Genomic DNA, 276,359 nt, shown 5'->3' on the forward strand with positions numbered 1-276,359 from the left:
TAAGTATTTTTGAAAAATTTAAACGCACAAAGAAAGATTACGTTATTACCGAGGACCGAAAGTCCCTGAAAACTTCTATAATGTTTATTTTAATACGTTACAGGGGTGAAAAAAAGAAAAAATTTAGTGACTTTTAATTCCAAATATCTCGTTCAAAAGAAACGTTTTGGTTTTTCTAAATAATGCAGTCTTTCATTCTGCGTTTAAATTTTTCAAAAAGACTTATATTATAGTTTCCTCATGATTCGAAAAAAATGGATCAAATTCTGTTGAAATATACCAAAAATCTACAAAAAAATATTGCCTACTAGAATTTTTTAAAAAATTAACGCTGTTAATGAGAATGATACACTTTTGACACTGGTCACATGACCTCTGTCACCCAATAAGAGGGTGCGTTCTAAAATGGTTTTGATAGTTGGCGTGGCCGGGTTTGGTTGGCGATTGGACTTCTAAGTTGTCTTATCCGTCTAAGGTTGGTAATTAGGTATTTTTTTAGTAATATTGGTAATATTGTTTAATGCGCCATTTTGGTTTTACTTGAGATTTTTGGGATGTAAAGAAAATGAAAACACAGAATATAAAAAATGCAGGCATTTTCTGATAACTTTAAAAGCACCATCAATACATTAAATTTATACAGAACATCTTTAACATAAATTTTGACTTTTATATTAAAATTTGATTTTTTAAATTTGCATATTTTTTGTCAAAAATGTCATAAAAAAGCAGGGCGTGTGTTTTTTAAAGGTGAAATATCCATATTTGACGGTAATCTGAGATGCGTTTATAAATTTCACATCAGGTAATAAGTCCTTTATGTATTTATATCATATAAATTTAAATACCCAATACGATGTCAAAACAGTTTACTTTTTGAATTTCGCATTCACCATACAGGTGTTAAAAATATAGGTAAAAAAACATAACTAGTCTGACTCCTTGAGTAACCATTGCACGCGCAGGTGCTTTTTATAGTCGCTTCAGTTGTCTTATGCAACGGTTACGAAACGATGTTGCTTAAACAGGAGGTTGCCTAGGCAACGTCAAGACAACTCAAAAATCGTCCACCAAATCAGTGCAGAATAGGGTCGTCTTTTAGGCAATAACAACGTTGTAAGAAAACGTTGCCACGCGGTAGACAACGTTGTCGCGTCGACAAATTGCTACTTGGGTTGCCTTGTTGAAAATCGAAAGAAAATATACTCAGTGACATTAGAAGTGTTACACCCAGAAGGAATCATTTCTGGAACTTAATTTTTTGGCAACATGGTACACTTTCACCAAGAATGAAACGATAACATAAGCAAGAGTTTTTATCGACATGTAATCAAAAAAAAAATTAATAATATTTTTGGCGACCCCCTAGCTGAATACACTCCTGTACGCGTCTAGGCATTGACAAAACGAGATGATCGAGGTCTGCTTGTGACACCTCATTCCAAGCAACTTGAATTTCATGGATTAACTGTGCCAGAGTCTGTGGAGGATGGTGCAAAGTGGACAGTCTTCTCCCCATCATATCCCACTCATGTTCGATAGGATTTAAACCCAGTTGACGGGGTAGCCTCGGCAAAAAATTAACGCTAGCTTTTTGGAGAAAGTCCATAGTTCGTCTAGCAATATGGGAAAGCGTGTTGTCTCTCTCTCTCTGAAAAAGGGCATTTCGACGGCCGTCTAGATAAGGCAGTTAAGTGGTTTGTAAGATGTCATCAACATAACGCGCATCTGTCATACTGCCTTGAATAAACAAAAGAGGTGATCGGCTACCATAGGCAATAACCTGCCAAACCATTACTCCAACTGTCCTCTGTAGATGCCTCTCAACAGCAAACCCGATATCTCGTCGCTCTTCACGGCGGCGTCTTATCATCTTACGACCATCATGCATACCTAAACAAAATCGCGATTCATAGCTGAATGATGCATTATGCCATTGTGACACCCAATGCTGCAGTTCTCTGCACCAATTCAAACGTTGATGACAGTTATTCGCAGTCAAAGGAAGCACTCGTCGTGGGCGGAATGAAACCAGTCCAAAGGCTCGAATGCTACGGTATAGGGTACGTATAGTAACAACTCTACCTTCTACTTCAAACCATTGTTCAGCGATTTGACGCGTACTAGCAAAACGGTCTCGCAGAGCCGGAGTCTAAAGCGCCTATCTTGACGCCCTGTGGTACGCCTCGGTTGACCAGTTGGTCTTCTTCGTGTTCGTCTTTCTTCGTTTGTCCACACACGACACACTAGCATAATAATAGTCCATTAAAATGTTACATTTTTTAGGCCGTACCTTGCATTTCTTAGAGGAGTCAATTTTATTTCTTTAATGTGTCGGGGGGATCAGTAGAAGCTTAAGTTCAAGTTTTTGGGGCCGCCATCCTTGTCCCCCGGTCGCCATCTTGGAAATGGGGTGCAAAGGGGTTTCGCACTATATCTCGTAAACTACCAACTACCTTTGTCTTTATTACTTTTTATCGTCAAGTGACCAACAAAAAGATATAACCAAAAATATGTAAATTTTTAACCAAAAATATGTAAATTTTTTTAACAAGTTTCCTTTTGGATGTTATAACTTTTTTTGAGTTCATTTTAAAATAAAATAACATTATAGCAATTTTGTAGAGGGTTTTTCAGGGAAAATTTCCACTATAATAGTAGATTATACCACGAGTCAATAATGATGGCTATTATTCCCCAGGAATATTTACGAACCGAGCCGCGTTAGTGGCGAGGGAGTAACATTCCGAGGGAATGAGAGCCATTATTGCGAGTAGTATACTCTACTTTATCTACGACAAATTAATTAATTTAAGATTTTTAATGAACAACTTTATTTGTTAAAAACATTAAAATTAGTAATAGTACAATTAATAAACTGAATTGGTTGAGAATCATCATTAACTTTAGTAGAGTTTTTAATACAAATATTTACATAAGGTATTAAGGTAGATGCTGTTGCTGTAGCTAGTTCTACAATTTCTGGTGGTGTACAATTAAAAGATTCTTCATTTTCGTCCATCTCAACACAAACTGTCAAATATACTATTCGTTTGACAGTGACACTTTTTGAGGTTGATTATTTTGTTTCCGTGGTGAATTTTGTGATTGTTGTGCCAGAGGGATTAATAGCTATTAATCCCGCATTATTAATCCCTAAGGGATTATTATATGGCATTATATTGCAAACACCACAAGTATAATACATATATTATGTATCAGTCGTAGATAAAGTTGTTTAATTCTATTTATTTATATAGGTTTTACAGCGCTCCAAACTTGATCAGATTCTCGAATGCTCATAGGGATACAATAAAAACAAAAGTTAGGCTTACTTTTCTATCTATAAGTATATATTTTTTATTCGTACAATTTATTATGATTTTAACATTCCTATGCTATTATTAATCTGTTTTTGATCTTTTGTTTTGAGCCTGTTTGAGGACAAAGTCGCCTCTTCAGAAGAATGACGCAACCGCAAAATGCAAAATTCTTAAGCAGAGCAAAAAAACGATTTTTGATATCAAAATCATAAAGTATGATAAAAATTAGCCATTCACCACACCGTGGTCAGGATCTCGAGATATAAGCGTTTTTTGGGGTGTGCCGCTAGTATATGAAGTAACATAACTTTTTTCCTATTATATATTTTGACTTAAAATTTTCCAAAAAACTTCTTCATGAACTATATTTTATTGTTGTGGTGGTTAAAATTATAAACTAAAAAGTTTGTCACTCAACTTTTTTAAGTAAACATGAAACTAACGAAATATGATGACAAAATGTTAATAAAGTAACAACTCCTTTTTTAATGTGTTTAAACATTTTGGACAAATTTCATTGGTATCTACATACTTCAAAGATGACACAGTAAAATTTTTAAAAGAAAATATTTACAGCGACCAAAGATACAGCGAGGTAAATTTGAAAAATCATCAAAATTGATTTTTGTCATTTTTGTATAAAATTTATTTTTTTTTAACATGTTCCACCAACTCTAGATAAAAATAAACTTCATATTCGGATTCAGCGACCTCGAAAATATAAAAATAGACCAAAATTGACCATTCACCTTAAATTTGATTTTCGTGGTTGGCATAACGGTTAATGCCGCTCGTCTAATATACATATAGATAGAAAAGCATTATTTTTCTACGAGAATTCGAGAATATGGTCAAGTTTGGAGCGCTGTAATACCTAGATAATAAATAAAATTAAACAACTTTATAGTGAAAATTGTTTATTAAAAAATCCTCTACAAAATCGCTATGATGTTATTTTATTGTGAAATGAACGTAAAAATAGTTATAACCTCCAAAAGGAAATTTCTTACAAAATTTTCTCTTATTTTTGTTTATAACTTTTTTGTTGGTCACTTTACGATAAAAAGTAACAGATATAAAATTGTAGAAAATTTAATTTGCTTCATTTTATGTTACATTAAATTTTCTGTAGGGTAGCTAATTTACGAGATACAGCGCGAAAGCCCTTTGCACCTCTTTTTCCAAGATGGCGGCCGGGGGACAAGGGCCTCAACCCCAAAAACTTGAACTTAAGCTTCTACTGAACCCCCCTACACATTAAAAAAATAAAATTGACTCCTCTAAGAAATTCACACTAAATGTAACATTTCAATGGACTATAACTGTCATTGCCGTACAATTAACACGACGGCCAATTTCGCGATATGACAAACCCATATCTCTACAGTAGTCGAGGAAATGAATTTGATTTTCGTGGTTGGCATAACGGTTAATGCCGCTCGTCTAATATACATATAGATAGAAAAGCATTATTTTTCTAGGAGAATTCGAGAATATGGTCAAGTTTGGAGCGCTGTAAAACCTAGATAGTAAATAAAATTAAACAACTTTATAGTGAGAATTGTTTATTGAAAAATCCTCTACAAAATCGCTATGATGCTATTTTATTGTGAAATGAACGTAGAAATAGTTATAACCTCCAAAAGGAGATTTCTTACAAAATTTTCTCTTATTTTTGTTTATAACTTTTTTGTTGGTCACTTTACGATAAAAAGTAACAGATATAAAATTGTATAAAATTTAATTTGCTTCATTTTATGTTACATTAAATTTTCTGTAGAGTAGCTAGTTTACGAGATACAGCGCGAAAGCCCTTTGCACCTCTTTTTCCAAGATGGCGGCCGGGGGACAAGGGCCTCAACCCCAAAAACTTGAACTTAAGCTTCTACTGAACCCCCCTACACATTAAAAAAATAAAATTGACTCCTCTAAGAAATGCACACTAAATGTAACATTTCAATGGACTATAACTCTCATTGCCGTACAATTAACACGACGGCCAATTTCGCGATATGACAAACCCATATCTCTACAGTAGTCGAGGAAATGAAGCATTTTAGCTCGCAATTTTTTCGTCCAGCATGAATTTACTTGAAATTTTCACAGAAGGTATAAAATAGTCCAAGGATAATTTTCTATATCATGCCGCTGTACGCTAAAACCTTAGGGGTGGTTGCCACCCCATCTCGGGGGCGGAAATTTTTTATTACAATTTAACCATGTAAATCGATGTAAAAAGTAATTCTTAGAAAAAAATGATTTTTACATTTTCTTTGTAAAACTAATATTTTTCGAGTTATTCGCGCTTGAAAGTAACAGTTTTTCGATGAAAAAATCGACTTTTTTAGAGGGTTTTTTGAGAATACCTCGAAAAATATGCATTTAATCAAAAAAACTGTGGATATCAAAATTGTATCTTTAAGTAACACAAACCAAATTATTTTTCTGTAATATATTTAAGACCAACACAAACCGAGATGCGGCATGTTAAAAGTTAGCTTTTTTCGTCAAATGCATAATTTGAAACATTCAAAGTAAAATAACGGAAAAACTTTGCATTTTTCGCGGAAAACTTAAAATAGCTAAAAAGGGCAGTAATCATTCAAGGGAGGAAAAGGCACTTTACTCCAATGTTATACATATGGTTTTTCCACCTTCCTCAAATAACAAGTCATTTTTTCATTTTTACTTAATTTATTTATGTAACTAACCAACAAAATTTATTAGAACTAAAACTAACAAGTACGTACCATATAACTGTCAACTGTCAAATATAAGTCAAATTAATAAACATTGTAAACATTGTTAAATCAAAATAACAATTTACTGTTTTTTACCATTCTGCAAAATACAGAGTGTTTTATAAATAAACGTTAAAATGTACAGAAACTTACGTAATAGAAAATAGATATTGTACAGGGCGTCAATAAGTTACATTTCATGAATGAAATACCATGACGTCACTTTTACTTTTCCTCCCTAGGGAGGAAAAGTACAACTTTGCTCCCTACAATCAGGTCCGAAAAAGTATACTTTCGGTAGAGGTAGGTGGAAAAATATTTTTTGAAGTATACAGTTAGGCCTTTCAAAAAATAATAATAAAAAGTTATAGCCTGAAAATTAAGCGACTTATGATCAAAAAAAGGTCGGTAATTGCTTTTCTCTATGAAAAAATCAGTGAAAACAACCCCCTAACTACCCTCCTAAGTAAAAATTGGTCTTTATCTTTCTGTAATTCCTTTTATATTTTAGTCTAGGCGCCAAATAGAGGTCACCGTGTCATTTTCAATTCTGATGGACAAACTCAACGGTTTCTTATGGATTTTTGGCTGCTGATTACGAATTTCAAGGGGGGATTCCGATCCGAGTGGTCAAAAAATTGTTATAAACAATTTTATTGTTTATAAATTGTTTATAATGCTCTGGCTCATAAACTAAAAGAAAAAGAAAAAAATGTTTCAAATAAAATGTGTTCCTTAATAAAAAACGAAGAAATAACCGTTTACTAAACTTAAATCCGACAATCATAACTCAAGATATTGTAAAATTAGTGCACAATGCAAATTTCAAATTGCAAAATAAGTATTTTTCGAAGCTTTATCGATCGTAACTCGGCTTCTACGCATGCAAATGAGCCCTATAAGGTGTCCTTTTAAAGCTTAATCAAGAGGCTTCCAAACAAAGTTTATTAAATTATTTGATCTTCATTTGTTTTAAAGTTATACCCGTTTGAAGTTATAATTTTCTCAAAAAAATTGTACAATAATTTGTTTATAAAGGTTTCAAGAAAACTTGAGCTATAAACATTTATACTTTAATTAACAATAATGATAAAACAACTCAAAAGGAATAATTTGAGCTTACGAAAATGTTCGTAAGTTTATTTTTGGCTAAGATGTCGATATTTTAATGGCGCGCTATGAGGCGCAAGATTGGCTCACAGTCAAGTAAGTATGTATTCTTCGACGCTTTATCGATCGTAACTCGGCTTCTACGCAAGCAAATGAGCCAATATGTGATATACATATAAAAATGGATCGAATTCTTTTGCAGCATCATCATTGCATATAAACGAGCATTTATGATGTGGCGGCATACACACAATTGACGGGCCTTGATGATGCTGCAAAAGAACTAGATCCACTTTATATGGATATCATATAGATAATTAGACTCTGAAGCCTCAAAAAGTTTTAGTTTTACTGCCTACAAGAACAGACTTGTACCACCATGTAACTGTTAAAATTTCGCTAAGAACTTATGCAGATGTAAAAAATCTGATGATATTCCCTGTATATCTCTTTGCAGATTTGTAGATGCATGAAAAAAATGTTTGTAAAAATAGTACTAATAAATAATATCAACTTACTTTTTAGTTATACTTCTGAAATATTAGTTTTTAATGTTTTTTTTTCTCATTTAGTGCAAAAAATAGAAGACAAAGTAAATAGAATGAAAGGTGATACGAGGTACAGTATGATGATTTAATTATAAGAATTATATGATAAAATTTTATTAGGATCTTCAAAAATGAAAAATGAAGATAACGTATGTATACATAGAAATTATAATTTGCATCGAGAAGTTAGCGCGTGAACCTTTACGCGGTGAGCCGATCTTGCGCCTCATAGCGCGCGCCATTAAAATATCGACATCTTGGCCAAAAATAAACTTATGAACATTTTCACAACCTCAAATTGTTCCTTTTGAGTTTTTCTATCATTATTGTTCATTAAAGTATAAATGTTTATAGCTCAAATTTGCTTGAAACCCTTATAAACAAATGAATGTACAATATTTTTAAGAAAATTGTAACTTCAAACGGGTATAACTTTAAAACAAATGAAGATCAAGTAATTTAATAAAATTTGTTTGGAAGCCTGTTAATTAAACTTTAAAGCGACACCTTCTAAGACTCATTTGCATGCGCAGAAGCCGAGCTACGATCGATAAAGCTTCGAAAAATACTTATTTTGCAATTTGCAATTTGCATTGTGCACTAATTTTACAATATCTTGAGTTCTAATTGTTAGACTTAAGTTTAGTAAACGGTTTTTTCTTGGATTTTTATTAAGGAACAAATTTTGTTTGAAACATTTTTCTTTATCTCTTTTAGTTTATGAGCCAGAGCCTTATAAACAATTTATAAACAATTAAATTGTTTATAACAATTTTTTGACCACTCGGATCGAAATCCCCCCTCGAAATTCGTAATCAGCAGCCAAAAATCCATAACCAACCGTTGAGTTTGTCCATCAGAATTGAATATGACACGGTGACCCCTCTGGCGCCTAGACTATTTGTATTATCAATACATCCAAGAATTGTGACCTATTTAAAAGGCCTAATTTTTTGGAATTTCCCATTTTTCAACTTTTACTTCAAAATATCTTCGAAAATACTGGAGATACGAAAAAATTCATAGACTATTAAATTGTAGCTTTTTTAATAACTAAAAATTTCTTGTGCATAGATTTTCATTACAGTGAAAATTTAGAAAGATATAGCTGTTTAAAACTTCTATTTACGAACAAATACCCCCTTATTCAAGCCCTTTAAACCCACCCTAATTAAAAACTAAGGGATCTTACGGAATTTACTTATAACTCTTTAAAAATGAAGGAGCTATGTTTATAAAACGCTTTTTTTTTCGAAAAATTCTGATAGTCCGCTTATGAATAATTTTCAATATATATATATATATATATATATATATATATATATATATATATATATATATATATATATATATATATATATATATATATATTGATGTGATCTTGATTATTGATATGAGATAATATTCTTATATGTCACTTAATTTAATCAATGTATTAATACTAATCTAATTAATTAACCAGATCACATATCAATATGTTTTCAATCTCAGGGCGAATTATAAATTAATTACTTACTTTCGTGGATTCTAAATATTTCTTAATGGTTCCTAATCGGGATAGAAAAGAAAAGAGTAAAAAAAAAAATACACATATGGGTTACAATTATAATCAAAATATTTTTTATTTTATTTAAAAGGCAATCAATGCTTAATATTTGCTATTTCTTATTATTCTTAAACATAACATTTACAAATGGGAATCTTATTTCCTTTTGGTTTTCAATTGAAAGTTTTTATTAACATTTAACTATTAGGAGTTATTAGGAACAACTCTATTTAAGTTTGATGAAGCTTTTCTGATATTATTGATTATGTTATTCAATTTTTTATGTGGAATTTAATGCGAAAAACCCATACATTCATGTCCAAACAAATGAGACTGACCTTTTCCTGGTGAACTGAAAATGTCCTCACACAAAACCCGTTCCCTGCTATCCTTGGCTGCGATCAAACCTCGTCCTGGCTTCCAGTAATGTTCTGCTTTGAAAAACTAGCTCGAATAGCTCTCGTTCCTGCGTCTGTCGTGATGCTGTGTTCTACCTTTCTCGAAACTGCTATCAGCTACCGGGACACTCTTGGCTCAAGGAGGTTCTTTTACTCTCGACCTGGCCTACTTCTCGTTCCACGATAGATACTCCACACTCACGGAACTACACCGGCTTTCTCACTCTCCGTACACTACCGTCTACTACTCGACTTCACTTCTCGACAGCTCAAAACATTCTGCTCTCTATTTGTCATTCATTCCCCTACTTTCTAAATATCCCTTCCAAATTCACAAATCAAACTTCCACCACTAACTCTCATTCGCCGTATTCCTCAAAACCAATTTTTAATCTTTCTAAATATGCTTAATGGATTTCAAAAGAAAATATTTAATTCCCATTCTAAACTTACTTTCTATTATTTACAAATTTTAATGACCTATTCTCTCTTTCAAATGAGTCTTATTCAGCATAGGCTAATGATCGAAACCTTCCGCGAAAAACGATAATGAACTATCATCTATTTCACTGAGTTTTATTTAGCATAGGCTAATGATCGACCTTCCGCGAAGAAACGATAATGGTACGCGTCATTCACTTTGTTTATTTTAAGCACATTGTTCCGAGTTTCGTACGCTTATTCTAATCACTTCTTAAAATTACATATAATAATTTGTTGTATACAGGTTGTTTTAAATTTATATGCCCGTGGTTGAGAAAATTGAAATTATTTTATATTAAATTGAATTTTGTTTATAATTATCAAAATTTAATTTTCATATCAAATAGAAATATAACAAATCCCCGCCTTGTATTCGACAAAATTTATCTGCATTTTTAAATAAATTTTCTCGAGGCAAAACCAACTCCCTGTATATTTCCTTACTTTAATCTACGTCTTATATCCTAACTTACTATCTACTTCATGTAATTCTGTCTTCTATTCGTGATATTTGTATACATCGTGAATATTATAAATTCCTCGGATCTTTTCCGAGTTCCTGTGCCTCAACTCATAACTATTTATCCCATTTTCATTATTCACGATGTACGGGCCTTCGAAAACAGGCATCAACTTTGCGCAAATGCCCCCAGGAAGATTTGATACTCGTAATGCCCTCACGAGTACTTTTTCACCCTTTTGGAAAGTCACTGGTCTTCTTTTTCTATTTTGTTCCTGTCTTTGGATATATTTTTCGTTGCTTCGCCGTAATCTTCTCTGTACGGTTTCAATCACCTGTTGATATTCTTTTGGCTCTTGGTCTTCCCATGGCCTTATCGGCAATACACCCTTCATGATGTATTCTGGGGTCTCTTTTGTTACTGTGCTCGGAATTGTATTTAGATACCTTTCTATTTCCGCCATTTTCCTGTCCCAGTGGCGATGTTGACCATCTGTTGCAATGCGAAGAAATTTCGTCACTTCCTGTATGAATCGTTCCGAAGGATTACTCTGTGGATGCCTGATGCTGACAAAATTTGTCTCTATTCCTCGTTCTCGAAGTTGTCCCTTGAAACGATCATTTCGGAAATACGTTGCATTGTCCAGTAGAATATTTTTTGGTGTTCCTACTATGGCTATAAAATTGTCGATTTTTCTTAATATTTCCTCCCCCTTTGTGGTGCGGCAACTATATAATTTTACGTATTTTGAAAACACATCCACCATTACCAGAATATGTTTGTTCCTTTTAGTGGTCATAATTAGATCGCTTAACATATCTATTGCTACAATGTCTAGTTTGTTTCGGGCTTCAATATTTTTGGCAACATTTTCGTTTTTGAAATTCCGACTCTTATATTTTTGACATACATCGCACTTCTGGGTAATTTCCTTTGCAATGCGGTAATCCTGTCGGCTGATGTAATTTTCCCTAAAAACGAGCCAAACTTTTCTGCTACCGATATGCCCATTGTCCTCATGTAATTTCTTTATTATCTTTTCGGCCAATGTCTGTGTCACTAAATTATAGTTCCTTTCCGTCTATTCTCTTAAAATATATGTCATTTTCTACTTCCGCTCTTCTTTTCTCTCTTTCCTCTAGGTCTTCTTGGTTTGTCCTTATCTCATTTAACGAATATATCCCTTCTTCTTGTATTAATCTATTTAGTCCCACCTGTAGAGTAATTGTTTCCTTTTTTCCCGTGTCCTCATCCCGTGTTAGAGCGTCGGCTATTATGTTGTCTTTTCCTTTTATATATCGGAACTCAAAATCATACTCCTGTAATAATAGAATGCCTCTATGTATTCTATTATTTACTAATCTATTCTTCATGATATGTACTAAAGCTGCATGGTCTGTTTCGATTGTGAATTTTGCTCCCAATAAGTAAAACCTCAATTTGTTTACGCAATATAGTACACTGGCAAACTCCAATTCTGTAACACTATATTTTCTCTCATGTGTTTTAGTCACTCGCGATATAAAACATATCGGCACTTCTTGGTCGTTTTGTATTTGAGACAGAACTCCTGCAAATTTTTGTATGGACGCATCAGTTCGGAGTATAAAAGGTAAATTGTAAATGGGGTGGTATATTTTCGTTCCTTTTGCGAATTCTCGTTTTAATGTTTCGAAAGCTTTCTCCTGTTCTTCTTTCCAATTCCATTTTATTCCTTTTTTAAGCAACTTTATCAGAGGGATTTCCTTTTGGCTCAAATCGGGAATCAGTTTTTTAAAATAATTAATCGTGCCAAGAAAACCTCTCAATGTTTTCAAATTCGTTGGTCTTGGGTATTCATCTATGAGCTTGACTCTGTCTTCGGATAATCTTACTGTTTTGGTGTCCAATTGAAAACCCAAATAAATGACTTCTTTTTGAAAAAATTGACATTTTTCAATGTTTAATTTCAATCCCGCTGTGTCCAATTCTTCCAGAATTATTTCTATGTGTTTCAGATGACTCTGAGTATCTTGTGAAAAATTAATAAATCATCGATATAATGAACTATGAAATCTTCGTGGCGATTCAAAATGGTATGTAGAGCTCGGACGAGTGCAGCACAAGCACTCTGCAATCCAAACGGCACTACCTTAAACCGGTAGACAATACCATCAATAGAAAAAGCGGTGTAGTTTCTACACTTTTCAGCTAACGGTATCAACCAAAAACTGTGTTTTAAGTCAATTTTCGAAAATATGTGTGACCCGGTGATTCTTCCAAAAATGGCCTCGATGTTTAGAGGTGATTCATATTGTGATACAGTGTGCTGGTTGATATTCCTGGCATCTAAACATAATCTCAATTCTCCACTGCTTTTCTTTACTATCACAATCGGGTTAACATACGGTGAATCACATCTTTCGATGATTTGATCTTCCAACATTTTATTTATTTCTTCTTTCACCTCTTGTCGATACTTGTATGGAATCGGGTAAGTCTTTGATCGAAAATTTCCCAAGTTTTTCACCTCAAATGAATGTTCGTACTTTTAGCCACTCTGTTTTCCTCATTGATCAAATTTTCGTAGTTTCTTAACATCAACCGCAATTCTTTTTCTTTCCCTTCTCCACATATCAATTTTCTGTCTTTTTTCTCAGATTCTTCACACATGTTTACCGTGCATTCTGCATCCTCGTTTGCATATACCTCCTCTTCAAATACCACTGTTTCAATCATATTCTTTTCACTTTCATTTTTTTGCTTTATTTCTTCTTCTCCTGAGCCCGTCTCTTCTTTTGAGGAATCCCAGGTTTCCTTTGTTTCTGATACTCTCAAATTTTCTTCTTCTGGGCTCAACTCTTCTTTTGAGGAGCCACAGGTTTCATTTTCTTTTATCTTTTTCTGACCTTTTCTCCTTTTTCTTCTTTGTCCTTGCTTCGCTGCCAAATTCATTTCCACTGTTTGTTCTTTACCTGATTCGTCCGTATTTTGTTTCTCATGTTCCTTGTCCTGTTCTTTTTCTTTTTCTTCTGTTAGTTTCATCGTATTATTTTTAAAATCTATCACTACATGTTTTTCTGCCAATTCGTCCACTCCTACTATCATGTCATGTGACATGTTTGGCATTATTACACATTGTAGTGCATACATATTCTTACCCAGTCGTACCATTACTCGTATTCCTTCATTTATAGTTGCCAATGTCCGTTTGTTTGCGCCCACTAAATTTACCCTAGGTATTTTGTAAATTAAATTTGTTAAGTTAACTTCTTCTATTAGTTTTCTGTTGACCAATGTTATTTCAGATCCAGTGTCTATCATAATTTTAATTGGTTTCTCGTTGATAAATTCATCCACAAATTTTAAATTAACTCCATTTTTCTTTTCGTTGTTTCCTGCCAATTTAATAAACTCCTTGGGGTGACAAAAGATTCCTGTTTGATTTTTGGTTTTTAGTGAGCGCCGTCGTGAAAAGACGCCGGTTGCTCATCGTTGTTTATATTTTCGTCATAATGTCTCTCTCCGTCATATTCATCTGTCTGGGTATTATTTACTTCTCTTCTATTTTCTCTTGGTCTGTCGGATCTGTTTCGGTTTTCTCGATATCCCTGTTCATTTTGTCTACCATTATTTCTGTTTTCTTGATTTGAGCGTGTGGTGTTTCTATTCTGGTATTCTCGATTTCTGTCCTCATTCCATTGCCTATTTCTTTGTTCATAATTTCCTCTTCCGTTGTCTCTATTTTCGTTTTCCCTTCTGGGATTAAAATCTCGTCTTGTATAGTCTCTCCTATTTTGATTTCTATCTCTGTAATCTTGTGTTTCTCGGGGCCTGTAATCTTCTCGCGACCTTCTTGATTTTCTTTCTCTTAGACGTGATTCTCTTATTTGTAGGAATTGGCATAAACTATCTATGTCTTTGTAATTTTGCAATGTGATATGGTCTTCCAGCGTTTCCTCGAAATGTCTTGCAATCAGTTCGACTAATTGTTCCGATGAGTAATTATATTGTAAATGTTTTGCATTATTGTAAATTTGCAAAGCATATGTCCTTTCTGATACACCCATCCTATCATTGTATTTCCCATTTTGCAATTCCTTGTTAATTTCCAATTGTTGGACCTTTCCCCAGAAATAATTCAAAAATTTTTGTTCAAATTGTTGCCAATTGCCGAATTCTTCTTCTTTACTATCGAACCATAGGCTTGCTTCATATTTGAGATGGTTTCTGATAGTTTCTTTTGCTGTATCGAAATTTCCGATGTGTTGTATTTTCTTTTTCAGGCTATTTATGAACGGCACTGGGTGTAATCTTCTTACATCCCCGCCAAACCTTATCTTCACGTCATCTGTGCTATGTATAACCATTTCTCTTCTTTCTCCGACATTTTGTTGCGTCCGGTTTTCGGTGACTTGTTTTTATATTTCTGTGATTCTTTTTTCCACTTCTTCTCTGTCTACTTGAATAGCATTTTCCAACTTATTTTCCAAATTTTCTAGTTCCTTTTTCTGGCCATTCGTTAACTCCTTTATTTTATCTTGAATTTTCATTTCATACTTTTCTATGCGTTCCTCCATTTTCTTGTTGTTCTCTTCTATGGCTTGTTTTGTTTCCTTCTGATTTTCTTGCATTATTCTTTTTGTTTCATCCATTTTTTTATCCAATTTTTGTTGTGTTTCATCCATTTTTCGTTGTGTTTCTTCCTGATTTTTATCCATTGTCCTTTTTGCTTCATCCATTGCTTGTTTTGTTTCTCTTTGATTGTCATCCAGTTTTTGTGACTGGAGTTGCATCAGTTGTAATAGTTTATCTATTCCTGATAATTCTTGCTGTTCTGATGCCATGATTGTCGTGTCTAAAATATCTTCTTGGTCTGAATGTTCTTTTTGTTTTTTGTTGTCCTTGCTTTGGCTTCTTGTCACAGACATTTGTTTTCAAGAAGTATTATCCCCGCCAAATATGAAATTTTACTAGTATGTTACCAAGACGACTTTTTCTCACCCAAATATTATAAATTGTCAATAAATATATCAAATGTAAATATCGTAAAAATAAAATATTAAATCAGTTATGTAAAATTTGTACCTAAAGAGATCTAAAATTTTATGTTATCAAATGTAAGTATCTCACTTTTTACCACAGGCATATAAATTTTCAAATACCGGCTTTACTCTTTCTATCCTTCAAATTTGCCACTAGAAATACTTTACAATGCTTTCCACGTTGGACGACAGTTGATGTGATCTTGATTATTGATATGAGATAATATTCTTATATGTCACTTAATTTAATCAATGTATTAATACTAATCTAATTAATTAACCAGATCACATATCAATATGTTTTCAATCTCAGGGCGAATTATAAATTAATTACTTACTTTCGTGGATTCTAAATATTTCTTAATGGTTCCTAATCGGGATAGAAAAGAAAAGAGTAAAAAAAAAAATACACATATGGGTTACAATTATAATCAAAATATTTTTTATTTTATTTAAAAGGCAATCAATGCTTAATATTTGCTATTTCTTATTATTCTTAAACATAACATTTACAAATGGGAATCTTATTTCCTTTTGGTTTTCAATTGAAAGTTTTTATTAACATTTAACTATTAGGAGTTATTAGGAACAACTCTATTTAAGTTTGATGAAGCTTTTCTGATATTATTGATTATGTTATTCAATTTTTTATGTGGAATTTAATGCGAAAAACCCATACATTCATGTCCAAACAAATGAGACTGACCTTTTCCTGGTGAACTGAAAATGTCCTCACACAAAACCCGTTCCCTGCTATCCTTGGCTGCGATCAAACCTCGTCCTGGCTTCCAGTAATGTTCTGCTTTGAAAAACTAGCTCGAATAGCTCTCGTTCCTGCGTCTGTCGTGATGCTGTGTTCTACCTTTCTCGAAACTGCTATCAGCTACCGGGACACTCTTGGCTCAAGGAGGTTCTTTTACTCTCGACCTGGCCTACTTCTCGTTCCACGATAGATACTCCACACTCACGGAACTACACCGGCTTTCTCACTCTCCGTACACTACCGTCTACTACTCGACTTCACTTCTCGACAGCTCAAAACATTCTGCTCTCTATTGGTCATTCATTCCCCTACTTTCTAAATATCCCTTCCAAATTCACAAATCAAACTTCCACCACTAACTCTCATTCGCCGTATTCCTCAAAACCAATTTTTAATCTTTCTAAATATGCTTAATGGATTTCAAAAGAAAATATTTAATTCCCATTCTAAACTTACTTTCTATTATTTACAAATTTTAATGACCTATTCTCTCTTTCAAATGAGTCTTATTCAGCATAGGCTAATGATCGAAACCTTCCGCGAAAAACGATAATGAACTATCATCTATTTCACTGAGTTTTATATAGCATAGGCTAATGATCGACCTTCCGCGAAGAAACGATAATGGTACGCGTCATTCACTTTGTTTATTTTAAGCACATTGTTCCGAGTTTCGTACGCTTATTCTAATCACTTCTTAAAATTACATATAATAATTTGTTGTATACAGGTTGTTTTAAATTTATATGCCCGTGGTTGAGAAAATTGAAATTATTTTATATTAAATTGAATTTTGTTTATAATTATCAAAATTTAAATTTTATATCAAATAGAAATATAACAATATATATATATATATATATATATATATACATCCCGCTATCATTATGTCATCTTTTCATGTTGCAGTCATTTGGCATCACCAAGAAATACTATCATTTTCGAATTTTAATTCGTGTATGTTTGTTGAGCGCATTTTTTAACGCCCTGTATCGTTCTCAGTTTTCTAAAATTTTAATTTTAAAAATTTAAATTATATACAAAAATTTTTACACTTCATAACCATTTTGACTTCCACCACATAAAAATGTGTATTTCCCATCATTTTGCCGCTTTTCGACGTTGCCACGAGTTAAAAATACCGATCTTTTGAGGACAGGTAGAAAAGGTCTATTGTAAACTTAGAGGATGGAATATTTTGGTAAAATATTCCATCCTCTCAGATTATAAACTACATAAAAGGTAGGTTCTTTACCTGTTCAGCTGGATTACCAAGCAAGGGTCTAAATATTTTACGAGTTGAATTGTGTTTATTTGATTTCATCTGTTAAATTAAAATTTCTCATACCGACTTAAAATATTTGTTTGAAAAATTCATTTTATATTTTCGTTTAATTTACTTAGGGTTTTTGGTCAGAATTTTGAAGAAACGCTTGGTTTGACATAAAATTTGGGACACGTACCTATAGCTAATATGTTAAAGAAAAAAAGTGATATTGTGCCGATATGTGCTTTTGATCTGGAGGTGAGTTTCGTCGGTTATAGGGTATGAAAACAAATACGTTCAAATAAGTCCGGAATTGGATAAACTGACTAATTCTAAGCAACTTCTATTTTATAGCGTTTTTCACTAAGTCAATACTTTTAGAGATATTTGCGAGTGAATATGTTCATTTTTCAACAAAAAAAAAAAAACGTTTTTATACGGTTTTTCGCAAATAACTCAAAAAGTAGGTACTTTATTGAAAAAAAATTAGCAAATAGTAAATATAGCTTATAAAAAAGTGAAAAAATGGTATATGTGTCAGGTCTGTAGACCCAGTAGAAGCAGAGTTATTGCTAAGCTTTGTTTTAAAACCAAGAGGAGTAGGTAAACTAAATGGCAGATTCACACCCAAGAAAGTCACTAGAAATATCATCAAATAAATCTTCTTTTTTGGTTGATCATATCGGCCTTTGACGGTAATCTTGACTAAAAATCTAAAAATAAAAGGAAGAACGCAGAAAATACAAAAATTGCTGATAAAATAAATAAACTGACCTATGAAATGCCAATAGTGTCAAAATTTGATATGAGTAAAATTGCCTGAGGTTGTACCAATTACAAACAAGGTGTACGGCGCGGGAAATTTGAATGACTCCTCTTGTTTAAAAACAGACTATAGTGAAAAATAAGCTCTTATATCTCAAATTCCAAATCGAATATTTTAACGTGAAATAAAAAAAATGAAACACTTTTCTGGGAAAACTTATTACAACTTTCTTAAAGTGTTTAAGAAAACGTTTATTTTTATTTTTTTTTAAGTTTCCAGCAGCAAGAGTAAGCAGGTTACGCTCAAAATACAGTTGTTCCTTTTTTTTTGGTTAAAAATATTCTAAAAACTCCCTCTAATTAACAGCCCAAATGGAATTAATCGTTACCACTTCACAAGTAACTTTATGGATTGTTTGTGTTTGTAAGTTTCATCAGTTCAAAGTGCTTATTTGTGGAAAAATTTGGTTTTAAAGTAAATTTTTTTAAATCTTTAATTTTGAAAAAAAGACTTTTGTCAAAATAACTTAAAAATTATTAGTGATACCAAATATCTTAAAGAGTAAAAAATGTAGGTGTTGCTTTTTTAAATATTTGGAATTTTTTGATTTTCTGGAAGACAAAAATTGGTTAAGATATGGCTGTTCAAAATTTGCATATACATACTCGTGACTAGTGATTCGTTCGAGGCCTTTCAACAAAACCCCTTTCAAAAATAAGCATTTTGAACCAATGCAACTTACAGATCATATACAGGGTTTCCCCGAAAATAGTGCGTTCCTTAAAGGTATAGATAGAAAGCACAATGTAGAGCAAAAAAGTCTTATAACATTTTATTCTAAATTCAGCCGTTTGACCAAAAAACGAAAATACATTTTGATATGCAAATTGATACTCAATTAGTAAATAAACAAGGGGTCCCATTAGATTAAATTTCACAGTCACAGGTTCTTCTACGCCATGTTGCCAGGTCATATAAATTTATGAAAATAAAAATTTACTCTTATGGAGAACAACGTAATTTTTGTTGAAACGGTTAACTTTAGGAAAAAATGTTACAACACCTTTTTGTTCTAAATTGTGTATTATATCCACACCTTAAAGGAACGCACTATTTTCGGAGACACCCTGTATAAACAATACATTTATCTAAAGTAACGTGTGAAGCGGTAACAATTAATTTTCATGACTTTCTTTTGCCAAAAAAAAGGGAACGATTTTATTTTCAGCGTAACTTGCTTACTTTTCACGCTAGAAACTGTTTTAAAAACACCAAAAAAAATTTTTTTTAAACACTTTAAAAGAGTTATGATGAGTGTTTCCCGAAAAGTGCTTTATTTTTTTGGTTATTTTACGTTGAAATATTCGATTTGGTATTTGACGAATAAGAACCTATTTTTCATTAGCTGCAACCCTGCTTCTACTGGGTCTACAGACCTTATACTGACACCTCTTTTTCATAAGCTATATTATTGCTAGGAATATTTTCTTCGATAAAATATGTACATACTTACTTTTTGAGTTATTTGCGAAAATCCGTCCAAAACGTGTTTTTCTATGAAAAATAAACATATTCACTCGCACATACCTCGAAAAGTATTGACCTAAAACTTTTATAGATCAAAATTTGCTTAGAATTAGAATTAGTCAGTTTATCCACTTCCGGACTTATTTTGCACGTATGTTTTTTCACCTCCAAGAAGGGGTGAAAGTCACATCCAGGACAAGAGAACATATCGGCATAATCTCACTTTTTTCTTTGGCATTTTAGCTACGTGTGTGCCAAATTTTATGTCAATCCAAGCGGTTCTTTAAAATCTGGAGGTTTTGCGATATTTTATCGTGAGTGAATGGAATAATAATTATTACAACGGCAATTATTGCCGTTGTCACTTTTAGATAAGAAGTCATTATCACAATGATATAGTCAGGTTAACTGAATTGTATAATTATTGTTTTTATCATTAAATGTGAAAACCTAGAATTATCCATGTCTGTCCGTCAATAAACACAACTCGTCTATTAGTAGGACAGAAAGAATGACAAATAAGGTGTCAAATGAAAGCCTATAACCAAAATATGATATTACATGTGAGAAGTTTGACCTCGGACTGCCTGTTCCAGAGTTGCAACCGAAAGTACTGTTTTAAATTCGTCGAAATAGTACAAACTATTGGTCAACACGACTAAGAAAGACCAGAACAAATACATACTTCCGGTTTCATGCCTGTCTGTTCGTCCATATCTGTAGGTGAACAAAATTCATCCGTCATATCAGCTGACAAAAAGTTACACGAAGGGTTCAAATATCGACTGCCGGTTCAACTTCCGGTCACTTTTTGTGAAAAATTAGAACTTACGATGTCCAATTGCTTGTTACAATTTTTTTTATAAGTGTTCTACTCTATCTATTCTGACTTTTCATTAACTTACTTAGATCACATATAATTTAATACAGTTTTGATGTCAGGGTCTTCAAAATTTATGTGGTGAGTTCCGGTATGTGATGAATGAAAAACGACTCCATAAGCAGAATAAAAAAGTGTTCTCAAGACCTAAGACAATACATCGACTCACAAGAGCGTTGTGACAGTAGCAAAAATTCGAGTTGGGGTTCTAATTACTTTCTCATGCGGCTTACTCTCCTGACTTGGCCCCCTCCGATTATTAAGTGTTCCCAAATCTGAAGAAATGATGGGCGAGTCACAAAGTTTCACAAAAAAGCGAATATTTCGCGAAATGAACGTCAGATCGAAAAACTAAAAAATGCGTGTTCAATATTTTTCAAAAGTCTATCGAATGATACCAAAAACGAACCCCCACGGAAAGGGGTGAGGAGTAAATTAAAAATTTTAAATACGAACCCTGCGATATTTCGCGAAATGAACATCAGAGTGCCAGTGTGTGCTTTTTTTCTGGGGATGAGTACCACCCCCTTCTCGAGTGTGAAAAAATATAGGTCCAAATAAGTCCGTAAGTGGATAAACTAATTAAATTCCTTGTAACTTTTGTTTTTAGATGGTTTTTCGCAAATAAATCAAAAAGTAAGTATTTGATCGAAAAACTATTCCTAGCAAATATAAAGCTTATAAAACAGTAAAAAAAATGATGTATGTATGAAGTCTGGACACACAATAAAAACAGAGTTGGAGCTAATCAAAAGTTGGTTCTTATTCGTCAAATTCCAAATCGACTAGTTCAACGTAAAATGTCCAAAAAATAACGCACTTTTCGGGGAAAACCCGCCACAAATTTTTTAAAGAGTTTAAAAAAAGTTTTATTTTTGTTATATAAAAAGTATCTATTCTATCACCATCAGCATCAAAAGTAGACCGGGCAGTATCGTCGCCCCCGCTAGCGAAATTATTCCGATTCGATTTTTTTGCACAAACTTACTCAAAAAGAGGTCCTTATAACATATCCAAAGGGTGCCGGGCGGTGCATTGGTCGAAAAATTGTTTAAAAAATTTTTTTGAAACAAATTCACAAAAACAATTTTTTCATTTCGAACAATTTTTTTTAGATAACTTGTGTCATTCTGGGCAAAAAAGGTGTCTTGCCATTTTTGTTTAAAATTGATTGTTGTCGAGTTATATGCGATTAAAAATTTGAAAAATGCGAAAATGGCCATTTTTAAGTCTTAATAACTCGATTAAAAGTTATTATTATGAAATTAAAAAGTGAGCAGATCAAGTTTCAAACCCTTGCTTCAAGGTCCTTAAGAGATTTTTGTCATTATTTTATTACAAAGCTGTTATTTTTAATTATTAATAATTAGCGCTATAGTCCCGGATTTATCGTCGCCCCTGTTAGTGAAATTATTCCGATTTGATTTTTTTGCACAAACTTACTCAAAAATAGGTCCTTATAACATATTCACAAGGTGCCGTGGTCGAAAAATTGTTTAAACAATTTTTTAAACAAATCCACAAAAATAATTTTTTCACTTTGAACAATTTTTTTTAGATAATTTTGGACATTCTGAACAAAAAAGGTCTCTTGTCAATTTTCTCTAAAATTGATTGTTGTCGAGTTATACGCGATTTAAAACCTGAAAAATGCGAAAATGGCCATATAACTCGACAAAAATCAATTTTAGGGAAAAATCTCAAGATACCTTTTTTGCTCAGAATAACCCAACTTATCTAAAAAATCGTTCGTAATGAAAAAATTATTTTTGTGAATTTGTTTAAAAAATTGTTTAAGGTGATACAGTAGCGATCAACAGGTAGCCAAAACGCGTTCCAAGATTGCGGCTGTAATTTTGAATATTTTTTCAAGATATTTGGCACACGTATCCGTAATATAATAAAGAATGGCGGTACAGAGCCCAATTTGAAAAATATATTAGGTAATATTTGAAAATTATTCTGTAATTAAATACAATATTAAAAAAACGAGCCTGTACCGCCATTAAGAAGAACAAAAAAATACACTTTCTTCAAATAAACTTTTTTATCCGATGCCTAGATTTTGTGTCATTTTGGAACTACTAAACTCTTTTATTTCATTAGTCCAAAACAAAATTTAAATTTTTTAATTCGACAAAATATTTCCACGCACAGGCTGTGGTCTGTATTAATTCGAGAACCAAGAGAGACAGCTCATTAACCGCCTTTCATTTTTTCTTAGAAAATAAACGATCTCTACACAAAGTACTTATAGGATAATACGCCGCCGTTATGAAATGATTGTAGGATGTTAAAATGACGAAGGATGTTTTACCCGGAAATCCGAATTTTATATACTTTTGTTATATTTAATACCCTAATAGCACACGACGTCCAAAATAGGTCAATTTTTGGTCCTAACGTCCATGGACCATAAACGGACGTCCTTTGGACGTCCGACGCTGCACGTACTTCGGGTGTACTAAATATGTACGTCCTTTGGACGTCCGGCGTTGGACGTCCGGCGTTGGACGTCCTTCAGGTGGACTAAATATGTACGTCCTTTGGACGTCCGGCGTTGGACGTCCTTCGGGTGGACTAAATATGTACGTCCTTCGGACGTCCGGTGTTGGACGTCCTTCGGGTGGAATAAATATGAACGTCCTTTGGACGTCCGTACTCGGACGAAATACGGACCATTTCCAATCGTCCATATTGGACATATTCTACCAATAAGGGGATTAAACAGCAAAATTATTTAATAAAATATTAACTTAATTATGTTAATAAAATAGTTTAAATGGAAAAGATTATAAATCATATTTAATTCAAAACTGTATATGTAGTTTAATATCTAATACATGTTTTTGTTTTTATGTAAAGTGTGAAAATCTGATCGGTAAATTACTCGTTATGTCCACTCTACATCAACAATAAATTGAACAAGAAATTGACTAAGTTATTCAAGGCCAAATTTGACGAGTACAAAATGTATGATTTGTAAAAGAAAATGAAGGAATTTGATGAAATAGAACAATTGGATATGTTTTATTTTGTCAAATTTCTTTATTTTCTGTTTATTCACGGCAAAATTGGAAGTAGAATTGTGTTTTGTATAAGCCAAATTTGACCTTGAATAACTTGTCGTCAATTTCTTGTTCAATTATTGTTGATGTAAAGTGGACTTTATAATGTTTTATTATTCCCGTTACCAAGATGATAGAAGTTTGGTGGTTAATTCTAATAAGCAAAAATATAATTTTTATCAATGTATCCTTACTACAGATGAATATTGAGAGCATCTTTTTGAAGTTGAGCGTACGTGTGCCCAAAATAGGTCCAGTTTTAGTCCTAATGCGGATGGACTATAAATGAACGTCCTTCGGACGTCCGACGTTGGACGTACTTACGTGTTGAATAAATATGAACGTCCTTTGGACGTCCATTGGACGTCCGTGCTCGGACGTCCGTTGGACATTGACATCGATCCGTGAGCGTCATCTGCAAAGAAGAAAATCACAAGCCAGGACAACCAATCCAAATAGTGAGTGTTTCAAACTTTTGTGTTGTGTTGTCAAAAGTTTATTTAATTATTTATGTTTTTCCTTACATACTTACATATTTTTTCAAGCTTTTTGGTATATTTTTCATATTTTTTACTATATTTCGATAAAAAAATTCTTCGCAGTTTTATCCTAATCAACATCATCATCATTCTATCCAAAAAGGCAAATCGCCAAAATCGCAATTTTATCATAATATGATATGTATATTTGCATTTTACCACATTTTTTCGATGTTTTGAAACATTTTTGTATATCTTTTGTGTATCTATCTATATTTTGTATATCACCCCTCCTCGGGGTGAAACTCACCCCCCAAATTCACATACTAATTTGTAAGTACACATACTTTGTAAGTATGGAATAAAGGTTGCTTAATATTAATCAGTTTATCGAAGTCCGGACTTATTTTGAACGTTTTTCACCCCAGAGAAAGAGTGAAACTCACCCCAGGGCAATAGCACACATTGGCACAATATCACTTTTTTTCTTTGGCATGTTAGCTATGCGTATGCCAAATTTCATGTCAATCCTTTAAAATTTACAGCAAAAACCATCAAAGAATGTAGTAATACTTGTTTTCATGAAGTCGGTGATAGAGTTTGACAAATCTTTATGGTTGTTAAATATCTTTTAATTTGTGTATTCGATTTTTAAAGGTAGGTACTATATACGTCCATTTGGCACAATAAAAAATAACCTTCGACCGGTACATATTGCTTGTATCGATGCTCGGTGCATTGTTCAGTCATAAATTTTACCTGTCCCTATAGCGTCGGCCGTCGGGTCCTATTGTAAATTATTATAATAATAGTCCGTCTCGGTATTTTATTATTTCTGTCATAAGTATCTCTGTGGAAATGCAAATGCTGCTTGTAACATCCCAAAAACCAGCTCTACTATTAATTGTACTCGTATAAATAAGTGTATAATATGTACCTACCTACTTATTTATTGTATTCATTTATAGACCTGGATCCCGCGTAATAAAAAAAGTTGATTAACAGCAAGCTGAAAATTTGTTAATAGCTTCACGGTGTCTAGTCGGACAAACTTTGATGTACGGGAATACTGGAACCGGGGAAGTTTTAATTGTGGAACAGGTTAAAAACTTGGAACATCAGACTACCGAAAACGTTCCATGTATTTTGTCGGACAGAACTTCCAATTGATTTGTTACCATTTCATTAAACTCTTATGCAAAAATCAGACTGCGTACCAGTCTACTTTTATTCTCTTAATATTTTTACTTAAAAAAAGTGTACTACAATCATCTCGCTAAACTTAATATAACTGTTTTCGAGATAAACCCATTTTAAATCTGCGATATAACATAATTTTTTGCATAATATTGTAGTTAAATCCGAAAAATCAACTTAAAACCATAATAATAATTGTGCCAATTCTCATTTATGTCATTTATATTTTTGGAGATTTTTATGGTTTATAAGTTATTTTTCGACTTTAGCGAGACGAATGTAGTATATATTTTTTAAGTAATAATATTAAGAGAATAAAAGTTTTGATTCGAAAAGTATATGTAATGTAGAGTTCCCTCAGCGATGTGATATAATATTATTACAGTATAGCTCCCCGTGCATGACAAGCTTATGGAGGTAGCCCATATAGCCTAGGCTATAATATTATTAAAAAAATCACTTAGATGGGACAATGGCTTTAGGAAATTCGAGACATCAAAAATGGCCCATTTTTAAGGTGGTGCGTTAATTTCTTGGAGAAATGTAATTATAATTTAATGTAAATAATCTAATATCCAATAATTGTAAATTAATATAAGATGTAATATAAGTTCCTTAAAAAATATATTTTTTATTTCCCACAATACATTCTCCACAGGTATAAATATCGTCTCTAGACGTCCACCGAACGTCCTCCCAGGACGTTAGATGGATGATCGGCAGCAATACATTGGACCAAACTGGGACGTCCTATGAAGGCCCAATTGACGTCCACCGAACGTCCCTTCGGACGTTAGGTGGACCTCCATTGGGCGTTTGGCAACGTGGAATTTGGACCAAAATTGGACGTCCTGTTAAGGTCCAATTCACGTCCCCTAAGACGTCCGATTAAGATCCAATTTACTCCGATTAAGGTCCAATTTACGTCCAATTAAGGTCCCATTTACGTCCGATTAAGGTCCAATTTACGTTCGATTAAAGTCCAATTTACGTCCGATTAAGGTTCAATTTACGTCCGATTAAGGTCCAATTTACGTCCGATTAAGGTTCAATTTACGTCCGATTAAGGTCCAATTTACGTCCGATTAGGGTCCAATTTACGTCCCCTAGGACGTCCGATTAAGGTCCAATTTACGTCCGATTAAGATCCAATATATGTCCCCTCGGACATTAGATGGACGTCCAATGGACGTTCGGTAGCGCGACATTTGGACCAAAATAGGACGTATAAAGGACGTTCCTCGGACGAAAACGGACGTCCAATGGACGTCCCTAAATTCCGTGAAGGACGTCCATTGGACGTCCTTGTGCTATTAGGGTAGGTACCTACCTATAATTCTGGTGATTTTTTAAATCCTCTATTGTTAAGAGAATTTACACCTTTAGCCAAAGTTTTACGATTTTCTAACGGAAATTAACAAGTTATTTTAAATACGCACCAATTATCGATGTTGAAAGGAGTTTTTCAAGTTATAAAAATATTTTGTCTGATCAAAGAATATGTGTCCTCGTAAAGAATTTGGAAAAACACATTGTAGTGAATTATAATCGAAGATATATTTATAGTGATATTGTTGTTTTATTTTAAATAGGTAACTATTGGTAGCAGTTTTTGTAAAAACTGTGAATAAATTGCATATATAAAAAATGATTTTATTTGAAAAATAATAAATAAGATTACTAAATAAGACAGAAAATTTGTGGTTTCCCGAAATGCGCATTTTTTGAATTTTTGTGCATATCTTGCGCATATTTCGTAATTTTTTACCGCATATATATGCGAATATTTCATCAAAATTGATCGCATATAAATCCGCTCCCTAGTCATTGTATTCTGTTGGCTGATTCCAATGATTTGAGCCGCCGTACGACACGTTGGGACCAATGGGAGTGAAGATACGTAACTAATACCTATCAAGAGGTTTACTCAAACTTCTTTTCTGTACTTATACCTACCACTCGGTATAAGTACAAAAAAGAAGTTTGTGTAAACCTTTGCACAACTGTGTAAATACTAAAGAAAAATCTAAAATATTAAAAAAAAATAGTGGAATCCGTTAATCTGTTCTCGAAAAAATTAGCTATGAAAATGAGCATAATTTTCTATATCCCTAACTTTTGACGAGCAGTTTAGCTTAAATGGGGAAAAGCGGTAAGCTTAGACCAAACACCAGTAGGAGGCATTCAATTAATTGAGGAAAAAAATTAAATGGATAACAATATTCATTTCAGTTATAGAAAAGGCATTGCCCCGCTAGAATGGTTGAAATCACAAGTAACAATTAATAGTCCTACAAAAAAGACAGGCGCTTGAAAGTGATAAGCCCATTGAACAATAAGCCTGCGAACTGCCTTTTAAACACATTCTTAAAAATAATCCATAACACAATTAAAAAAAGGTTTGTTAAGAAATTCTTTTATAGACTTCAGAAATTCAACAACTTCTCCTGATTATGTTTAAAAAACGTACGGAATGCACTAAATGAAAAAAAGAAGAAAAAGATTTATCATACCGTTATACTCTAATATATTCTTACGTTGAATATTTGATGCTTCCCTGTAGAGTATAAAACGGACAGTTGTGTTTTTCCCGTGAGCTGCCTTGTTTAGTCTTCTTTGTCGTTCTATTCGTTAAATCCTATCCTCTCAAGTCACAGCGTCAGAAAGCAGTGGGTATATGCAGTGAACGGGAGGCCTATGTCGAGCAGTGAACGTTGGGGCCCTTTCGCGTTTATCATATGTAGAGAAGTCGCTTGTCAAAAACTGGACATATGTAATCGTATTCTATTTGTTAAATACTCTCACCTAATATGTCATACCATGTGTGTTAATCCATTTTATTTCTACAATTTTAAAGTGTTATTACATGCCGTCATTTTCATTTGTCTACACAATCTTATTCTGCCAGTTAAATCCCATCATTTCAGACGCTGTACGTCACGATTGAACCAATAGAACCGTAGATACAAGACTAAGGCCCTTTTGACATGATGCTGTAATTGATTTTCATACGTCATTGTATTATATTAGTCAAATCCAGTTATTTTAGGTGCTGTACGCCACGATTGGACCAATAGGAGCGAAGATACGTAAATAAGGCCCTTTTGACATATTGCTGTATTTGATTTTTCTGTGTCATTGTATTCTGTTCATTAAACCCTACCATTTGAGCTGCTGTACGTCACAATTGGACCAATAGGACTAGATATACATAACTAGGGCCCTTTTGACTTGTTGCTGTATTTGATTTCTCTGTGTCATTGTATTTTATTTGTCAAGTCCTATTATTTGAGATGCCGTACGTCACGATTGGTCTTATAGGACCGAAGATACGCGACTAAGGCCCTTTTGACATGAGGTTGTATTTGATTTTTCTCTCATTGTATTCTGTTTGTCAAATCCTATCATTTGAGGTGCTATACATCACGATTGGACCAACAGGACCGAAGATACATAACTAAGGCCCTTTTGACATATTGCTTGTTTGATTTTTCTGTGTCATTGTCTTCTATGATGTCTAAGGCATATCTCTGATATGCCCTATTTTTAAATTGGACTTCGTAAGTCCTAGGTTTTCACCCACAAGCTTTTATTTGACACCTCATTTGTCATTCTACCCGGTATAATGGCGGAGGAGTTATATTGGCGGTCGTACGGACCGACAGAAAGAGTACCCAGCTCAAATATCTCACCTTTAGTACCATCCTTGGATTATAAGCTTTCATTTGACACCTCATTTATTATTATAGCTGGTATAATGATAGAGGAGTTACATTCGCGGTCGGACGGACCCACCGACAGACCGCCTAGGTCAAATATCTCACCTTTAGTACCATCCTTGTATTACCAGCTTACATTTGACACCTTATTTGTCGTTCTACCTGGTATAATGACGGAGAAGTTATATTCGCGGTCGTACGGACAGACAGAAAGATTGTCTAGGCCAAATATCTCACCTTTAGTACCATCCTTGGATTATAAGCTTTCATTTGACACCTTATTTATCATTCTACTTGGTATAAAGACGCAGAAGTTATAGTCGCGGTCGTACGGACCGGCGGAAAGACAGCTTAGGTCAAATCGCTCACCTGTAGTACCATCATTGGATTATCAGCTTTCATTTGACACCTCATTTGTCATTCTACTTGGTATAAAGACGCAGAAGTTATAGTCGCGGTCGTACGGACCGGCGGAAAGACAGCCTAGGTCAAATCGCTCACCTGTAGTACTATCATTGGATTATCAGCTTTCATTTGACACCTCATTTGTCATTCTACCTGGTATAACGACGGAGGGGTTATATGCGCGGTCGTACGGATCGACGGAAAGACAGCCTGGGTCAAATATCTCACCTTTAGTACCATCCTTGGAATATAAGCTTTCATTTGACACCTCATTTGTCATTCTACCTGGTATAATGACGGAGAAGTTATATTCGCGGTCGTACGGACCGACAGAAAGATTGCCTAGGCCAAATATCTCACCTTTAGTACCATCCTTGGATTATAAGCTTTCATTTGACACCTCATTTATCATTCTACCTGGTATAATGATTGAGGAGTTATACTCGCGGTCGGACGGACCGACGGACAGACCATGTAGGTCAAATATCTCACCTTTAGTACCATCCTTGGAATATCAGCCTTCATTTGACACCTCATTTCTCATTCTACATGGTATAATGACGGAGGAGTTATATTCCCGGTCGTACGGACCGTCGGAAAGACAGCCTAGGTCAAATATCTCACCTTTATTACCATCCTTGGAATATAAGCTTTCATTTGACACCTCATTTGTCATTCTACCTGGTATAATGATGGAGGAGTTATATTGGCGGTCGGAGGGACCGGCGCACAGATCGCCTAAGTTAAATATCTCACCTTTAGTACCATCCTTGTATTATAAGCTTTCTTTTGACACCTCATTTGTCATTCTACCTGGTATAATGACGGAGGAGTTATATTCGCGGTCGGAGGGACCGACGGAAAGACAGCCTAGGTCAAATATCTCACCTTTAGTACCATCCTAGGATTATCAGCTTTCATTTGACACCTCATTTGTCATTCTACCTGGTATAATGACGGATAAGTTATATTCGCGGTCGGAGGGACCGAGTCACAGACCGCCTAAGTCAAATATCTCACCTTTAGTACCATCCTTGTATTATAAGCTTTCTTTTGACACCTCATTTGTCATTCTACCTGGTATAATGACGGAGGAGTTATATTTGCGGTCGGAGGGACCGACGGAAAGACAGCCTAGGTCAAATATCTCACCGTTAGTACCATCCTTGGATTATATGCTTTCATTTGACACCTCATTTGTCATTCTACCTGGTATAATGATGGAGGAGTTATATTCGCGGTCGTAAAGACCGACGGACAGACCGCCAAGGTCAAATATCTCACCTTTAGTACCATCCTTGGATTATCAGCTTTCATTTGATACCTCATTTGTCATTCTAGCTGGTATATTGACGGAGGAGTTGTGGTTACAGACAGACGGACAGACGGACGTGGATAATACAAAGTTTTCACATTTTTTCAAAATTGGGTGAAAACAATAAAACATGATGCCAGACTGATTTCTTTATGAAAATAATATATACATTCTCAAATTGTCTATTTTTCGTTGTGAATAATATTGTATTCAACAGTGATGCCAAATTTCTGATGCCAAAATGATTGATAATGAAAGTGGGATATACGTTTTCATGTATATAACGGCAGCGACAAAACGGTAAAACACTGAACTAAATGTATATAATATTTTCACTGTACGATCATTTTGGACTCAAACATTTTATGGAATAAACTTATATAACTTAGTAAGAGGTAAACAAGGAAAGCTGATATATTAAAGTAACATCAAGGAATCAAATCTCTAACTACCGAGCTGATTAGACTTCTGGTAGCAAGTACAGGAATAAAGTTATTAAGGTAGTGTAAAGTGGCATCGATATACAGATGCCACTTTGCAAGACGATGCCAAATCGATGGTAAATGCATAATGTATCGATGCCAAATTGATAGTAGGATGTATATATATATATATATATATATATATATATATATATATATATATATATATATATATATATATATATATATATATATATATATATATAATACCACAGAACCGGTTCGTATACTGGAAGATGACTAAAAAACTATTTGTATTTGTATTTGTACATATTTGTAAATTCATATTTTTGTGCAAATAAATGTTTTTATAATTCGTTATTTCTACTTTTTTTTCTGTATAGATCTATTAAAATATCCTCTGTAATGTTATTAAGGGTGGTTTTTAAGAGTTGAAATATTATGATATTATATCCTAAAGTATAAAACAATCACTATTCAACCAATCAAACCGAATTTTGCCCATATTAAAGTTTACTATGTTTTTATATAATTTTTGACAATAAGGGGTCCTAAAAATAATCAACGCCCTTAAGCATGATATAGAATTTGAAGTACAGGGTGAGATGATTCTAATCCCAAATTTTTATGTAAATCGATGCAAGCCGAAACTATTCTTTTAGGATAAGTAAATTTTTTATATATCGTTCCAACAAGGTTGGTTTTAAGTGTTGAAATATTATGATAGTATATCTAAAAGCATAAAACAATCATAATGTAACTAATAAGAACCAAATGTAGACAATATTAAAGTTTAAAATGTTATTTTATTATTTTTTACGATAAGGGGTAGTATGTATGTATGTATGTATGTATTAGGGATAGGAAAAACCTACCGGTTATAACCTAAAACCGGTTTTTTCCTTTGCAATAATCGGTTTTTCCGCTTGTTTTTTTTTGTCCCGGTTATAACCGGTTTTTTCTTTCTAAAGAAATAACCGGTAAAAAGCCGGATAAGTGGAGAATATACTGAATTTAGAGAGAAAATGGGAAAAATTTTCGCCCCCGTGCGTAAATGAGAAACTTTAAGGTGACTGAAACCGATTTTACAACACTGACGACTGATTTCTATACTGATATGGACTGATATCGATTCGAATGTAGGATCGCAAAATAAAGCGCAATGTAAATGTAACTTATTTGGTATTGGCTATGACTAAAAAAACCTAACACCGGTTTTGGAATAACAGGTTTTTTTGACCGGTTATAACCGCCAGGTTAAACTGTAGGTAAAAAAAAACGGTATAACCGAAAACCGGTGTTTTTGTCAACAACCGCCATCCCTAGTATGTATAAACTATTCAGTTCATATAATTAACATAAAAGTATAAAAACTATATTTAATGGATGCAGACCTAAAAAACAATTGTATAATTATCTACAAGTTGCAGTTAAATAGAAGAGATAACACAAATGGTAAAGAAAAACGATTTAGTTTAATTAAGTATAACGAAAAGAAATTATAATAATGGAACAGATTATCACTCAACTGTTTTAGTTTTAAAATCGTTGATAGCACAATTTATGCTCAGCCATATCAATTATTGTGAACAGCTTTTAAAAAATGGCATTAATCGATAATATTTGTTTAAATTGTGTAAGGAAAGATTTTATTTTTATAACTAATTCTCTGTTAAATTTTTTAATTCACTATAGAACCATCGGAGGGACCGCTGATCTAAAGACAATGAAGGCGACTTTACCAAGTAACAAGACATTTACTCAACACACACTTTACTATAATCTGATTACGAAACCATCTGTACCATGCCAATGGCCTCATGTAGTTATCAAGACATTTACCTGAGCTAAATAAAAAAAACTATCGAGCCTTGGTGGCACGTTCCAATTTTTTCTTTTTGCTTTGTTTTTCGCATCTTATTTGAATGTTACACAATACAAGTATTTAATTTTATATAAATAAAATCATAAATGGTTTTTGATGAGTTTAATGAAAAATAATGATACATCATAGGCGGTGAAAACTTGACAAGAACAACAAAAAGTGGCACACAGTGCATTTAAAAAAATAAAACCCACGGTTCTTATGACATATTATTATTCTTATTCATAGACATTACTACGGTTGCCCAGATCGACTAACCAATGAAAATTAAAGACGGGTTGACATTACTAGTGAATAACGAACGTGGCTCACGCTTACGTATTTTGCCCGTGCTATTGTTACATATTTTATTATCTATTTTCAAACTAGAGCAGTACATTTGTATTTATGCAATACATAGATACAAATGTACTGCTCGAGTTTGAAAATAGATAATAAAATATCTAACAATAGCACGGGCAAAATACGTAAGCGTGGGCCACGTTCGTTATTCACTAGTAATGTCAACCCGCCTTAATGGTGCGATTACGTCACGAGTGTACTGTCATTTGAATCGTAATATGATTTTTTTCGAATCTTAAGAAAACTAATAAGTATTTTAGAAAAATTTAAACGCAGAATGAAAGATTACATTATTACCGAGGGCGGAAAGTCCCTTAGAATAAACAAGCAGTTTCTTTTGAATGAAATATTTGAAATTAAATATCACACTTCTCTTTTATTTTCAGCCGTGTAACTTATTAAAATAAACATTATAGAAGTTTTCAGGGACTTTCGGCCCTGCCTCGTTAATAATGTAGTCTTTCATTCTGAGTTTAAATTTTTCAAAAATATTTATCAGTTTTCTCAGGCTTCGAAAAAAATGAATACAAATAAAATACAATATAAAATAAAATACAATAAAATACAATTAAAACACATTGCGAATTTTGACATGCGTCAAAATTTTGCATTTTGCTCCTTCCTCTTAATCGGTGTTTTTATGTCTTTGATATATGGAAAATAGTAAAGATAGTTAAGAAATAAAGATATTTAGTGGATTATACTACCTAATTATGGAAAACTGTTGATATTTATCCATGCAATATTTACGGAAATCTAGGACTTCAATCTCCACTCTACACTGAAAATTTGTCGATGATTTTCCATTAATACTGGATTAACTATTGAATATATACTATTCTTAGAGGTCAGCTACAGTCGGAAAAATTAAAGAATACCCATGAACGAACATATATAACAGGCTGTATTTTCCTGTCACCGTGTCACACAAAAAATTGGCCAGCGCAAGTATATGTAATAATAATTATTGTTACATGTACTTGCAGTGGACAATTTTCTTTGTGAGTGTGTCACAGTGTGTTTTATATGTTCGTTCATAGGTATTCTTTCATTTTTCCGACAGTAGAATTATGTGAATTAGAATTACTTGTATAATTTATTGTAAGAATTTAAATAATAGTTACCTAATAAATTTGGCCACACTACAGCCTATACCTAGCATTCTAAAATGTCATCAACATTATTATTACGTTAATACTTAATGAACTTTTAACGTTTTAACTTACCTTATAAATATACAGGGTGTCCCGAAAATATTGGTCATAAATTATACCACACATTCTGGAGTCAAAAATAGTTCGATTGAACCTAACTTACCTTAGTACAAATGTGCTCATAAAAAAAGTTACAGCCCTTTGACGTTACAAAATGAAAATCGATTTTTTTCAATATATCGAAAACTATTAAAGATTTTTTATTGAACATGGACATGTATCATTCTTATGGCAGGATAATCTTAAAAAAACATTATAGTGAGATTTGTCCACTCCATAATAATTTTATGGGGGTTTTGATCCCTTAAACCTCCCCCCAAACTTTTGTGTACGTTCCAATTAATTCATTATTGAGGTACCATTAGTTAAACACAACGTTTCTGAAACTTTTTGCCTCTTAGTATTTTTTCGATAAGCTGGTTTTTATCGGGATGCGGCTTCGTTTTTATTTTTTCTTTCTATATTTACATAAAAAATTTATGGGAGTTTTGTTTCTTTAAACCTCCCAAATGTTTGTGTACGTTCCAATTAAACTATTATTGTTATACCATTAGTTAAACACAGTGTTTTTAAAACTTTTTTGCCTCTTAGCCTTTTTTGATAAGTCACCTTTTATCGAGATGTGGCTTCTTTTTCAAAATATACCTAAAAATGTAAATTATAAATACATTTTCCGATTATTAACAGGTCTCTATAATCGTACTTAACCATATACCAATATGTGGTGGATTCGATAAATATTCAAAATATCTCGATAAACACTGGCTTATCAAAAAAGTCCTAAGAGGCAGAAATGTTTTAAAAACAGTGTGTTTAACTAATGGTGCCACACTAATAATTAAATTGGAACGTACACAAAAGTTTGGGGGGTTTAAGGGAGCAAAACCCTATAAATTTTTTATGGGGTACACAAATTTTACTTTAATTTTTATTTAAGATGCTGCTGCCATAACAATGCCACATGTCCATTTTCATTAAAAAATCTATAAGCGTTTTCGATATATGAAAAAAAATTGATTTTCATTTTTTAACTTCAAAGGGCTGTAACTTTTTTTGTGTGCACTATTGTATATAGGTAAGTGGGTTCGATCAACCTATTTTTGACCCCAGAATCTGTGCTATAATTTATGACCAATCTTTTCGGGACACCCCGTATATTCTATTTTAAACTCCTACAATACGTAGGTACGATCTACAACTTTCGTGAATAATTCAAAATAAGTTTTTACGGGAAACAACACCAAAATTACAAATACAAAAATATAATGTAAACTAGGATAGGTATACCGGGTTGTGAATTGGAAAACGGACCATAGGAAACTCAATGTAAAATTCTAAACTGAAATCCTGCTTCCCTAATTATTTTACATCAAAAGACATTAGAAACTATTTGTAGAGTATTGAAATCTTTAGTGAAAACAACTGTTAAAATTGTTCTACGAATTAAATATATTCCAAAATTTTGTAAAAATGTAATACAGTTAAGTTTTTCAGCCCAAAATTAGGCCACACACAATGCAATAATGTGTCAATAAAGTTATTTATTTTCACATTTTTTAACTGTCAATATTTTTATTTTATCATTTATTTTTTAAAAACAGTACAGTTAAAAAGATACCCTCAGTTGCGGAGAAAGTATTAATATTAAAGATTTTTTATTCAGTCAATGATGTGAGCACTGTCAGTTAAATAGTAGGCCGTCGTAAGTTTTGCTTTGAGTTCCTTAAACGCGTTTTCCTGCTTATCCGTCCATTTCCATCTTATCTTCTTCTTTAGAAGCATGTTTAGTGGTCCTGCTTATTGTCGAATAGTTCTCTATGAATCGCTGATACCATGAGGTTATTCCTAAAAAGCGACGGAGCTGACGTACATTTCTAGGTGCTGCAAGTTCGGTTATAGCGTTGGTTTTCTCCGGGTCAGTTTTTATTCCCAGGGCCTATTTTACCACTAGGCCCGTGAGGCACCTGCCTCGGGCCTGTATTTGAATAGGGCCCGGAAATATCACCAAAAAAAGTTTTTATTGCAAGAACAAAATAAATTTTAAAATTTGTAAAATGTGGTCTTAGAACAATCAAAAACTTGACATTAGTAGTAACTAGTGTCGGGGACAAAGCTATGACAATGATTCTAACATGAACATGTCAGGAACATAATGGCATACAGGCGAAGATTAAAGAAAAATCCAAAAGCGCCCATTATGTACCGTGCGCCAGTCTTACTTTAAATTTAGTAGGTAATAGTACAGCAGAAACTTGTTTCGAAGCTGCGAAGTATTTTGATAATGTACAGTATATTTCTACGCTTCAGGTGAAAGATTTATCTCGGTACTGAAAAGAGTAAAGTCGTATTTAGAAAATTCTCTAAATCAACAAAATCTGTCGTCTTTGGCTATACTTATATAGAAAATGATATACATATTACAAAAAAAATTATACAAATGTAATATTTGATAAATTACAAATTTATATTTAAGGGGGTAGGCGCAAAATTTCGGCTCCATTGCTGTTTAAATGCATTCATTTTTTTTTAATCTTGAGAAAACTAATAAGTATTTTTGAAAAATTTAAACGCAACATCAAAGATTACGTTATTACCGAGTGCCGAAAGTCCCTGAAAACTTCTATAATGTTTATTTTAATAAGTTACAGGGGTGAACAGAAAAAGAGAAAATTTAGTAAGATTTTTAATTTTAAATATCTCATTCAAAAGAAACTTTTTGTTTATTCTAAGGGACTTTCGGCCCTCGGTAAGAATGTAATCTTTCATTCTGCGTTTAAATTTTTTAAAAATATTTATTAATTTTCTCGAAAGGATTCGAAAAAAGTTAATGCATTTAAAAATCGTTGAGCCGAAATTTTGCGCCTACGCCCTTAAACAATTAAACAATGTTTATTGTTTAAATATAAATTTTATTTATTGTTAATAAAGATTTAAACTTCTGGTTCAGCTATATTTCTATTAAATAATTAATGCATTTATTTTTGAAGTCCAGATTACTCCCACAGGTTATTTTTGAAGCTACTATTATTATTATTATTAAATTATATTTAGGGGCCCGAAAATTATTAATATCTCGGGCCTGATTTGAAGTAAAATAGGCTCTGTTTATTCCCTCTGCTCCCACAACGTGTCCTAAGTATTTAAGTTCTGGCTGGCAGAATGTGCATTTTTCGAAGTTAAGTTGTAATCTGGCTTCTTTCCCATCGCCAGGGTTTAATATATAACACGCCAATGTAAGACTTTTGGTCGGCGTTTTAAGGGTTTTAACCCATGTATTTTTGGTGGCTTAGTATGTAGAGCTTGCTTAGAACACTGATATGCTCTCTTTAGAGCGAAAACGTTCTGTTTTTTAATGTAGCTCTTTATTGGGGTTTTAAATAAATATACTAGACCGATCAAATAAAATTACAATACATGTAAATCAAAATGTAATTCCGTACAGGTTGGAATAATTTTTTTATCAAAGTTTAGGTCCAAGCAAAAGATATTTTCAAGAAAGTATATGATTCATATGAGGGGATCATTGTTTAAATAATTAAAAATAGGTAATTTTTGCACAAAATTTACTTTTTAGCTGCTGCGGTAATTCGTGTTTATATTAAGGATTTTACAGTTTATTTTTGCAAAGGCGATGAAACAGTCTTTTATATGAGACTTACTAAATTAATTTTGACCCTTAATTTATTTAAATAATAATTGTAAATCAAAATTGAAAAACATATTTCCAAAAAAATATTATTTGCAATATAAATAACTCTATAAAATATTCTATTTTACAGAGAAAGTTGCGCTATGATATTACTATAAATTGACAAAAAGATTGGTTGATAAATATTGAGTAGTTTATGATGAGATATTCAATTTGTTTATAAAAAATTGCCATTCTTTCAATTGCAAAAACGCGGTTGTTGCCAATAGAGTGTACAAGTTTTTAAAGTCTCACTTGTTTTGTTTTTATGTATATTTTTGATAAATGTATTGACAAATCAAAATTTCAATTAAACACCCCTCCAAAATGGCGTTTGAAAATTGGTGTAATTTGTTTAAAATTTCCATCGCCGGGATTAAAAATTTTGAAATTATTTTTCGATATTCGTATTCTTGGTAATTTTTTAAATATTCACAAAAGCATAGAAATTTTCTAGAAGCATTTTTGGCTGAGATAGCTTTTCCCAGTTTAAAAATTCATAATTTGTTTATTTATCAATATTGACATTTAAAAGTACGTGAGTACATCTATTATTCTTACTACTTAACAATATCATTTATAAACATAATAAAAATTGTAGAATATTTTGACAAATGATGATTTTCGTAGCACCTTAAATGAAAACTTTTTGTCTGAAAATTGGCGGACGAGTAGTTTCCAATATCTCCGTTAATAATGAGCCAATTTCAATGTTTTCAACGTTTTTTTCTGTTTTCTGTCAGTAGTAGATTGTATTTTGAGTAAAATAAATTACATACATTCTTCTTTTTGTGTCAATCAATTTAATTCATAATAATTTTTCTTAGACACCCTGTATAAATAATTATGTCAATGTTAATATTACTGAATAGAGAATTGAATAACCTTTCAAATGAGCTAGCACACGATCCCTACTCCCTATTTAAAAATGAGGGGTGGGGGATGTGGAAGGGAGGGGGTTGACGAATGACAGATGTATGTACCGTAAAAATGTGTCCCCCTTAGATTAAAAATCGACCTATTTCGTCATTTCCTTAAAATCTAATAAATACTGGCAAATATCAAGGTGGATCCTTTTCGTTGGCTCACACTGTATATATTTTAATATTCTACACAGAAAAAAGCTTTTAACAAATTTTTAATGCTAATTCAGTATTATTTTTTTATTTTTTTTTTATAAAAAAACTTTTGTCTCAATTTTTATTTACATCAATCACATCTAGAGAAAAAAAATTTAAAAAAATGTTTATAACAAATTGACGAATATTTTTATTCTTAAAAGAGTCATTTACTGTGTCAGTTACTATTTTTATAAGCTACCATGAACTAAAAAAGAAACATTAAAATTGGTCCATCATTAACGAAGGTATTGCAAAGTACTACTGCACCACTCTTCTTGTAAAAATTTTCAGTTAAGGTCGCTACGAAAAACATTATTTTTTAAAATATTCTAAAATTTTAACTCTATGTATAAATGGCATTGTTAAGTAGTAGGATTGATAGATGTACTCACGCACTTAAATGTTAATATTGATAAATAAACAAATTATGAATTTTTAAACTTAGAAAAGCTATCTAGAAAAGCTTGGCAAAAAATGGTTCTAGAAAATTTTTTTTCTTTTATAAATGTGTCAAAAACTACCAGGAACACGACTATCGAAAAATAATTTCAAAATTTTTAATCCCAGTGATGTTATTAAAAGAACATATTCTAAACAAATTACACCAATTTTCAAATGCCATTTTGAAGGGCTGTTTAATTAAAAGTTTAATTTGTCAATACATTTATCGAAAATATGCATAAAAGCAAAAAAAATGAGATCTTAAAAACTTATATACTCTATCGGCAACAACCGCGTTTTTGCATTTGAAAAAATGGTAATTTTTTATAAACAAATTAAATATCTTATAAACTGCTCAATATTTATCAACCAATTTTTTTGACAATTTATAGTGATAGCGCAACTTTTTGTGCAAAACAAAATATTTTATAGTACTTATTTATATTGCAAATAATATTTTTTTTGGAAATTTGTTTTTTAATTTTTATTTACAATTATTTAAATAAATTAAGGGTCAAATTTAATTTAGTAAGTCTCATGTAAAATACTATGTCTTCATCTTCGTAGGAAAAAATTGTAAAATCCTTAATAACAACAAGAATTATCGCAGCAGTTAAAAAAGTAAATTTTGTGCAAAAATTACCAATTTTTAATTATTTAAACAATGATCCCCTCACATGAATCATATACTTTCTAGAAAATATCTTTTGTTTTGACCTAAACTTTAATAAAAAATTTATTCCAACCTGTACGGAATTACATTTTGATTTTATTTTATTTTATTGGGCTATTACCTTTTACACAGAAGATTGTCTTCAATTTTTGAATATAAAAAAGACCAAATACATGATAATAACTAAGCAAAGCACACAAACATACAAATGGGAAATGTGCCGATAGAAAGGGTTGTGAAATAGAAATACCTAGAAACCTGGATTTCAGACCATAATGATCAAACAATAGAAATAAGGGCCAGGATAGAAATAGCAAGAAATGCGTTTGTAAAAATGAACATTCTCTGCAACAAAGACCTTAGATTAAAACTGAGAGTTAGAGGTTTGAGATGCTACGTGTTCTCGATACTGCAATATGAACTTGAAAGCTGGACATTGAAGCAAGAAGCAAGAATACATAGATAAGCTACAGCTACAGTCATTTAAAATGTGGTGTTACAGAAGGATGTTTAGAGTAGCATGGACACAGTAGAAAACGAACACGGAACTATTGCGATAAATGGGCAAAGAATATCAAATAATAAACACAAGAAAAATAAGAAAGTTACAATATCTGGAACACGTAATGAGGGGACAGCGACATGAAATACTAAGATTGATAATACAGGGAAATATAAGAGGCGGAAGAAGTATAGGAAGAAGGAGAGTGTCATGGTTGAAAATTTTAAGAACTCGAACTCATCAGAGCAGCTGTAGATAGAGTAAAGATAGTGATGATGATAACCAACCTCCGATTGTAAGACGACACTTAAAGAAGAAGGCTAGTACTACAATAATTGGTAAGTATTTTTGGGGGGTGCGTTGAGGTAGGTCATAAAAACTCTTAGAAGTCCCAAGGGCGTCACAATACGAATAAATTTGGGAAATCCTGGTATGTATAAATATGTCGAATTCTACACAATATACATCTATTTCTTTAAGGCCAAAAACATATTTTGAAATTTGAGGGCACACTCTTGGAAACATTTTTTTTTTGTTTTCTGGTACTTAAATCTGGGGAAAGAATATTACCGCCGCCCATAACAGGGATAATCATGTCTTTTTGAGAAATTTCATAAATTGAATGAGCGAAATAATAATAATAGGTACCTAATAACAATATCGTATAAATACTCGAAATACTCCAGCACACTAATAAGTCACCTAGCTCTCGATAACACGGAAAGAGTCTCACCAGAGCTCAATCCTTTTGATACCGTAGGTATCTGGGATGAGTAAATTTTCCCCTTTGAGTGAAAGCCGTATGGCTAAATCTGGTCGTACAGGACGAGTCATGAGGAACTGTACATACTCCTACCTCGTATGCAGGCCTCTATTGGGAATAACAAATGACGATTAAAAAGTGTCTACTCCCATTGTTTAATAATATACAGAATTATTAATTTTTACAGAAATTTGTATTCGTCATAATTTTTGAACAGTAAGGTCGATGTCTCTCTTATTTTGGTCAATCGTTGCACTATTACCACCCAATCAACTGATTTATTCAAACTAGAAAAACATCAGGTCCGGCTTTAAAAAATTAGTTCGTTTTGGTCTTAGAAAAAAATTTCTCCCTGTATACGGTGTTTGAAAACTCTAATAAGAATTTTACAAATTAGACAAATACAATTTTTTCCCTACACAATTACTTAATTTTTTATAAAAAAATCAAATTTGACTATGAATTAAAAGTTTTTTTACAAAAATTAATTTTTTTGAACAAATATTTAATTTATAGGTTACCGCCCAATCAAATGATTCATTCAAATTAGAAAAAAACAGGTCCGGCTTTAAAAATTAATTCGTTTTGGTATGAGAAAAAAATTTCACCCTGTATACGGTTTTTGAAAACTCTAATAAGAATTTTACAAATTAGACAAATAGGTAATTAAAATGGCATATTTATTTTTTCCCCACACGATTACTTAATGTTTTATAAAAAAAATCAAATTTGACTATGAATTAAAAGTTTGAAGTGAACCATAGATTTAAAAAAATTAACTTTTATTACAAAAATTAATTTTTTTTGAACAAACATTTAATTTATAAGTAATAATTATACCACTGCTCGTGCTATTGGAACCGTGCAAGTTCGGCAAAGCGACACCTGGTTTCTACGCTCTGCAACTTTATTCGCACTTTTAATTATATTGGCCAATTATATTAGTCCTGGTTGCTGGATAATTGTCAAGGCCATAGTCCAACAAAGTAATAAGAAGAAAAAATAAGATTCAGGTTATGTTATTAAAACGTAAACAATTGTATGTAGTAAATAAAATTAGTTATTAAAATGCAGTACTGCAAGCAAAGTACAATTAATTAAATTTACCTTTATATAATAATTGCATATCATATCAATATTGTGGAGCAATATATAATGTTTCTTCTTCAACGACAGTAGGTATGAAATGTACGTCAATTTGACAATTTCAATTGACAATATGAATTATTTAAGAAAGTTGCAATATTTCTCCGCTATTCGCGCACGATCGTTTCTCGTATGCCTTCCAAGTACTTGCACAACGCGAATACGTTTTAAATAATACAACCTTTTTAACCAATTTCCAGAATTTTAAAAGGAACAGTTTGTTTTGAATAATACTAAAACATCATCCTATATAATATTTGTTTGTCAAAAAGAAGATAAACAAATGCTTAAACCTAAATTAAACAAAAACAAAAAGAAATATTGTTCCCGTCCTTTTTTGCATCACTACCTTCTCACCATGTATTAATACTATGTATTAGGGATGGAAAAAACCTACCGGTTTAAACCTAAAACCGGTTTTTTTACTTTGCAATAACCGGTTTTACCGGTTGTTTTTTTGTCCCGGCTATAACCGGTTTTTTCTTTTTAAAGTAAAAACCGGTTATTAGGTTTTTACGGTGATTAGTATTAGGTTAGGTATTATTTTGGATCCCAATCATAATTATTATTCTCAAGTAATTATTCCAAACAAATCCATAATTCAAATTTTATTTTATTTTATAAAATACAGAAGCAAACTGAAAGTGCAATCTCACATCAGCCAGAAACAATTATTAAGTTTTATTATAATATTTCCTTGAAAAGGTATTTGTAATCATAATATTTACATAAGAAGTGATCTGGTTGAATTAGACGCAAACATCATCTATTTTTCACACTTAACTCTTGACATTGAAAGTGGGTGAATGACTTTTTCTAATTACCAAAAATAATGCTCTGACTATGAATATCGAATTACTGATTACGAATACGAATCTCCAAGAATTTCGCTACGTTTTCAAAACGATACACTCATACAGGAAGTATTAAATGAGTTAAAATTTACCTATTCTACAAATATACTACAAACGTGTTAAAAGTAATACATGTTCTTTCGATAGTACTAATTTTGATCATATTGATATCGAGTCGAATGGAGTATCACAAACTAAAGTGTATTGTAAATGTAACTTGAAACTGTTGTAAAACCGAAAACCGGTTTTAACAAAAACCGGTTTTTTTGGCCGGTTATAACCGCCAGGTTAAACCGTAAGCAAAAAAAACCGGTATAACCGAAAACCGGTGTTTTGTCAAAAACCGCCATCCCTACTATGTATGTGTATAAAAATGATAATTTGACATTTTCGTTGTTTGCGTACATAATCAGTGCCGCGCTAGCACCAGTCAGCGCCTGTGTGCAAAACATTTAATGGCGCCCAAAAATACGCATTTTTTTTTAAATCGTCTTGTTAAATTATAAAAATGTGAATAAAAAGGAACAGTTATTTATTTTAACCAAACAAAAATAACTAAAAATTCTCAAACATGCAACAGAAAAATAAATTACCTAATTTAAAAAATGTTTGTAAAAATAAATCGTTGCCGTAACAACATAAAAAAATAAAGATACAGGTAAACCTGAAAATAAATATATTATCTATTTAACTTTTCGCGACTTCAGTTCGGAAAATCTTTTTATGACATGGTGAATATTATCTAATATTGACGATTCTATAGAGATGATAGATAAAGTCAACCGATCTTGACTGAATAGGGCTTTTCACAATCGATGAAAAAATAAATATGCCACTTTAATTGCCTATTTGTCTAAGTTGTAAAATTATTATTAGAGTTTTCAAAAACCGTATACAGGGTGAAATTTTTTCTAAGACCAAAACGAACTAATTTTTTAAAGCCGGGCCTGATTTTTTTGCAGTTTGAATAAATCAGTTGATTGGATGGTAATAGTGTAACAATTGACCAAAATAAGAGACACATCGATCTTACCGTTCAAAAATTATAACGAATACAAATTTCTGTAAAAATTAACAACTCGCCATGTATATTATTAAACAATGGGAGCAGACACTTGTTAAAGGTCATTTTTTATTCCCCATAGGGGCCTCCATACGAGGTAGGAGTATGTACAGTTCCTCATGACTCACCCTGTATAACATTTTTGCTGGGAGATCCTATAGGACAGGTTCCGGCGCAACTTGCATCTTTAACCCTGTTTGAAGTAGCTAGTGTCGATGCACACTAGCCCAGGGGGACCGACGGCTTAACGTACCCTCCGAAGCACGGTGAACTGCTCGTATCATTTTTATAAATGAAAATGTTATTGGTGCCGAGAGCGAAATAATAATGATTTTTTTAAGAGTAGAATAATTCCATTATGAATGAGGTTTAAACAAGTTATATGTTTGCTTCTTTATTTCTTGCAGTAAAATTTAAACATGTGTAATGTTATTTAACTATTATATGTTTTTTTATCTTGGTTTTGCGTCAAGGTACCACTTTCCACTAAATTCTTCGTAAAATATGCATCATCCGCTTGAATTTCTAAAATTTTGGATTTCCTAATTATGACAACAATAATTAATAATTTGTTACCACTGATGAGTATGCGCAGACAAAACCTAGCAACATTACTATCCCGCCACACAACTTTTGTTATTGACAATCAGAACCGAGTGAACGAAACAAGAGAAGCAGCGGAACAAATGGTAGTACTAGTCGCTTTGGATCCTCATCCTCATTAGCGGTCATCAAGTCGTTCTTGACAATGAACATGAATTTTTGTATTTTTAATTGAGAAGTGTGCCTTGGAAGTGATGGAAAACTTGGTGTTTGTTGTGTTGTGTGCAGCCTCTATTATCTGTGGTTCCAGGATTTCGTATGCTTATGAAGATTATGACAGTAAGTTTTAATTATTTGCGACCAAAAATGACTTTGTAGGGGTTATCGTCTTCGAGATAATCAAGTTGCTTTGTAAAAATTGTTTCTTTGAAAAATATGTGAAGTATACGAAATGATGGTAATTAGAAAAGATATTACTAGCAATTTATTACATATTTCTGTTTGGTACAACATTAATATACTATAAATAAGTATCTATCATTCTATTCGGTAGTTTAATAGAAAAATGTTGTTTAAAGATATTTTTGTAGACAGGATTCTATCTACACAACGGAAACAACTTGTGGGCCTTGGGGATTTACAACGAATACATCTCTCACTTTACATCATTTTTAGAAATGTTAACTGAATCCCCTTCAAACCAAAAAGTAAAAAACATGAACAATTTTGTAAATAAGTTGGCTGATATTTTTCCTAGAAACACTTTTTTAAAGTTATTTGTAATTTTTAGTAAATTCTGTATTTACCTTAATTTGTCTTTTAGTTTCAGTGCAATTTGTTATCACTTATTACATCTCTTGATTTCTTTCGTCTCACTATCGTATCGTACCGTAGTTGTGCTGCCTTTAACTATCTCCTTCTGCCCTACATCCTTCGTGAGGATGTAGTGGTTCGTTTCATCTACCATGCTCTAGGTGTACTGCCGTTAACTAACTCCTCTTATCATTTTTTCTTCATGAGGATCTAGTGGCGGTATACCATTCGATTGACTAGTGCGTGCATTGTTCTCCTTCTTGTTTATATTGTTTTACTTTCGAGAATAAGTTAGTAACCAGTCATGTTCTTTATTTAGTCTGACCATCACGATGGAAATCTTCCTCTGGGTGTTATAGACTAATAAACCGAAAAGAAAATTATTCAACAAAAACGCACTTTAAATCCTTTGCAAAGGGACTATCCGAATACAAGAAAAAAATAGACGCGATGAACAGAAAAGAATTCTACTCCATAGGTCGAAGACAAATAAAGGAATAAGCTAAACTTGGCCGAAAAACAGTATATTGGTAACAAACAACAAGTGTATAGTCAGTTGATTGACTCATTCCCATAACCAACAGAGAACAATGCACCGAAAATTTTGGACCAATTAAAGCAGTTTAGGACCTGTTTCAACTTGAGCAGGTAAACTTGATACAAAATATATATACTTAACCACCTTACAAATTTTGCGTCACAATGAAATTTATTAAGGGAGTCTAAAGATCCAATTTATAGAAATCTGTTGACATTGGCAGTCTAGTGATACTTATTAAAATTTCTATTGATTTAATTTTTGTAAGTAGTCATAAACTGGTTCTAATCACTAGAATGATGACGTATTACGATGAAATTTTCGGTAGCATTCGAGGTAGACCGCCATATACACCAGGGAAATAAGGCAAAAATATACCATGTTCGGGACACTTGAGCAGCCAGGTTGCAAATGGGTTTTTTGGGTACTATATACCTAATACATTATAAATACAAAAATGACCGTCACAGTTTGGACGAGAAATTTAGTTATTAACAAATAAGGGTCAAAAATGAGAGTTTTTTCGTTTAAATCGCCACAGGTAAAAATAGGGTAATTAAATGTCTTATTTATAATATTTTTCTTTTAGTTAATGAGAAGGTTTAAAATAGCGTTTTTTGAATTTTGGTCCGATTATTTGTTGCCTCGGATATTGCAAAATAAAACTAAAATTTCGAAAATAAAAAATTTGCTATAACTTTTGCGAAAATGAATTTAGGACTTTCATATTACATGAAAAGTTGAGTCAAACAGTCCATACAATGCACAAAAAAATTTTAAGACGATGCGTCAATTAGTTTAAATTTTATTCAATTTGTTTATCCCAAAGAGCTTTTTTTGCAATGTTATTGTTCAGAAAATAATAATGATACAGCAATTCTGTGAAAACAACATAAAATAAGAATAGTTATATTTTCAACGCATTAAAAAAATCATTAAAAAGTCATTTTTATCACTCAGAAAACATTTTACTAAAATAGAGTCATTTTTTGCTTATAAACAATTTGAATAACTTTGTTAATATTGACTGTAGGCTAAAACTACAATGGAATTTGAAAAACTGGTATTTTTATACGAATTTTCAAAGAAAAACTTTTTGCCTAGGTTAATTACGGTCAAAGTTACCCACTTTTTTTATTTAATTGACGGCTAGTTTGTTTATAACAATTAAACAACCTAACTAGAGCCATTTTGAAGTTAAAGATATATAGGTTATGTGTAAAAGTTTGAGTAAACTTTAAACCTCAACAGAGTGGTTAATAAAGCTTTAAAAATGACGTCCGAACGGAATTAATTCGTGGTCGGTGGAGGGTAATTACTAAAATACCTGCACTCAAAAAATGAAACTGATTCTGCAAACATATGCTGCAATTAATATCGCTGGAACTTGTTAATGGATTTTGATTATAATTTTTTTAATTTGTATGTACTCGTAGTCTTATAGAGTACGTTATGTACACCCAACCCCACCTAACATTACAAAATGTTAGGGGGAAGTCCCCTTATCACTCAGGAATATGAAAAATAGATTACGACCGATTCTAAGACCTACCGAATATACATATATAATTTCATAAAAATCGGTCAAGCGGTCTCGGCGGAGTATGGAAACTAACACTGTGACAGGAGAATTTTATAGGTGTAAATATATAGATGGCTATTAACAAATAGAGGTTGGTGATAGAAGAGTGAAAATTAAGGGTTGTATGTATTTTTTCATTCTACATCATATAAAATTAAGGTAGATAATGTTGTCCAAAAAAATAAAAAAAAATGTCAGGGGGTAACTCCCCTTATAACTTATGGGTATAAAAAATAAATTAAAACCTCTTCAACGTCCTACAGGATAAACGTGTAAAATTTTATAAAAATCGGCCAAGCCGTTTCGGAGTAGTATGGCAACTAACACCGTTACAGGAGAATTTGATGTATATAGAAGTAACTGCGAATTAAATAATAAAAGTGGGTAACTTTGAACCTAATTAACCTAGGGAAAAAGTTTTTTCTGAAAATTCATATACAAATACCAGCTTTTGAAATCCTAAAGTAGATTTACTCTATAGTCAACATTAACAAAGTTATTCAAACTGTTTAGAACCCAAAAATGAACTCTATTTTACTAAAATTTTTCGGAGTAATAAAAACGACTTTGCATTATTTGCTAATTATTTGCAAGAAAATATCGATTATCAGTTTAATGGTTATATTTTAATTAAAGATTATAAATATATTTTTTGTAATTTACACGCGCGAAAGTAGACTAATACAGTACTGTAGCTAAAATTTTCACTCGGAGCGACGATCGGCCGCGCGACGTACACTTTTAATAAATAATGTATGCTGCGTGTTACTCGCTTCGAGTGAACATTTTAGCTCGGACTCTGTATCAGGCTTACTTTTGCGCTAAAAAATACAAAAAAAGTATTTTTAATCTTTGATTAAAATATAACCATTGCACTAATTTTTGACATTCTTTGTGAGTAATTAGATTGTAGCATATACTCACTTTTAAGCTTTGAAACAATTAAAACAAATTATAAACAACGGAGAAATCGTATATTTACTTTGCTGTTTCATAACTTTTTTGCAAATCGTTGGAAATTTTTTTTAAAGCATTCACTTTCAAGACCTACGAAATACGCATTTTAAGTATTTTTTAAAATTAGAATATAATAAACAATTTCTGAGAAATGTTAATTTGTTTATAACAATTTTTTTTAAACATTTAAAGATTATGTAAAAAAATGAAAAAATTATATTTTGTCGACAAAATATTAAATAGACATCACACCTTTATAATCTTTCTAAGTTTGATCAATGTCTCATGACTATTTTGGTTGTTATTGCGACTGTAAATTGTTAGTTAACAATTGAATTGTTGCTAAAATATTCGTTTCATTTTCACCGGCTTCTAAATTTATAATATATACCAAGAAAGCTTTTATTTCACCAAGCTATATAATTATTGATACATAATTACTGGCCCAAAAAATTTATTTGAAAATTCGAGAGTTTGTTGGGAAAACCCACATTTTCCGAGGAAAATTTTCGTCGGAGCAAATCAGGAAAAACATGCCTCTATGTAGAATTAAATTGGGGTGAATTTTTATTTGAGTATTTTTGGTGTAAAGTTAAACTCTTCGGAGTTATAGACCAATAATTGAAAAAAAATACGACTTGTCGGCGCCATTTTGTTTATAAAAAAAGTAGCACACTATCTGCGGACTTTGCATACCTATATTAATAATATTTAGGATCTTATAATTCGATTCCAGCAATAAAATTGCTGGTAAATGACCTTTCTTTGTACTTTACTAATTAGACCAGCGCAGCGTATTATAACTATTTTTTTTTCAAAATTTAAAGATTATGCAAAAAAATGAAAAATTTATATTTTGTCGATAAAATATTAAATAAGCATCTCATCTTTATAATCTTTATAAGTTTGACCAATGTATCATGATTATTTTGGTTATTATTGCGATCGTAAATTGTTAATTAACAATTGAATTGTTGCTAAAACTTTCGTTTAATTTTCACCGGCTTCTGGAATTACAATCTATACCAAGAAAGCTTTGATGTCACTAAGTTATTTAATTATTGATTAATAATTACTTACCTAAAACTTTATTTGAAAATTAGAGTTTTTGTTAGGAAAACCCGCATTTTTCGAGGAAAATTTTCGTCGAAGCAAATCGTGAAAAACATATTTCTATGCAGAATTTAATTGCGGTGAATTTTTATTTGAGTGTTTTTGTTGTAAAGTTAAAATCTTCGGAGTTATAGAGCAATAATTGAAAAAAATACGATTTGTCGGTGCCATTTTGTTTATAAAAAAAATAGCACACTATCTGCGGACTTTGCATACCTATATTATTAATATATAGGATCTTATAATTCGATTCCAGTAATAAAATTGCTGGTAAATAACTTTTCCATGAATTTTGCTAATTAGCCCAGAGTATTACATTTTGTTGTAAGTTTTCGAGTGCAATATTCTTAAAAACATCAGTAAATGGCTCATCAGCCTGACAGTACGATTATCGCTACATTCTGCACTCTGCATTTTGCTTTTCTTAATAAACACCAACATAATAATATACAAAAATGGTTTGTCTCTAATGGACCGTTTAAATACCATATTTACCATATTTGGATTTTTATTTTCTTGTAATAATAATGCACAGTGAGGTAACATAGGCCTGGATCCCGCGTACCAAAAAAAGTTGATTAATAGCAAGCTGAAAATTTGTTAAAATGGGAATACTGGAACAGCGGAAGTTTTAATTGTAAAACGTGATTTTAATTGAGGAAGGTGCCATTCTGACAAGTTTATGATTGTGAAAACTAGCTAGTCCAGAAAGCCACTGCGCATCCGCTAGGAAAATTATTCCGATTCGGATTTTTTGCACAATCTTACTCAAAAAGGACTCCTTTTAACAAATTTGCATGTTGCCAGGTCCAAAAGTGGGTCAAAAATTTTTTAAACTTTTTTTTTTTTGTTTTCTTCTTAAAATTATTTTTTTGCACCGAACAAAGTTTTTTTAGGTTTTTTTGGATCATTTCAAACAGAAAAGGTCTTTAGTGACTTTTCTATTGATAGTTTTTGACATATAAGCGATTAAAAATTTAAAAATTGCGAAATCGGCCATTTTTAACCCTCAGAAACTATGTGAAAAACTGAAAATTTCGATGTTGCCAAGGTAAGAAGATATTCTTTGAACATCGATTGATGAAATCCCGAAGAGTTTTTTGCAATACAGTATCGAAAACCCCTTTGTTTTTTAATTGCCAATAAAGCGGGCGCTTGATTGGCAACCGTTGCATGTATATGTAACATGCGTAAATACATATGTGCGGAGAAATATTTCGATTCAATTTTTTTTCACCATCTTGCTTGAAAATATCCCCTCTTAACAAATTTGTATGTTGCCAGGATCAAAAAGTCAAAAAAATTTTAAACGTTTGTTTTTTGTTTTTTCCTAAAACTAATTTTTTGCATCGGACAAATTTTTTTAGGTTTTCTGGATCATTCCAAATAGAAAATATATTAAGTGACTTTTCTGTAAATGTGATAGGTTTCGAGATATAAGCGATTGAAAATTTAAAAATTGCAAAATCGGCCATTTTTAACCCGAAAAAACTATGTAAAACACCGAAAATTTCAATGATACCAACGTACGTAGATATTCTAAAAATACCGATTGATGAAGTCTCGAAGAGCTTTTTGCAATACAATATCGACAACCCCTTTGTTTTTTAATTGCTAGTCAAGCGGTCGCTACACTATTTTTAACCGTTGCATGTACCTATACAACATTGTATGTAATATAATATGCGTAAATATATGTGCGGAAAATATTCTGATTCAATTTTTTTTCCACCATCTTGCTTAAAAATGTTCCCTATTAACAAATTTGCATATTGCCAGGGTCAAAAATGTGTCAAAAAACATTTAAACAATTTTTTTAAACTTAAAATGTTATCCGATTACATAATATACAGTACACGTACACATACATATGCAACGGTTGAAAATAGTGTCGCTCCCGCTTGATTAGCGATTAAAAAACAAAGGGGTTTTCGATATTGTATTGCAAAAAGCTCTTCGGGATTTCATCGATCGATATTCTTAGAATATCTATGTACCTTGGTATTAGTGAAATTTTTGGTGTTTCACATAGTTTTTGATGGTTAAAAATGGCCAATTTTGCAATTTTAAAATTTCAATCGTTTATATCTCGAAAACTATCACATTTACAGAAAAGTCACTTTAGGTCTTTTTTATTTGGAATGATCCAAAAAACCTAAAAAAAATTGTCCGATGCAAAAAAATTAGTTTTAGGAAAAAACAAAAAACAAACTTTAAAAAAAATTTTTGACTTTTTAATCCTGGCAACATACAAATTTGTTAAGAGGGGATATTTTCAAGCAATATGGTGAAAAAAAATTGAATCGAAATATTTTTCCGCACATATATTTACGCATGTTACATATACATTCAACGGTTGAAGTCAAGCGGGAGCTTGATTGGCAATTAAAAAACAAAGGGGTTTTCGATATTGTATTGAAAAAAATTCTTTAGGATTTCATCAATCGATGTTCAAAGAATATCTTCTTACCTTGACAACATCGAAATTTTCAGTTTTTCACATAGTTTCTGAGGGTTAAAAATGGCCGATTACGCAATAATTTTTAAATTTTTAATCGCTTGTATGTCAAAAACTATCAACTTTAGAGAAAAGTCACTAAAGACCTTTTCTGTTTGAAATGATCCAAAAACCTAAAAAAAACTTTGTTCAATGCAAAAAAAAATTTTAGAAAAAAAAACAAAAAAAACGTTTAAAAAAATTTTTACCCATTTTTAGACCTAGCAACATGCAAATTTGTTAAAAGGGGTCCTTTTTGAGTAAGATTGTGCAAAAAATCCGAATCGGAATATTTTTCCTAGCGGATGCGCAGTGGCTTTCTGGACTAAGCAGGTTGTTTTTAAGTTGTTAAATGACATTCAATAGCAAACTTTCTATAATATATGAAAAAATGTTTGTCCGACAAATATGTTGGGCATTTTAATAAGTCCGACACGTAGAACATGTTAAATGACACGAATTATGTTGGTGGCAAATAGCAGTCTGATTTTTGCATAAGAGTTTAATGAAAGGGTAACAAATCAGTTGGAAGTTCTGTCCGACAAAATACATGGGACGTTTTCGTAGTCTGACGTTCGAAACCTGTAACCTGTTCCACAATTAAAACTTCACCTGTTTTAGTGTTCCCGTACATCAAAGTTTGTCCGACTAGACAACGTTAAGCTATTAACAAATTTTCAGCTTGCTATTGATAAACTTTTTTTGGTACGCGGAATCCAGACCTAACACTGACGGATCAAAAATAGAAGGTCATTTTTTCTAAGAATGGATCATTGTATATTTTTACTTTTTTATTTATTGCCTATTATTTTTATACACTTCAATAAAAACACGATTTTCATGGGTTCAACATAATCATATTATGTGATTATGTATCTATTAACAGTAAGTCGCAGAAAAGCATTTCTTACAATACAGTGAATGTAATAAAGATAATATTATAATTATAATTCGTAAAAAAACTTATTTTATAGGCCTTACCTGTGTTCCGCTTGTCATTTCCCTAGAAACGTGCAGTTTGCTTCATTTTTTTGCCGTACCTATATCATTTAGGTACCATCTCATTGTTCTATCTTCCATTTTCAAAGCTTTCATTATGCCCAGCCTACTTCGATTTGTGACGATAATATAATTTTATCGTCTGGAGTACGCCAATGAATTAAGTAAAACGTGTTTTTGTACCGTCCCGGACGATATAAAAGTCAGAACGAAAAGCCTAGTTGATTATTATTTTTGGAACGTTGATCGAAGGATAATAAACAACAACGAGATATAAGAGGTGAGTTTAAGTAGTATATTTCGACCATTTTCCGCAATCCTACAACCCCCGTCGTCTTTGGTGTGCTGAACGAATTTCGACGGTTTCCCTTTTACCTATCCTTATACGAGCGGTGATCGTATTTCCCAACATGTCTTTTCCTCTGGCGAGCTGAGCGAGATTTCCTCCCCTTATACGCCCATTTCATATTAATAAAAGTAATTCCTAATCCACGCGATTGTCAATATCATTCATTCATGTACAAAATATCGTCACATCGACCCGAACCGAAAGTTCGATGCGTAGATTATAAATATATTTTATTAGCGAAATTAACGAGTAATTAAGGCTAATTATCTTATCTTTTGTATGTTTTGATTCCAAATAAAAATGTCTTAAAAAGTGAACTTTTGTCTTCGGCTGATTTTGTTACCTGGAGCAACAAACACAACGACCACGTTACATTGCTCCCTGCTCGGACGCCAGGTCTTTTTAAGTCTTCTATCAGGAATCTACAGAGCAATTCTTCATATTGATTGATTCGCGTCTCAAGGTTGAACATGCTTTACCCATGAACAGAAATTCATTAGTGATGATTCTCGGTGTGTTGAACGGAGAATAACTACCTGCCTATCGAAACAGGTGAGCTGAACGTGTTCCGAACCCTGTCGATTTGCTGTGTTGAACGAAATTAATAAATACCCATCCTATCTGACTACCACATGTGTTGAATATAGTTGTCATTATTTTCATTGCAAATAAATATTACCCCTAATTAATTCCACCAGTCGTCGGATTATTGAAATATAGATGGATAAAATATACCATGGATAAAAATATGTAATATTTTGAAATTAACATGTGAAGTGAAATTTTTTGTGCTCCAATCCCTAGCCCTCCAAGTGTCGTAGGAATAAGATTTCTTTTCCGAATGCGGTGTTTTAAAGTGCCATACTTATAAATGCTCCTTCTCTTCTTAACGTGCCCTATCAAGTCCTTTTGACGTTGGCGATTAACATGGCGAAACTGTATCTGTCTCGAACTATTCTAAATAGGTGCTTTCTTTATTCCTGTCCACTCCCGGATATTCTTCAACCAAGAGGCCTGTTTTCTACCAATTCCTCTGCTTCCTTCGATTTTACCGATCATAATAAGTTAAAGAATATTATACCGGTCTCCCCTTACTACGTGTCCAAAATAGGATATCTTTCTATATTTGATGTTATCAAGCAGCTCGCGGGCAGCATTTGCTCTCTTAAGGACTGCCACATTTGTCAGCATATGCTGTCCATGGTATTTTCAGTGTACGTCTGTGCAGCCCCATTTCAAAGGCCTCCAAACGATTAATGGTGGACATTTTTAATGTCCATGCTTCGACACCATACAAGAGGACTGACTAAATGTAACATTTAATCATGCGCTTTCAAAATTAAAGTTGCAAGTTATCATTACAGAAGAATGACCTCATTTTTAAAAATGTCGTGCGGGTTATCTCGATTCTACATTTTATCTCTTTATCTGGATCAAGTTGTTCAGTAATATGGCAACCAAGATATATAAAACTTGGTACTCTTTAAATTATATGACCATCAACATATAACCGTGAATCTTGATGGGCCAAACAGCTGAATACCATGTATTTTGTTTTTGAACAGTTTATGTTTAGGCCAAACTCTCTTCCCACTGTGTCAATGGCATTTAAAAGGTGTTGTAATCCATTTATATCATCACTTAAAATAACTGTATCGTCTGCATATCTGATTGTATTTATCAGAATTCCATTAACTTTCACACCCCATTCCAAATTATGCAGCGCTTCCTTAAATATTCTATCTGAATATAAATTGAATAACAGTGGGGACAGTATACAACCCTGTCTGACACCTCTTTGTATTTTGCATATTTCTGTTGATTTTCCATTTATGCAAGCTGTCGCTGTTTGACACCAGTATAATTTTTCTGTGATTCGTACATCTTGACTATCAACTCCTTTATCCTTTAATATTTTAATTAATTTGTGATGGACTCGATCAAAGGCCTTTTCATAGTCATTAAATACAGCGAAGACGTCTTTTCTTTGATCTCTACATTTCTGCAATAATACGTTTAGTGCAAAGAGTGCGTCCCGGGTTCCCAGTCCATTTCTGAAGCCAAATTGTGTTTCATCCTGGTCTTCTTCACATTTATCTCTGATTCTACCGTGGATGATACGTAGAAAGATTTTCAAAGTGTGGCTCATAAGGCTTATCATTCTATAATCGCTACAGTTTTTCGGACGTTGTTTTTTTGGTAGGGTTATGAATTCGGACGTTAACCAATCTTCAGGGATATCACCAGTCGAATAAACATAATTGAAAAGTTTGACTAGTATTCCAATGTTTTCCTCATTTATGAGCTTTAACATTTCTGTAGGTATGTTGTCAGGACCAACGGCTTTCTTGTTTTTTGCCAATTTTATAGCATGTAGTATTTCTGATTTTAGTCTCCAGTTCTTCGGGTCTATCATCATTATACAGTTCATTTATATAATTATATCAGGTAGTTCGAATTTCGTGTTCGTCTATTATCATTTTTCCATAAATGCTCCACCGGAGTTAAATCTGATATGGGCTATATGGTGACCAATATAATATTTTAAATTGAATCTCATCTAGGTAAGTATTCATTATTCTAGTGACATGAGTCTGCCATATCCAAACGGCAAATCATAAGCTTCCAAGATGTTTTCAATGTACATGTCTGCTGTCTTTCGCTCAATCACCTCCGCAGGTTCCGTATGTCCTTTCCAAACAATACCCGGTCCATGGCACAATACCTACCACCACCACCAAAACTCTATATGAGATTATGCCGTATATGCCGTTTGCCATACCGTAGCGAGATTGAGGAAACTTTATCTACAGAAGAGTTGGTGAACGGTATGCCAGTTGTAACCTCATACAGAGTTTTGGTGGTGGTGGTAGGTATATTGCCATGGACCGGTATTGTTTGGAAAGGACATACCGAACCTGCGGAGGTGATTGGGCGAATGACAGCAGATTTGTACATTGAAAACATCTTAGAAGATAATGTTTTGCCATTTTTGGTATGAGTGTATTTTTTAGAATGCCCAACTTTAATAATTATTTTACGTCACACTATTTAACCATAACGGTATATACGGCTTAAACCGATGTTTAACGTTTGTTTAACCATTCGACATTAAGTATTTATCTACTTCAAATGGGAAAATTGGTACTCATTTTCAGAAAACGATTTGTTTTTTAATAACTCCTAAATTCTGGAAAAACCAGTGCGATAACATCTTATTTATATACATATTTTAACATATTATTATTGAAGGTATTAATTTTAAGAAATAAAAAAAAATAATACTATTTAAAAGGCCATACTTATATTAGCTTATAACATAATAGTAAATAGGTACACTTCTTCTTTCTATATACAGGCTCATAAGACCTATTTTTTCTTTCATATTAGCCCCCTGCATGGTTTAGAAGTTTAGATTATCATTCTAACTCTTCCTTTGTCTTCCAATACTTCTACCATTTGGTGATTTGTACTGTGCAGTTCTTACTATTCTTTCTTCTGCCATTCTGATAATGTATTCGTTCCATTCCTGTTGTCGTTTTGTGAATCAAGTATTTATGTCTTACACTATTCTGACCATCTAATTCTGCTTGGTTTTGTGATTATATATATATTCGGTTCTATAACGTCTTACGACGTTGTCCGACTCCCAAACGCCACTGTATTCTGTCCTGAGTTAGGTCTTCATTTAGATTTCGGGCGCTAATCGCTTTTCTAACTCCCAGATTCCAGCTCTGGTCGTCCTCGTTTTTTCTTCTCTGGGGGTTGCCACATCATAGTTTTTTTAAGCAATCTTTCGTCCCCCATTCGGCCCACATGCCCATACCATATGAGCTGTTTTCTTTCAATATCCTCAACTAATTGTGTGATTGCCTTGTGATAATATTTGTGCTACCCCATATGGTGTGGTGGGTATTGCCATCACAGTAGAATTTTGTATTTTGACAACGACATCCGATTTGGGCCTCGAAACCTTAATAAAAAATTTTTTTCATCAAAAATGAATAACCATTTTCAATTTCGTAAATTGTAAAATTCCCTCATCTTCCTTAGTCTCAGCATCCGTTATGGCTTGCAAATTGTAGAAGCCTCGGAGGTGTAACCAGAGAAGGTTCCCAATGTTTTCAGTCTGGTGGGATGTAGAGTAACATTATGTTATTCTATATGCCATGAGAGTGAAAACTTAGTCTTTTATTTTTTTCAATTTAATTGTGGCTTATTTCCCATCTAAATAGTTAATCCTATAATGAGCTGGAATCCTTTACCTAGACATGGAACTATATCACTTATAATGATTGGTGGACCTAGAGCATCATCACCCAAAGAAGTAGGCTGAACACACCATCAGTTTCTTCTCTCATACTTCCGTGGTTATAGTTAGGATGCCTGTAACAATATCATTGGTGTAGAGCACCGGAATCAGTGTGACTGTGAATCAGTCATACTTTATTACTGCGAATTATGCTCAGACAATCCTCTTTGGTATTTCTCTTTTTCTTCTTTTAGGAACTTGCAATTTCGACTTTTGACATGCTATAAACATCTTAACTTATGCTCCCCCATTTTGGAATTCATTGATTTCACACCTAGTCTGTTGTTAATTACTCATTCTTCATCGTATTCTTTATTTTCATTTTCATTTATACAGCTAAGCAATCTCATTTCCTTCACATACATTCATCGTTCTTATTCCTTTTTAATTGTCCAAATTCAGTGAAGTTTTCTTGTATATTATTTTATAATTTTTAAACGCTTTTCTTTAGTTCAATCGTTTGCGTCAAATTTTTAGACGTTAATTTGACTGCCTTTTCTTCAATGCAAATGAATGAAATTTTGCAGACATATGTATTTGCATGAACAATACACGAATAGTCAATAAAAAAATTGTATGCTTATTAATTGTTTAAATAAAAAAACGATTTTAATGGAAAATACTTAAATTCTCTTGTTTTTTACAATGTAGAGACTTGAAACTTTTACAGATTGTAGCTAATTATATGGACTATACATAATTTCACTTTTTACATTAATTGTTTACGTTATGCTTCATAAATAAATAATAAAGTTTCAAATTTATCCAGTTTCTGTCCTATTTCTATACAGTTTTCAGCTAAAGAAAGTTAAGGCACCGCAGAGAGACGAATGCTGCCCTTAGTATTGTCGTGGGCTTTGACTGTCCATAAAACGGAAGGTTCGACTGTTGACTACGCTGTCGTGAACTTGGGCCCGATAATGTTTGCGTAAGGACAGGTTTACGTTGCATTGAGCCGAGTGCGATCATTAAGGTACGTATCCATACAAGGATGAACCCCGCTCGGTGTAGCTGCTCAAATGGATACGGCATGCGCTTCCCTACATATAAACCGCAAACAGGTTGAATCGAAGAGGGTGAGCGCCGAGCGGCGATCACCGACGTATTCACTATGTGGAGCTGCTACACCGAGCGAGGTTTACCCTTGTATGGATACGTACCTTTAGAGAGCTTGCGCATCTAAAAACTGCATTGCGAGAAATTAACAGGGTCTACACCGTGAAATAGTAAAGCATTAGAAGAGATGGAAAGACTGCGAAAACTGTAATAGGTGTAAATAATGATTTTGATTTAAGAAATGTATGAAGAAATTATAGAAAATGTACAAAGTATCAACAGTTGAAATAATGCAAAAAATGTGTCTATCATATACTTACATTGTTTTTTAACATGACGATATATTTTAATGTTTGAAAAGTGTAAGACTAAAAAGTAAAAAATAAAAAAATATGAAAAAAAATTTAAGAAACGCTTTTCTTTAGTTATGAGTGACTCAAATTAAAAATATTACAAAAAAATCAACTAAAAAGCAAAAAATAAAAAAATATCAAACTCGAAGGATTATTCGAAAAAAACGTTCGTTAAAAAAATGAAAAAATCTAACACATTCGTTAAAGAAAAGCGTGGGGCGCTATCCTCAAACCGTTTATTCGATGAAGACGATGCCATGCTTTTCTTTAACGAATTGTTAGATTTTTTCATTTTTGTAACGAACGTTTTTTTCGAATAATCCTTCGAGTTTGATTTTTTTTTATTTTTTGCTTTTTAGTTGATTTTTTTATAATATTTATAATTTTAGTCACTCATAATCATAACTAAAGAAAAGCGTTTCTTAAATTTTTTTTCTTTTTTTTTATTATTTTTATCCTCGATTGTTAAATCAGACAAATACTTATGCTATTTATTAAATACGTGTTCTTGATTTTCATATTTCTTAATTATATTTACAATATTTTTTATAAACATTCTGCGTATTTATCTGGGGCACGATAACCCTGTCTGAACCCGAGAAAACCGCTGTTTATACACAATACACTTTCTTGAGAATTCTCTATGTCGTTATAATTCTTTTAATTTAGATAGTGCGTTATGAATACCAAATTTAAAAAATATTGAGTGGGTTGCACGTGTGAATCCATTTCAATTTTGGTAAGAGAAATCAAAATAGACTTCTCATGTTCTCATAGTCAGTTTATCTAATATTTTCTAGGGCGACCGGTTTTGCATACTACAATTTGCTATTCATCCTCATGTAGTCTAAGAGCTAGAGCCGAAGAATCATCGTCATAAGTAATATGGAGTTTGGCATGTGAAATGTGTCTATTGTATATTGACAGTTACGACCCCTTTCAGGGCGACACCTCAGTGGATACAGGAAGTAGCAATAAGGGATGAAAGGGGAAAGTTAGTGTAGTCTTTAAAGGTTTTCACCTCCTATTTTGTTAAACCTATATCGATTTGCATGAACATTGGTGACCAGTTAGAGCATACCCCAAGAAATAAAAATGATTTGGTGCCAACTTGCACTCAGGGCCGCCGCTACCATGTGTGCAAAGTGTGCATCGCACACGGGCGGCCGATTATAGGGGCGGCCAAAAGCAGGCCACTGATGATAATACTTTTTTAAAACGAAAATAAATTAAAAAAATTAAATAGTAATGATTCAGATATTTCTATAAACTCTAATATTTCAAACAATCTAAACAAAAATGCCAGAAAATGTTATTTATTATATGAACTGCCCTTTTGCAGCTGTAGTCATAAAGTAATTCCGGGAATGCTTTTTAGTTCAAAGTGGCTGGCGGATTTCGGACTTTAAGATATTTTTATCTACGTGGCCCATATGCGATTTTTTCAAATTCTGAACATTTATGATTTGTTAAGAGAGTACGATACGACAATAGGATACTTTCCGAGAATTCAGATAAGTGCTTGTTAAGTTGCTCTCATTGAGTAATAAAAAAGTCTTTTTTATTACCAGATGGTTTAAAAAAATATTTTTTTATTACTCGACGGTTGCCGTTATGATATTGTTCCTTTATGCTTATGTATTGTTATGGATAGGGTTATAGTTCAGTCTAAGTTGAGAATTTGATGATTTTGGACACGCTTTTCTTTTGCACACTACTGTATTTCAAATAGGCCTGGGTCCCGCGTACCAAAAAAAGTTGATTAATAGCAAGCTGAAAACTTGTTAATTGCTTAACGGTATCTAGTCGGGCAAACTTTGATGTACAGGAACACTAGAACAGGGGAACTTTTAATTGTGGAACAGTTTAAAAATTTGGACCGTCAGATTACGAAAACGTCCCATGTATTTTGTCGAACAGAGCATCCAATTGATTTGTTACCCTTTCATTAAACTCTCATGCAAAAATCAGACTGATATTACTAACCAACATAATTCCTGTCATTTGACATGTTCTTCGTGTTCCACTCATCAAAATGCCCAGTTGGTGATAAACACCTGTTTGATTTCTGCATGAGAGTTTAATGAAATGGTAACAAATCAATTGGATGTTCTGTCCGACAAAATACATGGAACGTTTTCGTAGTCTGACGTTCCAAATTTTTAACCTGTTCCACAATTAAAACGTCCCCTGTTCCAGTGTTCCCATACATCAAAGTTTGTCCGAATAGACACCCTTAAGCTATTAACAATTTTTCAGCTTGCTATTAATCAACTTTTTTTGGTACGCGGGATCCAGGCCTATATATTTATATATAGTAACGTCGAGATCAGAGCAATTATTATTCATATACGCGTTATGGTGCCCTACATATTTCTTTAAATACTAGTACCTACGTTGAAACGACTAAAGTGTTGGAAGGGGGCGGCAAATATTAAGTTGCACACGGGCGGTCAACACTTTAGCGGCGGCCCTGCTTGCACTTTTACCTTGGTGTGGATACCACCCCTTCTCGGGGGTGAAAACTATTTTATTAAAAATAACCCCACAAATCGATAGAGGGACAAATTATAAGTAAAATTTGTTATATCATGTTATTAAAATAAATCAATATTTTTTGAGTTATTAAAGATCAAAAATATGTCTGTTTAAGAGCACATGCGTGAAGTTGCGGATGATAAAAAGAACATATTAATTAATTGTATGTTACTAAAATATTATTTTTATATTATTTAGATATTATAAATTTAGCAAAAGTGTATTCGAATATGTCAACTGTACCCATTATTGGACACCCCCAGTTTCTGGACATATTCAGTTTATATTGATAGAAAAAATTCAATTAAATATCGAAATAATATAAAAATAATATTTTACTAACATACAATTAATTACGAGATCACGTAATATGTTCTTTTTATCATCCGTAACTTCACGCATGTGCTCTTAAATAGACAAATCTTTGATTTTTAATAACTCAAAAAGTATATTTACTTAAAATTTGTCCCTCTATCGATTTGTGGGGTTATTTTTAATAAAATTGTTTTCACCCGCGGGAAGGGGAGTTATTCACCACCAGGGTAAAAGTACAAGTTGGCACCAAATCAGTTTTATTTCTTGAGGTATGCTCTAACTAGTCACCAATTTTCATGCAAATCGATGGAGGTTTAACAAAATAGGAGGTGAAAACCTTTAATGACTACACTAACTTTCCCCTTTCATCCCTTATTGCTACTTCCTGTATCCACTGAGGTGTCAGCCTGAAAGGGGTCGTAATTGTCAATATACAATGGACACATTTCACAGAAAAAACTCCATATTACTTATGACGATGATTTTTCGGCTCTAGCTCTCCGTCTAATCTCTCCGGTAAAAGGTAACTAAACGATGCCGATACAAGTCGACAAAAATCAAAATATGTTTTAAACGTGAAGAATTTTTGCATTTTGCCGAGTCAATTTCTATAAAGCTGTTGAATAAATAAACGTTCTACGATGTGTGCCATTGTTTACGATTCTCGTGAGATCAGTAAAATGTAATTACTTCCATTGGCCGGTTACTATGGAATTTCCATTGTTAGTGCCTAATCTTGAAAACCTATATTTAGTCCTGTCGCCAGGGGGGGGGGAATACAAGGGCCTTGTTTATTCAGATGGACTTACCCAAGTTTTTTTTATGTATTTTGACCCGTAGAACAAGAATTTTTTGGGTAACACTTGATCCGGATGTCGATAAGATTGTTATAAACAAAGAACTTAGGGAATTACATAACAGCGATTTTTCGCAAAACAAAACATGTTCTTATATTTTTTGGGTCATTCTAAGCAAAAAAATGTTCTTACAAGTTGTTTCGTAGGATGTATAGTTTTCGACATAAACGCGATTGAACTTTAAAAAAATCGAAAAATTGCAATTTTTTAACCCGAATAACTTTTGGTTAAAAAATAAAATAGCAATTATGCTTACCGCATTGGAAAGTTCAAGTCAAAATCTGTCGGTTTTGATTATTTGCATTGCTAAAAATTAATTTTTTTTTATTGTTAAACAAAGCTAAAAACACATAGTGCTTGAGTGATGTTTTCAATGCATTTCTCATTTAAAATCGAACAAGTAGTCGAGCGTACAAACAGTCAAGCATTAAAACGCATGCATTGGGCACGGGAAACACTATTTCTTTAGAGCTTTGTTTGACAATAAAAAGATTAAATTTAGCAATGCAAATAATCAAAACCGGTATAATTTGACTTGAACTTTCAAATGCAGTGAGCAGAATTGCTATTTTATTTTTTAATCAAAAGTTATTCGGGTTAAAAAATTGCAATTCTTAGTTTTTTAAAGCTCAACCGCGTAAGAACTTGTAAGAACATTTTTTGCTTATAATGACCCAAAAAATACAAAAAAAAATGTTTATCTACTCTACGTCATATTATGCATAAGTTTTTAGTTTGTGAAAACTGTCATTATAGATAGCAGTGCGTGAAGGATTAAAAGTGTGCGTGAAGTAACAATGTATTTTAAATGGGATTTACTTTTTCGCACTGTTTTAACTTTCGCGTTGTCATGGTGACAATCCTTAACTTTCGCGTTATCATGGTGATGACAATATGAGCAATGAATTACAACAAAAGTTTTGACAGTTTTGTGGTTTGAAAGTAGTTAGAATTTTTAAATGTCAAAGTTCTAAAAATTGTAGAATAGAAATGAATTCCAGTGACGAAGAGTTACAGCTTTTTTAGTTGCTTATCGTAGATAAAATATTGTATGAAAATGTGCGTGAAGTACTTTTTTGCGAACTTACGCGATTTATAGCACTCGCTCCGTTGTCGCTCGTGCTCTAAAAATCGCGTGCGTTTGCAAAAAGCATAATTCACGAACTGTTTCATAAATAACTATTTGTTTTGCTATAATGTAAAATCGCTGTTATGCAATTCCTCAAGTTCTATGTTTATAACAATATTATCGACATCCGGATCAAGTGTTACCCAAAAAATTCGTGTTCTACGGGTCAAAATACATAAAAAAACTTGGGTAAGTCCATCTAAATAAAGGAGGCCGTTGTACCCCCTGGCGACAGGACTAATTATGAAAGCTCGACTTTGAGTTTTTGCAACAAATGAGGCCTTTAAAATATGTCTAAAAAACGCTGAATTTAAGCTTTCGCATTACAAACGGTCTAAAACGTTTAAAACGACTTTAAGCTGTGAGAACCAATAAGGTATAGTATCGATCTGTTTTGCTGCAAAAAGTCGATTAGGCGATTGTCCCTCTTATCTCTTCTTCCGAATCCGTAAGGTCTCATACATGCACAAGCAGCACCTTCTCGTTCTGTGGCGCTAAAATCTTCGAGCAGTATTCAGATATCATTAGTCCAGAAAGCCACTGCGCATCCGCTAGGAAAAATATTCTAATTCGGATTTTTTGCACAATCTTACTCAAAAAGGACCCCTTTTAACAAATTTGCATGTTGCCAGGACCAAAAGTTGGTAAAAATTTTTTTAAACGTTTTTTTTTTTGTTTTTTTTTTAAATTATTTTTTTGCATGGAACAAAATTTTTATAGGTTTTTTGGATCATTCCAAACAGAAAAGGTCTTTGGTGACTTTTCTCTAAAGTTGATAGTTTTTGACATATAAGCGATTAAAAATTGTAAAATTGCGAAATCGGCCATTTTTAACCCTCAAAAACTATGTGAAAAACTGAAAATTTGAATGTTACCAAGGTAGGTAGATATTCTTTAAATATCGATTGATGAAATCCCGAAGAGATTTTTGCAATGCAGTATCAAACACCCCTTTGTTTTTTAATTGCCAATCAAGCGTGCGCGACACTATTTTCCATCGTTGCATGTGTATGCAGTATAGTGCAAATGAAAGGAATAGATTCGTTATTTCGTAAACCGGCGACTTTAAGGAAAAATCCCGAAACAGGTCGATTTTTATTTTTAAGTTATGTAAACATTTACAGTAATATAAACATTTACATAATTATTTATACATGGTGTCCAATAATTTAATTTTTTTGTCAATTTGCCAAATGATTTAATTTAATAAAAATTTTTTGGACACCCTGTATAAATAATTATGTACATGTTTATATTACTGAATAGATAATTGAAGAACCTTTCAAATAAGCCAGCACACGACCCGTATTCTCATTTAAAAAAATCATCGGTTATGTCATCACGCCCAGATGGATGACGTCACTAGTATACTATATATGCCACAATATCATAACCTAAAAATAAAAACCGACCTGTTTTGGGATTTTTCCTTAAAGTCACCGGTTTACGAAATAACGAATTTATTCATTTCATTTGCACCATACTGTATACACATGCAACGTGGAAAATAGTGTCGCGCACGCTTGATTGGCAATTAAAAAACAAAGGGGTTTTTGATATTGTATTGCAAAAAACTCTTCGGGATTTCATTAATCGATGTTTAAAGAATATCTCCCTACCTTGGCAACATTCAAATTTTCAGTATTTCACATAGTTTTTGAGGGTTAAAAATGGCCGATTTCGCAATTTTTCAATTTTTAATCGCTTATATGTCAAAACTTTAGAGCAGTCATGTCAAAGATACGGCCCGCGGGTCGCATCCGGCCCCCGGGCCATACCAATACGGCCCGCGATCGCAATGTGTCACAGAAAGAAGAATCATGTTTTTTAGAGCTTTTAGACTTCACTCGATTGCTCTACGGAAGTTTTAAAATGCGTACACTACACTACATTTATAAGTCATTTCAAAGGCAGCGCGTGCCTAGACAAGCGAGAGAGATAGACAGTAACACCATCTCTTAGCGGAAACACCCTATTATTTTTGTTGAGAACAATAGAATCTTCCATGCGCTTCGAGTCTAGACTAGAACCTTCCTTATCGATATAAAAGAAGTGCGTCGACGTGTCACGTGAGTCAGTTGCGAAGTAGTGGTTGAGAAGGTATTGTACATTTGTTTGTGTCGTGCGTGTGCGATATCCATAATTGTGTCGAGTTCCATATTTGTTACGATTTCGGCATAATGTCACAAAAACGTAAAGTTGATAGTGAACGTAGAGTTTTTCAGTCTAAATGGGAAAATGCATATTTTTTCATAGAATGGAAAGGTAAACCACTGTGTTTGATTTGCAATCAAACAGTTGCTGTTTGTAAGGAGTTTAACTTGAAGAGACACTATGATACGAATCATAAATCAAAATTCGATTGTTACACTGAAAAAATAAGAATGGACAGATTGTCATCTTTAAAATCTAAACTTCAAGGTCAACAATCGATGTTTACTAAAGCTAATACTGAGAGCGAAGATGCCCTGAAATCAAGTTTTATTATTGCATTAGAAATCGCGAAGAGATCAAAACCTTTCACTGATGGTGATTTTATTAAAGACTGTATGTTGAAAGTTGCCGATGTTTCATTTCCATTTCAAAAGTCAATAATTCAAAATATTTCGCTGTCAAGAAACACTGTTGCTTCAAGAATAAATGATTTATCTCAAAATTTGGTTCCTCAACTGAAGGAGAAAATTAAGGAATTTACAAACTTTTCACTGGCTGTTGATGAGAGCACTAATACTGTTGATACAGCTCAACTTGCTGTTTTTATACGAGGTATTAACAGTAACTTTGAAATAACTGAAGAACTATTAAAGTGCGTTCCATTGACAGGTACTACAACAGCAAATGATATTTATTCTGCATTGGAGCATTTGATGGCAGAATATGGACTCGATTGGAATATACTTAGCAGCACAACTACGGATGGCGCTCCTGCCATGGTTGGCCAACATTCGGGCGTTGTAACTAAATTAAAACAGAAAACATCAGGAAATTTTGTGGGATTTCACTGTATAATTCACCAGGAATCATTGGCATCCAAACATTTAAAAATGCACCATGTCATGCAACCTATAATTAAAATAGTAAATTTTATAAGGAGCAGAGGACTAAATCACCGACAGTTCAGGCAGTTTTTACAAGATTTGGACGAAAAGTTTTCTGATGTCCCTTATTTCACCGAAGTTCGTTGGCTCAGTCGAGGAGTAGTTTTAGAAAGATTTTTTGCATTACGTGACCCTATTCAAGCTTTCATGTTAGAAAAAGGCAACCCAATTGATTATGACAATGACTGGTGGGTTGATTGTGCCTTTTTGGTAGATATGAATAAACACTTGACTGATCTGAATGTAAAGTTACAGGGTAAAAATCTGATTGTCACTCAAATGTACTCATGTATTCAAGCCTTTGAAACAAAGTTGAGGCTGTGGGAAAATCAGGTAAAAAATCAAACTTTGGATCATTTCCCTCATTTAAAATCATTTGGCACAGTGGATCAAAAAAAATTGGATCAATATTCTCAACTTCTGCAAAATCTTATCACGGAATTCAACAATCGTTTTGAAGACTTCCACAAAATGAATGAAATGGAATTCCCAATTTTCAACAATCCATTCAATTTTGAAGCTTCACAGGCACCAGTTCATTTGCAAATGGAGTTGATAGATCTTCAATCGGACAGTATTTTGAAAGAAAAATTTAAAGAGGTTAACGCACTTACATTTTATACACAATATTTCAAGAGTTTGGATAACTACCCGGAATTAAAAAAGCATGCAGCACGCATTCTGTGCATGTTTGGTAGCACCTATTTATGTGAGCAGATGTTTTCCGTCATGAAAATAAATAAGAACAAACATCGCACAAGACTTACAAATGAACATCTCCAATCAATTCTTAAAATAAATACAACGAATATGATACCTGACATCAATGAGCTTGTCAAAAACAAGAGAAGTCAGGTATCTGGATCCTCGAGCTCAAAATAATTACCCTCTTTTATAACTTTGATATGATTTTTAACAACCGTATATTATAAGTATACTATTAAATAAAATGTTATAATAATTCAGTACGTTTTTTTTTATTTGAATCTGGCCCGCCGACACATTCTGAATTTAATATATGGCCCTCTGCAAAATTGAGTTTGACACCCCTGCTTTAGAGAAAAGTCACTAAAGACCTTTTCTGTTTGGAATGATCCAAAAAACCTAAAAAAATTTTGTTGCATGCAAAAAAAATAATTTTAGGAAAAAAACAAAAAAAAAACGTTTAAAAAATTTTTGACCAACTTTTGGTCCTGGCAACATGCAAATTTGTTAAAAGGGGTCCTTTTTGAGTAAGAATGTGCAAAAAATCTGAATTAGAATATTTTTCCTAGCGGATGCGCAGTGGCTTTCTGGACTACATGTGTTTCGGTTTATTTCCACATCAGTTAAAGATTACTTGAAATTTTTTCTACAATGTACTTATTGTAATGAAACTGCAAAACCTTTATAAACTAGGTTTTAATATACAAGAAATCAGCATGAGGTGATTAATGAAATTACAAAAACATTACATAAGCAGATGACAGTAACTAAGATGAGAAATAACAAACATAGCAGTTCACAGACTACTACACTTATTAATAACCTATGTCCTAAAAGTTTTGACACAAAATTCAATGACAAAATAATTTTAACAAAAACAAAATAACATCATATTGCCTATAGAAACAAAAGTTTGTTTACTTTTTTTACTGTTAGTTGAGATTTATTTATTTTGATTTTTTTGGCTATAAGGTCTATAAATTAGAAATAAGAAAAAATATCTACAAGTTTGTTGGACGGGTACCCAAAACTGAAATCTGTCGAATATTCCAGAATGAAAACATTTCACGCAGAATCATTTATAGAACAAAATAACGTTCCGAGCACGAAATACCATATCTAAATCTACCAAAAAGTTGAGAATCACGTGCGTTTACTGCACAGAGCTCAGAGAGATTGGTGAGCAGAGCAAAAAACTAGGTTGGAATGTCAACTATGAGATTGGCTCGTCAATACAGATGCTCTGAGCGTGCTATATCGTTGGAATTTAGGAGGAATGGTCTTAAATATCGAAAGAGACGTAAGTGACCCAAATACGCTCAAACGCAACTCATTATACCGAGATACTGTCATCAAGTGAGGCATGAAATTTACAGATAAAATCCTTATCTGACGAGCAATTTCTAACAAAGAGGTATCCCTACATGTTGTAGGAAGAGTCAGGGTAAAGCCTTAAATGGTCACAATTATATTAATAACTGCCTTTCCAAATTGCTTCAGTTTCTCCACGAACATCATGTTAATGACGACCTTATGTTTGACCAGACTTACCATCATGTCGTTACTCAAAAGAAACCTAAAAATGACTTCGACATCACTTTCTCTTTCTTCCCAAAAATGATAGCCCTCCAAACTTGCCGCAGGATCGCCCAATGGAGAATTTGTAGGCATTATTTATTTTAAAAATAGAAAAATAGACGGTTTCGTTTTGATTTAAATCTGTCTCCTGCCATCCCCGATAGCGCTATTTCTAGGTCTACCTGTTGTCAAGGAGGCTATGCAAGAAGACAAATTTACATCAAAACTTCCGTAGTTCTCGGTATAAAATAAAACTATTTATACCGGAGTATGGTTAGAACGCCCTCTAACGGGAATAAGTGAAATGAATGTCGACTCGATTCAAGTTTTCTGTTAACCCAGATATGAAAATTCACTTATTCCCCGTTAGAGGGCGTTCTAACCTTACTCCGGTATAAATAGTTTTATTTTATACCGAGATCTAAGGAAGTTTTGATGTAAATTTGTCTTCTTGCATAGCCTCCTTGACAACAGGTAGACCTAGAAATAGCGCTATCGGGGGATGGCAGGAGACAGATTTAAATCAAAACGAGACCGTCTATTTTTCTATTTTTACTAATGCTATACTCTGTATGAGAGTACAAAGACTCGTTGCATATAAGTTCTCTGAATCGCATTTTGGAATATTTTCCTAGCGGTGCCTTTTGATATTTTCATATCTGGATTAACAGAAAACTTGAATCGAGTCGACATTCATTTCAATTATTTATTTTATTTAGGAAAGTTTATCACGGAGGCTAAGCCCAATAAAAAGAACAATAATTAAGACTACGAAAAACAAAAATTGATCTGAATTACGTCCAGGACCTCATGAGGTGGTTTCGAAGAAATTTGCGTCTGGTAGAGCAGAATGGGTCACTCCACATAATTCGATAGTATAGTTTCGTTAAGTATTGAGTTGTAATTTATGAAAACTAGTAGTGTTTAAATAAATTTCTTCATTAAAAAAATCCGATAAATACCTATTTGTACCAACACTTTTAGGACATGTATACGTTATTAATAATTCAAATATTCTGATACTATTATTGTAATCAATTTTCTTCTTTGTTGCAGTTGGCAGTAAATGCCACACTTCAGGACTACCTGGTATATGCAAAAGTGTCACAGAATGTCCACAGGCATTGGACTCGTTACGAAAATTCCATAAACACAATTTTAAAAGATGTCTTTGGGACCATATGGACGAAATCATATGCTGCCCTGGCAATGTGGTAAAGGGCCCTACAGAGATAGATCCCTATCCCGACGGTAGTACGGAAGTACCTACTAAAAGACCCAACACGGACAATAAAGGACAATTTCCTAATAAAAGAAGATACCAACAAGGTAAACACTGTATTCAAGAATAAGACTAAGTTTTTAATCTAATAGCACATAAAATAATACTAAAAATATTACTCTACATCCCACCAGATTGAAAACAATAGGAACCTTCTCTGGTTACACCTCTGAGGCTTCTAAAATTTGCAAGCCATAACGGATGCTGAGACTAAAGAAGATGAGGGAATTTTACAATTTATAATTCATGTCCCATCTGCTCAGCGAGGTAAAGTTCCAACGAGAATGGTTCCCTTCGTACTCCAATCAGAGTAAACATGTAAATAAAAGATGAATAACCATTTTCAATTTCGTTGCAACACGAAACTACAGCCGCATCATATTCTAGTTCAATCAGAGAGTGCAGCAAGTACCTATACCGGTTTCGAAACTTATTAGTCTCTCATCAGGAGACACATATGCTAGCACATATCCGTACCTGCACGCCGGGGTTTGTCCTGGTTGGGCCAGAGAGAGCAGCATATGTGCCTCCTGATGAGAGACTAATAAGTTTCGAAACCGGTAGAGGTGCTTGCTGCACTCTCTGATTGAACTAGAATATGATGCGGCTGTAGTTTTGTGTTGCAACGAAATTGAGAATGGTTATTTATTTTTGATTTACATGTTTACTTTGATTGGAGTACGAAGGGAACCATTCTCGTTGGAACTTTACCGCGCTGAGCAGATTGGACGTGAATTATAAATTGTAAAATTCCCTCATCTTCTTTAGTCTCAGCATCTGTTATGGCTTGCAAATTTTAGAAGCCTCGGAGGTGTAACCAGAGAAGGTTCCTATTGTTTTCAATCTGGTGGGATGTAGAGTAATATTTTTAATGTTATTTTAAGTGCTATTAGATTGAAAACTTAGTCTTTTGCTAGCAGTTTCCGCTAGGGTATCCCTGCCATCTCGTTCGTTGCAAGCCGTGACTGCATGCCGGGGTTTGATCTGGTTGGGTCAGAGAGAGCAGCAAATGTGCCTCCTGATGAGAGACTAATAAGTTTCGAAACCGGTAGAGGTGTTTGCTGCACTCTCTGATTGAACTAGAATATGATGCGGCTGTAGTTTCGTGTTGCAACGAAATTGAAAATGGTTATTCATTTTTGATGTATCCAAGAATCTTTATTCTATGATTAATCTCATCCTCTCTCTCTTTAATAGCACTACAACCATATCAAGCCTTGGCCTCCTCCAAACCTCCAAACCGGTGCCTCCAATCTTGCCGGTCCCGCGCAGATTTTTTCCAGGTTCTTACATGTAGCAAATATTGCGCGTCCGCTGTCACTTCATCCCCTCATGTTCCGTGGCTTTCCTTTTGGTCTTACGCCCTGCATTTTACTATCTTCAGCTCTTTCTTGGCAATATTTCAGTCTCCATGTTCACTAGATGACAATCCCATCGAAGACTTTGAAGTTTAACGAATTCTGAGTAGGGTGTCTCTTTGAACAGTTGGTAGAGTTCATAGTTGCATCTGGATTTCCATACTTCGTTTTCGTTAAAAATTCCAAAATTTTCTCCCTAAGGGGAGAAAATTTTGGAATCTTTTTTGGAATTTTTCTCCCTTTTCTTTCGAGTACTTCCAGCTTTCTTTTTGTATTTTCTGTCATCATCCATGTCTCGCATTCATAACGTACTACTGACTACTGGTATTAGTCCAGAGAAATAAGATTTTTCTTGTAACACATCCCCCTCCAGGCCGAAGCCAAATTTTTTGAGTAGTATGGACATCTATATTAATAATCTAAATGTTTCCTGCAGCTGATTTTGATGATATACATAGTTATAAACAAATGAAGATCAAAAAACGGTAAATTTTCGCTTTTTTCGTCTATTACCAAAAAGTTAAGCATTTTAAACAAATTTGAGAGTAAGAAACTCATAAATCGTATAAAGAACTTCAATATGACATTCGCTAAATATGTCTATCCTTATTGGTTGCTTAGAAAATTACAAAATAAATCATAAATTTTGAGTTTTTATAAATATTCATAACTTATGTAAAAATTAACTTAGAACCTTCTTATTACGCGGAAAGCTGAGACTTCTTGTGCTTAAATTATATTTTAAATTTTAAAGTAATTGGTCAAATAGTTTTAAAGTAATTTAATTTGTTTATCCCAAATTCATTTTACATTGTAAGTCAGAAAATTATGAGGATACAGTAATACTTCGGACAGTTTATGAAAGAAGAACATTTTATACTATTAACTTAATTTAAAAAAATGACAAAAATAATTTTAAACAGTGTAAAATTATTTTTCAAAAGCATGTCGACTTTTTGCTTACGTATAAATAATTAGAATAACTTTTTTAACCGTTACTTAGGACAATTAAGAACGAAGTTAGCCCCCCCTCCCTTCCTGCAAAATAATTTTGCAATATTTAGAATTATTTTTTTTGTCATTTTTTTTAATTAAATTATTAGTGTAAATCTTCTTCTTTCATAAACTATTCAAAGTATTACTGTAATCTCATAATTTTCTGACTTATAGTGTTGCAAAAAAATTAATTTGGGATAAACAAATTAAATAACTTTTAAACTATTTGACCAATTGCTTTGAAATTTAGGGTATGATTTAAGCACCAGAATTCTCGGCATTCCGTGTAATGGTTCTAAGTTGATTTTTACATAAGTTATGAATATTTATAAAAACTCAAAATTTATGATTTATTTTGCAATTTTCTAAGCAACCAATAAGGATAGACATATTGAGCGAACGCCATATTGAAGTTTTTTATACGATTTATAAGTTTCTTACTCTCAAATTTGTTTAAAATGCTTAACTTTTTGGTAATAGACGAAAAAAGCGAAAATTTACCGTTTTTTGATCTTCATTTGTTTATAACTATGTATATCATCAAAATCGGCTGCAGGAAACATATAGGTTATTATTATAGATGTCCATACTACTCAAAAAATTTGGTTTCGGCCTGGAGGGGATTGTGTCACCAACAGGATATATTTTTTTCTTATTTCTCTGAACAATAGTCTTGTAAGCCCTAATGTTTTATCTCCAATCTGTGTTTTAGAGCGATAGGTGATAGGTAGACATGTGCGAGTGAAAAATAAGCTTTGTTTCCCTTTTCTATTCTCCTTTGAATTTCTAGTTCTTCTGTCTCATCAGTGTTCAATGGAACTCCCAAATATTTGAAACTTTCTATAGTTTCAATATCGTTCTCATCGTCCTCTAATTCAACTGCGTGTCTGTTTCCTCAAGCTGTTGGCTGTGTTGCCTTTTTTGTCTTTTGAATATTTATTTCTAGTCCACTGTTTTTAGTTGCGAATAAATGCTATTATTTTAGTTAATGTAAGCTAGTAATAGGAGTTTTCAACGCTTCCCATTCGTTTCGAGCTTCTGTCATATGTCGTATATTAATATTATACACGGATTGTACGACATATGACAGTATGGACATAAGCCCGAAACAAATGAGATGCGTTGAAAATCCTATGGTTTAAGAAACTAAAATTGTTATAGGAAAATATTAAAAGCATTTCTTATTATTTTAGCTTGCGATGCAATTGAAACAGAATCTAGATCAAATATTATTTTTCACATCACAGATGGTGAAGATGCTTTGGACAAGGAGTTTCCACATATGGTAAGAATGAAAAAATACTTTATATTACTATTTTTGTAAATATTACATGGTATATAATAATAATAATTTAATGATGATCTAATGATAATTTAATGGACAATGGAAAGTACTCAGACGATATCTATTATTGTTTCTATTACTGGAGTCATTCTGAAGTACCTATGTACTAGAAAACATAAAAAAGCTGGGTCTCAATGAACATCTTTATAAGACCACGCAGAAAGCTGTGCTACTCTCGACGTTCAGATACGCACGAAAATTTTTGGGAGATAATCCGGAGTATCAAGTCACCTAGGGTTCGATAACATGGAAAGAGTCCTTCCAGAGCTAAAACCTTTTGATACTATGGGTATCTGGGATGAGTGAATCTTCCCCTTAGAGGGTGTGACAGCCGTATGGCTAAATCTGGATTTAATGAGAGTATGCTTGAGAATGGCAACTACAGGATATACTGGGACCGCACTGTGCTCATTCTTCTTGTACTTCATTGTACTTCAATCTCTCATTGATGCACTCCCATCTTACGTACAGATCTTCTTTAAGAACCATCCCCGCGACGAAGGTTGGTAATCATCATGGGTATTCTGCTATTGAGCATGGCTATTGAACCATTCTCTCAGGTGCTTCAAACGCGCCTGCTTCCAACGCTTCACCTACCCTATTTTCCCTTGAATTATAATGTCAGATACGTACAGATATTCCTCTATATTTCTTACAAACATGTTTATTTCCATTTTTGTGGAAACATACTATAAGGCTCTCACTCCATTCTATCAACATTTCTTTTCTTTGCCATATTTCATTTATAAGGTGCTGTATTTTTACATGAAGTTGTTCTACTCCTTTCTTAATCACTACCCCATGAATGCCATTTGGACCCGGCGCTTTGCTATTTCTTATTGCCAATAGTGTTGCCTTTACTTTCTCAAGAGCTGGTAACGCTATATCGGGTTCTGCTGAGTGGTACTGTTTTTGTTGACTCATCAGTATTTAACAACTGTTTGAAATACTCTTTCCATTGTCGGATTATGTCCTTATTTTCCGTAAGCAGTTGTCCCCTATCATCTTTTATGAATCCCGGTTTATTTATCTTATTGCCCTTTACTGTTTTTTTTTTCTTATAAAATTGCCTAGACTGACAGCTTCTATGGTTGCTCTCAAGTTGTTTTATCAGATTTTTCTAGGTATTGTTTTTTCTTCCTTCTCAACACTTTTCTTGTTTTTCCTAATTCTATGGTAAGCCTCTCTATTCTCATTTATTGGTCTTGTACCTCCATCCTTATGTTGGTTTTAGCTTTAAACTTTGTTCACATTCCTGGTCGAACCACTTCTTTTTTTCTTCACACTTTTCCGTATACATTCTGTTGCTGTCCTTTCTATAGTTTCTCTTATACTTTGGCATTTCTAGTTTAATGTCAGCTCTGTATTTTCTATCGGTTCTTGTTCTTTCTCATGTAATTCGAGATTTTGTATATTCCAGTCGTTGTCTTGTAAGTTCTACTTTGTCCACTTCGTGCTTCTCTTTATTAAAATCTTTGTTCTTTTTCTTCTTAGGGTGCCTGTCCGTTCCGAACGTTGGCGATCATTCTGGCTATGATGACTTTGTTGTTTGCTATACGAAATAGTTGTGCTGAGGTCTTTTTATACCATGCTCTCAGGTTAGATTTTCTTCTTCGTCCTAGGGCCCTTTTTCCTTCAATTTTACCTTGTAAAATGCATTGGAGTAGCTCATATCTGCCTTGATTTCTCATTATATGTCCCAAGTACTGCAGCTTACGGCCCTTCACGATGTTAACTGTTGACTAAATCTGCGGTTGTGTTCATCCTTCGTATTACTTCTTCATTGATGACTTTGTCTGTCCATGGTATCTTCAGGATCCTTATGTACAACCATAGCTCAAAAGCCTGAAGTTTCGATAGAGTTTCTGCCTTCAATGTCCACGTTTCTACTCCGTATAGAAGCACTGAGTACACGTAACGTTTGAGGAGCCTTATTTTTGTTTTTAGAGTGAGGTCATGGCTCTTGAACACAGAGCTCATAGTCAAGAATGCACTTTTTGCCTTTCCGATGCGACATCTAATCTCTTGAATATTGTCCCACGACTCATTGATTATAGTTCCCAAATAATTGTATTGTGAGACACGTTCAAATCGCATTTGGTACACATACATATTTGCTCCAATTATGTTTTACTTGCTGATGATCATTAGCTTGGTTTTGCAGCTGTTTATATCTAATCCATATGTTCTACTTGTTTCCGATATTTTATTCATTAAGTTTTATAGCCCTTCTATGGTATTGGAAAACACTATTGTATCATATGCATACCGCAAGTTACTGAGCTTGACTCCATTTATTGAGATGCCTTCATCAATATCTTTTAGAGCCTCTTCAAAAATATATTCTGAGTACAGATTGAATATCAGCGGTGAAGTTATGCATCCTTATCTCACTCCCCTTAAGATTTTGACCTGATCTGTATATTCTCCAACTATTCGGAGCACTGCTGATTGATTCCAATACAGGTTAGCTATTATTTTCAGGTCTCTTCCGTCAATCCCTGCCCTCTTAAGCACTTCCATCATTTGTTCATGTCGGACTCTATCGAAAGCCTTCTTGTAGTCAATCAGGCATGCAAAAACATCACAGCTGACATCTCTAAATTTCTGAAACAACACCTGCACGCTAAATAAAGCTTCCCTCGTACTAACGGTGTTCAGAAATCCAAATTGGTTGGGCGCAATTTGTTCTTAATAAGAAGTAAAACGAGCTGAACTCTGCACTTCTCATTCTATGTGCGCTGATGATACTACTAGAGTGCCTTCCATCAATGAGTACATGATCTCTCTGGTGCTGAGTAGTCTACTTACTAAATTTTATCTTTCAGGTAGCCCTTGGCTTCGAAGATAGTGATCTTCCACCGGGAGAACTCAGCTGGAAATGTGGAGCATCTCTAATCTCTCCCAATTTCTTGCTGACAGCGGCCCACTGTGTATCTAAAGAGAAACCTATAAGAGCCCGTATGGGAGTTACAAAAATCACCGATACCCATCATCAAGAAATCGATGTTAAGAGAATTAGAATACACGAATCTTATGATCCGTTAGGGAAACACGGTGATCTTGCCATTGTAGAGTTAACAAGAAATGCCACTTTATCCGATAGCGTGAAACCAGCGTGTCTGTACTGGAAACATGACGATCCTCTAGGACTACTTGTAACAGGATGGGGGAAAACGTCTGTGTGTGAGTATTATTTTGTACTTAGAATTTTACCGTAAGAAATTTTACTAGAATTTTCTTCTTCTTCAAGTGTCATCTTCGTTCCGAAGGTTGGCGATCATCAGGGCTATACGTATTTTTGAAACTGCTGACCGAAACAATTCGTTGTTGCTACAGCTATACCATTCCCGTAGATTCTTTAGCCAGGAGTTTCGTCTTCTTTCTATGGACCTTTTTCCTGCTATCTTCCCCTGCATAATTATCCGAAGCAGTTCATATCTTTCGCCTCTTGTAATGTGTCCCAAGTATTGCAATTTTCGTTTTTTGATCGTAAATATGACTTCCTTTTCTTTATTCATTCTTCTCAAGACCTCGACGTTTGTGACTCTTTCCGTCCATGATATTCTCAAGATTCTGCGATACATCCACAGTTCAAATGCCTTTAATTTTTTGGTATCAATCTTTTTCAGCGTCCATGACTCCATTCCGTAGAGCAGCACAGAAAGTACGTAACATCTCATCAGGCGAAGTTTCATTTCAACGCTCAAATCTCTTCCACAGAACACTCTCTTCATTTTAGTGACAATTTTTTGCTCAATTAGAAATCCAATGAAATCAATTAATTTGTGGTCATCTGATTGAATACAACCAATAAAACCAACATTATACTGAAAACAGATCCCATGGGCTATTTTCACTCAATCATGTAGCTATGGATACCTACATTTCGTTTCATTTCGATTTTGACATTTCAAATATTCAATATTTCAAAATGTCACGATTTGGTTATAATACTGATGAGAATATTAATGAAATTATCGAATCAAATATACCAAAGAATACTGTTTACAGTAAAAAATTTGTATGGAAAGCGTTTATGGACTTTTGCAATGATAGAAAATATGAATTAGATGGAAATCGGACGGTGGAAGAATTGGCGTCGATTTTAAAGGATTGGGCTGTGAACATGAGAAGAAAAGATGGTACAGTGTTTAAAGAAGCTACTGTCAAAACCATGTGGAACCTAACAAGTAAGCTTTTACAAGACAAGTATTATAAGGAAATGAAAGTTATTATTGACCCATTCAAAAGCGTTGTATTTCAACAAGCGCGAGCTGCCCGCGATTCTATACGACGAAAACTACAATCGGATCCCTGTAAAAGGAAACAAAGTTCAGAGGCATTGAGTGCAGTAGAAATAACAAAAATGATAAATTTGTGGAACGAAGACACCCCTGAAGGGCTACAACGGAAATTCTATCACATAACCGCCGTAGAATTAGCTTGGCGAGGTGGGGAAGCTGCTGCTTGTTTGATTGACTTTTTTTGTATTGAAACAAATAACGATGATTCTGTAACAAATCGAGTACAATATAACCCTGTATTCAGCAAGACTTGCCAAGGTGGTTCAAGAAGGTGTACTGACAGCAAATTTTTAATAGAAAACAACAACAGTAACGTATGTCCTGTCAGATTATTTAAAAAATTGTTATCAAAAAGGGGCCCAAATATTAAAACGGATAGATTATTCCTAAGAACAAATCGTTACTGGAAAACCGAAAATGATCATTGGTATGATAATATGCCCATTGGAAAAAACATGATTCAAAATTGGACAAAAACGTCTGCCGAAGCGATTGGCTTGAAAACCAAGGAAAAAAAAATTACTAATCACTCCAATAGATCGACCGCGGTCAGTTGGTTGGCCAAAAGTGGTGTTCAAGAGCAAGAGCTTATAAAAATTACGGGGCATAACAATCCCAACTCAATAAAACCGTACTTGAACATTGACGAAGAACATCATAATAAAATTATTAACAGCATGCGTAGTGGAAATACATCTTCATCAGTTATAGAAACTAACATGTCTGGATCTTCATTAAATTTTTCTAATTGTTCCTTTGTTAATTGCACATTTAAATAAATTGTTTCTGCTCTGTATTTTTTTTTTTCATAACCAGCAAAAAATTTTCTATCCGAATAACCCTCGAACATTGATAAATGCTCAAAAATTTTTTAACAACTTTCTCAAGCTTGTTGCTTACAGGCAACAGACCTCCGCCTACGGCGTCGGTCTGTTTCCAAGCAACAAGCTTTCGAAATCTGTAATAAAATTTTTTCGAACAATTATCAATGTCCTTGGGTTATTACTACTGAATATGGATCTGGCTTTTTCTATTTTTATTTTGATTTCTACTGAGCTATCGTTGTCTTCATTTATAAAAGTGCCTAAATATTTGTATTTGCTAACTCGATCGATAATTTCATTGTGTAAATATAAATTTTGGACATTTCGTGTTGATTTCGATATTACCATAAATTTAGTTTCCTTTATGTTCAAAGATAGTCCATATTCTTCGCTGCAGTCTGCTATCTTATTCACCAATGTCTGTAGCTCTTCAAGTGTTTCTGCGATCAGAACGGTGTCGTCGGCAAATCTCAGATTGTTTAATCTAACACCATTTATTTTAATACCTATGGATTGCTCAGAGAGTGTCCTATTCATTACGTCCTCGGAATAGAGATTAAACAGGGTTGGTGACGGTATACACCCTTGTCTCACACCCCGCTTTATTTCAATTTCTTCAGTGGTATTATTCTCTACTCTCATTACTGCTTTCTGATTGTAGTACATATTTGCTATTAGTCAGATGTCTCTTTTATCTAAATTCTTTTCTGCCAGGAGTCTGATTAGATGATCATGCCGTACTTTATCAAAGGCCTTGTTATAATCTATGAAACACATGAATACATCTTGATTTATGTCAAGATATCTTTGAGACATAACGTTCAGTGCAAACAACGCCTCTCTTGTTCCGAGTCCATTTCGGAATCCAAATTGGGTATCATTGATGTCCATTTCCAGTTTTCTGTGTACTCTAGTGTCTATAATTTTCAGGAATATTTTCAATATATGGCTTATCAAACTGATTGTACGGTTCTCACCACATTGTTTGGCATTCATCTTTTTTGGTATAATAACACAGGTGGATAAAAGCCATTCTTGTGGTATTTTTCCTGATGTATAAATGCTATTGAAAAGTTCAACTAAAATGTGGATCGAGTCTTCTTTTATCAGTTTAAAGATTTCCGTTGGTATTTCATCTGGACCTGGGGCTTTACCGTTTTTCATTCTTTTTAGTGCGTACATTACTTCCTATTCCGTTATTTCTGGACCTTCGTGTTCTTGTATGTTACTTAGTTCAGATTGTTGTCTATCATCTGCAAAGAGTTCTTCAACATATTTTTTCCATGTCTTCAACTGTTCTTCTAGTTCTGTTATTATGTTTCCGTTGACATTATACAGGGTATTCGGCTGCTTACGTTTTTGTGTACCTGCAAGTTCTTTCACTTTTTTATGTACATTAAAAATATCATGTTTTGCCTGCAATTGCTCTATTTCTTCACATTTTTTTTTATAAAAATCTTCCTTTGTTATTCTGATTTCTTTTTTGATTTCTTTCTGTATTTGTTTATACCTTTGTTCGTTTTTTCCTTTCATTATTCTCCGACTGTCCATGAGAAGAAGGCTTTTATCAGTCATCCACCTTAGCTTTATTTTTGGTTTTTCTTTAGTCAGAATTTTCTTCGCAGGACATTTTTACGTTTTGCCATTTTTTATCTATGTTGTTCGTTGGCTGAGATGTTTCTTTTTCATGAAGTATTTTCAAATTATTATTAATACATCTTTGCAGTTCCTCCTTTACCTTCAGGTTACATAAATGACTGACGTCTATCTGGTTTGCTCTTCTTTTCCGCACCAAGAAACAAATGCTAATATTTTTTTCTTTTTAAATTTTTAGATAACGAAGATGATAGAAGTATAATTTTGCAAAAAGCCAAATTGGTTCCTGTTTCTACTACATCATGTAACAATACATACTCTACTAGATCTCTGGGTATTCAAACAATAGAAAACACACAAATCTGTGCTTTTGGAAACTCTTCTGACGCCTGCTGGGTAAGTCTACTTTAAATATATTATCAGTTTTGACACTGACTTAGAGTGATATACATTATCCATTCTTACTTAAAGAAATTCCATTCTTTATGCCTTTTTTTCTGGGGCTGTTCTTTGTTTTTACCACATCTTGTTATCTACCAAGATTGAATAATAACCAGGATTGAAATTTCACGTAAGGCTTTTATGATCTGGAAACCAGTTTTATGTAACCGAAGCCTGTCGATGAAGATTCGCAAAAAGGTCCTAAAATGTTACGTGTGGTCTATATTATTGTATGGTTGTGAGACATGGACGTTAAAAACCACAATGCTAAATAAATTAGAAGCATTCGAATTGTGGTGCTATCGACGAATCCTAAAGATATCGTGGGTTTCGCACACTTCCAATGAAAATGTTCTGCAAATGATGAATTCAGAACGTCTGCTCATAAAAATCATAAAGAGGAGTAAAACACAATACTTTGGCCATGTAATTAGAGGGCCTAAATACCATCTACTTCGCCTTATAATACAAGGAAAAGTGGAGGGAAAGAGATGGATTGGTCGAAAGAAACTTTCATGGTTGCGTAATATTAGACAATGGTGTGGTTGGCGAAATTAGATCTAGGATAGAGCAGGCTAGAGCCGCTTTTGGAAGGATGTTCAAGGTGTTATGTAACAGAGACCTAAAATTGGCATTGAGAATCCGCCTACTTCGCTGCTACGAGTTCTCGGTCTTACTTTATGGCGTCGAGTCCTGGAATGTAAATAAAATAGATCTAAAACGCCTTGAGGCTTTCGAAATGTGCTGCTATAGAAGAATTTTAAAAGTTTCCTGGGTAGAGAAGATTCGAAACTCCACAATACTAGAACGTCTCAGCAAGACTACTGAAATAATAAAAAGCATCAAGCAGAGAAAGCTGAAGTATTTCGGACATGTAATGAGAGGTCCCAAATATAGGTTGCTACAAAATATCATGCAAGGAAAAATAGCAGGCAAACGCAGTCCAGGACGAAGACGAACCTCATGGTTGAAGAACTTGCGAGATTGGTATAGTGCTCATACAAGCATGCTATTTAGGGTGTCAGTGATTTAAAATTAAGATAGCTATGTTGGTAACCAACGTTCTGAAAGGACATGGTACATGAAGAAGAAGAAGTCTACAGGGGCCATCCTGCTTTCAGAATTCAGTACGTGTGACTGTCAACTGCGTACAAGTAGGAGAGGGTAGTTTTAGTTGGTAAGCAGGATATCACGAAGACATCGGTTTGCAGGACCTCCTTTTAGGGAAGAATGTACTTTGATGTACTCCTCTATTCTGAATCCAACACACGCCAGCCATCCCCCCTAGGGATACAACCAGGTACGACCAGGTTTTTACAAAAATTTCCACCCTCAGAAGAAAAAAAAAGTAATAAGACCAATAATGACGTATGTGTCAGAAGCCCAACGCATGACAGTTAAAACATAAAGACAGGAGAATACTGACAAGAATTGCAAGAAATACTCTGAGAGAGCGAAAGCGGAGTGAAAACTTAAGAAGAGAATGTAATAAAATTGATAATGGAGAAGAATATCGCTCTAAATATTAGTCTAGTCGCAACATAGGGGGTCCCGTGGACACCCTCAGTTCGCCTCGATTTTATGGTGGTATTATAGGTTTTTTGGGTCGCTGTGGCCCAAATGTGGTACGTTTAATTGTTATTAACAAATTATTATAAATTGATAGTGTTAAGGTCTTCTCTGGTGTTTTGTTGGTCGCTGAATCGAATGAGACTAGTCGCGATTACTCAAAATGTGTTCTTATTTTGTTAATAACAAAATAATTGTTTATTCGCCGAAAAGCTCGAAACGCTCTATCTACAGCAAGTTTGTAGTCTTTTTCATAATATTTTTATACGCTAAATCGATTGCCACTAGTCGTGATAGCTTAAACCACGTTCCGACTTTGTTATTAATAAATTATTGCAAAAATAACGGTTTATAGTACGTTTACTCACGGTTTTTGCTCTAAATTTTAAAAAACCACTTGGAGTGACATAAAATTTGGCATCCACGTAGCTAACATGTCAAACAAAACAAGTGATATTGTGCCGATGTGTGCTTTTACCTGGGGGTGAGTTTCACCCCGTTTTGGGGGGGAAGAAGAAACCTTTAAAATAAGTCCGGAATTAGATAAACTGATTAATTCTAAGCAACTTTTGTTCTATCCAGTTTTTTCACTAAGTCAATACTTTTCGAGTTATTTCGTTTTTTTGTTGAAAAATGAACATATTCACTCGCAAATAACTCAAAAAGTATTGACTTAGTGAAAAAACTGTATAGAACAAAAGTTGCTTAGAATTAATCAGTTTATCAACTTCCGGACCTATTTTAAAGGTTTTTTCACAAGCAGTAGTTTCAGAGTAAAAGCAGACATCAGCACAATATCACTTGTTTTGTTTGACATGTTAGCTACGTGTATGCCAAATTTCATGTCAATCCAAGTGGTTTATTAAAATTTAGAACAAAAACCGTGAGTGAACGTACTATAAACCGTTATTTTTGCAATAATTTATTAATAACAAAGTCGGAACCTGGTTTAAGCTATCACGACTAGCGGCAATCGATTTAGCGTATAAAAATACTATGAAAAAGACTACAAACTTGCTGTAGATAGCGCATTTCGAGCTTTTCGGCGAATAAATTATTATTTTGTTATTAACAAAATAAGAACATATTTTGAGTAATCGCGACTAGTCGCATTCGATTCAGCAACCAAAAATACACCAGAGAAGACCTTAACACTATCAATTTATTTACAGGGCTCCTAATAATTCCTGAAAAACACCTAATTTTACCATAATTTGTTAATAACAATTAAACGCACCACATTTGGGCTTCCAGACCATTTCCATTGGATTCGTCGCCGAAAAAACCTATAATACCACCATTGTCCAATAACAAATATTCAGAATTCATATCCGATATTGAACAGAATAATTATACCACCCAGTAGATTGCACGAATTTATTTGTTTTTATATTCACACACGTAGATTATTAGTTTAGATCCAAATTGGTCAATTATCAACAATATAATTTGGAAATGACACGAAAGTGCTGACAAAAGTAGAATTATTTACCTTAATTAAATATACAAATCACGCGGGCATCGTGTCACCAATGACCCAATTTAAGCTTCTATAAAACCAAGATATCTGGCCTAGAGAAAGAGCATTCATCAGTCTACATCAGTCTTTAGCTAATCGCGTATCAGTAATTAGTCAGTGTTCGGAAGTACTCCCGGGGTAGAATTACCCTAGTGTCGGTTCTATCAATAAATACCTTTATCGCTATTCGGTGTTTATATCCTTATCTTTATACAACCATCAAATTGCGGCGAACTAAATGTGTCCACGGGACCCCCTATGTTGCGACTAGACTATATAGGTCAGTAAAGGATTTTGAAGATTTATAACAAATCGTTGACAGAGTGGTAGAAGTCAGCGAAGAAAACGGACTGTCCCTAATCACAAAAAAGACACAATTAATGGTAATAACAAAAGCCCAACAGCGCCAAGAAATCATAACAATACATGGAGAACAAATTTAAAATGTGAAAAAATATAAATATCTGGGTATAATAATTAATTAAAATAATAAAACAGCCATAAGACCAGCTATGATGTACGGAACTGAATGTTGGGTAGTGAAAAAGAAAGAGGAACAACGAATGCATGTGGCGGAAATAAGAATGCTTAGATGGATGAGTGGAGTGACAAAAAAGGATAAAATTAGAAATGAGTATATTAGGGGAAGTCTAGATGTGAATTGATGCCAAAATGAGAGAGCATAGGTTAAGATGGTTTGGTCATGTTCAACGTCGAGACATTAATCACCCAATACGACGAATAGCTGAAGTGCAGATTCCTGGAAGGAGTAGGAGAGGAAGACCAAAGAAGACCTGGGGGAGACGATAAGGCAGGACATGTTGGTAAAGGGGATTAACATTGATATGACCCAAGATAGAATTGTGTGGAGAAATGCAATTAGAGAAACCGACCCTGCATAGGGATAAGGCAAAGAGAATGATGATGATGAGGAGTGAATACACAGAAGAGATTAAAGCAAGAATAGGACAAGCAAGAAATGCTTTCAACAAACTGAAAAAAGTATTCTGTAGCAGGGATATTACAATTTCTTTAAAGATAAGACTTCTGACATGCTACGTGTTTTCCGTATTGTTTTATGGGTTGGAAGTTTTGACATTAAAGGAGGATGTTTCGGACAGATTAGAAGCTTTCGAGTTATGGGCCTACAGAAGGATGTTAGAAGAATAAGTTGGGTGGATAGTCACGAATGTCGAGGTGTTGAGAAGAATGGGAAAAGAAATAGAGGTTTTGAATACAATTAAAATTAGAAAACTGCAATATCTGGGACATATCATGAGGGGCGACCGTTATAACTTGTTGCAATTAATAATACAAGAAAGAATACAGGGCAGAACGAGTCATGGAAGAAGACGAATCTCCTGGGTAAACAATTTGAGAGCTTGGTTTAACTGCTCTTCTGCTGATCTCTTTAGAGCAGCGGTATCGAAAGTGGTGCGAATTGAGATGATGAATGACGACCTTCGCAGAGGAGATGGCACATGAAGAAGAAGAAGAGGTTTTTTCTGTTACTTTATGGCTTCATCGATGAGAATATTAGGGTAAACTGACTGAACATCGAGATATTCGTATAATATAGGGTAAAAAGACGACTTGAGTCAGTAAAGATGTTGAATAATAATAAAAAAAAAGGATTTCAGTGAAAAAAATGTGTAATTGTTTATATTCTGGAACTACGCTTTTTTGCGAATCCAAACAAAATTTGAATCAATGTGAAATCATGATGGGTAAGATAGGAGTTGTCAAGAAAAAACGAGCTGAAAAGTAAGGTTGAGAAAACGATTACCACAGTGAAAACTATGGAATTCCTTAGTAGTAGTATAATTAGCCTGTATTTTCTTAAATATAAATTGTATTTATATTTTAGGGTGACTCAGGAGGTCCTTTGCAAATCAGAGAGAGAACAGGAGCTTTCTCAATTGTTGGAATCGTGTCCTATGGAGCAGGCTGTGGTGGTAAAATCCCTGGTGTATATACTCGAGTCTCTGAATTTGTAGATTGGATCGAAAAATATGTGTGGCCATGACAAATAAAGTAGTTAATAGTGCTGATATTGTTTTACTTATACATATAGCAAAAACTATAAATACCCTTTTTCCCAAATAGCTGTTCGGTTGTCTGTTGTCACAAGATACCTACCTATATTTTTAGGGCACTGAGATATTCGTATAATATAGGGTAAAAAGACGACTTGAGTCAGTAAAGATGTTGAATAATAATAAAAAAAAAGGATTTCAGTGAAAAAAATGTGTAATTGTTTATATTCTGGAACTACGCTTTTTTGCGAATCCAAACAAAATTTGAATCAATGTGAAATCATGATGGGTAAGATAGGAGTTGTCAAGAAAAAACGAGCTGAAAAGTAAGGTTGAGAAAACGATTACCACAGTGAAAACTATGGAATTCCTTAGTAGTAGTATAATTAGCCTGTATTTTCTTAAATATAAATTGTATTTATATTTTAGGGTGACTCAGGAGGTCCTTTGCAAATCAGAGAGAGAACAGGAGCTTTCTCAATTGTTGGAATCGTGTCCTATGGAGCAGGCTGTGGTGGTAAAATCCCTGGTGTATATACTCGAGTCTCTGAATTTGTAGATTGGATCGAAAAATATGTGTGGCCATGACAAATAAAGTAGTTAATAGTTCTGATATTGTTTTACTTATACATATAGCAAAAACTATAAATACCCTTTTTCCCAAATAGCTGTTCGGTTGTCTGTTGTCACAAGATACCTACCTATATTTTTAGGGCACTGACTTGGGTCCACGTCCTCAGGTGGATGATAGGGAAATTCCCGATCCAGTTTACCGATGGGTAAAAGGGAAATAAAATACCTCCCTTAGACCAATAGATACTTGTCAACCCGCCTGGCCAGTGTGGCAAGTTAAGGCTAAAACAATCCAAGCGAGGAGAAATAGTGTCTCAGAATCTCGCACTAAAACTTCAGGTAACCCATGGATACTAGAGGGGGGACAGAAATTTGATAAGAAACAACAGAATCAGACATAAAACATCAATATTCCCAGTTAGAATAAATGATACCCAAGTTCCTTATGCAACATCAGCAAAATACTTGGGCATCACCCTAGACGCGAAGCTGCGCTGGAAAGTCCATGTCAAAAAGAAAAGAGAGGAGCTAGATATGAGGTATAAAAAATTCTATTGTGTGTGTGTGTGTGTGTGTGTGTGTGTGTGTGTGTGTGTGTGTGTGTGTGTGTGTGTGTGTGTGTGTGTGTGTGTGTGTGTGTGTGTGTGTGTGTGTGTGTGTGTGTGTGTGTGTGTGTGTGTGTGTGTGTGTGTGTGTGTGTGTGTGTGTGTGTGTGTGTGTGTGTGTGTGTGTGTGTGTGTGTGTGTGTGTGTGTGTGTGTGTGTGTGTGTGTGTGTGTGTGTGTGTGTGTGTGTGTGTGTGTGTGTGTGTGTGTGTGTGTGTGTGTGTGTGTGTGTGTGTGTGTGTGTGTGTGTGTGTGTGTGTGTGTGTGTGTGTGTGTGTGTGTGTGTGTGTGTGTGTGTGTGTGTGTGTGTGTGTGTGTGTGTGTGTGTGTGTGTGTGTGTGTGTGTGTGTGTGTGTGTGTGTGTGTGTGTGTGTGTGTGTGTGTGTGTGTGTGTGTGTGTGTGTGTGTGTGTGTGTGTGTGTGTGTGTGTGTGTGTGTGTGTGTGTGTGTGTGTGTGTGTGTGTGTGTGTGTGTGTGTGTGTGTGTGTGTGTGTGTGTGTGTGTGTGTGTGTGTGTGTGTGTGTGTGTGTGTGTGTGTGTGTGTGTGTGTGTGTGTGTGTGTGTGTGTGTGTGTGTGTGTGTGTGTGTGTGTGTGTGTGTGTGTGTGTGTGTGTGTGTGTGTGTGTGTGTGTGTGTGTGTGTGTGTGTGTGTGTGTGTGTGTGTGTGTGTGTGTGTGTGTGTGTGTGTGTGTGTGTGTGTGTGTGTGTGTGTGTGTGTGTGTGTGTGTGTGTGTGTGTGTGTGTGTGTGTGTGTGTGTGTGTGTGTGTGTGTGTGTGTGTGTGTGTGTGTGTGTGTGTGTGTGTGTGTGTGTGTGTGTGTGTGTGTGTGTGTGTGTGTGTGTGTGTGTGTGTGTGTGTGTGTGTGTGTGTGTGTGTGTGTGTGTGTGTGTGTGTGTGTGTGTGTGTGTGTGTGTGTGTGTGTGTGTGTGTGTGTGTGTGTGTGTGTGTGTGTGTGTGTGTGTGTGTGTGTGTGTGTGTGTGTGTGTGTGTGTGTGTGTGTGTGTGTGTGTGTGTGTGTGTGTGTGTGTGTGTGTGTGTGTGTGTGTGTGTGTGTGTGTGTGTGTGTGTGTGTGTGTGTGTGTGTGTGTGTGTGTGTGTGTGTGTGTGTGTGTGTGTGTGTGTGTGTGTGTGTGTGTGTGTGTGTGTGTGTGTGTGTGTGTGTGTGTGTGTGTGTGTGTGTGTGTGTGTGTGTGTGTGTGTGTGTGTGTGTGTGTGTGTGTGTGTGTGTGTGTGTGTGTGTGTGTGTATTTCACTTAAATGATTATATTTGTTTCTTTCAAGTAGTTTATGAGTAATTTAAATATTTCCATTTTATGACAACTTAGTAGATATTCTATACTAATTGGAAAAAAATTGGAATGTCGAGGCAATCCAGCTTCTTGACAACACTGAACTAAAGAGAAGACTCATAAGGACAAAACCATTCGAGTGTAAATGTGTAACAGTTTAGTGTAAAAAGCAGAGCATAGTGCTGTGATGTTGTTGCATGTTAGTTGTAGTGCATTAGTTAGTTAATAGATAAAATAAGAGTAATCCATAGAGTATGCCCTTAGATTTAAGTATTTGTTGTTTATTAAGTTAGGTCAGAGAATACCTGATAATTAGTCATTTGTGACCAGATAGCAGTATACAAACATCGTATAAGGTGTTATAAAAAAACTGGGTGAAAAACAGAAGAGTAGAATGAAACGACCACATAAGCCGAATGACAACAAATAGCGTAGTAAGAACGGCGAGAGACGGTTCCCCAATAGGAAGACGATCAGTGGGAAGACCACGGAAACGATGGAATCGAAACTTACTGGAGGCACATTGAAAAATAGACAGAGTCATATCTACACAAAAAAAAGAAGAAGACACTAAGTACAGAAGAAAAGCTGTTAAAATTAGAAAAAGAAATTCAGAAAATAAAGGGGACAGTGATAGGACTGACAGAAGTACGACGAAAAGGAGAGTACCTAATGTATCGAACTAAAAAGTTGGTGGCCAACTATTTTTCAATGGAGATGAAAATCAAGCAGTAGGCGGCGTAAGCTTGCTTATTAATAAAAAAGTGATATATAGGATCACACAATATAAGACTATATCAACAAGAATATCATTAACTATTTTTATGGGAAATAAGCCACAATTAAATTGAAAAAAATAATTTTATTAACGTTTCGACGCCCATTTATGGTGGAGATGTGTTTTCAATATGGCCTCATAGATCAGAATTGTTGGATACATTCCTGAATATTATAAACGATCAAGAAGAGACAACAAAATTTACAATGGAAAAGGAATACAATAACACCCTGCCTTTCCTCGATGTTTTAGTCTCAAAGAAGGATACTGGATATGAGATTCAAGTGTATAGAAAACCAACACACACCAACAGATATCTCAATTATAAATCAAATCACAACATCAACGTTAAAAAGGGAATCATTAAATCCTTATATAGCCCAGTCGGGATACCATTTGACCTTGCATTAGGAGCTGCCCCAAATTTTATTTTTCTAATCTTTAGGGGGGGGGGTCAATAGTAGTATAAATTTAAAATCTCGACTAAATTTGACCGTTGCGTTAACCGCCATCTTGATTTTAAACGAGAACCGTTTTTGCTCGATATCTCCGCCATTTTCAACTTTCCGACAAAAAATATAGAAACTGAAATTGTTGAAAATGTGATTTTCTATAATTTCGTTTATTATAATTTTTTTCGTGCGGTCCATATTTTCCGAGTTATGGGGAAAAAACAGTGACAGTTAAAGCATAATTAGTGATTTATTGAATTATCTCGTTTATTATTACTTTTACAACAAATTTTAACCTATACAAAAATAAAGATAATTAAATTTTGAACACTTTTGTTTGTTTCATTTTTTTGATAAAATCAATATTTAAGGTAGTAGGTATGCGGTAAAGGTGCGAGCGTAAGACCCGATTAATTTTAAAGCAATTGTTTTTGTTCAATATCTTCCCCTTTTTGAACTTTTCGACAAAAAGTGTAAGGACTGAAATGGTTGCAGTTATGATTTACTACAATTTTTCGAGAGAACCAGTGGCGGGTCTAAGAGGGGGAATGGGAAAATTCCCCCCAACGGGGTCCCAAATTAAAAAAAAATGTTGAAATATTAAAATATGTTAGCTGACATGAAACTTAATTATCGACAGACAAATTCAACCAATAAAACCCGCTAGTTAATAAAATTAAGTGAACTTAATGCATATAAGTTATTATTTATGTCTTTTATGTACTTAGTTTGGTTGGTGTTTCATTGGAAGTTTCAAAAATTGTATAAAATATAATTCTCTTTATTTTTGTTTATGTGCAATTATGTCGTAAAGTTAATAATAAATGAGACAATTCAATAATATTATGCTTCCCCTCCGCTTCCTCTATTTTCCTCCTTAACTTGGAGAATATTGATCGCATAAAAAATTGTGGAAAAAAAATTATAGGAAATTGCGTTTCCAACAATTTTAGTTCCTACCGTTTTTGTCGAAAAGTTGAAAATGGCGGAGATATTAAGCAACAACGGTTCTCCTTTAAAATCAATATGGCGACTAATGCAACCGCGGAATTCAGTCGATATTTTAAATTTACACTACTATCGATCTCCCCTAAAGGATAGAATTATAAAATTTGGGGCAGCTCGGAAAAAAGATTCAATTCAGTAAGTATGCTCCCCCCACCACTTTTTAATATTTTCCCACTTAACTCGGAAAATATCAACCGCACGAAAAAAATTGTTAAAAAGAAATTGTAGGAAATCATATTTGGAACAATTTAAGTTGAAAATGGCGTAGATATTGAACAAAAACAATTGTTACAAAATCAATCAGGTCTTACGCTCGCGCCATTATCGCATACATACTACCTTAAATATTAACTTTAGCAAAAAAATGAAAGAAACTAAAATTGTGTAGAATTCAATTCTCTCTATTTTTTTGTAAAGGAACATTTTTGTCGTAAAACTAACAATAAACGAGATAATTCAATAATTATGGTCTATTTATATACATATAACTATCACTATTTTCCGCTATAACTCGGAAAATATCGATGGCATGAAAAAATTGTAAAAATAGAAATGATAGAAAATTACATTTTCAACAATTTTGGTTGTTATACTTTTTGTCGAAGGTTCTCGTTTAAAATCAAGATGGCGGCTAACGCAATGGCGAAATTCAGTCGAGATTTTAAATTTACACTACTATTGACCCCCCTAAAGATTAAAAAAATAAAATTTGGGGCAGCTCCTAATGCAAGGTTAGGCCTGTTATTCGTCTAACCCGACTGGACCAATATGATAGAGCCAAAATTACTTGTTCTAACGAAAATTCATTTTTAGAAGAAAAACAATTGTTAACATATGTTTTATTAAAAAATGATTATACTTTATCGTTTATAAATAAGGAATTGTCAAGATTGGATCGAATTGAACAGAACAACTTAGAACGGGATCCTACAACATTCACAAGAAATAATACGAGGAAAATATCAATACCATATACAGGGTGTTCAGAAACTCTACCGACAAACGAAGACAGAAGATTCTTCAGATAATTTTAAGACAATTTACCCCAATTCACTTAGTCCGAAAATGCTTCCTAAGGGAGCTAGAGCTCTTTGAAGATGGCGTTGAGTTTTTCTTAAATACCTCCAGAACGCTTCTATTTAGAAAAACAGAAATTGGTACGCGTATTTATCTTGCAGAGATAAATCTATTCCATCCATTGCGAATTTCTAGTACCGACCATAGGCGTCCGTTTTGGGAAGGGCAACGATTATTTTATCGCATAACTTTTTTGTCTTTAATTTTTAAGCAGTTTTGACTTTGAATTAATAAATTGTGAGGTATTCTAGTACCAAAAGATACTCTTGTTTTAGGTCGATAAGATACACCGTTTTCTAGAAAAATCGATTTGAAAATTTTTCGTTTTTTGAATTCCAAAAAAAAATTTCAAAAGAAAACTATTTAGAAAGACGAAAACTGGTACATTTATTTATATTCCAAAGATGAATCGATTTCATTAATTGCGAATTTCTAGTACCGGTCATAGGCGCCCGTTTTGGGTAGGTCAACAGTTATTTTATATCATAACTTTTTTGTCTTTAATTTTTAAGCATTTTTGACACTAGATTAATAAATTATGAGGTATTCGAGTACTAAAAGTTACTCTTGCTTTAAGCTAGTAAAATACATAGTTCTTTTTTGAACACTTTTTTCAATTTTTTTTCAAATTCCAAAAACGGAAAGCTTTCAAATCGATTTTTCTAGAAATCGGTGTGTCCTATCGACTTAAAGTAAGAGTACCTTTTAGTTCTAGAATACCTCACAATTTAATAATCCGGTGTCAAAAATGCTTAAAAGTTAAAGAAAAAAAGTTATGCGATAAAATAACCGTTGTCCTACCCAAAACGTACGCCTATGATCGGTACTAGAAATTCCCAATGGATGGAATCGATGAATTTCCGGAAAATAAATATGCATACCAATTTTCGTTTTTCTAAATAGAAGCGTTCCGGAGGTATTTAAGAAAAACTAATTACATGACGCCATCTTCAAAGAGCTCTAGCTCCCTTAAGAAGCATTTTCGGACTAGGTGAATTGGGTTAAATTATCTGAGGAATCTCCTGTCTTCGTTTGTCGATAGAGTTTCTGGATAAATTTTTTGAAGTGAAAACTTCTTTAGGGACGTTGTGCACTTTTGGCTGGGAAAAGTATTAAATTAGCGACTGTCATCGCTTCGATGAAATAAATTTTTGAGAGAAAACTTCTTGAGGGACGTTGTGCACTTTTTGGATGGAGAGAAAGTATTGAATTAGCGACCGTCATCGCTTCGATGAAATACATTTTTGAAGTGAAAACCTTTTGAGGAACGTTGTGCACTTTTTGGATGGGGAAAAATTATTAAATTAGCGACCATCATCGCTTCGACGAAATAAATTTTTGAAGTAAAAATTTCTTTAGGGACGTTGTGCATTTCTTAGATGGGGAAAAAGTAATAAATTAGCGACCGTCATCGCTTTGACGAAATAAACATTTGAAGTGAAAACTTCTTTAGGGAGGTTATGCTCGATTTGGATGGGGAAAAAGTATTAAATTAGCGACCGTCATCGCTTCGATGAAATACATTTTTGAAGTGAAAACCTTTTGAGGGACGTTGTGCACTTTTTGGATGAGGAAAAATTATTAAATTAGCGACCGTCATCGCTTCGACGAAATAAATTTTTGAAGTGAAAACTTCTTTAGGGACGTTGTGCACTTTTTGGCTGGGAAAAAGTAATAAATTAGCGACCGTCATCGCTTCGACGAAATAAATATTTGAAGTGAAACTTCTTTAGGGACGTTGTGCACTTTTTCGATGGAAAAAAGTATTAAATTAGCGACCGTCATCGCTTCGATGAAATAAATTTTTGAGTGAAAGCTTCTTGAGGGACGTTGTGCACTTTTTGGATGGGGAAACATTATTAAATTAGCGACCATTCTTCGACGAAATAAATTTTTGAAGTGAAAATTTCTTTAGAGACGTTGTGCACTTTTTGGATGGGGGAAAAGTGTTGAATTAGCGACCGTCATCGCTTCGACGAAATAAGCTTTTGAAGTAAAAACTTCTTTAGGGACGTTGTGCGCTTTTTGGATGGAAGAAAGTATTAAATTAGCGACCGTCATCACGACCATCATACCATCATACGACGAAATAAATTTTTGAATTGAAAATTTCTTTAGGGACGTTGTGCACTTCTTGGATGAAATAAATCATCATTTCGCTGAAATAAATTTTTTACGTATATAAATTATGTGTATGTATACATAAATAGCATAGGGCATAGGGCATACGCATCGCGTATATGATATAGGTATAGCACTTTTTTTTGATGGGAAAAGCATTGAGGTGGTCATTTATATACTATAAGAAGTTTTCACTTCTGTCGGCACTCCCACAAGTGCCTTCAATTTTTTTATAATTTAAACATATTAAAGTCAGAGTTTGGTATTAGTTTCTTGAGAATAAATTAAATGTAAGACCAAATACTTACGATGACGGGATAGTATCACGAGGTTTTTTCCTGGTTTTCCCTAGTGATTTACTATGGAATCTCTAACACGAGAATTTTACTGTCATCGTTGCTTTTTAAAGACAGATTACATGCTATGATTTTTTGTGACGGATATTCTTGGGATTGATTTCATGTAATCGAATGAACTATCTTTCAGTAAAGTCGTCCCAGGAACGCAACTCATAAATATTGGCAATATCATTTTAAAGTCTTCTACTTTAAAATGTATAATATAATATGTATGTCTGAATTGCCAGTATAAATGAGTCAGATTAAATAAATTATTAGAAGAATATTTTACTTAGCAACAACAATTTTGTTTATTTTAGTAGTATTTTGTATTTTGATAACGACACCCGATTTGGGCGTCGAAACGTTAATAAAATTATTTTTTCAATTTAATTATGGCTTATTTCCCATAAAAATACCTATTAAAACCGACCTATTAATTAGTCCAGGCTGTATCGTCGTCCCCGTTAGGTAAATTATTCCGATTCGATTTCTTTGCACAAACTTACTAAAAAGAGGTCCTTATAACAAATCCACAAGGTGCCAAGCGGTACCGTGGTCGAAAAATTGTTTAAACAATGTTTTTAATAGTCCATTAAAATGTTACATTTTTTAAGCCATACCGTGCATTTGTTAGAGGGGTCAATTTTATTTCTTTAATGTGTAGGGGTGATCAGTAGAAGCTTAACTTCAAGTTTTTGGGGTCGCCACCCTTGGGGTGCAAAGGGGTTTCGCGCTATATCTCGTAAACTACCAACCCTACTGAAAATCTAATTAAACATAAAATGTAGAAAATTAAATTTTCTACAATTTTGTTTCTATCACTTTTTATCGTCAAGTGACCAACAATAAAGATATAAACAAAAATATGTAAAAACATTTTAACAAGTTTCCTTTTGGAGGTTATAACTTTTTTCAGCTCATTTTACAATAGAGTATCATTAAAGCAATTTGGTAGAGGGTTTTTCAGCGAACAGTTTCCACGATAGAGCTCTTTAATTCCATTTATCTATATAGGTTTTACAGCGCTCCAAACTTGACCAGATTCTCTGTAGTGGAGTCACTGAAGGTTTTCACCTCAGATTTCGTTGAACCTTCAAAGATTTTCATGAAAATTGGTGAGTAGTTAGAAGATACTTCAAGGAACAAAGGTGATATGATGCCAACTTGCGCTTTTACCCTGGGGGTAGATGCCACCCCTTCTCGGGAGCAAAATTTTTTTTATTAAAAATAATACCAGAAATCGATAGAGGGGCAACTTCTAAGCAGCAAAATTTTGTTATATAAAGTTATTAACATAAATCAATACTTTTTGAGTTATTAAATATCAAAGATTTTATTTTTTCTTAAAAAATGCATGTTTTAAAGCTGTTTTCACGTATTACTCAAAAACTATAAGCTTTTGTAAAAAAGTTATTGTTACCAAAATTAAAGATAATAAAAAATTTAATACACTCCGTACTTAAAGAACTAAACTAATGTTATTTCAAAGTGAGTTATGGGTAATTGAATGTATATTTTTTTCGACGAGTACTCAAATCTAAGTATTCAAGCTTACATAACGGGAAAACGATGCATTTTATAGAATATACTTGTTAAACACTTGTCAAAGTCCTTCGGAATCCTATCAAATAAGCTCCAGTATAAGTTAATAGCATCAAAATTAAGCAAGTTATGATTAAAATAAGAGAACCCTTTCGATTATTTTTTTTAGGAAAAAGTGAAAAATAAAACATACGCCATTTTCACAAAAATTAAAATTTGTAGTATTCCTCACAAGAATTTCTTTAGGTTAACATTGTAACGAAAAAGGCGATAGACTACCCCAGCTAATTGAAATAATATTCGAAAATATTACCCCAACTAACCAAGATAGCCATCGTTACACCCTTAGCTTAGCTCAGTCACTCAGGTGTGTGTTCGTCTTGTCCTAACCTCAGATATGAACTATGAAAATTGGAATGGAAGCAAACAAAACATAGTTTTTAACTAATCATGTTTATTGTTCATAAAGATATAATAAATAAAATGACTTGTAAATTGCATTAACAAATGTATTTAAATTCTTGCCAAAAACTAACAATTCTGGATTATACTTATGGCTTTTGGTAGCTGATGGTATCTTCTTGATGTCGTATGGTTCTGCTGTTGTAGACTCCTCGTAGGCCTGGGCGGATCTTCGGCCCAAGGCCCCTGCAGCTAGAGATGGTGGTTGTGCAGTCTGGATGTCATTGTCTTCGCCTTCAAGTGTGCATCACCGGTGATGTGAGGCTTAAGTTCCCGAAGAGGGAAAGGTTGATCTCTTTCCAAAAAACTATAAAACAGAGACACATATCAATCATCAAGAAGAAAAACCAACGTGTGCCATCTGCCGTTCTAATCGTCAGAAAGAGTAGCAGATGACAAGAATAAATCAAATGAAATTTAGATGAGAATAGTTAAAATTCTGATTACTAAACGTGCATACATGTAAATTAAAAGATAATTATATTTGAAACTAAAATATCAGAACACATGGTCTGACATTGGAAGTTAGGTTAGATAAAAAAACAATATAAAAACTGTTAGATGTAGAAATATAATTACTGTAAGAAATTATTAAAAAAACTATTTGTAGCTCACCCCAAGAGGAAGATGATTTGTTGAAATAGAAATGATTTATTTTTCGAATTACATGCCTTTTTAAGGATTAATTTTTCCCTTCCAGTGTATGTCAGGGAGTAGGGGGTCAAGTCGATGAAGTGACACTGTCATTGAAAACGTCGTTTAAAATGACAACCAAGTACTATGAAGTAGCGGCATGTTCCGTATTGAAAATACAGATATTTGGAGAGTATGAATATACGAGGTATGTTCAGTATGATGATCTAAATAAAAAGAGATATATTAAATAGAAGATAATAAAAAAGGATAATAAAATGATAATCAAAGAGGATAATAAAAGAGCGCCAACCAATTTTTAAAGGGGGAAATGGGTAAACCAAATAGAAGAAGATAATTATTAATGAAATATTAAAGAAAATAAGGTAAAATAATTATTTAAAAATAAAATATCAAAGATGTGACGTTTGTAACGTTACAACATAGTTAATGATTTCAACAATTTTGACCGGTTTAGAATGCATATTTTTGAAAAAAAGATATAATTTAAAAAAATCAGAATTTTTAAAATTATCGTACTTTTCATTTTCTTTTGATAATAACTCCAAAAATACTCAAGATACGTAAAAAATGACATATAACTAAATTTTATTTTTTTTTCTGCTCCAACTACTTTATCCATTTTACTATTTCCGTAGAGTAAAAAATAACCGAGATAGAAACTCGCTAACTATTACCTTTCAGTCCTTGCATTCACGTATGTCTTCTTTCCTTATCATAAAATAGTCTATTCGGGAGTGATGTTGTCCACTTTTGTACGTAATAAGTTGAGTTTCTCTCTTTTTAAAGAATGTGTTAACAATCACCCTATCTAATGATGTTGCTAATTCAAGCATGTCATCTCCAGCTTCATTTTTAGTTCCAAAGCCTAATCCAAGGGCGGATCCAGGGAGGGGGCCATGGGGGCCATGGCCCCCTCCGAGAATTTAAAAAAATATAAATTTAAATATTTGCAGTTCAAATGTTTTTAATTTTAAACACATATAATAAATATATGTACAAAACGGGATAAATATGTTTTCTGGACTAGAATTGAACAAAGGCTGTAATGGAAGCTTCAAGAATGACACAGGATGTTTTATAAATCAAAATGTTGATAATTTTACAAAGGGCCAATTGTTAGAATGACCTTTACAGCCATCAAAATTGTATCAATTTCAATATTCTATAATTCTATACACACAAAGAATAAAAAAGAAATGAAGCATTACTTGGTCACTAGCACTTGGAACAAAGGAGTTGAATGGTAACTTCGCACAGTGAAAAAGAATGGTTTTACAAATATTGCGTTTTTTTTTCTAATGAAAAATATGGTCACAATAAAGGGATGACAGCCCAAAGCCTTGCCACTAAACCTTTAACATCTTTCGCCAAACTCATGAGCAAAGACGGAGCCATACAAACCCATGAAAAAACATCATACCACAAGGAGAGCGTTCAGGTTGAGCTGGATTTTCTACAAAGTTATCGCAACTCTAAAAAGTCAGTCATTAACCAGAGAGACTCTCAGAGATCTAAAAAGATACAAAAAACTAAAGAAAGACTATGACCTAGAGTAGGGTCTATACTCTTCGTGTTAGAGGTCGACAAAATATTCCTCGTGATGCTTGCCTTCTGCTTCTGGACGAAGGTGCTGGACCTAGCAATGAGGGGAATTGTTAAGGTTTAAAATCTCATCAGGAGATAAGTCTTTTAAATAACACCTATCCACAGCATCTTTCTGAGCAACATACATTAGTAGCACCAGTCATAATCAATTAATGTTAAGGTGAAGAAATAATTGAACAAATTATGGATGAGGTTAAAAGTGCAAATTATTACTCTGTCATATTTGACGAAACGAAAACGTATCCCACGTGGAAAAGTTTTCCCTAAATTTGATATACAACAGCAGACATTTGATACAATAACAACATTCGTGAAGACTTTGTCAAGTTCATTGACGCTTATGAGAACCTAAAAATAATTACTGAAAATCAAGAATGAGGGAAGAACAAGGCCTGACAGGAGAAGCATTGGGAAAAACGGTATTATTAAACTTGTTGAAAGAACTGCACTTGGATCCGAAGAAATGTGTAGGAATCGGTATTACGGCAGGAATGGTGAATTTTAAGGCACTTTTCACACACGGTAAAAGTGTATGAAAAGTGCCTTGAAACTCATTACTGTAACCCTAATTTTTAAAAATCCCCCCCTACCTACGGTCTCCCTCCCCAAAAAAATGTATGGCCCCTCCCGAAAATCGGTCCTGGATCCGCCCTTGGCCTAATCCCCCATGTATTGTTTCATATCCTGTCTTGGCTTGGCCCACATGTGCACTGAAATCACCTCCTATTATAATTTTCTCTATCTGATGGAATATCACTCAGTACGTCTCCTAATTGGTCATAGAAAGCTCTTCTTTCATTCTCACGCAGACCTGTTTGAGGAGCATACACACACAACATTCAATACTTCTTTATCAATTACAAATTTTATCACTGACATCATTCTATCACTCGTTCTTACAATTTTTACTACGTTACCTTTCATTTCACTATCAGCAATTATACCAACTCCATTTCTAGTGTTACTACTCCCTACATACCACAATTTGTATCCTTAACCTAGTTCTTCCTCCCTTTGTCCTTTCCACCTAGTTTCTTAAATGCAAGCAATTTGAACTCTCATTCGTTTGAGCGCATCCACTAACTCCAGACTCTTACCTGTAAGACTACCAAGATTTCACGACCCTATCTTGATTTTTCTAACCTGTAATGATGTTCCCCCTGAGATAGTCCGAAAGGAGGCTCATTTTACTTCCGGAATATTTTACCTCAGGAGATGCCATCATTTCAGTATAAGTTTTTATTGCATTGGAGAAGGTATTTTCATTATTATGGCCCGAAAAGATTTTTTGGATATTTGATGCCTGAATGCCTTTTCTATCAACATCATATCCTGCACGATCCAGCCAATACACCACCAATGCAACCAAAGTGCAGTATTACCCCATTACGTCCGCTTGAAATTTTCTGTATAGGCCAGGATCCCTACTGCAATGACTGCCCTATAAGCCAATGTATTGTTGCCCGTATCCCGCCACTATAGGAGGCACGTAGTACTTTATTCGGGATACGACTATTAGACATAAATATAAAATCAAAAGAAATAGGATTAAAAATAAATCTAGCAAAAACTAAATATCTACAAACGATTCTCTAGATATAACTGAGGATGTAACTCTATCCAATAGCAACATAGAAAAGGTTGAGTCGTATACAGGTGTAACAAAAATACAGGTCATAAATTAAATCACATATTCTGGGACCAAAAATAGTTCGAATGAACCTAACTTACCTTAGTACAAATATGCACATAAAAAAAGTTATAGCCCTTTGAAGTTACAAAATTAAAATCGATTTTTTCGAATATATCGAAAACTATTAGAGATTTTTTATTGAAAATAGACATGTGGCATTTTTACGGCAGGAGCATCTTAAAGAAAAATTATAGTGAAATTTGTGCTCCCCATAAAAATTTTATGGGGGTTTTGTTCCCTTAAATCCCCCCAAACTTTTCTGTACGTTCAAATTAAATTATTATTGTGGTACCATTAGTTAAATTCAATATTTTTAAAACTTTTTTGGCTCTTAGTATTTTTTCCATAAGGCAGTTTTTATCGAGTTGAGGCTTCTTTTTTAATATGTTTACATAAAAATTTTATGGGGGTTTTGTTCCTTTAAACCCCCCAAATGTTTGTGTACGCTCCAATTAAACTATTACTGCGATACCATTAGTTAAACAAAATGTTTTTAAAACTTTTTTGCCTCTTTGTATTTTTTTAAGAAGGCAACTTTTATCGAGATATGGCTTCTTTTTTAATACGGTTCAAAATATACCTAAAAATGTAAATCATACATAAATTTTCATATTTTTACCAAGTCTCCATAATCGTACTTAACCATATACAAATATGTGGTGGATTTGACAAATATTTAAAATATCTCGATAAAAACTGAATTTTCGAAAAAGTACTAAGAGCCAAAAAAGTTTTAAAAAGATTGTGTTTAAGTAATGGTACTACAATAACAATTTATTTGGAACGTACACAAAAGTTTGGGGGGGTTTAAAGGAACTAAACCCCCATAAAATTTTTATAGGGTGTCCAAATTTCACTATAATTTTTTCTTACGATGCTACTGTCATAAAAATACCATATGTCCATTTTCAATAAAAAATCTTTAATAGTTTTCGATATATTGGAAAAAATCAATTTTCATTTTGTAACTTCAAAGGGTTGTAACTTTTTTCATATGCACATTTGTACTAAGGTAAGTTAGGTTCAATCAAACTATTTTTGGTCCCAGAATATGTGATTAAATTTATGACCTGTATTTTCGTTACACCCTGTATACAGTGAGGACGTTTGAGTTGGAATAAAATCATTTTCTCGAGAATTAGCGACTCTGGAGATAAATCCCGAAACAGGTCGATTTTTATTTTTAGATTATAATTTTTTGGCATATATACCATACTAGTGACGTCATCCATCTGGGCGTGATGACGTAATCGGCGATTTTTTAAATACGAATAGGGGTTGTGTGATAGCTCTTCGAAAGGTTATTTAATTCTCTATTGACTAATATAAACATTAACATAATTATTTATAAAGGGTACACAAAAAAAAATTTGAATTAAATTAATTGAGACAAAAACAAGAATGTATGTAATTTGTTTACCGCAAAATACATTTTACTGTTGTCAGAAAACAGAAAAAAATGTTAATTTGAAAAATAAACATTGCTTTTTGCTTAAATTCAATGTTCAAACTGATAAGAGGCAGGCGGGTGGCTGCTTTAATATTGAATTTAAGCAAAAAACAATATTTATTTACAAAATAAACATTTTTTCCTGTTTCCGGACAACAGTAAAATGTATTTCGAATTAAATAAATTATATACATTCTTCTTTTTGTCTCAATTAATTTAATTAAAACAATTTTTTTGGGCACCCTGCATAAATAATTATGTTAATGTGAATAGAGTATGGCATGACCTTTCGAATGAGCTACCACACAACCCCTATTCTTATTAAAAAAAATCACCGATTACGTCATCACGCCCAGGTGGATGACGTCACTAGTATGATATATATGCCAAAAAATTATAATTTAAAAATAAAAATTGACCTGTTTCGGGATTTATCTCCAGAGTCGCCCATTCTCGAGAAAATGAATTTAATCCAACTCAAACGTCCTCACTGTATACTTAGGACAAAAAATAGAACTATCAAAGCTTAGTCTAGACTAACATACATTAAGTAAAACTTAAATTTTCTCCAGTGTGATAGCAATGTGTACATACTTTCCTATTTTGTACAATTTGTTCATTTGTTGCCACCGATGTGTATGCGCAGATAAATCCCAGTAACATTAGATAAGTACTAATCCCCCGTGCAACTTTTGTTATTGATATTCAGAATCGAATGAACACACAAGAGAAGCAGCAGAACAGATGAAAGTAGCTGCTTTGCATTCTCATTAGCGGTCATCATGTCGATCTTGGTATTGAACATGAATGTTTTGTATTTTTAATTGAGAAGTGTGCCTTTTAAAGTGATGGAAAACTTGGTGTTTTTTGTTTTCTGTGCAGTCTCTATTATTTGTGGTTCTAGCATTTCGTATGCTTATGAATATTATGAAAGTAAGTTTTGATATTTTTGTGGCGCAAAATGACTTTGTGGGTGTTACCATCTTCGAGGTAATTAAGTTGGGTTTTAGAATGTGTTTCTTTGAGGAATATGTGAAGTATACGAAGTGACAATAATTAATAAAGATTTTACCAGCAATCTCGTGAGCAATCTATTATATATTTCGGCTATAATATTAATATATTATATACCATAATTAAGCATTTATGATTCTATTCGGTAGTTTAATAAAAAATGTAAAAGGTTATGTCTAGAGAGCGGAATATATGCAAAGTGCATATACAGGGTGTCCAGAAACTCTACCGACAAACAAAGACAGGAGATTCCTCAGATAATTTTAAGATCATTTAATTCTATTCACCTAGTCCGAAAATGCTTCCTAAGGGAGCTAGAGCTCTTTGAAGATGGCGTCATGTAATTAGTTTTTCTTAAATACCTCCAGAACACTTCTATTTAGAAAAACAAAAATTGGTATACATATTTATTTTCCAGAAATGAATCGATTCCATCCATTGCTAATTTCTAGTACAGGTCATAGGCGTCCGTTTTGGGTAGGGCAACGGTTATTTTATCGCCTAACTTTTTTGTCTTTAATTTTTAAGCATTTTTGACTCTGAATTATTTAACTGTGAGTTATTCTAGTACTAAAAGGTACTCTTAGTTTAAGTCGATAGAACACACCGTTTTCTAGAAAAATCGATTTGAAAATTTTTCGTTCCTTAAATTAAAAAAAAAAGATTAAAAAAAAACTATTTAGAAAGATGAAAACTGGTACATTTATTTATATTCCAGAGATTAATCGATTTCATTAATGGCGAATTTCTAGTACCGGTCATAGGCGTCCGTTTTGGGTAGGTCAACAGTTATTTTATAGCATACCTTTATTGTCTTTAATTTTTAAGTATTTTTGACACGAGATTATTCAATTATGAGATATTCGAGTACTAAAAGTTACTCTTGCTTTAAGTTGGTAAAATACATCGGTTTTTTTTTTAATTTTTTTTAACTTTTTTTTTCAAATTCCCAAAACTAAAAATTTTCAAATAGATTTTTCTAGAAAACGGTGTATCCTATCGACTTAAAGTAAGAATACCTTTTAGTACTAGAATACCTTACAATTTAATAATCCAGTATCAAAAATGCTTAAAAGTTGAAGACAAAAAAGTTATGCAATAAAATATCCGTTGTCCTACCCAAAACGTACGCCTACGACCGGTACTAGAAATTGGCAATGGATGGAATCGATTCATTTCAGGAAAATAAATAAATATACCAATTTTCGTTTTTCTAAATAGAAGCGTTCTGGAGGTATTTAAGAAAAACTAATTACATGGCGCCATCTTCAAGGAGCTCTAGCTCCCTTAGGAAGCATTTTCGGACTAGATGAATTGGGTTAAATTGTCATAAAATTATCTGAGGAATCTTCTGTCTTCGTTTGTCGGTAGAGTTTCTGGACACCCTGTAGATGCATATATTGCATATTTTCAGACAACAAACACAACATTGCATATTTAAGCTAAACACGATTTATTTTGCATATTTTAAAAATAAATTATATAAAAGTTTAAAATTTTCCTCTCTTAGTTGGAATTTTATAACTTCGATATGAACGAGCTCGTTATTTATCTATCTATTGCTCATCTGGACTTTCCCATTACTACCTGAATCTAACAATTATGGGTGTTCCCAGAAAAATATTATTTTATTAGCGTAGCTAAGTCGTAGGTACCTACCTGCTATTAAGGGTCTAATAATTATTTTGCCAGTTTCCGCACAACATTTGTTTAAAATAAACGTATCGTATTTAGTGTTTTTGAAGTGATTGGTATATATTAAATTTAAATATGTCTACCATTCAAAAAAGTGCTTGGATAAAGTGTTTTCCCGAGTTAAAGCTAAGTGGAGACAAAGTATTTTGCAAGGCCTGTTCCAAAATCATAAGTTACATTCATTTTCACATTTCATTTTTTTAAATGAGGAACTGACAAACAAAAGCATCATGTCCCACAAAAGAATTTTTTCTGGAAAGAGTGTTTTTATTCGACAAATTCGCTTTTACTTCTATAAAGACGGACATAGAGAGAAGCATCAAAATACAAAAATCCATCAAATTGCAGACAATTCCGCTTTTGTTCTTCAGCTTAAGTAACGTACTTTGTTCTTTAAGTAACGTACAAATTGCTAAAGAACTTATGTTCATAAAAGTTAATTTTAGTTTTTTACCAGATCTAATAAAGTCATTAGAACAAAGGAATTTACAATTAAGTTAATCTTGTTAACACTTTTTCTGCTCATTGTCAAAAAATTCCCGGAAATACAGGGATTACAATTAGAACTAAATTAAAAAATGTTCTAGAAAAAAATGAGGGCTTCGATTGTTTGAGGAAAGTTGTACGTATTTTTGAAGGTAACTTTTCTGAAGATCTTACGACTTAATATATTGTTTTATTTTTGAGTATTTTTAATATGCATTTGCATATTTAGACAAATTTAGAAAAAATACCTGCATATTTGTAGTAAAAGTAATGCATATATTATATGCGCATATTTTGGTAATGTTGTGTTGCATATATTCCGCTCTCTAGTTATGTCTACAGGGTGTAACAAAAATGCAGGTCAAAAATTAAATCACATATTCTGGGAGCAAAAACAGTTCGATTGAACCTAACTTACCTTAGTACAAATGTGCACATAAAAAAAGTTACAGCACTTTGAAGTTACAAAATGAAAATCGATTTTTTTCAATATTTCTTATGCCAGGAAAATCTTAAAAAAAAATAACAGTGACATTTGTAAACACCTTATAAAAATTTTATGGAGTTTTGTTCCTTTACAGCCCCCCAAACTTTTGTGTACGTTAAAATTAAATTATTATTGTGGTACCATTAGTTAAACACAGTGCACTTAAAATATTTTTGCTTCTTAGTATTTTTTCGATAAGCCACCTTTTATAGAGATGTGGCTTCTGGTTTAATATGTTTAAAAATATACCTAAAAATGTAAATTAAAAATAAAATTAACAGGTCACTATAATCGTACTTAACCATAAACAAATGTGTGGTGGATTCGACAAATATTCAAAATATCTCGATAAACATTGATTTATCGAAAAAGTACTAAGAGGTCAAAAAGTTTTAAAAACATTGTGTTTACCTAATGGTACCACAATAATAATTTAATTGGAACGTAGAAAAAATTTGGGGGGGGGGTTCAAGGGAACAAAACACCCATAAAATTTTTATGGGGTAGGTACACAAATTTCACTATATTTTTTTAGGATGTTCATGCCGTAAGAATGCTACATGTCCATTTTCAATAAAAAATCTATAATAGTTTTCTATATATTGGAAAAAATCGATTTTTATTTTGTAACTTCAAAGGGCTGTAACTTTTTTTATGTGAACATTTTTACTAAGGTAAGTTAGGTTTAGTCGAAATATTTTTGATCCCAGAAGATGTGATTGAATTTATGACCTGTATTTTTGTTACACCCTGTATATCTACAACAGAAACAACTGATAATCAAGTATTTTGAGTGGGAAATAAGCCACAATTTTACCAAAAAAAATGATTTTATTAACGTTTCGAGTTTTAAAGTCTTCTACTTTAAAATGTATAATATATGGCTGAATTGCCGATATAAATGAGTCAGATTAAATAAATTATTAGAAGAATTTTTCACTAAGCAACAACATTTTTGTTTAATTTAGTATTATTTTGTATTTTGACAACGATATCCGACTTGGGTGTCGAAACGTTAATAAAATCATTTTTTTGGTAAAATTGTGGCTTATTTCCCATTGAAAATAGTTGATTATAAAAATGCCACAAGGAAATAGCTTCAGAACAACATTAAGAAACAACTTGTGGGCCTTGGGGATTTACAATGAATACGTATGTTACTATTTAATAAGTGTTGCAATGGTGTTGCATTTGGAAACATTCATTTCTTCTTCTGAAAACGTTAAGTTAAAGTTAAGACGAAACTAATGTCGACCAATGCCTCTTAGCCAACCTAAATATTCTCCTATCAAATCAGTTAACGTCGAAAGAAGTTTCTCTATTTATAAAAAACTATAATCTGACAGAAAACATAAATTTTCAACATTAATATCACAAGAAAGTGAGAATAAATTGACAATAATGCCACAATTTTTCGAAAACTTGTTGCTTGGCAATATAGGCAAAAAGGACTCCTTTTAACAAATTTGCATGTTGCCAGGACCAAAAGGTGGTCAAAAATTTTTTAAACGTTTTTTTTTTTTGTTTTTTTCCTAAAATTATTTTTTTTGCACGGAAAAAAGTTTTTTTAGGTTTTTTGGATCATTCCAAACAGAAAAGGTCTTTAATGACTTTTCTCTAAAAATGATAGTTTTTGACATATAAGCGATTAAAAATTGAAAAATTGCGAAATCGGCCATTTTTAACCCTCAAAAACTATGTGAAATACTGAAAATTTGAATGTTGCCAAGGTAGGTAGATATTCTTTAAACATCGGTTGATGAAACCCCGAAGAGTTTTTTGCAATACAATATTCAAAACTACTTTGTTTTTTAATTGCTAATTAAGCGTGCGCGACACTATTTTCCACCGACAGTATGGTGCAAATGAAAGGAATAAATACGTTATTTCGTAAACCGGCAACTTTAAGGAAAAATCCCGAAACAGGTCGATTTTTATTTTTAAGTTATGATATTGTGGCATATATGGTTTTCCAGTGACGTCATCCGTCTGGGCGTGATGACGTAATCGATGATTTTTTTAAATGAGAATAGGGGTCGTGTGGTAGCTCATTTGAAAGGTTCTTCAATTCTCTATTCAGTAATGTAAACATTTACATAATTATTTATACAGCGTGTCCTTCTACTTCTTTTTTTGTCAAATAATTTAATTTAATAAAAATTTTTTGGACACCCTGTATAAATAATTATGTAAATGTTTATATTACTGAATAGAGAATTAAAGAACCTTTCAAATGAGCTAGCACATGACCCCTATTCTCATTTAAAAAAATCATTGATTACGTCCAGATGGATGACGTCACTAGTATACCATATATACCACAATATCATAACTTAAAAATAAAAATCGACCTGTTTCGGGATTTTTCCTTAAAGTCGCCGGTTTAGGAAATAACGAATTTATTCCTTTCATTTGCACCATACTGTCGGTGGAAAATAGTGTCGCGCACGCTTGATTAGCAATTAAAAAACAAAGGAGTTTTGAATATTGTATTGCAAAAACCTCTTCGAGGTTTCATCAATCGATGTTTAAAGAATATCTACCTACCTTGGCAACATTCAAATTTTCAGTTTTTCACATAGTTTTTGAGGGTTAAAAATTGCCGATTTCGCAATTTTTCAATTTTTAATCGCTTATATGTCAAAAACTATTATTTTTAGAGAAAAGTCACTAAAGACCTTTTCTGTTTGGAATGATCCAAAAAACCTAAAAAAACTTTTTTCCGTGCAAAAAAATAATTTTAGGAAAAAAACAAAAAAAAACGTTTAAAAAATTTTTGACCACCTTTTGGTCCTGGCAACATGCAAATTTGTTAAAAGGAGTCCTATTTGAGTAAGATTGTGCAAAAAATCCGAATTAGAATATTTTTCCTAGCGGATCCGCAGTGGCTTTCTGGACTAAAACAGATTTAAGAAAAAAATTGGAGCATTATTTTCTTATTTATTCTTACTATCGTGTGATATTCGACAGATTATTTTTTAATACTTATATATAAAATTCAAGTCTTTGTATAAAAACATTCAGTGACATTGATCCTAATTAATGTGACACACATTTTTCAACTTGTCAAAGTGAACAGCACAGTTTAGCAAATATTCAGACGAAAATATTAATAAAATATTAGTTAAAATTATTTATAAATATGTATAGTTTTATTCCAATCCAATCCAATCCAATTGGATTATAAGCGCCCAGGACAGAAGACAGTGGAGGGAAATAGGGGAGGCCTATATCCAGCAGTGGATGCAAAGGGCTGATTGATGATGATGATGATGATGATAGTTTTATTCATGAAATCGTCTTACAGAAGTACAATCGAGCGCTTAAAATTGCCGATGTGTGTTGTCCTCGTGATAATTTAACATTAGATGCAGAACTAAAAGTTTATTATGGTTCATTTTCTTAAATGTGACAGTTGTCAAAACTAGAAAATTCGTTGTAAATAAACAGAAACAATCTACCTAAAAATATTCCCACTATAATAATCTAGGTAGAAAATTCCCATTATAATAATAATCTGATTGGACAGAATTAAACACGTGATGAAAAATCTTACTACACGATTGGAAATTTAAAAATCATTAAAAAATAATCAATAAAAAAATAGGAGAAACATTTAATTGTCTACTGTTTTTATGAGAAATGTGAAGTATAAAAAGAACAATTATTGTAAATTTTGGTTTTGTCTATTTAATATAATAACCTATACTTTAAAATTTATAGTGTATTTTGTTTAACGCGATGTTGAATTTTTTCTGCATAGTATTGACAAACTCGTGCATATTTATGAGAATATACTTTTGAATATGCTCACACTCATAAATATTGAATATGCATATTCGCCTAATAATATAATAGTAGGGAAATATAACCTAATAATATAATCGCCTATAATAGTAGGGGAGCCGAAGCGGAGATTTTTGCAGTTACTCTAGCGCGTCAGATTATCACATGGGGAGAAACCTTGTACACGCTTGTACCCTGTAAATGTACCCCTACCATATATTGGATCTTAATAAATGGGACTTCATTAAGGGGGTTCGAAAAAAATCTATCCTTAGAAAAACCCCAAATCGTCAGATTAAGATAAGGTAAGTTAAGTACATGCAGAACAGTGTATATTTCACATGAGCGCACAAGGAAATGAGTGGGTCACAAAGTTTCACAAGAAAAAAGTGAATATTTCGTGAAATAAACGTCAGATCGAAGAACTAAAAAATACGTCTTCTATATTTTTTAAATATATATCGAATGACACTAAACACGACCTCCCACGGAGAGGGGTGGGGGTAAATTTAAAATTTTAAATAGGAATCCCGCGATATTTCGCGAAATAAAGATCAGAATAAATCAGATCGAAAAACGTATTCAATATTTTTGAAAAATCTATCGAATGGCACCAACGACCCCCCACGGAGGTGGGGAGGCCGGTTACTTTAAAATATTGAATAAGAGCCCCCATTTTTTATTGCAGATTTGGATTCCTTACGTAAAAATAAGTAACTTTACTCGAAACATTTTTTTGAATTATGGATAGATGGCGTTATAATCAGAAAAAACGATTGTTGAAAATGGAAAATTAATTTAAAAAATGGAAAGTCCCCACTTAAATGGAAAACTTTACTTAACTCTTTTTGGTTTTAGGACCTAATGTTCACAACTCAATAGGTCTCCATAACGCTCGAGTAACTGCACATTTAGCATATCTTCCTCTCCTACTATAACTCTGGTCATTAGTCGAGTGTTTATAACCCGATAATGATATGAACTGAAATCAATAGATAAATTCTAGGGTGCTCGGTAAAAGAAGTATAAGTCAATTTAGTCAACTTTTCAGGAGAAGCAAAAAACGAAAAATAATTTTGTTCTGAAGCTAATTAATTGTCATATCTCCTAAATCGTAGTACACAGAATTGTTATATTTACCTATTTTACTTTGTAAACATTAATCTTGAAAATGGTCTATCTTTTTTTTAATAAATGGAAATTACTAAAAAAAAATGTGACTTATATTATTTGGACCACACGTACCATATGACTTATACTAATTTTTTCAGCCCAAAAAAGCTGTTGTTTATTAAAAAATAAATAAACAAAAACATATTTATGCAATATTTATTAAAAAAACAATACAAAAACATAGAAATAATGGCAAAGGAGAAAAGTATTACTCTGCGTCAGATGAATCTTCATCACCTGGAATCACATCAGCAGCATAAGTTGTCTTTAAATTTTTATAAAGGTCGTGAAATACTGGACTTATCAGAGGAAAAAGATTAAAAATATCCTTTTTCTTCTGCACTGCTATAGCAAGAGTGCTTTTATACAAATTGCTGGGCACCAACCTAGCATTAGTTTGTCCTCTACGTAGTACACTTAGCGTCAGAAATTTCTCTTTTTCATCAAGTGATGTTTTATAAACAATAATTCCATTTTCTCTTGTATAACGAAATTATTTCACATCAAACCAGTTGAAAGGATTTCCTCTTATATCTTTTTTACGCATGAGACAGCTACTTTTCAGGAGATCTGAAAATTTTAAGAAATCACCATGGTAAAGTTCTACAACATTGAATTTCTTTTTTTTTTCCTGTAGTTCTCACAAGCTGATACCAGTCGTGAGGATGGCTTATTGGAACACTTAACCGTTTTTTTGCTTTTCGATCAATCCATGATCAATATCACACTCCATATGACTGTGCCCACTCACCGTGAATTTATGGTCAATAACTTCTAAATTAATGATATTTTGCATTGCTACTAAAAATATCATGGCAACATGTGAATTTTTGTTCTGACCACCGCATGTATCCGAGTACAGGGTTACTTTGGAAACATGTGGTGTTAGTGATATTAATTCTTTAAATACATGTAGCTATATTGTTACCTCCCCGGCCTCCTTCACCTTCGTGCAACATGTAACATGCCACACTTCCTTCTCCATTCTCATGAATATGTAGGTAGGTTGTATGTCCATAACTGTCTTTTGTAAAAGGCAACAGAGGAATTTACATATGGAGTTGGGAGACAAGTTTGCAAGTCAAAAGTGAGGCATCTAAAAGTACTACCACATTTTGCTTTTCTGTGTCGTTGCTCTTCATAACATATGCATTGTCTGCAGCAGTGTGATGAATACTTATCTCATCTTTTATTTTAGTTTTATCATCTTCGCTTTCAGTAACTTTGAGTTTATTACTCAGCACATCACATTTATGGCACGTATCTACTTTAGGTTTTTTAAATGAAATGTTCATTTTATGGAACTCTCTTTCATAGATAGGTCTACAGACAGGTGATTCATTTTCTTCACAGTATAATTTGTACATTATCTTAAGATTAAGATGGCATGGCAAATACAATCTACTACTTTCTCGTCGAATATAATGAGATTCATATAGGGGAAAAGAATTTATGTGGGACTTCACTGCATTAATTTTTTCTGCATTGTGCTTGTAGCAGAAGGATCACGACCACGTTGGTCATCAGTTATTTTCCCTGAAATATTTGAATCCCTATTTGCAAGAGCCAGTGTAATAAACATATTTGTCTCGTCAAATGTGTTCATAAAACATTTTTTACAAACTTGAATTCTAGCGCCATTCACCTTTAAATGAAAAACAATAGCCACTTTGCGAACTTTTTCTTTATCCGGATCCAAGGTCCTTTTTCTAGTGATTTTAGGTGGTTCTGAGTCTATAAGGCTAACAATATATGCAACACGTTTGTTACGACCACACATATTGCACAGTGGTCCAGGAAATAAACCACTTACTCATCTATTTTAATCAAATTAAACCTACGTAAGAAGTTAGTATTACTTATTCTCGCTGTCCCTATTAAGTGTAATCTTTAATTGGTAAAATTCCCACGGTTTAGTTATCAGCCAAACGCGAATAGTTATCAGCTGTTTCTTGAAAATCTCGTACAAAAAAGAGTAATATTTGCTTAGTAAGCTTGACACACGTATCTGAAAGCGATCGTCTTAGTATAAGTCGACCGCCTTACTTGGATATTATTCAGTATCAATGGTCAAAACAGTACATAATATTATGTTGACATGTATTATTAGAGCCAAGAATAGTTCACAAACTCTAAGTGTGTAAACAGTATAAGTTGACATAAACTGTTTTTACCAAATTAAAGTTCATTTAAGTAGTTGTACTAAAAAGACCAATTAATTTTATTTAATTTATATTAGCATATTGACTTGTTCTATTGATACCAAGGTAAAGATATAGTCCTTTATAGTCTTATTCTGCAAAAATAATATTTTGACCATTTTTGACTTATACTCTTTTTACCGAGCACCCTAGAATTATTGATATTATATTTTTATATATAGGTACATATTTTTGGCGGAATGGGACGTTTCGATGCCGCCGGTTCATCGCCGGCCGTTTCGATGCCGCCGGTTCATCGCCAGTCCATTTCATCGCCGTCATATCTCGCATTTCCTAGAATTCCTAATTAATACTAAAAATAACTAATAATTGTAACTGTCGAAAATTCGGAAATATATCAGATAGCGATTAATTGACTGGCGATGAATCGGCCGGCATCGGCATCGAACTGGCGGCATCGAAACGGCGGCGATGAAACGTCCTAGACCCTATTTTTGGATATATATTTAGATAGAAATCAATATCAAAAGATATTTTATAGATATATTAATACAATCTGTAGACCGCCAAGGTCAAACAAATTTATATTTATAAATCCTGTCTTTGAGACTACCATAACAAATTCTATGGTTACGAAAAATTTGTGAGATGGTTTGGGTAAATAGCAGGTTTATCTGCAGATACAAGTTTTAAACAGCTTTAATTACCTACGTTTAATTTATATATTTGTTTTGTGCTAAAGTTGTCAAGAGAGTTAGTCAATCAACTAAATATATGCTTCTTATTATTTATATACCAACAGATTGTTTTTCGGTCACGTTTCCTCAATACCTTTATTTGTCTTCGACTAATGGAGTAAAGGTAAGTGGTTTTCTTCATCCTTTTTGTGCATATCTATAGTGGCTATTTTGGCTTTGTTACGTATTTTCTTATTTTTCAATAGTTCGTTTATTATTACTGAAACTTCTTTTGGTCCTTTCATTTCGATTACTGACTGATGCTTTTAATCGTATACATCACTTCTCTTTCTTTTCTCATTCTTCGTAGTACGATTTCGTTGGTTACCTTTTCCATTCAGCGTATCCCTAGGATTCGCCTTTATAGCCACATCTTGAAAATTTTAAGTTTCTTCTCCATCGCTTCAGTAGGTGCTCAGAATGAATTCAACTCCATAGTAGAGTATAGAGAAGATGTAAGATACGTAGGAGCCTTATTGATGTCCAGATTAAGGTTGTGGCGTTTAAAGAGTTTGGCCATATTGTGGAATATCCTTCTCTATTCTACTTTTTATCTCCTATGAGTGATCCCATTGTTCGTTTACTATTGTTCCAAAATAAGTAAACTGTTTTACTTTGGTGTATTCTCGATAAATAGATGGACATCTCCATATTTGTTTTTTCGGATGACTATAGATTTAGTTTTTGATATGTTTAATTATATTCCAAATATTTTACTTCCTTCATTTACTTTGTTCATTAGCTATTGTAATCTTTTTAGACAGACTACAAAAAACGGTATCATCCGCATATCGGATGTTATTTCGGCGTTCTCCATGTAGAAGTATTCCATGTTCGCAATTTTTCAAAGCTTCACTAAATATTTTCTCTGGCCTCGCAGATCTTCAGGGTTTCTTCTTCTGTGGCTGATTGGTTCTAGTATAAATTTTCTATTATACGCCGGTCTTTATCATCCATTGAGGCTTTTGTTAGAACATCCATCATCTTTAGGTGATAAACTATGTGAATGCTTTATAATGGTCCACAAAGCAGATGAGCAACCAGATACCACAAATCATATCTCTGTATCGTTGGAATAATACCTGTGGACCTGATAATATTGTAATCAATTTTCTGCTTTGTTGCAGTTGGCAGTAAATGCTACACTTCAAGAACCCCTGGTATATATAAATGTCTCAAACACTGCCCACAAGCATTAGAATCGTTAAGAAAAGTGCTTAAATACAATTTGGACGAAATCATATGTTGTCCCGGCAATGTGGAAAAGGGGTCTACAGAGATAGATCCCTATCCGGACGGTAGTGCGAAAGTACCTACTAAAAAACCCAACACAACAGACAATGAAGGACAATTTCCTAAAAGAAAGTACCAACAAGGTAAGAAATAATTCCAAGAATCTTTACTTTATGATTAATCAGTACAATAGTTATTTATGTACCAAGTCAGTAAAGTGACTGTTTATCGAAAGAGTCTGATATTACGAGCAGAGGGAGCGAAGCGAGTAACAGACGAGTTCGATAAAGAGTGTTTACTGACGTGGTGTATACAAAATTTTATCGCCAATCATAAAAAACATTATTAACACAAATAAAAAAGAGTGTGTGTAGGTTTGTACGCACGTAAGAAGTTATACTTCTATTATTATGATTTCTACGAAATAAATATATTTTAAAAAGTTTAATTGTATTTTTGTTTAAAAATTAGATTAATTTTAATACTTAAAATAAAATACCAAAAATTAAATGACGTCATTGTCTATGAAGTGTAGCCTCCCGCAGTTGCTTTTCCCTTGATGAATCGTAGAAAATCTAAATAAATATATTTACTAACAAATTATCAGTAAATATCTATCACCGTCCTATATATAATCGAATTAAGAAAAACAGAATTTCATACTTTATTTGCATTAATACATAACTTAAAATATTTAAGAATTTTTTAGATTTTAGACGAAATAAAAATTTCGTATGGCAGTAATGACATGCTTTTGAATAATGGCCGTTTCGATGTTTAATCGATAGTTGTTATCAATATTGAATACCTAATTACTAAATCTGTAGTTTTGATTTATGTTTTATGAATATAATAATTGCAAAAACTACAGAATTCCACTTTCTGACATAAATTTAATTAATAATGACATAAAGTTTGTACAATATTTTTAATAATTAAAGTAAATAAATTTTAACTTCACTCAAATAAATAATATATTACTAGAGAGCGGAATATATGCAAAGTGCATATAGATGCATATATTGCATATTTTCAGACAACAAACACAACATTGCATATTTAAGCTAAACACGATTTATTTTGCATATTTTAAAAATAAATTATATAAAAGTTTAAAATTCTCCTCTCTTAGTTGGAATTTTATAACTTCGATATGAACGAGCTCGTTATTTATCTATCTATCGCTCATCTGGACTTTCCCATTACTACCTGAATTTAACAATTATGGGTGTTCCCAGAAAAATATTATTTTATTAGCGTAGCAAGTCGTAGGTACCTACCTGCTTTTAAGGGTCTAATAATTATTTTGTCAGTTTCCGGCCAACATTTGTTTAAAGTAAACGTTGTATCGTATTTAGTGTTTTTGAAGTGATTGGTATATATTAAATTTAAATATGTCTACCATTCAAAAAAAGTGCTTGGATAAAGTGTTTTCCCGAGTTAAAGCTAAGTGGAGACAAAGTATTTTGCAAAGTCTGTTCCAAAATCGTAAGTTACATTCATTTTCACATTTCATTTTTTAAATGAGGAACTGACAAACAAAAGCATCATGTCCCACAAAAGAAATTTTTCTGGAAAGAGTGTTTTTATTCGACAAATTCGCTTTTACTTCTATAAAGACGGACACAGAGAGAAGCATCAAAATACAAAAATCCATCAAATTGTGGACAATTCCACTTTTGTTCTTCAGCTTAAGTAACGTACTTTGTTCTTTAAGTAACGTACAAATTGCTAAAGAACTTATGTTCATAAAAGTTAATTTTAGTTTTTTACGAGATCTAATAAAGTCATTAGAACAAAGGAATTTACAATTAAGTGATTCGGTTAATCTTGTTAACACTTTTTCTGCTCATTGTCAAAAAATTCCCGGAAATACAGGGATTACAATTAGAAATAAATTAAAAAATGTTTTAGAAAAAAATGAGGGCTTCGATTGTTTGAAGAAAGTTGTACGTATTTTTGAAGGCAACTTTTCTGAAGATCTTACGACTTAATATATTGTTTTATTTTTGAGTATTTTTAATATGCATTTGCATATTTAGACAAATTTAGAAAAAATACCTGCATATTTGTAGTAAAAGTAATGCATATATATGCGCATATTTTGGTAATGTTGTGTTGCATATATTCCGCTCTCTATCTATTACTGCCATCGACCACTTACATTCAATCTCAGTTAATTTGATTAATAATCGCGGCAGGTAAAGTAAAATTCTTCTTTCAGTACAAAAAGTGTTACTTTACTGTCGCAAATGAGGGCAAATGAGTACAATAATGAACGACTTTAGGGACGGTTGGCGATAAAATAATTTTATTTGAGTGTTATAATACACTGATCAAAACGAAAAAGAAGCCACTTATGAAGATGTTCATAATTTTGAACTAATTCATTTTATGACTATATTATTTTTATATGTACAGTACGTAAATCGTTCAGCTGGACATAGGGAACATACATTGTATATATTTAGCTACATAAACACATACATTGAATTATATTGAGGTAATTGTGGCAACTGAGCTCTCTCGACGACAATTTGGTTGTTAGCATTAAGGGGCATTAACCTCAAAATTGACAACTCATTTCGACTGATACAAATAAACGTCAAAATAGTACGATGTAGTAGCTAAATATTTTTGGCCTAAGGGAATGGGAAAACTGTTTAGTTTTGGAATTAGTTTTTAATTAAAAAATATTTTAAAAATTAAAGTAAAATTATTAACTCATTAATTATAAACTTTGTTTTTGATTTATTTGTGGAGAGCCTTGTTTCAAAACTCACTCATTCTATTTGTTCTAACAGCTCTATTGCACCAAAAACTCATACTCGAACAGAAGCTTCAACTAACACAGGTTAGCGCAGTTGCCACAATGCTCTCAATGTATATTCCCTATGTCCAGCTGAATGATTTACGTACTGTATAATTGCAGTCAAGGCTTTTCGCTATAAGCATAGCAAAGTTTTTGTTACTCAACTGCAAATTTTCTGGTGAAAAAAAAATAAAAATTGATAAATTCGAAACATTTGATTTATTTGTTTAATAACAGAGTTGCTAAAAATTCTTTTAAAACAAAACTAGTAGCGTCTATGGGCTCCTCTGACTGACCAAACTTCTGCAAAACGTCCAGGCATGCTTTCAATCAAATTTCCAATAGTTCCTTGATCTAGTTGTTCCCATTCTTCCACGAGATCTTACTTGACATGGCTTCTTACTGGCTGACGATCCTTTAGGCGCATTCCGAGTGTATGGTATTCAAATCTGGACTCCTCGCTGGCCACTCCATAACCTGAATATTTTGGGTATTAAAATAATTTTGCACTATTCTTGCCACGTGCGGTCTCAGATTATCTTGCTGAACGATAAATTCTGGATCCATATTTTCAGCAAGTGGGACAGCATATAGTTCAAGAACTTCATTTATGTACCGACCTGCCGTCGTCGCCCCTCGCCGAACAACTACTAAGACAGAATAGCCATTTAAAGTTATCCCACCCCAAACCATAATGGAACCTCTGCCAAAAAGCCTGGATTTCTTGAATTGTGGAATCCAAAAAGCGCTCGCCTGGTCTTCTCCAAACTGTAACACGTCCATCAACATGATTTAAAAGATATCTGAACTCGTCAGTAAACATTACGTTACTTCATTGTGCCCTGGTCCAATTATTCATATTATGTTCTTCTAACAATCGTCTGGCTCTATAATGTGCAGGGGTCAAAAGTCAAAGGAGGCTCTAGCTGGCCTTCAACCTATGTTCGTGAAGTATAGTTTGAGTATTTACTCTTGTACCCGTAGCTTCTACTAACTCATTTTGTAGCATTCGAGCAGTACTTCGAAGGTCTCTGACGGCCCATAATTGTAAAAAAATCAATCTTCTCTAGCTGTAGTCGAGCTTGCACGATGCGTATAAGGTTGTCTTCTAATAACTCCATACATTTCATGTCTGCTCCAGGCTTTTTTTTATTGCAGCACAGCTAACATTTAACATCTCTGCCACACGGCGTCTTGAGTAACCTTCTTAAATTAAAGTTATTGCTCTAGCAATTTGAATATCTGTGAGATACACTCTGCGCCTTCGGAGCCTCCAAGCACATCAAAATAAATCATTAATTCTTAACAACATTAACGTAAATATCGATAGAAACTCAGTGACGGAATAAATATGATTCCAAAATTTTATCAAGTTTTGCTTTTTTACTGAATACAAGAAAAACATTTCAATAATATATGTATGTAAACTAATATATTAATATATCTATGTAAAGTAACTATATATTATAGTAGGGGAGCCCAAGCGGGGATTTTTGTAGTTACTCGAGCGCGTCAGAAAATCACATGGGGAGAAACCTTGTACTTCAAATCGAAAAACTGAAAAATTTATGTTCAATATTTTTCAAAATTCTATCGAATGATACCAAACACGACCCCCCACTGAGGAGGGTGGGTGGATGGGTAACTTTAAAATTTTAAATAGCAACCCCGCGATATTTCGCGAAATGAACATCAGATCGAAAAACTGAAAAGTACGTGTTTAATATTTTTCAAAAATCTGTCAAATATCACCCACGGTGTTGAGGTGGGGGGTCGTACTTTCAAATCTTAAATAGGAACCCCCATTTTTTATTGCAGATTTGGATTACTTACATGAGAATAACCTTACATAGCCTTACACCACTAGGTGGTAACAGGGATTTTTTTTGAAAATATATGCACAAGAATAAGTATCTTTAATTCGAGACATTTTTTCGAATTATGGATAGATGGCGCTATAATCGGAAAAAAACGAAAAAATGCCTCCATTAAAATGGAAAATTTAACTTAACTTTTTTTGGTTTTAGGATCTAATCTTTACAACCCAATAGGTCCCCATAATGGCTCTTTAGTAACTGCAAATTTAGCATATCGGATGCATAGTAGGATATAAATCGGAAGAAAATACCTTATCAATAATACTGTCTAATGACTCAATAATAATTAATTTTGTTTGTTGTCTCAACTAAAATTGGTGTAGGGAAATAGTAAAAGCATTTTTCTTATTATTTTAGCTTGCGAAGAAATTAAAATAGGACCTAGACCAAATATTTTTTTCCACATCACCACAATTGGTGTAGACGCTTTGGACAAGGAGTTTCCACATATGGTAAAAATGAAAAAATACCGTTCATTGTTTTTTTTTTGTAAATATTACGCGGTATAGGTAGTGTGATCAACTAGTCCGAAAAATCCGGAACATGGCCCGAATTACGAAGTTGTGTCCCGGCGTCCCGGAAAAAGCTTCCGGGCCATCCGAATTTTCAACGTTTTGGTAAAATCTATTTTGATATTTTGAATACGTTATTCTTCTAAGAATTCACATCAAATTGAACTTAGTTATTTACTTTTTTAGTTATTAGTAAGAAAAATATTATTGTGTTCATATAGTATATCTTTATTTCGAATAAAAACATGATTAAAAAATTAAAAAATAAAAACGTTTATTTTACGAACTTTTTATGCCACTACTTACGACCGACCATCTTTGCCAAAACGCTATAAAATTTGAATTCAATACTGGCATATGTATATCAAAGTTCTCGAAATTTATACAATGGAAAAAAAAAGTAATATGTAACCATTCATTGACAAGTATTTGGTTTCTTCTGTCGACCTCTTATCCATAAATTGTAATTTTGAATGGTATTCTATGATGTCACGAACTTCATTTTTGCGGTTGTGCCACTATAGAAATCAGTGAGCGATAGGTAAATAATAACTTATATGCATTAACTTCACTTAATTTTATTAACTAGCGGGTTTTATTGGTTGAATTTGTCTGTCGATAATTAAGATTCATGTCAGCTAACATACTTTAATATTTCAACATTTTTTTTTTATTTTGGACCCTGTTGGGGGGAATATCCCCATCCCCCCTCGTAGACCCGCCACTGGTTCTCTCGAAAAATTGTAGTAAATCGTAATTGCAACAATTATTTCAGTCCTTACACTTTTTGTCGAAAAGTTAAAAATGGCAGAGATATTAAACAAAAACCATTGCTATAAAATCAATCGGATCTTACGCTCGCACCTTTACCGCATCTAATACCCTAAATAGTGATTTTATCAAAAAAATTAAAAGATCAAAATTGTACAAAATTTAATTCTCTTCATTTTTGTATAGGTTCAAATTTGTTGTAAAACTAATAATAAACGAGATAATTCAATAAATCAATAATTATGCTCTAACTGTCACTATTTTTTTTTCATAACTCGGAGAATATCAACCGCACGAAAAAATTATAAAAAACGAAATTATAGAAAATCATGTTTTCAACAATTTCAGTTTTTACACTTTTAGTCGAAAAGTTGAAAATGGCGGAGATATTGAGCAAAAACGATTCTCGTTTAAAATCAAGATGGCGGCTAACGCAACGGTCAAATTCAGTCGAGATTTTAAATTTATACTACTATTGACTCCCCCCTAAAGATTAGAAAAATAAAATTTGGGGCAGCTCGTAATGCAAGGTCAAATGCTATCCCGACTAGGCTACAGCCAAAATTCAGTAGTGAAACGCTGCTTACCAATTCAGGAAATGCTTGTCGACTTTCCAGTCTAAAATCGTGACATCGTATCACGTCTAGCACATGGCAGCATAATAATTGAGAGTTGAATCTCTTTTGAGGACCAGTGTGTGAATCCATCTTCATTATAATATAACTCTTAAAGTAGCTCAATCGGCAGAAACTCTGAAAAGTGGCAACCAATGGGTCAATATATTCGCTATGAAATTCAATAAAAATATCTATAATATAACTAAAATAAGTGCATTATTCTGCTTAGTAAATTTTGTTTTTAGGTAGCCCTTGGCTACGAAGACAGCAATCTTCCACCGGGAGAACTCAGCTGGAAATGTGGAGCAACTCTAATCTCTCCCAATTTCTTGCTGACAGCGGCCCATTGTGTATTTAAAGATAAACCTTTAAAAGCCCGCATGGGTGTAACAAAAATCAATGATACCAATCATCAAGATATCGATGTTAAGAGAATTAGAATACACGAATCTTACGATCCATTAGGGAAACAAGGTGATCTTGCCATTATAGAGTTAAAAAGAAATGCCACTTTTTCCGAGACGATAAGGCCAGCGTGTCTATACGGGAAACATGACGATCCTCTAGGATTGATTGTAACAGGATGGGGGAAAACGTCTATCTGTAAGTTTTATGCTGTAATTGAACTTTTTCCTTAAAAAAAATTTACTAGAATTTTAACTTAAGAATGAAATGCTAATATTTTTTACTTTTAAAATTTTTAGTTAACGAAGATGATAGAAGTATAATTTTACAAAAAGCCAAATTGGCTCCTGTATCTGCTACATCATGTAACGATACATACTCTACTATATCTCTGGGTATTCGAACAATTGACAGCACACAAATTTGTGCCTTTGGAAATGCTTCAGACGCCTGCTGGGTAAGTTAACTTTAAAATTTAAATGTACATGTTTAATATATTAGCAAGTTTGGCATTTATTTAGAATGAACTACATTATCTATTAAATAATTTTTCTACAATCACTTGATAAAGAAGACTTTTTCGCTTGTCAATGGCAACGAAAAGTTTACGTTTACTGAGTACCGTCACTTTATCGCTCTAGCGCCTTAAAGTTTAAAAAACGCGCGTCGTCTGTAGCAACCATACCACCACACAATACAAACAAATTGAACATTAATACTTATAAACGCGCGTCGTCCGTAGCAACCATACATCCATACAATACAAACAAATTGGATATTCAAACTCATAAAGTTAATGATTTAAAAATAGTTTAATTTTATTAAGTGATTGTAGAAAAAATGTTGTATGTATTACAAGCAAAAAGTGACATTATTGCTTTAGAGTAATTACCGCTCTTCGCTTCGTGTCGTGCGGTAACTCTTACTCTCAAGCAATAATGTATCACTTTCCGCTCTTACTACATAAACAACTATTTAACATCGAAGTAAAAACTCCTGTTGTAGAAATTAAAATGATATAAGTGTTAAGAACGAACGTTTTCGGACTTCTTCCGTCCATCTTCAGTGAACTTTTTACTTGTTACTTGAAACAGTGGCTGTATTTATTTAAAGGTTACATTATAAAATTGTAAAAATAAAACGACTTATAGCCGATGAAATTTGATAACTATCCGGGAATATAATAGTCCCTACTTGAATAGGAAGTCACATGTACGTATTGGTCTACTGTCGCCTGCCAACTCTTGTTATAAATAAATAATAGATAGAAATAATAGATAATAATAAGTAATAAATAATAACAGACGCGGGGCAACAATTACAAGGACAAAAACAAAACAAAAGTAGAAAGGTAAAACTGTGCGATTATGGCAGACTCTGATGATTCGTCAACAGATGGGGGGAAAAGAAAAGCCGGTGATATGGATGGGATATTCAAAAAATCTAAGAAAACAATGAGATCCCCGAGGAGAGAGGATAACTTAAATAAGGAAATGCTAATACAAATGATGAAGATGCTGAGAGGATATAAACGAAATAAAGAACCGGCAGAGAAGACATGAGGAGAACATGAATCAGGTAACCGAAAATATCAAGGAACTCAAAAAGGAGAAAAAAGGATATCGAAAGGAAATGGAAGAACTGAAACGATATTAATGAAAAGGCGCTTCAAGATATTAATCAATTACGAAATGAATTAAAGATCTCCAACGAAAGAATACAAAAATTAGAAAGAGAGGGAAGAAGGAAAAATATTGTGATTCAAGGACTGCAGATTGACACCGATTAACCACTTTTGCTAGGGAATGAGGTAGAAAAATTCATAGAAAAGAAAATGCGAGTCAAAGTAAAAGTTAATGAAGCAAGAAAGCTGGGAGACAAAATATATTTGGTAGAGATGGATAGCAAGACAGTACTAGAAGAGCAAACAAAGATGACCCGTCAAAGAAAACGGAAACGAGAATCGAAAACTAATAAACGAGATAATGGCAATAAAGAAGAATTAGTTAAAATAGCGACGTGGAATATAAGAGGATCATTCCAGGAAGGTAAACTGAATCCTCTAGTAAACGAAGCCAAAAAGTATAAATTTTATCTGGTGGCTCTACAAGAGACTACAAGGGACTAAGCAACTGGGATAGAGCAGTCAGGAAATAGATGGCTATATATTCTTTAACAGTAGACGCAACAACAGAATATTGGGCACAGGTTTTCTAATAAGTAAGAAATTAAAAAAACCTGTTGTAGACTTTAAAGCAGTATCGGATAAACTATGCACCCTCAGGCTAAAAGGTAAATTCCAAAAGATATCGTTTGTAAATATACATGCACCTTCAGAAGAAAAAGAAATAGAAATAAACGAGCAAGTATATGAGGCTATTCTTAAGTACGATATGAAGATTGTCCTAGGAGATGCTAATGCTAAAATAGGCAGGGAGGAATTATTGTTCCCCACAATAGGAAAACACAGCTTACATACAGAGACAAACGAAAATGGCTACGTTCTAGTGGATTTTGCTAAAGAAAAGGGACTAATAATAAAGAGCACATACTTCCAACGAAAAGATATTCACAAAAGTACATGAAGATCGCCTGATGGGAATACAGTTAGGAAATACAGATGGGAAAAATAAGCCAATAAGATTACGTACAGAAAATGAACGAACACTATATGAATAAATTAGTAATGAAAAACTAGAACACACAGCAGAAGACGGAATCGTAGAGTGATTGTGGCGGACAACAAAAGATGCAATTAACGAGGCAGCGGAAAGTGTCAATACAAAGATTAATGCCAAGCTGAAGTAAAATCAAAAACATGGTTCGACAAAGAATGTGAAGAAGAACTAGAAAAGCGAGGCAAACAGCGGTTAAAGATGTTAACTCAAAATACAGAAGACGCGAAAAGAAATTATATGGAGCAGAGAAATAGAACTAACAGAATACTTAGAGAGAAAAAAGGAAGCACTATGAACTAAAGTTGAGAAATATAGAGGAAAACTATAAAAATAAAGAAATTAGGAACCTGTACCAAGAATTAAAAAATTAGAAGCGAGGTTACCAGTCGAAAACTATGCATTATAAAAATAGAAATGGAGAAATAATTATGGGCGAAATGGAAGTATTAGAGCTCTGGAAAGAATATTTTGACGGTCTTTGAATGGACCACACGAGACAGATGTGGATAACGATGAAATAATGGAGCCACCAGCTAACGCACAAAATCAACAGCAGGAAGAAGAACCACCCACCATAAGCGACATTCAAGATATTATCGGGAATTTAAAGATGAACAAGAGCCCGGGAAGTGATCACATAACAGCAGAAATGATTATATTATATGTAGAGTACCAGCTAGCAGAGAAAATACAGAAATTACTTGAAAATATATGGAAAGAAGAAGTGATACCTGCTGAATGGACAGATGCAATATTATGCCCTATACATAAAAAAGGAAGTAAAGCAGAATGTCAGAACTATCGAGGCATAGCGCTATTTAACATAGCTTATAAAACACTAGCCATGCATATTAAAAATAGATTAACAAGCAACGACTGATAATAGCATAGGAGAATATCAGTGTGGGTTCAGGAAAGGCAGAAGCACCGTAGATCAAATTTTCAAGCTAAAGGAAATACAAGCCGAAAGCCATGAATACAATAAACCCACGATGGTTCTTTTCATTGATTTTAAACAGGCTTTCGATCGAGTCAGAAGAAAAGAACTATTCACAGCATTGTAAGATATGGGTGTTTGTCCAAAACTTGTTAGGATGATACAATTAACTTTACAAAGAAAGCTTTGATGTCAAAGAAGGAGTACGGCAAGGTGATCCATTATCATCTGTAATGTTTACCATAATATTGGAAAAGGTCATAAAAGAAGCAAATATTAATAGAACAGGTCTTATTTATCATAAGAAGCACCAGTGCTTAGCATTTGCCGACGACCTGGTAATATTGGCTAGGAGCAAAGTGGAACTGATGGAAACAGCCAAGAAGCTCGATGAGAAAGCGGTGACCAAAGGATTACATTAGATGAACGAAGAAAAAACAAAATATATGGAATGGTCAAACAAACAATTTACTCAGGGTCAATACATAACGATGAAAAGAACAAAAGGAATCCAATATAAATTCGAAGAAGTGGAAAGGTTTGAAGACTTAGGAAGTATTTTCACAAGGGACTCTAATATCCAAAAAGCAATACGGAGAACAATTTTGTCAGGTAACCGTGCCGTATATAATTCTTTTCATGAGCATTTTTCAGTGCGTCACAGTTTTTCGATTTCTCTCTAACGCATTAAATTGTATGTGACAGAAAAAAACGCACGTCTCTGATTACATTTCGTCGGTGACATTTATAACATTTAATCTAGTTGTCAATAGATGGCGCTAATAATACAATATTAAATAATATTATATTATTCTATATAAAAAAATTTAATCTGTACAATTTATAAGACTATACAAATCAAAGAAAATACCATTTTATAAATGCAATAACCAAAATTGATTTGTTTTTATACCAAATTGCAAATAAAATGTGATAACTGTCAGATTTAACTAAAATGTCGTGTTAGAATAAATGTCATAAATGTGTATTGATCACGGACTAACCTTTTTTTCTATCATTTGTGACGCACTGAAAAATGCTCATGAAAAGAACATTATGCTCTCAACAGGCTGTTGAGAAGCAAAAATATATTCCGAGGAGCAAAGTTACGAACCTACAAAACCGTAATAAGGCTAATTGTAACTTATGCATCTGAGAAATGGATCACATAAAAAAAACAGCAATAAATGCTATTAGTGTGGGAGCGAAAAGTGCTGCGCAAAATCTTTGGGGGAAGAACGTAAATGGACAATGGATGCGAAGAACAAACAAGGAGATATCAGATCTTTACCAAGAACCTAATATACTAGCAGTAACAACTAGCAGTAACAGCGAGACTCCCAAAAATGATATCTAGTGCGTTGGCAGGAAGAAAAAGAAGGGGAAGACCGAAGTCAAGATGGAGCAATGAGGTCAAAGAAGACATGAAAAGACTTAACATAACCAACTGGAAAAGGAAAGCTAACGATAAACGAGAATGGAAGAGCCATGAATCAAGCCATGGGCCTGCTAGGCCTGTAGTGCTCATATATTATTAATATCAGACGATATTTTTAACTTAAACTCTATTTATATTTTAGGGTGACTCAGGAGGTCCTTTGCAAATCAGGGAGAAAACAGGAGCATTCTCAATTGTTGGAATCGTATCCTATGGAGCAGGCTGTGGTGGAAAAATCCCTGGTGTATATACTCGAGTCTCTCAATTTGTAGATTGGATCGAAAAATATGTGTGGCCATGACAAATAAAGTAGCTGCTAGTTCTGGATATTGTTTTACTTATACATAATATAACAAAAACCATAGATCCCCTTTGTCTAAATAGCTGATATCGGTATACCTCTACCGTAGAGGTAGCCATATAAGTTTTATTCTTTATAAAATGATGTGTGTTCGTTGGATAATTATAGTAACGAAACTACTAAAGGAAATGCACAAGTTTTATTTAGATGTTAACAGCTCAGAGTACAAAACGATACTAAAAAGTAAAAACTAATTATTCCTTAAAATCTTTTATGGTCCTTGAAAATATCACTGACACCTCAAAATTATCAGTTATCTCCGATGTAGTCCAGATATTAAAATAAAAGCACACAGTGGCGTGTTCGCCATAACATATATACCCCTCTGAAGATCTCTAATGAGAGTGAAACGTACGTAAGGGCGTTTATGGTTCTCTCTGAACAAACTGAAATATAATACGTTGTAGCACGACAAATTAAACAATCATAAAAATATACTTAAACAATGTTATCAGGTCATAGGCATGATACACTAAATATACTTTGTGCTACTTAACTTTCGGAATGCCCCGGTAAGCTACAGTCTCGGAGATCAACGAGGGTGAGTTCTTGAAGTAACATTTCAAATTAAAAAGTATTAAGATAGAAAAGATCAAGGCAGGTTTTGTTTATATTTGATTCAGAGTTGGACCACCATCTCCATATAGCTATTTCAGCATCCTTATGCCTCATCGGTGAAGCTCAGAGTAAAAAGTATTAATTAATGGGCGCCATCAACAAATTAAGTATATTATGGGCTACATGGTGGCCAATATTATTTTTAAATTGAATATCATCAAGGTAAGTATTCACTATTATACCGACATGAAGACCTGCGTGTGGTGCATTAACACGAATTTGTTATCCAATATGGCTGGCAAATAACATGATCTTCTAAAATGTTTTTAATGTACCGGGTGTCCCAATAAGAATGGCTCTCGGCCATATCTCAGGAACCGTTTATAGTAGAGATTTGAAATAAAAAATTTTATAACAAAAGCTGCCTCAGGAAAAGCCTGGAAATTATTTTCATAATTGTGGGACCACCGCTAGAGGGCGTAATTGAATATCAAAAATTAAAAAATCTAAATTTTACAAAATTTTCCTAATGAAGGGGCACTGGAAATCCGATCGTCGTATTCTTCATAAAATTCTACGCATATTTGATTTGACAAGTTTAGGTCTACCTTTGGAAATAAGAGGTGGGGGTGAGTGGGAACCTTGTTATGAAAAACGGGCTGTGAGTCCGGTTCTGCTTAATCAAATTTTGCAAACTTGGTCTTGTTGAAGACAGATCTTTTTCGTCAATGTAAAAGTTATGATTTCCAACCAACTTACTGAGTAATATGCCAGCTAGAAGGCGTTATTTAATTTTTTTCAGAAATCTAGTGTTCCTTGGAAAATATTAAATATAAACATGCATTTTTAATACCATATTACAAAATTAGACAAAATTAGCAACAGAATAGCGAAAACCGATTGTTAATACCTTTTTTCTATCTCGAGATATCTTACAAAACGTGTAAATTTAAAAACATAACTGTTACTGTCACCGGTAAACGAAATTAATTAAAAGTAGTGTGCTATGGAAACAACAAAGAAACATTTTCCAGCTGTCAACGTATATTAGGTCTTTTCAACGCTTCTCATTTGTTTCGAGCCTCGTTCATATCTCGTATATGAATATTATACACGGATTATACGGCATATGACAGAGGTTCGAAACAAATGAGAAGCGTTGAAAAGCCCTATTACAAAGATATAAAAACAACTATTTAGTGATGACATAAACGTTCAAATTTTTGCCCATCATTTTCGTTGCAAACATTTACTCTTTCAAGAGTAGATTGAACAGCAGTCTCAATTTCTGCTTTCGATATGCTTTGAATGGCATTTAGTATTCTCTGGATAATGTATCCTAGAGTAGTGTATGATGGGCAACAATTTGAATATTTAGGTCGTCACTAAGTAGTTCTTTTTGTTCTGTGTTATATTTAATTTTAATAGTATTGTCTCTCTTTATATTGTTGTTTTAATTAATTATATTTTTATACGTTGACATCTGGAAAATGTTATTTTGTTTTTTCCCACAGCACACTACTTTTCATTAACTTAGGTTACCGGTGATAGTAACAGTTATGTATAAAATTTACACGTTTCTCGAGATATCTTGAGATAGAAAAAAGGTATCGACATGCGGTTTTCGCTATTCTATTGCTAATTTAATCTAATTTTATAAAGTATGATCAAAAATGCATACTTGTATTTAATATTTTCCAAAGAAAACTAGATTTCTGAAAAAAATTAAATAACGCCTCCCAGCTGGCTTATTACTTATTAGAATGGTTCAAAGTTATCACGCTTACATTGAAAAAAAAGATCTGTCTTCAACAACACCCAGTTTTCAAAATTTGATTAAGCAGAACCGGACTCACAGCCCGTTTTTCATAACAAGGTTCCCACTCACCCCCACCTCTTATTTCCAAAGGTAGACCTAAACTTGTCAAATCAAATATGCGTAGAATTTTATGAAGAATACGACGATCGGATTTCCAGTGCCCCTTCATTAGGAAAATTTTGTAAAATTTAGATTTTTTAATTTTTGATATTCAATTACGCCCTCTAGCGGTGGTCCCACAATTATGAAAATAATTTCCAGGCTTTTCCTGAGGCAGCTTTTGTTATAAATTTTTTTATTTCAAAGCTCTACTATAAACGGTTCCCGAGATATGGCCGAGAGCCATTCTTATTGGGACACCCGGTACATATCAGCTGTCATTCACCCAATCACCTCCACAAGCTCGGTCTCTCTTTTTCAAGAAATACCACCAAATGCCGCCACCACCAAAATTAACATTATGTATGATGTTACATCTGGCATACCGTTCATGATATGGAAGCAACATTTACAAAACTTCGTGTACAGAAGAGTTGGCTAACAGTATTTCAGTTGTAACCTCATACAGAGCGTTAGTCTTGGTGGTGGCGGCATAGTGCTACAAAGCGGTTTTGCTTTTAAAGGACATACTGAACACGTGGAGGTGATTAGGCGAATGCCAACTGATTGTACATTGAATACATTTTAAAGATCACGTTTTGCCATTTGAAAGCCATATTGGATATGACATATTGGTGCTAATGCACGTCTTCATGCAATTAGCATAGTGAGTACTTACCTTGATGAGATCCAATTTAAAAATTATATTGGCCAGCATATAGCCCAGATCAGATTTAATTCCGATTTTAGCATTTATATGATACTTTAAAACATCGCATTCTGTATTAAATAGTGTGTTGTTACTGCCTTCTGGTTCTAATTAATTAAAAAGACTAAACACGTCTTACTATACATTATATTTTATTCACTGGTATCCAATATCTAAACAATGACATTAATGATTCATAGCGCCTCGCCTTACTACATACTAACTTCTAATAATTATTTGTATATCTATATCCATACTGATTGCTCAGCGTGTTTTTATACCTATCTGAACCATAACAAATATAGTTCAAGTTCACTCGTAATAAACATGTGATACAAACTATAAGCTATTGTTTTTATGTATGTTCAATACCCTAAAGGTTAATAACATCATATTTAAATTATGATTTATACAGAGGGTTCATAATATACCACATCTCCGCCGTTTTAAAAAAAGAAAGTCCTAAGAAGAGAAGAAGAATATCTGACGGTATATTCCTCTTTCCCTTTTACAAAATGTTTATGGTTACCTAATACTATTTTCAAAAATTAAATTTCCTAACTATCCTAACTAACTGTAACATGGTACGTTTCAGAGTTTTTTTTTTAATCCTAAAAATTGTTTATTATTATCACTAATTCACTTTCTGTTCCGTCTTGCTTTTTGAGTCTTTTCTCCATTCACAAAACAGTGTCCACATGAAAACAGTGACTAAACCTATCGGGATTTTTAATATAGTCTTTTAGTGCCTATATGCATCTCATATAAGCAGGGGAATAATCTAATCTACCTAACTAAAAATCTCGTATCTAACTAAAAGTCCTAAGCTAAGCTAATATTACTCGAATAAGTAAAAAAATGTATCCTTTACTCTATTAATAATTCCTATTTCAGTCTTCTTTTGATTTATTTATATATGTCTTACTAACTCTAAAATAATGTACCTATAATAAAAATGTAATCTCTCTAAACATTTCTAATATTTCTCTAAACTTCTAATAACTCTTTTGTAGCTATAATAAAGATTTAATCTCTGTTGCTGAATGTCTAAGAATTTCACTTTTTGTGTCCCTTTGCTTACTATCTACTAACACTATTGTAAGATATTGTCTATCCTTAATTCAAATACTTCCATTTTCCGCGAAAATTTAACCTGAATTCATTATCTACATTTAAAAATAAGTTATTTATAATTAACATTACTTTAGAGAAAAAAAAATTTACAGCTTTAATTCTTAGACATAATTCAATGATTAGCTACTTATTTGATATTATTCTTAATTTTGCTTCTTTTCTTGCAATTTTTATGTGTCTTCTTTCATTTTTCCCACATATTTTAATAAAAAAAATTATCTTTTTTTCTCTTCTTCTTCTTGTCTGGTACTACAACTATATTTCTTCATTTTCTCCACATAATAACACTTCTACAGTGTACATAATTCATCTTCATATACATCTTTCATATAACAATCATATATCATTTATCTCATATATCATTTCATATAACATCATAATCATCACTTCATATACTAGGTCCGATACCTTCGTTTTACCTTAATAAAAGAGGTTTCACTCGGATGTCTTAGTTCTCCGCCAATATTAACCCGAATTTTCGTCCTGATCTGTACGCACCATCTAGGTGGTATAGTTAACTCAAAACACGAAATAGGTATTTTATGCGGTTCAAATTCTTCTAAAAATATCACAACCTCAATCCCTTGCTTTGAGGCCGTTGTTTATTCACGAATAATCATGAATAAAATAGGTACCCTTCAAAACACAGAGTGGGTCTCTAATAAGCGTTCAAGCTTCTATAAATCATTAGTACCTTCCTAATTTGACAAGAGCAGTGGGTTTCTTATTGTCTCTAGTTGCCTCATAATATTTAGCTTATAATATTGTTAGTTCTTCTTCTTATCTATATAGTCCTCCAGATTCTTTATCTCGACTCTTCAGGTCGGTTCGTTAAAAATATATCTCTTGCTTATAGCAATGTTTGTCTTAAAGCTCTTATATCAACGTATGTCATCACTAATCATTATTCATTAAAAAAATATCATTTATCACTCAAAAAAATATTAATTCAGGTTCATCTCATACAAAATTTAACACAAAATCGATGAAAATGTATCTATAGAAACAACAAATATCAATAATAAAAACAAAATGGCTAATAAAAATTCAATAATAGTATACATATTCGATACAAATTCAATTCAAAATTCAAAAACAGCCTATGCAAAAGTTAGATAAAAATATTCAAAATCAGTGCAAATCTCAAAATTCGATAGAATTTTTTTTGGAAAAAATTCGATATTCCATACAATATTTAAAAATAACCGTACTAAAAATCGAAATCGGATATAGATTTTTCAAATAAATTTAATAACAATTCAAAATTCAATAAAAATTCAAGAATAGCATATATAATAAACTTCTATAAAAATATTCAATTCAAAAATCACTTCATATTTCAAAATTTATAGATATTCTTAAAAAAAATCGATACTTCATAAATTATTCAAAAATCAGAACTTACAGAACTACCCCTCATTCAGTGACATTTCAAACTCCTGCCTATCTCATGTTTGGGCGTAAAATTAAAACCAAATTTGACTTTTTGACATTTAACGATAAGATATTGCGAGCTAGAGAACAACAGATAAAATACCATAAAGGTAATAGGGTGGTAGAATTTATAGAAGGAGAAGATGTTTATGTTAGGGATTACAGGGTAAATGCACAAAAGCCTAAATGGGCAAAGAGTAAAATAGTTAGAAAATTAGGACATCAAACATTTCTATGTCAGCCTTTAGATAATCCAAGTCTTGAATGGAAAAGACATTTGGACCAAATTGTTAAATGTGGTCATTTTTACGATGAAGAAATATCTAAAATTTCTGATGACAAGGATAGAGATACGTGTGATCCACTAAGTTCAGTTCCAAGTACTTCTGTAAGTTCACCATTACCTTTAAGTGAAACTGAAGCTTTGGTAACCTTAAAAAATACCAGTGAGACCCAAGGAGTGTCCGGTAGTGTTGAAACCGAATTTTCGAGTGAAGATATCAGTGCGGTTCCTTCGTCAATTAAAGACAGTGCATCACAATCAACCGTTGGGTTGCAGTCACCTAATATTAAGGAAAGATTGAGAAGAACCATCAGACCGCCGGATCGTTTAGATTTCTAATTAAGACTATGACAATGTGGTTTTTATATTCGGATCTTGGTGTGGAGGGATGTAATGTATGCTACCTGTAACAGTTATGTTACTTCCCACCTCTACAAATCTATCTATGACCAACTTCACAGATAACCTATAATATGTAATTCAGATATTAGCATATGTTCAATTAGTATAATGAATAAAGGTTTTCATGCCGTCTAAATTGTTTAATATTCTTAGATGTGGACACCACATACTCCTCTATTCTGAATCCAACACACGCCAGCCATCCTAGGGATACAACCAGGTACGACCAGGTTTTTACAAAAATTTCCACCCTCAGAAGAAAAAAAAAAGTAATAAGACCAATAATGACGTATGTTTCAGAAGCCCAACGCATGACAGTTAAAACATAAAGACAGGAGAATACTGACAAGCATTGCAAGAAATACTCTGAGAGAGCGAAAGTGGAGTGAAAACTTAAGAAGAGAATATAATAAAATTGATAATGGAGAAGAATATCGCTCTAAATATTAGTCTAGTCGCAACATAGGGGGTCCCGTGGACACCCTCAGTTCGCCTCGATTTTATGGTGGTATTATAGGTTTTTTGGGTCGCTGTGGCCCAAATGTGGTGCGTTTAACTGTTATTAACAAATTATGGTAAAATTAGGTGTTTTTCAGGAATTATTAGGAGCCCTGTAAATAAATTGATAGTGTTAAGGTCTTCCCTGGTGTATTGTTGGCCGCTGAATCGAATGCGACTAGTCGCGATTACTCAAAATGTGTTCTTATTTTGTTAATAACAAAATAATTGTTTGCAAGTTTGTAGTATTTTTCATAGTATTTTTATACGCTAAATCGATTGTCATTAGTCCTGATAGCTTAAAACACGTTCCGACTTTGTTACTAATAAATTATTGCAAAAATAACGGTTTATAGTACGTTTACTCACGGTTTTTGCTCTAAATTTTAAAAAACCACTTGGAGTGACATGAAATTTGGCATCCACGTAGCTAACATGTCAAACAAAACAAGTGATATTGTGCCGATGTGTGCTTTTACCTGGGGGGTGAGTTTCACCCCGTTTTGGGGGTGAAAGAAGAAACCTTTAAAATAAGTCCGGAATTAGATAAACTGATTAATTCTAAGCAACTTTTGTTCTATACAGTTTTTTCACTAAGTCAATACTTTTCGAGTTATTTGGTTTTTTTGTTGAAAAATGAACATATTCACTCGCAAATAACTCAAAAAGTATTGACTTAGTGAAAAAACTGTATAGAACAAAAGTTGCTTAGAATTAATCAGTTTATCAACTTCCGGACCTATTTTAAAGGTTTTTTCACCCCCTAAAAGGGGTGAAACTCACCCCCAGAGTAAAAGCAGACATCAGCACAATATCATTTGTTTTGTTTGACATGTTAGCTACGTGTATGCCAAATTTCATGTTAATCCAAGTGGTTTATTAAAATTTAGAACAAAAACCGTGAGTGAACGTACTATAAACCGTTATTTTTGCAATAATTTATTAATAACAAAGTCGGAACTTGGTTTAAGCTATCACGACTAGCGGCAATCGATTTAGCGTATAAAAATACTATGAAAAAGACTACAAACTTGCTGTAGATAGCGCATTTCGAGCTTTTCGGCGAATAAATTATTATTTTGTTATTAACAAAATAAGAACATATTTTGAGTAATCGCGACTAGTCGCATTCGATTCAGCAACCAAAAATACACCAGAGAAGACCTTAACACTATCAATTTATTTACAGGGCTCCTAATAATTCCTGAAAAACACCTAATTTTACCATAATTTGTTAATAACAATTAAACGCACCACATTTGGGCTTCCAGACCATTTCCATTGGATTCGTCGACCGAAAAAACCTATAATACCACCATCAAATTGCGGCGAACTAAATGTGTCCACGGGACCCCCTATGTTGCGACTAGACTATATAGGTCAGTAAAGGATTTTGAAGATTTATAACAAATCGTTGACAGAGTGGTAGAAGTCAGCGAAGAAAACGGACTGTCCCTAATCACAAAAAAGACACAATTAATGGTAATAACAAAAGCCCAACAGCGCCAAGAAATCATAACAATACATGGAGAACAAATTTAAAATGTGAAAAAATATAAATATCTGGGTATAATAATTAATTAAAATAATAAAACAGCCATAAGACCAGCTATGATGTACGGAACTGAATGTTGGGTAGTGAAAAAGAAAGAGGAACAACGAATGCATGTGGCGGAAATAAGAATGCTTAGATGGATGAGTGGAGTGACAAAAAAGGATAAAATTAGAAATGAGTATATTAGGGGAAGTCTAGATGTGAATTGATGCCAAAATGAGAGAGCATAGGTTAAGATAAGGAGAGAGAGACGATAAGGCAGGACATGTTGGTAAAGGGGATTAACATTGATATGACCCAAGATAGAATTGTGTGGAGAAATGCAATTAGAGAAACCGACCCTGCATACGGATAAGGCAAAGAGAATGATGATGATGAGGAGTGAATACACAGAAGAGATTAAAGCAAGAATAGGACAAGCAAGAAATGCTTTCAACAAACTGAAAAAAGTATTCTGTAGCAGGGATATTACAATTTCTTTAAAGATAAGACTTCTGAGATGCTACGTGTTTTCCGTATTGTTCTATGGGTTGGAAGTTTTGACATTAAAGGAAGATGTTTCGGACAGATTAGAAGCTTTCGAGTTATGGGCCTACAGAAGGATGTTAGAAGAATAAGTTGGGTGGATAGTCACGAATGTCGAGGTGTTGAGAAGAATGGGAAAAGAAATAGAGGTTTTGAATACAATTAAAATTAGAAAACTGCAATATCTGGGACATATCATGAGGGGCGACCGTTATAACTTGTTGCAATTAATAATACAAGAAAGAATACAGGGCAAAACGAGTCATGGAAGAAGACGAATCTCCTGGGTAAACAATTTGAGAGCTTGGTTTAACTGCTCTTCTGCTGATCTCTTTAGAGCAGCGGTATCGAAAGTGGTGCGAATTGAGATGATGAATGCCGACCTTCGCAGAGGAGATGGCACATGAAGAAGAAGAAGAGGTTTTTTTCTGTTACTTTATGGCTTCATCGATGAGGATATTAGGGTAAACTGACTGAACATCGAGATATTCGTATAATATAGGGTAAAAAGACGACTTGAGTCAGTAAAAATGTTAAATAATAATAAAAAAAGGATTTCAGTGAAAAAAATGTGTAATTGTTTATATTCTGGAACTACGCTTTTTTGCGAATCCAAACAAAACTTGAATCAATGTGAAATCATGATGGGTAAGATAGGAGTTGTCAAGAAAAAACGAGCTGAAAAGTAAGGTTGAGAAAACGACTACCACAGTGAAAACTATGGAATTCCTTAGTAGTAGTATAATTAGCCTGTATTTTCTTAAACATAAATTGTATTTATATTTTAGGGTGACTCAGGAGGTCCTTTGCAAATCAGAGAGAGAACAGGAGCTTTCTCAATTGTTGGAATCGTGTCCTATGGAGCAGGCTGTGGTGGTAAAATCCCTGGTGTATATACTCGAGTCTCTGAATTTGTAGATTGGATCGAAAAATATGTGTGGCCATGACAAATAAAGTAGTTAATAGTTCTGATATTGTTTTACTTATACATATAGCAAAAACTATAAATACCCTTTTTCCCAAATAGCTGTTTGGTTGTCTGTTGTCACAAGACACCTACCTATATTTTTAGGGCACTGACTTGGGTCCACGTCCTCAGGTGGATGATAGGGGAATTCCCGATCCAGTTTACCGATGGGTAAAAGGGAAATAAAATACCTCCCTTAGACCAATAGATACTTGTCAACCCGCCTGGCCAGTGTGGCAAGTTAAGGCTAAAACAATCCAAGCGAGGAGAAGTAGTGTCTCAGAATCTCGCACTAAAACTTCAGGCAACCCATGGATACTAAGGGGGGACAGAAATTTTATAAGAAACAATGGAACCAGACACATAAAACATCACACAAGTAAGAGGTTCATAGCTATATTTAACATACGCACACTAAGGTCAAATTAAAGGACGTTGTCCATTTATTAAAAAGACAACGGACAAATGGACTAGGAATAATTAAAACGATTAAAAATATCTACCAGAACAACACAATAAAAGTAAAAGTAGATGAAGAACTAATTGACCCAATTAAAGCTGACAATATGATAAGACAGGAAGACTCTTTGAGTCCTTTATTGTTCAACCTGATCATGGATAAAATAATAAAAAAAGTAAGAACACAAAAAGGATAACAAATGGGAGAAAAACAACTTAAAATAATCTGCTATTCAGATGACGCAATACTAATCTCTCAAAGTGAAGATGATTTACAAAGTATGCTGCACCTTGCACCAATTTAATATAACCGCTAGAAAATTTAACATGTTAATTTCCCCAAAAAAAGACTAAATACATGACGAAGAGAAGGTAAATGCGTGGCCTAAGTGTCCTCTATTTGCTTTCTCCTATTTTCGTCGTCTCTACGTGATTATATATTGTAAAATCCGGAGATATGGGATGCAGCCAGAAAGCAGTTTATTAACGAAAAGTCTTAGATTTAAAATATTGTTCATTATATTTTTATTTCAATTATTCTAATTGTTTAAAAAGTAGTAAACTTTGTATCTGGGGCTTTTCGTTGTTTTCCTCGTAATACGAGAGATGTCGCTGATTTGCGTCTCAAAAGGTGGGTTCATTGCATCGCGATGTTTTGCCTTAAAAGAGGCAGAATGTTTATATTCCCTTCAGAGTTGTGACTGCATAATCTTCACTGATTATGCATAAGGATGCTGAAATAGTTGCTATATGGAGATGGTAGTCCAACTCTGAATCGAATATAAACAAAACCTGCTGAACCCTTTTTAACTAAATACATGGTTATAACAGCAAATCTAGTAAGGTGTAAATTAGAGCTGGAGGGTCAGATAAAATAGAACAAGTCATGGGGTTTAAATATTTTAAGATCACACTATCTAGCTACGGAAAGCTCAAAACAGAAGTGGAAGATCAGATGAATAAAGCAAACAGAGCTGCAGGTTGACTGAATGAAACAATATGGAGAAATAAAAATATCGGAAAAGAAGTGTAAAACAGAATGTACAAAACAGTCATCAAACCAATAATGACATATGCAGCAAAACCACGACCTGATACAGAAAGAACAAAAAGAATGCTAGAAATAGCAGGGATGAAAACCCTTCGAAAAATCGATGGTAAGATACTATGGGATATAGCTATACTGAATATAAAATCAAGATGCAGTAGAAATAAACAAACCAAGACACGTTAACCGCTACTAGGAGCACTCCCAAATCATAATTTACAATATATATGCATTGAAAATTCCAAATCTTGATTTGCAAAGTTTATACATTGTAAGTTATGATTCGGGAGTGTTTCTAGTAGCATTTAACGTGTCTTAGTTTGTTTATTTTTACTGCATCTTAATTGTAAATTTAGTATAGAAGCAGGGCCCCCGCTACCATATGTGCAAAGTGTGCATTGCACACGGGCGCCATCCTTTAGGGGCGCCACATCCAGGAGTCAAAAAGTGCAAAAAAAACAAAAATAAATTTTAAAATAAAAGTGGAGAAAGTAAATTTAAGTATAAAAACACAGAAATTGTTATTAGTCTATCGTCCAGTTACTGCCGATTCCCATTTGAGAGAACATGTCAGAAGCCAGGCATTTTAATTTATTTTGTTATGATTTCATTATGTTTGTTTCATTTTGATATTTTAGTATACAAATAATAGTCCATTTACTCACGGTTTTTGCTGTAAATTTTAAAGAACTGCTTATATATTGACATGAAATTTGTCATATACATAGCTAACAAGAAAAGAAGTGATATTGTGCCGATGTGTTCTTTGCCCTGGGGGAAAAGGGATATTCTCAGGGGAATACGCGCGAAAATACCTGGGGATATTCTCGGGGGTGAAAAAACATACGTTCAAAATAAATCCGGATTTGGATAAACTGACTAATTCTAAGCAACTTTTGTTGTATAGAGATTTTCACTAAGTCAATATTTTTCGAGTTATTTGCGAGTGAATATATGTCAATTTTCCAATAAAAAACCCCGTTTTTTAAACTCCGGTAAAAATATAGCTTACATTACAAAGAAGTGAAAAAATAATTTATGTATGAAGTCTACAAATCCACTAGAAGCAGAGTTGTAGCTAATGAAAAGTAGGTTCTTATTCGTCATATTCCAAATCAAATATTTCAACGTGAAATAGCCAAAAAAGTAAGCACTTTTCGGGGAAAACTCATTACAATTTCTTTAAAGTGTTTAAAAAAGAAAAAAAAATCAATGGGAAAATCCCAATAGTTGGCTGTATACCATAGTTTAAAAAAGCTTTATATTTGATTTTTAAATAGTTTCTAGCAACAAGAACAACATACAAGCAACCTTTTTTTGGTAAAAAAAAAACCGTAAAAATCACCCCCCCAATTAGCATTCAAAATTAAATTAATCGTTACCGTTGCATACTATTTATTTTATATAGGTACCTACTTGTAAAACTGAACCAACATTATTTGGAGCGTAGCTTACTTACTTTTGATGTTAAAAAAAACAAAAATATAGCTTCTTTTAAACACTTTAAAAAAGTTATAATGAGTTTTCCCTGATAAGTGCTTGATTTTTTGGTTATTTCACGTTAAAATGTTCGATTTGTAATTTGATGAATAAGAACCTCTTTTTCATTAGCTATAACTCTGCTTCTACTGGGTTTGCAGATTTCAAATATAGGTACTTACACCATTTTTTCACTTTTTTATAAGTTATATTTTTTTCGATAATTATTAACTTACTTTTTGAGGTATTTGCAAAAATCCGTCTAAAAATGTGTTTTTTTGTTGTTGAAAAATGAACATATTTACTCGCAAATAACTTGAAAAGTATTAAAACGTATTGACTTAGTGAAAACACTTTATAGAACAAAAGTTGTTTAAAATAATTGGTCATTTTATCCAATTCCAGACTTTTTGAACGTATGTTTTTTCACCCCCGAAAATGGGTGAGACTCACATTCATGGCAAAAGCACACATCGGGGCAGTATCACTTTTTTCTCTGACATGTTAGCTATGTGTATACCATATGTCATGTCAATCCAAGCGGTACTTTAAAATTCGAAGGTTTTACAATATTTTACCTTGAGTATTATAGTCATATTTATAGTTCTTCAGATTGTAAATATGACTTCTGAAGTTCAGTTTGTTGGTTTATTTTAAGCACCTACCTACCTTCAAAAAATAAATAAAAAGCATGATCCAAAATGCCTTAAGGGGCGCCAAAATCCTTTTTTGCACACAGGCGCCAGTAACCCTTACGGGGGCCCTGTATAGAAGTGCAGAGATACGACGGAGATGCAAGGTGGACAACATTAGTAACAGGGTGAAAAACAGAAGAGTAGAATGGAACGACCACATAAGCCGAATGACAATAAATAGGACGTAAGGACGGTGAGAGACGGTTCCACAATAGGAAGATGATCAGTGGGAAGACCATGAAAACGATGGAATGACAACTTACCGGAGGCACATTGAAAAACAGACAGAGTCATATCTACTCAAAAAGAAGAAGAAGAAGACACTAACTACAGAAGAAAAGCTGCTAGAATTAGAAGAAGAAATTAAGAAAATAAAGAGGGCAGTGATAGGACTGACAGAAGTACGACGAAAAGGAGAGTACCTAATGTATCGAACTATAATAAAGTGGCCACCAACTAGTTTTCAATAGAGATCAAAATCAAGCAGTAGGCGGCGTAAGCTTGCTTAAAAAAGTGATATCCAGGATCACACAATATAAGACATATCGATAAGAGTAATATCAATAGACATCCAAATGCCTATGCCCCGATATTAGATCACGAAGATGAGGAAACAAGAAATTAATGATGCAATGACGACACATTTTTCTTCGTTGAGTAGGATAGCTTTTTTGTCTTTTCCCTTTTTTATGTCAGTTTCTTCCATGGTTATTGATGCATCTTTCCATTGTCGTCTGTGTTCTTTCTCCCTCCATTCAAAACAACCAACACTCTGAGATCTATCCTGCATAAAACTAAACCCAACAACACACAAGAAAGGTCCAAAAACTGCATCTACAAAATACCCTGTGAATGCGACAACTTCTAAGCAAGCAAGCAAGCAATTTGATTTAACCCGGCCTGTGAGAAATGTCCAGGGCCCCCGCAAGGCTGATTGGCGCCCGCGTGCGGGACATATTTTAGCGCCCTTTAAATCTACTATACAGGGTGAGTGGGAAGAAACGCACCAAACTTTAAGACTGTATAATATACGTAAAAATAATCAAAAATAACTCATATGTTGTTATTCGATCTCCATTTTTGCTTCTTCTTCATTCATTAATAACAATAAAGAAGTTATCCCATTATTCGTAATAAATGAAAAAAGCGTTGGGCATCTGTAATTTGAGAAAAAAAATTCAATTAATAGAATGTAATTGCATATTAAAACATAGTTTTTAATTAATTACAAACAACTTTTCATAATAATAATTTTCGATATTGTGAAATATAAGGTACTCTTGATCGAAATTCATATTTTTGATACTCATAAGATTGATACAATTTTATATTTGGTTGCATTTTAGTTTTTAGACTATGCAAAGCATTTTATTAGGAATAAACTTTTTCCGTAAATTTAGTAATAAAAAGTTTCCCATGTGGTTCTAAGTTACGTATACACAATGTCTTGATTATTTTCTTTTTTTTTCAAAATAAATTCTAAATTATGGATTTTATTAGAGGAAACCCGATTGTAACTACTTAAAATGAACTATTATTATTCTATGCAATGATTATGATAGGTACCTACCTACCATTTTCACAATTAATTTAATTTCCACACCACTTAAAATAACAACAAATAAAAAAGATTGTCCTATATTTTTTACCCGAAAACAAAAGTTTAAAATCAGGGCAGAACAAATTAAACGGCTATTGCAATAATAGTCGTAGGTAATGATTAACACCGATATAAAATAAAATTTTAAACCTTTCACTGCAGGAAACCACCCGTTCACCAGTAACAGTAAATAATGTTTGTGCCTAATAAACGCATAGACGAGAAGGGAAAAGATACTCAAGTCAAATACATAAACATAATTCATAGAGTAATTGTTTACTTAAGGGTAATTATCATAAATTCGAGTAAAAGATTCAAGTTATACGAGTAAAACTGCTTGATCCAGCAAGTTGTGTTTTTGTTGGAGTAAAACTGCTAAGTTGCGTTTTATGGGTGTTAATAATTTATGTTTCTACTCGTCAAGGAGTGTGATTTGATGTTTATTTGACTATTTTGAGTGTCGCTTTAGTCTGTAAAATCGATTGGATGGTACGCCAAGCTTAATTCAATCTACTTCAAAGAAAAAAATTAGGAAGAAACAACAAAATGTAATATATTTTGACGGAGTAAGTTCAACATTTCAGGACGGGAATAATTATTTTTTCAGTAATAACACAATATTTGATTTTTGAGATTTCTCTAGCTGTTCATGAAATAATTAAAATTGTATATAAAAAATGATTATCTCATTTAAAATAAATATTTCATATTTACCAAACCTTCGGTTTGGCGCCCCTTTGGGGTTACGCCCGCGTGCGCCGCACGCGTTGCACGCCCGGTTACGGGGGCCCTGGAAATGTCCACCCTTTCGAAAGGCACATTCGGGTTTAACAATTCATTGGAGCGAGATGTATTAACCCAAGTAAAAAACATGAGTCACTTCACCCCGCTCCAATGCTCCAGACCATCCCTTTCCCCCTTAGCACGCTGATGCGCTATAGGGGCACAACTATCAGCCATATGCTCTTCACATGGGAATCCTGGGTAATAAGATTCCAACGTGGTACCCTAATCGATTTCAAAACTAGGCCAGCGTGAAGCGCTCTATGCCTGTATCCTCTATTGACTTGTCCGCGAACTAAAAATTGCTTGCTTGGGCCCCAGGTCACTGTACCGAGCCAAACGAGGCTCGGTCCAGTGACCTGGTGCTCAAGTATTTTTTTGGTCCCTATGTGCCCTGGTTTTTTGTTTTTATTATTTTTTTGGTGGCTTACGCCGTTTTTTATATTTTTTTGTAGGCTGCCTTTAATTAGGATCTTGGTATTGGACCTACGCATGGGTTACATGTTTCTTCGGCACTTGGTGTTTCTAGCTACGAACTATCTACTACTTTTATTTTCACTTCTTTATTCTTCTTTATCTCTCTTTATTTATTTTACATTATTTTCTTTGTCCACTTTCTTTACTTATTTATTCCACTATCTGTTGTTTACGACGTTTGTGCTTCCACCGGTGGAAAGCGTCATACCCTAGCATCTCTCGCAAAATGGAACTTGGGGGGTGCTCCAGCTCCGCGAATTTTACCCTTGCCTTGTCTGCTATCATCCCTGTGACTCTCGCCTGCTGTAACTCTCGGAATGAGAATCGTTCAGCGACGTATTTTGGGACTTTGGCTGCTTCTCTTAGGCTGTTGTTGTGGGCCTCCTGTATCTCCTTTTTAGTTGTATTGCATACGTGCAACAACTTCTACGTGGGAGAAACTGCAAGACCACTAAGTGTGAGATGAATGAAACATAAAAATGTGTACTGAAACATACATCAAGAACAAGAAATACCAGATATGCCAAGATAAGTTTTTTTCAATTTTGTTATGACTGCAGGACGCAGTTAATGATAATGTACAAAGACTAATTACATCTCCAAATTATATGTTAAACATACATTAATTATTGTTTTAAAAATGACAGTGATCTGTACGAGAGGCATTTTATTACCTACAATTTATGAGCTATTTTTCGAAAAAAGTAATTTGATGGTTTTTAGGAAGTAGTTTTGATTGCATAAATATAAATAAAAACCTAATCGTCGTTTTGCTGAAGCGTTATAGTAGGGGAGGAAAGTATGCTAAATGTGCAGTCACTCGAGCGCTTTGTAGTGCAGTCACTGAAGATGGATATGAACTATTACCTCCGATTTCGTTGAACCTCAATCGATTTGCATGAAAATTGGTGAGTGGTTAGAGGATATCTCAAGGAACAAAGGTGACATGGTGCCAACTTGCACTTTTGCCCTGGGGGTGGATGCCACCCCTTCTCGGGGGTGAAAATTATTTTATTAAAAATAACCCCATAATTCGATATAGGGACAAATTCTAAGCAAAATTTGTTATATAAAGTTATTAAAATAAATCAAAACTTTTTGAGTTATTTTAGATCAAAGATTTTAATTTTTCATGAGAAAAATGCATGTTTTTGCCAAATTTTTCATAAATAACTCCATAATAACTTTTCATAAATAAATAATATTATTACCAAAATTGAAACTAATAAAATATGAAATAAAGTCCCTACTGGAAAAACCTTTTGGTGTTAACTAAAAGTGAGTTATAGGTAATTGAATCTATATTTTTTCGGCTAATACCCAAATCTAAGTATTCAAGCTTAAATAACGGGAAGAGATGAATTTTATAACATAAACTTATTAAATATAATTTATCAACGTACTTAGAAATATCTATCAAATGAACCCTCGAACAAGTTGATAGCATTAAAATTTATGCTCCAAAAATTTTTCAAAATTTAACTTTTAAAAATTTTTTTTTTAATAACTCCGTTAGTTTGTAAGATATCAGGTTCACCTAACAACAATTTAAAAGTTAATGAAAGGCTATTAAACCACATTGAAATTAATATTTTAAATGCCTTACTTTTTTAAAGATAAAAGGTTAAATTTCCCCGGTTACATGGTTCTCGCAGCAAAATTTAAGCTTTAAACGTTTCTATCTCGGTTATTTTTTACCCCACAGAAATAATGAAACAGGTAGAGTATTTGAAACAGAAAAAACTAAAATTTGGTTAAATAACATTTTTATGTAAATTGAGTAATTTTTGAGTTATTATCAAAAGAAAATGAAAATTACGATCATTTTAAAAATTTTGTATTTTTAAAATTACAACTTTTTTTCAAAAATATGCGTTCTAAACCAGTCAAAGTTTATGAAATTTTTGCTAATATAAAGAAATTATTGTAAGGATTACTATAAATTTAAATTTTTGTGGAAATGGCGTAGGTATGTTTAATTTTTTACTTTTTCCTAAAATATTCGAAAGGGTTCTCTTATTTTCATCATAACTTGCTTAATATTGATGTTATTAACTTCTACGGGAGCTCATTTGATAGGTATTCTAAAGTACTTTGACAAATGTTGAGCAGGTATATTTTATAAAATGCATCGTTTTCCTGTCATTTAAGCTTGAATATTTACATTGAGAACTCGTCGAAAAAAATATACATGCAATTACCCATAACTCACTGCGAACTAACATTATTTAGTTTTTTAAGTAAGAAGTGTATTTAATTTTTTATAATCTTCAATTTTGGTAATAATAACTTTTTTGATTTTTGAATTATACGTGAAAAACTGCTTTAAAACATGCATTTTTTTAGAAAAAAATAAAATTTTTGATCTTTAATAACTCAAGAAGTATTGATTTATGTTAATAACTTTATATAACAAATTTTGCTTATAATTTGTCCCTTTCTCGATTTATGGTATTATTTTGAACAAAATAATTTTCACCCCTGAGAAGGGGTGGCATCCACCTCAAGGGTAAAAGCGCAAATTGGCATCATGTCAGCTTTGTTCCGTGAGGTATCCTCTAACTACGCACCAACTTTTATGAAAATCGATGTAGGTTCAACGAAATCGGAGGTAAAAACCTTCAGTGACTGCACTATTGGGGACCTATTGGGTTGTGAAGAGTAGGTTCTAAAACCAAAAAAAGTTAAGTAAAGTTTTCCATTTTAGTGGGGACTTTCTACTTTTAATTTAATTTTCCATTTCCAACAATCGTTTTTTTCCGATTATAGCGCCATCTATCCATAATTCGAAATAATCTTTCAAATAAAAGTTACTTATTTTTACGTACGGAATCCGAATTTGCAATAAAAAATGGGGGCGCCTATTTAAAATTTTAAAGTAACCCCCTACCCCACATCCGTGGAGGGTCGTGTTTGGTTCCATTCGATAGATTTTTCAAACATATTGAATAAGTGTATTTTTCAGTTTTTCGATCTGATGTTCATTTCGCGAAATATCGCGGGATTCGTATTTAAAATTTTAAATTTACCCCACCCCTCTCCGTGGGCAATCGTGTTTGGTATCATTCGATAGATTTTTGACAAATATTGAGCACGTATTTTTTAGTTTTTATATATATCGTTCATTTCGCGAAATATTCGCTTTTTTCTTGTGAAACTTTGTGACTCACCCATTTCCTTACGCTCCGCCCAAATCGTCAGATTTTTTAAATATACACTGTTTTGCATGTACTTAACTTACCTTATCTTAATCTGACAATTTCGAGTTTTTCTAAGGATAGATTTTTTTTTCGGCCCCCCCTTAACGAACTCCCCTGTGTTTAGAGGCAATATATGGTAGAGGTACATCTACAGGGTACCAGGGTTCTCCCCATATGATAATCTGACGCGCTCGAGTTACTGCAAAAATCCCCGCTTGGGCTCCCCTACCATTAGCAAAGTTAGTTTTCAAACATTAAGTATTTTAATGTTTGAAAATTAATAGATATAAAAATTAATTTGTCTCTATTGGTATTTAAACATCACATCACTCTTTGGTCATCATCGACAATAGAAATATAGTTTATATATGATGATTTTTTTTTATTTTGTTATTGATAATCAGAATCGAGTGAACGAAACAAGGGAAACAGTAGAGCAGATGAAAGTAGCCGCTTTGCATCCTCATTAGCGGTCATCGTCATCATATCGATCTTGCCAATGAACATGAATTTTTTGTATTTTTGAAAATTGTGCCTTGGAAGTTATGGATAACTTGGTGTTTATTGTGTTCTGTGCATTCTCCATTATCTGTGGTTCCAGTATTTTGAAGGATTATGAAGGTTATGAATGTAAGTTTTGATTTTTTTGCGACTTGGAAAAATTACTTTGTAGGGGTTGTCGTCTAGCTCTAGGGCCTAGGAGTTGGAGATAATCAAGTTAATTTGTAAAAATAGTTTCTTTGAAGAATGTATGAAGCATACGAAGTAATAGTAATTAAAAAGATATTACTAGCAACCGATTACATATTTCTAGTTGGTATAATATAATACTATAAAATAAATATTTATGATTCTATTCGTTAGTTTAAGAGAAAAATGGTGTTTAAAGTTATTTTTGTAAACAGGACTTTATCTACACAACGGTTTCAGTTTCATTTTTGATAACGATTTCTGAAGTGGAAGTTGAAATGTCAAGTAAATTTAATTTCAAACTTAAACAAATTGCATAAGATGCCACCAGGAAATAGCTTCAGAACAATATTCTGATATTGTAATCAATTTTGTTCTTTTTTGCAGTTGGCAGTAAATGCCACACTTCTGGAGTACCTGGTATATGCAAAAGGGCCACAGAATGCCCGCAGGCATTGGACTCGATACGAAAATTCCATAAACACAATTTTAAACTGTGTCTTTGGGACAATTTGGACGAAGTCATATGTTGTCCCGACAATGTGGAAAAGGGGCCCACACAGATAGATTCCTACCCGGGCAGTAGTACGGAAGTACCTACCAAAATACCCAGCACCAGCAATAAAGGACAATTTCCTAAAAGAAAATACCAACAAGGTAAGAAATCTGTCCAAGAATCTTTATTCTATGATTACTTTCTCCCTCTCTTTCCAATAGCTCTACAGCCCAAATCGTTCGATTATTCTTTTGCATTTTGCTTCTTAGGAATATCTACGAATGTGAATACTAACCATTCTTTTGGTAAAATACCTGTTTGATAAATATGATCATATAGTTCTACTAAAACGTCTATTATTTCTTCATCTATCAGTTTAAGAAACTCAATCGGAATTTCATCCGGACCTGTAGCCTTTTTCCCTTCTTATCTGTCTGTTTTAATGTGTATTGAACTTCCTGTTTTAAAATTTTTTGTCCCGGTTCTTTAGATTCCTCAGCTATGATTTGTTGTCTGTCATCCCCGAATAGTTCTTTTACGTATTATGTCCATGTGTTTAGTTGTTGTTTTATATCTATGAGAATATTACCGTTTGAATCTTTTAAAATATGTAGGTATTCTTTTTCTCATAGGCATCTTTCACTGAGTCACAGTTTTTCGATTTCTTTCTAACGCATTAAATTGTATGTGACAGAAAAAAAGGCACGTCCGTGATTACAGAAATTTATAACATTTATTCTAGTTGTCGATAGATGGTGCTATAATCGAAAAAAATTATTTACGAATTGTATAATATATCTACGAATATAATCTCTACAATTTATACTATACAAATCAAAGAAAATTCCATTTTATAAATGCAATAAACAAAATTGATTTGTTCTTATGCCAAATTGCCAATAAAATGTGACAACTGCCAGATTTAACTAAAATGTCATGTTAGAATAATTGTTATAAATGTATATTATGACGGACCATTACCTTTTTTCTATTATTTGTGCACTGACGCACTGAAAATGCCCATGAAAAGGACTTTACCTATATTATTTTATTTTCCCCACGTTCATTGCTTTTTATATTCCTCTATTTCGTCCCACTGTTCAGTTAACCGTCTTTCTTTTGGTGTTATTATATCTTTTCTAATCCTGCTGTTTAAGGATTTGTATTTTGTAATGTTTTTGTTTATATATTTTCTTCTTTCATTCATGAGAGTTAGTATTTCGTCTGTCATCCACATATGACTTTTCTTTGGTATGGATCCAAGTATTTCTTCTCTCGCTTCTTTTAGAACTTGTTGAATCTCCCTCCAATTTTCATTAACGTCTTTAGAGTTGGTTTTTTTGGCTTATCTTCTCTAGGTTCTGACATCTAGATTAAAAAAGAAACTAAATAAACTAAAATTTTTACCTATAGGAATATAGTAAAAGCACTTTTCTTGTTATTTTAGCTTGTGATGAAATTGAAAGAGACTCTAGATCAAGTATTATTTTTCATATAACAGATGGTGAAGATGCTGTGGACAAAGAGTTTCCGCATATGGTAAGAATGAAAAAATAGAGTTATTATTATTTTTGTAAACATTACATTGTACATAATAATACAAGGTGGCCAAACGAATTCAAAATAGAGCTATTATCAGGAACTACGACAATAGTTTTGAAAAACCCAGCGTCTGTTTATTAAATTTTGTTTACAGGTAGCACTGGGCTACGAAGACAGCAAGCTTCCACCAGGAGAGCTCAGCTGGAAATGTGGGGCATCTCTAATCTCTCCCAATTTCTTGCTGACAGCAGCCCACTGTGTGTCTAAAGAGAAACCATTAAGAGCCCGTATGGGAGTAACAAAAATCAATGATACCAATCATCAAGATATCGATTTTAAGAGAATTAGAATACACGAATCTTATGATCCATTAGGAAAACGCGGTGATCTTGCCATCATCGAGTTGAAAAGAAATGCCACTTTTTCAGATACTGTAAAACCAGCGTGTCTCTACTGGAAACATGACGATCCTCTGGGACTACTTGTAACAGGGTGGGGAAAAACGTCGTATGACTGTAAGTGTTAAGGCTGATTTATGTTAGGAAGGGGCGTGCACGTTACGTGCCGTAGAACAATAGAAAGTGCACGTCGCAACACGTCCCCGGAGTCGCCATGTTCCGTTGTATGATAAACTATCCAATGCTTTTCATATCAGGCGATTCTTCAACGTTCCCCCCCACATAACAATGATGTTCGTATCATGTTCTAAGCATATACTACCAACATTCGTCGGAGTATATTCTGTTTAGTATATGCGTAGTACAAGCATAGCATGTACCTTAAAAAACATTCTAAATTTCATGTTCTTTGCATATACTTTAAAGTATATTCTCGTACCGAATATACTGAGTACATTCGTGTACGTAGTATCTCGGAATATTCGTAAAAGTTTATTCTTAGAATATACCTTTATCGAATATTCTTAGCACATACTTATAAGTACATTCTTAACACATACTTATAAGTAGATACTATTCTTAGAATATACCTTTATCGAATATTCTTAGCACATACTTATAAGTACATTCTTAACACATACTTATAAGTAGATACTTTTAAAATATCTTAAAAATAATATGTATGTATAGTATAGGAAGTATGAATAATATTAGCCTTATCAACTTCGTTATATTTTAGAATAATTAATAAAATTTATGTATGTAGGTAGTATTAGACGAATTTCATTTCAAAATTGTTGTATGGTAAAAAAGTTTAAACATTAATTGTATTAACGTTTACATAGATACTATTAAAAATTCGTTTTCATAATTGAAATGACTTTACCATTTCGAGTTTATCATGAATCATGAGTATTTTTATATCCTTGGAATTTGTATTTAGGTACATTCAATTCAAAATGGGCCATTTCGCAGAACCAAAACGTGCCAAACTGCACAACCAAAGCAACCAAAGGCTTTGACGTTGCCAACCGTTGAGTAAGCTTTCTCCGTCAACTTACCTTAAAAATTCCCACTTTTATAAAAAAAACTTCCCTCCTGTTTACAAAATCTGAGAAGATATGTTTAATTATTTTCAAATACCTATTTTGATTTTTTCTTAATATTTTACAATTTGGAATGGATAAGTTACCTTTTGAGTTAACTTTTTCCCTATCACCTTTTATGTTGAAAATTCCCGCAAAAAGGGAAATTTCTCTTTGTTTGGCAACACTGACCACCGATGTTATTCCACAATATTCATACATTCATATCCCCCATCTGACCATTTCTTACCTGAATGGATCAGGGATAGGAAAAAACCGTAAAATATGAAAAAGAAAACAGGCATTATTTCATTATTTGTATCATCTATGGATCTACATATGTAGTGTTGAGGATGAAGACGAATGATGTAGTACTAGGACTAAAGAACATACATACAATAGCTTTATTGTAATATCTTTATTTTGTTTGCGGTGCTTCAAAATACATAAAATATAATCTATTTTGGTAACTCATTAAATAGGTAAGTACATATAAGTATTATATAAATTTTAGTTACTTATGCATAGTTTAGTTTAGCTAAATATATAATGATTTATATAAATAACTAAAATTTATAAATATGTACTTACTTTTTAAGTAATATTGTAGAATGTAGGTACTAACTACATTCTCATTTGCAATTAAAATATGTAAATATAATAAGTATTTGGTAGAACCAGTAGAACCTAAGATGAGATTAGGTGATGCTGAAAACATACTTCTAAGCAATATAGCACTTTCTTAGAATATTCTTAAAAATATATATTCTTCCCATTCAAAGATGTGCGGTAGTAGGTACGTTCTAAGTATATAAATAGAAGGTTTATAGCACTTCCTTGGAATATTCTAAAAAGTACCTTCTTGGTATAAACTAAAAAGATGTGCGGTAGTATGTTCTAAGTATACGTATACACATAGAAGGTTTATAGCACGTCCTTGGAATGTTCTAAAAAGAACATTCTTGGTATATACTGAAAAGAAGTGCGGTAGTACATTCTAAGTATATACGTAGAACGTTTAAGTACTGTAATGTAGTATATACTCAGTATGTGCTCTGCACATTCGCAATGGTAATTACGCATATTCTCAGTATATACTTTTTCTGAAAAGTATGTTCTATGAATCTACTAAGAACATGAAATTGTTATGTGGGCCGTAAGACAGCCGTGTCGTCCACGTTCCGGTCCTAACATAAATCAGCCTTTATGTTGTAATTATACTTTTCTATCTATCTATCTAATCAGCCCTAAACATCCATCCTTGGATATAGGCCTCCTCTTCCTTCTTCCATGCCTCTCTATCTTGGGCAATTTGCATCCATTTTGACCCAGTGTGTTTCTTCAGGTCATCTGACCATCGTATCTGTGGCCTTCCCCTTTTTCGTTTGTGGTTCAACGGTCTCCAATGTATAATCATCTTAGTCCATCTTTCATCCTTCTGCCATAGGGTGTGTCAGGCGAACTTTCATTTAAGATTTGCTACTTGGGTAGAGACATCTTTCATATTTGTTTTGTTATGGATCCATTCGTTTCTTTTCCTGTCTGATAATTTAATGTTCAGCATTTGTCTTTCCATGGCTCTTTCTGTCTTTGCTATTTTTTTCCATATTCTCTTTTGTAAACGTCCATGTCTGAGAGCCATATATTAAAACATGGAGTATACATTGATTGAAGACTCTTGTTTTTAGGTATTGCGGGTATTTTCTGTTCTTTAGAATATAAGACAGTTTTCCGAATGATGCCCAGGCCAATCTTATTCTTCTCTTTATTTCTTCGGTCTGATTTTCTTTATTTAATCTAGTGATTTGTCCTAGATATATATACTCTTTTACTTGTTCTATTCTTGTTTGTGCCACTGTAATTACTAGTTCTTCTTGTTGATTGGTCATGGTTTTTGTTTTACTGTAATTCATCTTCAGTCCTATCTTTGTCGATTCTCTATCTAGTTCTTCCATCATTCTTTGTAATTCTTCACTTCTTTCTGCTATTAATACAATATCATCAGCATATCGTAAGTGATTCAGATATTGCCCGTTTATGTTTATACCCAAACCATCCCAGTTCATTTGTTTGAACACATCTTCTAGCGCTTGGTTGAATAGCTTGGGCGAGATGGTATCTCCTTGTCTTACTCCTCGGTTTATTTTAATAGGCTCCGTTTGTTTCATTAGCTTAATAGTTGTTGTTGCCTTATCATATATATTTGTAATTAAGTCGGTATATCTGTAGTCTATTCTGCTGTTTTGTAGAGAATTCTTTACTGCCCAGTGTTCCACACTATCAAATGCTTTTTCGAAGTCAATAAATGCCATGTATAGCGGGATATGATATTCGTTAGCTTTTTCGATTAATATCTTCATCGTTAAAAGGTGGTCACTTGTACTGAAGCTTTTTCTAAATCCGGCTTGTTCTCTTGCCTGGTATCCATCTAATTTAGTTGTTAATCTGTTTGTTAATATCTTGGTTAATAGTTTGTACATCACATTTAGTAAAGTTATGGGTCTGTAATTCTTTAGATTCTCAATCTGTGGTACATGTACCACTGGTGGTACATATCATTATTTGCGGTGGTACACAAAACCCAAAAAAAAATAAAATAGTAGTACTTAGTAAGTCTTGATAATATAACCTAAAAATATAGGTAATATAGGTGGTACCAAAAATAATCAAAATAACTGTAGGTGGTACATGACTCAAAAAGGTTGAGAACCGCTGCTTTAGATCCTTTTTATCTCCTTTCTTAAATAGTAACAATGTTACTGCTTCGTTCCAAGTGTTGGGTATTTGTTTTGTCATTAATATTTTATTCATAAGTGTGTACAAAACTTCTCTAGTTGTTTTCCCACCATTTTTTAGCATTTCTACAGTTATCCCGTCTTTTCCTGGCGATTTATTATTCTTCATCTCCTTGAGTGCTCTTTTTATCTCATTTTTACTGATTTCTGGTTGTAAGTCGGAATTGACATTTTTTATTTTTATTTGAAATTGTTTAAGGATTTCTTGTGTTGGTTTCTGTTTTGTATTGTAGAGGTTTTTATAATATTCTTGTGTTATTTGTATAATTTCTTCTATATTATTGGTCTCTATACCTTCTTTGTTCTTTATACTATTAATCTGTATGCTTCCCAGCTGTGGTTTTAAGCACTTCATATTTTTATTTTGTTCAATGGTTTTTTCTATTTTTTCTTCCTGTACTCTCCTTTGACTTTCCTTGATGTTCCTTCTGATAGCTTTGTTTACCTCTTTGTAATCTACTGTGTTTCTCTTATCTTGTTCTATTAATGTTTTTCTTTTGCTCATGAGGTTTTTTGTTTCCTGGGATATATAGTTTTCCTTTTTTATTCTTGTTTGTGCTACCTCTTTTCCCGCCTTTGCTAATGTATCTGTTAATAGCTGATTTATTTCATCCATATTTTTGTTTTCCAAATATCTAGTGGCCGGTATACTTTCCCTTATTTTTTGTTTATATTCCTCTTTTGCTTTCTTAAGTTTTCCCATATCTAGTTTCGATCTATTTTCCATTTTCTTTTTTGTTTCGAATTGGCTATTAATGCTGAGTTTGGCTTTGACAAGAATAATTATACTTTTATCTTAAGAAATTTCCTTATAAGTTTACCTTAAGAATCAAATGCTAAATATTTTTAAACGCTTTTCTTTAGTTCAATCGTTTGGGTCAAATCTTTAGACGTTAATTTGACTGCCTTGTCTTCAATGCAAATGAATGAAAATTTGCAGACATATGCATTAGCGGGAACAAAACGCGAATAGTCAATGAAAAAGTTTTTTTATGTTTATTAATTGTTTAAATAAAAGAAAAACTCCACGAGGAAAAAATTTCCTGTAGTTGGCTGTATACCATTTATTACAAAAACCCATAAAATCCTTTATAAAGGTATAGGTCAGGGTAATAAGACAAAAATATACCCTGTTCGTGACACTTGAGCAGCCAGGGTACTGAAGCGTTTTTTCGACTAGGTAATACCTATAGGAACAAATTATAACTATTTCCTACGTAGAATCTGGCGGCCATTTTTATTTATAAACAATTAACTGTCAAAAAATGGCATTTTCCCCCTTTTTTCAAATCAACGAAAAACAGTGACAATTATGATTTTTTTAGTACAAAAATCTTCGAGATTATGGGAAAAGCTTTAAAATGACGTATTACAAAGTTTGATATACTCATTTATTGTTAATATAATTGCGAAAAAAGGTCGGAATTGCAAAAAAACATATTTTCTCAATAACTGTTGTAATGATTAGTGTACAGCTTTGAAATTTTTGTCAAATGAGGGCTCTTTGCTCTTTGGTGCTTAATATGTGATAAAAATTTCAAAGCGATTCATTCAATTGTTTAAATTTTATTCAAATTGTTTATCCCAGAAAGCATTTTTTTGCAATAACATAAGTCAGAAAAAAATTGCCTTAGAACCATTTCACAGTTGTCAAATGAAAGAGCATGAGCTACATTTTGAACATGGTTTAAAAAAGTGAATAAAAAACGCATTTATTAGTAAAAAATAATTATGCAAAAGTATCGTCAATTTTTCTTTATAAACTTTTTGAATAACTTTTTCCAAAAAAATTAATTTTTTTACCCTATTTTAACTGCTCAACTACCAAGTTATGTTATCTATATCATAATTGATAAAAAAATGTAATAAATACGTATAATTTCTTATATAACAAAATAAAAAGTTTATAAGGAAAGATTTACGATACTTTTGCATAATTATTTATTACTAATAAATGCATTTTTTATTCACTTGTTTTAAACCAAGTTGAAAATATAGCTCATGCTCTTTCATTTGAAACCTGTGGAATGGTTCTAACGTCATTTTCTTCTGACTTATGTTACTGCAAAAAAATGCTCTCTGGGATAAACAATTTGAATAAAATTTAAACAATTGAATGAATCGCTTTGAAATTTTTATCACATATTAAGCACCAAAGAACCATTATTTGACAAAAATTTCAAAGCTGTACACTAATTTTTACAACAGTTATTGCGAAAATATTTTTTTTTTTTGCAATTCCGACCTTTTTTCGCAATTATATTAACAATAAATGAGTAGGTATATCAAACTTTGTAATACGTCATTTTAAAGCTTTTTCCATAATCTCGAAGATATTAGTACTAAAAAAACCATAAGTTTCCCTGTTTTTCATTGATTTGAAAAAGAAGTAAAAAATGCCATTTTTTGACATTTAATTGTTACTAAATAAAAATGGCCGCAAGATCCTACGCAGGAAATAGCTACAATTTGCTCTTATAGGTATTACCTGTCGAAAAAACGCTTCAGTACCCTGGCTGTTCAAGTGTCATGGAAAAAACCTTATTACCCTGGACTAGTATATGTGTATAGGGATTTGCCCTGTATAGGGATTAAAAAAACGATTTTAATGGAAAATGCTTAAATTCTCTTGTTTTTTACAATGTAGAAACTTGAAATTTTACAGATTGTAACTAATTATATGAACTATAAATATTTTAACTTTTTACGTTAAGTAATTGTTTACGTTATGCTTCATAAATAAACAATAAAGTTTTAAATTTTTTGCCGATTCCTTTTCATGTTTGTACAGGGTTATTCACTATATGTTGACCCCCCTGTAAACTGCTTTATTTACAGAATTAGAAAAAAATGTAAAATAGAAAAGTTATTGGATTTGTAAATTATGATTTTTGGACATATATGTCATACTAGTGACGTCATCCATCTGGGCATGATGAAGTAATCGACTATTTTTTTAAATGGGAATAGGGGTCGAGTGCTAGCTCATTTGAAAGGTTATTCAATTACCTATTCAGTAATATAAACATTAACATGATTAATTATACAGGGTGTCCAAAAATTTTTTTTTTATTAAATTAATTAGTTCAGAACAACATTAAATTAATTGACACAAAAAGAAGAATGTATGTAATTTATTTAATTCAAATACATTATACTCCTGTCATAAAACAGAAATAAATATTTATTGAATAAATAAACATTACTTTTCACTTAAATTCAATGTTCAAGCTGCCTCCCATCTGCCTCTTGGAAGTTTGAACATTGAATTTAAGCAAAAATCAATGTTTATTTTTGCAATAAACTTTTATTTCTGTTTTCTAACAGCAGTAAAATGTATTTTAAATTAAATAAATTACATACATTTTTCTAAAAAAAAACAAACAAATGAAATAGAGAATGCGGAAAAATCCCCTTACGAACAATTCACACATCCACTACTTCGGGCTGGGAAAATTTTTTTGAATAGAATCGAAGATCCAAACACCAGCTCTTAGAAATGTGTTTCGCCCTCTTCAACCTCTATGGGCTCATCGGTGAAGATGAGAGGTTGAATATCTTCAGACACATTCCAATCAAAAAACAACATTCGAGACCTAGACATAGCAGGAACGTAAATCTACGCCCAACCTGACAATGCCATTCTCAAGTTTTAATTCCCTAATTACTTTAGATTAAGTAAGATAATGTTTATGAAAAAACGAAAGATGTAGATCTTTGAAACACACTGAGTGATCAAAAGATCCACAGGTACTGGTTTGGACGACCACTCGTACGAAAACAAACAAATGAAATAGAGAATGCGGAAAAATCCCCTTACGAACAATTCACACATCCACTACTTCGAGCTGGGAAATTTTTTTTGAATAGAATCGAAGATCCAAACACCAGCTCTTAGAAATGTGTTTCGCCCTCTTCAACCTCTATGGGCTCATCGGTGAAGATGAGAGGTTGAATATCTTCAGACACATTCCAATCAAAAAACAACATTCGAGACCTAGACATAGCAGGAACGTAAATCTACGCCCAACCTGACAATGCCATTCTCAAGTTTTAATTCCCTAATTACTTTAGATTAAGTAAGATAATGTTTATGAAAAAACGAAAGATGTAGATCTTTGAAACACACTGAGTGATTATCATAAACATTATCTTACTTAATCTAAAGTAATTAGGGAATTAAAACTTGAGAATGGCATTGTCAGGTTGGGCGTAGATTTACGTTCCTGCTATGTCTAGGTCTCGAATGTTGTTTTTTGATTGGAATGTGTCTGAAGATATTCAACCTCTCATCTTCACCGATGAGCCCATAGAGGTTGAAGAGGGCGAAACACATTTCTAAGAGCTGGTGTTTGGATCTTCGATTCTATTCAAAAAAATTTTCCCAGCCCGAAGTAGTGGATGTGTGAATTGTTCGTAAGGGGATTTTTCCGCATTCTCTATTTCATTTGTTTGTTTTCGTATGAGTGGTCATCCAAACCAGTACCTGTGGATCTTTTGATCACTCAGTGTGTTTCAAAGATCTACATCTTTCGTTTTTTCATAAACATTATCTTACTTAATCTAAAGTAATTAGGGAATTAAAACTTGAGAATGGCATTGTCAGGTTGGGCGTAGATTTACGTTCCTGCTATGTCTAGGTCTCGAATGTTGTTTTTTGATTGGAATGTGTCTGAAGATATTCAACCTCTCATCTTCACCGATGAGCCCATAGAGGTTGAAGAGGGCGAAACACATTGCTAAGAGCTGGTGTTTGGATCTTCGATTCTATTCAAAAAAATTTTCCCAGCCCGAAGTAGTGGATGTGTGAATTGTTCGTAAGGGGATTTTTCCGCATTCTCTATTTCATTTGTTTGTTTTCGTACGAGTGGTCGTCCAAACCAGTACCTGTGGATCTTTTGATCACTCGGTGTGTTTCAAAGATCTACATCTTTCGTTTTTTCATACATTTTTCTGTTTGTGTCAATTAATTTAATTTAAAAAAATTATTTTTGGACACCCTGTATAAATAATTATCTTAATGTTTATATTACTGAATAGAGAATTGAATTACCTTTCAAATGAGCTAGCACACGACCCCTATTCTAATTTAAAAAAAAATAGTCGATTACGTCATTACGCCCAGATGGATGACGTCACTAGTATGTTATATATGTCAAAACATCATATTTTAAAAATCGAATAACTTTTGTATTTACCATTTTTTTCTAATTCTGTAAATAAAGCAGTTTACAGGGGGGGTCAAAATATAGTGAATAACCCTGTACATCATGTTTATAAACATCCTAAGCGGCGACCATTTTGAACGCTCATATCTTTGTGTATATAAACATCGGCGCTCATTCGTGTCAAATTTCAATACGATACAAAAGCAAACTTCAACCAAAACTCAAATTCAAAAATTCGTATTTTTAACTTAGTCATTAGTAAAGCATTAGAAGAGATGGAAAGACTGCGAAAACTGTAATATGTGTAAATAATGAGTTGGATTTAAGAAATGTATGAAGAAATTACAGAAAATGTACAATGTGTGTATCAAATGTTGAAATAAATGCAAAAAATTTGTCTATTTATATATGACAATATATTTTAATGTTTGAAAAGTGTAAGACTAAAAAGTAAAAAGTAAAAAAAAATATGAAAATATTTATTTTCCTAACAAGTGCAGAAAGTCATTCTTTTCCGCACGCGACTGCAGTTTCGAGTGCGGAAAAGAAACTTTCTGCAAGAGTTAGGAACAATATTTTTTCTAAGAGTCTTTAAAAAATTACCAAATCTTAATCAATTAATTTAATTAATATGAAAATACATACACAAATTAATTCTTTGACAAGGTTGTCAAAACCAAACTTTCAATATAACTAGTTAGCATGACGACGATCTTTTTTTTTCCTTGGGTTTGTATGACTGCGGACCTTAGGGTCCATTCGCCCATCTAACCGATTTTGCTCATATTTACATTAATTTCAACTACTCTATGTTTATTTTCCTTCCCTATTATACATTACAATATCATCATATCATTGTTATTATTATTTTACATTAACATTTTTATATTACATTATATTATTATTTTACATTAACATTTTTATATTACATTACATTATATTATTCATTTTTTATATTGAATTATTTTTTTTTTCCTTTTTTTTTATTTTTTTTATTTTTTTATGTTTTTTTTTTGTTTTTGTTTTTTGTTGTTTTTTTTTTTTGTTTTTTTTTTTTTCATTACGGTAAGACTAAAACCCGGTTCAACCTCTCGGAGGTTATTCGTCTTCTTAATGGTTTCTGTTTTTTTTTTTAATACTTATTACAATGTTTTTACATTTTTTTACAATATTTATCTACTTCTAAATACAGATAGTTGACCATAGCTACTCATATTTTCGACGACGATCTTGGTTTCCACGACGATGATTCAAAACGACTGTTATTGGCTACCGATTTGACTTTCGAATATTATGTCAAAATAATTTTATTTCATCGAATTGTCGCGTTAATTTCATTAAAACAGGAACACAATAAGAGATATTTGAAATAAATTAGTAAATAATATCTAAATATTAGTGTATTGCATGTATTATAATTACTTTAAGGCCATATTAACATATCTAAATTAACACGCGTGCGGAAAAGTAAAAACCGCGTGCGGAAAAGTAACACGCGTGCGGAAAAGTAACACGCGTGCGGAAAAGTAACACGCGTGCGGAAAAGTGAAACTTTCTAAACTAAAATGCGTGCGCGAAAGTAGACATTTTTGCACGCTCGTAGAAAAAAAAATTACGAAACGCTTTTCTTTAGTTACGAGTGACTAAAATTAAAAATATCTATTATAAAAAAATCAACTAAAAAGCAAAAAATAAAAAAAAATTAAAACTCGAAGGATTATTCGAAAAAACTGTTATTAAATATACAAAAATCTCACACATTCGTTAAAAAATTGAAAAAAACCAACACATTCGTTAAATAAAAGCGTGGGGCGCGCCTTCATCGAATAAACGGTTTGAGGGTAGATACTTTTTTACTTTTCGCGCCCCGCGCTTTTCTTTAAAGAATGTGTTAGATTTTTTCAATTTTTTAACGAATGTATAAGATTTTTGTATATTTAATCTGTCTAACAGTTTTTTTTAGAAGAATCCTTCGAGTTTGAATTTTTTTATTTTTTTATAATTCTTTTTATATTTTTAATCTTAGTCACTCGTAACTAAAAAAAAGCGTTTCTTAAAAAAATTTTTCATATTTTTTTATTTACTTTAAAAATTTTTAGTTTACGAAGATGATAGACGTATAACTTTACAAAAAGCCAAATTGGTTCCTGTTTCTGTTACATCTTGTAACAAAACATACTCTATCAGATCTTTGGGTCTTTATACAATTGAAAACACACAAATCTGTGCTTTTGGAAATTCTTCCGATGCCTGCGAGGTAAGTTTACTTTAAAGATATAAGCAGGTTTGGCATTGATTTAGAGCGAACTATATTATCTATTCTTATTTGAAGAAACACCATTCTTTACGTCTTTTTTTCTGAGGGTGTTCTTTGTTTGCACCACATCTTGTTGTCTACAAAGACTCTAGGAGAGAATAAAAGATAGTTTAGATTTCATTCTGTTTTAGGGGCGACTAGAGATTTAAAATTTCCGGAAAAATTGGGTGCACGAAAAAAACCTGTTTTTTTCCGGAAAAAACAGGAAAAAATGGAAAAATACGGAAAAATTGACATTTGTTACAATATACTAAACAAATTCTGCATCCCGTATCAAAATCGATAAATTTAGTAGAATCGGATAGATCTATATTATCAGAAGTGCCTTTTGTCTTTAAGTAGGTATATAAAAGACACAATATTAAAAAATATTCCTCAACAAGTTAACCAGACTAGTTCTCTTATCGAAAGCTTGCTAAAATATGTATGTTGAAAAACGCTACGAATTTTGTTCTAAGCTGATTCACTTTGCACCCTCGTGATGCTCGCTTTAAAGAGGAATAATTGAATGAAGACCAACTAATGGAAGCCATAGACTTCATTTCTGAAATGGCTTGTTCTTCATTAAGGCCCGGTCTTTTCACCTCCGAATAACTAGTTATCGGGAAGTTTATTTGACAGATTTAAATGTAATCTGCTGGATAAACTTCCCGATAACTATTTATTCAGAGGTGGAAAGACTGGGCCTAAACCTAGATGTAGGGAAGGTAGTGGCAAATCTAGCCCAATTTAGAACAAAAACTGGATTTTTTAGTCGAAATTCTTTATGGAACAGTGCAAATATGTAGTACTGATCCCGTTATATGTGTGTGTGTGTTCACAAAGAGGGGATGGCATTAGATAAACTTTTTGCCACAGATATTTGAAAGTTGAAGATTGAAGATGTCATATTAAATTTTTATTTTAGAATCTTTAAGAAATTGTATGATAATATCATTAATAGTTTTGGTATTGAAGCTTAGTAGATGTGAAATATTCAGCGGTAAACTTACATTCCGCTCCTGAAGTCTAGCAATTAGTGCTTTCGTATGGTTTTTATTAAGTTCACAATTAAAGATTATATGATTTAAATCTGCAGTAGAGTAGTTATCACATGAACAGAGAGAGTTGATACGCATTCCTATTTTAGCTAAATGTGCAGGAAAATTGCCATGGTTTAATCTTAAGCGACTTAGGGATGTGGAATAAAACCGAGTAACGTGATAATCAAATATGTGTGGGATATTTTGCGGAAGTTGTGGGTATATGTAAGTGTATGGATTCCTCGAAGTTTGTACAAACTTAAGCCAAATAGTTTCCCATTTCTTTCTTAATTTTTTATGCAATTCTGGAATGTAATCGCTGGAGATTGTTAAATCTACTATTTCATTTAAAGTTGCCGAATTCTTTGCCATTTCATCCACTATCTCATTTTCTTTGATTCCAGCATGTCCTTTTACCCAGATAAAGACCAAGTCACTACTCTTATTTTTAAATCGAGCGATTGTCTTTCTAATATGGCATAACAACTCATTGTTGTGTTTTTTGGTTATTGGTTGTGATATTGCCTCAAGAGCAGATAAAGAATCTGATAGTATAACCGTGTCTCCAAAGTTCTGTTCAACCGCGTAAGTTAGGGCTCTTTCAATAGCATAAAGTTCGGCAGTGAAGATAGATGTACATTTAGGTAGTCTAAAAGAATTACCACTTTTTATATTAGAAACATAATAAGCACTACCTACACTATTACATGTTTTCGAACCATCTGTATAGATGTATTTATAATTAGAAAATTCAGATAAGATTAATTTTATAATTTTATTGTTTTGGCATGGTAGGTTTCTATATGTAGGTTTTATGATCTTTGGAAAGATTGCGATTTCTTCAATAGAAAGGTTATATATGGGTAATATTTGTTTAGTGTTAATGCTAAAGTTGTTAGTTTCTAGATAAGCATCTGTAAGAGGGGGAGAAGTTTTAATTCTCCAATAAGAATTTGTTAAGTTATATTCAGTGAGACTGTTAATTTTACTTAATAATTTATGTGAGTCTAAAGTCCTGGTCTTTAATAGAAACTTATTAGACAAGAATTCTCTTCTAAGGTTTAGAGGAGGTTCCTGCGCTTCTGCTAGAATTGCAGCACATGGCGTTGACTTAAACGCACTAATACATATACGTATTGCCTTATACTGAATATGATCGATTTTTGATAAATTAGATTTTGACGATGAACCATATAAAAAGCATCCATAATCAATGATTGACCGAATATACGATTTATAGAACATTAATGCTATCTTTGGGTCGGCACCCCATCTAGCTTTACATATGCAACGAAGCATGTTTAAACCTTTTTCGCATTTGTTGATAATGTGATTCACATGGAGTGTCCAGGTTAGTTTTTTGTCCAAAACCACGCCCAGATACTTATGGTGAGAGGATACATTAATATCAACATTACTTAAATTTATACTGGTAGGGGAACTTAACCTATGTCTAGTGAAAAAGGTGATGCTAGATTTTTCAGGGGATAACGTGAAATTAAAAGCCATAGACCATCTTTTTACACATTGCATTATCAGATCCAAATCGCATAAACACTCATTATATGATTTACGGCTGCTGTATATACAGAAATCGTCTGCATACTGAATAATTTTAATTGTATTATTTGTTTCATTTAACATGTCATGCAATTCTGCAGTATAGATATTAAAAAGTACTGGACTTAGGACTGAACCTTGCGGAATTCCGACTGATAATAATCGAGGGCCGTAAATGTGATTTTCTGAATCTCGAATGAAAACTTCTCTGTCCCTATACAAATCTGTGATTCTTTGTGCGAATTTATAATTTATACCGTATTTTATGAGCTGAACAGTTAAAATATCAATATCCAGAGTATCATAAGCCCCTTTAATATCTAAAAACAAGCATGCCGTTATAAGATTAACGGAAAGTGCATTCTGAATGTCGGAAACTAATTGAGCTAATGCTTCAGAGGTGCCTTTGCCTCTGCGATATCCAAACTGATTAATAGGTAATAAACAATTACTTTCAAAATGCAATTCCATTCTTAATTTGATAATTCTCTCAAATGTTTTTGTAATGCATGATATTAATGAAATTGGTCTGTAAGAGTTAGGTAGACTTAAATTTTTGTTGGGTTTAGCAAGTAAGCAAATTACAGTTTTTTTTAAACTTTGGTCATATAATCCTTGCAACCACCAACTATTAAAAATATTTAAAAGAATTCCTTTAGCAATTTCAGGCAAGTATTCAATCATTTTATATGTAATGCTATCAAAACCCGGTGCTGTACTTTTAGATTGTTTGATTGCTAATCGTAATTCCTCCAAACTGATAGGCATATAAAATGATTCATTGCATGCTACATTACTATTAAATTTACTGAAGTCGATTTTATTTGATGCAAATTTGGGAATAAAAAACTCAAAAAAATCGTCCACCATATCAGCTGATATACTGCCCGATCCCGTTGAGTCTTTGTTTGATATTTTTTTTATAAATTGCCAAATTTTAGTAGGGTGCGTGTTTTTATTAATATTGCTTATGAAAGATATCCAGCTATCTCGAGCTTTTTTAGAAAATAGTAATTTAGTTTGACTAGCTACATTTTGATATTGACAATAGTTTGTATAGTTTGAGACACGTTTATACTGGTTCAGGGCTTCTTTTCTGCGACGAAACATATCATAGCATTCGGTATCCCACCATATTGGACGTTGAGTTACTTGTTGTCTTGCTCTTTTTAGGGGAATAGTTGCGGATGCTGCCTCTGAGACCTTTTCCATAAAAATAGAGAAGCTTAGTAGATTGGAGTTTAGATTTTGGTTTGTACTAATTAACGAATTTTCCAGTATAGTGGAGTATGCAGACCAATCAGCTAATTTATCATTCCATTTAGATGCTGGATTTTTATTTATTATAACTCTATCCCTAATAATTTCAAATTTGATTAAGCAATGATCTGAACCTAACGCATCTGGTACGACATCCCATACACAACAATCACTAGCCAAACTAGCAGAGCAAAATGTAATGTCTACCGCCGAAGGTAGCTCTTCTGGACGAGAAATTCTAGTTGGTTTACCATTATTGAGAACAACATAGTTATTGTCATCTAAGGCTTCTACTAATTGATTACCACAAGCTTTATTAATATGAGATCCCCAAAGTGTATGATGGCTGTTAAAATCGCCACAGAAGATAACAGGAGAATTAAATTGCCGAAAGATATTTGACCAATCTGATTTAGAAACATTTAATTTAGGTGGTTTATACACCGATACTAGTATGATATTTAAGGACGGAAATTTAACTGCGCAAAGTTCTAAATCTTTTTTATATGCAAAAGTAATAGGAAAATTTATAAATTTAATGTCTTGGCGAACTGCAATGGCAACACCGCCAAAGCCATTTGCACGATCCTGTCGGATAATCTTATACCCTTTTAGTTTAAAAGAATGGTTTGGTTTTTTGAAGGTTTCTGATAAAGCTATAATATCTACAGGATTATTGTGTAAAAAATTTAATAAACTTGGATGGTTTTTAGAGAAAGAACGAATATTCCATTGGATAACTTTAATGTTTTTACTATTGGGTGTACTTATCTTATTAGTGGATTGAATCATCAGAACAAGATTCAATATCGATTTCTGGAATTAGATTTGAAGGACTTAATATAGAGGAGATCATTTTTCTAATATTTTCTTCTAAATTGTAATTTGTTTCGGATGAATCTGAATTAACTACTTGTTTAACTACGGTTATTATCTGACTTGTTAGTTTTTCCTTATATTGGATAAAGTCATCTCTGTGAGGATTTGGTATGATGGGATTATGTGAAGATTTGGTTTTTTTTGATTGAAAATGGGAAGAAGTAGGCAGAGACGGAGAAATAGGTGGAGGCTCCGGAGCAGATGGCTTACGTTTTTGCACTTGTCTTTTGGGTGAAGTATTTCGAACAATGGGTTTACGTAGCAAAAAGCTAGAATTTGGAGTTTGGGACGTACTGGGGAGTGGCAGAGAGGGAAAATTAGTGGAATTATTAAGAACTGAAAATCTATTATTTGTAGAAATCTTGGCATAAGATGGATTATCATGCAATCTTTCAGCTTCTTTAAATGTAATATTTTCCCTGGCCATGAGTTGTTTGATATTTTTTTGTTTCTTATATACTGGACAATCTCTGGATGTAGAGCAGTGTTCATTATTTTGGCAATAAATGCAGAATTTTTCGCAAGAAGAGTCTGACGTATGATTTAGGCTAGAACAGTTTCGACAGTGAGAAGATTTGGTTTTACATTGCTTGGCAGAATGCCCATATCGCAGGCAATTAAAACATTGAACAACGGGGAATATATATGGTTCTACAGAGAAATTGCATAAATTAATTGTTATATTTTGAGGAAGTTCATTTCCTACAAATTGAACAATAACCATTTGTCTGTTTACATATGAAATATTACCGTCTTTATCTGTTACCTTTCGTTTCATGCGTTGAACTTGAACCACCTCTTTATTAGATATTATGGCATTTTTTAAATATTCCTCAGAAAAGTATGTGTCAATATTCCTCAACACACCCTTCTTGTGTGTAAAAAATTTGGGTATATACGCTACTAAGTTATTATTAGACATAATTTTATTATTAACTAGATAATTAGCTTTTTCATAAGACTTAAAAATAACTTTAACGCGATTAAGACCAATCGATTTGATATCAAGAACATCGGATTTTATATAATTGTCAGTCAACAAAACGTGACCAATCCGGATTGGGAAAATTCTTCCCAAATGCTTATCAGTACTCTCAATATATACAAAATATGGACCTTTATCCTCAGTTCTATATCTATTATTTAAATCTATAAAATTATTTACATACCTATCCTCCTCTGCGTCCTTATTTTCGGGTGGCGAAGTGCCACCCGAGGTCTCATCCATTATATATTTTTTTAATCACTTACCTAACCTACCTATTATAAACAATAAAGAAAATTAACAAAAGGAACACTAATTAACACAATAACACACAATACACCGAGAACTGCTCGTTTGTATCGTTAAAATCAAACTATTAAACTGCGGAGAATATAAATTCGTGTCCACACTTTGACAGTTATTTGACGTTCTGATTCCGTTATATGGTAGCAAGGTTTATGTACATCGCAGCCACTTATGCCAATTGCCTCCCGAATTTTAAATGGACCTCCATCTTCCGCCTCTTCACAAAGAAACTGGTCTTTACACGGCCTCATATATACAGGAAAAAATATATGTTTTCACAGGATAAAAATAAGTTGTTGCTATTCATTTAAATTTGGTTATAAACGAAAAACAGATATTTATTTACGATACTAGACCAGATCCACTTTTAAAAGAGACTGACAAAAACCATGTTGTGTTATCCGTTCAGAATGGTGAAGCGGAGATCGAGTCTAAATCAGATGCTTGGTCTGAAGATTCAGATTGAGACTCAGATAAAAATATACCACTGACCAATTTGGTTAAATAATGTGCTTTGAAAGCCTTTGAAGTTTCGGTTTTGACACTTATAATTAAAGTCTCTTAGTTTAAGTACACTTAAGTCTCAATTAAAAAATATTTTCAAATTTTCCCATTTTTTCCAATTTTTCCAATGGTTTGGAAAAAAACGGAAAAAACCTGTTTTTTCCAATTTTTCCCGTTTTTTCCGATATGTTAATTCTCTAGGGGCGACTATCATCCTCTTATGCACGTTTCACCCTTTTGGCATCTTCAGAGAGGCCTATGGTCTGCTCTGAATCCAAAAGAAAACAATCTGTCTACCTAAGCAAAATTATATAAATAATTCACTTGAGACATCTATTAACACAATGGGAAGTCCTAGATCCTAGAATATTAGGATACAGTCGGGGAATGCCGACCCCCTAAGCTATTTTGTGAATATCATCTTTATTGATAACACAAAAATTCTAAAAAATTGTCAAATGTAAGATAGAAAACAAAGAAATCAAATATATTTTACCAAAATAAAGAAAGAACAAAACGAAAAAATATACAAAGGAATTCTTAAACATATCCATTGGCCGTCATTACCTTCCACGGTAAGATAATGGCGGCCTGGGCCGCCATTGCCCGTTACTAGAATACAATTTACTATTTAAAGGCAAAAATCACAAATAAACTTTTTACGTTCAGTGTCTACACAAGCCGCATGTGCCCACACATTACGCAACGCAACTACATCTCCCGGTGTTTTCCCATATCGCCGCATATGATACAAATATCTTCATTAACTTCCTTTTCCAGTGAGTCATCATCGGATTCACCTTCTTCTTCAGAAATATCTATGACAGTTCTCGCCAATGTCTCTTTGCAGTTGCGTTTACGTTTAGGGATTGCTCTGATTGTAGTAGTTGTGATTTGTGTTTGATCGGGTGCATTATTATCTGTTAGCTTACGTTTAGTACCTTTATTTTTTGCATTTTTTTTTCATCATATTCTGTAGTTTTTTTTTTCATTTTTTTATCTAATAATGCTTTCATTAGAGTAGATGTAAAGATCTCTGAATGTTGTTTCCTGTTGCGTTGCTGCTTCTTTGGTATCTGTATTCCTGATGGTCCAGATAATGGTATCAAATCAGAAAATGAAACTCCATCAGCTAATTTATGATTTTCATTCTCCTCAGGAACTTCTGGTGTCACTTCATTTTTATCTTGAAGAGTTTCATTGGTATCAACAGCTTGAGCCAAGCTTTACCAGCAGAGTTACTGTTTTTGGAAAAGGAATTTTTAATACCATTTTTTTTGCATAAGTAAATGCACATCGTTTAATCTCCACTGGTGTTATACCGTAAAATATTTTTGAAACTTTGACAACTTGACTTGCCAATAGCTTTTCGTTCTCTGTGGTGAATACAGGATGACGTCCCATATTAGGCCCCGAAACAGCATTACCATTTCTAAGTCTGTCTTGAAGAGTGCTTCTAGGAATACCAAATGTCCTAGAAACCTCCCTGGTACTTCTACCATTACGAATCGCATTTAACGCGGCTTACATTTGGTCTGAAGGCCACATAGCTTTTATGGTTTTTCTGTGATATTTAGTGGTCATCGGTAATTAAAATATTTGTTTTAATAAAACGAATATTACCTATGATATTGTCTAGATTTCTAGATTGCAAAAATATTCTTAGTGCGAAGGGAATGGCGGCCGGCCGCCATTACAATCATTACGCTGGCAGCGATTACCCGAACTTAACCTAAAATATGATTGCTCTCGGCATCCTTAATAATCAATAATTATGACAAAATTTATTAAACTAGTGTATACTACATAACATGTACATCATGTGACTAATTTTATTCTAATTATATCCTTAAAAATATTAGTGACTATTTCACTAGACTGTTTTACTTTATCGTACTATATACGTAGTATAGTATAATAGATAAAGTTATAGGATCGTGCAAAAAAAATTTTTTCAGATTTCACTTTTTTTCGACGTTTTGAGTCCCCCTGAGTCTAAAAAGCAAATAAAAAAAACATGTCGGAAGTATGTACGTACGTACGTACGTACGTATGTACGTACGTATGTCGCCACCGCCCAGCAAAAACTACTGGACCGATTTTGATGAAATTCGGTATGAGTAAGTTTAAGAGAATTTTGTCGAGAAACTAAGCTTTTAAAAAAATCTCTCAAAGGGGGGCCGAAATAGGGGGGTTATTTAGGGCCCATTTTTGCAAATTTTGACAGAAATAAATGAAATTCAACTCAAAGTAAGCTCATCGATAGGTAAATAAAATTACGGAATTTGACATTTCCAAATTCAAAATGGCGGTCAACATGGCCGACCGCCCCCCCGACACATTTCCCTATCTATCTAAAAAGTTTTTGAAGATAAGTTTAATTTGAAAAAGTCGTTATATAGCCTAAAGATGGGGCTATAAGAAAGATGTTATCGTTTTTCAGAAAAAGTTACGGGTTGCCTATATTTAAGGGGTCAAATTTTGACATAAATTTGAACTAGATTTTCTCAAAAATGGCTCCAAGGAATTTTTTTATTTTTTGATATATTTTTGATATCCTATCAGTAAATTGAATGACATTAGTCATATATCTTAACTCCCCATAGGAGGGGAGTTATGAATTTTTTATAAAAAAATATTCGAGTGCTCGTAACTTCCTTCTTAATAGAAACTAAAATTTGAAATTTTGTAAACATATATGGTATTTTATTATCTATTATCACAATAAATTTTACCAAAAACATGGCTTCCGGTTGAACCGGAAATGAATAAAAAATCTTAATTTTTTTGATACGCCCTGTATATTTTAACACATTTTGAAAGAATGCAAAATTACCTTTCCAATGACATAAAATTTATTGCTGTAGCTCAAAAACTCGAAAAGTTACGGTAAATAGAAATTTTGCTATAATCTTATGTGTGTCCTCTCTCACGCGTTCATAGCCGAGCATTATTGTAGAGCAGTCAATGAGGGTATTTGGCTCCGAATTCCATCCTACTACATTGATGTACTTGATATTTTCACAGTAAGTAGGGAATAGCTCAAGAAACAAAATCTACCCTATATACTATGGCGCTTTTATCTTGGGGCGGTTCCCACTTCTTCAAGGGGGTGGAAAATTTGTTGGTCAAAATAAGCACGGAAGTGGCTGAAGAACCTATTTCTAAGCAAAAACTGGTCTATACTTTTTTTTGAGAACTCAATACTTTTTGAGTTATGCGTAGTTGAAAATTGGCCATTTTCATTGAAAAATGACACCTTTTCGGACGGATTTTTTGTGAATACCTTAAAAACTATGCATCGAACTAAAAACTCTATATAAAACATTTTTTAGATTATAAATAATAAAGAGATTCGTTCCTTCGTAAATGTTCTATTTATAATACAAAAAGAGATATGGTAGGTGAAAATAGTTTGTTTTTTGGTGCATGCTCAAATTGGTGTATTCAACTTGAAATAACAGAGGAAAGGTAGGTTTTAGGTGTATAATGCTACCAACACCTTTTGTAGTGTTTGAAAAGGCCTTTAAAACGAGCACCGTTAAATGTCGGTTACTTACAAACTAAGCGAGATATGGCGCAAAAAATATAATGACTAATGTACTTTAAGGAAAAATGAAAAGTATATACATTTAACTCCCCATCCACCATAATTTAAATGCATTGTTTTTCTTCTCAATACCTTTTAATATAGTGTTATTTCTACTTTCAAAAAGTTAAAGGGGTTTAAAATGAATGGTTTTTTTTTAAAATGTGATCAAATTATAGAATGAATTTTTAAATTTTCTTAAAAATCTTCCTTTTTCTCCATGTAATTCGAAAATAAAAATATTTCAACCCTGAGAAGTGGGGGGAACTTCCCCCATGATAAAAGCGCCATAGTATATAGGATAGACTTTGAATTAGGAGATTGGGCTACTCCCAAAATTTTATTAAAATCCATGCAGTAGGATAGAATTTGGAGATAATATCTTGTTCTTAATCTCGCGCATTGACTGGCGTAATCGAAATAGAATGAAATGCAAATATTGTAAACTATTAATTTCTCAGAAAAATGAACTAATTTGAAATGAAAGTATGACTATAATATTCTATTGATTTATGCAATAATCTACACATCTATAGTGTGTCCCCGAAATATGGCATCGAACATTTTCTCAAATGCAGGAATTAATGATGCGTAAAACCATAAAATACTTTTAAGTACAGTAGGTGTTTCTAAAATATCAAAATAACGAGTAACTTTGTTATTTTTATAGAATGCCAATATCTAGTACCATAACGATAATAGATCGGCACGATAAAGTTCTCGGGCGGCCCTTCCGTCCAGCGTTTTTAACTGATAAAACGGCATAGCAACGCTTCGTTTCCTACTGACAAAACTTCTTAACGACGTGAAATCTCAGCGACAAAATTATGACAGATAATAAATAAAGATAAATAAATAAATAAAGAAATAAAGATTATATTTCGTTGATATGGTGCATTAATTGTCTCGTAAAGTAATGCACAACCGTTAATAGCCTGACTTAGGCTAATTACACAAATACACCGATTTTGGACGGTCGATTTTATATCGGCCTTCCTAATTCCTATAGTGAACCACATGTGAGAATGGGACATTACACACACGCACGACCGTCGATCACCGTTCGGCGTATGTGCAATGTCCTCTTCTCACATGCGGTTCACTATATGAATTTGGAAGGTCGATATAAAAATCGACCGTCCAAAATCGGCGTGTGTAATTAGCGTTACAGGGATTGTATATTAGGCCAGGGTAATAAGACAAAAATATACCCTGTTCGTGACACTTCAACATCCAAGGTACTAAAGCGTTTTTTCGACAGGTAATACCTATAAGAACAAATTGTAACTATTTCCTCCGTAGGGTCTGGCGGCCATTTTTAGTTATAAACAATTTAATGTCAAGAAACGGCCTTTTTCCTTTTTTTTAAATCAGGAGAAAATATGGTTTTTCTAATATAAACATCTTCGAGAGCATGGAAAAAGCTTCAAAATGGCGTATTACAAAGTTTGATATGCTCATTTATTGTTAATATAATTGCAAAAAAATTAATTTCACAATAACTATTATAAAAATTCGTGTACAGCTTTAAAATTTTTGTCAAATGAGGGTTCTTTGGTGCTTAATAGGTGATAAAAATTTTACAGGTGTCAAATGAAAGAGCATGAGCTAGACTTTCGAATTGGTTTAAAAAGAGTGAATAAAAAATGCATTTATTAGTAATAAATAATTATGCAAAAGTATCGTCAATTTTTCTTTATAAACTTTTTGAATAACTTTTTAAAAAAATCTATTTTTTTATTCTGTTTTAGATACACAACTAATAAGTAATATTATGTATATATAATGGATAAAAAATTGCAATAATATATATAATTTATTCTATAAAAAATAAAAAGTTTATAAGGAAAGATTGATGATACTTTTGCATAATTATTTATTACTAATAAATGCATTTTTTATTTACTTTTTTTAAACCAAGTTGAAAATATAGATAATGCTCTTTAATTGTGGATTGGTTCTAACATCATTTTTTTTCTGATAGGTTATTGAAAAAAAAAGCTCTCTGGGATAAACAATTTGAATAAAATTTAAACAATCGAATGAATCGCTTTGAAATTTTTGTCACATATTAAGCACCAAAGATACGGAATCAATTTTCGATGGAACCTAGATGAATTGACGGGAGATTACTTCATATTGCACAGTTCCTTTCGTCTTGTTTTTTCATCGTCCATTTGCTTTGTAAATTGTAGAAAAGTAATGTTGAGAAAACGAATACAGAGAAAACTGGAAATCCTTAGTAGTAGTATAGTTAGTATGTATATTTTTAAACTTACATTGTATTCATATTTTAGGGTGACTCAGGAGGTCCTTTGCAAATCAGAGATAGGACTGGAGCGTACTCAATTGTTGGAATCGTATCATATGGGGCAGGCTGTGGTAACATCCCTGGTGTATATACTCGAGTCTCTCAATTTGTAGATTGGATCGAAAAATATGTATGGCCATGACAAATAAAGTAGTTGGTAGTTCTGGATATTGTTTTATTTATACATATAAAAAACTATAATGCCCGGTTGCACCAACAGATCTTAAGCTTAAGTCGAGAATATCACAAGAATTAATATAGTATAATTATAATATATTACAATAAGAATACCATAATATATTAATAGATATAATTGATAATAAGGTAAGAATCTAAAATTATGGTGCAACGTAAGTGATACTCAAGGAGGCCCTATTTATAAGTAGAGCTTAGCTAAGCTGGAGCTTAAGATCTGTTGGTGCAACCAGGCATAAATCCCCTTTGTATTTATGTTGGTAGGGAGTGTTGGAACTAGGAAAGAAGTGATTCTACTAGGTGACTTAAATGCTAGAACCGGAAGAAAAGTAAATAGCAAAGTTGGCAGGCCATTTAGAGAAGAAAAAATTAATAAAACGTATTAATAAGTTTCTGCGATCATATATATATTTAATAGTTATTTATGTATTAAGAGCGAAAAGTGATACATTATTGTAATAGTTACCGCGTGAGCTATAGCGTGGCGCGGTAATTACTCGAAAGTAATGACTCGGGTAAACTAACGTTATTTTTTCAAAGATTATTATTGTATGTATGGCATGTGTAGCCTACAATTTTATTTATTTTCCTATTGATGTTTAAACTGTAACAATTATTTGTTTTATTTTGTATTTGTAAATAGGCCTGAAGCATGGAGTTTGACTTCATAACTCATTTATAAAAAACACATAAGAGTAGAAACACAAAAAACACATAAGATAAGAGAGAGAGTAGTTAGAAATCGTCAAGCCAAAGGTCAATAGAGACTAAATAGAGACATAGAGACAGTACCGGCGCTAGGGTATAAGGTGCCTGCCTGCAATACTAGTATAGGTGCCCTGCGGTTTTTTTTAATTAGAATTTTGTATAATACCAGCCAAAAAAGCTCATTTTGGCGCCCTTCAAGCAGGGGCGCCGCCTGCAGTGCATCCCTTGCAGGCCCGTTATCGCCGACCCTGCATAAAGAAATTAAATTGGGTTTACTTCAATCAGAACATACTTCAATTTTCTCTAGTGTGAAAATATGTGCTTTTCTAATAATAATTATTACTACAATTAATAATTTGTTGGCACCAATGATTATGCGCAGATAAATCCCATTAACATTACTATTACGCTATGCGATTCCGCGGTACGATTACGAATCGAGTGAATAAACAAGAGAAGCAGCGAAACCATCTTTATTTATACGTCCATGAGCGAAACAGATGAAAGTACCCACTTAGCGGTCATTATGTTGATCTTAACCATGATCATGAATTTTTGTATTTTTAATTAAGAAGTGTGCCTTGGAAGAGATGGGAAACCTGGTGTTTATTGTGTTGTGTGCAATCTCTGTTATCTGTGGTTTCAGCAATTCGTATGCTTCTGAAGATTATAAAAGTTTTGACATTTTTGCAACCAAAAATGACTTTGTAGGGATTACCATAATAATCTCGAGGTAATCAAGTTAATTTGTAAAAATTGTTTCTTTGAAGAATTATATACAGGGTGTAACAAAAATACAGGTCATAAATTAAATCACATATTCTGGGATCAAAAATAGTTCGATTGAACCTAACTTACGTTAGTCCAAATGAGCATACAATAGTATATTATTCAACGAGCATGTAATGATGGCTATTACTCACGATGATGAAGTTTGCGAAACGAGCCGTAGGCGAGTGTCGTAATTCATCAGAGTGAGTAATAGCCATTACATGCGAGTAGAATACTATACTTTTCTACGACCTTTTTTTATTTTAATTAGTAAAAAATTTAATTATCAACTACTCGAGATTTAAATTATAATAATTTACAAGAATACCTAAATGCTATTTACCCCTAGTACGTGGCTGAATAATTGGTTGCCTACTATTACCAAATTATTATTAATTGTAAAAATACAACTAGAAATAGTCAATATAAGTTCTATTCGTTTCCGAAAAATTATAAGCTCAAATTTGTACCTACTGTCAGTGAATCTAATAAACAGGAAATGGCTGTTGTCGGTGGACGTATTTCAATAGTTATAATGTATATTTATACATTTAACTATATATAATATAATAATATAACTATACATAATATGGTATGGTCATAAATTAAATCACATATTCTGGGATCAAAAATAGTTCGATTGAACCTAACTTACGTTAGTCCAAATGAGCATACAATAGTATATTATTCAACGAGCATGTAATGATAGCTATTACTCACGATGATGAAGTTTGCGAAACGAGCCGTAGGCGAGTGTCGTAATTCATCAGAGTGAGTAATAGCCATTACATGCGAGTAGAATACTATACTTTTCTACGACCTTTTTTTATTTTAATTAGTAAAAAATTTAATTATCAACTACTCGAGATTTAAATTATAATAATTTACAAGAATACCTAAATGCTATTTACCCCTAGTACGTGGCTGAATAATTGGTTGCCTACTATTACCAAATTATTATTAATTGTAAAAATACAACTAGAAATAGTCAATATAAGTTCTATTCGTTTCCGAAAAATTATAAGCTCAAATAGGGCTTTTCATTCACAGTCATTTGTTTCGAGCTTCTGTCATGTGTCACATAATTTTAATATATCTACGTCATACGTTATGCTGTATACCTTAGACAAGGAAAAAAGAGAGGACCGGTAACACTCATTTAAAACACACGTTCCAAAAGTGAAGCCACTTTTAGGTTTGTTTGTCACCAGAAACATGGCGGTCACGTCAAAAATAACAATGGGTTGCCAGTGGTGGGTGTTCGTTGAAGGTTAAAATTTCATAAAAAATAAAGTAAATCATCATCTAAAATTCGTAATAAAAACATATGTATGTATTGAAACATATGTACGTAATATGAGCAACTTAATAAAACATTTACCGTACACAAATTCTTCATTTTAAATACATTTCATGTTTTTATTTTAAATACTCAATGCATAACAATACCCCAAAGATACGTCGATGATCAAAATCTCTGGTGTCGGTTTGGCTTCACTTTTGGTCATAGGATTACTCGTCCTCTCTCTTTCCTTGTCTAAGCTGTATACCAATGATAGAAACCAAAGACGTATGGCGTAGATATATTAATATTATGTGACACATGACAGAAGCTCGAAACAAATGACAATCGATGAAAAGCCCTATTTGTACCTACTGTCAGTGAATCTAATAAACAGGAAATGGATGTTGTCGGTGGACGTATTTCAATAGTTATAATGTATATTTATACATTTAACTATATATAATATAATAATATAACTATACATAATATGGTATAACATATTTTTTCCGATATATCGAAAACTATTAGAGATTTTTTAATGAAAATGGACACGTGGCATTCTTATGGCAGGAACATTTTAAAAATAAATTATAGTTAAATTTGTGCACCCCATAAAAATTTGATGGGGTTTTGTTCCCCTAAACCCCCCCCCAAACTTTTGTGTACGTTCCAATTAAATTATTATTGTGATACCATTAGTTAAACACAATATGTTTCTAAAACTTTTTTGCCTCTTAGTACTTTTTGTAAAAGCTAGTTATTATCGAGATATTTTGAATATTATTTGTCAAATCCACCACATATTTGTATACCTACTGTTACGTACGATTGTAGAGACCTGGTAATAATATGAAATTTTTTTATAAATTTCATACAGTTTGAGGTATATTTTGAACCATATAAGAAAAGAATATTTTACCTTGATAAAAGGTGCCTCATCGGAAAAATACTGTGAGGCAAAAAAGTTTTAAAAACATCCTGTTTAACTAATGATACCGCAGTAATAGTTTAATTGGAACGTACACAAACATTTGGGGGGTTTAAAGGCACCGAACCCCCATAAAATTTTTATGTAAACATATTAAAAAAGAAGCCGTATCTCGATTAAAACTGGTTTATCGAAAAAATATTAAGAGGCAAAAAAGTTTTAAAAACATTGTGTTTAAGTAAGGTAAGTTAGGTTCAATCGAACTAGTTTTGGTCTCAGAATATGTGATTTAATTTATGACCTGTATTTTTGTTACACCCTGTATAGTTCCGTAAGTCGAGTACATATAATCAATGTATGCGTATCTATACAGGGTGTTTGGTAAAGAATGGGCCATAGCTTAACCTTAGATTCCTGAGGTTAAAATAGGTCGATTTAAGCTAACTTACCTTAGTACAAATTTGATAATAACCGAAATACAGGGTGTCAAAGTTAAACTTTTATTTTATTTATTTTTGAATATTTCCTGACAGGCATGGGACAACAACACGAAATCTGGTAAGTGGTGCTGGTACTGTACACCCTACTAAATTATGTTAAACAAACGTTTCTGCCTACTACCAGAGGCGTACGACGGGGGAACGTGAATGGTTGACCCTTTCTAAATTCTACGCCACTGGTTGAATTTCTATTTTAGTGCAATTTTTTGATTCTCCAATACCTTTTATGTAAATAACATACTCTTTATTCGTAACGATAAAGCCATTAGTTTTCGAGATATTTGAAGCTAAAAACGAAGGAGCATAATACATTAATCAAAATAAGTGTGCCTTTTCATTTTTAACTTCAAATATCTCGAAAACTAATGACTTTATCGTTACGAATGAAGAGTATATTATTTGCATAGAAAGTATTGGAGAATCTAAAAATTATGCTTAAATAACAGTTTCATCAGTGGCGTAGAATTTGGGAAGGGTCAACCATTCACTTTCCCCTGTCGTAAGCCTCTGGTATTAACCAGAAACGATTATTTAACATAATTTAGTAGGGTCTACAGTACCTACACTTTCTGCCAAGTACCATAAGGATATTTGAAATAGTTTTATAGTACCGGGCACACATATTTCTTAAAGTTTTAAATAAAGAATAAATTATTTAAAAAAAAATATATATATATAATACTTTAAAATAATTAGACATATCCGTGTCATACTTGGCAGAAAGTGTAGGCACTGTATACCCTAGTAAATTATGTTAAATAATCGTTTCTGGCTACTATCAGAGGCGTACGACAGGGAAAAGTGAATGGTTGACCCTTCCCAAATTCTACGCTGCTGATGAAACTGCTAATTTAGCAACACTTTTAGATTCTCCAATACTTTATATGCAAATAATATACTCTTTATTCGTAACGATAAAGTCATTAGTTTTCGAGATATTTGAAGTTAAAAATGAAAAGGCACACTTATTTTGATTAATGTATTATGCTCCTTCGTTTTTAGCTTCTAATATCTCTAAAACTAATGGCTTTATCGTTACGAATAAAGAGTATGTTATTTACATAAAAAGTATTGGAGAATCAAAAAATTGCCCTAAAATAGCAATTCCGCCAGGGGCGTAGAAGTTGCGAAAGGTCAACCATTCACGTTCTCCCGTCGTACGCCTCTGGTAGTAGCCAGAAACGTTTGTTTAACATAATTTAGTAGGGTATACAGTACCAGCACCACTTACCAAATTTCGTGTTGTTGTCAAATGCCTGTCAGGAAATATTCAAAAATAAATAAAATAAAAGTTTAACTTTGACACCCTGTATTTCGGTTATTATCAACTTTTGTACTTAAGTAAGTTAGCTTAAATCGACCTATTTTAACCTCAGGAATCTAAGGTTAAGCTATGGCTCATTCTTTACCAAACACCCTGTATAATATAATATAATATAAAATAAAATTCGTAAGAGATTTTTTAAAGACGCTGACTATAATGGAGGCAAAGAAAATAAGCTCACGTCTCTTCCTATTCCGGTTGGGGTGTACCATTGAAATTACAGGGTGTTTATTAAAAATTGGAAATATTTTAACTGTATTAACTGTAAATATTTTAACTATTTTAACTGCTCAAAATATTAAAGTTTAATCCAAATCACCTAGTCCAAAAATACTTTCTATTTTTTCATAAGCTCTTTGAAGATGATGTCTTGTAATTAGTTTTTTTTAAATAGCTCCAGAATGCGTCTATTGAGAAAAACGATAACTGGTACGCCTATTTATCTTCCAGAGATAAATCGATTCCATAAATTGCGAATTTCTAATAGGCGATCTTAGGTGTCTTAAGAGACCTGCGATCGTAGGCGTCTGTTTTGGGTAGGGCAACGGATATTTTATCGCATAACTTTTTTGTCTTTAACTTTTAAGCATTTTTGACACTAGATATTGAATTGTGAGGTATTCTAGTACTAAAAGGTACGCTTGCTATAAGTCGGCAGGATGCATCCTTTTCTAAAAAAATCTAATCGTGCTAAATCGTATTTAGTCCTGTCGTCAGGGGGGGTACAACGGCCTCCTTTATTCAGATGGACTTTTCATACCCAAGTTTTTTTCATGTATTTTGACCCGTAGAACACGAATTTTTTGGGTAACAGTTGATCCGGATGTCGATAAGATTGTTATAAACAAAGAACTTGAGGAATTACATAACAGCGATGTTTCGCAAAACAAAACATTTTGTTTTTGTATTCTTTGGGTCATTCTAAGCAAAAAATGTTCCTACAAGTTTTTTCGTAGGATCCATAATTTTCGAGTTAAACGCTTCTAGACTCAAAAAATCGAAAAATTGCAATTTTTTAACCCGAATAACTTTTGATTAAAAAATAAAATAGCAATTATGCTTACCGCATTTGAAAGTTCGAGTCAAATTATACCGGTTTTGATTATTAATTTATTATTAATTTATTATTATTAAAAATTAATTTTTTTATTGTCAAACAAAGCTATAATCAAATAGTGTCTCCCGTGCACAATGCATGCGTTTTAAACTATGCTACGTAGAAACTGCCTGTTTGTAGACGCGCCTAGTGGTTCGATTTTAAATGAGAGATGCATTGAAAACATCACTCAAGCACTGTGTGTTTATAGCTTTGTTTAACAATAAAAAAATTAATTTTTAGCAATGCAAGTAATCAAAACCGATAGAATTTGACTTGAACTTTCAAATGCGGTAAGAAGATTGATAAATTGATATTTTATTTTTTAATCAAAAGTTATTCGGGTTCAAAAACTTATAGGAATATTTTTTGCTTAGAATGAACCAAAAAATACAAAAAAATGTTTTGTTTAGCGAAAAATCGCTGTTATGTAATTCCTCAAGTTCTTTGTTTATAACAAACTTAGGTATCGACATCAGGATCAACTATTACCCAAAAAATTCGTGTTCTACGGGTCAAAGTACATAAAAAAACTTGGGTAAGTCGGGATGTATTTTGTTTGATTTGTTTTACTACAAACACGGCGTCTAAGCACGATTTTCCGAATCTGAATTCCTGGTTTTCATCAATAGTGTTATCAAATATCACGTGTTTTGGTTTATTCCCATCGAGTTCAAGATCACTGGAAAATTTTTCTGTATACCCACTTATTAATGTTATTATTCCAAATATTCTAATAATATTTGTAATCAATTTTCTTTTTTGTTCCAGTTGGCAGTAAATGTTACAATTCTGGAGCTCCTGGTATTTGCAAAAGTGTCACAGACTGTCCACAAGCAATAGGCTTGTTACGAAAAGGCCACCAACACAATTTTAAAAGATGTCTTTTCGCCAATATGATCGAAATCGTATGTTGTCCCGACAGTATCGAAAAGGGGTCTACAGAGGTAGATCAACAAAGAAAATATCAGCAAGGTAAGAAATGTATCTAAGAATTTTTATTCTGTGATTAATAAGTACAAAATAATTTTATGTGATGGTTATAAAATATTGTGACTATCTGTCATAATGGGAGTTACAAACTGAGAGTCACACAGAGAAGAATGGAGCGATCCATGTTAGGAATAACTCTGCGAGACAAGAAATAAAGAACGAAGAGATCAGAAAAGCCAAAGTGACTGACGTAATCGAAAGGATTGCCAAACTAAAATGGAGATGGACAGGACACATAGCGACAATGGCAGACGGGAGATGGACAAACAGGTTATTGGAAATGGAGACCAAGCACAAGAGACCTACACGATAGAGTTGACTAGTTGACCACCTACACGATGGACTGAGGAATTAAGAAGGCTAAATAAAAACTGGACGAGAGCGGCGCAGGATAGACGGGGTTGGAAGCACGAGGAAGAGGCTTATATTCAGCAGTGGACTTTTGAGACTTGATGATGATGATGATGATTTATAAATATTAAGTATAGTCGGTTCGCTAAACTCAGACACAACTGGCTAGTGATTTTAACATACTTTTTTTGTTTTTGACCAGTTTTGCCAAAATTGGCAAAATTACTAACTAGCTATTTAATAATTATTAACTATTTAGTAATTATTTTTTTGCCAATTTTACCAAATTGGAAAAATTACTTACTAAAATCACTAGCCAGTTGTGTCTGAGTTTAGCGAACCGGTTATACAGGGTGTCCCGAAAAGATTGGTCATAAATTATACCACAAATTCTGGGGTCAAAAATAGGTTGATTCAAGCTCACTTACCTATATACAATAGTGCACCCAAAAAAAGTTACAGCCCTTTGAAGTTACAAAATGAAAATCGATATTTTTTCATATATCGAAAACTCTTAGAGATTTTTTATTGAAAATGAACATGTTGCATTCTTATGGCAGCAGCATCTTGAGAAAAAAATTATAGTGAAATTTGAGCACCCCATAAAAATTTTATGGGGGTTTTGTTCCCTTAAACCCCCCCCCCCCCCAAACTTTTGTGTACGTTCCAATTAAATTATTATTGTGGCACCTTTAGTTAAACAGAATGTTTTTAAAACTTTTTTGCCTCTCAGTAATTTTTCGACAAGTCAGTGTTTATCGAGATATTTTGAATATTTGTCAAATCCACCACCTATTTGTATATGGTTAAGTACGATTATAGAGACCTGTTGATAATCTGAAAATTTATTTATAATTTACATTTTTAGGTATATTTTGAAAAAGAAGCCACATCTCGATAAAAGGTGACTTATCAAAAAAAGACTAAGAGGCAAAAAAGTTTTAAAAACACTGTGTTTAACTAATGGTATCACAACAATAGTTTAATTGGAACGTACACAAACATTTGGGGGGTTTAAAGGAACAAAACCCCCATACAATTTTTATGTAAATATATTAAAAAAGAAGCCGCATCTCGATAACAACTCGCTTATCGAAAAAATACTAAGAGGCAAAAAAGTTTTAAAAATGTTGTGTTTAAGTAATGGTACTACAATAATGAATTAATTGGAACGTAGACAAAAGTTTGGGGGGGTATAAGGGAACAAAACCCCCATAAAATTTTTATGGTGTGGACAAATCTCACTATAATTTTGTTTTAAGATGTTCTTGCTATAAGAATGATACATGCCCATTTTCAATAAAAAATCTCTAACAGTTTTCGATATATTGAAAAAAATCGATTTTCATTTTCTAACTTCAAAGGGCTGTAACTTTTTTTATGAACACATTTGTACTAAGGTAAGTTAGGTTCAATCGAACTCTTTTTGACTCCAGAATGTGTGGTATAATTTATGACCAATCTTTTCGGGACACCCTGTATAATAAGTAGAATAAACTTTTTTTAACTTGACTGCGTCATTTCACTTGCGTATATCAAACAAACTTGGTCTTTTTATGTTTAGTTTGTTTTTTCTTTTAGTTTCCTTGAATTTTTTTCGTCATACAACACATTCCTAGCTTTCTTTCACTTCATCCATCCGTTCACATCTCGAAAACTTCCACTCACTGCTATTACTGCTTGTAATAATTCTGATGTTCCCTACATATGTTTATAGGCCTGGATCCTGCGTACCAAAAAAAGTTTATTAATGGCAAGCTGAAAATTTGTTAATAGCTTAATGGTGTCTAGTCGGACAAACTTTGATGTATGGGAACACTGGAACAGGGGAAGTGTTAATTGTGGAACGTGATTTTAATTGTGGAACGTGTCATTCTGACAAGTTTATGATTGTGAAAACTAACAAGTTTATTCAATAGCAAAACTTTATATAATATATGAAAAAATGTTTGTCCGACAAATATGTTAGGCATTTTAATAAGTCCAACACGTAAAACATATCAAATGACAGGAATTATATTGGTGGTAAATAGCAGTCTGATTTCTGCATGAGAGTTTAATGAAAGGGTAACAAATCAATTGGAAGTTCTGTCCGACAAAATACATGGAACGTTTTCTTAGTCTGACATTCGAAACCTATAACCTGTTCCACAATTAAAATATCCCCTGTTCCAGTGTTTCCATACATCAAAGTTTGTCCGACTATACACCATTAAGCTATTAACAAATTTTCAGCTTGCTATTAATAAACTTTTTTTGGTACGCGGGAGATTCTGTTATAATGAATGAATTTATTTGACTACATTACACAATTACAAGGTTTGTAGCAAGTCAGACTTCAAAGATTTAAAATAAACAAGTAAAAACCTATCTATACATAAAATTAGAATATACCTAAAATACACAAAAAATACCTAAAATATACAAATAATAATTTCACACACAAGTATATAACAAAAATTTTAATTTTAATTTTAAATAGTATAAAATTATGTAAGCACCGTATCACAGATCAGTAATAAAAGATGAGTACTACTTACATGAGTACTTAGATGAGTACTTAGATGAGTACATATATGAGTACTTAGATGAGTAATTAGATGAGTACTTTCCATGAACTTCAATGAAACTTAAAATATTCAAGGTATTCCTCCACTGAATAAAAACAGTTCTTATTCAGTATTCTTTTAACGGTTTTTTTAAAAACATTTAGACTTAAATTTTTTATATAACCTGGCAACACGTTGTAAAGCTTGTAATCTAAAGAATTTCTTTTGGACTTAGTTAGACGGTAACTCTGATATTATCTGCCTGTCTGGTGTTGTAATTATGAATATCATGTTGTTTCACAAGAGATACAGATCTCCTGTGTATTTCAACAACAACACTAAAAATATATAGGCACGGTGAAGGTAATATACCAACTAAGTTTAAAAAACAAGGGGCGACAATGCTCCAAATAGAGCTCACACCAGATATAATTCGTATTGCTCTCTTTTGCAGACGGAAAATCACCAAGGAGTCAGATGAATCACCCCAAAGAATAGTTTCATAGCTAATATGTGAATGAAATAATGCATAATAAGTTATTTTTAATGTATTTATAGTAGTAACTTTCTTTAATTGTCTTAAGAGAAACAAAGTAGAATTTAATTTATTTCTTAAGTTAATTATATGAGGCCTCCAAGTCAAGTTACTATCCACTGTTATCCCAAGCAACTTTACGTTATCCAAGTTTGAGGTATCTGTCATAACTTTAAAACATAAATATTGGGATTTGCCCTTATTAAGCTGAAGTTTATTCGCTAAAAACCAATTTTGTGCCTTATTTTCGACAAAATTTGAAATGTATGATCCTGTCCCACTTCCCTTGGCTGGATAAATAAAAGTAGTATCATCTGCGAAGGAAACTGTTTCCACAGGATGCATATAGTTACTTAGATCGTTAGTATATATTATAAATAATAGTGGCCCCAAGACAGAGCCTTGGGGAACGCCATAATTAATAGGTTTGAAATAGAATTATGTATACTTACAAGCTTGAGAACGGTTTGACAAATACGATGTTATAAGTTTCAGGGCGATTCCCCTGACCCCATAGTAACCCAGCTTCTCCAAAAGTATATCGTGCGAGACACAGTCAAATGCCTTAGAAAGGTCGCAGAGAGTAATACCGGTTTGTATACCATCCTCAAGATTCGACACTGTCAGTGACCACATTCATAACAGCATTTGCCGTGGAACGTTTTGTCGAAATCCATATTGAGTACCACTAAAGAAGTTTTTTGACTCAAAATATTGATACAAACGCTTTTTAATTAATTTTTCATGCCAATGGCCATTAGTTGTCGAGGCATTAGCTAAATTAAAAAAAAATTAATTTTTCAATGATTTTTCCAAAAATAGACACAATTGAAATTGGACGATAGTTATCTACAATATTTTTGTCACCTTTTTTAAATATAGGAACTACTTTGCTATGTTTAAAATGTAATCATGGTTAAAGAAACTAAAATTGGTATAAGTAAATAGTTAAGCACTTTTGTTATTATTTTAGCTTGCGATAAAATTAAAGCAGAAGCTGGAGTAGATATTAAGTATATCACACTTGGTGAAGACGCGTTAGACAAGGAGTTCCCACATATGGTAAGAATGAAAACATACTGTTTTTTAAATAAAAATCAAGTTCCCTTCATAGTTTATACGAAGATTAAACTTCGTTCAAAGTAAAACTTTATTTAAGGCACTACATACCTACACAAGTTCTACGCTTAGCTATTCTTTATTTGGCATTCTTAAGTGAACTAAAAGAGGTATAGAAAATATTTTGCGGAAAGTGAGAACATTTCTTACAAAGGCACAAAAACACCAACCACTCAATTCAATAGAAATAACGACCTTATCTCAGTATTTAGGGGAAGAGAACCCAGTCCCGGTGGTAGGGTATATGGTGCCCGTCTTCAAAACTAGCATAGGCGCCCTTGGTTTTTTAAGTTAATTTGTAACACCAGCAGAAAAAGCCCATTTTGGCGCCCGCCTACAGGCCATCCCTTGCAGGTCCATTATCGCCATCCCTGTGAGGATTTATGGATATTGATGCGCAATTAGAAAAAAAAACAGATTGTTAATCAAGAGCCATAATTTGGTAGTTATTATGGCTTATAGCCATAATATGCTATAAGCCATAATTTGGTAGTGAAATCGCTTCTTACCGATTGATTCAGGGAATGCTTAGTCGCTTTCCAGTTTAAGTTAAGTGTGATTGGTTATGGTTATTACCTCACAGTTACCGAGGCGTAGCTCATGGAAGCTTGAGAGTTGAATATGTTTTGTGGACCAGTATTTGCATCCATCTCCATTATATTACTCCTAGAGTAACTGAATCGTGAGAAAACTATGAAAAGTGGCAACCAGTACCAGTGGCAGCCATTAATATTCGCAATGAAATTCAATAAAATTATCTTGCATAAAACGAAAATAATCATCATCATCATCAATGGTGCTACAGCCCTATGAAAGAGCCTCGACTTTCCCAAGTGTATTACGCCAGTCAGTTTTATCCATTGCCAACCGTTGCCAGTTTGCTGCGCCTATTTTTCTCCCATCCTCATCTACACCATCTTTCCATCTAAGTTTTGGCCTACCCCTATTTCTACTTCCCACAGGTTGTGACATAAGGATTCTTCTAGGAGGGTTGTTATGCTGTGATCTTGCTAGATGTCCTGCCCATCTTAGTCTTCCTATTCTTATAAGAGATAGGGTAGAGGCCCCGGTTATGGCCACATTAAGCAATTTTGTTCATTGTAATGAATAAAACACTAAACAAATTTTAAAAGTAAATGATGGAAAAATTCCTATACTTAGTGGGAAATCTTACCAATGAGCCTTCAAAGTTTCAGCCTCCTAAAAATAAACCATTCTAAGAAAAAAAATATTAAAAACAAAATGGCAACTTTTGCCACTTATGGCCACAAAAGCCCCACTTATAGCCATCACTTTTCCCTATTTATGGCCACTAAGAAGTTAATCATTATCTTAAAAAAAAACAATGTAACCGTTTATTGTATCATTTTTTTATTTATTAATTGTAAGTTTAATACACAATAAAGTCATTATTTTTTTAATAGGTATAACACATGATTTTTTCTCGTGTATATCTACCTTATTTAGATTAAGTTTAAAATTTAAATTACTTTCATATATACTCCGCAAGCCTTGAATTTCCTATTAATTCTCGGGAAAGATATTAATGATTTTGCTAACATATTTGAAAGTAACAGTCCCTCTCTTGCTGATTGATTCAAATGACGCCAAAATATAATCACCGGGACTAAACTCAACAGTATTGTCATTTTCAGTGTCACTATCATCTTTATCGTTAATACATTCATTTTCATCATCAATGTCGTCTATACTACTTCCGCTTTCCATCCATTCCACTTCTTCTTCTGAGCTAGACTCCACAATATTTTTCTTTTTCTTTACTTTTAGTCTTTTTGTTTTGTTCGTCCTTTTTTAGTTTTCGTTCTATTTTCCGTTGTTCTTTAAATTTTAGCTGTTCTAGTTTGGCTTGTTCTTTTAATTCATGATAAAGCACCCATCTGTCAGATGTTATGACACTTGGAGTGTAGACTTTTTTTCTTTTTCCAGATGTAGATGTTTGATTTGGCCATGGAACAATGTCATCAAATATGGATGCTACATTTTTCTTGGGTATCTCAATGATATTTGATGTTGAGAGATGGACATCAATCTCACGATGAGGTGAATTGTTGGAGCCTATTGAATCTTCCACTACATTTGATGATGAATTTTCACCAAATTCTTCAGGTGTGAAAGTGTTTGCTTCAGGTGTTAAGGGTGTTGAAGTGTTGAGGGTTGATTCGCGATTGATGACTTCAGGTGACGAACTTTAAAATATTATTGGAGTGTTTGCGGTGACATGAAAACCATTATCTTTGGATTCCTCAATCTTATTAGCTAATGGTAACCAGAAGTCATACAACATTGTTGCTTCAACGTTACCATCCCAGTCATAATTTTTAGTTTTTGCATCTTTGAATTGTGCTAGAATCGATGGTTCTATGTGAGCTTCAATGAATCTAAGGTGATGTCTTACTTCTTCAGTATCAGTATTAGTTGATGTTAGAGTTTGTCTCTGAATAATTTTTGAATAATCTACATTATTTGCATCGAATGAATTTAAACCAGAAATTTTAAATCCCGAAATTATATTTTGTGTCATGTTGGGTTCATTTATCAAATCTGACAAAACCTTTGGAACATCAACTTTGGTAATTTCCTTTCCATGGTTATCAATACGCCATTTTCTAACAGTTTTTGGCCACATCTTCTTTAAGGGACCAAAAACTGCCACATCAAGAGGCTGTAAAATATGTGTGGAATTAGCATGAAGTGCGATGAGTATAACCTGATTTTCTTTTCCTAAGATCGAGTCTGGTCCACAGTGACGTGGACCGTCAATTGGGCACTTCCCAGATAGTTTATTGCGAAGAGTTGTTCGGGGTACTTGAAATAATTTGCTCGCTTGGTAACAGCATCCAGGGCTTGCTTGACCTTTGAGGGTGAATATAAAAATCTTTTTTTTGAAATTGGAGCCATACTTCTGAAAAGAAGTAGAATAAAATTACCTATAGGTACTACTTTAACTTATGGCATACTACTCCGATAATCATTTGTCATTTACACATAATATGGCCATAACTAGTTTTATACAAATCCACTTATGGCCATGCCATGGCCATAAATAGGAAAACATAATATATCTTTCTCCGTTTGTGGCCACGAAGATTATAAGCGTTGGAGGTTAATATTATTAGAATATTTTACTAAACATTGAAAATATAACATATAATCGCGCCATATGTCTACATATTGTTAAAAACAAATATCGGATGCATTAAATAAAATTAGATATGAAAAAGTATTTGCTTACCAAATTTCTTAACAAATCAACAGTTATGAAGTTTCACAGCAAAAGTCAAAAGTCACAAGTTTTTGTAGAACTATCAGCACCACCTAGTATGAAGTATTTAAAGTAAATATGTTTGTAGATTACTGTAATAGCATAAAGGAATCGCTGTTACCTAAGTAGACCTTAATAATAGAAATAAATATATCAGGTGGCCATAACTGGTATAGTGGCCATAACCGGAGTCTCTACCCTACTACGTCTTTAACACCAAATATATGTTTATATCTGTGGTATACCTCGTAGTTGTACCTCCTCCTCCAAATACCATTTTCACAGATGCCACCGAATATGCCTCTCAGGATCCTTCGTTCAAATATAAGCAGAAGGTTTTCATCTGCCTTGGAGATGGTCCATGTCTCCGATCCATATGTCAACACTGGTTGTATATAAGGATTTTGTATAATGGTTATTTTTGTTTTTTGGCTTAAGTTTCTGCTTCTCATATGTCTACTCAGTCCAAAATAGCATTAGTTCGCTAGGATAATCCTTCGCTTGATTTCCTCCGTCATGACGTTCTCCTTGGTGATCAGGGAGCCTAAGCACCGGCGCCCATATAAAAATTTTCAGGGGGGCGCCAGACGTGAAAATGTTGCTCATTATATTTTGTATAACTACTTTCTATGGGCGCCCATGAGCCTAAGTATGTGAATTTGTCCACCACTTCAAAGGTAGAGTTATCAACAGAGAATTGGTGACCGATGTTTCTGGCTCTATTGTTGGATGTTGATGCCATCGAAAACAATAAACGAAAATAATCAAATATGCAATATTCTACTTTGTAAACTTTGTTTTTAGGTAGCCCTTGGCTACGTAGACAGCAATCTTCCACAGGGAGAACTGAGCTGGAGATGTGGAGCATCTCTAATCTCTCCCAATTTCTTGCTGACAGCGGCCCACTGTGTATTTAAAGAGAAACCTTTAAGAGCTCGTTTGGGAGTAACGAGAATTAACGATACCCATCATCAAGAAATCGACGTTAAGAGAATTAGAATACACGAATCTTATGATCCGTTAGGAAAACACGGTGATCTTGCCATTATAGAGTTAAAAAGAAATGCCACTTTTTCCGAGTCGGTAAGGCCAGCATGTCTATACTGGAAACATGATGATCCTCTGGAACTGCTTGTAACAGGCTGGGGGAAAACGACGTCTGTGTGTAAATATTATGTTGAAATTAGACCTTTACCTTAAGAAATTTTACTAGAATTTTACCTTAAGAGTAAAATGCTAATATTTTTTACTTTAAAAATTTTTAGTTTACGAAGATGATAGAAGCATAATTTTACAAAAAGCCAGATTGGTTCCTGTATCCGTTGCATCATGTAACAATACATACTCTACTAGATATTTAGGTACTCGAACAATTGAAAACACACAAATCTGTGCTTTTGGAAATTTGTCCGATGCCTGCTGGGTAAGTTTACTTTAAATATATTAGTAAGTTTGACATTGATTTATAATAAATTACTATATTATATTCTTACTTAACACGTTCGCTACTAAGCGACTTATATGAGCCACATCGATTTTTCCCATAGACCAGCGTCTCACCCGTGAGCCGGGGATTCCACTGCACATAATGGCAATTTAACACATTGCGTGCCACGTGCCACATCGCTCATATATGAGAGACACAGATATTTCGCCAGGGGCCACGTCCACGTCGCTCATTTTTGATATAGATACACTTATGACTAACTTTCATGGCCGTGGATATCAGTGGCCCCTCAGAGTAGTAACCCGATTAAAGCATGGCACGCAATGTGTTAAATAGCCATGGTCTATGAGGTCAATATACCCCCTTGGTAGCGAACGGGTTAGACATACCAATATCTATGTCTTTTTGTCTAAAGGTGATTTTTGTTTTTATCTTGTTGTCTACAAAGACTATTCCACAGATTTTCACACAAGAGAAAAAGTATTTACCTAATGTGAACATCCCCGCACTCCAAATACAAAGAAAACCAAAACAATAGTACCTAATCACTAAAGAAACAACCAAATGTAGATTAAAATTAGATGACGTCAGAACTGAGCAAGTAAAATGCACCGAGATAGCACTGTCCAGCGATGCACATCTGGAGAGAGGAGTGATTTATCACATACAATTAGTTTATCCAGTACACTGGATAAACTAATTACAGAATACAGCCCGGTATGAAGAATAGGAAAAATCCAGTAAGATGGGGATTGCCCAGATAAAACGAGCTTGAAAGAACGGTTGAGAAAAGGAATAACTGTGTAACTCCTTAGTAATAATAGTAAAATTAGTAGGTACCTATATAATTTTTCTAAACTGAAATTGTATTTATATTTTAGGGTGACTCAGGAGGTCCTTTGCAAATCAGAGAGGGTAAAGGAGCATTCTCAATATTCTCAATTGTTGGAATCGTATCCTATGGAGCTGGGTGTGGTGGTAAAATCCCTGGTGTATATACTCGAGTCTCTCAATTTGTAGATTGGATCGAAAACTATGTGTGGCCATGATAAATAAAGTAGTTAATAGTTCTGGATGTATTACTTCTAAGTATAAAAAAATATGTAAATCCCTTTTTATTTTTTTTTCCAAATAGCTGTTTGGTTGTCCGTTAACACAGGATACCTATCTGTATATTTACCGCATTAATGACCAAATATTCCTGAAGATTTTCTAAGTATGAAAGTACTTGATCAACATTTATATGACACAATATTCGTGCAACATAAGACTTTTTGATTCCTTGACTGCATCTCTTTCACATAATATTTAGTATACGCTCTGATCTTCGCTGGTGGCGCTCCTAGCGGATTACTAATTCAACTTTCACCGGTAATTTTTAAAGTTATTATTTAATTGTTATCGCTTAACATTTACAACGCAAAAAATTAATTAAATTGTAATCGATTTTTTTAAGATTTTGCTAATCATTTTGACGTTCTATTGATAAAATATGAATTTCTTACTTCGGATACTTTCACAATTATCGTGTAGATGGCGCTAAGATTTTTAGATTAAATTATAATTACATATTACGGAACATTAAAAAAACTTAAATTCAGTATTTAAAACGTAAGTATATTTAAGGTAAAAATATATACCACACAGCTTTGACCAACTAATATTTTTAATAATTAATGTTTTTAATTTTAATTTTAAATTAATCACTTTGACATTTATGTCAAATTTCCGGTAAACGTTTACAGACTTGCCACTACTGGCGCTCGCGAATTTATAAATATCCCCTCTACGTACAAGCTCACAGCGTATAGGCAACAAGGGAGACAAGTAAACACTTCTACACTGCAGGGCAAGAAAAGTGATACCTATTTAAATAGCAACCATAGCACAGTTGCTATGGAAGTGGCTAGAAAACATATGACTCATCATCTCCATAATAGTAGTAGTAGGAATTTCTATGTTGTATGTTTCTGACAATGTCTCCGTTAAAATATCCCTTAGAACTAGTGAATTGTCTATATTGTCTGGTTGGTCATCTTCAGAATATTTTGACAGATTCATTGTTGGAAACTTACAATACAACAAACAACTACTTCTCAATATTAATTGCACGAATAACCTTACTGTAAATGAAGAGTGGAGATATATATAACAGTCAAGTGACAAAAACACAATCGAGAAAAATGAGTTTTTATCAGAAAACGGAACATTATACTTAACGGCGGATGCTATCTGTTTAATTTTTTTAGAGCTGTTTCCAATGCAACTGTCACTTGGCCCATAATACAGGTGAACGGCATTGTTGCATAGACCATTATAATGGAAAAAACATAAATATTGATTTTTTGTCACTTGGCCCGTTATATAGGTATATAGTAGGAAAAATTAAAGATTCCCCATGATCGAACATGTAAAACACGCTGTATTTTCCTGTCACCATGCCACAAAAAAAATTGGCCTGAGCAAGTAAAATGTAATAATATTATATAAATTATTCTTATAACACTGGTACTGGTTCATTACTTTCTTGAACATAGAAAAGAAGTGTTTAATATGATCGCTCATGGGTAATCTTTCATTTTTCCTACAAGGGCCGGTTGTTCGAACGCTAAATCAACTGATCACTATCAAATATTTAATTACTGTCACAACTGTCAATGTCAACTTTGCTTGGGTTGCTGAAAACATAATTGATTATAATTATGAAATCAGTGAATCAATGAACATAACAATTATTAACATAATTGATTAACTAATTTCATAATTCTCATCAATAATTATGTTTTCAGCAACCCAATCAAAGTTGACATTGACAGTTGTGACAGTAATTAAATATTTGATAATGATCATCGTTGATTAGCGTTCGAACAACCAGCCCTAAGTATATCCACTCTTCAAATAGACTTCTTACATTAAAAAAAGAAGAATAATGAGAAATGGTATATTCAATAATATTCATTAAAAACTTATACATTAACATGTTCCCTACGAAGTTACTCATATATTCTGAGCCACATCGATTTTTCCCATAGACCATTGTCTCAACTGTGAGCCTGAGCCGTGGATCATATTGCACATATTGGCAATTTAAATAGTTCTGGTCTATGAGGACGAAACTTAAATACTCCCTTGGTAGCGAACGGGTACAAAAAACTATTTGTAAATACTAATCTATAAAGTGACTATGAAATTTTAATAATAAACTTTTGTTTTATTTCTATCCTTGTAGGATCGGTACTCGCACCTGAGGGATGGCAGACGTTCAGATTCAATAAGCATCTCTTTGTAGACAGTTACATCGACTGTACTAAGTAACAAGACATTTACTCAACACATACACACTACATTACTACTACACTACTCCCCTTAGCTAGTGATAAACTAACTTACCACAAAAAGTCTAAAATTGTTAATATATACCAATACGTATTTATATGTATTACGTTGCTAAAGGTTCCAAAGGCCAAAAAACACAAAGAATCTTTTGTTTTAATTGACACAGTTTTGATTTGTTACTAATAGGCCAAGTAATAGAAGCTTAAAATAGGACAAAACCTCTCAATTTTTACAGAATAGGGCTTTTCATTCACAGTCATTTGTTTCAAGCTTCTGTCGTATTGGTCCAAGAGCTGTGAGACATTTTTGAGTAGGTATTTTAGGCAAGCTGAAAATTTTTCAGGTGACTCTTCCATAATAGCCTAATACAAAAATGCCGGTCTGGCTGGAGGGTAGCGGTTATTTTCCCCAAAAATCCCCCCCAAAGTTAAAAAAAGGGTAAAAATTGTTATTACAAAAAATATCATTGACGTGACTTTAAAGTAAATTTAAATATTCAAATATTAGGAAAATAAACAAGCCAGGCGATTTGAGGGCGATTTTAGCTCTGCAAGATACTTGCATGGGCGTCCCAGGATTATTTTCAGGGGATGCATATTAACTTCAGAAGATTTTATCTGAATCTGTACATACTATTAACAAGTATAAAATATACAACTATACATGCATAGCTATGTATATTCCTTCTGGATAGGGAGGTACAATTGTTATTTTGACAGGGTATTTTTTAATATTAAAAATAAATATTCTAAAAAAGGCAGCTTTTTGGTGAAATTTTCCAACTGCCATGTGATCAAACAAATTACGGGTTCATATAAATGAAAAGCGCTATAGGTAAGCAGCAGTGTGAGAAAGAGCGTATACCGATAGCTGTTTGCGTCCTCTGTTCTAGCGAAGTGAGTCCGTTCGCTCGAGAAAAATCACGTGACCTGGTGATACCCATGTTGTTGTGCCTCGAAACGTTAGAGTAATTGTTATATATTATAGTTTTTTAAGTAACTTTTCCTTAATTAAAGGAAAATAATACGTACTATACAATAGATTTTGCAAATATGATAGGAAATGACAAATTTATTATTATAAATATATAGGTAGAAAATTATAAAACTATAAACTAAATAAATTCTGTGTCCGAATCTTGTACTTCTTCTTCAAACTCCTCATCTGAGCTTAAATATTCATTCTTTTCTTCTTCGTCAGACTCCCCTCGAGACTCAGATTCTTCTTCTACATGAACTGTAGATAGTTGTAATATGCATTTAGAATTTATTAAAAATTAATTACTGATTAATTAATTGATTTGCTACGTATTCTCTGTCATTTTGTACGGAGTCGAAGCCTGCACAACCACGGGCGCATCTGAAGAAAGACTTGCCATTGCTGAGATGTGGTGTTATCGAATAATGTAAAAAAATAATGTACACAACACGTAACAAACGCGGAAACATTAAGAAAGATGAAAATTAGACAAGAAATACTCAACACTATGAAGGAAAAAAATGAGCTACTTTGGTCATATACTAAGAAATAAAAAACCTGATGTGATTGGTTATATAAGGAAAAGTATTAAGTATTGGTTTTAAAAGAAAGAATACGTAGCAACTCAATTAATTAATCACTAATAATCTTTTAATTAACTCTAAATACATATTATAACTATTTACAGATTAGGTAGAAGACGAATCTGAGTCTTGAGGGGAGTCTAACAAAGAAAAAGAGAATGAATATTTAAGCTCAGATGAGGAGTTTGAAGAAGAAGTACAAGACACAGAATTAATTTAGTCTATAGTTTAATACTTTTCTACCTATATATTTATAATAATACATTTGTTTTTTTTTTCTATCATATTTGCAAAATCTACAGTGATGAGCGCGCTAATAACCGGCAAAACAGCTCAAAAGATGGAAAACATAATACATCTCGAAACAAAAAGAGATGAAACTCTTTTTGTTTCGCAATGTGTTATGTTTTCAACCTTTTGAGCTATTTTGCCGGTTATTAGCTTGCTCATCACTGTATTGTATAGTACGTATTATTTTCCTTTAATTAAGAAAAAGTTACAACAACATGGTTATCGCTAGGTCACGTGATTTTTCTCGAGCGAACGGACTCGCTCAGTTAGAACAGAGGACGCAAACAGCTATCGGTATACGCTCTTTCTCACACTGGTCTTTTGTAGAAACCTGTCTTTTTTAGAATATTTATTTTTAATATTAAAAAATACCCTGTCAAAATAACAATTGCACCTCCCTGCCCGGAAGGAGTGTACATAGCTATGCATGTATAGTTGTATATTTTATACTCGTTAATAGTATGTACAGATTCAGATGAAATCTTGTGAAGTTCAGATGCATCCCCTGAAAATAATCCTGGGACGCCCATGCAAGTATCTTGCAGAGTTAAAATCGCCCTCAAATCGCCTGGTCTGTTTATTTTCTTTATATTTGAATATTTAAATTTACTTTAAAGTCACGTCAATGGTATTTTTTGTAATATCAATTTTTGCCCTTTTTTTAACTTTGGGGGGGATTTTTGGGGAAAATAACCGCTACCCTCCAGCCAGACCGGCATTTTTGTATTAGGCTATCATAGAAAAGTCACCTGAAAAATTTTCAGGTTGCCTAAAATACCTACTCAAAAATGTCTCACAGCTCTTATACTATATGTCGTATAAGCCGTGTATATTAATATTATACACAGATTATACAACATATGACAGAAGCTCGAAACAAATTTGAGAATAAGTAGTGGATAGTCCAAGGATCAAAATGTATATGTAGCCGAAAGGCGCTTTTATCATGGGGGTGGTCGCCACCTCGTCTCGGGGGTGGAAATTTTTATTATATTTTGACCGCAAAAGTTGGTAAAAAGATTTATTTTAAGCAAAAAATATTCTATACATTTTTTTGATAAAATTTATCAAATTACAAATATTATTTGTACCTCCTCTAGGTGGCGGTACTTTTTTAATATTTGACGTAAGTAAAAAAAGAGTTTTGTACTTCTTTTTCTTACAAATCTCTTTTTTTATTTTAGCATTAGCTCCGATGATGACGTTTATGTCGAGAGCGCTCAGCTGAAGAAATAAATTATTTACACACTTTGACATAATATGTAATGTACATTTTCATTTCCTTTATTTATTATATATGTTAGCTCTTCTTTCAAATGCTAAATATAGTAGTTTCAAAGTCAAAAGAGGGGAAAACTATGCATTTTTCGAGGATAACTTGTTCAAACTAATTTAAAGTATTTAAAAATATTATCTATCTCCAGAGGGATGGGACGCTACTGGTGATTGTTTACACACGTGTGAATTTGTGCTCCGTATTAAAAACTCGAAATACCGGGAGAATACGGACTGATAAAATACGTACTAGTGATCATTGGCGAATTAAATACCCAAGAAGTGGATTGCAGGTGAGAATAGCCTAGAGAATAATTTATAAATATAATAATTACTAAAAAGACTTGAAATACAAATTAAGTTGATAGGCAACCAGTTTTACCAAAAAGTGTCTGGATAGGTAACAACCTCTGAAGAGCGAACCTCTGTGGATGTTATCTTACGCTAGACATATAGACAGCACACATTACAGCAGTGGCGTGCTGAGATAAGGGCAAATAAATCAGGATGAACATGACTAATGAAGAAATTATGCAATTTAAGGAAATTATCAAGGAATTAATAAACGAGACTACAGCTGAAATTATGAAAGATACGAAGGAACTGACTAACGAGGTAAGAGAAATGAATAAAATATACAGAGAAGAAATAAAACAGCTAAAAGAGGAAAATTTGAAGATAAAAGAGGAAATGAAAGAATTGCGAGTTAAAATGATTAAAATTGAAGAAATAGAAGAAAGGCTAGAAGTAGCTGATAGGAAAGACAGAAAGAACAATATTATTATAAGCGGTCTGGAAATTCCAAATGCTACAGAAAAGGAAATGGAAGATAATGTAAAACATTTTTTCGAAGACCAGTTAAAGATAAAAATTTCTGTCCCAAAAATAAAGGAAATAAAGGAGTAGACATACCTGATTAAAGTAGAGAATTTTGCACAAAAATTGGAGATAATGAAAAACAAATCTAAATTAACTAGGGGGAAATATAATCAAGTATATATAAATAACGAATTGATCCAAAACGAAAGAAAAATTCAACAAAAACTGAAGGAAATTGCAAAACAAAAAATAGAAGAAAGGAAAACAGTAAAAATTGGATACCAAAAACTTATAATCAATGGGCAGAAATGGACTTGGAATACAAAAAGCAGCGAATTGGAAAGGGATAATGCCAATACAAAAAACTGGACAAATTAACTGCAAGGAAAAGCAAGTGCAAGGACAATGAGGAAACGACAAGGCAAGAAATAGGTAATGACAATGGCAAACAGGATAAGAAAAATATTTGGAGACTAGCAACGTGGAATATCAGAGGACTAAATGGTAAAGAAACAGAATTGAGCTACGAGTTCGATAAAAACAAAATAGAAATATTAGGTATTACAGAAACAAAAAAGAAAGGAATTGGTGAAATATACCTAGAAGGCGGTCATTTGCTTATATATAGCGGGGTTCCACCGGAAAAGAGAGCAGCTGCAGGAGTAGGTACTATAATTAAAAAAGAAAAAGTAATAAATATACAGGACTGGAAAGGCTGGTCAGAAAGAATAGTCGCTCTTGAGATGAAAGATGAACAGGGAGAGCCACAGACAATAATTACGGCATATGGACCCGACGAAAATGAGAAAAAAGAAATCAAAGAAAAATTCTGGACAGACCTAAATATAGCAATAGAAAACAGTAAAGGGCGGATTTACGTCATTGGAGACTTCAACGGAAGAGTAGGAATCAAAGATGAGACAGTAACGGATGTAATTGGAAGGTACGGTGAAGTGAGAAATGATAATGGAAAAAGGTTAATAGAATTCTGCGTACTAAATAATTTAATAGTAACAAACACACACTACCAACACAAAGACATACATAAATTTACTAGGCAAGGACCAAGAGAATCAGAAAAGTCAATAATTACATACTAGTAGAACGCGACAATCGAAAGGTAATCCAAGACGTTAGAGTCAGAAGAGGACCAGAAATAAGTAGTGACCATTATTTGTTGGAAGCTAGAATAAAGAATAAAAACAAAAAACCCCAGGAACATACAAAAGAAAGCAAAAGAAAAATTGAATACGAATCAATCAGAACTTACAAGCTGAGAAACAAAGAGATTGCCCTAAGATACAAAGAAATGGTTGATTTAGAAATAGCAGCTCTGGAAAATGCAAATGACGGTAACAACCTAGAACAAAAATGGCAATCATTTAAAAATATATTACTGGAAGCGGCGAAAAAAGTATGTGGCATTAGTAAAAGGAATGACAAGGTGAAACAAACAAACTGGTGGAATGCCGAAATAAAACAACAAGTGAAAACTAAGAAAAAACTTTGGAATAATTATTTAGGAAACAAAACAGTAAACAATTACAACAAACACAAAGAGGTAAGAACTGCAGTAAGAGATATGATAAAAACAGAAAAGGAAAAGAGTTGGCATCAATTTGGACAACAGCTGGAACACAATAGCAAAGAAAATCAAAAACTTTTTTATAGAACATTAAAATCTCTGAGAACAGACAAACCTAGTAAGGATATGAGAATTAAAAACAAAGAAGGAAAAATAATCACAGAAGAAAAAGAAATTATTGAAAGATGGCGACAACACTTCCAAGAATTATTAACTATCACAAAAGAGGATAGGAATAAAGAAAACAGTAACGCGACAGGTAGTGAAGAACAGAGAACAAGCATCGAGATAACAATCGAAGATACAATAGAAGCAATAGGCAAACTTAAAAACGGAAAGGCACCTGGACACGACCATATACCACCGGAAATGCTGAAGTAGATGGGAATGAAAGGCGTAAAACAATTAGCTGAAATATTCAAAGAAGCAAGCAAAAAAGAAACAATACCGAAGGACTGGGAGATAGGAGTAATAGTGCCGATATATAAGAAAGGAGACCACAAAAATTGTAACAACTATCGAGGAATTACACTGTTATGTTCTTCTCTCAAAGTCTATGAAACAGTACTAGAAAAAAAGCTGAGAAACATTACAGAAACTACTTTAAACGAAGCACAGAGTGGCTTTAGAAAGGGACGAGGAGTGCAAGACCATATTTTCACGGTAAAACAAATAATTGAAAAAACGTTACTGTCTAAAAAGAAAGCATATATGGCATTCATAGACCTGGAAAAGGCATTCGACAGGGTGAAACGACAAACTGTGTGGGACAGCTTGATAAGAAGAGGGGTTGACGATAAACTAGTTGAAATCATCAAAAGTCTTTATAAGAGAAATAGGAACTACATAATACATAAAAACATGAAATCAACAGAATTCGAAACAACTGAAGGACTAAGGCAAGGAGGTGTCATGAGCCCAACCCTCTTCAACATCTTTATGGACGAAATCATGATAGAGTGCACACCACAACTAAAGAAATTGCATGTAGGGTACAGGAATCTCCATAGCGTAACCATTTCGGAATGTGCATTCGCAGATGATGTAGTAGTTATCTCAGAAAAAGAAGAAGACCTGCAAAATAACCTGCAAGCATGGAATCACGCATTATGTAAACAGGGTATGAAGATAAATACACATAAGACGAAGACCATGGTAATATCGCAAGAACCAGTCGTAATAAATATGCAAATTAATGAGGAGGCAATAGAACAAGTAAACCATTTCCAATACTTGGGCGTTACAATCGAAAATAATGGAAGGCAGGACAAAGATGTTGAAGAGAGGATAAGTAAAACATCAAAACTATTTCATGCAATAAAAAATAGCTTCTTAAACAAAAAGGAAATCACAAGAAAAACCAAACTAACTGTATTCAACACTATATATAGACCAGTGCTCACATACGGCTGTGAATCATGGATACTAACTAGAAAACTAAAAAGCAAGATACAAGCCCTAGAAATGAAGTATTTACGAAGAGTTAGAGGAGTGACAATGAGAGACAGAATAAGAAGCACAGATATACGCACAGATCTTAAGACGAAATCTGTACTTGAGTATATTGAAGAAAAACAACTAAGTTGGTGGGGACACATGAAAAGAATGAAAGACAACATACCGGTGAAGAAAATATGGGAAGCCAGGATACAAAAGAAAAGAAGTAGAGGAAGACCTAGAGAAGATTGGGATACAGTAGTCGCTAAAATCATCCAAAGGAAGGGGAAAACAATAGCAGAAGCAAGCCGATTAGCATACAATAAGAAACAATGGTCAACATTTGTACACACGTGAAAGGATGTGCCAGTCCCGACACTGAAAAGTAAAAGGGACTCAAAAGACTATATATATATATATATATATATATATATATATATATATATATATATATATATATATATATATATATATATATATATATATATATATATATATCTCCAGAAATAAAAAAAATCTCTAGCTCAAAAATTAAGTGACATAATGAAAAGAATGCCAGTCTCTATTTTTTTCAGCGAAAAAGTGATTGGAATTAAGCAACCACCTAATCACCACCCTAATTAAAATTAGTCATTGACCTTATTTGTTCTTCTTATTTATGTATTTTATTAATAGGTTCTAGAGAATGACTAGTTTTTAAAAAAATGGAGTCAAAAGCGAATATCGAATTTTTGTAGTTTTGGTAAAAAATGGCCTTTTCTTCAAAATAGAAAGATTAGCATCAGAGATTCAAAAAAAAATGTTTAAATATGAAATTGTAGCTTATTTAATTCCCAAGAACTTGGTTTGCAAAATTTTTTTCTACAGAAAAAATTGAGTGAGCTATTGACAATTAAAACTTGAAATAACATGCAAAAACCACCTTTACCAACCCTTTCAAAGTCACCTCTTTTTGCGACGGAGCATTTTAAATAGATTTAATATTAATAGGCTTATAGATCTTGTAAAAACCTATAAAATTCTTTTTTACCAAACTTTCTAAGATAAAAAATAAAACAGTTACATTTAAAAAATCAATATTTTTTTTTAAACAAAAGGAGAAATCCAATTGGATGCATAATAATGTAAGTTCTTTCTTTAGTTATGTATTATTAATAGATTCTTGAAGTTTGACTGGCTTAGAATGATTAGTCTTTAAACAACTGGGGTTAAAAGCGAATAACAAATTTTTGTAGTTTGGTAAAAAATGCCATTTTCTTCAGAATAAAAAGATTAGCATCAGAGATACGAAAAAATATTTAAATATAAAATTGTAGGTTATTTATTTCCCAAGAACTTGGTTTGAAAAAATTTTTTCTATGGCAAAAATTGAGTGAACGTAAATGAGTATATAATGAAAAACATTATTTTTTCGATATAAAACTAACACTATCGATAGCGAATAAATCGAAAACTATTAATTTGATCAAAAAAATGTATAAACATTTATTGCTTAGAATGAATGTTTTTATCAACTTTTGCAGTCAAAATATAACAAAAATTTCCACCACCGAGATGGGGCGGCAACCACCTCCATGGTAAAAGTGCCTTTCGGCATCATATAGATTTTGATCCTTGGACTATCCACTACTTATTCTCAAATTTTCAAGCAAATCGATCCATTCTGTAAAAATTGCGAGGTGAAAAGCTTCGGTTCCTGGACTATAAACTGCATCTGAATTTATTTTTGTTTAAATACTGGCTATGAGCATATACATTTTGGTTGTATAGTAATTTCCAGCTACTGCTATTTGGTCATAATTTATTCATCTTATCAAAAAGTAATTACTAAATTTACTATCCGCTCCGAGCTTCGCTGGTATCGCCACCTACCTACAGGATTACTATAGTATAACTTTTACCGGAAATTTTCTGGAAAGAAAAAAGTGTTGCCTATACTCTGTGAGTTTCACTGGTATGGCTGCTGTCGCCATCTAACGATTGACTAGTGTTCCTATTTCGGCCGGAATTTTAAAGAGCACGGTAGAAAAGCAAATAATAGTTGTTTCAATTCAATTCAATTCAATTCAGTTTATTGATGTCAATATACAAAGTATTTACATAAGTCAAAGTCTGTTAAAATGCATCATTGAAATACATTGGCAAGCTGCTAACACTTAATAAGTAAAATCTATAAATTTTTATCACCTAGTCTAAATACTTCACACAAAGTTAGAATATTAGCATAAAAACACAAGAGCACACAGAACATTTAAGAGAGCTGTAGGCCTATCACAACAGGGTAGCCCCGAGATATTCCTCCTGAGAATAGTAAGCACCCACCAAAAGAAGTTCTTTGATTTTTATTTTGTATGTATCTAAGGGCAGTTCTCGAATTATTAGGGGTAATTTATTAAAGAAATGTATAGCCAGACATGATGGGCCATCTCTGCACCTCTCCAGCCTACGAAACTTTGGGGCAAGGTTCCCTCTAAAGCGTGTGTTAATATTATGAATCTGTTCATGAGTCTGGAATTTATGCATATTGCATTTTACATATATAAGATTATCATATATATGTTACGGTAAATGTGATTAAATGGGAATTATTAATAATTACCGGTTACTATTAATACAACCCGAAAAGCTGGGTAAAAGTAATAAATATACCAGAAATAATCACATTGACCGTTTATTATTAATAAATCCCGTATTCAAACGGTAAACGTGATAAATGTTGAATACCAATAAGTTCTTAGAAGCTTGTGGGGTGGAGGGTTTACTTATTACATGTCTATACTAAATTTACAATCAAGATATGCAGTAGAAATAAACAAACCAAGACACGTTAAATGCTACTAGGAGTACTCCTGAATCATAATTTACAATGTACCCATATACATTGTAAATCCTAAATCATGATTTCCAAAGTTTATACATTGTAAATTATGATTCGGGAGTGCTCCGAGTAGTATTTAACATGTCTTGGTTTGTAAATTTCTACTGCATCTTGATTGCAAATTTAGTATTGTTAGGTTTTTTGATTGATAAGTTCTGTTTAACTGTCTAAATGTATTGCCAAAATACGAGTTTGTTAATACATACTTATTACATGTCTAGTTAGGATTTTTGATTGATAATTTTGTTTAAGGGCATAGGCGCAAAATGTCGCCTGACAAAATGTTCAATGTGCTTTAAATGTATTTATTTTTTTCGAATCCTAAGAAAACTAATAAATATTTTTGAAAAATTTAAAGGCAGAATGAAAGACTTCATGATTACCGAGGGCCGAGAGTCTCTGAAAAAATTCTATAATCTTTATTTTAATAAGTTACAGTTATTTTTAATTGCAAATATTTCATTCAAAAGAAATTTTTTATTCTGATGGACTTGAGGCCCTCGGTAATAACGTAATCTTTCATTCTGCGTTTAAATTTTTAAAAAATATTTATTAGTTTTCTCATGATTCCAAAAAAATGAATACATTTAAAACACATTGAAAATTTTAACAGGCGACATTTTGCGCCTTTCGCCTTAAGTGTTTAACTGTTTTTACTTATTAAATGTCTAGTTAGGTTTTTTTATTGATAAATGTTGTTTAAGTGTTTTAACTTTGTTACCAAATACAAGTCTAGTTAAATAGGTTTTTTTGGTTGATAAATGTTGTTTAAGTGTTTTAATTTTGTTACCAAATACAAGTCTATTATTACTTGTTTGTTACCAAATATAAGTCTAGTTAGGTTTTTTGATTGATAAATTATGTTTAGGCGTTTAACTTTATTGCCAAATTCGAGTCTGTTTTTACTTATTACATGTCTAGTTAGGTTTTTTGATTAATAAGTTCTGTTTAAGTGTTTAACTTTATTACCAAGTTTCATAAATAAACAGTAGCGAAACCCAAAATGCGTTTTTATTACATTTACCAGAGCTGTTAGGATAGTATTAATAATAACCGGTTAATCTAATTATAAAGGCATTATTAATCACATTGACCAACTGCTAAGGTTATTATTAATACAGACCGGTTATTATTAATACAGACCGGACTTATCACATTGACCGTAACATATAATACTGGCAAGGTAATGTTAATATTTTCCAATCTATAAAAACTTGTCTGCAATCGGCTCTATATGGCAAGCCTGCGACAATGCGAATGGCCCTTCTCTGCAGTCTGAATACATCCTTCGCTCCTGCACTATGGGCCCATGCGAGAATAGCATAGGAGATATGTGAGTGACACAAAGAAAAATATGCCTGCTTTAGTATGGAAGCGGAAACACAGGATGAAAGTCCACGAAGCAAAAATGTATTTGATGATAGCTTTGCCACTAAAGAGGTGGTATGAGCATCCCATATCAGACCAGGGTCCAGCAGAACACCAAGAAATTTAGCACAGGATGCATTGTCCAGTTCATCAGGAATATTTCTAGTTGAAAAAAGTAAGGACTGTGTTTTGGTTGTATTGAGAAACAGCCTATTAGAATGGAACCATTGTTCTGCCTCCGACACTGAACCCCACGAACTCCCCACTGCTGTTACCAAATCCTTACTGCAGGATGAGATTGTTGTGTCATCTGCAAAGAGAGTGAAATGCGCAGTTTGACATGAAAGTGGTAAATCATTTATGTATATCAAGAATAATAAGGGACCCAACACAGAGCCCTGAGGAACTCCTATGCGCAAGCGTCCTCTCTCCGATTCAACACCTGCAAATCTTCAAACTTATTATTTAAATTTTATCGTGTAATATTTACAACGTAATGGATTATAATCGATAATTTAATAGCAGTAAGTTTAAGATAGCAGTTTTGCTTATCGTTTTGACGTTTATTTTGACAACTAATATTAGAAAAAATTTATTCTGCAAAAAAGTATAATAATTTAATATAATTATAGTATAATACTTCTTAAATATTAACTTATGAATGACAGTTAACGGCATCCTACGTTTGCTGTGATTGGTCGTTATATTCATGCATTCAAATTTTGTTTCAGGATTGGATTGTAAAATTGAAACCGTCAAAATTCGAGAGTGTGCTAACTGATCCTTTAGCTCAAATTTTTCTACCGTTTTAAAATTAAAATTGTGTTTACTTACTTTTTTCTAATTGCATCAATCCATTTTTGTCATTGAATCACCTTATGCTTAGCGACAGGAAAGTTGTAGAATACACAGTTACTATTTTAACCAGTATTTCGACACTCTTTATTACAACAACTTTCGTGAGACATTTAAAAGCTATAATATGCCGTGATAATATGCAACTCTTAATGCAGAACGTCAAAAAGCAAATTTCCAGTAAAGGTTTACAAGTTTGTCACTACTGGCGCTCGCGAATTTGTAAATATCCCCTCTACGTACGAGCTCACAGCGTATACAGTTAGAACCAAGATCAGCAAACTGAGTATACCTGTATTACTCTTCATAAATCACTGTTTACATCACCAAAGATAAAATTATACCTTCTTCTTGTGTACCGAGTGTAGTAAAAATGCCTTTTACAAAATTAGGCTTTTATTCACATAAAACTTGACAGTAGAATTAATTTGAATGACAAAACAATTAATCAATAAAATAAACAATGACAAAAGAATACTAAATTATACTACAATCACCCGGCCCTATTTTTGAACAAAATCTTGCAAATATCGTGGTTTATTTTTAGTTCTAGCTGATTTACGGCTAGATTGAAAATCTGAATTTTCCAATCTTGGTTCATGATTATGAAAATCTGAATTTTCCAATCTTGGTTCATGATTATCATCAGGTACTTGATTGGGTTCTTGAATAGATAAATTTTCTATGTCCTCTGGTATTGATTCAGTAGTGGAATTCTCTAGTGTATTATTTGGACTTTCATTTTCATCTTCATCATTATCTTGATTCAATAATTTCAGGTCACCTCTAGGAGCTAAATGCTTCGTTGAAACTGTACTTTTCTTTCCGTTTGGATACTGTATTAAGGCGTAATCTGAATTGGCTTCTAAAAGATCAACCTCTTCAACTAAAGGATCAAACTTACTTTTTCGTACAAATTTTCTTAGTAATACTTTGTCTGAATCTTTAATCCATGATGGAATAGAAGTTCCGCTAGTTGATCTTCGCTGATATGTAAACAAACGTTCATGAGGTGTACAATTGGTAGCTGTACACAGTAAACTTCTTATAGAGTGCAGAGCATCTGGTAGAACAGTCTCCCATTTAGTGATGTCTAAATTTTTGGTTTTCAATGCTAGATTCACTGCTTTCCATATAATTCCATTGTATCTCTCGACTTGACCATTTCCTCCAGGGTTATATAATGTAGTATAATTTAGTATTCTTTTGTCATTGTTTATTTTATTGATTAATTGTTTTATCATTCAAATTAATTCTACTGTCAAGTTTTATGTGAATAAAAGCCTAATTTTGTAAAAGGCATTTTTACTACAATTTTATTCACATAAAACTTGACAGTAGAATTAATTTGAATGACAAAACAATTAATCAATAAAATAAACAATGACAAAAGAATACTAAATTATACTACACTGAGCTTGTTTTCAAGCCCAGCGTTTTCCTTCGATTTTGCAATGAATGATCAACCGAAGTAAGCGATATTTAGGTCCTCTCATTATATGATCGCAGTATTGAATCTTTCTCATTTTTATAATGTTCTCGCTCTTTGTGCATGGTCTCTAGCACACATTCGTTAGATATGTGTGCTGGCCACGGGTTTTTGAACATGTGACAGTAACACCATAACTCGAATGCATCTAATCTGTTAAGATTTTTTATTTTTGCTGTCTAGGTTTCACATCCATAGAACAAAACGGACCAGTCTTTCCCTTTCCATTCAATGCTCTTAGACATGTGGTCAATGATAGACTTCTACTGCACAATACAGAATGCCATAAAAATATATAGATAAAAGTAAAAAATTAACCCATTATTATGCAAAATTATAGTTTATTATCATACAAAATATACATACATCTCTTAAAATGATCCTATCACAAGGTACAGGGGTCTGGTATTTCAATTCAGCTATTATCCAATCCATTTAGAAAGTCTTCCAATTCCTTATCAAATCCTTGTTCACTCTGAACATTTTCTGATAAATAATTTCCATTTGTGTTATCAACATTTGAAGACATGTTTGATTTTTCTAGAGAACTTGAGTTCAAATGCACTAGTGCAGATGAAATTAATTCGTCTAGATCAAAATCTGTGTTGTTATCACTATTATTGTCACTTCCATGGCTAGATTTGTATTTTTCTTTGTTGGATTTAGGTTTTCGAGTTCTTTTTATACCTTCCAACCTTCGTTTAACCACAGTGCATTGATTGTTTGTTGGATAGCTGCAAGATATATCAGGGCATAAATATATTGCTTCTGTAAAATTTATTTGCTTCAGCTGTAACTCAGTATTACACAATGGACAATACATTTTTTTCTTACAACAAATAAATTCACTTATTAATTTTCATTTTTAATTAAAAAACATAGTGAATCAAATTTTAGAATGAAATGAAATTGAAAGCAAAAAACTGATATGAAGTTTGCAACGTAATAGGAGGTTAAGTTTTCCTCTTCTCTTTCTAGTCAAATGTATAGGCTACGTCTTACTATGGAAGTAGGCTCCTGTTTGTTGTCTAGGACAGGGCCGACAGGGGTCACCAAATTAATGGCGGACCGTAGGCTAGTTTTGTGCGTTCCGTCATTTAGTGTAGGAAACAGAGGTTGAACCTTGCAAAATGGACACAAGTCCGGTTTTATTTTTTTTCTGGCATATCAAGGGGTGCTTATTATAAGACTAACTTTTTCTGAAAAAATTTCGCCCCGGAACCCCCCTTTTCACCCCTTTAAAGGGGGTAATTTATGGTTTTTGCAGAACGTAGCCCTTCCTGTAACTTTTACAAAAAATTTTTTTTATAGAAATATGAAGAGGACTATATTTTCTACGATTTATTTCCGACAGCATCTCTCTATCATCCACCGTTTAGCAAGGGTGGCGCCCCAAATTTGACAAGTTTTTAAAAAAGATGTTTTTAAAAAATATATATTTTTCCCTAACTGTAACGGAAATTAAAAAGAAATGCTGCGGAAATTATTCACAAATAGATGATTGATTTTTTGGTATAGGTTTCACTTAAGGGTAATTGCCCTTTTTTTAATTACAGGGTGTTACATTTTAAAAAACCCCTTTTTATACCATCTGAACCGTTTATGCTAGAGTAAAAAGACTTTCAGCGATTACCCATGTACTGGTGTTATTTACAAATTTGTATAATGCACCCCCATTTTTTCCCCGGAACCACCCAAAAAAAAGAAGAATTAATAAATAAAGTGGTTTTCTTAGAATCCTTCACACACAATGCCCTTCATTAATATGCTTCATATATCATTTTGTGCAAGTTATTATTACCCATGCATGGACACTAAAAGCGATTTCCTAGTGCAACCCCTGTAGCCAAAAACAATAAATAAAATGGGGGGTTGAAATTTTTTTTTTGTTTTTTGCTTTTTGATCCATATGGGCATATGCTTCATCAATAGTGCTTTTCAAAAATATATATGGTTATTGCAACATCCCTGCGCAAACCACCCCTATCCTTGAAAATATACTGCAGAAACTACCCCTATACCGTATCCAGCATGTTTTTACGATTTTCTCATTACCTATTAATTTTTTTTAAACAAAACTTATACAAGGTTAAAGACCACTATTTACTCTAAAAATTAGGTCCTATTCATTTTTTTCGTTTAAGCAACCGTTACGGCACAGTGGCGCCGTAAACCTCATATATGCTTTGACGGGCTCCAGTTTTTGTTTATTTTTTCGTCATCTGTTTGTTTTATTGATAAAGTACTTATGTAAAATAAAACAACACAGTGTAATCTACAAATCATGACCTATGCACATTTTACATTCTTTGCTCCCCAAAGCTACAGTGGTGGCCCAAAATAAATTTTTTCATATTTTCGCCACCTACACGCATTTTATTGCGGTATTGCTATCTTAGTAGCACAATATTCACCCCTAAGTGGTCGCTAAGCAGTGGCGGATCCAGGGAGTGGTGATGGGGGCGATCACCCCCACCCCTCTCAAACCAAGTGATATTATATTTGAAGATTATAAAAATATTCATTTATTTTTACAGAAATACTTATATTATATTAATATTATTTTTATAAGAATTACTTTTTATGCTTTAGCGACAGTGGCGGATCCAGCATCGTTAAGAGGGGGGTGCCAATTGGTTAAATTTCTATAAAAATAAATGAATATTTTTATAATCTTTGAATATAATATCACTTGGTTTGAGAGGGGGGGAGGTGATCACCCCCATCACCCCTCCCTGGATCCACCACTGCGTAGCGACCACGTAAGGGTAAATATTGTGCTGTTAAGGTAGCATTAATGCAATAAAATTCATGTAGGTGGCGAAAATTTGCAAAAATTTATTTTGGGCCACCACTGTGGCTTTGGGGAGCAAAGAATGTAAAATGTGCATAAGTCATAATTTGTAGGTTACACTGTGTTGTTTTATTTTGCATAAGTACTTTATCAATAAAACGAACAGATGACGAAAAAAAAAAACAAAAACGGGAGCCCGCCAAAGCATATATGAGGTTTACGGCGCCACTGTGCCGTAACGGTTGCTTATACGAAAAAATGAATACGACATAATTTTTAGAGTAAATAGTGGTCTTTAACCTTGTATAAGTTTTGTTTAAAAATAATACATAGGTAATGAGAAAATCGTAAAAACATGCTCGCCAAGGGATAGGGGTAGTTTCTGCAGTATATTTTCAAGGATACGGGTGGTTTTCGCAGAGATGTTGCAATAACCATATATATTTTTGAAAAGCACTATTGATGAAGCATATGCCCATATGGATCAAAAAGCAAAAAACAAAAAAAAAATTTTCAACCCCCCATTTTATTTATTTTTTTTTGCTACAGGGGTTGTACTAGGAAATTGCTTTTGGTGTCCATGCATGGGTAATAATAACGTGCAGAAAATGATATATGAAGCATATTAATAAAGGGCATTTTGTGTGAAGGATTCCAAGAAAATCAATTTATTTATTAATTTTTCTTTTTTTGGGGTGGTTCCGGGAAAAAAAATGGGGGTGCATTATACAAATTTGTAAATAGCACCAGTACATGGGTAATCGCTGAAAGCCTTTTTACTCTAGCATAAACGGTTCAGATGGTATAAAAAGAGATTTTTTAAAATGTAACACCCTGTAATTAAAAAAAGGGCAATTACCCTTAAGTGAAACCTATACCAAAAAATCAGTCAATTATTTGTGAATAATTGCCGCAGGATTCCTTCTTAATTTCCTTTACAGTTAGGGAAAAATATATATTTTTTAAAAACATCTTTTTTAAAAACTTGTCAACTTTAGGGCGCCACCCCCGCTAAACGGTGGATGATAAAGAGATGGTGTTGGAAATAAATCGTAGAAAATATAGTCCTCTTCATATTTCTATAAAAGAAATTTTTTGTAAACGTTACAGGAAGGGCTACGTTCCGCAAAAACCACAAATTACCCCCTTTAAAGGGGTGAAAAGGGAGGTTCCGGGGCGAAATTTTTTCAGAAAAAGTTAGTCTTATAATAAGCACCCCTTGATATACCAGAAAAAAAATAAAACCGGACTTGTGTCCATTTTGCAAGGTTCAACCTTTGTTTCCTACACTAATTAAATTCAGAATGACTTGCAGTGTTTGTACTACAATAGCTTTAAAATGATCTCCTTTTTTGCTTGAGTTTATTTCATACCCCTAAACGAGGTGGACTAGTTGCCTAGTTTTATTAGTGTTGAATGACCGGACGCCGGAAGGGTTGTAGGTTTTCGAAACGGACCCTAAAGGCCCCGTCTCACCATCAAATAATTGACAGTTAATTTGATCAAACTTGACAGTTAGTGACACAAAGTGACAGTTAGTATGTATAGTTTGTGTCACTAGTCAAGTTTGACTGTCAAGTTTGATCAAAAAACTGTCAATTATTTGATGGTGAGACGGGGCCTTTAGAAAATATAATTGGTGACCCCTGGTCTAGGGTAATGTAAAATATATTCAGCTACTCCAAAACCTTCGTCTAATTTTTTAAAGCTCTTAACTTATGGAAAAGACATTCATGGCATACCCGATTAATTTCCTTAGCAACCAGAGGGATTTTTCTTTGAACTTTTGGGTTGAATTTTTGTTTTAAGATGTTCTGCAAATTATTTGCTCTAGATTTTTATCAGCCCAATAAAGGGGCGACTACAATAAAGAATTCGATAAAGTGCGACATAAACATAATGAATCAATGTCCCGAAATCAAAGAAGATAAACTACAATCCATGATACTATAAATAAAGTTATTTATAGTATCATGCTACAATCTACAATGACCTCAGGATCATATCGAATTTACGCTATCAGCATCGAACAAAAGTACCTACGTGTTAACCAACAGCTGTCAGAAGGTTTGTTCCAAAACAACGAAAAACCGTCATATAACGATCACGTTTTACTAAGAAATAATACGTTCCATGGGTTATTTTGTTTACTGCGCAGGAGCGTGATCGTTACATGACGGTTTTTCGTTGTGTTGGAACAAACCTAGAATAAATCTAAGTTAGACGTGGACTGAGACAGAGATGAGTATTATCGCTACTTCCCTTTAATGACTACTCTGAAAAGATTCTAAAAACCTCACCCACTTGATGGTGAAACAGCTGGAATAAAGGTAAATGGAGTTCCCATTAACAACATTAATGATTACTTCGAGAAAATCAAACTCAGAACAGAAAAGGCTAAAGCAAATTTTCACAAAATGAGAAGAGTTCTCTGCACAAGAGATTTGTACTTTGAGCTAAAAGTTAGGTTCGCTAGATGCAACCTTTTCTCGATTTTGTTTTATGGAATGGAAGCTTGGACCTTAAATGCGGCATCACTGAAAAAACTGGAATAATTCTATTTGTGGGCTTATAGAATTCTGAAAATATCGTGGACAGAATAGGTCACAAATGGAGAGGTTTTGATAAAGATGGATAAATAAATGGAAATCAACAATCAGACAATCAAAACAAGAAAGTTGTAATATCTCGGACATATCACACGTGGAGACGAGAGATATAACTTGCTCCTAGTGATAATACAGGGAATGATTCAAGGAAAAAGAATCACAGGGAGACGTAGAATATCATAGCTGCGCAACCTGAGAGAATGGTATGGATGTACATCAAATGAAGTTTTTAGAACAGCCGTCTCTTAAGTCCAAATAGCTATGATGATTGCCGACATCCGTCGCGGATACGGTATTTGAAGAAGACCAGCCCAACTTCCATAATATTTTTGGCGTTGAAAATATAGTGGATTTTGGCTTTCCAAAGCGAGTAATCAGTATTACTATCTGCAATAAGATATGTGAGGAACTTACTGTGTAATCATATGCCGTCAGCACATCGACAGCAGAGAACCGTTGGCGCTCCGACATCCGCGCAACCCGATACCCCACTCATTTCCACTTCTCCGAAGCATTCGAGGTAGGGCGACCTAGAGCGCACTAAGGAGACTATCGAACGGAGAATAATCATAATCACTGACTCCCTGGCCCGTCAGTAGTGATGTTGAAAAAGTAACTATTCGTTACAAAGTACTCATTACTTACGAATACAGAAAGTAACGATTACTATACAGAGAGGTAAATCGTTACTTTGATTATTCTGATTACTTTCTTTACTTCGTGCCAATCGTATCAGAGAAAGTACCTATTTTGATTTTGAGTATTTTATCTACTCGGTTGATATCGGAGTCGGACCGGTATTCCACGAGTGTTCGGTATCAGTACAGTTAACTAAAATTTTATCTATAAAGGGCGAAGGCTATGAAGAGTTTTACAGGATTACAGGGCGCTGAGAAGTAGCTGAAACAGAGGGAGGTATATCATTTAACAAAGCATGCACTCAGAAACAGATGTCTATACGATTTGTCGAGGTAGATAATTCACAGAATTTCACAGATGTTCCTTTTTGAAAATAAAAATGCAACACATTAGATTTTAATAATAAATACCCACTGTTCTTATCAGGCCTAGAAAAAATAGCTTAGATTGACCGGAAAATATGTAGAAATGATAATATTTCTAGACTATGATCATCAACTTTAATTTTACATGTAGGTATGGCATTGTTTTTATTAGACCAGGCATTTAACACTAAAAACACAGGAATAAATCTATTTTTAAATATAGTAGGTACATAGTGACTCCAAGATTGGAGTCTCAGTTAATGGAACTAATGATAGAAGTATCGAAATTAATGAAAGAATCCAGGCACGAAACAGAACCTACTGGAAATACAGTAACTTCCTCAAAGATAAGAAGCTTACTCTGAATATAAAACTGAAAATTTACAAAGCAGCAATTAGACCAGTAATCACATATGGTGCTGAAGTAATGTGTCTGACACAGAAAGAGGAAGAAAGATTGAGGATCCTAGAGAGGAAAATAATTCGGAGGATAGCAGGACCACTAAACTTAGGTAATAATGAATTTAGAAAACTCATGAACCACGAAGTAAGAGAACTTCTGAAAGGAGAAGACATCGTCAGATTTATCAAGGCACAGAGACTCAGATGGATGGGACATATAGAAAGGAGAAATCCAGAAGCCGTTATCAAGAAAATTTCCAAATGGAGACCTGTATCAGGCAGACCATGAGGAAGACCCAAAACTAGATGGGAGAACCAGATAGTGGAGGACCTTAAGAAGATGGGAGTCAGAGAATGGGTAACCAGAAGCAAAAACAGGAACGAATGGAGGAAAATTGTAGAATATGCCAAGTCACACAACCAATTGTAAAACCAAAATGATAATGCGGATTGATTCACCGCGACAAACGAATCGGAAGAGCCCAAAGAGGGCGGCAATCACTCCGCTAGGAGTGTAGGTGCCATGATGGGGTACATAGAGACTTGCAACTTTTTGCATTGTATTTAGGATAAGGATGACGTCTGGAAAAGTCTACAATACAAAAATAGGTGGAAATGCATTATTAATCAAAATGCAAAATCCGTATATTAAGGGCCATATATTATTTCGGGATATTTCGGGCCACTGAACACGAATTTGCAATCAGAACCGACCTCCGAAGCACCTGGGTGTTCAGGGTTATATCATTTAATTTCTATCCATTAAATAGATTGGTGAAGGTCGTTATATCGGATCTTATCATCATCATCATCATCATTGGCTCGACAGCCCTTTCTGGGTCTTGGCCTGTTCCAGGATTCTTCTCCACTCTGATCTGTTTCGTGCTTTTTTTCTCCAGTTTTTTATTTTTAAGTTTTTTATATCATTTTCTATTTGTTCTAAATATCTCAGCTTCGGTCTTCCTCTTGTTCTTTTTCCTACTGGCATCTGTTTGAATATTTTGTTTGGTATTTCGCCTTCTTCCATTCTTTCTACATGTCCCATCCAACGCAGCCGTCCTATTTTAATGAATGTTATGATATCTGGATCCTGGTATATTTCGTATAGTTCAAAGTTGTACCTTCTTCGCCAAATTCCATTTTCTTTTGTGCCCTTATATATGTGTCGCAAGATTTTTCTTTCAAAGGTGGCTAGCAATGTTTCCTCTCTTTTAGTGACTGTCCAGGTTTCTGAGCCGTATGTGAGTACCGGTCTTATTAGGGTTTTGTATATTTGGCATTTTGTTTTCCTTCCGACGTTGTCTGATCTTAGTTGCCGAATTAAGCCATGATAACTTTTATTCGCAATAAATATTCGCCTCTTCACTTCCTCTGCTACGTTATTATCAGATGTGACTAGGGATCCCAAGTATGTAAAGTTTTTTACCCCCTCAATGTTGTATTCTCCTATTGTTATATTTTGTGGCTGCCTTATTTCTGTGTTTTTACTTACCTGCATATATTTTGTTTTGTTCTGGTTGATTTTCAGGCCACTATTTTGTGCAGCTCGTTCTATTTGATTGAATGCCTCTATCATTTCTCTTCTTGATCTTGCGATTATGTCAACATCATCTGCAAATGCTAGTATTTGCACGCTTTTATTAATTATTGTTCCTCGAGTATTGACTGTTGTGTCCCTCATTATTTTCTCGAGTACAATGTTGAACAAGATGCATGATAGAGCGTCTCCCTGGCGTAGTCCCTTTTTCACATCTATTGTTTCTGTTAGTTCGTTTTGTATCCGGATTTTACTTTCTACTTTTAGAGATTCTTTTATCAGTTCTATTAGTTGTGTTGGTATATTAAATTCTTTCATTGCTTTTATTTTTTTTTTATATCGGATCTTATACTTATACGAAATACTGAGAAATGCGATTCTCGATATGATTACCGGTACTCAAATACAAAAGTAACAAAAGTAATCAAAGTAACGAATACTTTATTTAAATGATTACTTTATACAAAAGTAACGATTTCTAACGAATACTCGAAAGTAACTATAATCAACATCACTAGTGTAGTGAACAGGCAAGCCTACCTGAGTGGCGGAAAACTCCGTATTGAAGAGAAGCCGTGTAGCAGTGGAGTGAACAGCTACGGCAGCTCCGATCGAAGTTGTATGGATGCCCGTATAATTATTAGTATTTTGATTGTTTGTGCCTTACACTGGAGTGAAGTGTAAGGATATTTTCTTTTGATAATAATAAATATAATTTTATTTTTATTTTGTAGACACCCATCAAGGGAGTTTTCTCCGTAACGGGACGAAGAGAGAATTACATTTTATTTTGTTATTTTTAATTTTGAACTGTATATAAATTTCCTCAATACAGGGTGTTTCAAAAAGGTATGTCATAAATTAAATCACGCATTCCGGGGACAAAAATAAATTGATTGAATCCAACTTACCTTAGTACAAAAGTGTACACAAAAAAAGTTACAGCTCTCTGAAGTTACAAAATAAAAATCGATTTTTTCCAATATATCGAAAACTATTCGAGATTTTTTATTGAAAATGGACATGTGGTATTCTTATGGCAGGAAAATTTTTAAAAAAATTATAGTAAAATTTGTGCACCCCATAAAAAATTTATGGGGGTTTTGTTCCCTCAAACCCCCCCAAACTTTTGCGTACGTTCCAATTATATTGTTTGTTTACTTGGGTTTATATGACTGCGGACACTAAATCCATTCGCCAGTTCCAATTATAATATATTAATATTGTGATACCATTAGTTAAACACAATGTTTTTAAAACTTTTTAACCTCTTAGGCCTCTTAGTACTTTTTCGTAAAACCAGTTTTTATCGAGATATTTTGAATATTTGTCAAATCCACCACATTTTTGTATATGGTTACGTATGACTATAGAGACCTGGCAATAACATGAAAATTTACATTTTTAGGTATGTTTTGAACCGATTTAAAAAAGAAGCCACATCTCGATAAAAGATGCCTTATCGAAAAAATAGTAAGTTTTAAAAACAGTGTGTTTAATTAATGGTACCGCAATAATAGTTTAATTGGAATGTATACAAATATTTGGGGGGTTTAAAGGAACAAAACTCCCATAAAATGTTTATGTAAACATATTAAAAAAGAAGCCGCATCTCGATAAAATTAGATTATCGAAAAAATACTAAGAGGCAAAAAAGTTTTAAAAATATTGTGTTTAACTAATGGTACCACAATAATAATTTAATTGGAACGTACGCAAAAGTTTGGGGGGTTTAAGGGAACAAAACCCCCATAAAATTTTTATGGGGTGCGCAAATTTCACTATATTTTTTTTTTAAGATTTTCCTGCCATAAGAATGCTACTTTACCATTGTCAATAAAAAATCTCTAAGAGTTTTCGGTATTGGCGGCATGCAAGTACTTGGAGGGGATATGAGAAACGATCGTGCGTAAATATCGGACAAATCTTGAAACTTTCTGAAATAATTCATATTGTCAATTGGAATTGTCAAATTGACGTATATTTTATACCTAATGTCATTGAAGAAGAAAAATTATATATTGCTCCACAATATTGATATGATATGCAAATATTATATAAAATTAAATTTAATTAATTGTATTTTGTTTGCAGTACTGCATTAATAATTAATTTTATTTACTACATACAATTGTTTACTTTTTAATAACATAACCTCAGTCTTAGTTTTTCTTCTTATAACTTTTTTGGGCTGTGGCCTTGACGAAAAAAGTGCGAATAAAGTTGCTGAGCGTAGAAACCAGGTGTCGCTTTTCCGAACTTGCACGGTCCCAATATGGAAAAAAATCTATTTTCATTTTGTAACTTCAAAGGGCTATAACTTTTTTTATGTGCACATTTGTACTAATTTAAGTTAGGTTAAATCTATCTATTTTTAGACCCAAAATATGTGATTTAATTTATGATCTGCATTTTTATTACACCCTGTATATCTACTTTATTTTTAACCTGTGTTTTACTGAGTCTGTCGTCCTAAAAGAACTACCCGCCACAGCTGCTCTATACCTGTCTGATGTCCCCCCGTTAAGATGTTATTTGGTCGTATAATTCTTGTTTTTCTCGCCGATCCCTTAAGCGTTTTCAAGCATAGGCTTGGACAGGATTTATTAAGATGAAAGAAAAAAATATTATATGAGAAGCAAAAAACAATTATTTTTAAAAACAATATATTTACATTCATATCGCATCTCCGTAACAAACTCCAAATATATCTCTTACAAAATACTTAAATTTCAGTGAAAAAGTCACTATACACACGTTTACTTATTATTATACCAATTGGTTAGAATTTAGTGAAACTTAAAATCGACGATTTTCTTATTAATGTTTACGAATTTGGTTCTTAGAATTTGACATATCCTCCACTGTCCCAAAATCACAACAAAAATTTATTGCTAACAAAACTATTCCTCAAAGAACGTTTTGGGACATTCCAATATTGCGCATTTTAAAATAACGATTCGTTGAACAAGAAGATTAATAAATAATGAGGTAACTCAAGAACCGGTATGACACTAATTTTAATCTTGTGATGAACAATATTCGCCTCCCAAAAATCAACTCACAATAAAAAATAAGTTAAAATACAAATACTATTTACAAAATATATACATTGATCAATATTCATTGTTGAATTTATCAATACGGCCCTAAGGACCATGTCAGCAGTCAGGAACAAAATTGCGCTTTTGAAAAGTAAGCAAATATTTTCCAAAACAGCACACAGCAAGCTAAAATAGATCATTGAGCAATAGATCTGATTTAATTAAGCAGATCAATCAATGTTGGTAATTTCAATGAATGTTGATCAAAAGTAACAACAATTTTGAATGTACCGGATAATTTTAACAATGTTTTTCAGATTTTGTTAGTGAATATAATCACAAAAGTCTACAAACCTTCACTATGCAACGCATATGAAGGTTTTTTGTATTGACAATATTTAATATATGATTTCATTAATTCACAAAATCTGAACTAAGTACAAAATAAATTAGAATACTTTAGTAGAAAAGAAGTTTAAATAAGAAAACTCAATACACCCTCGTTCAAAAAAATCCACTCGATAAGTATTTTTATTATAAATTTATAGTAACTGAAATCCCATTCAAAAATAACGTCTTTTTAGACCGAAACTGCTTCAAAATATTGTACCAGAACATTATTTTTGACTTTGAACGAGAGTTTATTAAGATACAATAAAAAACAAAGTCATAATCTATGCAATTTTAAAATTAGGCATACTTCAAGTAAATGGCAACATTGTATGTATGAAAAAACTAAACTCACTCCTAATAGACGGAGAGGCAGCGCTGAAAATTCTCTTTGAATTTACTAAAGCTAAATTTTTCACAATTAATTACTGTGATTGTGTAGAGAAACATACTGCGGTCGGTCAAGCGAAACGTAGAACAGGGATTACTGAGAGGGTATCAAAGTTGCTTTCCTACGAAAGTAATTAAATCCATTTACTAAGGCTGAAAATCAGTACACACATTCTAAATTGAATATGAATAAAAGTTATTATAGTCGGTCAGCTGTATGACGGGACAAAGCCGGTCGGTCGGCTCCAATGAATGTACAAGGTTATTCACTATATTTTGACCCCCTTGTAAACTGCTTTATTTACAGAATTAGAAAAAAATGTAAAATACAAAAGTTATTCGATTTTTTAATTATGATTTCTTGACATATATCGTACTCGTGACGTAATCCATCTGGGCGTGATGAAGTAATCGACTATTTTTTTAAATAAGAATAGGGGTCGTGTGCTAGCTCATTTGAAAGGTTATTCAATTCTCTATACAGTACTATAAACATTAAGATCATTATTTATACAGGGTGTCCAGAAAAATTTTTGAATTATTAATTAACCAATTAATTTAAAAAAAATTTTGGACACCCTGTATAATTAATCATGTTAATGTTTATATTACTGAATAGGGAATTGAATAACCTTTCAAATGATCTAGCACTCGACCTCTATTCCCATTTAAAAAAATAGTATATTACGTCATCACGCCCAAATGGATGACGTCACTAGTACGATATATATGTCAAAAAATCATAATTTAAAAATCGAATAACTTTTCTGTAAATATTCTGTAAATTCTGTAAATAAAGCAGTTTACAAGGGGGTCAAAATATAGTGAATAACCCTGTACATTCATTGGGGCCGACCGACCGGCTCTGTCCCGTCATACAGCTGACCGACTATAATAACTTTTATTTATATTCAATTTAGAATGTGTGTACTGATTTTCAGCCTTAGTAAATGGATTTAATTACCTTTCTTAGGCAAGCAACTTTGATACTCTCTCAGTAACTCCTGTTCTACGTTTCGCTTGAACGACCGCAGTATGTTTCTCTACACAATCACAGTAATCAACTGTGAAAAACCTAGCTTTAGTAAATTCAAAGAGATTTTTCAGCGCTGCCTCTTGGACTATAATCTGTAGACAGTGTCAGTGTCGCAGTTGCCAGTAGGGCTGAAAGTGGAGGTTCATATCCATCAATGTTGCCGCATTTGGCACCCTGTGCCTAATTGAAAAATTAACGCGATTCAGCTTCACAAAAAACGCAAAATATTGTAGCTTTGAAACAGACTTGTTTTTTATTGCAAATATTTTTGGAAATAGATCTATACCTATTAACAACAAATAAATTATCGAATATACTGTAGATATAATATATCACAAAAATAAAATACTTGACGTGATTTGTTCAATCGAAAAACAACTAGAAAGAGCACACAACCGTCGTTCTTGTTCGTTTTTAAGTACGCGCCCCTTAGATTATGATTAAATGTGCTTACAGACAAAGTATACTAAATTCTGAAATTATGGAACCACTAAAAATACAATTATTGGCTATTGAAGTAAAATATTTGAATCGTCGGATAAAGTTCGAAATATGGCAACTATGTAAACTCCTCTATCTATTCAAACAGAGGTAGTCTATGACAATAGTTCAGTAAAGTTCAATAAACGTCAAAGACATAGTCGTAAAATGTTTCTATTTGAAAATGATGAATTTTGTTTCAACTGCAATCGGACATATTAACAGAGAAATGCCATATTATACAAGCAACAGTTAGTTTGGACACTCATGTATTTGATGTAATAGTACACATTTGATTTGATAACTTTCGGTAGCAAGGAATATCTGTGCAATTGAAACATATTTTCGGTATAAAATAACTGATATCTTCATTTTTGTAGGCCATTGGTGTTCCACAGCAATGGACAAATAGTTATGTATGTTCGAACTAGTTTTTCTACCCTTTGCATGTGCGGGTACCTCTTCCGATTCAAAAGTAACATTTAGAACTGTAGATGGAGCATCGTTAGCCAATAAATCACAGACTTACCCGATCTAAAATTAACGACTGTTAAAAACTTAGAAAATCGACTTCATGTTGTGTTTTTGTACTAATAAATGGCACTATGTGGTAAAAAAATATTAAGAAAACATCGTTTTCAGTAAAAAAAAACATTTAAAAACAAACTTGGTACGTCAAAGAAACGTAAAACGATAATCAATCATATGTCACTTGTCATACTTACTGACAGATTATTTGACATTGTTAACATATAATGGACATCCTAAGTCTTGACGTCACAAAATTGGGAGGAGCTTATATTTGACTCCAAACAATTTTGTTTATAATGTTAAACACTCATAAGGAATTTTTAATTTATTGTTTACGTGGTTTGTGTGACAAAATAAGACTTTTCATTTAGGTATTTAGTTAAAGGAACGTGCCAATTAAGAGATTTTTATTCGTTTTGGCCCAGGTGAGTTAATTTAATGCAATGATTAGAACGTAAACAGTGTTGAGGTTATGTTTATTTTCAATCACTAAGGACTAAAAACCACCTGAGCAAAAACGAATAAAAATCTCTTAATTAACACGTTTCTTTAACGAAATACGTAAATGAAGTTTTATTTTGCCATACAAAGCACATAAATGAAAAATTCCTTATGACCACTTAACGTTACAATCAAAATTGTTTGGAGCCAATATAAGCTCCTCCCAATTTTGTGACATTTGTGACGTCAGACTTAGGCTGTCCATTGAGGTTAGGTTTCCATAATTTCAGACACTATAATAGATTTGACAAATTCTTGAGTAGCTGTGTTTGCGGTTTTATATAATTTTTGCGCTGTTGCGTAAACTAGTAAGATCTAATTGCTGGAGGTACGGTGGCACACTCGCTCTTGTCTAAGGTATCGTCGATGACTTCTCTGTAGGTGATGTTGACCTTACCTGTCTTGTCGTCGATTGTAGTCAAGGTGTGTTTTCTCCAATGTTCTGTCGACGGTTTCTGCAAATAAATAAAATAATTATAGACGAGTAGCCCTAGAAGCTCTTGGAGAAGAAGGGATACAACCACTAAAATATCGACGGGTTTTTGACAAAACATCGTAAGCATCAATTTTCCGAAAATGGGATTTTTTATCTTAAATGGTTCCTTACGATAGTTTACAGCTAATTCAAAATTATTTTTCTCATAATAACATAAGTGTCTAAAAATAGTAAACGCCATAAATCTTGTCGGTTACGTTTGCATATTTTGCCGCTTACGATAAGATTAAATGATCAAAATGACCGCTAGGATTACTCAGTGTTATCTTAAATGTGTTAGAACTCAGTGCAAATTTTATTTCGCCAGAACAATTTAAAACGAAAATAGTGATAGTTTTGATAAATCCGCTTATTCAATAGATGCGGTAAGTTTTTAATACTTGTTTTTATGGTTTATTGTTTTTTAATAGAATTTTAAGTCTAATTTACTAATTTGGTAATGACATAACCTATGTTTTTTAGTTGTTCTTGTGCAAATATCATAAATATTATATTTGCAATAAAAATATATCAACTTGTAGTAAGTTCACTGACACCTGAAACAAATGTAGGGGAGTCAATATACAACGAATATTGAAACATAGTTTTTAATTCCAAACAATTTTTTTTTAGCAATTTTCGATATTTATAAAGCTATTTTACTCTTGAACAAGATTCATATTTTTTGACATACCTCATATGAAATGAATAAAATTTAATATCTGATAGTTTTTTTTAAACTGATAATAAAAAGTTATCAATAGGTTCCAATAAGTTACGCAGACATACTGTATAAGAGCTCAAAAAAATTACATTTATAATTTTTTAAGCTTGTTATTAAATGTGTTTTAGGTAAGTTGTACAGAAAAAGGTTTTTGATGACTTTGTACAAACATTTTTTTAACTGATATTTGGGTTATTGTATTACTATAACTATTTATAGCTATTTTTTTCATCTTTCTTAATTTTCTCAAAAAGAAGTTGTTTATTTCATGTCTAAAAAGCAAAATAGTTTAATGCATTTTAAAGATTACATCTTAAACTTTAAAAAACACCTGTAAAATTGTAATATCTGTTCAAACTTGACTAATGCCCTCTTGAAAGTGGTAGTAATCCTGTAAAACTACGAAGTTTTCAAAAATTACATTTTTTATAACAACATCTCTATTACAATAGAACATCATTTAGTACAGTGTCACAGATTAATATACGTATTAAATTTTATTTTTCTTTGTCGATTTTTATTATTAATAATATTTTTTCTGTTAAGATACTTACGTTATTTATGAATATTCATTTATAGATTGATACCTTGAAACTATCGTATGTTTCATAATTTAATAAAATATATTTTATATTACATATAGTAGTATTTTGTATTTGACAACGAAACCCCATTTGGGCTTCGAAACGTTAATAAAATCATTTTTTTGGTAAAATTGTGGCTTATTTCCGATTAAAAGTAATTTGGTATAAAAATGCCACAAGAAAATAGCTTCAGAACAACATTAATAAAATAATGTTACAGTTTTTTTTTCTTAAATTAATATTTTTTTATGTACTAATTCATCATAGTTTCAAAAATTTTAATTATATTAACCAAAAAATCGGTAGAAGAAAAAATCGGCTGCTGTAACATGTGCGTTTTGTCGGTTACGATGTTTTGTCAAAAACCCATCGATATGAGATTAAACGAAGACACACTAAAATGCATAAAAGAGAAGAAGGAACTCCATATAAAATACCTGAACATTAAAAACTGTGAGGACTTGAAACACAGGAAAAACATAAAGAAGTAAAATAGAAAAGTGGCACATTAAGAGATTAACCTGGTACGGACGTTGAGAAGAGCAGACCAAAAACGTTGGATACACAGAATAACAGAGTGAAGCCCGATAGGAAGAAGGAAGAGAGGCAGACCTCCAAGATCTTTCAGAGATGAAGTGAACGAAGTAATGGAAAGAAGAAATCTGCAGGAAGGGGACTGGCAAAACAAAAAGAACTTCGAGAATGGTTGAGTGAAGGAATACAGTGAAAACTGTCGAAATCTTAATTCCCACACACATTTCTTAAAGTATACACAATTATACACAAAATGGTAGTTAACATACAAAGAAACAGTTGACAAGGTTGCTGTAATTACGATACCTTTTGTTGTCCTTCCAATGGCTTGCTGTAGTCGTATTCGTCAACTCGTAGCTTGTAATCCTCTCTTGCGTGAGCACCTCGTGATTCTTTTCTATTTTCTGCACCGACGATGGTCTGTACGGCATTCAACATCAAGTTTTGAAGCTCGAACGTTTCTACCAAATCTAAAATAAAACAATTTATAAGTTAAACATTGTATAACTGATGTATTGTATAAACGTTGGCAACACTGTAACAAACAATAAACGTTGGCAACACTGTAACTGTCTGCTTATGGTTTTTATTTGTAAAAATCTGTAGAAAACTATAATACCAAGATACCAACCTGTGTTCCAGATCAAGCTGCTGTCAGAAACTTTGAGATCCTTCATTTTTCCATACAAGTTCTCCATTTTGGTAACGCCTTCTTTCAATGAGTCTTCAGTACGGAATACAGCAGCATGGACTTGCATAGTCTTTTGCATTTGCAATCTTAAGTCAGCTGTGGGAATGGCACCGTTTGCAAATCGAGCCCAGTCCAAGTTGGCAACGGATTCTTCACCAGCATTCTAAAAAGAATCACATAAAGTGGTCAGATGCAATACACTTTTAAAACAAAATTTAAAATTAGTCAAATGTTATTGTTCTTTGTATTACGGCGAGTTAAAAAATCAGAGTCCACTTTTTAACCTTTCAGAGTTAACGTGCGGACTATGACTCCGCTTGTCTAAATATTTGTCGATTTCTGACGATTAATTACGATCTCGGTCGTGGCGTGCTCGCTACCTTCAAGTGTGGGGATACTCTATTCAGTACTGTTGTGAGAATTGTCTTAGTGCGTTTAGTTCTGCTGCTATATTGACTTGCGGAACGTGAGTCCGCACGTTATACAAGTTGTCACAAATCTTCAGGTAAGATTCAGTTTTAAAATATTTTGTTTTTAGGGTAAATATAAAAATATTTATGTAATTTATAATTGGGAGTGATCTACTGATTACGTTTTCTGTATATTTGATTGATATAAACTTATTTTTGTTACAGAAATTTTTAAGATGACTTTCGAAAAGCAACTAGCATATCTTGAAAAGCTTCATGCGGAATTTCTCTCTGATTCTGAGCCAGAAGCTGAATCTGACGATAATGATGCTAGTTTGAAAGGAGATTATGAAGAAGTACAGGACCACGATGCCGACATGGAAGAAGACATTGAGAAGAGAATCTTAGAATCTCCGAAGACAGCAGCGAAGATTTACTTATTTCCGTTCATTCGTGTATCTACTTTGCGCAGCTCAAACATTTGTTTTTTATTTAGTAATTGTTTAGTTTCTTAGAAATAATTGTTTTGTATTTTTTTAATTTAGGTTTTTGTGATTTATAGGAATCTAAATGTGAAAAGGATATATCCGTTCACTTTTATTTTTGAAGCATGAGTTTAAGTGCAAGTTATAATAAATTTGTTTGCAAATGTTTTTTTTTTGTCTTTATATTTAAACAATTGACAAGTTCTCAGACCGTTTTTCCGAAAATATTTGTTTTTTGGACCTTTTCTGGATGTGCGGACTGTGAGTCCGCACGTTACACTTTATGTACCATCATGCCACGTTATCTCTGAAAGGTTAAGAAAGATATCAGGGCAATGCTCACTCTTTTTCTTGCTATGCTTTACCAAGCCGTTACAAAATCAATGAATCTTCACACAAAGTTAATAATTTTCTATGATTTTTTTGGTCCTTCGAACCGGATATATAAATTATTTTTTCTAAATTCTACAAAAGTTAAATGCCGCTTTAACTATTAGATCAGATTCTCTAGATCTGTCCTAAATGTAAAAAGAAACTGTATAGTTTACTTACATCTTTAATACTGCCAATAGATTCGCCGGGTTTGTGTTCTTCAGCAATGGTTAAAGCACAAGCCCTTCCGAAGACGACCAAGTCAAGAAGAGAATTGGCACCGAGTCTGTTAGCACCGTGTACAGATGAAGAAGCAGCTTCACCACAAGCGTATAGTCCGTGAACGCGTTTGTCTTCACCGTTAACGGTAGTTAATACCTGAAAAATATAAACAAATAAGATTCTGTAAAGCTACAAAAGTATTCTGTAAAAGATAGATCGTATTATCTACATAACAAGGTCTAGAACTAAAATATTTGTTACCACAACTGTACAATTAAGGCATGTAATCATCATCATCAATGGCGTTATAACTCTTCTTGAGTCTTTGCCGCGTTTACTATTGCCTTCCATGTTTGTCGGTCCTGTGCCACTATTTCCTATTGTCTCACTCCCATTTTCTCTAGATCTTCTCTGACTACATCTTTCCGCCTTTTTTAGGCCGTCCTACAGACCTCCCATCTGGACTTTCCTAAAACATTGTTTACAAGGCATTACTTCCTATCACACGTCCTGCCCATCTTAGTCTATTGGCTTTTATATAACTGACTAGATGTTCCTTTCCGAAGAGAGACGCTAACTCGTTATTGCATCTGCGCCTCCATTCCGTTTGTCACGCTGTCTCTACAAGAGCCATACATACAGGGTGTCCCGGAAAATAGTGCGTTCCTTTAAGCCTTTAAGGTATGGAGAGAATACACAATTTAGAACAAAAAAGTCCTATACCATTTTTTTCTAAAGTTAACCGTTTTCAAAAAAAAAGATAACATTGTTTTCCATATACCTGTATTTTAATGTTTAAAAATTTTAATAAACCGGCAACATCGTACGCACTACGGAGTAATAACAGATAATAAGAACTCGTTTGTGATTGTGATTTACAGTATTTAAAATAATCCAGCCTAATAGTATTTATGTATTTACTATTTGTTTACTAAAATTATTTTTTTGAAATGTATTGAAATACCTATTGCATAATTTTAAACGAATTACACATCTTTAAACATAAAAACAAATCTTTTAACTGAACAAGTATTATGTATTTAGTAAGCTTTAAATGTGTTGAATGCTGAGGGCTTTAACTGAATGACATAGTTTACAGTGGAACTTAAATAATTAAGTTGTACTTACTTGAAAATAATTATTATACCGAATAGATGTTCAAAGTATCCCACTTTCACAAACACCATTCATACGACGAAAATACCGGCAAAACATTTTTAAAGAAATAACTATAGTATGTCTCTCCATTCAGTGATCTGCCATAAATAATCAACATAATAACATAATAGGTAATACACTCACGATTCGAAAACATTTTCGGCATTGACACTAAACAGGATTCTTTAAAACTATCTGTTTACTATCTGTCTTCTATACATGGAACTGTCTATGCTTAAATTTGCGTACTTCACATAGTTGTCAGATTTAAATTTGCATACCAAAATGTATTTTAATTTTTTGGTCAAACGGTTGCATTTAGAAAAAAATGTTATAAGAGTTTTTTGTTCTACATGGTGCCTTCTACCTATACCTTTAAGGAACGCACTATTTTCCGGGACACCCTGTATATCAAGGATTTTACGTTCCCACGCCAGCAATTTATTTAATTATCTTTTTGTTAGTGTCCATGTTTCGCGTCCATAATCGACTGCTGATCATACTATGGTCTTATATATTATCTGGATTTGTGCTTCTCGTGAGAGAAGTTTTGACTTCATTAGATGTTGAATTGCAAATAAAGATTTGTTTTCTGGCATTATTCGCGTTTCAACTTCTCGATCTATTTTGTTGTCATTGGTGATTGTTGCTCCTAGATATTTAAAATATTTAACCACTTCGAAGTTATTATCATTTATAGTAATATTTTGCCATATTCGCCGTCGTTCTTGTTTTGAGACTACCATGTAATTTGTTTTGTCTTCATTTATTTTTAGACCGATATTTAATTCAGCTTCTTCAACAACCTCGGGCTAATATCAGATATTTGTCTCATGTGTCCACTTATATTACGAAAAAGAAGAGTATTTTTACTTTACCTGTCCTTTATAGTTGGTGGGTACTCCTCCCATATTGTAGTGTACAGTTGGTAATACTGGAATGGGTTCCCTAGTAACATCGACACCGGCAAAGATCATCGCAGTTTCTGAGATACCTGGCAACCTTTGGTGCAACTGTTCAGCTGGCAAATGGTGGAGCTGCAGGTAGACGTGGTCTTTGTCAGGTCCGCAGCCACGGCCTGAAAAAAATGTTTAGGTATTTTAAATCCAAAACAAGCTGAAAATGCGAGCATTATCATAACGAAAACTTTGTTTATATACGTATAGTATTTAAATGCATAATATAGAAAATTGTTATTACGAAAAGCTGTTTAGAATTCAAAATTATGTTTTAATGTGCAAGTATATCATTCTAATTTAAATGTTGTGAACTATAAAGATACTTTACTCGAAACTCATATTTTTTTGCATACCTCGTATAAAATTAATAAAATTTGATTCATGATGGTTGCATCATAAATCTTAGACCAAGAAGAGATTTTTATGAAGAATAACTTTTCTTCGTCAAATTAAAAATACAAGAGTTATAAATGAAAATGATGTTGGTATCCATAATTTGAGAAAATTCGTCAAATATTTTTTTCCATTAGAAGGATGTAATTTCATATATCAGAACATACTTTTTTTATTCCAAACCACATTTTAAATAACAATTTTCCAATATTGTAAAATAAATAATACATAACATGATAAAGATACTTTTTACTGATGAACTTTACTTGGATCTACAGACCGAACTACCGAACGAGTCTCGTAAATTCCACGGCTTTGCGCCACGCTTCACGCAACCGTATTTGCGTACTTGTGTTTCGAGTTGTGTGGTCGTGCGCTGGTCGAGTGGAGTTATAATTTACGAAATTTAAATATAATCGTTTCTACTGATTCATTATTAATATAGTATAATATGTATTATTGCTTTCAAAATATACTCAAATTGTATCTTTATACATTTATTACACATATTATTTTATATAATAATTAAATTCACTATAAGATGTCATTTATATTTTATTAATAGCTAAATAATTTAAAATCTAGTTTGACATTCACGAAGTGTCAAACTCAAATGTAAATAATAACATTTGCTTTGCTTAACAAATTCAGATTAAAAAGTAGCCTACTTCCTAATCAAAGATTTCAGCTGACGTTTAGTGCGTGGTAGGAAATAACCGGATTGTGACGTCACATTTTAGATTTTGAGGTCGATTATCTCGAAGACGGTTAGAGATATCGAAATGCCGTTTTCAGATTTGGATTCAGAAGACAAAACTACATCAGAATCCATCGATACATCTGCTCTAAGTGTTGCAGGAGCGGCAACGCAATAACACACAGACTTTTGCAAATTTATAAACGAAAAGTTTTCGTTGAAAACAGAATATATTAATTATAATACTGTAGTAGATGACAAATATCCTGGCTGAAAAACATTCACGACTGGACCGCGTTAAACACAGATGCTTTTAAGAAAAGACGATAGAGACGAGTTTGCAATGGTTATAGCTAACCTTCATTAGTATACTGCTATAGTGAGGCCCTCCCTCACATATGCTAGTGCTGTGTGGTGGACAAAAATGAACCAAAGTTGTGCAGTCAAAGAACTTGGGAAAGTTCAGAGGCTAGCACTACTTTGTGTTACCGGGGTAATGAAAAGTACCCCGACGGCAGCCATGGAGGTACTCATGGGACTCCCTCCCCTGCACCTTCTGGTGATGGCCGAGGCGAGGCTAGGGGCCTACAGGCTGCAGTTAAATGGTGTCTGGAGGCAAAGGTCATACGGGCACACCAGGATTGTGGGGCACATTCGTGACCCCATACTGGTATGGTGAGTGACTGGAGTCCGGTCACTCACAAATTTGATCCTCCCTTCAAGCTGGGGTTAAAACCCCTGGTGGAGGGGGATAAAAGACCGCAGAGTGAGCTAACATGGTTCACGGACGGTTCAGTGATGGGCGGGCGCTCTGGAGCTGGAGTGTATGGTGTAGAACCCGAGGTGTGCATATCTATGCCTCTTGGGCAGTACACCACTATATTCCAGGCGGAGGTGGCTGCTATCACGACTTGCGTCGTAGAGAATATTCGAATGGGCCTTGAGAATAGGACCATACGTATTCTCTCGGACAGTCAGGCAGCACTTAAGGCCATTGCCAGCTGGAGAATTAACTCTAAGCTTGTGCTGGAATGCCGACAACACCTGGAAACCCTGGCCTACCGAAACCGAGTGGAACTCGGGTGGGTGCCGGGACATACGGGGGTTGAAGGAAACGAAAGAGCCGACTCACTTGCGAGAGAGGGTTCGGCTGTCCCCCTTACTGGGCCTGAGCCTGGCCTAGGGGTGACCAAATCGGCTGTCAAAGGAGCTGTTGCTAAATGGATCCTTGCGCAGCACACCCGACACTGGAACGATATTTCGGGACAGCGGCACAGCAAGTTAATGATGGGGCGGCCAAACCCCTCGTTAACCGACGAGGCCCTACGACTCGGAAGGAAAAAGCTTAGGGCGGTAACTGGCTTACTAACCGGACACTGCACCCTAAGAAAACACCTGCACAACATGGGGATCTTTCACGGAGACCCTGTTTGCAGGAGATGTGGGGAGGCAGATGAAACTGCCTCACATGTCATATTTGACTGTCCAGCCCAAACCCGATGGCGACTGCAATACGGGGTCGAAAACTCGAACCTAAGTGTCAGAAGTCAGGTAAAGAACCTAATAAAGGGTCTTGTCCTGCTAGCTGGGAGAATGGACCTCTTATAGGTAACAGACGACTTAACTTCAAGTTAAGTAATCCCGAACCCATTGGGGACAAAAACCCAATGATGGTTAACCCGAGACCGAACGGTGTGCAATAAGCCTACTCAGGCTGCAGTACGGGCCCCATGGCCACCAGGTTCGATCTAACAATCAAAAAAAAAAAACCTTCATTAGTGGAGTCAGAACTAGAAGAAGAAGAACGTTACAATTTTATTTTGTGACATTTGACATGTTTCCAAATTTGACAATTGACACAGGTATTGACGTATATGGTGATATTTGGCATGTTTCATTTGAAAACGTTATAAAAATTGTAATATTGTTACCTTCTCTGATTTCGATGGTCATACTTCTAGACACTACATCTCTGGAAGCTAAATCTTTAGCTACTGGTGCGTATCGTTCCATAAATCGTTCACCTTGAGAGTTTATGAGGTAGCCTCCTTCGCCTCTACATCCTTCTGTCATTAGGCATCCAGCACCATAAATACCAGTAGGATGGAACTGGAATAGTTCAAGACAATATTAGCAGGTTCATTTTTAAGTGTTTATTCGATTTTTAATTTACCTGTACAAATTCGAGATCTTGAGAAGGCAAGCCGGCTCTAGCTACCATAGCAGTACCATCACCAGTACATGTATGAGCTGAAGTGCATGAGAAGTACGCTCTACCATATCCTCCCGTGGCCAGAATCTGCAAAGAATATCTCAAGGTTACTATTAGCACTATCAATAAAAAATTGTCAGACATATAAAAGAAGACAAAATATTAAAAGTATTAAATCAATTCTTGTTTTTCATTTTTCTTTTTACTCCAATACTGTCCTGAAACTCTACTGACAAACGAAGACAGGAGATTCCTCAGATAATTTAAGATATTTTAACCCAATTCACGTATTCTTAAAATGCTTCCTAAGGGAGCTAGAAGTCTTTGAAGATGTCGTCTTGTAAGTAGTTTTTCTTAAATAACTCCAGAACGCTTCTATTGAGATAAACGAAAATTGGTAAACATATTTATCTTCCAGAGATAAATCGATTCCATGCATTGCGGATTTCTATTACCGGTCATAGGTGTCCGTTTTGGGTAGCGCAACAGTTATTTTATCGCATTTTTTTTATCTTTAATTTTTAAACATTTTTGGCTCTGAATTATTAAATTGTGAGGTATTCTACAACTAAAAGGTACTCTTGTTTTAGGTCGATAGAATACACCGATTTCTAGAAAAATCGATTTGAAAATTTTTCTTTTTTTGAATTTCCAAAAAAAAATTAAAAAAAAAACTATTTAGAAATCCGAAAACTGGTACGTTTATTTATATTTCGGAGATGAATTGATTTCATTAATTGCGAATTTCTAGTACAGGTCATATGCGTTCGTTTTGGGTAGGTCAACGGTTATTTTATCGCGTAACATTTTTGTCTTCAATTTTTAAGCATTTTTGACTCGAGATTATTAAGTTATGAGGTTTTTTGTACTAAAAGTTACACTTGCTTTAAATTGGTAAAATACACCGTTTTTTTTTAAATGTTTTTCAATTTTTATTCAAATTCAAAAACGAAATATTTTCAAATCGATTTTTCTAGAAAACCGTGTATTCTACCGACTTAAACCAAGAGTACCTTTTAGTACTAGAATACCTCACGATTTAATAATCCAGTGTCAAAAATGCTTAAAAGTTAAAGACAAAAAAGTTATGTGATAAAATAACCGTTGCCCTACCCAAAACGGACGCCTATGATCGGTACTAGAAATTGGCAATGAGTGGAATCGATCTATCTCTGGAAGATAAATATACGTACCGATTTTCGTTTTTCTAAATTGAAGCGTTCTGGAGGTATTTAAGAAAAACTAATTACAAGACGCCATCTTCAAAGAGCTCTAGCTCCCTTAGAAAGCATATTCTGACTAGGTGAATTGAGCTAAATCGTCTTAAAATTATCTTAAGAATCTCCTGTCTTCGTTTGTCGGTAGAGTTTCTGGACACCCTGTATACAATATGGTTTCCATAATTCAATATTTTTGAGGTTCTCTTCTTCTTCTGTTTAGCTTGTCTATTCTTAATTCTTTTAAGAGTGGCATTAGTTGGATTTGCGAGTGAAGAAGAAAAAGGAAAAGTTACTCCAGCAAGAAGGATCAATCAGTTGGACCAGATGATATCCCTGACAAAGCATGTGACGGAGATGAGAATGTTTAGATGAATGAGTAGAGTGCAAAAAATGATCAAATTAGGAATGGTGAATGGATATATTATTCTTGGGAGATGTTCATATGTTCAACGTCAATTACCTAATACAAAGATTTGCTTACTGCAAGTTCTGGAAAGCGTAGGAGAGAAATACTCAAGAAACCCTGATGGGGGCCGCTTATGCAGGACATACATAAGAGATTCTTATGGAAAAATGAAATTAGAGAAGACTTCGAATAGAAAGATGACTAGCTAATCCTGCTTCACCTCGTCAAAGTCTTTATTGTAATCAGAAAAAACATATGTACAGAGGCAGAATGATTCAAGGCAAAACATTGTTATTTAAGTATCGAATGGCAACATTTAAGCATGTTAAACTTACTGTGTTCTTGGCTCTGAACCTATGCAAAGTACCATCCTCTAGGCATAGAGCGATGACTCCTCGGCACTCTCCACCTTCCATGATTAAGTCTAAAGCGAAATATTCTACGAAATAGTTGCAGTCGTATCTTAAACTTTGACCATACAGGGTGTGAAGTAGACTGTGGCCGGTCCTATCGGCGACACAACAGCACCTGAAGGATAAAGATGAAAGGTATATTATTTTATTAATATAATAGATAATTTATAATATAACATAGTAATTTGAACGAGTTGTGGCAAGTAAATGTTTTTAAACACTAACTTTGCGTTCGTTTATATTTTATTACAAATAAATATGACAAAAAGAACCGAGCAGCTGATGTTAATTCATTGGTTCTGAATAAGAGAATGGAAGAACTCGATCTTTATTTGAGTTTTTAATTCGGACTACAAAGTTAGACACAACTGCTTCCATCATAATAATATACTTCCATCCTATGGCACTTTTGTGCTGAGTGATACGCTGTTTCAACCAATTACCGGTTTGTCCAATAAAACATCAGTGGCAACCTAAACACTGTATTATAAATTATACCTAAACATTAGTATTATACATCACTGGTGTCCATGGGCGCCCATACCTATGGGCAGGGGGGGAGCGTGGCCCCCCTAGTTTTCAGGTGCTGTATACTATATAATATGGTTATCCAAAGTATACAAAATATAATGTGCAACATCTTCACGTCTGCCCCCCCCCCTGAAAATTTTTATATGGACGCCCTTGCTGGTGTCCGATCTTTAATTTTAGATAATATGGTTTTACATTTAAATTTAAGGTTGCTGTATTTGCTTTTATACTTTTATATTTGTGTAGTCCTTAAACATGGAAGTAAGTTGGTTTGTTAAATTAGGAATATCCGGTAGTTTGTTGTAGCTAATATGTTGTGGATTTTGATCTAATTGTCTATCATAAAACCGTTTGTTGAATATTAATTGTTTTAGTATAGCATTAGGATAGCCGATATTTAGAAACAATTTGGAATAATTCGTTTTTGTTTTGGTATAAAAAATATTGGTCGTCGCTGATGTGTTGTATTCTATTTTTCATGGCAATAACGGTATCACACTTTTGACTTTTAGGATAATTAGAAGCAGAAGTTTAGAAACCTTCCTGATGTTGTAGGCTTTTGAGGAACACGACCAACTTGACAAACGATAAAAGCATTTGTCCGCTTTTAGTCTTCATACGTTTTATAAAAATATAAAAATATAAATATATTCTAACAATATTTTTATATCTTCTTAATATCGTGAATTAAATTTTTAATGAAACCGCCGATCCTGTCGATATAAAATAATTAGCTTGAACATTTTATCGCAATGATCGCAGCGAAACATTACGATGCATAAAACTACGATAAATATTGTAATAAATTATTCATACCTACACATATATTGTGATTATTTAGAAAAAAAAACATGGTAAAATATCTTTTTCAATAAAAAAAGGGAATTTGAAATACGAGGATAAGTTTAAAAATTTTTGACTAGTTGGTAGAAGAGCGTGGATCAACAAACTGTAACTGGGCCTTTTTTACATGAAAGGCTCGTTCCTCTTTATGGCTTACTGCTGATGACGTCAGCGCCTAGGGTTCGTTAATCGCTTGTGTCTCGTTAGTCTTGTCATTCAGTCGCGATTTTAACCTTATACTATTATTGACCCCCCTAAAGGTTACAATAATAAAATTTGAGGTAGCTCGCCATGAAAGGTTAATCGCCATTTTTTCGTCTAACAGGACGATCAAAATAGATCAAGAAAAAAACAAAAACTAAATTTTAAAAGCTTGTACGGTCCTTTAAAAGCTTGAAAACAAGAAAGTACAAGAATACAGTCAGCTAAAAAGAATTTTTTATGGAAAACAAAAGGTTGCTCGTTCCCAGACCAAATCAAAAACCAAGATATCTTGGTAAGAGATGTCAACAACACTGATGGAAGATGGCGACACTTAAAGACGGAACAGGCTTCAAGTCTACTCGTTTAAGTGAAAAAGAAGAAAAACGTGTTTGTTTCTCTATAGTGTATCATTAAGGCATTCTGCTGTTCAATTTGTTTTTGCCACTGGTTCCCTAACTCGTTCCTCGTTATTTTTATTGTGTGCTATTTTCAAAGGGGAATTAATCACAATTTCAGTTGAAAATACGTTTATTTGGACGTTTCGATTTCCAATTCGAAAAAAATTTTCCAACAATTTACGAAGTGAAAATCGAAACGTCAAACTGAACGTATTTTTAATTGAAATTGTGATGAATTCCTATGAAACATGGTAAATAATTTTAAATTGCCACAAGAAAATCTCTACAGAACGAGAAACATTGAAAAAACTTTTTTAACTACCTTCTTCCTATGAAACATGGTAAATAACTTTAAATTGCCACAAGAAAATATCTGCAGAACGAGAAACATTGAAAAAACTTTTTTAACTACCTTCGTATAGTTACCAAACTTTCCATCCATAAAAATATTGTAGATATTGGTAAAATACGACTTCTACAATAAACGCATTTCAAGGATATTCGTTAACAAACGATGAAACCAGCTGATGGTATTTTAATAGCTCGATTTTAAAAATTTGTAGATAAAACTATTCGTGTCACTAATTAATTGTTTGTAGTCTAATCGACGGAATGACGTTTTTAGAAAGAATATACTCGTTACTGAAATTTAAAATGATACCGTAAAGTAAATTGATTTACTATCAAAGTTTACAGTATTTTTGAATTGAAACTTTTGAGTCACTTTTCATTAGTATGTATATGAGTATGACAAAAGTTTAAAATATTCGGCTGAGAACACATTTCCTGGCATAGAAATTAATTCATTAATTTTATTTTGTATTGAATGAACTTAAAGATAGTATATTTTTGTGTGCCGTGAATATTTAACCCATAACTACTAACATGCGGTATGCCATACCGCGCTGAAAATATATTTTGTTGCAAAAGGTGTTTTATAAAAGATTCCTAAAACACCGTGTACCTTCAAGTGGTGTGTAATTGTACATTGTACCTGCTCTCAACTGCTGCCGTTTTAGTATGGTTTAGTCATCTTTATTATTATTATTATTATTATTATTATACAATAATATCGAGCCAAAGCAAAGCTTATATGGCTCAGAATACAAAATAATTGTAGGTCTTAAACTAAATAATATAACATAAAACAAATTCTTACAAAATAAAAATTAAATTAAATTAAATTAAATTAAAGTGAATATTCAAAAGAATTGGTTTTCATAAAAGTTGTTACAACAATAGCAAATTAAAAAAGATACAAAAATTAGAAGGTAAGTACAGTGGAACCTCGATAACTCGGATTAATCGGGACCGCGACCAATCCGGGTTATCGAAAATCCGAGATAGCCGGAGAATATGGTAAAAATTAATAAAATACGGTATACTTACAGATAAACTCCGTTAGAATTGAAATAACATGAAATATATTTATAAATATGCACAGTACCTATTCATTAAAATTACTAAAAAAAAAACACCAAACCCAAACGTAAGCAAATGGAAACGAACAATACAAGACACACAATACTAAAGACCATTGTTTATAAAATAATTTTTTAAATAGTATTTCCTAAACAATGCTGACAGTTTGAAATAAAAAGGAATAGATTCTAAGAGTGCTCTAGAAAAAATCACAAGACCAAGCTACAAGGCGGCAATAGACTCACAAACTCTCCAACTAAAACAAAAACTATGTGAATTTGATGACCAACATAGAGAAATTAAATTTGCATGGATTCCAAGTCACACTGGAATTATTGGGAATGATAGAGCTGACCATCTTGCGAATCTTGGAAGAAAGCTGCCTATTAGTAAAGAACCAAAGGCCCCCTTTAAAGATTTTCAAATTAAATATAAAGAAAACTTATGGATTGGTTGGGAAAATCAATTCCAACAAATAGGACAGGCAAAAGGAATTACTTATTGCTCACAAGTTGCAGTTCCATATAAAAAGGCATGGTTTACAAAATTTCCCAACCTGGGGTGAGGTATAATCACATAAATGTGTCGTATGAGAACTGGACATTGTAGTGTTCCTGCATATTTATTTAGATTGAAGGTAGTGAATTCAAACCAGTGTTTATGTGGCAGTGTAGGAACTTTACAACATGTTTTATTGGAATTTACTAGGTTCCAAAGAGAGTCCCAGTTGCTTAGAAGGGAACTAGAAGGTGATCCGACATTAACTGATGTGTTGTTTAAAAATTTAAACTCAAAGACATTAATCGCAGTGCAAAAGTTTTTAACATCAACAATGACTGGTGTGTAGCTTGCTTAAAAACTTTATGACTTTATGCTTGCTTGCAATGCATGTGCTTTGTGCTTAGTGCGGTTTTGCGTGGTAGTACTAGAACTAGACCATTAATAGTAGAACTTTAGTTATGGAACTTATAAACAATTACAAAGTTTTTTTTTATCTCTTAATTATTTCAGATTCAGGAGCTATGAGCTTAAGCCCAGATGTACCTCAGGTACGGCTCTTGAATATTCAAGTCTATATTCACGGATCCTGGCCGGATAGCCCTGGCAGCTAAGGCCATTTAAATGAAGAGAAGAAGAAGAAGGAATATATACTACAGACAGGTGGCTGTTGTTTATGCGGCGTGTGCTATGAGTCATTTTAGTCATACACATATACACATTATCTCTCAAATATTATATTACATACATTTTTATTGTTGAAAGGTTTGTCTGATAATTAACTATTTTGATTGGAAATAAGCCACAATTAAATTGAAAAATACAAAATATTGAGAATCTAAATGTTTATCTGATGAAAATCGGTCCGGGTTAGCCGGACTTCCGGGTTATCGGGGGCCGACTCATCGGGGTTCCACTGTATACCTAAAAATTACAATTTTTTTTCTCATAAAAAAAAACAAAATATACCCTTATATTTTACAACAACTATTTTAACAAAAATTGCTAACATTACACATACAATGTCCAGTTAGTTCTCATCAAACCTGTTTTTGAAACTATTTAAGCTAATAGCCCCTACGACGTCATCACTTAAACTGTTCCATTTATCAAAAACTCGATTTACCAAAAAGTTTTGCCTTACAGTAGTTTTAAAAGGTTCCTTTTTCAATTTATAGTGATGACCTCGTAGTCTAGCATCTTCGCTGATATTAAAAAAATTCGATGTTCCCCAAAATTCTCCCCTAAGAATTCTGTAAGTAGATATTAAATCACCTCTCTCTCTTCTATGAGTCAATGGAGACAACTTAAGCTTTCTTAATCGAGTTTCATAGCTTAATATTGCATAATTAAAAGGTAGCTTAGTAGCTCTTCGTTGTACTCCTTCTAATAAATTAATATCTCTTTGTAAATGAGGTGACCAAACAGATACCGCAAATTCCAGGTGAGGTCTGACATAACTTTTATAGAGTTTCAAAAACAAGTCTGGAGACATTCTAGGAAAAGCTTTTGATATGAGGTATAAAGCAGAGTTAGCTTTACCGACTACTTTTGCTGTTTGAGTAGACCAACTTAACGTTTGGTTGATCATAACGCCCAAATCATCCAAACCCAAACTTCCTGTACCGATTTCAGAGGAACTCCATCCAAAAAATATGTTATATGTGGATTATTATAATTGAACAACACAACACTTACGCGAATTTAATGGAATAGCCCATTTCATGCTCCATTCTGATAGCTGATTAAGGTCACTCTGAAGAGTATTAACAATATCGGGACAGTAATATAACTTTAAATCGTCGGCATATGAAACTGATTTTGACTGCCATCCGCACGTTAAATCAGATACGTACAACAAAAACAGAATAGGCCCTAATATTGATCCCTGAGGGACACCACTGGCTACCGCACGTGGAACACTGCACTCATTTTCCACTTTGACCGAAAAAGTTCTTTCAGAGAGGAAGTTTTCTAACCACAATAGCAACTCACCACGCACGCCGTAATGTTCTAGCTTCAGCATTAATTTTTGTATGGGTACCTTATCAAATGCACGGGAAAAATCTATATAAATAATGTCAATCGGTTCATATCGGTCCAAAGATAAAGTCCATTCATTAAGAGAGTGAATAAGGTTGCTAGTTACTGAACGGTTCGGCAGAAATCCGTGTTGAGAGACTGGAATAACATTATGCTCTAACCAAAAGGATATTAATTAATTAGCTATTAATTTTTCCATTATTTTAACTGATGTTGGTGGAACTGTTACTGGGCGATAATTAGACGAAAGGAGTTTATTTCCACTTTTATATATCGGTGTTACTATACCAGATTTCCATGAAGCTGGTATTGAATTTGTTTGCAAAGATTTGGCCAATAAAGCTGCCATTGGAGCCGCTAAACTATCTGCACAATTATGATATAACAAAGGTGAAATATTTTCCGATCCAGGAGACGCAGTAGTCTTTAAAGAACATAATACCTCTCTAACCAATTCAGTAGAGATGTCAATTGTTGATAAACTCTCCATTATTCTATCAGTAGTGGGCAAACCTGAAAACGCAGCATCCGTGTCAACTGTAAAAGCAGTGGAAAAAGTCTCAGCAAATAACTCACAAACCTCTTCTTTTAAACATATTTCGCCATTAGATTTTTCTAATAACGGAATACCAGTTTTTGTACAGAATTTTGATCTAACGTATTTGTAAAAAGATTTGGGACCTCTGGAGCTAACTCTGTTTTCATAATTACTTCTCGATAATCTCAACTCCTTTGTCAATCTATTGGAAAATTGTCTATGTGTATGTTTTCTTCCGATGGATTTTTTCTTACCCTTTTCCATAAAATGTTTTTTCTTTAGTCATTGCGATCAGTCGGTTATCGATCCAAGGGCTTCTGGGATTAGTCCTAATAGTGTACTTTGAAGAACATTTATCAATACCTTTATATATAATTTCTTTATATTTATTCCAAGAATCATTACATGAACAATTATCTAAATCCGGCCAAATTACTTCTCTAAAATAGTGATTTAATTTAACATAATCTATTTTACTAAACTCTTTAACTATTTTTTCATTAATTGCTCCAGTAATGTCCAATTGAGCTTGTGTCTGAAGAACTACATGGTCCGAAATACCTATTGGTGAAAGATAATGAATTTCACTGATAAGTTCTTCCTCATTAGTGATTATCAAATCTAAAATCGAAGGTGTATTACCTTGACGATATCTAGTAGGTTCTTTTACCAATTGGTTTAGATTGGTTTGAAAAAATAAATTGTAAAATGGAACACTCGGATTATCTCCAATAAGCGGAGATTGAACTGGCCATTTTAAATCCTTAAAATTGAAATCTCCACAAATGATTAAATTTTCTTTTTCTCTACTACATTTTTCAATAAATTCACACATTGATTTGGTAAGAGTAAAAGAAATGTTTGGTTTATAGATAACAAGGAGGTGCAAAACAACTTTATTAGGAAAGATAATTTTAAACATAAGAGATTCTATACCTTCCAGATTATGACTTACAGTACTTATCTTAGATTTTTTAAAGAAGGTCTCCTGAAAGTAGACACATACTCCGCCACCTACACGATCAATGCGATCTTTACGATAAATTGAATAGCCATTAAGTTTTACAAAAGAATTAGGTATTCTGGGACTTAACCAGGATTCTGTTACAGCAAAAATATGAATATCGGGATTAGAAGATGAAAATGACAAAACATCAGCGAACTTAGCATGTAAAGAAGCAATATTAGTATAAAAAATATTTATTGTTGTCAACTTTATTCGTTTTTTGAGGTGGGTTGTTGGTTAGTACTAACAATGGTTGGAATCTTATTAATATACCTTATCGTTAGGTCCTTATCTAGTATTTTTCGTTTTTCCAGTTCCTCTCGCACTTTATTTAAATAGTTAATCTGATATTTAGTTAAATCATCCTTTAAAACAACTCTAGAAAATTGGGTACCTAGCAACCTTCTCTTATTTCGTAACATAAACAAAGGACTATCATTATCGAAAAATTTAACTTTTACTGGCCTAGGCTTATTATTGCTAACTTTTCCAATTCTAAAAACGGACGCAAATGAAGGATTTCGCGGTTTTATTGTATCTATAATCGTGGAAACTGTGGATACATCCTCTGCCTCCTTATCATCACCTTCTGGTTCTGGTAGATTATACAAAATTAGGTTAAACGATTTCTGATGACGAGCAATTGATTCCTGAACACAGTCCTCGAACTCCATTGGGCTAGTTCTCGAAGACTGTTCCAAAACCTCAAGACGCTCCTCAATCGATGCAAATCTGTCTGACAACTTAGAAATTAGATCAGTCAGTTTATTGAACTTATCTTCGAATGTACAGCAACCGTTACAGACGATTCTTAGTGACTTTGATTTTGCCCTAGTTATTCTTATAACCTCTTCCTGTGCAATATCTAGACATTGAATATGAATCGGTAAATTGCACGACATACAATTAAGCGTATTCTTATTGTCAAGCTTTGTCGTAGCTTTGAGCTACGTTGACGTAAAGTTTTCTTGCGGTATCACATACCGCATGTCAGTGTTTACGTTTTTATAGTTAAAAGCAGTCTAGTGCAGTGGTCGGCAAAGTGTGGCTCCGGAGCCGCATGTGGCTCTTTGGCTCCTTACGTGCGGCTCTGGCACAAATATCCACGGAAGGCGTTATAATATTTTCATTAAAAAAAAAAACTTGGTAGGAAAAACATTACCTACATCTTATTCTGATAAATTAGCTTTTATCAAACTTACAAACTTTAGCATTTGTCAAAAATCCTCTTAAAGCTACGATAGCTAAATTGAAATTTCCTCCTTTTGGAATTGGCATTAATAGCTTTGAAATATAATTTCTGGATTTAAGAACAAGGAGGTATGACGCTCTAAATTCGAACGTGTTTGTGTTGAATCGGAAATATTGGAGAAGAAAAAAATGTTCACAACACAAGTGGTCTACTTTGAATGACCTGGAGAAGGAAGACAAGATCATTTTCAACACTTGGGATAGTATTCCTGATTCTTATGATCAGCTTAAAAAGCTCACGTTTGCTGTTTTTTCCCTTTTTGGGTTCTACATATCAATATTTAAAAAAAAAATAGATTTTGAGCCAAAATTTTTGTAAAAAATATAGTTTTGTAGAAAATAAAACCATTGTTCTCTGATAAAACCTTACAAAACGAAACGTTTCTACGATGATTATTAACGAAGGTTTCGCCAAAATCCGAAAAGCACGTTCTAATTTTTTGGGGGGTTATGGATGGGGCTAGGCGTTTAAAAATTTTTTTGGTCGAATACTTTTTGATGTAGAACATGTGGTTTTTTTTATCTATGGAATATCGCTTAGAGCATTTTTCACTATCTTAACCGAATTGATCCTTTAGTTTTATTTAGTGTAATAAAAGTTTGCTGAACACACAGATTTGGCTCCCAATTTTTTTAAATAGTTATAATGTTCATTTTGGCTAAAAAGTTTGCCGACCACTGGTCTAGTGTATTCTTTCGCTATTAGTATGGCAGCAAGTTCATCCAGCTGTTCTACTTTCAACCGCTTTTAATTTTATTTGACTATTTTTTAGTTACCAATACTAAAGTTTTTTTATAATTCAGTTTATAAAGGATTTTGTAAGAACATCACCATTTTTTTAATATTATGCATGCATTCACAATTTCTTGGAAAAATAAAGTTTATTTTATTTGCAGCAGTATTTTATTCTACATCAGTGAGAAGAATCATTCCGTAAATGATGTAAAAAACAAATACAGTGATATAAGTCAAATTCATATTGAAAACAAAGGAGAATAGGCAACGGTATAATATACCGCATATCATAGTCTACGTCCTGAAACATCCACGTCAAAAGTTAAGGGTTAATATTAGTCCACGTCAGAGATTGATCTCTAAAAAGGAGAGGAACCCGCTGAAAATTGCTGAGAATGTCAATTTTGGTACCCGACCCCAAAAAAGATGCAACAAAGTTTGCCATTCCCCGGATTTCCCCCTAAAATCCACCTTGTATTGGGTTACAGATCAAATTGCTCATAAATCTCTTGATAATTTAATAGATAATATGCCACGTAGACGTCACGCAATAATTGATGCCAATGGTGGATTAATTTGGACTTCAATCACGGTAGAATCCAAAATGTGCATACAAAAGCTGCACTCTTCACCTTAAAGACGAATTGTGATATTTGTTGATAGGACACTGTGATTAAAAGATAACGATTTTTAACGTCGAGTTCGATTTACAACACATTTGATGTAAAAAGTTGATATCGCTCGCGTAAAGGTAAAAGGTACCCACTCACTAAGAAGGAAAAATGCGCAATTATAAAGCGGAAAACACACCAAAGCGATAATGGCGCGATAGCGTTCACGATAGCGATCGCGATCCAACTCGTCTGAAGCAAACAAGCAGACGAATTAATCGCGATCGCCATCGTGAACGCGATCGCGTTGGTATGTTTTCCGCTTAAGTCTGCATATTTGCAGTAAGGTAAACCCGTACTCTCCAGGCCGACATACACCATTTACTTTCAATTTAGAAGTACGGTTAAAGTAAACACGACGTCAAAAAGATATTTTATTAATGACAGTGGCGTCTGTTTGTAGAAATATACTTACTTTATTTTTAATTTAAACAGGGATAACTTCCGTAAAGCTCTAGGAATTCAGTAATAAAATCTCTCGACATGGTCCTTAGATCACTCATGGTTATTACTACACAGTTTGTTTTCTTATAAAACGCTCAATAATATGAAACATCCAACGAACGGTAGTACACCACTGACTAAAAATGAAACATGCTGAGACTTGTTTTGCCCACACACTGTCGTTCTTCCCTGTGCGATGATAATTGCACGCGCTAAAAATCAAGACGATCCTGATTTCTAGAGGCTGGGTTGCGCATTCCACATTTTTCGCCATATGCTTTTTCTCATGAGCATCTTACAGTGCGTCACAGTTTTTCGATTTCATTCTAACGCACTAAATTGTATGTGACAGAAAAAAACGCACGTCGGTGATTACATTTCATCGGAGACATTTATAACATTTATTCTAGTTGTCAATAGATGGCGCTATAATCGAAAAAAAATTTATTTACGAATTATATAATATATCTACGAATATAATCTGTACAATTTATAAGACTATACAAATCAAAGAAAATACCATTTTATAAATGCAATAAACACAATTGATTTGTTTTTATGCCAAATTGCAAATAAAATGTGACAACTGTCAGATTTAACTAAAATGTCATGTCACTAAAATGTATATTATCACGGACTTACTTTTTTTTCTATCATTTGTGACCCACTGAAAAATGCTCATGAAAAGAAGCATACACACACACTTTTAACTGTACCCCGTACCATGCACATTCCAACCTTCGCGCTTCCTTCTTAGTGAGTGGCCACCTTAAGGCCCGGCGCAAATTGAACCTAAGCGAGACACAACCTGCGCCGGCGGAACGGGTGACCCGTGCATTTATTTTTCTAGCGCACCGCATATTGATCACAACCCAACCCAACCGTTGGCTGTCGCTGTGTAACGGTTACTTTTGATACCGGTTCTCAGTGGTACTGAGTGCAAATACTGATTACAAAATACTGATGTATCTGGTCCTTGTACTGAATTGAGTAGGCAACTTTAAATCGGTATTTCCGTACTTTAAAGGGAAGCGTCCACAGACCCGCATCGTACGCATCGGATTAATTTTTCATACTGCGTATCGGCAGCGATCGGATTGCCGATGCCACTACCTGCTAGGGTAGAAAAATTTCTAAGGAAGACTTTAAAATTGGTTGTTTATTTAATTTAATAATTATTAATCTATGCATATTAACTACATGTATTAGTATGGTAAAATATGATATTTTAATGTATCTGTTTAGTAATAAATAATCCGCAAAAACGTAAAATATATAGTTATTTTTTAAATATCTACAAAACGAAACATGCTAGGTACATACAACCTGATATCAAAAGAAAGCCTGTAATATTTACTACAAAATACAATACTAATATACAGGGTGTACCATTTAAAAAAATGAAAAAAAAAATTGTATTTGCAAATAGTGATCACATTGTATATTATATTGTAAAAGATATTAAATTATTTAAAAATGACACTACAGTAAAACCTCGATAGAACGGACCTCAATTTAACGGACTTCGGATATAACCGAAAAAAAATCCAATCAAATGTTTAAAAAAATTGAATGCAAAAAAATATGAAAAATCGAATTCTGGAAGAAAAATCAGCAAGGACAGGACATAGAATCCATCGGCGCTGCTAACACAATGGATTGTATGGATTGACTGATATATTTGTGGGCAAATCTCGTACACCTAGACTTATATTATTATAATATAATATATTATATTATAAAGATATTATAAATCATCTGCCCGTTTCATATTATACCTCTAATAAGGTATGGTTTACCACAGATATTTTCAAAAATGGTTTTTAAAGGATTTGTACCTTCATCTGCAGTGAGAAAATCTCAAGAGAAGAAACTGGCAATACCGCCAAACTGGAAATGTTGATTGATTCCTGCTCATTCCCTTGAAAATATTCTATGTTCAGGAGATGGCAATTTTAATTGTATGTTTTGCCAAAAGATACATCGCTTATTCAACTCATGGATCAGTGAATAATTTTTGCAACCAAACGAATATATTGCAGAAAGTTTTTAGAAAAAAAATTTGATTGATTTTGAACCAATTTTTATATAACGGACTTTCGGCTTTAACGGACATCGCGTCCCCCCAATTAGTCCGTTATATCGAGGTTTTACTGTACTTATACTGGTAAAACTCTCATATGTCGTTTTAAATATTTCGAAAATTATTAACTTAAGACCTATAAACCTTACACAAACCCTACATGTTTTTAAAAAATACATTCAAAAATGATTTTTGAACATTTTTTTTATCGGCATAGTAATATTACAGCTTATACAGAAAATTATAATTATACATTTGAATATAAAGGAATACACAAAGCTGTTACAATTTGATTTAAATTGAAAATAGTAACTACATCAGTAAAAGTTTCTTTAAAGATTAATCTTTTGCCTTTCTGAAATCAGTAAAATACTTTCTGTGGTTTTCAACTACTTGTAACACACTTTGCTTACTTTTCATCTTTTGTGAGGGTCAATGAAATGTCTTGCATCAATTTTACACTTCTCTCAGTAACATCATTAACGAGTCTAATATTTTTTAAAAAGTTCATTGCTTTAAGATAGAAAAATGTGTGGTTTTTTTTAACCGGAAATAATTTTCATTGTTTTCATAGATTCTCAAGATATCTTGAAAAAGACCAATAAACACGAAACATTCGTAATATTTATATTTTAATCCTCATAATCAACTTATCATGGCCTGTAATATTTTTTTGTGAATAGACCTATACACTGTGTCCGTAAAGTATGGAACAAATTCTTTTTAGATAAACAGAGCATTTTAAGAAATAATCCTGAAACAGGTCGATTTTTGATTTTAATGTACCGTATTTTAAAATGCTATTCTAATATACAGGGTGAATTACTTTCGAGTAATGACGTCACCGTCATTTTTTTTTAAATGGAACACCCCCATTTTGTCTCAATTTTCGGATTACTCTAGCTGAGCTGATTCCAAAAATGTATCACATGTTGATTCAAATTGGTACAGGGTGGACAAAAATACAATAGTTTTGTGTGTGCTCATAAAGTAACGCGTTAATTAAATTAACAATATCAAAAATACTTATTGTCTAGCGGACACAATATGAAAGAAATTATTTCTTATCAATTTAAAAGAAACATAGTAGGCTATCTGTAGGCTTCTGTCCGCTAGACAATAAGTATTTTTGATAATATTGTTAATTTAACTAACGCATTACTTTATGAACACACAAAAAACTATTGTATTTTTGTCCACCTTGTATCAATTTGAATCAACATATGATACATTTTTGGAATCAGCTCAGCTAGAGTAATCCGAAAATTGAGACAAAATGGGGGTGTTCCATTAAAAAAAATGACGGTGACGTCATTACTCGAAAGTAATTCACCCTGTATATTGGAATATTATTTTAAAATAAGGTAAATTAAAATCAAAAATCGACGTGTTTCAGGAATCTTTCTTAAAATGCTCTGTTTACCTAAAAAATAATTTGTTCCATACTTTACGGACACAGTGTATATAAAATAAAAGTTAAAACCAAGTTTACTTGTTTCTTTACGGAAAAGACGATCGTCAAATGGAAATAGCTGTAGATTAGTTCTTGCTCTTAGCTCCCACTGGACCATGCGAAATTCCGAACAGAGCGCGTGGGGTGCGTCCACTGATCGGCATTCCGAATGACTCATCGGCATACATCGCAAAAGTTGCCTGTCGAAGCAACCCTTCGGCGTTGCCATTGATGCGATCCGTAGGATGCGGATCAGTGGACGCAGTTACATAAGTTTTTGTACAAGGAAAACTAAAATCCGTTGCGTACGATGCGTCCGATGCATACCATGCGGGTCTGTGGACGCTTGCCTTAACTCGTAACGTTTTAAAAATATCTTACACGTCCCTAGTAGTCGTAGCCGTAGCGGTTTGACTTTCGAAAACATTGAATTTGATCATAAACGAGTGCATAAAAAGATATGTTACACTGAGTATTTTATTTCTACACATAATACCTTACATATTCAAAATAATCTCAGACTTATTTAATAATCCTACTACTGATCGGTCACAAAAATTAACACTATCTGCATATTTCGTTTTTAATTTTTAAGCATAAACAAAAATGTAATATGCCGACAAGTTGAATTTGAGGGTAATACGATATTTTTATCGATCACGGTTTTAAGTAACATGAATCATTTTTCGCCTTATTTTTCTAATAATGTGTTATTGTAAAGGCATAACTTTGATTATTAATTTCGTATCGCCGCTTATTTAGTCTACCAAAAGTTATCAGAATTTAATGACAAAGTCAAAGCAGTTTTGATGACTCGGGGTTTTGACTATGCCAATATTTTTATTTATCATAATAAATTGTACTTAGGTACCATCCGTATTCATTTCAGATACTTACGTAGGATGGGTTCAATTTGCGGTCTCTCGCTTATAAACGTGCTTCACAAAACTGTCCACGCAGTTCGCCGGTGCAGGTTGTGTCTCGCTTAGGATCAATTTGCGCCGGGGCTAACTGACATTCAAAAGTGCCGGTCGCATCAAGCGTTATTTCTGAGATAACGGTTCATTCTACACAAGTGCTTATAAATATTCTTCTTCAAAATCATATCGGCTACATTTCTTGTTTGAAACATTTTTTTCTACGGCGTACAGATTCTTGGTAAATCGATGTATTCAGTATCACAATACAAGGAGGCTTTTAGGGGGGAGCCTGGGGTAGAAGCTTTTTGCATGGTTTTTGTTATTCCAAAATTAACATTCTCAGCAAAATTCAGCTTGTTCATATGATTTTTTAGAGATCAAATCTCTGACAACTGGACTAATAGCTTTCTCTCTCCTCTCTCTCTCTCTCACGCGCTTTTTTTACGATACAATTCCGACAATAATTTATTTTTTCGTATAACACGAATTACAGTCTCGTGAAAATCATTTCAAAATAAATAGACCGAATAAATTGAGTGAAATAGCTTGATGACATAATTGTCAGGAAACCTACATGCACATACATTGTATTAATCATAATAGCTTCTATCATTTTTAGTAATCGAAATGGTAAGTTTGTCCTTGAAAACAAAATCTATTTCACATGCAACACCTCATATTTTATATTTTCAAGGGATTATCAGATTTTTATTTTTCCTTTATTCACCAAAATGAATAATTATTCTCTTAACTAGCTGATTTATTGCTCATAAATTTTGATAAAACAACAACTAGGTGAATAAGTTAAATAAACAATTGTGTTAATTAGCAACAAGATATTTCGTGGAAATTACAAAAACACATGTGGAATTCCACAGAAAATATTCACTTTTTGGTATTTTTAAAGCATTGATTTAGAAATTTGGGCACACCCTTGCGACCAATTGTTTTTATTCTTTATTATTTAAATCTGAAGGAAAAAATAGTTCCTCCAACCGAAACGAGGGTAATCATGTCTATTTTGCGAAATTTCAAAAATTTAATGAGTGAAAGAATAATGATTTTGGAGTGTAAAAATGTCGCGACTTAAAATCGCTGTAGAATCTGTTCAAAAGCACCTAAAAACCTTTTTAAAAAAACAAAAATGAAGACTTTTTGTATAGTTTTAAACTAATGCTTTGTTTTTCTCTTCACTCTCAATCTACAGGGTGAATTCTACATATTTAACGCGTCAATTATCTCGAAGACGTGTGACGGCAATATAATTTTATCGTCTAGAGTACGCCAATGAATTAAGTAAAACGTGTTTTTGTACCGTCTCGGACGATATAAAAGTCAGAACGAAAAGCCTAGTTGATTATTATTCTTGGAGCGTTGATCGAAGAATAATAAACAACAACGAGGTATAAGAGGTGAGTTATCCCGACTATTTTCCGCCGTCGTTTTGGTGTGTTGAACGAATCCGACGGTTTTCCTTTTGCCTATCCTTTTACGAGCGTTGATCGTATTTCCCTACATGTCTTTTCCGCTGGCGAGCTGAGCGAGCTTTCCTCTCCTTATATGTCCGTTTCATATTAATAACTGTAATTCCTAAATCCACGCGATCGTCGGTAGTATTCATTCATGTACCAGATATCGTCACATCAATCCGAACCTAATGTTTGATACGTAGGCTATAAATATATTTTATTAATGAAATTAACAAGTAGTAATTAAGGCTAATTATCTTATCATTTGTAATGTTTTGATTCTAAAATAAATGTCTTGAAAAAAAGCTAATCTTCTGTCTTCGGCTAAATTTTTGTCCCTGCTCGGGCGCCAATGTAACGCGGTCATTGCGTTTGTTGCTCCAGGTAACCGTTTATCTGAAAATCTAATGAACTTTCTTATTTCAAATAGATCACCCTGTATATTTTTCAGTTTTCTAAGTCCTTATGAAATACTGATTATTTTTCATCTATTAAAAATTAAATGAAAAAAGAAACGTCGAAATCCATAAACAAGAACCAGAGATACAGTTAACAGCTCCTTCTCCTTGAAGCTTTGTGAACGATTGCGTTCAAAAACCAATATTTTTCGAATTAGAACATTAAAACTTAAAAGTATGTTGCAAATGACGCTAATTATATCTCTTAATTGTTATAAAGAGAGCTGCTGTGAAATTAATATAATAGTTATTTATGATATAAGTGTTACAAGTACAATTTTAAAGCACGCATGTGAAAGTGCTTCGCTCATTCTGCAATTCAGATGAGTGCCTTAAAAATGTACTTTTTAACTCGTATATCATACAATATTTTTCTACAAACGTCTTATATATCAACAATTATAATTTATTCATTCTCAATTACAGGACAATACCTACAAAAACTTTTACTTGAACTTGACTGTCATTCCATTTTTATATTTTTCTTGACATTACATCAAAACTGCCTATACTGTCAATACCATAACAACTATAGAATAACATCTACTTTTATTGTTGTATATTCTAACAAATTTTAATAGTTTTTTTCTACAAACGTGTTAAAAATGCAATAATACAACTTAAATTAAATTTTAAAAAACCTTCTAAAAAACCTTTTTCAAATTGCGCAAGTTGTACTATTAATATTAATGTTAATAAATGAAATATAAATATTTTGACGTTTCACCATTTGACAATTCACTTTTAACTGCAGTGCCTTAAAAATTTTAAAGCACTAGTGCCTTATAAATTTTAAAGCACTAGTGCCTTATAGGTCTGGATCCCGCGTATGAAAAAAAAGTTGATTAATAGCAAGCTGAAAATTTGTTAATAGCTTAAGGGTGTCTAGTCGGACAAACTTTGATATATGGGAACACTGGAACAGGGGAAGTTTTAATTGTGGAACAGGTTAAAAATTTGGAACGGTCAGACCATGAAAACGGCACATGTATTTTGTCCGACAGAACAAACTTAAACTCTTCGAACAGAGATTAAACTCCCATGCAAAAATCAGACTGCTATTTATCACCAAATGGGCGTTTTAATGAGTGGAACATGTAGAATATGTCAAATTCCAGGAATTATGACAGGTGATAAATAGCAGTCTGATTTTTTCATGAGAGTTTAATCTCTGTTCGGAGAGTTTAAGTCTGTTCTGTCGGACAAAATAAATGTGCCGTTTTCGTGGTGTGACCGTTCCAAATTTTTAACCTGTTCCACAATTAAAACTGCCCCTGTTCCAGTGTTCCCATATATCAAAGTTTATCCGACTAGACACCATTAAGCTTTTAAAAAAATTTCAGCTTGCTATTAATCAACTTTTTTTTCATACGCGGGATCCAGACCTATTAAAGTAGCATTTTTAACGCTCCTATGGAGTGCTAAAAATTGCATTTTTAACACGGTTGTAGAAAAAAGATATTAACTTCGTCCCCAAGTCTCCTAGAACAACTTTTTTAAATGGTTAAAAAGCTGTTCTAAATGTTTATAAGCAAAAAATCGAAATGTTTTGCAAAATGCTTTTGCAATATTTAAAAATGTTTTTCGTTTTTCTTTAATAATATTGATAAAATAACAAACCTTCTTCTCTGACAAGCTACCGATAGAACTACTGTAACTTCATTACTTTCTGACTTATAATTTCTTGCAAAAAAAACTAATTGAGATCAATAAATAACTTTGAGCATATATTTAAACTCCCACAAGACCCAACATTCCATGTATTATGAAGATTTTAAGTTCATTTTTAAAAGTATTAACATTTATATAAAAAAAATTTCTGACTTATTTTGTCATTTTTTAAGAAACAAATTAATAACGATAAAAACATTTAAAAACAACATTTTGAAGGTTTTTATAGGACTTAATCAATTTTTTACTCTCAAATTTGTTTCAAATGATTCACTTTTTGCTGATAGACAAAAAAAGGAAAATTGACTGTTTTTTACCTTAATTTTCGTGTCACCACGAGTGTTGGCTCTTACTCGTGATGCACAACTCGTGTCATCGCGCATTAATACGTATTGAAGGTGTTAGAAAAGCAGAAATAGAAATTTAGAATTCAAACACAAAAGTTCGGTCTGGTTGCATATAAATAAAATTTTCCATATATAAATAAAACATTAGACGCACTTTTGAAATTTTAATTAAGATACAAAAATATGAAGGGCATCGCGCCAATTATTTCTACGTTGGAATAAACGAGACATATGTATGTAACAATTTTATTGTACTCACTTTCATGCAATGTAACTTTCAAATTATAATTTCAAAGGTTGATTGTTAGAGTCTGCTAAATTTAGTTCAAGTCTTGAAGTAAATACGATATGAACTTGATTTAAAACAAATCAAACGAAATGATTTATAGTCTGATCAAATAAAATTACAATACACGTAAATAAAAATAATGTATTTTGGTACAAATTTTATATCAAAGTTTAGGTGAAAACAAATATTTTCAAAAAACATATAAATATGATTTATACAGGGTGTTTAGAGGTGATACTTTATAATACTTTAACGGTGAATAGAGGTCACCGAGCCGGTTCTAGATATACTACATTTTTTGCCCTGTCGACTTTTATAACCGAGTTACAGGGTGTTTAATCGTTTTTGTCCATTTCTTTCCTAAGCCATAACTTTAGAACCACCCTGTATATTTTTTTGATATTTGGTACACATATGTCTCATTCAAAACCCAAACGACCAACATACTAACCATAAGAAAAATCCAGAGCACAAAAAGTAAGTTTAATGGTTCGCTTCCATTTTTCGGCCAGACAATTTTATGACTTTAATTTTGAAATTATATTGAATTTTTTAAGAACTCATACATTAAAACGCAGGTATTATTAACTTTTAGTTATAAATTATTAAAGTTAATGAATAAATACTTATTCTAAAAATAATCAATACTCATTTACCACATTGGAACGACCCAATTACTAATGACAAGAAAAATCCAGGTCCGGATTAACAAAAAATATAAAGTAATTGTGACCTTGAACCAACACCCTGTAAATTTTGAAAATTTGTCTGCGCATTTTCAAAGAGCATAAAAAACTGTGATTAAAGGTTCATTTTAATTTTTTCGCTGTTGATTTAATTACATCAATTTTGGAATTATATTGAATTTTTAAAGAACTCTGAGATTGAAAACCAGATATGTATTATTAACTTCTAATAATTTAATGTTAATGAGTCAATACTTATTTTAAAAATACTTAATATTTATTTACTACGCTGGCTTCATGGATTCTCTGGACTTGTAGCTGTATGCACATCATTAAATATTAGAATTGCGAGAATTGGGATGTTTTAATGATTTAGTAAAGAATTAAAAAAACAGCTATATCTAATAGAAAAAATTCGTTTAAACAATTCAACAATTTAACATAAATTAAAAATATTTTAACTATAACAGTTGCTCAAAATGTCCGCCATTTTGTTCGATGCATTTCCTTGCTCGTTTTAAAATATTTCGAATCGATTTTCTAATTATGTACATTGGAATTGTTCTTCATTTTTCTGGCAGCTTCTTGTGACCTTGACAGAATTGGACGTAGTTATGCAGAAGTGATCCATTCCACAATTTCTTAAAATATGAGTTAAGACACAAATTTACATCGGTAAAATTGGGAACTAAATTATGCTGAAATGATCCAACTTTTTCTATGCAAGACAACAATAATAATAGTAAAATGTCCAACCTTAAACGCTCTTTTAGCTTTAATCGATTGTGCAGTAATGATTCATGCTACTTGAATATTTAAATATTTTTAAGAGTAATTTACAAAAATGAACCAAGACACATGGATCATTATTGCGTTTTAAAAATAATTTTAAAACGAGGCTTTATTTTTTAAGCCAAAATGATCCAAGTGGCCCGAATCATTTTTACAAAATTAAATAAAGCCAATAACACTAATGTATTTAACACCGTAATGATTCAAAAAGCTTGAATCATATCATCAAATGTTATTCTCGCAATTTTCTTTGGTCATTTTAAATGCAGAAGTGTTACATTCCATAATGCAGTAATATAACAAATAAATCCAAGCGGCAACAACGCAACGCCAGCCAAGATCTGTCCAAGGTGCTGCTTGTGATTAGAGTTTTACATTGACATCAAACGATTTAAGATTTTTAATGTTGCCAGATCTAACAGTAATTACTATAAAATATTGATTTATAAATTTTTGAGCTGAAAACTTCTTTAACGACGTTGTGCACTTTTTAAATAGAGAAAAAGCATTAAACTCGCGACTGATGATCCTCTTAAAATGGGTATGGAATACCCAAATGATCCATAGCTGGGTATGGAAATGAACTAGATTTTTTCTATGGATGCTATACAATGTGCAACTTCTCTCATTACTTACAGTGAGAAAAGTCCGCCATTGCAGTGAGAAATATTTTTTCTCACTGGTTCAGCGCCGGTTTACATACATAATATGATCGCCATTTCCATGGTAACTCGCACAATACAAACAAAATTATTTTTGTCACACAGAATCTATTCAAACTTGTCAAAACTTATCAAAAATTAACTTTTAAGACTGTTCAACTGTGAATTATAGTTTTAAATAAATAAAGTATATAAATATTAAGAATATTAAATACCTATGTGTATATATGTATTTTATTTCAATTTAGGCATATAATATACCTAAAAGCATTTAAATTATTTAATTTTGAAATTAGAACTCTTGACAAAAACGCATCCATAGAAAAAGTACAGTGTACAACACGAGAGAAAATTACATATTTCTCCCTCACTTGATTTGCGGCACTCGCCTCGTGCCTCGGCTCGTGCCAAAAAACTTCTGCGCTCGTGAGAAATATGTATTTTTTCTCTCTTGTTGTACAATATACTATTCCCCTGGAAGAAAGTTCTACAGAATAATGTTTCTTCGTTCTAAACTTAAATATTTCAATGTTTTTATAATGTAAAGATATGTTACCAAAAATAAATCTTAGTTTTATGTACAGACTTTGGTAAAAATAAATATAATTTGACAGTAATACATACAAACACCGCTTTGGATCATATCTGCAAATAATAAAATTTGCTTTGTACCACAAGAAACATAATTTTTCAGAAATGATCCAAATGTTTTTTTCATTTAATGAAAAAAATAAATATACTTTATTTTTTAAAATACGCACATAAGATGCAATCAACACCTTAAAATTACTTGTGCATATTTAAATTAATAAACATAGTTATTTCAAATTGTTATATTAAATTTTCTTTAAAGTTAATTATCTCAAAATTATGTTAGTGTGGGATGGATCAATTCTGCATAACTATGTCCAATTAATCAATATGATTTCAAAATTGCCGTAATTAAATTATATGCGCAAAAATTTGACATGCACCTTTTAACGCAGTTTTTGATGCTCTTTTAAAATATTTAAACAAATTTTCAAAATTTCAATATAAGTAAATAAGTATTGATTATTTTTAAAATGAGTATTTATTCGCTTAACTTTAATAATTTATAACTAAAAGTTAATAATATCTCCTTTTTAAAGAGTTCTTAAAAAATTTAATATAATTTCAAAATTAAAGTCATAAAATTGTCTGACCGAAAAATGGAAGCGAACCATTAAACTTGCTTTTTTGTGCACTTTTCAAATATGCAAATAGATTTTCAAAATTTGAATATACAGGGTGTTGTTTTAAGGTCACAATTACTTTATAATTTTTTGTTAATCCGGACCTGGATTTTTTTTAAGGTTAGTATGTCGGTCGTTTGGGTTTTGAATGAGACATATGTGTACCAACTATCAAAAAAATACACACGGTGGTTCTAAAGTTATGGCTTAGGAAAGAAATGGGCAAAATCGATAAAACACCCTGTAACTCGGTTATAAAAGTCGGTAGGGCAAAAAATGTAGTATATCTAGAACCGGCTCGGTGACGTCTATTCACCATTAAAGTATTTCCGTTTCCCAATTAAACACCCTGTATATCGGGAGCATTGTTTAAATAATGAAAAAAGTGTCATATTTGCACACAATTTATTTCTTTAACTGCTGCGGTAATTGATGTTTTTATGAAGTTTTTTACGATTTTTTTCTGCATAGTCAAAGGAAACACCTTTTATTAACACCTACTAAATTGATTTTGACCCTTAATTTATTTAAATAATTATAAATAAAGCTTGAAAACCAAATTTACAAAACATTATTTTTTTTATTGGTAGGTACCCCATTTTGACTATTTAAAGTACGCCTCAGCGTGTTTAATTCAACTTCCAAAAACGCCCGTGTTTTAAAGTTACCATGGCAACATCAACAGTTTTAAATATTGATCTGACCTGACAGAAGTAGTACATACGTTGTAAGGTCAAATAAATAAAATATGAATAAAATATTACTATAATAACAAATGTTTCAAAAGCTTTATTCAAATATTTAAAATTCTTAATCTTTCAAGTGAACGTGAAAAGTACCTACAGTTGGTATTGTTTGAAATATTTATACTTCGGTTTTTTACATCAGAGGAAATGCTGTTCAAATTGGTACTACCGACGTTCTCGGAAGCCAATGAGGTTGAACTTCCATTAATGGCACTCCCAATAATGTTTGAAATATTCTTCTTATTGGTAATACTCTCTTCAACGTAACCAGTCGCCACAGTTTACTATTTAAGTAGTAATCAAATTAGAACTAATTTTTAAGCAATACCCATACAACCAGTAATAACAATTAATCTTATGTGACAGATTGCAAATTAATTTTTGTTTTTCACATTTCCATAACAACGAAAGGTATACTGATGTACATCACAAATTTAACCATTGTACATTATTAGCTCTTATTTCGGTTTTTTGTAGTATTCGTGGATAACTGACCTTTAAAACATGTGCTCTTTTTCAAGCACTCCGGCTGTGCCGTCGTACTCGATAAATCGCGCGTGTTTTAAAGACCTCACTATCCACTTACACTTTAACATACTCATTTACATACATTATAAATAAGCACTATAAAATATTTTTTCTACGACCGTTTAATAATATGCTCATTATTCACTATTTTTGAATAGATAATAACACCCATTACTTTACCCGTGAGTAATAGTTCATTACTCACGGGCTGAAGTTACTCACGGGTCATTACTCACGGGTTGAAGTTAGATTCAAGTGGTGCATGGCACCTTTAATATACTTATTATTAGCAAATAAAATTACTTAAACTTTATTTAATAAAATAATCATTGTAATTTATATCAACAATTAACTTCGAAAAATGTTTAAAAGATTTTTAACATAATGGATAATGGATCAGTATATTTTTTACGTTTAAATTTCAACATTTGACATTTTAAGATTGACGTTATTAAAAGTAAACATAAACAATGTGTACTAATTTCGTAAAAGGGTTTATGAATATGAAATTTATATCAATGAATTGTGTTTTACTTACTGTTGATTATACAATAGATTTTTATTGGGAGCATAAGTTCTTTTTCATGTAATTGCCTAAAAATATCGTATTTTTAAAAGCCACCGCCATTATAATACCACGACGCTAGTGACATTTCTATGATTCTAGCAGTGTTGCCATAGTTATATAAAATATGCTTTCTTATGAAAAATAAAATCTTTCGATTTTAAATAATGTTAATAGTTGATAATTATATTTTTCTACTAATCAAAATAAAAAAGATCGTAGAAAAAGTACATTATTCTATTCGCATGTAATGGCTATTACTCACTCTGATGAATTACGACACTCGCCTACGGCTCGTGTCGCAAACTTCATCATCGTGAGTAATAGAAATCATTACATGCTCGTTGAATAATGTACTATTATTCAGCACGAAAAGTAGCGTTAAGTTACCAATAGATGTTCTAAAGATAATTTTACTGACTCACCTGTGGGCTTGTCCACCTTTTCCAAACTTCAAGGACTGGCCACCAAAAGCTCTTTGGTAGATTTTTCCTTCTTGTGTTCTCGAGAATGGCATGCCAGCGTTTTCTAATTCGATGACAGCCTTCGGGGCTTCCCTGGTCATGTAATGAATAGCATCCTGGTCTCCAAGCCAATCGGAACCCTTCACTGTATCGTACATGTGCCATTGCCAGTTGTCTTCCTCCATGTTACCTGTAAATAAAGTAGAAGAAAGCATGTATTCAGGGCCACTTTATCCATTAGGCAATATAGGCAGTTGCCTAGGACGGCACATTATGAGATCGCGGCAAAAATACTGTACCAAAAATATTTGTATATAAAAATTATGGATCTGGGTTCCGTCATTAAAGAGTATGAAGCCCTTTCAAATTACTTTATCGCAAGGAAGCCAAAAAATTGTGCCCAAATAAAACATACAGTGCTAGTCAAAAGTCCGTACCCCCCCTCGTATCTTTTGAACGGTTATACCTATAATAGTGAAATTTGGAGGGAGAAAATAAACGGACGTAAGCTTCTTAACTAGTTATGACAGGTGACGTCATAGTGACAGATGACGTTACAGAGCCACTGTGACCGATAATTTTAAATGGGACCTTATGGCAAGTGATACCTCGTATGAAAGGTATTTAAAATACCTATTCAGTCATACTAATTTTGTTTGGGTTTAAGCAAATTTTGATGAATAAATGAAATAAATATAAAATTGTAGTTTCGCATTTAATTAATAAAAATTCAAAATTCCGCCTATGATTACTTGTCAAACAGGTTGACGTTGACGTAAAAACTACTAGAAAATTAAAAAACGTCAACTTTTTTGACAAAAAATCCATAGGCGGACATTTGAATTTTTATTAATTAAATTCGAAACTACAATATTATATTTATTTAATTTATTCACCAAAATCAAAATCAACTTAAACCCAAAAAAAAATAGTATGACTGAATAGGTATTTTAAATACCTTTCAAACGAGGTATCACTTGCTATAAGGTCCCATTTAAAATTATCGGTCACAGTGGCTCTGTAACGTCATCTGTCACTATTACGTCACCTGTCATAACTAGTTAAGAAGCTTACGTCCGTTTATTTCCTCACTCCAAATTTCACTATTATAGGTATAACCGTTCAAAAGATACGAGGGGGGGTACGGACTTTTGACTAGCACTGTATATAAAGAAATAAGAAAGATAAAAAGAAAAATTCAATTTGACGAGGGGGCCGATGATGAACTAAACTTTTTGGCTAGTGATGAGATGAAAATCCACATATTCTATATTATAATCAACACTCTGATAAGAGACCTGAATAGACGTCTGGAATCTTATCGATTTATTTATCAACGTTTTCGTGTTATTAACAGATTTTCCAAAATTAAGCAATGAAGAAATTATTAAAGAAGCTGAAAATCTGATACAAAATAAAGACGACCAAGATACATCTTTCATACATGAATGCATTCACTTAAAAAGAGTCATTTGGATACCACAATACAATCACCAATTGGCATATCTTAATATTTAAAGAAGAGTTAGAGCAGTCACTGAAGGTGGATATGAGCTATTTCCTCCAAATTCGTTGAACCTCCATCGATTTGCATGAAAATTGGTGAGTGGTTAGACGATATCTCAAGGAACAAAGGTTACATGGTGTCAACTTACGCTTTTACCCTGGGGGTGGATGCCACCCCTTCTCGAGGGTGAAAATCCTATTCTCATGCAAAATCAAACTTGTTTTGTGTATTTTTAGAGAAGTTAGGTATTATATGGTATTATTAAACATTTTCAAAAAAAAATAATTTTTGACACTATTTTTGCAATAATTCAGCAATAAATTAACAAAATTAACTCTCATTTTACAGGATTTTTTATGCTCCTTCAGTAAAATTTTCTTCAGTAAAATGTCAGTTTTCCGGCAATGAAAATTAACAAAGTTATGAAAAACAAGTAATCAAATAATAATTGAATTTAATTATTTCAATTACGCAAATGCTCATAATGTTGCCCTCAATTATTGTCAAATAGTCAATGGGCAACATTATGAGCATTTGCTTAATAGAAATAATTAAATTCAATTATTATTTGATTACTTGTTTTTCATACCTTTGTTATTTTTTATTATCTTGTAAATGGTAGGGAATAAAAATTTGAAATTTTGCATGTATAACTTTACACAACTTTACACATCCTATCAAAATAGCTATCAAAATGACAGTGTTGCCATTTAAGAAAATCAACGATGATGTCATATCTCTAAATTGGGACACCCTGTATACATTATTATTGTATGTCAAAAATGACAATTTGAAATAGGAATCGACGGTTCTGAGCATTTTTCAAAAAAACAATTAGTATTTGAATTATTGAATTTATTCCAAATTACAGACATAACTTTGTTATTTTTTATTATCTTGTAAATGGTAAAGAGTAAAAATTTGATATTTTGCAGTTATGTATAATTTTACACACCCTATCAAAATAGCTATCAAAATGACAGTGTTGCCATTTAAGAAAATCAACGATGACGTCATATCTCTAAATTGGGACACCCTGTATACATTATTATTGTATGTCAAAAAGGACAATTTGAAATACTAATTGACGGGTCTGAGCAATTTTCAAAAAAAGAATTAGTATTTGAGATATTGAATTTATTCCAAATTACAGACTCACTCTGTATATTGTTTAAAGGTAAAAAATTACATTTTTAATCTTTTGTGTATTTTGTGGATTAGATATTGTTGTCATCAAATTTGTCAAACGCAGTGGATACCAGATAGTTGAAAACCAGCAGTTGAGCGTCATGAGATAAAAGAAAGTTCGCTGGTCTAATATCTTGATAAATTTATGTGATAATTTTAGAATATTTTCCATAAAAAAGTAGATAATGTATGTAACTTATTTGATTTGATAAACATCTGACTAATATGTCACTTGTCTTGTTTAAAGTTTTACAGTGCTGCCATGTCATCAAAAAATTCTGAAAAGTCATCTACTTTTTTTTGTTTGTATGTTAAATATTAGGTATGGTCATATGGTATCTAAAAATAAATTGGTTAAGTTTTGTTGCAAAGCTGAGTATAAATCCAGTGTTAACAATTTGATAATATTATGCTTGTCTGATTTCTTATCATTAATTTGGTATTGTTTACTTGACACTGCAAGTTTTGGTATTTAGTTAGATTTGTTTTGATAATATAAAATATGCTTGTTTAGATAGTCATTTAGGTAATGTTTAAATAATTATGTTGCTTGATATTTCAGAATAACATTTTAATAGTATTCATTTTGTAATAACGCATGTTTTTAAGCACCTATACTATATTCCTTTCAGTAAAGTAATTGTATTATCTAATATTTAATTTTGTACAACCTTACACTACTCTAGAGACAAATCATAACCATTTTTATTGAAATTAAACAGTTTTGTGCTAACAGCCAAACCTAAGCAATTAAACAATATCTAATCTATACATAATGTTTGATAATCGTACATTAAAAAACTCACCTAATGCTGCATTGATACCACCCTGGGCAGCCACAGTGTGCGACCTCGTAGGGAACAATTTTGTGATGACAGCAGTCTTAAAGCCCTCTTGTACCAAGCCATAGGCAGCCCTAAGACCAGCTCCTCCAGCACCAACAACCACTGCATCGTATGTGTGATCTACAATGGGGTAAACCTTCGACACTGAGTCGCTTGAACTGGCATTTTTCCTGTCGACTTGGATGTGAAGGTTCCTGGTAGCAGCTATGGGCTTAACCAAGGAATTTAGCTGTAATTTGAGAAATAAAAATTAGTGTTGAATCAAAAATAATTGTTTAAAATACTGATAGCTGTAATTGCGTACAGATTGGCGATCATAAAAATTATCATACAGAAGTAAAAACTTCTTTTGTATATTGGTATAAAAAGTTTTATTAAAAAACATAAAAGTCCTCCAAAAGGATTTGCAAAACGTTTTCAATCTGAATCAGATCATCCTCAGTGCGTTCTGCTCCGTAAAAGAAACTAGCAACTTTTTGAAAAAGGTTACATCGATATTAATGGTTTACATAATACTTAAATGATATTTGTAGCGACTCCAAGTCGATGTTACAAGATGAAATGTGCTAGGAGTGCTCAAAGGGCAACATGGTTCCCTGCTCGTTAAGAACTTGTGGTTCTTGCCAGTTCAATGGACACAGACCAACTCCTTACTTTGAGCACTCCTAGCACATTTCATCTTGTAACATCGACTTGGAGTCACTACAAATATCATTTAAGTATTATGTAAACCATTAATATCGATGTAACCTTTTTCAAAAAGTTGCTAGTTTCTTTTACGGAGCAGAACGCACTGAGGATGATCTGATTCAGATTGAAAACGTTTTGCAAATCCTTTTGGAGGACTTTTATGTTTTTTAATAAAACTTTTTATACCAATATACAAAAGAAGTTTTTACTTCTGTATGGTTTTTTAACTATGGTATACAGCCAGCTACGGGGACTTTCCCATTGATTTTGTTTTAATAAAAATTATCTCCAATCTGTATTTTTTTATTTATAATTGCTTTGGCATAAACCAATTAGCTACTTATTTTTTATTTATATAATATAAAAAAAAGCATTTTTTTTATGATCCAATATAAACAAATTGATTGTTCAAATTCTCACACCTTAGGATAAATGTTATTATGTTAGTAAAATGTGTCTGTTTCTGTTTAGTGCATTTTTTTATATGTATATTTTTTTATTTTTTTTATTTATATTTTTTGTTTTTTTAATGCTTTATTTATTTAGTCTTTTGTTTAGTTTTAATTCCTTTTTTTATTGTTTTTTTTTTGTTTATCATTATTTTACTTTTTTTTTAAACTTTTTTTTTAACTTTTTTTTATTTTTATTTCTTTTTATGTTAATTTTTTTGTGAACACACAATAATATTTTGTATCACAGAATTGCTTCCAATGGTGTTAGTTTTTTACAATTTCATTTTGCAACCAATTAAATGATTATACAAACATTGATATAAGTTAATATTATTACTAAAAATTATACAATTTAGTTTGGTTGGCAAACAGAATTTGAGATTTACCATATCTTCGAAAAATGATTCAATGTTCTTATTTCTTGAACATTCTAGGATTACATGGTTCATATCACTAACTTCTCCGCATAGACAATATGGGTTTTCATCCAGTCCTAGTTCATATTTGTACAAGGAGTTCATATTTGTACAAAGGAGTCATAGCATGATTAGATCTTAATCTGTTTATTGTAACAATGAAGTTTCGTTTTGTTAATCCATAATCATGAAACCAGCTTTTCGATGGTATGTTATTTTGGTGGCCGACATAGTTAAGCCCTGTCACTGATGAGTTACCTTATATTCCTGCTGCCACAATTGTTTTAAATGTGAAGTAAACTTGGAGGTAAGATCTGTAAATGGAACAATATTGGTGGTTAGATCGTATCCTGTGTCAGTGGCTGATTTGGCTAGTGTATCCACTACATCATTACCTTTTATTCCTGAGTGTCCTTTAATCCACACTACAGTTATTGTTTTCCTTTGTTTTGTTGCTTCAAAGTTCAGTTTTAACATTTCTGCCTCTATGTTACTAAGGTTTTTCGATGATTTCAGGTTTGTTATTCGGTCAACTGCACTTTTACTGTCAGTGAATATAACATGATTCTGTGTGTTTCTGGACTGGACGTATCTAAATGCTTTTGCTATGGCAATTATTTCAGCGGTATATATGGAACACTCATCTGGTATTGTTCAAGCAATCTATATAGTGTAATGGGTAAGATTATTGTAGCTTTGGGTTGTTCTTCTTTAATATTAGGCCGGCAGCTGGTGTTTTCTGGTAATTAAATATGTAGTTAAAAATATTTATTTATACTTAGGTAAATACCGTTAAAGCAGGACATAATATTGTGTTAAAATTAATTTGATCAATTTTTTAATAACATTTAACCTCACAGGGACCTCCCTCTTACCGCATTAATAACTGATGTAGAATAGCTTTTATAATTAATCTTGTTATTGTTAGAATTACTGATACTAAAAGAACTTTATAAAAACACAGTTAGATCTAAAATTACTTTAGGTATACAGTTCAAAACTTTTAAAATTCAGCACAAAATGCAAGCATGTCCCCGCTCTTTTTTTATTAAAAATACAAAATCTAAAAATATTTTTTTAACCGAGTCTCTTCATTAGTACACTTATGCTTGGAAAATGAATTGCACAACACAACAATTAAAATACTGATACACTTAACTCATTGTCTCCTTCTTCCGTATTTTCTTCGTCACTATCATCGCCCAATTCAATAATAAATTTATTTCCACCATTAATGTGGAAGTGCCCAATCTTCTTATAATATTCTTCTACTTTGATCACTTTGGCAATTCTTTTCTGCCAGTCTACTTTGGTAATATTGGCTACTTCTTTTTTAATTATCTCAATTACCTTTTTGTCAAATTTAGGAAATGTATTTGAACGCCTTATACTTGGTTTTAATTTTCCCCAAATTAACTCAATAGGATTGAAAACAAAAAAGTAGGGGGGAAGTCTCAATATAGTGTGTCCATGCTTTTCGGCAATACTCTCTAGAGCGTATAATTTTCTAAATTGCTTCGTGTGTAGAACTTCAATAAGTTGTTTTTTCGTGTAAAAATCTTCGAAATACAAATAATTTTCCATTAAAAAATTTTGCAGGTCAGCTTTGAAGATGTATTTGGTATTTTAGTGAGCTGTCGGGAATGATAGGAACCGTTATCAAGCACTATTACGCTGTTTTTCTCCAAGTTTGGGATCAGCGAGTTTTCAAACCAATCTTCAAAAATGTCAGCTTCCATATTCTTGTGGTAGTCAACGTTACAATCTTCCATTTTCTTCCCACATAATTTTAAAGCATTCGGAACCCATCCCTCACTTCCTCCGCAATGTACAATAATTAGCCGCGAGCCTTTATTTGCAGGCATTTCTGGTATGCACATGCTTGAACCATCTGTCCATCCTTTCTTAACTGTATCGTGGGTATCATACCAAGTTTCATCTAAATAATAAATTCTCCTATTTTCTTGCCTATATTTAGTAATTTCTTCTAGGTATATATTACGTCTGTTGACTATTCTTTGGCTTTCCATTAATTGCTTGACGTTTATTTATTTTTTTTTAACTTAAAGCCCATTTTTTTATCCAATTTTGAAGAGTTTTCTCACAGCAGTTCATATTTCGACCGGTTGTTTCCAATTTCTTTCTTATTATTTCTATTGTAGGTATTTCATTGCTTTTGTAGCAGTCTTATATTGTGGTTTTGAATAGTTTTACGAGTGAAGGATTTAAAGGTCTTGAAAATTTGTAGTCACATCGTTTCTTGCGATGATAGGGTTCATTTTTAACTATTTTATATACATTAGAAAGTGGAATTTCTGTTAAATCAGAGGTGGCTTGTGCCAATAGTGTTTCATCGAAGCCGAATTTCGTACGTAGATTTTTGTATACATTCAAACATACTTGCTCTGTTTCTGCATTTAAATGCATTCGAATATTCTTTACGAGCTCTTTTTTTTAGTAATTACATTCACACTAGCACTGGCAATTTTTACAATATCAGCGTTATCGTACGCGATATTTACATTATCCCACGGGCGCCATATCACTATTCACATTAATTAAATTACAATAATTAACACTTGACACTCTCCAAACGAAATACTAAACCAATATTCAAAATAATTACAGCAACAAAACAATCGTATCACTTAACACACGTACACTCCAGTACTAACACACTGCTAGCTACCGAACTAAAACTAAGATTTTGCACTAAACTTGTGAATAGATATGCGGGAGGTCTGACCGTAAAAACACAGATGCTTCAAAGGGCCGCTTCTTAAACATTTGACCTAATATCTATATTTGAAGAATATCATATTTCACCGGCTTAAAGCTATTCCACAGTATTTTTTACTTGGACAATAGCTTAAACTTGTAATATTTAGAAGAGTTTGCATCATAAAAATCACAGCCTACTTTTCCATTCAACTTGGATCCGTCAGTATATATTATATATTTGTGTTCCGGCCATCTTCCATTAATGGTTTCTAGAAAGTTTTCTTTTAGGTCCAGGTAGTATGTTTTTGTATGTTTTGAAAAGAAAACATGGGGAGGTTCAGTGTAGATAGGTATAGTTTTATTGATTGACAGGGAGTTAGAGATTTGTGCCATTGTGGTATAGCTGTTTACTAGGAGTGGAGTAGCTTTTGAGTGCCAATATGGATAGGTGAGTACTAGCACAGTGAGGTCGTGAATGTTACGAAGATAGCTGGCTTCTTTGGATATGGCTTTAGCCATAAATTTATTACGAATTAGCTGCCTTCTGAAAGATAGTGGAGGTTCTACAGATTCGACTTATAATATTTATTGGAGTAGATTTAAGATAAAAAGACATATTCTCAAACTTGTGTCTTTCTGGATCTCTATTTTGTTTCGGTGAGTATGTGCTGCTGTTCCATATAGGTGACTGCCATAGTCTAATATACTTCTAACCATTGTTTTATAGAACAGTAAATAAAGCGGTATTTGAAGAATAAATAAAGCAACCTGAGATATAAGATGCTAAAGAAGTAAGTTTGGCCTGTTCTCTTCTATAGAACGGAAGCATAGATGTTAACACCAGCTTCTTTAACAAAGTTAACGCCTTTGAAATGTGGTGCCTATGCCGAATACTTAGAATATCAGAATATCATGGGCAGAGAGAGTCAGAAATGAGAAACTATTAAGAAGAGCAGGCTTTCAGGATAGCGAACTTTTTGATTATGTAAAACGTAAGAAGACTGCATACTTAGAGGACCTTACGACAAGCACTATACACTTTTCAGCAACTGGTACTCGAAGGAAAGACAGAGGTTAAGAGAGTCTAGGGCATAAAAAGATGTCATGGCTGCGTAAGCGTAATATTCTCCACAGCTATGAAATGCTTCGTAATGCTGCTAAAAACAGAGTAATTTAATCTTGACTATCTAACATCTCACCTGACAAGACAATGTACGGTGGACGCCTGGGCAGAAATGCACGGCACCTTAAGAAGAATACTAATAGCAAAGCAAACATTTATTCCTATGAATTATCTATGGTGCATTTAAAATTGTGGGCTTGTCCCCACAATAGATAACGCATGGTACAATAGATAATATTGTACAAGAAAACCAAAAGTTGCTACAAAATTAGAACTTATTATGTCACGATTCATTGTTACAATGCATATGCGCTTAAATAAGACCAAAAAAATGTTTGTTATTTTTGCTAATCTCATCGCATATTTTAAGATTATGTAATAAAAAAAACTGAAAAACCTACCTTGATTGAATTTCCTATTACATTTTTTAGACACGCCGCTTGAAGTTTTAGTATGCTACTCATATTTAATTGCTTCTTGAATTAATTAATAAACCGAAAATCCCGCACTGTTTTTAACCCTGTATTTGTCTGTTTTTTTGGTTAATGCAAAATGAAATAATTCATTTTAAAGTCGATAAATTTCGGTGGTGCTGCCATCTAACGGTAATATTTTGTAGTACTATTCAAATTATGAAAATTTATTTATCACCTGGAGGTCAGTAAATAAGATAAAAAAAAAACAAAAATAAACGGTGTAAATTTGGACTTTATTTGGAAATTCTTAAGCGTTTATAAATAACAAATTAACAGTTAAAACGAAATTATGATAGACTTAAAAAATTGTAATTTTTTATTCTGTTAAAATTTTGTGATTTATGTTGATACCAGTGGCGGATCTACGGGGTGAAATCCTCTCAACAAGGTCCAAAATTAAAGAAAAAAATTATTGAAACATAAAAATATATTAGCTGGCATGAGACTTAAACCATACACAGACAAATCCAACCAAATAAACCCGCTATAGTTGGGAACATTAATGATTTATTAATTTTATTAATAAATTAATAAAAACCACTTAACTCCTTATTTATGTAGTTCATCATCGCGTCCACTGCTGAAAATAGGCCTCCCTCAGTTCTTTCCAATATTCTTTACAATGGGCCGCTTGTACCCAGTTTCGGGTACAGGTAACACTGGAACAGGGGAAGTTTTATTTGTGGAACGTGATTTTAATTGTGAAACTTGTTTATGATAGTGACAACTAGAAGGTTGTTTTTAAGTTTATTTAATATTGTTCGTCCGCTATAACTTTTCCCATGCGTCACGAATCATTTTCAAACAAATTAAGTCAAAACATAAAGTGAAACGTAGAATACGCCGATTGATACAGTAGGTATACAATGTATATGTATACACATAGACATTCGTTTCACTTTGTGTTTTGACTTAATTTGTTTTTTTTTTTATTAAATTTGCAAATTTACAATCTGCTATTCAAAGCTATTAGTAAATGTGAGTATTGCAAATACATGAGAGGAGAAGTTATCCACTGATAACACTCCCAATACTAACACTAACAAATTAAATTAATGTTTGACTATAATTTGAAAGTAAAATTTAAATTAAAGAATAAAATCCGTTGGCCAATGTCTTTTCAATCTTCGTCTGACTTCTGGTTGGAGATGTAGTTGTCTTGCTTCCTCGTTGGGGTAAGCTGGCAGATGTTCTACATAATTTCTTATTAGTCTGCTGATTTCGTCTTCTACGAACGGTATACAGTCGAACCCGCTTATTAGAATACCGGTTAAAGGAATATCCCGGTTTAAGGAATAGAAATTTGAGGTCCAAAAACGTTTTAACTAGGCATATCTGATCGGCTATTAGAATATCCCTGTTATAGGAATACTTTTGCTTGGCACGAAGGCTATTCCAATAAGCGGGTTCGACTGTACCAGAGTCGTCATGCAGTGTTTTGTTACTAACGTACCACGGGGCGTTGAAAATCATTCTGAATATTTTGGATTGGATTCTCTGAATGATTTTGGTATTAGAAGGCTTGGCAGAGCCCCATAATTGCACTCCATATGTCCAGATAGGCTTTATTATGCACTTATACACGAGAAGTTTATTATCTGTAGATAACTGCGATCTTCGGCCTATTAGCCAATTCATTTGACGTATTTTCATGTTGATTTGGATTTTTTTTTGCCAAGATGTGTGCTTTCCAAGTGAGCTTTTGGTCTAGTGTCATTCCCAGGTATTTGACTTCTGTTTTTACTGGTAGTAATATGTTTTTCAGTGTGATTCTAGGGCATATGATGTTCCTGTTGGTGAATGTAATTTGATTAGACTTAGTATGGTTAACTTTGATTTTCCATCTATTCATCCAATCTTGTAGTAGATTCAGGTGTATTTGAAGGTTTCCTGATGCTACTTGGGGGGTCATCATCGATGGATATTATGGCGGTGTCATCTGCGAACATGGCTACTATGGTCATATTTGTTGTTGGGATATCAGCAGTGTATATGAGGTACAGGAAGGGACCCAGGACACTTCCTTGAGGGACACCGGATTTTATGGGATAGTAATGAGAGGTTTCTGTAAGGAATCTGACTTGAAAGTGACGTTCTGTGAGGTATGATTTTAAGAGTAGATAGTGAAGAGTGGGAAAGGATGACTTAAGTTTATACAGGAGGCCGTCATGCCAAACACCGTCGAAGGCTTGTTCTATATCCAAGACGGTTTAATTTGTTTGAAAATGAATCGTGACGCATGGGAAAAGTTATAGCGAACGAACAATAGCAAACCTTATATTTTATAATATATGAAAAAATGTTTGTCCGACAAATATGTTGGGCATTTTAGTAAGTCCGACGCGTAGAACATGTCAAATGACAGGAATTATATCTCTTTAAACATGAACATATCCACGCAGAAAACAAAATGCATTACCATTACGAAAGATCCAATTAGATGCAAGCTCGTGGTAGAGGGGAAACCATAGAACAGCTAAACTAGTTCAAATATCTATTAGGTGTAGATGTATTGTTATCATGACCCAGTGAGAGACCTAAGAGGACAAATAAATAAGGCCGGAGTCATGTCCGGATGTTTGAGAGATGTGGTCTGGAATAACCCATATATGAGAATGGACAGCAAAGTTAAAATTTATAACACTTGCATCAGACCTGTTATGACCTATAGTACTGAATCAAGAGAAGACACCAATAAAACCAAAAGCATGTTACGAACAGTCGAAATGAAGACAGTAAAGGCCCCGTCTCACCATCAAATAATTGACAGTTATTTGATCAAACTTGACAGTCAAACTTGACTAGTGACACAAACTATACATACTAACTGTCACTTTGTGTCACTAACTGTCAAGTTTGATCAAATAACTGTCAATTATTTGATGGTGAGACGGGGCCTTTAGAGCATTAGCAGGAAATACAAGAAGGGATAGAATACGAAACAACACCATCAGGGAACAATGTGGCGTTCAAGATGTAGTAAGATGGGGTAGGCAAAGACGAAGAAAATGGTTCAGTCATGTAAAAAGAATGGAGGAGCACAGACTACCAAGAATGGCGATAGAAGGATAGAAGGAAACCAACTTGCAAGCGTCCACCGGGGAGACCACCAAAAAGAAGGAGAGATAGTTGGCTCTCAAGAAATACGTCAACGTCGGAATTGACCGATCGACAGATCTACCACACGTATAAGAAGAAGAAGTCTGTTCGTTAAGATTTTCATTGTATGTGTCAAGAGGCTGATGGCTGTATAATTTTCTTATTTAGTAAGATCATCTTTTTATGTAACAAGACTATCACTGCACTGTTCCAGTCTTTTAGAATCTTACCCTCATTTAAGCATTTATTAAACACACTTGGCACTGATTTTAGTAGGATTTCTCCTCCTGCTTTTATTGCTTCACTAACGACTCCATCATCACCAGGCTATCGATAGTTCTTCATTTCCTTGTCTTGTGGTATTTGGCTGATATTGAGGTCTTTTTAAAACTCTTATGCCTGGTTGCACCAACATATCTTAAGCTTAACACGTGACTTAAGCTCAGCTTACTAAACATACGCGTTGCATCATCATTGAGTCTTAAATCAATTTTCAGCTTGCCACAATGGATTGCCACGTGAATTGCATCTTAAATTTCATCCCAGTTAAGACGTGCTTAGATAAAAATCGAAAATTATCAATCTACAAGCTGAGCTTAGCTAAGCTGGAGCATAAGATTTGTTGGCGAAACCAGGCATTATTTTCTTATCTAGTTATAGTCCATGTGGTGAGACGGCTCCCGTCTGGAAAAATTTCTGACTCGGTTTCTTTGTGGATTCCTATTCAAAAATGTCCCCTCTAAACAAATCTGAAAGGGTGCCGGGCAAAATTTTTGGGCAGAAATTGTTTTAAACAAAATAAAACAAACAATTTTTTTAAACAAATAAAAAAGATCACGTTTTTTGCTCCGGAACATATATTTCTAAGTTGTGTGGGCCATTCTAAACAAGAAAGGTATCTTTTAAATTTTTTCAAAAATTGATAGTGTTCGAGTTATCGGCCATTTAAAACCTGAAAAATGCTCAAATACGCATTTTCGAGGCCTAAAAACTCATATTTAAATTAGTATTTTTGAGGTTTCCAGATACTTAAATTGAAGTTTAAACATTCAGCTTTAAGATTCTGAAGAGTGATTGCGTATAACCTTAATTTAAACCGTTGTTTTTTATTTGTTAAATATGCATGTCCATCCGATTTTTTGCCGGTGCGGCGCGCTCTATTTCAAAAATCTCCAATTTTCCTACGAAAAATATTTTTTCTAGATTCTTTGAGACATTCTAAATAAAATAAGTTTCTTGACATTTTTCTCAAAATTAACAGTTAAACTTAACAGTTCAGAGTTCACAAAAATTGATAAGAGATTTAATATCCAAATATGCGTTTTTTTTTCGGATTTTAAATCGCTTATAACTTTAAAACTATTATTTAAGTTATTAAATTAAAAGTTAAAACTATTATTAAAAATTTTTAAAATGGAGCGCGCCGCACCGGCAAAAAATCGGATAAACATCGCATATTTAACAATTAAAAAACAACGGTATAAATTAAGGTTAGACTCTTCATCTTGAAGCTGAATGTTTAATCTTCAATATCATAGATATATAATACTCTAGATTGCGCCCTGCGATCTTAAAATGGGTGACGGTTGCGACAAAGATAAATGAGCCTATTTGGTCGGTAGTCTCTTTTTAATTTAAGGGGAATATCGACGACGTGACTATCCCACTTTATCGAGTAATATATGTTGACAGTTGGAGCGGGTGGTGACGAGAAATGGTCTTTGGTCTTCGGACTTGGATAATCGTGGTTCGAATCCCATACCAACTTTACCTTTTTTATTTTTATTTAATCAATATTGCGTTTATTAGATATTTTTACATCTGAAAAATGGACCTAAGTAAATCTAGCAGATAATAAATGTACCTATGTATAGTAAGTTAATATTGGAATACATAATTTGTGAACTGCATAGTAAAATAAAAGTCATTCGTTATTAATATAAATTCGTCCTTATTCGAATGATGTGCATAATATTTGTTTTACTTCTACTTTTTAAAAAAATTGTAACAATAGTTTCATAAATAAAAATAATGTCTAATTACTTATAACTGAATCGGTCATTTCAAAAACAGCAAAGTCCACAATTTTGAGAAACTAACTTTTTGAGAGGAATAGACTCCTTTAAGATAAACGTTGTGTGCAAAAACGACACCAGTCCAGTAAAAACATTAGGAACAAAACTACAATATAACTCTGAATTTTGATGTTATCCATTTCATCCATCTTTCGACTATATAGTTAAGTTTTCTTTGCTCTTCTGTAAAATTAAGAATATGTGACTCGTGTTGTTTTTGAAATGACCGATTCAATTAATAAATCGATAGTACATTATGTTGATATTAATTATTGGTAATTTTTTACGAATATTTTTAATTACTTTATACTATTCTACCATTAACTTATTAAAAAAAGTAACATTGGCTTTTATATTTTTAAAAATCTATAGGTACCTACACAGTTTTTCTTATTTGTTATATATTTCTTTGCATAGATTTATTTTAGACATGTAATAATATCTAATAAACGCAATATTGATTAAATTAAAAATAAAAAAAGTAAAGATGGTATGGGATTCGAACCAGGATTATCCACGTCCGAAGACAAACGACCAGTTCTCGTCGCCATCCGCTCGAACTGTCAAACCATCTAAAATCCTCGACGACAGAGTAGGATAGTGACGTCGTCGATACTCCCCTTGAATTAGAAAGAGACTACCGACCAAATAGGCTCATTTATCTCTGTCGCAACCGTCACCCATTTTAAGATCATAAGGCGCAATCTAGAGTATTATAAATCTATGTTCAATATAATTATCTGGCAACCTCAAAAATACTAATTTAAATATGAGTTTTTAAGCCTCAAAAGTGCGTATTTTCGAATTTTAAGATTTTAAATCGCCTATAACTCAAAAACTATCAATATTTAAGAAGAATTACAAGATACCTTTCTTGTTTAGAATGACCCAAAAAACCTAAAAATATATTTTACTTCTGTATGAGTTTTCTAAAAATATATGTTCCAGAGCAAAGAAAC

The 276,359-nt window shown here is 33.0% G+C and overlaps 4 protein-coding genes across 10 annotated transcripts; 2 read left to right on the top strand and 2 right to left on the bottom strand.

The window, feature by feature from the left end:
- The first annotated feature begins 45,741 nt into the window (after positions 1–45,741).
- On the top strand, positions 45,742–175,388 carry LOC114327129 (serine protease persephone-like). Of its 6 annotated transcripts, none has more exons than XM_028275637.2 (6): positions 45,742–46,037; positions 71,544–71,816; positions 75,317–75,408; positions 78,297–78,654; positions 82,434–82,591; positions 88,190–88,369. In XM_028275637.2, the coding sequence occupies exons 1-6, from the start codon at positions 45,953–45,955 to the stop codon at positions 88,346–88,348; spliced, it is 1,125 nt and encodes a 374-aa protein (XP_028131438.1). In that variant the 5' UTR covers positions 45,742–45,952; the 3' UTR covers positions 88,349–88,369. The 6 variants fall into 6 exon arrangements, with proteins under 6 accessions (XP_028131438.1, XP_050502288.1, XP_050502289.1 ...); XM_050646331.1 differs by lacking the exon at positions 88,190–88,369 and adding an exon at positions 87,592–87,771; XM_050646332.1 differs by lacking the exons at positions 71,544–71,816; positions 75,317–75,408; positions 78,297–78,654; positions 82,434–82,591; positions 88,190–88,369 and adding exons at positions 149,395–149,664; positions 150,951–151,042; positions 151,200–151,560; positions 162,591–162,748; positions 175,211–175,388 and having other exon boundaries at positions 45,763–46,037.
- Positions 175,389–176,535: 1,147 nt separating this feature from the next.
- LOC114327133 (serine protease Hayan-like) lies at positions 176,536–193,378 on the top strand. 2 transcript variants are annotated; one of them, XM_050646334.1, is made up of 6 exons: positions 176,536–176,802; positions 182,803–183,006; positions 187,433–187,521; positions 191,666–192,026; positions 192,127–192,284; positions 193,190–193,378. In XM_050646334.1, exons 1-6 carry the CDS (start codon positions 176,718–176,720, stop codon positions 193,355–193,357), a joined length of 1,065 nt encoding a protein of 354 aa, XP_050502291.1. In that variant the 5' UTR covers positions 176,536–176,717; the 3' UTR covers positions 193,358–193,378. The 2 variants fall into 2 exon arrangements, with proteins under 2 accessions (XP_050502291.1, XP_028131445.2); XM_028275644.2 differs by having other exon boundaries at positions 176,750–176,860.
- Positions 193,379–209,524: 16,146 nt separating this feature from the next.
- LOC114327134 (3',5'-cyclic-nucleotide phosphodiesterase regA) lies at positions 209,525–210,149 on the bottom strand. Its single transcript, XM_028275645.2, has one exon. It carries the CDS (start codon positions 210,024–210,026, stop codon positions 209,619–209,621), a length of 408 nt encoding a protein of 135 aa, XP_028131446.1. The 5' UTR covers positions 210,027–210,149; the 3' UTR covers positions 209,525–209,618.
- Positions 210,150–220,198: 10,049 nt separating this feature from the next.
- Positions 220,199–270,364, bottom strand: LOC114327132 (succinate dehydrogenase [ubiquinone] flavoprotein subunit, mitochondrial). The gene is made up of 11 exons (XM_028275642.2): positions 270,152–270,364; positions 264,310–264,577; positions 260,770–260,998; positions 235,799–235,991; positions 233,799–233,924; positions 233,557–233,734; positions 230,455–230,654; positions 228,377–228,574; positions 226,870–227,092; positions 226,545–226,708; positions 220,199–224,376 (listed from the first exon to the last, which is right to left on the bottom strand). Exons 1-11 carry the CDS (start codon positions 270,212–270,214, stop codon positions 224,227–224,229), a joined length of 1,992 nt encoding a protein of 663 aa, XP_028131443.1. The 5' UTR covers positions 270,215–270,364; the 3' UTR covers positions 220,199–224,226.
- Between the last annotated feature and the right edge of the window lie 5,995 nt (positions 270,365–276,359).

Source organism: Diabrotica virgifera, chromosome 3 (assembly GCF_917563875.1).
Source record: "Diabrotica virgifera virgifera chromosome 3, PGI_DIABVI_V3a".
NCBI classification, from domain to species: domain Eukaryota; kingdom Metazoa; phylum Arthropoda; class Insecta; order Coleoptera; family Chrysomelidae; genus Diabrotica; species Diabrotica virgifera.

What these genes read in the sequence shown, in the direction of transcription:
- LOC114327129 (XM_028275637.2), top strand. Translation starts at nt 45,953, where the DNA reads ATGGAAAACTTGGTGTTTGTTGTGTTGTGTGCAGCCTCTATTATCTGT. An exon ending in ACAAGGAGTTTCCACATATG is followed by an intron (nt 75,409 to 78,296) that starts GTAAGAATGAAA and finishes TTTATCTTTCAG; the next exon opens with GTAGCCCTTGGCTTCGAAGA. An exon ending in ATGGGGGAAAACGTCTGTGT is followed by an intron (nt 78,655 to 82,433) that starts GTGAGTATTATT and finishes TTAAATTTTTAG; the next exon opens with ATAACGAAGATGATAGAAGT.
- LOC114327133 (XM_050646334.1), top strand. Translation starts at nt 176,718, where the DNA reads ATGGGAAACCTGGTGTTTATTGTGTTGTGTGCAATCTCTGTTATCTGT. An exon ending in TGCTTCTGAAGATTATAAAA is followed by an intron (nt 176,803 to 182,802) that starts GTTTTGACATTT and finishes TTTTTGTTCCAG; the next exon opens with TTGGCAGTAAATGTTACAAT. An exon ending in ACAAGGAGTTCCCACATATG is followed by an intron (nt 187,522 to 191,665) that starts GTAAGAATGAAA and finishes CTTTGTTTTTAG; the next exon opens with GTAGCCCTTGGCTACGTAGA.
- LOC114327134 (XM_028275645.2), bottom strand. Translation starts at nt 210,026, where the DNA reads ATGTATTGTCCATTGTGTAATACTGAGTTACAGCTGAAGCAAATAAAT.
- LOC114327132 (XM_028275642.2), bottom strand. Translation starts at nt 270,214, where the DNA reads ATGAGTAGCATACTAAAACTTCAAGCGGCGTGTCTAAAAAATGTAATA. An exon ending in TAATAGGAAATTCAATCAAG is followed by an intron (nt 264,578 to 270,151) that starts GTAGGTTTTTCA and finishes CTCAAATTACAG; the next exon opens with CTAAATTCCTTGGTTAAGCC. An exon ending in CTATTGGCAGTATTAAAGAT is followed by an intron (nt 227,093 to 228,376) that starts GTAAGTAAACTA and finishes GATTCTTTTTAG; the next exon opens with AATGCTGGTGAAGAATCCGT.